This window comes from Caloenas nicobarica, chromosome 10, assembly GCF_036013445.1.
Source record: "Caloenas nicobarica isolate bCalNic1 chromosome 10, bCalNic1.hap1, whole genome shotgun sequence".
Classification (NCBI taxonomy): domain Eukaryota; kingdom Metazoa; phylum Chordata; class Aves; order Columbiformes; family Columbidae; genus Caloenas; species Caloenas nicobarica.
In genome coordinates, this window is record NC_088254.1 from 23,638,733 (window position 1) to 23,878,314 (window position 239,582).

At 58.1% G+C, this 239,582-nt stretch overlaps 19 protein-coding genes across 36 annotated transcripts; 8 read left to right on the top strand and 11 right to left on the bottom strand.

The window, feature by feature from the left end:
* Positions 1–568: 568 nt before the first annotated feature.
* On the top strand, positions 569–10,613 carry TTLL13 (tubulin tyrosine ligase like 13). Its single transcript, XM_065641356.1, is given in 15 exon segments — positions 569–635; positions 1,171–1,301; positions 2,626–2,782; positions 3,055–3,198; positions 4,313–4,398; positions 4,532–4,757; positions 5,165–5,349; positions 6,162–6,350; positions 6,791–6,974; positions 7,264–7,461; positions 8,996–9,350; positions 9,511–9,949; positions 9,951–10,219; positions 10,290–10,391; positions 10,525–10,613. Coding segments are annotated over 14 exon segments (2,661 nt in total). The 5' UTR covers positions 569–614; the 3' UTR covers positions 10,367–10,391; positions 10,525–10,613.
* A 139-nt stretch (positions 10,614–10,752) lies between these two features.
* On the top strand, positions 10,753–12,984 carry HDDC3 (HD domain containing 3). The gene is made up of 5 exons (XM_065641355.1): positions 10,753–10,953; positions 11,519–11,574; positions 11,646–11,886; positions 12,318–12,444; positions 12,904–12,984. The coding sequence occupies exons 1-5, from the start codon at positions 10,842–10,844 to the stop codon at positions 12,944–12,946; spliced, it is 579 nt and encodes a 192-aa protein (XP_065497427.1). The 5' UTR covers positions 10,753–10,841; the 3' UTR covers positions 12,947–12,984.
* Positions 12,568–22,833, top strand: VPS33B (VPS33B late endosome and lysosome associated). 2 transcript variants are annotated; one of them, XM_065641352.1, is made up of 23 exons: positions 12,568–12,725; positions 12,904–12,984; positions 13,055–13,116; positions 13,292–13,341; positions 13,680–13,747; positions 13,976–14,021; positions 14,340–14,434; positions 14,806–14,910; positions 15,346–15,442; positions 15,598–15,675; positions 15,895–15,968; positions 16,332–16,418; positions 16,500–16,590; positions 16,803–16,877; positions 17,146–17,210; positions 17,278–17,332; positions 17,401–17,447; positions 17,613–17,745; positions 21,015–21,088; positions 21,291–21,392; positions 21,513–21,588; positions 21,671–21,787; positions 22,611–22,833. In XM_065641352.1, the coding sequence occupies exons 1-23, from the start codon at positions 12,630–12,632 to the stop codon at positions 22,688–22,690; spliced, it is 1,854 nt and encodes a 617-aa protein (XP_065497424.1). In that variant the 5' UTR covers positions 12,568–12,629; the 3' UTR covers positions 22,691–22,833. The 2 variants fall into 2 exon arrangements, with proteins under 2 accessions (XP_065497424.1, XP_065497425.1); XM_065641353.1 differs by having other exon boundaries at positions 12,590–12,725; positions 13,058–13,116.
* A 442-nt stretch (positions 22,834–23,275) lies between these two features.
* PRC1 (protein regulator of cytokinesis 1) lies at positions 23,276–29,155 on the top strand. Of its 2 annotated transcripts, none has more exons than XM_065641660.1 (13): positions 23,276–23,483; positions 23,742–23,864; positions 24,645–24,878; positions 24,958–25,128; positions 25,339–25,491; positions 25,737–25,887; positions 25,997–26,133; positions 26,359–26,454; positions 26,580–26,726; positions 27,053–27,163; positions 27,414–27,524; positions 27,925–28,030; positions 29,042–29,155. In XM_065641660.1, exons 1-13 carry the CDS (start codon positions 23,394–23,396, stop codon positions 29,044–29,046), a joined length of 1,635 nt encoding a protein of 544 aa, XP_065497732.1. In that variant the 5' UTR covers positions 23,276–23,393; the 3' UTR covers positions 29,047–29,155. The 2 variants fall into 2 exon arrangements, with proteins under 2 accessions (XP_065497732.1, XP_065497735.1); XM_065641663.1 differs by having other exon boundaries at positions 27,053–27,127.
* Positions 29,156–30,170: 1,015 nt separating this feature from the next.
* On the bottom strand, positions 30,171–36,793 carry RCCD1 (RCC1 domain containing 1). The gene is made up of 7 exons (XM_065641581.1): positions 36,631–36,793; positions 35,930–36,287; positions 31,643–31,764; positions 31,329–31,433; positions 31,028–31,180; positions 30,870–30,899; positions 30,171–30,600 (listed from the first exon to the last, which is right to left on the bottom strand). The coding sequence occupies exons 1-7, from the start codon at positions 36,785–36,787 to the stop codon at positions 30,458–30,460; spliced, it is 1,068 nt and encodes a 355-aa protein (XP_065497653.1). The 5' UTR covers positions 36,788–36,793; the 3' UTR covers positions 30,171–30,457.
* Positions 36,794–36,869: 76 nt separating this feature from the next.
* UNC45A (unc-45 myosin chaperone A) lies at positions 36,870–44,157 on the bottom strand. Its single transcript, XM_065641971.1, has 20 exons — positions 43,979–44,157; positions 43,077–43,235; positions 42,551–42,587; positions 42,279–42,454; positions 42,092–42,184; positions 41,678–41,845; positions 41,246–41,414; positions 40,822–40,992; positions 40,530–40,701; positions 40,043–40,343; positions 39,812–39,906; positions 39,600–39,741; positions 39,303–39,443; positions 39,002–39,129; positions 38,729–38,795; positions 38,446–38,559; positions 38,094–38,209; positions 37,868–37,985; positions 37,625–37,780; positions 36,870–37,393 (listed from the first exon to the last, which is right to left on the bottom strand). Exons 1-20 carry the CDS (start codon positions 43,988–43,990, stop codon positions 37,133–37,135), a joined length of 2,796 nt encoding a protein of 931 aa, XP_065498043.1. The 5' UTR covers positions 43,991–44,157; the 3' UTR covers positions 36,870–37,132.
* Positions 44,158–46,906: 2,749 nt separating this feature from the next.
* MAN2A2 (mannosidase alpha class 2A member 2) lies at positions 46,907–55,772 on the bottom strand. 3 transcript variants are annotated; one of them, XM_065641637.1, is made up of 24 exons: positions 55,658–55,772; positions 55,068–55,222; positions 54,640–54,894; positions 54,349–54,493; positions 54,071–54,242; positions 53,206–53,333; positions 52,928–53,101; positions 52,510–52,696; positions 52,249–52,426; positions 51,887–52,089; positions 51,344–51,526; positions 51,066–51,180; positions 50,797–50,864; positions 50,495–50,660; positions 49,996–50,232; positions 49,788–49,910; positions 49,591–49,705; positions 49,386–49,519; positions 49,147–49,288; positions 48,734–48,867; positions 48,341–48,418; positions 47,804–47,998; positions 47,589–47,699; positions 46,907–47,155 (listed from the first exon to the last, which is right to left on the bottom strand). In XM_065641637.1, the coding sequence occupies exons 2-24, from the start codon at positions 55,197–55,199 to the stop codon at positions 47,003–47,005; spliced, it is 3,528 nt and encodes a 1,175-aa protein (XP_065497709.1). In that variant the 5' UTR covers positions 55,200–55,222; positions 55,658–55,772; the 3' UTR covers positions 46,907–47,002. The 3 variants fall into 3 exon arrangements, with proteins under 3 accessions (XP_065497709.1, XP_065497707.1, XP_065497708.1); XM_065641635.1 differs by lacking the exon at positions 48,341–48,418 and having other exon boundaries at positions 55,658–55,771; XM_065641636.1 differs by lacking the exons at positions 48,341–48,418; positions 51,344–51,526.
* Positions 55,773–56,113: 341 nt separating this feature from the next.
* Positions 56,114–62,445, bottom strand: FES (FES proto-oncogene, tyrosine kinase). Its single transcript, XM_065641572.1, has 19 exons — positions 62,366–62,445; positions 61,367–61,616; positions 61,089–61,262; positions 60,921–61,017; positions 60,374–60,557; positions 59,875–60,012; positions 59,665–59,784; positions 59,461–59,583; positions 59,207–59,393; positions 59,036–59,113; positions 58,596–58,805; positions 58,183–58,305; positions 57,961–58,014; positions 57,706–57,824; positions 57,417–57,511; positions 57,198–57,321; positions 56,908–57,065; positions 56,599–56,721; positions 56,114–56,454 (listed from the first exon to the last, which is right to left on the bottom strand). Exons 2-19 carry the CDS (start codon positions 61,589–61,591, stop codon positions 56,312–56,314), a joined length of 2,475 nt encoding a protein of 824 aa, XP_065497644.1. The 5' UTR covers positions 61,592–61,616; positions 62,366–62,445; the 3' UTR covers positions 56,114–56,311.
* Positions 62,446–65,324: 2,879 nt separating this feature from the next.
* FURIN (furin, paired basic amino acid cleaving enzyme) lies at positions 65,325–84,389 on the bottom strand. Of its 5 annotated transcripts, none has more exons than XM_065641625.1 (17): positions 84,360–84,389; positions 80,051–80,102; positions 76,499–76,849; positions 73,535–73,633; positions 72,810–72,905; positions 72,060–72,188; positions 71,773–71,849; positions 71,399–71,487; positions 71,021–71,193; positions 69,876–70,088; positions 69,533–69,633; positions 69,313–69,416; positions 69,010–69,127; positions 67,909–68,088; positions 67,682–67,806; positions 67,067–67,183; positions 65,325–66,994 (listed from the first exon to the last, which is right to left on the bottom strand). In XM_065641625.1, the coding sequence occupies exons 3-17, from the start codon at positions 76,676–76,678 to the stop codon at positions 66,426–66,428; spliced, it is 2,370 nt and encodes a 789-aa protein (XP_065497697.1). In that variant the 5' UTR covers positions 76,679–76,849; positions 80,051–80,102; positions 84,360–84,389; the 3' UTR covers positions 65,325–66,425. The 5 variants fall into 5 exon arrangements, with proteins under 5 accessions (XP_065497697.1, XP_065497698.1, XP_065497699.1 ...); XM_065641626.1 differs by lacking the exon at positions 84,360–84,389 and adding an exon at positions 81,739–81,755; XM_065641627.1 differs by lacking the exon at positions 80,051–80,102.
* On the top strand, positions 78,258–83,942 carry LOC135992295 (collagen alpha-1(I) chain-like). The gene is made up of 3 exons (XM_065641344.1): positions 78,258–79,491; positions 79,601–79,779; positions 83,586–83,942. The coding sequence occupies exons 1-3, from the start codon at positions 78,258–78,260 to the stop codon at positions 83,940–83,942; spliced, it is 1,770 nt and encodes a 589-aa protein (XP_065497416.1).
* A 40-nt stretch (positions 84,390–84,429) lies between the features above and the next one.
* Positions 84,430–88,551, top strand: MFAP1 (microfibril associated protein 1). The gene is made up of 9 exons (XM_065641623.1): positions 84,430–84,601; positions 84,678–84,897; positions 85,513–85,642; positions 85,927–86,114; positions 86,566–86,674; positions 86,743–86,903; positions 87,078–87,237; positions 87,709–87,798; positions 87,909–88,551. The coding sequence occupies exons 1-9, from the start codon at positions 84,523–84,525 to the stop codon at positions 88,089–88,091; spliced, it is 1,320 nt and encodes a 439-aa protein (XP_065497695.1). The 5' UTR covers positions 84,430–84,522; the 3' UTR covers positions 88,092–88,551.
* A 539-nt stretch (positions 88,552–89,090) lies between these two features.
* HYPK (huntingtin interacting protein K) lies at positions 89,091–89,974 on the bottom strand. Its single transcript, XM_065641946.1, has 4 exons — positions 89,750–89,974; positions 89,617–89,672; positions 89,399–89,450; positions 89,091–89,261 (listed from the first exon to the last, which is right to left on the bottom strand). Exons 1-4 carry the CDS (start codon positions 89,933–89,935, stop codon positions 89,166–89,168), a joined length of 390 nt encoding a protein of 129 aa, XP_065498018.1. The 5' UTR covers positions 89,936–89,974; the 3' UTR covers positions 89,091–89,165.
* A 1,767-nt stretch (positions 89,975–91,741) lies between these two features.
* SERINC4 (serine incorporator 4) lies at positions 91,742–95,381 on the top strand. The gene is given in 11 exon segments (XM_065641986.1): positions 91,742–91,792; positions 91,894–92,040; positions 92,452–92,630; positions 92,704–92,783; positions 92,879–92,972; positions 93,034–93,245; positions 93,498–93,593; positions 93,665–93,791; positions 94,058–94,130; positions 94,378–94,682; positions 95,165–95,381. Coding segments are annotated over 11 exon segments (1,581 nt in total).
* Positions 95,382–100,244: 4,863 nt separating this feature from the next.
* On the bottom strand, positions 100,245–100,895 carry SERF2 (small EDRK-rich factor 2). The gene is made up of 3 exons (XM_065641397.1): positions 100,845–100,895; positions 100,570–100,678; positions 100,245–100,462 (listed from the first exon to the last, which is right to left on the bottom strand). The coding sequence occupies exons 1-3, from the start codon at positions 100,849–100,851 to the stop codon at positions 100,399–100,401; spliced, it is 180 nt and encodes a 59-aa protein (XP_065497469.1). The 5' UTR covers positions 100,852–100,895; the 3' UTR covers positions 100,245–100,398.
* A 314-nt stretch (positions 100,896–101,209) lies between these two features.
* Positions 101,210–103,199, bottom strand: LOC135992327 (peptidyl-prolyl cis-trans isomerase FKBP8-like). Its single transcript, XM_065641396.1, has 7 exons — positions 102,521–103,199; positions 102,350–102,438; positions 102,043–102,260; positions 101,796–101,968; positions 101,649–101,726; positions 101,439–101,542; positions 101,210–101,324 (listed from the first exon to the last, which is right to left on the bottom strand). Exons 1-7 carry the CDS (start codon positions 103,013–103,015, stop codon positions 101,288–101,290), a joined length of 1,194 nt encoding a protein of 397 aa, XP_065497468.1. The 5' UTR covers positions 103,016–103,199; the 3' UTR covers positions 101,210–101,287.
* Positions 103,200–104,916: 1,717 nt separating this feature from the next.
* PDIA3 (protein disulfide isomerase family A member 3) lies at positions 104,917–112,745 on the bottom strand. Its single transcript, XM_065642085.1, has 13 exons — positions 112,564–112,745; positions 112,410–112,488; positions 111,445–111,562; positions 110,915–111,022; positions 109,892–110,021; positions 109,301–109,417; positions 109,060–109,185; positions 108,351–108,533; positions 107,715–107,823; positions 106,834–106,962; positions 106,066–106,145; positions 105,504–105,561; positions 104,917–105,266 (listed from the first exon to the last, which is right to left on the bottom strand). The coding sequence occupies exons 1-13, from the start codon at positions 112,716–112,718 to the stop codon at positions 105,147–105,149; spliced, it is 1,512 nt and encodes a 503-aa protein (XP_065498157.1). The 5' UTR covers positions 112,719–112,745; the 3' UTR covers positions 104,917–105,146.
* Positions 112,746–115,989: 3,244 nt separating this feature from the next.
* On the bottom strand, positions 115,990–125,722 carry CKMT1A (creatine kinase, mitochondrial 1A). Its single transcript, XM_065641750.1, has 9 exons — positions 125,574–125,722; positions 119,590–119,788; positions 119,101–119,196; positions 118,783–119,004; positions 118,201–118,286; positions 117,056–117,179; positions 116,801–116,935; positions 116,358–116,483; positions 115,990–116,163 (listed from the first exon to the last, which is right to left on the bottom strand). Exons 1-9 carry the CDS (start codon positions 125,720–125,722, stop codon positions 116,047–116,049), a joined length of 1,254 nt encoding a protein of 417 aa, XP_065497822.1. The 3' UTR covers positions 115,990–116,046.
* A 977-nt stretch (positions 125,723–126,699) lies between these two features.
* PPIP5K1 (diphosphoinositol pentakisphosphate kinase 1) lies at positions 126,700–172,582 on the top strand. Of its 8 annotated transcripts, XM_065641387.1 has the most exons (32): positions 126,700–126,735; positions 130,501–130,670; positions 130,962–131,136; positions 132,683–132,878; positions 132,966–133,056; positions 133,408–133,493; positions 133,696–133,850; positions 134,840–134,941; positions 135,197–135,358; positions 135,524–135,645; positions 136,093–136,194; positions 137,395–137,481; positions 137,905–137,980; positions 138,492–138,601; positions 139,571–139,656; positions 140,053–140,181; positions 142,019–142,140; positions 142,818–143,000; positions 143,863–144,004; positions 144,643–144,866; positions 145,798–145,925; positions 146,394–146,508; positions 147,114–147,221; positions 148,468–148,584; positions 148,814–148,978; positions 150,075–150,165; positions 156,046–156,168; positions 159,852–159,914; positions 162,336–162,515; positions 168,936–169,073; positions 169,498–169,611; positions 170,836–172,582. In XM_065641387.1, the coding sequence occupies exons 3-32, from the start codon at positions 130,990–130,992 to the stop codon at positions 171,522–171,524; spliced, it is 4,353 nt and encodes a 1,450-aa protein (XP_065497459.1). In that variant the 5' UTR covers positions 126,700–126,735; positions 130,501–130,670; positions 130,962–130,989; the 3' UTR covers positions 171,525–172,582. The 8 variants fall into 8 exon arrangements, with proteins under 8 accessions (XP_065497459.1, XP_065497452.1, XP_065497454.1 ...); XM_065641380.1 differs by lacking the exon at positions 159,852–159,914; XM_065641382.1 differs by lacking the exon at positions 159,852–159,914 and having other exon boundaries at positions 131,055–131,136.
* Positions 172,583–175,935: 3,353 nt separating this feature from the next.
* MAP1A (microtubule associated protein 1A) lies at positions 175,936–235,001 on the bottom strand. Of its 3 annotated transcripts, XM_065642227.1 has the most exons (7): positions 234,795–235,001; positions 230,113–230,214; positions 197,011–197,093; positions 196,236–196,376; positions 182,088–190,887; positions 180,119–180,351; positions 175,936–179,194 (listed from the first exon to the last, which is right to left on the bottom strand). In XM_065642227.1, exons 1-7 carry the CDS (start codon positions 234,946–234,948, stop codon positions 179,039–179,041), a joined length of 9,669 nt encoding a protein of 3,222 aa, XP_065498299.1. In that variant the 5' UTR covers positions 234,949–235,001; the 3' UTR covers positions 175,936–179,038. The 3 variants fall into 3 exon arrangements, with proteins under 3 accessions (XP_065498299.1, XP_065498301.1, XP_065498300.1); XM_065642229.1 differs by lacking the exons at positions 230,113–230,214; positions 234,795–235,001 and adding an exon at positions 212,328–212,414; XM_065642228.1 differs by lacking the exons at positions 230,113–230,214; positions 234,795–235,001 and adding an exon at positions 202,962–203,009.
* Between the last annotated feature and the right edge of the window lie 4,581 nt (positions 235,002–239,582).

Genomic DNA, 239,582 nt, shown 5'->3' on the forward strand with positions numbered 1-239,582 from the left:
TGGCGGCGCTGGGCACCACAGGAACAAGAACCGTTTCACAGCAGTTCCTGGCGTGCGCTGACCTTCCTCACCTCCCCAGCCCCGGGAGAGGCCAAATTCAGAACCGGCAGTAACAGGAACCATCCCAGCAGCGACCTTCTGCTCCAGAGCTTGTGTGTTCTGCTGCCAAACAACTTTAGATTTCAAAGATGAAACTCGTACCTTCAGAAGGCGTGTATCGGCCCTGTGTGTCCGAGCCTGCTGGAGCTTGGGGTGCTCTGGGACCCCAGGGCGTGTGGGCTGAGGGGGCTGGGAGCTCCCGGTACACCTGCAGCCCAAGGCTGGGGCGAGTTTAGCCAGGTAAAGCTCATGTTTGTGACCCCTTCGCAAGGGCCCAGCAACACCTTACATCTCTGAGAGCAGAACTGCAGCCTGGGGACCTTTGTTCCGTGCTCCATCCCTGGTTACTTTGGGGATTTAACGGTCCCCGGTGCTTAGATCCTCTGCCTGGCCCCTTGTCCCCTTACCTTGGTACAGTGCGGCGGGCAGCGCAGTCCTGCGGGCTGAAAGAAGTGGGAGATAACGAGGAGTGGACAGTGTACTGGACGGACTACTCGGTGTCTCTGGAGCGCGTCATGGAGATGAAGAGGTTCCAGGTAAAGCCCCTGTGTGAAGGCTGCCCGGGGAGAGCTCGGGAGGGAGGGACGGGGGCGGGGAGTGGAACAATGCGTTGCAGGATGGAACAGAAGTGTCCAAAGTGGCCCCCGTGGCCCCCACTGTGCATCAGTTCCAGAGGGTGCAGGTTCACAGACCTTTCCTCCTGTTGTGCCGCTGGTGCGGTGCCATCAACAACACTCCGGCAGCTGGTAGCATGAACTGGAGAGCTTCCAACCCCTTTAACGTAGTGTGTAATAAATGGTTCTCAATGACAAACGGCTCCCTTCCTGAAGCTGCGATATTCTGGGGAGGGAGAGCTTCAGGACTGTGGTGGAACTAGCACATAAATCACGCTGGTGAAGTTCAGATAAAGCAGCTGCAGCGTAATCTTGTCCCTCAGCAGACGTTCAAGGCGACCGCAGGCCCAGCTTTCCCGTTCTGCGTGCCGCTTTCCCCGCAGGCAGTTTTCCTCGGGTCTCGAGGAGGATCCCTGCTGTTCCTGTGCTGATTGTTTTTCATCTGCACCTCTTTCAGAAAATCAACCATTTTCCAGGCATGCTAGAGATCTGCCGCAAGGACTTGCTGGCTCGCAACCTCAACCGCATGCTCAGGCTCTTCCCCAAGGAGTACCGCATATTTCCCCGCACTTGGTGCCTGCCCGCCGAGTGAGTGATCCACATTAGCTCAGCTGAGAGCAGGGGTATGGAATTGGGCCGTGGGAGCCTCTGTATGACAGGGCTGGGATGGAGGGGCCTCTCGGAGGTGTCATGTCTCAGCCTGGTCCTTCCGAACCATCCCTGGGGCTGAACGGGGTGTTGCGAGACATTTCTAGTTTCACACCTCTGTAATTCCCATTGGAGCAAGTTATCCCGTGCCGCGGGCAGGGTCCTGCCACAGGGCCGAACCCATGGAGAGGGCGGGTAGATGTGAACCACCCCCGAATTCCTCGAGCTTTGGGCAGCCGGCTGGCTCCTCCGCTGAAATGCAGGCGAGCGATGGTGGAAACGCAGCTGAAAGGGACCAAAGAGCACCAGGAGGTTGGGGGTTGCAGGCAGACAAGAACCCATTCACAGACAGATTTTATTCTTACCGTTTCCTGAAAACCTCAACATGGGGCTCCCATCACCTGTTCAGTACTGAACTGTCCTCGTGGTTAGAATTATTTTCTTAATATCTGACTTAAAAGCACCTTTGCTGAAATATCAGCTCTTCGGTACTTTCCCGTCCGCCCTGGCCCTGGGGAGCAGTGGTTTGCTGCGTCGTGCTGACAGTGTGTTGTGTCCAGAAGGCAGTTGCCACGTGTCCTCAGTCATCCTGTTTCTGGAGTAGACAGACCTAGTTCTCTCATATTTCTTCCCAGGCTGCGTTTCCTGACTCATGTTGCTCCTGGCACTGTTTTGGGAATTCGTCCTGTTTGCCTCTCTGTTTCCCTAAAGTGGTGCCCACTAGAGAGACAGAGCTTCTCCATCCGGAGCAAAATACCTAATTGTCACATGGGCTTGAGTCGTTGGCGCCTCGCACTCCCCGGGAGCTGCTGAAGATCAGCCGTAAGGCGATAGCCGTGCTCGGCTGCCAGCCCCTGCGCCCTGTGCGGAATGCTCTGCCCTGGCCCCCGCCCCGGGGTGATGAGCTGGCACCAACGGGACCTCACGACTTGTCTCTTCCTCCTCCTCTGCAGCCGGGGCTTGTTTATTTTCTCCCGCTCTCTGCTGTGGCAGCAGAGCCAAAACCTCACTGATCCGGTATGCACAGAGGTGACCGGTCCCTGTGAACCTCCCAGCAGAGGTGGAGATGTCTGCAGGTGGAAGGTGGAACTGGGAGAGGACCAGTGTGTCACTGGTGTGGAGCAGGACTGGCCGCGCTGTTCCTCGGCTGCAGGGGCTTGGGCTGTGCTGGCCCGCAGCACCACGGTTTCAGTCCCTAACTCTTCTGAGACAGTTCAAGGCTGTCTTTTTTGCAGCATGTAACCATCACCCCTTCCTCGCACAGCTATGGGGATTTCCAGGCCTACAGGCGCGTGAGGAAAACCAGAACGTTCATCTGCAAACCAGACAGTGGCTGCCAGGGGAGAGGGATCTTCATTACCCGGAACGCAGAGGACATCAAGCACGGGGAGCATATGATCTGCCAGCAATATATCTCGAAGGTACTGGGGACAGCCTGGACGTGCAGCCTCCCAGCTCCTCCAGCATCCCCGACCTCCCCGCGTCCTTTGCCCTGTGCCTGCCCGGCTCTGCCCGGGACACCGGGGTGGCTGCGGCGCTGCGGGGACACAGTGGAAGCTCGCCTGTGTCCTCCCTGCCGATCTGCCCAGGCACGGCACAGGCAGTGCAGACGGAGCAGCCACCCTCAGGGAATCGCAGCGTGCTTAGCAATGTCTCTGTATCTCATGCTTGCTCCTGCCTTTTTTCTCTACAGCCTTTCCTTATTGACGGCTTTAAATTTGACATGCGCATCTATGTGCTGGTCACATCTTGTGACCCACTGAGGATTTTTGTCTACAAGGAGGGTCTGGCCCGGTTTGCCACCATGAGGTACATCGTTCCCAGCAGCAGAAACCTGGTAAAAAGGCAGAGTTTCCAAAAAGCTCACATAGTATCTGTAGGTGTTAGTCCCTAATGTGTCCCGGGGGTGTTCCAGACCTTGGAAAGACAGGGACTGGTGGATTTCATGGGGCCCAGCTTTATTCTTTCCTGTTCTCCCCTCCCTCTGTGCCTCCTCTGCCTCCTCACAGGGGGTATTTCAGGGGTGTCTGAAGTAGATCTACTCCCAGGCCGCACATCTGGGCTATTTACTGGCATTATGACAGAATCATGGAGTTGTTCTGCTTGGAAGGAACCTTGGAAGGTCTCGAGCACAACCTTCTGCTCAAAACTGCATCAACAATAAATTCAGATCTGGTTTCTTGGGGTTTCACCCAGTCAGGTGTTGAAAACCTGCAAGGACAGAGACCCCGTGGTGTTTCTGGGCAACACTCCTACTGCTTCTTGCCTCTATGAGCATTCCCAAGTCCACACCGTTCCTTGTCTGCCTGCACTTTGGGCAGAAAAGAGGGACCTGGGGGTTGTCTGGTGGTACTGGGACAGCCGAGGAGAGACAGGGCGGTGCAGAGCACGGCCGTGCATCCCCAGGCTGGTCTGTGACCCGCGGATCCCAGCGGCACAGGGACTGTGGCGTTGGCTGCTCTGCTGTCGTCACGGCTGCCCCAAGGCACCCCGGGCTCCTGGTGTCCCGGCTTGTCCCAGAGCTGCACAGCTATAGGTGTATATGTGCATACATGTGTATGTGTGTATATATGCATATGCCCTCCCTGACTCCAAGACGTGCATGTCTTGGCGGAGGCTTCTGCACTGGGTGAATGGAGGAAGAATCTCCAGGGATGCGCTGCAGGTTCTGCTCTCAGGGGTCCCTTGTTCACCGGCGTGGCTGTGGCTGGAACGGCGTTTGTGGGGTGGCTCCCGTGCTCTCCCAGACATGGGGACAGAGGGGGCAGAGCTCTGTTGGCTCAAACTCTGTCTAGAGAGGGAATCACCAGCGGAATCAACTCCTTTCCAAGTCACCGCCTAGAGGAGACAGGAGTGGGGAAGCGGGTGGCCAGATCGGCGCTGATGGGGCTGGTTTTATTTACGCTCTGTAGCTGAGAGGAAATGATGGTCTCCTGCGGTTCCTCTCGCAGGGCGATATCTGCATGCATTTGACCAACTATGCTATCAACAAACGTAACGAAAACTTCATCCAGGATGACACGGTGGGCAGTAAGAGGTATTGTCTTCTCCAGGTACCGCAGTGCCCGTGTACATCCCGCAGGAAAGCTGCACTGGGGATGCTGCTTCCAGCTTTCTTGAGGCCAATACGGTATCATGTCAGCTCTTACCATCTTCCGTCTTCCCCACAGGAAACTGTCCACCCTGAATGCCTGGATGGCGGATAACTGCTACAACACAGCCAAACTCTGGGAAGATATTGAAGATATTATTATAAAGACTCTGATTTCAGCTCACCCTGTGCTGAAGCACAATTACCAAAGCTGCTTTCCGAACCACACCGCTGGCTGCGCCTGCTTTGAGATCCTGGGGTTTGACATTCTGCTGGACAGGAGGCTGAAGCCGTGGCTGCTGGAGGTGAGGACGGAGCCGCCTCAGGCTGCGCCGCGAGCAGCGGAGACTGGGGAGGCTGCAGAACGAGGGGCGGTGGGATGAGCAGAACTCGTTTGGCTGAAAAGGGCCACCTTGTTCACACAGTTAAGCAGGCTGTGAAGACAAGCAGCCAAGCAGCCCGCTGTGGGCTGAGCAGGGTCTCAGAGCTGTTCCCTCGCTGGCAGCAGGGACTTTCCTGACCCGTGGGACTCCTGACCTTACGACAGCTGCAGTGCGGCCGGGCATCACCGCAGGGCAGCACCGCCGCTGCCCGCAGCTCCTGTGCCTGTCGCTGTCACAGGGAGGCACATCCAGGGACAGCGTGTGGCAGGCTGGCTGCTGACCACGCGTCCTGGCAGCTGCCCGGTGAGACGAGCTGCTTGCTTTGGCAGGTGAACCACTCCCCCAGCTTCACTACGGACTCTCGCCTGGACCGGGAGGTGAAGGATGCTCTGCTCTGTGATACCATCAACCTGATAAATGTGCACGCCTGTAACAAAAGGAAGGTGCTTGAGGAAGACAAGCAGCGGGTAAAGGAACGGCTCCTCCAAGCCCCTCAGACTGTCCGTGTGTCCAGGTATTGCCCTTCCCTGCAGTGCTGCAGGTCCCGGTGAGAAAATGTGGGGCACGGTGCAGCAGGATAACATGGAGGCTGCTCCCGGGGCTGTGACACTGTACAGCCTCTGAGATCCCCCAGGACATCTGTGTCCTGCGAGGAAGAGCAGGGCTGGTCTCTGGGATACCTGAAATTCCTGCTGCTCTGGGTCCTGTACAGAGTCATCCCAATCGCGCTGTGCCCGCTTGTCGCATCCCGCACTGTGACGGGCTGTGCCACCTCCCCGGGGTCACGGGGATGCTCGCAGGACGGGTCACAGCCCTGCATCTGCAACCAGGGGTACCCGGGGACACGGGGCCCTTCTCCAGAGCAGGGTTCCTCTCCCGGGGCTGGGGTTCACCCCTTCTCTGTCTGCGTGTCCCGTTGTGAGTAATTAATCCACGTGGCCTCCCGAGCCTGCTGCCCAGGCTTCTCCTGCTACGAGGGCGAGACAGGAGCTGCCTCCTGCTCCCACTTCCATAGGAGGAAGACCCCCCACAGCATGCAGAGGCCTGATGTTCCTGGAACAGGCACATCGTAACAACTTCTCTAGTGACGGGGTCGGAAGGGCTGTGAGGCAGGGAGTGAGCCTGGGCAGCAGGAGAGGGATCTGGAAGCCAGCACTCTGCAGGCAGAGGATGAAGTGTGGGCTGTGTTGGTTCCATGCAGCACACCCACGTGAAACGGGCTCCCAAACTGGGAAGGACGGGGGAAGGTGCTGCTGGGCCCGTGTCCCCCGGCCAGGACGGCTCCCGGAGCCCCTGTCACTGTTCCTGTGCCTCCTCCGTCCGCAGGCGCGAGGAGCTGCAGAGCACGCAGGCTGCCTGGCTGTCGCAGGCAGAGCAGTACGAGAACTCGCACCTGGGCGGGTACCGGCGCATCTACCCTGCCTGCGGAACAGACAAGTACGAGCCCTTTTTCAAGCAGAGCAGCTCCCTCTTCCAGGAAACCGTGTCATCCAAAGCACGAGAGGAGTGTGCCAGGTACACTGCACCCGCGGAAACCCCCTCAGGGGGTGGCACTTGCTTCTGATCCCTCTCGGGGACGGCTCTGTGCTTAGGAGATGTAACTGAGCGGGCAAGAGCTGGAAGGGAAGGCGGCTGCATGTGCCGCGTCACCCTGGCAAAGCCACTTCCACATGTACCCTTGAGAGGCGAATGCGATATCCCAGTGACCTGGGGACGCTGGGGCACCATGTCGCAGTGTCCTCACCCTTCGGGCAGGCACAGCTGAATTCAAGGGCAGTTCTTACAGCAGTGAGAGTCTCTTTTAAAAGCACTCCTGGCTCATTTCTTGGCACACTTCTATTATGGTTTATTCACTACAGAACATCTGGCTAAGTAAAATGTGCTCAGATTGAAGGCTTCATTTTGCTGTTATACCTCTTATTGAACCAGTGACCAAGACTGTTGTTCCATGGCAGGCAGCAACTGGAGGAAATTCGCCTGAAAAAGGAAAAGTTGGAAGCTGTTACCAAGAAGAAGAAAACTGAGAGGAAAGAAGACGTGCAGGGAGAGTCAGCTGGGGAGAAATCCCAGATCCATAATAAAAACACAGCTCCCACAATGCGCCTCAGCTCCAGAAGGACCAGGATGTGGGACAGAAAGGTACCTCGCTCTGGTCACTGCCCGGCTGTGGGGTCTGGGAGCAGCGCTGGGCCGTGGGTGTCTCCCAGGGACCAGAACTGAGAGGCTGCAGGGCTGACAGCTCGTGCTGGCAGGTACCTGCAGGCACCAGTGTTGTCCCCTCCCTGTTGTGGCTCCTACTGGCATCTTCATTCTGCTCCAGCCCAAAGTCTGTAACTCTCCTTAGTGCTCGGAGCAGCCTGGGGCTTTGTCCCTCTTGTGCATCACTAGTGCTTCAGCTTTGCTGTAACTCCAGTGCTTCTTTCCTAAGGCACAGCACTTGCAGTACGACTCCATGCAACCCCAGGATATTGTGGAATATGAGGAGAAGAAAAGAGTAAATGCTCTTCTGCAGCGTGAGAACCTTATCCGAGGCCTGGGCATCATAGAGCAGCTCGCCCAGCTGCTTCCAGCAAAGGACAGACCAGCCGACATGCAGAGATCCTGCACCGCTGTCCCCAAGAGCCAGGTAACTGAAGATTGCCCAGACACGTCCTGCGAGGCCAGCACAGGAGTCGGCCACTCGCGGGAGGAGCGTGAGGAATGAACCACAGGCATTGAGCATCTCTGGTGTGGCTCAGTTCAATGAGATCCGATGCAGCGCCTGGGGCCGTGGGTGACGTGACTTTGTCCCTTCCCGAAGGAACGTGCTGGGGCTGCGCCGGTCACCTGCACAGAGCCCCATCACCTTCCCCTGGGGACCCGCTCCCCGCCACAGCAGAGCAGCCCACCGCGCTGTTGCTGTGGGGACACTGCTGTCCCCAGCACACAGCTCTGTGTGAGCCGCTGCTCCAGGGCAGTCCTGTGATTCCTAGCTGAATAAAATTAATTCCTGGGTAGGCCAGGAGCCAGGAGCACTAACATGCAAGGGGTGTGGTAACAGAGCACACATAGTAAAGAGGGCCTGAAGGGAAGCGTGGGAATGTCTAAAAACAAGCAAAAAGAAGTCTTTAGGTGAATTCTGCACTGCAAACAATATCTCTCCCTGAGCATCTTGCTTTCTGCATGAGACCGTTCCCCATATGGGAAAGGCAATGAGCTGGTGCACGTGCCTAAAACCTGCAGGCTCAGCCCTCGGCCTGGGGCTCCCTCTTCAGCCAGCCTCACTCTGCGAGAGCCCGTCACACTGCGAACCTCAGTGCTGCGCCCCAGCCCGTCCCGAGCAGCAGCTGCAGGCTGGGCTTCGCTGAGGATTGCGCAGGGGAACCGGGGTTTGGACCTGCAGTTAAAGCAGACCTGCCTGGTTCTCCAAACTGAGCCTTGGCTGCCACACTGAGCCCCAAACCAGGCTACTGGTCTAAAAGCACGAGGGGGGAGCCCCGTGGGGCCTGTTCGGGGGCACTGACGGTCACCTGTGTGAGGGAAGGGCTGGTTCTGGACCTGCCGTTAATGAAAAACCTTGTGAAAGGGTCATTGCCATCCAGCGGCACTGTCTGCTTCCAGAAAGCCTCCTGCTCCTGCCGGGAAGGGTGACACATCAGGAGGGTGCTGGTGGGCTCAAGGCACCAGAGCTGCAGGAATTATTCAGGACCTAGGAGTCTTCTAGTACCTTACAAGAAATTGGAAACTGTCCATTTATTTTAACTAAAGAAGCCTAAGAAGGGATTTGATCTGTAAGAACTGATGATAGCTGCCTTTACCAGACAAAGCAGAGCGGAACCTCAAACCCAAGCTCTGCCTAAAATCTGGAGAATTTTTTCTGTAGTGAAGGATAATGTGAGGGTGGGTCAGATCCTTTGTCGCTGGAGTCTTCCCAGCCCGCTCTGGTGTTTCTTCCCACAGCCCCCGCTCCAGCCCAGCCCAACGTCACGGGCAGGGGACGGGCGGCCCAGGCAGGCAGCTGCCGTCACCCCCGACGATCCCAGCCGGGACAGTGACTGGCGTGCCTGGGGAGAGGGCGCAGGGCGACGCTTCAGCGAGCGCCTGTAGATGACTAGAGAACTTCTCGGCGCCTCATGTCAAGGCCCCTGGAGCTAAGTCGCGGCCACTTTCTTTCCTTCCAGCCGCAGTTTCTCTGGGGTGCCCTTGGAGGCCAGGACACCCACCGCTTAATGACGCTCATCCCCTTCTCGCTCCTGGGAGGTCCGGTCCGGCCTTCGGCACAGCGGCTCGTGCACAACCCCCGAGCCGAGGCGCAGCCGCCAGCCAGCTCGGGTCCTGCCACCAGCACCCTTTCCGTTCGAGGCCAGCGCATCCCGCACCACGAGCAGCACACGGCGCGGCAGCGGGCGCAGAGCACGGGCTGGCTGCGCGGCCCGGCAGCGGGGATGGCAGCGGTTCCCCAGCCCTGCAGTGGACCCGTGGAGCTGCAAGCAAGAGGCCAGTGTCTGCGGGGCACTGGAACCAAGGCTGAAGGCTGTGAGTATGAGTTGCCTTTGGCTCTGAGCGTCCATGTTGTGGAGGATCCTCAGCGAGCCAGAGCTGCGGTTGTTCCTCGGCTGGCCAGGGTGTGAGGAGCAGGAGGGCTGACAGTGCTCTTGTGTCTGCCTGGCCCCCACATCTGCCTGTGCTCTTCCAGATGAAGCTGGCAGGCTGTCCTGTGCAGGCAGCTGTCACCCGGTGTCCCCAGCCAGCATGGGCAAGGTCACAGGCAATGGCATCTTCAGCCCTGCTACAGCCCCGGAGCTCCCCATCACGTCCACCGCCCACATGCTGCACACCTATGCCTCACACCACACCAGTGCCTTGCACACCTGCAGTGCGAAAAGCTCAGGTAATGTGGCAGAGAGGATGCCAACGCTCAGCCTTCCTCCCCGAGGGTGTTTGCCAAAGAACCACAGCTGCTGGACCGGGCCGGTTGCTGAACCCCCTGACTGGAGCCTGGGCCCCAACATGGGTCCCACTGCCCACCCCGGGCAGCTGTGCCAGGCCAGAGGCTGGCGCCTGTGCCCCCACCTGCGCTCTGCCTGTGCCCCTTCCTGCACCCGAACCCCCGGCGGCTCCCCGCTCCCTGCCCCCGCGGGTGCTCCCGGCCCCTTGTCCCCGACCGCCTGCCCGGGACCGGGACCCCAGGGCAGCCGTGCCGGGCATCCCAGCGCCTCCCCGCCCGGGGCCGCCCCGCCGCCGGCCCCGCCCGGCTCCCGGCCGCTGTTCCCGGCCATGGCGGCGCTGCTGCGGCGGGGGCTGCGAGCGGCCGCGCTCCTCAGCGGGGCCCCACGGCGGACGGCGGCGGCCGCGTGGCCCGGGGACCCGGAGCCGCCGGACCCGGTGCTGGAGGAGACCGAGAGGTGCGGGGTGGCTGGGCCGGGAACCGGGCCTGGAGCGGGGCCGGGCGGGCGCTCACGTCTCTCCCCGCAGGGCGCGGCGGCGGCGGGCGGCAGCGCGGCTGCAGCGGGAGCTGGGCGGGGGACGCGGCGCCCCCGAGCGCACCCTGAGCTGGCGGGCGATGGAGCAGATGCGGTGAGAGGCGGGGCCGGGCCGTGCCCCGGGGGCCGTGCCCCGGTGACCGTGCTCCGGTGACCGTGCCCCGGGGGCCGTGCCCCGGTGACCGTGCTCCGGTGACCGTGCCCCGGGGGCCGTGCTGTTCCCGCAGGTTCCTGCGGCAGGAGCTGCCCGAGGAGTGGCCGCTGGAGCGCCTGGCCCAGGGATTCGGCGTCAGCCCGGACGTGGTGCGGCGGGTGCTGCGGGGCCGGGGCTGTCCCCCGCCGCGCCGCCGCCTGCGGCAGGACGAGCGGGCGCTGAGCGCCGCAACGGCACCGGGACCGGCTCCGGCTGCCGGTCACGAGGTGCGCGCTCCCGACGGGTCGCTGCTGTACCGGCTGCCGCGGAGCCGGGGCGGGCCGGGGCCCGACGCGCAATAAACGGCTGCAGGGGACCCGCCTCCTCCGCGCTGCTTCCGCCGCGCCGGCCATGGGCTCCGAGGCGGCGGCGCTGCTGGAGGCGGCGGATTTCGCGGCCAGGAAGCACAAGGGACAGCGGCGGAAGGACCCCGAGGGCACCCCCTTCATCAACCACCCCATCGGTGCGGAGCCCCCGGCACCCGCACCCCCGCAACGCCGCCTGCCCTGGGACGGCCCCGGCAGCCGCGTCCCGCTCCCGGGGGACCCACGGGACCCCCCCCCCCCCCACTTCCTCGGAGCACCGCCTGTCCCGGAGCCCTCCGCCTCTGGAGAAAACCAGGCCACCTCCCCTGTCGCGTGTCCCTGCCACCCGACTCGGGGCAGAGCCCCGGAACACAGCTCCCCCCTCCCCGCCAGGCCCCCTCCTCCTCCTGCCCCCGGCTCTGGGGCTGCACCCACGCTGTTTCCCTGCCCGGAACGGTGCCCACGGGAGCTGCCACCCTGCCCGGCCCAGGGTCCCCTGTCCCCACCACCTGCCTGGCCTGGGGACAATGCGCACGCCGCGGGCACCGGCCCTCGGGACCCTCCTGCTTGCACCAGCCCGAGGCTTTCACCCCACAGGACGTGTCCGCGGGGACCCCCCTGCCCCAGGCACTGCCCGTCCAGGACAGACCCCGGGGACCCCTTTCTGCCCCCGGAGCTGCCCGCTCCCCCTGCCCCTTCCTAGCGCTCTGCTCTGCCTCGCAGGTGTAGCCAGGATCCTGGCCCACGAGGCTGGTGTCACAGACATCGTCGTGCTGCAGGTAACACCCTGCCCGCCCCGCTCTCCGCCGGGCCTGTCCCCGGGGCCCCCAACGTCCCCTCCTCGTCCCAGGCCGCCCTCCTGCACGACACGGTGGAGGACACCGACACCAGCTTCTCCGAGATCGAGGAGCTGTTCGGGGCGGAGGTGCGGCGGGTGGTGGAGGAGGTGACAGACGACAAGACGCTGCCCAAGGCGGAGCGCAAGCGGCTGCAGGTGGAGCGGGCGGCGGGCAGCAGCCCCCGTGCCAAGCTGGTCAAGCTGGCGGACAAGCTCTACAACCTGCGGGACCTGAACCGCTGCACCCCCGAAGGTACAGCCCGCACCGGGGCCCGGCACCGGCACCGCGCCGGGGGCGCTGCCCGCGCTCGGGGGACGCTGGCACGGTGGGGGCTGCCCCGGCCCCGCTCCCGAGGGGACGCCGAGGGACCCGTCGGCCCCGGCCAGAGCTGCTCCGAGCCTGGCCCGGCTTGGGGGGCGGGTGTCCCCGTGTCGGGGGCGGGAGGGGAGCGGCCGCCTGTGCCGGCGCAGCGGGACCGCGGTGCCGGCGCTCGGTGGGTGCCCGGGCTCGCCGAGCCCGCGCCGGGCTCGGGCAGCAGCTTCGTGCCGGCGGAGCCGCAGCTGCGCGGGCAGCGCCCCGGCACGGCCGCTGTCCCGCCCGCGGCTCGGGATCGGTCCGGGGCGGCGCCGCCCCCGGCGCCCCCGCGGCCGGACGTGACGCACGCGCCGCGCGTGTCCCCGCAGGGTGGTCGTCGGAGCGCGTGCAGGAGTACTTCCGGTGGGCGGCGCGGGTGGCAGCCGGTCTGCGCGGGACGAGCCCCCCGCTGGAGGCGGCGCTGCGGCGGCTGCTCGGGGAGCGCGGGCTGGCCCTGTGAGCGGCACCGCGGGGCGCGGACCGACGCTTCCGGGGAGTGCGCGCGGGGCGCGGCGGCCAATAAACGCGCGCAGAGCGGAGCGTCCTGCGTCTCCTGTTGCTATGGCGCCGGGCACTTCCGCCGCGAGCTTCCGGCGGGGCCGCGGCCGCGTTCGGGCGCTCCGGGTCCCCGCCGCCCCGCCATGGCCTTCGCCGGCCGCCGCGATGCGCCCGAGCCGCCCGACTTCGGCATCCTGAAGCGGCTGGCGCGGGACCAGCTCATCTACCTGCTGGAGCAGGTCCGGGCCGGGCGGCGGGGCGAGGCCGGGCCCCGCAGGGGTCCCGCACCGGGCGCGGGGGTCGCGGAGGGGCCCGAGCGGGGTCGGCCCCGGGCGGGTGGTGGGGTGTCGGTCCGGGAGGGGGATCGGCCCCGGGACCATCCCGCGGGTCGTCGCCCCAAGCCCCGCCCGCCCGCAGCTCCCCGGGAAGAAGGACCTGTTCATCGAGCCCGACCTCATGAGCCCCCTGGACCGCATCGCCAGCGTCTCCATCCTCAAGGTACCGCGGGGCTGCGGCGGGTGGCCACTGCTGCCGCTGCTGCCGCTGATGCCCTGGCCTCTCCCCGCAGCAGCACGAGGTGGACAAGCTGTACAAGGTGGACACCCGGCCGGCCCCCAGCTCCAGCGACCAGTGAGTCGCCCTGGCACGGCCCCCGGCCGGGGCAGCACCCGCGGGGGGCAGGTGCCTCTCCCGGCTCCGGGTTTATCCCCGCGCGGTCGGCTGGTCCCCGGGCAGCACTGCTGTGGGCCTGGGCTGGGAAGGCAGGGCCAGCACAAGGGGCCTCTCACTCCCTCTGCGTCCACAGGTTCTGCTTCCTCGTCCGGCCGCGGCTCAGGACGATGCGGCACATCGCAGGTGAGCGCGGCGCCAAGGCGGGGGTGACACTCGGGTTAGTGGGTGATGCATCGGCCCCGCGCTGGGGATCGGGCTGCAGCTGCCTGGGGAGCACAGGCGTGGGGAGCATCCTGTGCCGTGGGGCTGGTGCTCTGGGTGCTGGGGTCAAGTGGGCTGGAGAAGGGCTTTTGGCGCAGCCACAGTCTTGGCAGACAGGCGCCACACCTGCGGTTTTGCTTTCTGCCTGAAGTATTGGGGGTCCTGTGAGATGTGGGACCCTGCACCCCATGGGACAAGACGGGTTGTGCTGGTTCAGGAGGAGGCAGCCTTTGCAGAGTCTGCCGGGGTTTCGTCCGCAGATATTGTCAATGCAGACAAGATGTCGGGGAGGAGCAGGAAGTACAAGATCATCTTCAGCCCCCAAAAGGTGGGTCTGGCTGCGCTCTGCTGCCACTTACCCCATCGCTCTGTTTCTGCCCGACCTTCGTGCCTTCCACCACTTCTACAGACACCAACAGTTCTTTGTATCTGAATGAGAAATGTTTAATTAAAACCAAATGTTGCGATGCCTGGGGATGAGCGGGTCACCTCCATCGCCAGATGTCTCTGTGCTTGGAGCACAGCTGGGCCCTGAGGGTCTCTCCTTCTCTTCCAGTTTTATGCATGTGAGATGGTACTGGAGGAAGAGGGAGTCTTTGGTGGTGAGTGGGGCCGTGGCTGCTGCCTCGCGGGGCTGCCTTGCAGTAGCTCTGGTGTCGCAGAATCCCAGTTGGATCCCTGTACGGGGATGCCTGTGCGGGCAGGGATGGCGGGTCTGGGTGAGCACGGCTGCAGGCAGGGCTGTGCGCACCCTGGCATCCTCCCCGGTCTGCGGGGAGCACAGAGGGTCCTGCCCGGAACCCCCATGAACAGACCCTGTTGTTCTGCTCCCCACACCCCGTTTGCGGGGCTGTTGCGTTTCTTGAGGATGTTTGTGCCGCGAGCTGGGTCACTGTCACCTTTCCCTGTCCCACACTCAGATGTCACCTGTGACGAATGGTCCTTCTACCTGCTGCCCCTGGACGAAGACATCATCAGCATGGAGCTGCCTGAGTTCTTCCGCGACTACTTCTTGGTCAGTAGGATGGTGTCGCTGTGATGCTGCCCTGCGGGTGGCAGCCTGTCCCTGTCCTGTCTGTTGGGCTCAGGACAGAAGAGCTCTGTCAAGGAGCTGTTGGGTGACATCCTGCTCGGTCCCCTCAGGCCCTTGTCTGCTGTCCTGGGGTGGCTTTTTCCAGGAGCAGCAGCTCAGAGGGGCTGTGGTGGTTCCTTCTCCTGTGCTGGCCCCTCCTCTGCTCCCCCCCTCAAGCAGCTTCAGGGTGTCCCAGCACATTCCTGTGTGTGTTCTCCCTGGAAGTGCCAGCTCCGTCCCCAGCCCATCCCCTCCATGGCAGTCCTTTCCCAGCCAGCCCAGACTCGCTCCCCAACCTCTCGCGGTCCCTGCAGGAGGGAGATCACCGCTGGATCAACACCATCGCTCGAGCCCTGCAGCTGCTGAACTCCCTGTACGGACCCTTCGGCAGAGCCTACGGCATCGGCAGGTGTGCCAAGGTACAGCCGCGCTGCCGGGCTGGGGAGCTGCTCCACTCCCTGGGGTGTGGCTGGGGGGAACCGAACCCCACCAGCTGTGTGGTGTCTGCATCGTTGTGGGGGTGGCACCGCGCTGCTGCCCCTTCCCCGGCGGCTCGCAGGACTCGGCAGTCTATGGGCACTCTGCCATCCTCCAGCCAGCGCTGCGTGTGCCGAGGTCGGGCGGGGGGAGCCGCGGCACCGTCTGCTGCTGGTTGGGGTGTTGCGGAGCACCCTGTGCCCAGGGGGAAAGCGTTGGTGCCCAGTGTTGGCCAGTGAGCCCCAGGCCTTCTGCAGCCAGTTGTCCCCGTGGGATGCCATGGCCGTGGGACGTGGTGGCCCCTGGCTGGTGGCATGGGAGGGGCCGGTGCTGGGGGAGGCTGTGGCTGCTCCCCTGGCACACCCTGCCCTGCACAGATGATCTACGAGCTGTGGCGAGACCTGGAAGAGGAGAGCGAGGGCGACGGCCAGGGCAGGACACCTGAGATCGGCAATGTCTTCCTCATGGATAGAGGTGGGCGAGGGGGCAGCGGGCTGGGGCCAGCCCAGGGGGAGCGGGTTGGGCCGGCAGTGCAGCTGGAGAGGGACCTCGGGGGTACGGGGCACAGCGGGGCTGCGGGGCAGGGGCTGCAGGGAGCACGAGGGCAGCCTGGCACTGCTCCCTTGCAGACATGGACTACGTGACGGCGCTGTGCTCCCAGGTGGTGTACGAGGGGCTGGTGGACGACACTTTCCGCATCAAGTGCGGTAGGTTGCTGGGTGTGTGCCGGCACGGTCGGAGCCAGGGCCCACGAGCTGCCGCCGGGGCCATTCCCGCGGGGACAGTCCTGCCGCGGGTGCTGAGGCTGCACACGGGGACACGCTGGCTCTGACCGGGCAGTGTTGCCATTGCTGCTGCCTTTGTGCAGGGCTGACATGGGAGGTGTCACTGTTGCTGGGGCAAAGCAGCTCCTTGTTCCTCTGCAGGGAGCGTGGATTTTGGGCCAGATGTCACCTCCTCTGACAAGAGCATTAAGGTGCTGCTCAACGCCCAGGACAAAGTGAGTCCCCGCATGGGTCCCCTGTGCCCCAGTGGCACCAGGAGGTGGCTGAACAGGACATTTCCCTCCCTGAGCCTGGGCGGGGGGGTGGGCACTGCTGGGCCTCAGGGCGCAGGTCGGGACGGGCGTTTAGAGACAGAGACACGCGGGCTGCGGGGGAGCTCAGCTCCTGCAGCCGCAGCCCCTGCATGCGGGGGGTGTCATGCCAGCCCATCGATGTTTGGGACACTGACCCCCTCAGGGGGACACCGCCTCACCTTGCTGCTGTTCAGGCTCCTGGAAAGTGTCGGCTGCGGGTGCTGCGGTGCCGGGGCTGGCGCTGCCGCGGGGGGTACTCAGCACAGGCTGCTGCGGGCTCTGCAGGTCTTCAGCCAGATCCGTAACGAGCACTTCTCCAGCGTGTTCGGCTTCCTGAGCCAGAAGTCACGGAACCTGCAGGCACAGTATGACGTGAGTGTCACCCAGCGTGTGGGACCCCGCGGTGCTGTCCCTGCACAGCTGTGTCACCTCCCGCGTGCTCTGTCTCTGCAGCGGCGCCGCGGCATGGACATCAAACAGATGAAGAACTTTGTGTCCCAGGAGCTGAAGGGGCTGAAGCAGGAGCATCGGCTGCTGAGCCTGCGTAGGGCCGGCTGGGCAGCAGGGGGAGAGGCTGCCGGGGGGGGCTGGAGGGACAGCGGGGGGTGGGAGGTCCCTGCTTGTCCCCAGGAGGGGCAGGTGACTCCAGCAGGGTTGGGGCAGCAAAGGTTCACACAAGTGTCCGTGGGGGGCTGGGGCACACGCTGCGTGTGGAGCCTGTTACTTCTCCCAAGTGACCGTCTCTTGACTCCACAGATATTGGTGCCTGTGAGTCCATCATGAAGAAGAAAACCAAGCAGGACTTCCAGGAGATGATCAAGGCTGAACACTGTGAGTGCTGGTCCCTGCCCCACGGTTGTGCCACCCCTGTCCCCATCCTCACTCCTCACACTGGGTGTCCCTGCGTGACCACACTCTGCCCAGACCGTCTCTACCGAGGGGTCTCAAGATGCTGAACAGGCTCAAGCTGCCCTTCAGAGGGCTGGTGTGTGGCTGGGGGGCTCAGCACCGTTCCCCGGGGTGCGGGGACGGCTCTGCCCAGGCTCCAGCTGGGGCAGCCAGTATGAGCCCGGGGGTGCACTGAGGCTGCCCCCCCCAGCTCTGCTCGATGGCTTCGACATCCGCGAGAGCACCAGCTTCATCGAGGAGCACATCGACCGGCAGGTGAGACCCGCACCAGGGGGATGGGCTGAGCCGGGGGACACAGGCCTCACCGTCTGTCCCCCCCCAGGTGTCCCCCATTGAGAGCCTGCGCCTGATGTGCCTCCTGTCCATCACGGAGAATGGTGAGGGCTTGCGGGGGGGCGCTGGGGCCCCCAGCCGTGGTGCAGAGCTCACCCCCTGCTGCCCACAGGTCTCGTCCCCAAAGACTATCGCTCCCTGAAAACCCAGTACCTGCAGGTGCGTGTCTGGGGCTCGCAGCAGAGCCAGCGCAGGGGCTGTCCCCTGCCTGCTGCTCCCCAGGACACTGGGGACACCCCCGCGCTCTGCCTGTCCCTGTCCCTGACTGGGGCGGCTCTGAGCTCGCAGTGGGGGCTCCGCGCTGACCCGGCTGCCCCTTTGCAGAGCTATGGGCCCGAGCACCTGCTGACCTTCCACAACCTGAAGCGCATGGGGCTGCTGACAGAGCAGGCGGCTGGGGAGACCCTGACGGCCGTGGAGAGCCGAGTCAGCAAACTGGTGACAGACCGGGCTGCGGGTGAGCGCCTGGGCAGGGCCCCCGGGAGCTGCTGCCCACAGCCGCTTGCGGCGATGGGAACGATTCGTACAGACGCAGACAGACGCACAGGCACGGAGTACTTGTTAGCAGTGCGAGCAGAGCCAGGCAGAGCTGAGCAGTGCTGAGCCAGGCTGAGCTGACTTTTATTAACAATTCTCAATGTATAGGTTTACAGATATGGGCTTGGACTAAGAGGTTAGACAGGATGTTTTTTTCAATAATTGCTATTCTAAACACACCACACTCATGTTGTGACTGTTTTCAGTCACGTTCCCATGCATATCTTGTGGGCGGTGTTCCAACCCACTCGTTCACACGCCCAGGCCCAACATTCACACATCATACGTACGGTGCGGTTTTCCAACCTGAGATATCACTCTCACTGGCCTGGGCCAGGGTAAGGGACCCCTTGCACTCATAAAAAACACTTCTATATAACCTGTCCCAAGGCCCTCTAGCTGGAACCGCACATCCTGTCGTTCCCACATCTCCCCCTTTTTTGTTTTTGAACATCTGGTTCACAGTGAGCGCAGCAAGGACCCTGGCTTCATTCTTCTTGATATTCTGTATCATTCTCCAGATGATTCAGAGGACTACAAGAAAAAATATTACACAAGCACATCCAATTCCCACAAAAACCCATATATATAGATTGAGGCCTGAAAACCATGGTTTTGGGTCTAACCACTTTATGCTATTAGAAAATGTCATCTATTATGTCTTGCAGTGTTAATTCTTGCAAATCATGCAATTGTTTTTGCAGGGCACTGACTAAATCCTGAACCAGGCCTTGCACATTAGCTGACAATGCTCTCTGGAGATGTTGTTTCATTTGAGTCCGCTCATGAACACTATCATTCCATTTTAATGGTGTTACACATAAATTCTTTTGAGTATATTCTAAATCGCAATGCACTTTTATTCTGGTACCTCCTATCCACAACAAGGCTGCTTCACAAATATTTATTGCAGAGGTGTGAAGAGTTGTTGAGTGTTACTCTTCCCCTTAGATGACTGCTCTCCAGCCTCAGCAGAAACTGTCTTTACGGAAAGAAGTTTGACTCCTTCTTTATCTGTGTCATGAAGGCACTCAAAAATCAGTTTTAGGTGGACAAGAATTAAGTCCCCCTTTTTTGTTTTAACAATATTTGTTTCAGTGTGGAATGCGCTTGTTCAATAATAGCTTGTCCAGTGGGAGAACGTGGAATACCTGTGACGTGCAAAACACCCCATTGCTGTAAAAAATATTGCGTGGATCTGGCAGTGTAGCCAGGATCGTTGTCAGTTTTAATCTGTTGTGGCACACCCAGCATAGCAAAACGGAGGGTCCAGTGGCACTGAACATCCTTGCTGTTTTCACTAGTATGAGCAGATGCACAAAGCATACCTGAAAAAGTATCTATAGAAACATGTACATATTTCAAATGACCGAAAGATGAGACATAAGTAACATCAGTCTGCTAAATGGCATTAGCTGTGAGCCTGCAAGAGTTAACTCCAAGGGAGTGTAAATTTGTAATAAGGCCTTGATGTTCCGGGCAAGAGCAAACTATGTGTTTTGCTTGTTCGAGTGTCAGATAAAACACCTTTTTTAAAGCAGCAGCATTTTGATGGAAAAAAACATGCGAAGCCCTGGCAGACTGGAAGTGGACTGTAGCTACAGTGTAAGAGTCCGCAACTGCATTTCCTTCTGTTATAGAACCTGGTAAAGTTGTATGAGAGCGTATATGAGTAACAAACGGTGGGTGTTTGCGAAGCCGTAATGCAGTTTGCAATGACAGAAACATTTCAAAGAGCTGCTTTTGTGAGATTTCTTTAAGATAGGTGGAGGGGATGCGCTGTAAGACCTTGACTACGTGCTCAGAATCACAATTCAGATTTAGAGGTTCTTCCTTAAAAAGCTCTAAGTAATGTAAAGCTGCACCAAGTTCTACTAATTGGGTTGAGCCATCAATAATTCTAATAGAATGATGCCAGTTGTTATCTTCATGCCAGACCACTAAAGTTGCATGAGATTTCCCTGAACCATCAACAAAAACTGAGTTTGTGGGATCGGACCAAATACAAGTACGGTCTGTGGCCTGCTGTCAAAGACATGCAGATTCTGCAGCAATTTACATTTAGGCATGCCAAAAGCTATGCTGTTAAGAAAATCAGCTAGTGCAATTTACAAGGACATAGATTGCGAGTAAGAAAATAAAAATCAGATTTCACAAATGGTACATGTATGACAGATGGGTCATGGCCGAAGGCCCGAATCCGCTCTCTGCATTTTTTGATCAGAGTAACAATCAATTCTAGAAGCCGAGTAATAGTTTTATGGAAAGAATTGGGGGAAAAAAAATCCATTCCGAGTATATCAGTCTGTTTTCATTCTCATCATACTGTCCCACAATAGCCACAGGTTGTTTTTGTGTTGTCACTATAAATAGACAAATCTGCAAGTGTAATCAAATGCAATCAGCCTGTAAGGTTGTCATAAACTTGTTCACCAAAGTCTCTAACCCCATTTTGACTGTCATGTTTATTGGATATTGTTTTTCCTTACTGGATTGAAGTCCTGTTTCAGTTCTATCATTGTAGTGTTGGCTTTACCGATACTTCCCAATACTAGTGGAAATACAGCATCCAAAATTTCCTTGGAGATTTCTCGCTTGCAGCAAACAGATCTGCGCCTTCCAAGCATCTTCTTATGGGACATGCAACTAAACAGAATTTTCAGGAAACGTTATTTGAGCTTACAATTTATTTAACAAATCCTGACCTAAGAGAGGTATAGGGCTTCCTGGCAAATGCTGTTCTTTAGTAAGCTGGACTGGGCAAGGCTTTGATTAGCGTCTCATCTGGGGTGCTACAACTGTTATGCCCAAAACAGGATTCTTTATCCAGTGTGCATACAAAAGAGCCAAATTTAGTATGCCGAGATGAGACACAGCCCATCACAGAGTGGCGCAAGTCTGGATGCTGGAATAAAGCTAGCATGCTAGAAAGAAAAGTAACACACAAAATGTTATTACACACAAAATCTCACCACCACATTCATGCAGCAAAGAGCTAAATTACTTATGGGCTTTTGCATTATCACAAAATGTACATTGCGAGTCCATGGATTCTCGTTATTTAACAGTTTGTGAATTTACTGTACCATATAACAGGCAGAGCCAGGAGCTCTGTGTGTCCCCCTGCCCAGCCTCTGGCCGTCACTGACCCAGAGCCTCTGAGCTGCTTCTCCTCCCTTTGTTTTCCAGGAAAGATCACAGATGCCTTTAATTCTTTGGCCAGGAAGAGCAACTTTCGAGCCATAAGCAAGAAGCTGGGGTTGGTACGTCCCTGCGGGGCTGCTGCTCTGTCCCTGTCCCTGCTCTGCTCGGTCCGTGCCTGGGTCTGCCGGCTCTGCGCCCCCAGACACGCAGTGCACGGGGCCGGCAACGCGGGGGCTTCTGCCCGGGCAGGGGCTGCTGCAGGCCGCCCAGACCCCGCGGCGGGAGCAGGCCGGTCCTGTAGGTGGGTGTCGCACATCACAGATCCCACGGGTGGACGGGGAGTATGACCTGAAGATGCCGCGGGACATGGCGTACGTGTTCAGCGGTGCCTACATCCCCCTGAGCTGCAAGATCATTGAGCAGGTGAGGCCGGGGAGCAGTGCGTGTCCCCAGCCCCGGCTCCTGCGGGGGTCCCGGGGTGGGGTGTTGGGGCGCGGGTCGGTGCCTCCCTCTGCTGAGCCCAACCCGTGCCCCGTCCCGCAGGTGCTGGAGCGCCGGGGCTGGCAGGGCCTGGAGGAGGTTGTGCGGCTGCTCAATGGCAACGAGTTCTCTGTCTCAGGTAGTGCCAACGCTGGGCGAGGGGGCCTGGGAGTGGGGAGGAACCTGGGGCTGGGGGTCCCATAGCACTGTGGCCCGTCCAGACAGCGCTGGGGAGGACAACCCCGCCGGGGATGCCCGGCGTGTGATCCTCGCCGTCTTCCTGGGTGGCTGCACGTTCTCCGAAATCGCGGCTCTGCGGTTCCTGGGGAAGGAGAGAGGTAGGAGCTGCGGGAGGGGCTGTGGGCCGAGGTCACGGCCAAAAGCGAGCAGCAGCTGTGCTGGGGGTGGCGAGACCCCTCCTGGGGAACAGCCCTGCCCTGGCTGGGGCCCGGCTGGGAGCGCAGGCTCTGCCCCATGGCGCTGTTCCACCGCTCTGCCCCACTGCTCTGTCCTGAGCGCCGCCCCAGGCTCAGCCCCACTGCTCTGTCCTCAGCTCCGCCCCATGGCTCAGCCCCATGGCTCAGCCCCACTGCTCTGTCCTCAGCTCCGCCCCATGGCTCAGCCCCATGGCTCAGCCCCACTGCTCTGTCCTCAGCTCTGCCCCATGGCTCAGCCCCATGGCTCAGCCCCACTGCTCTGTCCTCAGCTCCGCCCCATGGCTCAGCCCCACTGCTCTGTCCTCAGCTCTGCCCCATGGCTCGGCCCCATGGCTCGGCCCCACTGCTCTGTCCTCAGCTCCGCCCCATGGCTCGGCCCCACTGCTCTGTCCTCAGCTCTGCCCTATGGCTCTGCCCCATGGCTCGGCCCCACTGCTCTGTCCTCAGCTCCGCCCCATGGCTCGGCCCCACTGCTCTGTCCTCAGCTCTGCCCCATGGCTCGGCCCCATGGCTCGGCCCCACTGCTCTGTCCTCAGCTCTGCCCCATGGCTCGGCCCCACTGCTCTGTCCTCAGCTCTGCCCCATGGCTCGGCCCCATGGCTCGGCCCCACTGCTCTGTCCTCAGCTCCGCCCCATGGCTCAGCCCCATGGCTCGGCCCCACTGCTCCGCCCCAGGCTCAGCCCCGCGGCGCACGGGCACTGGCGGGGCCTCTCTCTCCCGCAGGGTTCAAGTTCATCTTCCTGACCACGGCCATCACCAACAGCGCCCGCATGCTGGAGGCCATGATCGAGGCCAAGGCCTGATGCCCGGCGCGGGGGGGCTCTGCCCGGTGCCAATAAACCTCTCGCTCCCAGCACCGCTGCGGCTCCGGCTGTGGCTCCGCGCTGCGGGCCGGGGGCGGGCGGGTCCCGCGGGGCAGCGCCCTTAGGGGCGGCCCTGCCGGGGTCGAGGGCAGCTGGGGCCGGGGCGGGGGGGTCGGCAGGGTAACCGGGGGGACGGGCGGGTCCCGAGGGGCGGGGCCACTCCGGCGCGTGCGCGGTGGCGCTCAGCCGCCGCCCGGGATGGGCGGGGCTCCCGCGCGAGGTCACGTGGTTACTGTCAAATGCCGAGCGCGCGCCAGTTGGCTCGCGGTGCCGTGCCGGTAAGCCCCGGGTGCCGGTCTCGCTTGTGATTGGTTAGGAATGCAGAAGGCTTTTCGCTGCCATTGGCTGGCGGCCGGCCTGGGGCGGGGCTGTTGGAGGAGAGCGGCGCTTGTGGGCGGGGCCCGCGTTGACGCTATTGCTCGTGGTAGCCAATGAGCGCGTCCGGGGCGCGATTTAAATCGTGGGAGCGAGCGGCGTCGCGGAGCGATGGCTGCGAGGAGGAGGTGCGGGACGGGGCGGGACACGCGGGTGCGGGACGGCGGGTGCGGCGGGGCCCAGGGCCGTGCGGCGGCGCTGACGGCCGGTTCCCGGCGCCCGCAGCGAGGTGCTGGCGGCCGAGGCCGTGTCGTGCCTGAACCGCGCGATGGCCGCGCTGCGGGACATCTGGGAGGAGATCGGCATCCCCGAGGAGCTGCGCCTGGAGCGCACCGAGGTGGTCAAGAGGCACATCAAGGTGAGGCGGGGCTGGGGCCGGCGGGAGCGGCCGGAGCTGCTGCTCGGGGCGGGGCACCCCGGGCTGTCGCTGCCCCTGCGCTCGCCCCTGCCCGGCCCCGAGGGGTCCCGCACCCCGTCCCTTCCCCTGGCGCCCCCTTCGCTTGGCCCCAGCGTTGCTTCTCCAGCCGTGGTCCCGCTCCCTCCCCCTGCTCGCCCTCCCCTCATCCCCCCCGGCTCGCCCCATCCCCAGCCAGCCTCTGACCACCCTGTGCCGCAGAGCCTGCTGGACATGATGGTGGCCGAGGAGGAGAGCCTGAAGGAGCGTCTCCTGAAGAACATCGCTCTGTGTCGGAAGGAGCTGGACACCCTCTGCAGGGAGCTCCAGCTGGGCCCCTTTGAGGTACGACCTGCAGCTTGCTCCGAGAGCAGCAGAGCGGTGCTGCCCGGTGCGCCGCTGAGGCTGGAGCTCGCAAGGCAAACGCTTGTTCCAAACCACTTCTCCTGATGCTTGCTAGAGCCAAAGGCAGGGGCCTGGCAGGTCGGGCCCTCGGGGGTGGCAGTGAGGAGGCCAAGGGTCTCACAGCATCTCATTTTGTGTTGATACCTAAAATCAGCAGTTAGCAATAAAATAGCTTAATAAGAATAAGGGTCATAGATTTTTTAGGCACTTACTAAATAAGAATAAGGTTCACGGATGTTAAGTTTTAGGCACTTATTAGGCGTTAAGCAGGAGAAAGTTAGGAGATAATGCCTTTGCTCTCAGAAGACGAGGTGGTGACACCAGTGCAAGGACCAGTTCTTACTGTTGTTACAAGCTGAGTAACAAATGAATGTAATGCATTTGCAAAGGATTTATTTGAAATGTAATGAATACGTATGATCTGTGTGGATATAACCTGTGACTGGGAATTGTTTGGGGCCCCCACTAGGCAGAACAATCACCGTGGGTGCTGATGCATCAATAAAGGTGATGCTTGCTTTTAAAACCTTGAACCCTGTTTTAGAAGTTATTTCAATCAGCTGATCATTATCAGTGGTGCTGCTGCATTGGCCTCTTCCTGGGGAGCATCTTGCTCAGAACTGGGTCTTGTGTCCCAGGCCTTTGTTTAACAGGTTTCAAATATGCAAGCCAGGTCTGTGAGAGTTGCGGAGAAGGGAGCTGATTTCTGGACTCTCCTAGGCGGAGGAAGAAGGTACCATTCTGCAGATAGAGAAGAATTTGCGCACCCGCCTGGAGATCTTGTTAAAGCACAAGGAGGACAGGAAGCAGGAGCTGGAAAGCCTGCAGGAAGAAGATCGAGACCTGTGTGCCATCCTCTGTACACCCCTGTTGCAGATGGACAGCAACACTGTGCCCAGCCTGGAGGACCTGGATCGCTACAGGCAGCACTTGGCCTCGCTGAGAGCTGAGAAGGTGAGCGAGGGGCTGAGGGTCCCACTGGGGGTGGCACACGAGGTGCTCACTGGTTCCTAATGCTGCTCGTCACCTCCAGGAGAAAAGGCACAAAGAGTTTGTCGCTGCGAAGCAGCAAATCATCCTCCTGATGGAGGAGCTGGGCCACGATCCAGAGACCACCTTTGAGCTGGATGTGGTCTACAAGTCTGAGGAACCTTTCTGCCTGTCGGCAGACAACATCACTGCCCTGCAGACCCTGCTGCAGCAGGTACGTGGGCACATGGAGCCAGCGCTGTGGGGCTGTCGCTGTTCCCGGCAGGTGTTGGTATCGTGATGGAAAGAGCAGCTGCTCAGTTCTCAGCAAGTTCCTTTGGGGAGCTTCTGAGAGGAGATCTGGGGAGCCGAGGCGGTGGCTTTGTTGGGTGCAGTGGAGCCATCGCCTCCCCGCGCTGGCGCTGACCCCGCACTCCCTCGGCAGCTGCAGGCCCAGCGCGCGCTGAACGAAGCCGTGTGCGCAGAGCTGCGCACCAGGATCACTGCGCTCTGGGACAGGCTGCAGGTTCCTGCCAAGGACAGAGATGCCTTCGCGGTGCGCATGACCACTGGGTGCACAGACAAGACCAGGAAAGCTGTAAGGACCCCCCTGTGCTGGGGAGGGGGCCGGGGTGGCAGCACTAGGTCTTGCCCTCCAGCCGGAGCAGAGAAGCTGCTCCCAGCAGCCAACTGGGAGGAGAGACAGGCAAATCCTGCTCTCACAGGTGGAGGAGCTGGGAGCTGGTACTGGCCACTGCCTTGCCTTAGAAAGCAGCTTATGAGAAGATAAATACTGTTCTGCTCCTCTCCTCACACTGCCTCTCTCTGCTCTGGGCTCACTAGCAGCTGCAGCTGGAGGCAGATCGTCTGGAGGAGCTGCAGCTGCAGAACATGAAGTCTGTGGTCCAGGTGATCCGGGCAGAGCTGACCGAGTACTGGGACAAGTGCTTCTACAGCCAGGAGCAGAGGGAAGGCTTCAGCCCCTACTATGATGGTGGGTGCTGGTTCTTCCCGCTTGTCTCTCCCTGCAGGAGCTGCTGGGAGAGGGGCTGGCGGGGTGTGGGGATCCCGCTGCCTCCTGACCGTGCTGGTGTCTCCTGCAGAGGACTACACGGAGACCCTGCTTGAGCTGCACGATGCTGAGGTGCGGAAGATGAAGAACTACTATGAAACGCACAAAGATCTGTTTGAGGCCATGCTGAAGTGGGAGGAGAACTGGGGGCTGTTCCTGGGGCTGGAGGTACCGTCTGGGCAGGAACCGCTCTGCTGGGCTTGGTGCTGGGTCACAGGGCAGCGCACACCCCGCTCCTGCGGTGCGGGCAGAAGGACCCGGGCAGGGATGGGCGCTACGTCTGGAGCGCTGGCGGGGTTTGGGATGGGGTCCTGTAGGCTCTGTGTCCCGCGGGTGTGTTGGGCTGTGGGCCGGGCTGGTGCATTTGGTTCCTCCTGACTCCTCCTGTACCAGAGGAAAGCAACTGACCCCAGTCGCTTCACCAACCGTGGGGGGAACCTGCTGAAAGAGGAGAAGCAGCGGGCAAAGCTGCAGAAGACCCTTTCCAAGGTAGGTCCAGCCCTGCAGACGCCGCACCCCGGGCAGGCTGGCACGGTGCTGACAGGGCCGTGTCCAGGCGCGGAGGTGCCCGTGGTCACGGGGTGGCCGCTCCACTGTCCCTGTGTCCTCGCCAGCTGCAGGAGGAGCTGGAGGCCAGGGTCCAGGCCTGGGAGCAGGAGCACGAGGGGACCTTCCTGGTGAAGGGGCAACAGTTCATGGAGTACGTGAGGGGGCAGCGGGAGCTCTTCCACCAGGAGAAGGAGAAGGAGAAGCAGGAGCGGGTGAGTGCAGAGCTGAGCGCGCTGCCCCCAGGCCGGTGGTGGCCCCACGTGGGTCAGGGAGCTGCTGCTGCCCCAGCTCTGTCCTGTCCCTCTGCCTGGACACGGCTCCGTGTGCTGTCACCTCTGACAGCGGGGCTGGTGCCCGTTGCTGTTGGTGGCTGTGTGTCCTGAGCCCCTTTCCTGGCCCTGGCTGTGCCAGAGCTGCAGCTCAGTTCTGGAAACCTGTGGCTCTGAGACCACCGCAGGGACAGCTCGTGGGCAGAAGCTCCATACACTGGCTTTGTGCCATCCTCTGTTCTGTCTGTAAACACCAATCTTTTGTGCAGCAACTGAAGAAAAGCCGGCAGATGGAGGCAGAGACGCTGTACGGGAGAACCCCACGGACCTCTGCCAAGCGACAGGTGCTCAGCCCCCACACACCTTGCAAAATAAGGAAGGTAAAATGTCAGTACGAGGCACTGTGGGCAAGATGAGACCTGCGGGAGCTCAGCGCTGTCACCAGGCTGAGGCCGCCCTTGGCTGGGGTCACCTGGGTCCCGTGCAGAGCTGTGGGGAGGGTTTTGGGTGCTGCAGCAGGGACAGGGCCAGACTCCAGACACCTCTGTCCTCCCTGGGGACACCAGCCCGGTGCTCTGGGGCAGAGGGCTCAGTGCAACCCCCTGGATGGTATGTGCTCTGCTCCTGCAGCTCAATGGCACGGCTCTCTCCAACACCACCCTCAACAGCACTGTGCGCTCAGCCTGTGGGAGAACCATCTACCACCTACCAATGCCGCGGCTGCCGCCCTCCGGGGGGAAGGTGAGGGGCTGCCTGGGGCCCCTGCATGCAGGGTGGGCTGGGGGAGGTCGAGGGGCCTCTGGCTGTGTTGCTGCCTCCCCTGCCAGGCTCTGGGATGCAGAAGCTACTGTTTGTGCATGTCTGGCTGTGCTGGGCAGCTGCCACCCTGCCGGGGTGTTTCTGGGACCGAGGGAGGAGGGCAGCAGCGTTCGGGAAATCTTCCTCCAGCCCTGATTTCCAGCGCACCCACCTCTGTTCCTCCATGCTGCGCCTGCAGCTGGGAGGCTGTCAGCTTGCGGGTGGGGGGCTGTGTGTGTGGGCCCAGAGGACTCCTGGGGCCCCAAGCTGCTCTGGCAGCGCGGGGCAGCAGCTCCCCTCGCTCAGCATGGTTCCTGTGTCCTGTCTGTAATTCTCCCCACAGTCTGGCCAGGCCCGGACCCCCGGCCGCTCAGCCATGAAGCCCCAGAGTCCCGGACACAGTGAGTGCAACAAGGAGAACGTGCAGCTGGACAGAACCCCCCTGAGCGGTGGGTGCATGCCCGTAGCCCCTGCCCAGCGTAACCACAGCGTTAACCCTGTTGCCAGCACCTATTCTGAGTTTGTGGAAATTCACCTCCTCTAAACCCACCTCCCCTTGCTGGGTGGTACTGGGAGGTGCCCCCCATCCCCAAGCACCCCAGGGCTCAGTTCCGCAGTCCCACACAGAATGGTAGTGGAGCTGTCGGCCCTACAGCAGGAACTTAAAATTGGGGTTTGGCAGCTGAGGACAGGCACAGCTCCCATCACACAGGGCCTGAACAGGCACAACACCCACCCTGGAACAGCTCCATTGCCATGATGCAGCCACTCACTCTCCCCAGGGGAGTTGTTTCCAGCCCTGAGGTCCTTGTCCCCACTGGGATGTGTCGTGTGGGTGATGCTCCCCAGCCTCCCCAAGGGGCTGCAGAGAATGGCCAGGGCAGCTGGCGGGGCAGCGCCCTGTCCCACCGTCACCCTGCTGACCTGTCCCTGGGAGGGCAGGAGAAACCTTCTCCTGCAAAGGGACCCAGCCTCTCCCCACCCTGTGCTGGTCTCTGCAGGCTGGGGAGCCCCCCCAGCTGCTGGGAAAGGGGCTTTGCTGTCCCTGCCCTGGCTGGAGGAGCCTCTGTGGCCTCTGCCCTTCCTTCAGGATGGGCTCAGCCCAACTCCAACACCAACACCCAGCGGCAGCCCTGTGCAGGGCCCTGGCACAGAGGTGCGGGTTTGGGAGGGGGCAGATCCCTTCTCCAGCAGCTGGGCAGGGCTGTCCCCATCCTGGGGCCGCCTGTTTGTGTTGCGCTGACCCTGATGCGCTTCCCAGCCTGCGGCTCTTTGGACAACAAGTACTTGTGTTGCCGGGAGGCTCCGGGTCCTCTCAGCTCCTCTGCAGCGAGTGGGAGCTGCACGAACAGGAGCATCAGGGCCAGGAGCTGCTCCCACTGTCCTGCAAAGTGACTGTGCCTTCCTTGCTGCCCCCCGCACCGCCCCCTCATCTCCATCTCCCGCTTTTGTTTCCACAGCATGAACTTTCAAAAGCTTCCAGGTCTGAGAGCAGCCCCTGTGTCCTCAACTCCACCATCATCCCCTCGTCGGGCGCTGCCCCCAGCTCTGGCTGCTCCCTGTCGCAGTGTCCCCCCCCTCCCGCGGCGTCCCCTGCTCCGGGGTTGTCTGTTGCCCTGTCCCTGGTGGGACCCAACCAGCCTGGCTCTCTGCAGGGTCAGGGGGTGGAAGGGACACTTTAAAAAAAAAAAAACCAAACCCAAACACCATCACCAAACCCTTGCTTTTCTTTGGGGAATTCTTTAAAAAACCTTACTGTTATGTGGGGCATTTTAAAAAAGAAATAAACTTGCTTTTATTTGGGGAATTCTTGCAAACGTTTGTGATTAAAGATTTGAGTCGGTGGTTGCGTAGGGGAGGGCACAGGCTCTGCTGCAGCCTGGCTGGGGCTGAGCCGCGGGCGCGGGACAGACGCCCCATTTCAGGGAGCTGCCCTCGCCGCCCTTCCTCTTGGGCTTTTCTCCTCCCTATTGCTGTAGCTCTTGTCTATCAGGATCTTCCTTTCCCGCTGTCCCAGCAGGATGTTTCAGCAGGACTGGCTGCAGCTGCGCGGGTGCAGGGCTGAGGGGCTCTTCTGTCCACGGCTGTGGGGTGGCGGTCCCAGGGGTGTAGCGGGGGCTGTCTGCAGGAACCCAGCCTTCCCGCTGTCCCAGAGCCCCCCGGCCATGCAGCTCGTACCTGATGGGGAAGGGGGTGGTTTTTTCCCCCGGCCCTGCTCTGCGCCTTCCAGCGCTGCGGCGAGGACAGCGAGCCGTACAACCTGCCCTGGGCACAACCTGCCCTGGGCACCTGTTTGCACCTTTGTTAAAGAAGCTCTTGCCTGTGCCTGTCCCAGATCATGACTAATTTGCACCTTGTTATCACTACAGCCCACCATTTGCTGTTATTTATTCTCCAGGTTTTTGTACCCTTGCTTTGTAACTCTGTATATACTGTTGATGGGAATAAAAGATGTATGTGTAGATAGTTACTGCCATTGATGTGGCTGTGGGGCTGGGGGGGAGGAGGATCAGGGAGGGATTTAAACCAGGCCTGGCTTGGAACATCCTTTGTACACAACGCAAAGCACCACAGCAGCTGTTACAGAGAAGTAGATTTAATACATTTCTTTAGTCCTTTCTTTTCGTGTTTTCAGCACTTGCATAGCTGCAGCCCAGGCCAGGCACCAGCCCCAGCCTCTGAGCTCCCTTCAGCGTGGGCTGAGTCCCAGCAGGCCGGGCCCCGGGCCGGCGGCCCTGCCAGGGTTCTGGCGGCAGAGGGGCAGGAGCAGAGCTGGTGCGTGTCCCCTCTGGCAGCCGGGGGGCTGGTGCGTGTCCCCTCTGGCAGCCGGGGGGCTGGTGCGTGTCCCCTCTGGCAGCCGGGGGGCTGCGAGGGGCTCATGGCTCCAGCACGCAGACGTAGGTGGCCCAGGGGCCACATGTCACCTCCTCCGCGCGCAGCCCTGCAGCCACCAGGGCCTCGACGCGGCGTGGCCGGTCAGAGCTGGCGTTGTCCTCGTGTCCCAGCTGCCCGTATTTCCCTGCAGACACCACGGTCGTGCCATGATGTGGCCCTGGGGCCATGGCGTGTGCAGGGTGATGGGTCCCCAGGTTCGGGGCGGGGGGAGGAAATGTGGGTGTACCCCCATTCAAACGGCTCCAGCCAGGAACCGTGGAAGTGTTCTGCTATAAACCCTCCCAGTGGGAAATTAAATCACTGTGCAGGTAAGAGCAGCTAAGGGTAAGGAAACAGAAAAGAAGAGCTGGTCCCGGTGCTGCCCTACTGTCCCAGAGCCACGGCAGCACTTACCCCAGCCCCAGGTGTAGAGCTGCCCGTCCCCTGCAACGGCAAACGGCACGTTAGCAGCGCCCGTGCCACAGGCAGGGACCGTCCCCGCTGCCCCCGCCCCATCGGCCCCGCTGACCCCGCACAGCACAGCGCCGGAGCTGTGGGTCCCCGGGACTCACGCGTGAGTGCAGCCGTGTGCCGGGACCCGCAGCTGACCGCGCTGACCTCCAGCTCCTGCGGCAGGTCCAGCAGTGCCGGGAACGCCTGGATGGAGATGAACGCGGCATCCTCGGCCGCCGGCTGCTCCTGGCGGGGCGTCACCGCAGCATCCCCTGGGGACAAGCTGACCCTCAGCTCCCGGCAGTGACCAGGGCCCCGGACATGACCCCCCCCGTCCTCACACCAAGCTGCCGGTGCTGCCCGCAGCCGTGCAGAGACCGGGCACCATCTGCGCCCCCAGCCCGGCAGCAGCACCCTCACCTGCACCCGCGGCCTCGTCCTGCGCCCGCTCCTCTGCCAGCGCCTTGGAGGGCAGTGCCAGCTGCCCCGACTCGTTCCAGCCCCACACGTAGAGGTCTCCGGCCTCTGTGGGGTGGGGGACACATCAGGGGTAGCCCTGGAATGGAGCTCAGCCCTGAACTCCCACTGGTGGCAGCAGCCGGGTGCACCAGCACCCACCGCGTATGGCACAGCCCTGTGCACCGGGCTCCCCGAGGACATGGGACAACCGCAGCGGCGGGTCCTGGTCCTGCCCGGGCCGTGCGCTGCCAGCGGCCGCCCCACACGGCTCTCACCGCTAACGCTGGCCGAATGCCACCCGCCGGCCGCCACTGCCCGCATGGCCACGCCGGCCAGCGCCTCCAGCAGCCGCGGCTGCGGCTCCGACTCCAGTGTCCCGTGGCCGAGCTGCCCATGCCTGCGGGCACACACAGACAGACAGACAGACACCTCCTGCGCCCCGCTGCCCTCCAACACCCACAGCTCCGCCCTGCTGTGAGCCCATGGTCCTGAGCGAGCCCCTCCTGCCTGCCCGTGCTGCCTGCACTGCCCGCACTGCCCATGCTGCCCGCACTGCCCGTGCTGCCTGCACTGCCTGCGCTGCCCGTGCTGCCTGCACTGCCCGCACTGCCCGTGCTGCCTGCACTGCCTGCGCTGCCCGTGCTGCCCATGCTGCCCGCACTGCCCATGCTGCCCGCGCTGCCTGCACTGCCCATGCTGCCCATGCTGCCCGCACTGCCTGCGCTGCCCGTGCTGCCCGTGCTGCCCATGCTGCCCGCACTGCCCGCACTGCCCATGCTGCCCGCACTGCCTGCGCTGCCCGTGCTGCCCATGCTGCCCGCACTGCCCATGCTGCCCGCGCTGCCTGCGCTGCTGCTGACCCAGGACCCCCCACCAGGGCCGTGTCCCAAAGGTGCGAGGGGACAAAAGGACGGGGGTGGGGAGGAGGGCGACCTTGCACCCTGGTGCCAGGGTGGGGGGCCAGAGGGGGCTGGACGGCCCCGGTGCCCAGCACACGTCTGTAATTCAGCAGCAGCAGCTGCCCAACACAGACTGGACCCCTGAGAGCCCAGTTAGGGACTGGCGGGGAGCAAGTGGAACACGACGCACACCTGGCTGTAACTGTCAGAGCTGTTGTAAAAGCAGAAGGAGTTGGAAGGGGCTGTCAAGGTAAAATATTAGCTTGGTGCAAAAGTAATTGCGGTTCTTGCATTGTTGGAATTTGCCATTTGATTTGGAATACATTATTAAATAAATGTGGCTATGTTATGCATCATTTGAATGTGCTTTTCTCACTTTATTTTTTTTTTTGCTACTGACTTATTATTTGCTGTTTATTTGATATTTATTTTAGACTATGGAAATGATGTTAGACAAAAAGCAAAATTGAGTTATTTTCTTATTCAAGTTCAAAATGGGTTGTAAAGCAGCACAGACAACTCACAACATCAACAGCGCATATGTCCCCCATACAGTAAATAATAGAGTGAAACTGCCACTGAGCTCTTTAATGTTGCACTTCTCTTTAAGAAATCTAAACATTTTTCTGCCACAAGCAGAACCCTAAATTACTCCCCCGTGACAACTTCAGATAAATTATTAATATGAAACTTAAATTGGGCTCATCCAGTGACCTGTGTGTAGTAAAACCACCCTCCCTCAACAGTAACTCAGCAGAGAACTCACAGCAGCTCCTCCAGGCTCGTATTTATGGAGTGAAGTGGTTGCTCACAGTCGAATCGCACACAGTGGAAAGGTCCCCGCCGGCCCCGCACCCCCCCCCGGTTCACACACAGAATCACAGAATCCGAGAATATCAGGGGTTGGAAGGGACCTCAAAAGCTCATCCAGTGCAACCCCCCACCAGGGCAGGAACACCCAGGTGAGGTTACACAGGAAGGTGTCCAGGCGGGTTGGAATGTCTGCAGAGAAGGAGACTCCACAACCCCCCTGGGCAGCCTGGTCCAGTGTTCTGTCACCCTCACTGAGAAGAAATTTCTTCTCAAATTTAAGTGGTTCAGGGGCTGTTCTGCTCCCGGGGTTCCCCACAGGGACGTTCTTGGCCTGGGTGCAGTTCAGGCTGGTCCCTCCTGCGGAGCCTGAACTGCTGCTGGTTTGGGGGGTTGAGTGCACCCGGCACAGGGGGGAACCAGCATGTTGTTTGGCAAATGCGCACCCGCGCCAGCCCCGCAGCACAGGGAGCCGCGGGAGCCCCTCGGCAGCACCGGGAGCGGCAGCACCGCGGTCCGGGGGGAATGGCCATGGCCGGCCCTGCGCCCTCCGCGTCCACAGGGAAACGTCACTGGGTGTGGGGCAGCATCATGCAAAACAACCCCGAACTAACAGAAAACACCTTTAAGAGATTAAACCGAATTATGCCTCTGTCTGTTTATTGCACCCAAGTGCAACTGCTGGCACGTGAAAGGGTGTCAGGGGTTCACTGCTTTTCCCAAGGGGAAAATAAATAGTGTCCAGGCAGCTATAAATGTAAAGAAGTAAAATTAATGGGCAATAGAATGCAGCAGGACAGACAGACCCCTGTCAGACAACTGACAGCTGCATTGCCAATGCGCTACAAGCAGGATATGTGCACAAGAGATGCTTGTTTAAGTAAAGTGCTATTTCTGACATGAGAAATTGGGGCCAATGGTTCTAAAGGAAATAGAGTCACAAGAAATTCATGATGGAATTCAGGGTTTGGAGAGTTATGATGATGTTCCAGAATGTGATGACATGACTATATTTGAATAAATGTTGATTTTTTGTTCAAGAATAAATGTAGATCATTGTTCATGAAAAAATAAGACGTTGCCTGAAAATAAACCCTAATGCATCCTTTGGAGCAAAAATTAATATAAGACCCTATATTATTTTTGGGGAAACAGGGTATATTTTGCATTATTTTCTCTACTTGTCAGTAGCATTAGTAAAGCATTTTTAACTTTCCAATTTGCAAGTCTCTCTCCCTTTTCCTCCCATTACCTTTCCTTAGTGGGGAGGGCAGGGGGTTAACAGAGAGCATCTGCCAGGGTTTATCGTCACCCTGCAGTGAACAGTGACAATGGGGACCCAGCCCGATGGGGGGACACATCCTGGCATTGTTGCAGCACCCAGGGAGAAGCTGAGAGGCTGGAAAGCCGACAGCCTAGCGAGTGCATCAGAGAATAAAAACCTTTTAACTGGGGAAGGCAAGGGAACTAGTGTTTGTGTATCACTGGTGCGGTGGCTTTACGAGACAGTCCCCAAACCTACGGCTGCACTACAGGCGATGCCACACACTGCGGTTGTGTCGATGGCTGTGAGGAGAATCTGTCCTCATCATCCTGCCCGTGCAGTCCCGGGTACCATGGGGGACACCTGCCTGGGTGTCCTGAGAACTGCAGCAGACTCAGCCTGGAGGGACCACGGGGTCACGCAGAGACCCCGGTTGTCTCCAGAGGCCGTGCTGACGTAGCCACAAGCCAGAGGAGCCGCAGGAGCTGTGACCCCAGCACCCATGGAGGAGACGGAGCTGCCCGAGGGGCACAGCGGGCTGGGGGGGACAGCGGGCTGGGGGGGACAGGCCGGGGGGCACAGCAGGCCATGGGGCACAGCGGGGCCAGCGCCCCCGAGAAGCTGGGAGCCGGGCTGCCCGTGCTGGGGGACATGCCAGCGCTCAGGGGGACCCGGCTCCAGGAAACGGCAGCTGGGCCAGCACTGGGCAGACACTGAGGAACAAGGGGGCAGCGACATCAGCAGTGACATACAAGTCTGAGGTTGCTTAATGATAGTGTGAGAAATGCCAAATTTGGGCACGAGTAGCAAAACTGGGACCCATAGGGAACAGCACTGGGGACGGTGCTGGCCCCTTCACTGCACCTGAAGATGTGGGGCGGGACCGAGCCAAGAGGGATGGACTAACCGCAAGTGACGTGGGAGGGTAGGGGGAGAAGAGCCTGCACCCCAGTACCTTTGTCCCAGCTGTGCCCTAGACCCTTCCCCGAGCCCCTGTGCTCCCCACTGCCCCCATCCCTCACACCACAGACAGGGAAGGAGGGACAGACGTGCACCCTAACGCCAGGCAGTGCAGGAGGGCAGAGGGGAAGGAGAAAGGGCTGTAACTCAACGGCAGTTGTATGTAATTAAGATTACTTAAGAGTTATTAATTGTAGCTCAGTAATTATGTGCAACATCATGAAGAACAACAGCATCATAAAGTGAGAAGTGGTGTCTTTACTAGTCGATTAGTTTACTGATCGTGTAATCTCTTTATTAGATTATTTTACTGTGTTAAATAACCAACACTACAGAAACTTGAACCAATTTGTCTTAAGGCTGCAAGCTATCAGGGGGGCTCAGACCCTGAGGTGACCCCCCCAACCCTCTTACCTGCACCCCTCGCAGTCCCCCCTGCACCCCCACATCCTCCCATTGCCCCTTTTGCACCCACCACACTCTCAGCATCCCTGCCCGCATCACCTCCCCATCTCCCCGCGCCCACCTGCTGCAGACCCCCGCATCCCCTCCATACACCCCGCATTCCTCCTCCACCCCCCCGCACCCCTTCCACACATCCGCAGCCCCTCCGCGCTCCCCGGGCTCACCTGCCGCCGCCCCAGGTGAAGATCTCCCCGGCAGCGCCCAGCACCAGGACGTGCTCGCAGCCCAGGACCAGCCGCCGGGCCCGCAGCCCCGCGGGCAGCGCGCTGAAGAACGGCGGCCGCGGGGTGACGAAGCCGCCGGGCAGCAACGGCAGCGGGTCCCGGGGCTCCGGGCTCCCCGGCGGCGGGTCCCGGCTCCAGGCGGGCGCGGCCCCGAGCTCGCCCCGCAGCGCCGCCGCCCGCGGCCACGCCCGGGCCCCCGCCGGGCCCCGCAGCACCAGGTGCGTCTCCGAGGGCAGCGCCTCGGCCCAGCCCGGCAGCGCCCGCCGCAGCCCCGCGCTCCGCAGCTCCAGCCCCGCGCCTGCCGCAGCAGACCGGGAGTGAGGGGAACCGGGAGAGAGGGGGGAACCGGGAGAGGGGGGGGAACCGGGAGAGGGGGAGGAACCGGGAGAGGGGGGGGAACCGGGAGAGGGGGGGGAACCGGCAGCAGGAGCGGGGACGCCCCGGGGGAACCGGCACGCGGAGAGCGGGGGTCTCCATCCCGGGGATCCGGGGCGAGCAGGATAGACCGAGGAGACCGGCGCCGCGGGGCAGGGGGTGGGGGCCGCCGTCCCGGGGCAGCGCGGGGAGGAACGGGGAACCGGGCACCGGCACCTCGGGAGGAGGAGGAACGCGGGGCACCGGCTGCGCGGGGCTCTGCTCACCGGTCTCCACGACCACGTAGCTCCAGGCGGGCCACACGCGGCGGATCCCCTCGGCGCCCGGCTCCAGCCGCCGCGGGCCCGGCCCCCGCTCCGGTTCCCCCGCCGCTTCCTCGGGGCTGAAGCCGAACACGAGCCAGCAGCGGCGCGGGGCCGCCATGGCGGGGCGGGGCTGCGGGCGGGGCTGCGGGCGGACCGAAGGAAGGACGGGCGGAATGACGGACGGACGCCGGGCCGTGGTCCAAGAGCAGCTTTAATGCGGTGTCACCGGGCGGACCCGCCGCCGGACCGGGCGCAGGGCGCAGGCCCCGGGCCGGCCCCCCGGTTAAGGCAGACGGTGCAGAGCAGCGGCGAGCCCCGTCCTCCCCCTCGCCCCGGGCACCGGCAGGTGCCGCCGAGCGCAGCCGCGGTCCCAGCCCCGGGGCAGCCCCCGGGGGCAGCGGAACTGTCCCCGAGCAGCGAGCGAGTGCAGCCCCAGCAGCGTGTGCGCAGCCCGGCTGGGGCCTCAGCCCTGCCCGGGGCCGGGTTTGATCAGCCCGTACGCCACGGCCTGCGCCAGGCTCTCCTGTGCTGCCTGGGCCACCTGCGGCTTGTCCTTGTCCTTGGCGAGCACCGACAGGATCTCCAGCATCTCGCTGGCCATGAGCTGCTCCGCCAACTCCCGCTCGGCCGCCACCATGTTCATCACCACCACGGCGCCGCGGTGCTGCAGCTCGGCGCTGGGGCTCAGCAGCAGCGCCTGCAGGATCTCCAGCCAGTGCACCGTCTGCGGGGAGCAGGGCTGTGCTCAGCACTGCCCCCCGCCACAGGAGCACTGCCCCCCGCCACAGGGGCACTGCCCCCCGCCACAGGGGCACTGCCCCCCCCACAGCCCTGCGGCCCCCCACAGCCCCTGCCCTGGTGCCAGCACCGGGACATGGCTCCAGGACACCAGCGGGAGAGAATATGGGACAGGGGGAGGCTCCTGGCTGCCCCCAGCCCACCGCTGGGCACTCACCACCTGGGGGATCCGCTTGCAGATGGCAGGGTGCAGGGCGGTCAGCATGGCCAAGGTCCCCGAGGCCGCCCGCCGCAGCTTCTCGTCCTCCTCCCCGCTGTACAGCACCATCAGCTTCAGCCGGTCGCTGCCCTCGGCCAGGAACAGCTCCTGCACCTGTAGAGGAGCAGGGGGGAATGCAGGGGAGCAAGGGGCAGTGGGGTGCAAGGGACCAGGACCCCAGCACAGACCCCCAGCCCGCACCTCCTTGCTCATGGCCATGTTGCACATGCACTCGGTGGCAGCCAGCCGGATCAGCTCATGCTCCTCAAACATGTACCCCTCAATCATGGGCACTGCCTTCTCCTTCAGGATCTTCTGCCTGCGGGGGGGCACGTGTGAGCGCTGCCTGCCCAGGGCAGCATGTCCCCAGGCCCAACAAGGACAGGCCTCCCTGCCCCTTCCAGCTCTGCCCTGACCCCCCACCTACCGCAGCCTCTCACTGATGCCAGCCAGGTTAGTTAACGCCATCAGCCCCTCGAAGTTCTCCAGGCCTGTGCGCTGCAGGTGCAGAAGGCTGACCAGGGGCCGGACCACCTCGTAGATCTGTGGGGACAGCAGGGCAGGGCTGGGACCCTGAGCGAGGGTTGGGACCTGCAGCCCGACGCCCCCGCAGCACAGACACGTGCCTGGCTGCAGCAGCCCGTGCACACACAGGGTGGCGAGTCCCTGCTGCGGCCTCGTCCCCACTGCTGCTCCCACGCGAGCCCCTACGCAGCCCTGACCACCCACGGGGCCCCCGCACAGCAGACCCAGCCCCCTGCCCGCAGTGCGACCCTCACCCGCTCTCCGGGGAATGCCATCTCTGGGTTGGAGGTGATGGTGATCTTTGCCAGGGCCTGAGCTGCCTTGGTCTGCCCCACCTCGGTGCCCTCCAGGGACAGTGGGATGAGAGCCTGCGGAGACACAGCAGCCAAGTCACGGCAGCCCCGGCGTCCCCGCGTCTCATGTACAAGGGAGGCATGGGGGTCCCCAGCCAAACCGCAGCCACCCCAGAGCCCCAGCCCTCCCCAGAGCCCCATGGCATGGCGCACGCCAGCAATGCAGCGGGGACTGTTCCCTCACCTTGCCTCCTCCCTGTGCAACCACACCGCCTCGGTCCTCCGCCTCCTCCACCAGCGCCAGGAACACCCTGGGGACAAAGTGGGAGCAGCTACAGTTGGGGACCTGCCACAGGGGCTCCCAACAGACCCCTGTAGCGGGCCCAGGCTGTGCCAGGTTCCCGGACACCTCCATTCTGCTCCCAGGAGCTGGCATTCAGCAGAGGCCCGCGAATTTGCCAGCAGGACACCAGCAGCCTCAGAACGCAGCTCCTCTGCCACCCCCTGCACACCGTACCTGGAGATCAGCTCCCGGCAGGAGCTTGTGAGCGCTGGGTTCTCGCTCTTCACCATGCAGGCCAGAGCTGACACCACACCAGCCGTCAGCAGCTTCCGCACCCGGCGCCTCACAAAGTCCGGCTTGTCCTGTCCCAGACGCAGGGTCACCGCCTGGCACCCACCCTGCCACCTGCTGCCATCCCGGGAGGTCCCTGACCTCACCCGAGGGCCCTAAGGACACCCTGCTCGGGACCCCGGGCTCTGCCCACCCATGTGCTCGCCCCGGGGCTGTGCCCTGCTCACCTTGGGGTGCCGCTCACCTTGGGGTGCTGCTCCGGGATGTGCTGCTTGGCATACTTGGCCAGCTCCAGCATCTGGGGATCTGGCTCCTCATGGTCGTAGCTGTTGGTGCAGTTCACCAGCGTGGAGGCGACGGCGTAGAGCACGCTCCTGTCCTCCGACTGTGGCGACAGCAGGCGCCCGTCACACCCCCGGCTCGAGCCCCCCCAGCACCATGGGGCCCTGCACACCCCCCCGCCCTTTGAGAGCCCCACAGCCCCTGGCACGCCTCCACTATGCCAGGGCGCTCCTACCCAGGGCCCTCGCCCAGCATGCACCTTGGCCAGGTGGAACATGGCCTCCATCGCCGCCTTATCCTCCACAAACTCCTCCTTGACGTCTGCATCGAAGGTGAGGTAGGCCAGGCCCTCCACTGCCCAGCGCCGCGTCCCCGCGTCGATCGTCTCGTTGCAGAGCCACCTAGGAGAGGGACTCGTCAGCCGAGGCTGGGGGACACCTGCCCAGCACCCCTCACCCCGGCAGCGCTCACTTGCGGCACTGCTTGGCCAACTTCATGGTGGAGCCCTCAGCAAACTGCTTCATGCTGAAGTCAGTGCCTCCAGCGGATCCCAGCTTGCAGAGTCCCTGCAGCCCGAGCAGAGCGTCAGGGCAGGAACAGCCACAGTCACCCTGATGTGCCTCTGAGCCCCCAGCAGGGAGGGGACAGGGCTGCAGACCCGCGGGATCACTGCAGCTGCTCCTCCCGTCCCGCCGCGCTCACCACCAGTGCCCGGATGCGGATGCTGTCCCTCTCGCTGTGCTTGTAGATCTCCTTGAGCAGGCTGACGCCGTTGGCGGTGATGAAGGACGCGCGCTTGGCCTTGTCGGCAGCGTGGATCAGTGCCTCCACCGCCACCAGCTGGTGGGCCTCACGGACGGAGGCGCAGAGGGACAGCACGCTGTCCATGATCCCCTCTAGCTCCAGCACGCGGTTCCCTGCCTCCACGGGGCCCTGCAGCAGGCACGACGCGGTCTGGATGGCCCGCAGCTTCCCAGCCAGCTCCTGCCCCTCGAACCAGCTCCTGCGGGGGAGACAGGATCTGGCCAATCCCACCCTCTGCCTGCAGCCACATGCAGCCCTGCCCGCTGCCCCTGGCACAGCAGGGCTGCCCTCTGCTGCCACCACTAAGAGCAAAAAGGCCTGGGGACGGGGAGGCTGCTGCTTGTACGAGACTGACCCTCCTCTGCCCCAGAAATGCTGGGCTCACCTCACGTAGTCCTCGCACAAGTGGTGGAAGTTCTCCCTCTCAGCATCGCATTTCAGGTCGTCATAAAGCTTGCTCAGCAGGACCGAGGCGCTCATCCGGCTGTTCTCCGTCATGGGCAGGCTGCCCGGGGTGCCACACACCGTACTGCCCACCTCCAGGATCTTCTTCAGGCCTGGCAACATGCGGAGATGCGGTGAGGAGCACAGCAGGGGCCCGGGCGGCGCCGAGGTGTGTGGCAGCCCGAGGCAGAGGGCGCGGTGCCCCGGCAGACGCTGCTGGCTGCTCCGCTCACCCTGGTCGATCACCCAGAGGCTCAGGCTGTTGTTGGTCTCCTTTGGTGACTTCCTGGGCACCACCTTGATGAGCAGGTTGATAGCGTTGTCACGGCCGTGCGCAGAGGCCCCTTCCAGCACCAGCAGCTCCAGGAGGTGCTTGATCAGCAGTTTCAGGTCCTTGGAGGAATCTTGCAGAGGAGATGGTGCCCAGCAGTCAGCAGCTGCCATGGGCCTCACCCCCGCCATGGTAGGGCTGGCAGAAGATGCTGCCATGACCAGGGGCTCCTGCCTCCCAGCTCAACCTCGTGTGAACCCTGGGCCAAGCCCCAGCTCTGCAGCAGGAGCAGCGACCAGGGGCAGGGGGAGAGGAACCGGCTGCAGCTCGGGGCCCCCTCAGGGCACCCTCTCCACCCCATGGCAGCCGGGGCAGCGGGTACTCACCCAGCACCACCGCATCCTCCTCGCCACGGAATTCCTTCTGCAGCCCCTCCTTCAGGGAGTCAAACATCACGTGCAGAAGGTTGCAGGCAGCCAGGGAAACCTGCTCGTGCTCCACCCCCAGCACTGCCGAGAGACGAGGGGCCCCCAGCTCCGCCAGGACGGCGGTGGTCTGCGGGTACAAGCACAGCTGTCTGCTGGGGACTCTGGGGAAGCCCTGGTGCTCCCCAGAACCTTATCGGGGCAGTTCCCTGTCACAATCAGGCTCTTGCAAGCTCAGGCCTGACAGGTGACAGCTCAGAGCCGCTCTGCTCAGCAGTGGTGCAGCAGCCACAGGCAGAGACCAGCGACACTCCCCTGCCCAACCTGCTTCAGTGTCCCCAACACTGATTTGCCCTGGGCCAGGTGGGAGAGCTGGGCTATGGCAGGACCTACCCGCGAGCGGTGCCCGGAGCACAGTCCCACCAGGGTGCGCAGGGCCGCCAGCATCAGGTCAGCTTTGGCCGTGTCAAGCAGCTGTGTCAGCAGCCGCACGCCATCACTCTGGAAGATCTTCTCTGCTCCAGGCTCCTCCCGTGCCAGGACGATCAGGTTCTGCACAGCCTGGGAAAGAAGAGTGACATCTGGGTCACCTGCCCACCGTGCGCAGAGAATGTCCCAACAGGAGCCGGCTGGGCAGCCAGTGCAGCCACAGGCACCCACCTCTGCCCCCAACCTCCGGGGGCACGTTCTGCTGGTGGGACACCCTGGGCAGCCCCGCTCAGTCCGCAGCACTGACCTGGGAACACGGTTCCGCCCTCCCTGCCTTCCAGCCAAACCACAACACGCTCCGCTCCCCAGAGCTCAAACCTTTTGCTTCTTGTCTTCATCCTTTTCTTCAGGATCCAGCAAGATCTGGAACATCTGCTCCACCTTTGAGTCCGTGCAGGACATGGTCTTCATCTGGAACAGAACAGAATGAGCAGCTCAGCCCTCACCACCCCCCTCAGCCCAGCGGCAGCGGGTCATAGCAGCCCCTGTGCCGCTCCCCACTCACCTTCTCATGCATGCTGCTGCCCAGGGCGTGCAGAGCCTCCTGGAAGGCCTTGTTCTTGGGCTCCAGGCTCACACAGCGCTGCAGGTCGCTGACAGCCTGGTCCAGGCGGCCCAGCTTCTCCAGCGCCTGGCTGCGGCGGAACAGCGCCTTCACGTCCCGGCCGTCGGCTTCAATGGCTGCGGGTGAGCAGGGGATCTACCGCAAAGCCCCGGCTGCTCCGGTCTGCCCAGACGGGCAGCACAGAGCCCAGTCCCCTGCCAGCCACCACTGACCTTTAGACGCATCAGCCTCTGCCTTGGCGTAGTCCTCCTGCAAAGAGAGGCAGTGAGGGGAAGCACCTCACATGCCGCCTGCACAGACCCCGCTCAGCCCACCCGCAGGGACGGACATGGGGTGTGAGGGGGGAACAGCGTCACCAACGACAGCGAGCCAGTACAGGGGACATCCCGTCCTGCCCCGAGGAGCCCTGGGCCCTCTGAGGCTTCTCGAGCGCCCCCGACCCACCCGAGCCCCTGCAGCTCCTGTGTTCCCCCCACCTCAGAGACAGCTCCAGGGTGGGGGCCCAGGGACGCTGTGACTGGCCTGGAACAGCCCCGGAGCACACACAGCCCGGACAGGTGATGGCGGGCAGGGCCGGGGAAAGGGGAGTGGAGGGAACGCCCGGCAGCTCCCGCGTGAGGACCAGCGGGGCCGCCCGGCGCAGGCGCGGAGCCGTCGGAGGCGGCCGGGCCGGGCAGGTCCCGGCAGCGCACCCAGCCGGGCCGGTTCCCGGTGCCCCCGCGGCGTCCCCGCGCTCACCAGCCGCAGGTGGCAGGCCGCCCGGTTCCGGTGCAGCACGGCCCGCTCCGGCCCGCTGTCGCACAGCCCCAGCGCCTCCGTGTAGGCAGCCAGGGCCGCGGCGTGGTCCCCCGCCTGGAACAGCGCGTTGCCCCGTGCCCGCAGCTGCTCCGCTGTCACCTGCGACGGACACCGGCTGGGACACGCGGACCGGGGGGGCGGGCGCGGCCCCAGGGACGGGCTCGGGACAAGCCCCCGGGACGGAACCCGCCTCCCCCGGCCCCCCGTGGTGCAGGGTCCGGCCCCGGCAGCCGCTCCCGTTCCGCTCCCCCCCGTTCGGTTCTCCCCCGTTCCGCTCCCCCCGTTCGGTTCTCCCCCGTTCCGCTCCCCCCGTTCCGCTCCCCCCGTTCCGCTCCCCCCGTTCGGTTCTCCCCCGTTCCGCTCCCCCCGTTCCGCTCCCCCCGTTCGGTTCTCCCCCGTTCCGCTCCCCCCGTTCCGTTCCCCCCGTTCGGTTCTCCCCCGTTCCGCTCCCCCCGTTCGGTTCTCCCCCGTTCCGTTCCCCCCGTTCCGCTCCCCCCGTTCCGCTCCCCCCGTTCGGTTCTCCCCCGTTCCGCTCCCCCCGTTCCGCTCCCCCCGTTCGGTTCTCCCCCGTTCCGTTCCCCCCGTTCCGCTTCCCCCGTTTGGTTCTCCCCCGTTCCGCTCCCCCCGTTCCGCTCCCCCCGTTCGGTTCTCCCCCGTTCCGCTCCCCCCGTTCCGTTCCCCCCGTTCGGTTCTCCCCCGTTCCGCTCCCCCCGTTCGGTTCCCCCCCGTTCCGTTCCCCCCGTTCCGCTCCCCCCGTTCCGCTCCCCCCGTTCGGTTCTCCCCCGTTCCGTTCCCCCCGTTCCGCTCCCCCCGCCGCCCCGGCCCGCCCGGCGCGCGCTCACCGCCGCCTCCATCGCGCCCCTCTGGACGCGCCCGTGACGTCACCGCAGATCGCCCGGGGAACCCCGACGCCACCGCCTGTGTCACGTGACGGGGGCGGTGCCGGAAGAGCCGGGGCGGGCGGAGCCTCCAGCGCCGCCCCGTGGCCCGGCGGTGGCGGTACCGGCCACGTGCGACCTCGTGTGTGTGTCCCCGCGTGTCCCCTTCTGTGTCCTCCCCCCGCCCGCCCCCCCGCCCCCCGCCCCCCCGGGCAGGGGCCCCGCCCCCCCGCCCCCTCAGCACTCCTGGCCGGGGGCGGCGCGGGGCAGCCGGAGCGCCCCGGGGCGGCGGGAGCTGCGGGGCGGGCGGGAGCGGGACTGGCGGCGGGCGCGGGGCAGGAGGCGGCCGGGGCCGCAGCGCCGGGTCCGGTAGAAGTGCAGGAGGTCGACGGCCATGAGGAGGAGGACGAGGAGCCCGTAGAGCCCCACGAAGGGCAGGGCCGGCGGGTTCCTGCGGCGGGGGGGCAGCCATGGGCTCCAGTGCCGCAGCGATACCCCCCAGGGAGGGCCTGGCCGGGGACAGCTTTGGGCCCCGGGGTGACACCACGCCAGCCCCGCGGCTGTGCCAGAGCCTGGAGCCTCCGCTGCCCCCTCCCCGAGCCGCGCTGCCGGGCTGACCCCTGCTCACCGGAGGAGCCCCGGGCCGGCCAGGCCGGAGGCGTTCAGCCCGGTGAGGGCCTCCAGGGCCAGCTGGGAGCAGCAGGACTTGAGGGCGCGCGGGCCGCGCCGGCAGCAGTAGCGGTGGCCGCGCGGGTCGCTCAGCCGCGGGCAGTAGAAGCCAGGGTGGTCGCGGCCGTCGGGGCCCACATAGCCCTCGCAGAGGTGCAGGTTCTGCACCAGGGCTGCGGCGAGATGCGGCGCTGGGCGAGTGCCGGGGCACGGCCCCGCTGCGGGGGCTGCCGGCCGCTGAACGTGGCCCGCGCTGGGCTTCACCCCCGCGGCCGGGTGGGTCGGCAGCCAGTGCAGCGCTGGGCGGGCAGCGCGGTGCTGGGGCAGGTGGGGCAGTGCTGGGGGGCTGCCAGCTCCAGCGAGGTGGCCTGGGCAGGGATGCTGCAGAGCAGAGCCTCCCCCAGCACCAGCAGGGATGGTCCTGGCTGGGTGCACCCCAGGCCCATGGGACCGTACCCCTGAGCACAGGAGCCCCCAGCCCAGTCCTCGGGGTGGGCTCGGGTCAGGGATAGGCCCCAGCCTGACAGCAGCACCAGCTGCTGAGCACAGCCCCCCCAGCACTGCCGGCTCCCGGCCCTGGCCCGGCTGCTGCCATGACCTCCAGTGCTCGCCATCGCCCCAGCAAGGGCAAACACAGGCGGAGGGCGAGATGGCGGCAGAGAGGAGGGGAAAGCCCCCAGGCCAGCAGGTCAGCCCCAATCTTCCCGTATTGAACCCCCTCCCCATTGCCCACCACCCCACAGGGACAGCACTTGTCATGCCACAGACATGCTGCAGCAGGACCAGCCCCAGCACCACCACGCCTGGGCACATCCCCAGTGTGGCCCCTCAACCTCCATCGGGCCATTGGGGAGCAGCCCGTGGGGACGCGGTCCCAGCAGGGATGGGAGGATGGGCACAGGGAGCGGGAGGAGCGGCAGCGGGGCTGTACCTGTCCCAGGGAGGCCGGGGCACAGAGCTGTGGCGAGGAGCAGACGGAGCAGGAGCCCACCTAGCATCTTCCCGGCCGATCCTGGGCAGAGGCAGCTCTGGCTCAGCAGAGGCAGAAACCACAGCCCCTCCTTCTCCCGCCTCCATCGGGCCCATCAAGAGCCACTCGGAGCCATTAGAGCCTCCTGCACTCCTGCCTGCTCCACAGGGACCGGGCTGGGAGGTGGGAGCATCGCTGATGAGCTGCTCAGGGCCAAGTGTGGGACCGGAGGCTCTTCCCCACCCTGCAGCAGGTACTGGCGCTGGGGCCGTGGGCCCTGGTTGGGCACCTCAGCCCATCGGGGGATCCCAGTGTCATGGGCCGCAGGCTAGGTTTTAGGGCGAGCTCCCAGGGCGGGGGCAGGCTGTGCCACAGCCCCTGGCAGCCCAGCCCTGCGGGCAGTGGCCCCCGCACCAGCAGCCTGGCCCCCCGCCAGCCGCACCATTAGCCAGGCTCCGGCAGGGCTGCGGGTGCCACACGGTGCCAGCGCAAGGCTGAGGTCCCCGTGCCCCGGCGCAGCCCCCAGCGGGGTCGCAGCCCGGCCCTGCCCAGGCTCGTCCATCCCTGGGGCTGCTCCGTGCCAGCCCCACACGCTCTGCCCATCTCTGCCCACGCTTGGGGCCACAGCTGAGCCCAGGGCTGCACAGGGACCGGGACTGAGCTCAGCCTCGCCAGCCCTCCCTGCAGCCCTCTCCCCTCTGCAGTAATTAGCCCCGGGGGTCCTGGCAAGTGTGGCAACCCCTGCGGTCCTCACAGCAACCAGGAGGATGCTCCTGGTGACAGCTTCCCGGAGCCCCTGGGACACCACAGACCTGCTGGCCGGGCGCCTCGGGCACCAGCGCATTGTTCCCTCTGCCCCACACAACCAGTGTGAAAACCACAAATCAGACACAGATTGCGGCCCCTGGAAAACAGCCTCGTGTTTCCTACAAGCTCCAGGCAAGCTCGGTCTCCAGTGCACAGCAGCTCCTCAGGCAGCTGCCCCAATCCCACCGGGCTCCTGGCTGCCCCCATGCTGCTCCATGGGCCGGGGGGAGCCCAGCCTGTGCACCCCCAGGGGCAGCCATAGGAACGTGGCAGGGCAGCCATGCCCACCCGCTGCCCGCAGCCATGCCCAGCCCCTGCCCCAGGCAGCCCTGCCACAGCAGCTTCTGAAATCTATCTGAGAACACAGGACTAATAAATTAGAAGGCAGCAGCCTTTGCAAAGTCCGGCACCTCCTGCCCAGTGCCCGCTCGCCTGCTGCGGGTGCGCTGGCCCAGCCACTCCGGGGCTGTGCTGGTGCCGCGGGGCTCAGCGCCGCTCCCACGCTGCCCAGCCCATCCGCTCCTCTCCCGCTCCCGGAGACACTACCCCAGGTGGATGCGGAAAGTGGCAATTTCCATGGGGTCCAGGTGAATGCTGGTGCTGTTAGGGGCTGCACCCAGCGGGTACATCAGCGTCAGCGAGGTGGGCTGCAGGGACCCCAGCTCCAGCCCCTGGAACAGGCTGCCCAGGGCCAGCTGGGAACAGAGGAGAGAGAAGGGTGGGTGGCCCGGGTGGGACGTGGGGCCTGGCAGCACGGCACTGCCCTGCAAGCGCTGTGCCCGCAGCCCGTTTGCAGGCCCTATGGCGCCCAGGGCACCCCACAGAGCCAGCCCAGGCCCTGCCCTCCCTCCCTGGGTGTGTGGGGCTCGTGAAAGAGTCCAGACCCGCTTTGTGAGAAACCAACATCCTCCAGCTTTGCCCGGGCAAGGGGCAGAGCGGGGCCACGTGCTGCACGGTGGGACTCTTGACCAGTCACCAGTTCTGGGATGCTGGAGCTGGGAGACCCAGGGGCCCCCTGTAGCCCCCATCCTGGCCTGGCACGAGCACAGGAGGCAGCTCTGGCACCGGCTATGCCAGGGCCCAGCCCGGCTCTGACCGGGTGGTGGGGGAGGCAGCAGCAGCTCTTACCCTGCCCTGGCTGGTGGTGCAGTTGAAGCCCAGGTTCTTGGCCTCCAGGCTGCAGTCAAAGCCTTTGCGGTGCAGGATCAGGGCTGTCTCAGCCGAGGGCAGTGAGTCATCCTGCCGGGAGCCAGGGAGTGAGCTGTGACACTGGGGACAGTGGGTGCGAGACCCGAGTCCTGCTGCCCCAGGCCATGCCCGCCCTGCTCCCGGACACAGCTCACCTCTGCCTGCAGCGTCCGCAGGTTCAGGATGTGGAAGTCGCAGGGGAGGGTGGTGGAAAGGGGCAGGAACGAGCGCAGGGCCAGTGGGGACGGCTTCTCCTGGGCCATGGGCAGGACCAGGGCCTCGGCGTTCAGGTGCATGGAGGTGAGGTGGCTCAGCAGCGAGGGGAAGCTGACTGGGCGCCCGTCCTGCACCTGCCCAAGAGCAGGAGGGTCAGCACGGGCCCAGGGAGCGGCAGGGCTGGGCAGAGCTGGGATAGGGCTGGGCAGAACCGGGACAGAGCCCATGGCACCTCCCGCTCCTCGCAGCCTCCCCAGCGGCGCCCTCAGAACAGGCAACTGCCAGCACCGGGCACCCAGAGCTGACCCCCGGCGTGACCTCCTCCCCGGTGCCCAAACAGGGCAGGCGGCTGCGGCCAGGCAGCCTGCACGGGCCTGGCTGCTGATGGTCAGACTACGGCTCTGCTACAGGGCCTGGCTAGGCTAGTGGCTAGTGCACGAGACAGGGAGAGGTGGTGGGGCCAGGCCGGCCGTTACCTCCAGGCTGCCAGTCCTGGTGCCAGGGAAGCCCAAGGCTTTAAACATGGAGGCCAGTTTGGAAAAGAAGCTGGAGCTCTGAACGGGTGACATGGCGCATGCGCAGAGAGCGGCAAGGGGACGGGACAAGAATACCACAATTACAAGGGGGATGGCCCCACACCCCAGCTGTGGGACAGACCCTGGTCCACGGTCCCACTCTCCCCAAAGCCCTGTCCCAGGCACAGCTGTCCCTGTGCCGTGCCAGCACGACGGCGGGGCCAGGGGCAGCAGGGAGGAGAGCCCGCACCCCAACACACATATGGCTTCCTGCCACGCCCCATGACCAGGCTGGGCTCTCCAGCGAGCAGCACCGTGCCTGAGCCTGGTCCTGCAGCCTCGCAGCCCACGCACCTTGTTGGCGGTGGAGCGGCGCTCCAGGAGCAGGCGGAAGCGGTTGCAGGTCCGTTTGTTGTCCTTCAGCCCCTGGCCCAGGCCCCGGTTGTCGTCCTGCATGAGGCGACGGTCCAGGACCACCTCCAGCTGGCCTGCGGAGAGCCGGTCCCACCACCTCGGCGTCAGCAGGAGCCGGTCACCCGCACAGCCCCTTGGCTGCCACACGTGGACACGCTCCCACAGGACTGGGGACCGCTGGGGAGCCCCCAGGGACAGAGCGACCAGGACGCCGTGTGCCCACGCGCAGCATCCCCCTGCGCCACCCCGTGGCACCCTCCTCCCCAGCATCCCCGGCCGAGGGCAGTCCCGGCCCTGCGCCAGCCCCACGGCTCCCCAGGCCACGGCCCCCGGCTCCCCAGCCCCCCGCTCACCGCTGGCGAGGCTGGACACCCCCAGCGCCTGGGCTGTGTGCAGCGTCAGGCGGCTCCGCAGGTCCTGGATGTAGGCCATAGTGGGCATGGGGTAGAAGTTGGCTTGCAGCGGCAGCTTCCGCTGGTACCTGCGGGGCTGGATCTGCCGAGGGACAGGGCTCAGCGCCGGAGGTGGCTTCGCGGTGCCTGAGCACTGTCCCCCGTGGGCAGCTGCTGTCCCCGCCCAGGCCCGCAGATACCTGGAAACCATTGAGGTCCGTGAAGAAGATGTCATCGCTCTCAATGTCTGTGCTGAAGCGCAGGGCCAGCTCCTTGTTGATGTGGTCTCGGATGTCCACAAGGCAGGTCACCTCCAGGGACAGGCCCTCCACCCCTGCGGGCAGGCAGTGAGGGGCTGTGCCCCCCAGGCCAGCGACCGCCCCCGCACAGCTGCGCATGTCTCACCTGGCACGTTGTAAAGCCGCACCATGATCTGTACATGCTGGTAGTAGCTCGTGACCTCTGAGAAGAGGGGTCCCTCCGTCACCCGCACCACTGGGGGGTCCTTGGGGGCGTAGGGCTGGGGGGGGAGGGCTGTGCTGAGCTGCTGCCGGCAGGGCTGTCGCGGGGCCGCGGGCACGGCTGCCAGCAGGCTCCTGTACCTTGGCCTCGCCGTCAGGCAGAAACAGATAAGCTCCGCTTTTGTCCTTGGAGGTCCTGGTGCCGTAGACGAGGAACTCACTGCTCACCCGCTGCTCCTGCTCTTCCCCAGCTCGGCGGATGCTCTGCAGGGCGCGGGCCGGCACAGCGTGAGCACACAGTGCCCTGTCCCCTCCCTCCTCACCCTCACCACCAGAGCCCCGCACTTGCCTGCAGCAGGCCCAAGCGCCCCGAGAAGCAGGCGCGCAGGTGCTGGTTCTCCAGGCAGAAGTCATTGGCGGCGGCCGGGAAGACGTGCAGGGGTACGGCCTCCTGCTGGCGCACGGGCAGGTCCCGGCCGTGCAGGTACAGGCGCACAGAGGATGCCAGCGCGGCGCGGCCATCGAAGGACTCGTGCAGCTGCAGCACACGCAGCCCCAGCGCGGGCAGCCGGGCCAGGACTGACACCTGCGGCAGTGCCAAGGCCTGAGCCAGCCCTCACCCAAGTCCTGCTGGCAAAGACCTGGCTCGGCGCTGCCGTGGCCTCTGCTGAAGAGTGTTTGGGGGTTCCCGAGCAGTGGGGGCTTGCGTTGGGATGCGGGACACTTGTTGCCAGAGGTGAGGGCTGAGGGGGTGTCCCGGCCGTGGGAGCAGCATGTGAGGGGGGGCTGGCACACACAGGCTGTACGGGCTGAAATGCGGGGAGAGCGGGCACCAGGGCACCCCGTACCTCGTAGACATCGGGCACCACATCGGTGGCAGAGCCCCAGTGCGCGCTGAGCTGGCAGGGCAGGGGCTGCCCCTCCTCGGAGAGCACACGTGTGTGCAGTGAGTCCACCAGTACTGGCACCACGCTCAGGCGCTCCTGCTCCAGCGGGTTGAACACCACCAGGAACCTGCCGGGAGTCACACGGGGATGGACAACCCAGCCCCACAGTGTCCCGCGTGTTCCACACCACCCATGGGGCCTGTGCACCCCCTCGCTGCCCCCCACGGCCCCACAGCCCCGAGAGCCAGGCTGGCAGCCCCTACCTGGGCAAGGCACCCAGTTTGACCACAGTTTTCTCTGGGAGGGAGTCCTGGCTGGCACGTGTGTCGTCCTGCAGAGAGGAGTGGTCAGAGCCAGGGGGTACCCGCCACGGGACCCAGGAGCACTGGCACAGGCTGGGACTCTTTCCCCGTGCCCCTGCCCAGCACTGCACAGGCAGGCAGGGATGTGCTCCCTGGGGACACAGGGACAGCTGCTGCGGCATGGTCCAGTGTGCCAGGGCACAGGGAGCCACGGGGCAGGTGCTGCTCACCATGCCAAGGAAGGGTGCCGCGGGGTCGTGGCGGTAGGTGTCCTTGTCCCTCAGCACGAGGTAATGCGCAGCGTTGATGATGACACGCTTGAGGTTGGTCAGGGAGTGGAGCAGCCTGGGGCACAGACGCAGTGAGCCACCCGGGACTGTCCCCATCCTGTCCCAGCATCCCCCCAACAACCTCTGGGAGAGGGGCACCACAGGACCCCATACACAACCATGGTCCCAGCCCTGTGCCCACCAACCCCCCGTAGCCGCGCCCCGGCCCCTGCACACACCGGGCTCCATAGTCAACCGCCACAGCCTCCTTGGCGGTGCCGGCGATGGCATCATGGTGCTGGAAGAGGCCCAGGTTGCGGCGGGCATTGCTCAGCAGGGCGTAATCGGAGAGCGGGTACCGGCCATCAGCGCCGGTGCGGCGGGCGTGGGCGAGTGCCAGGCTGAACAGGATCTCTGCCCCCCTGCACAGCGACAGGTCACCGCGGGCCCTGGCACCCCGAGGAGCAGCAGCCTGGCCCGTGCACCCACAGCACACAGGACACAGCCCTGGGGCGGGCAGGTCAGGGGCACCCGCAGCCCTGGGGCTGGGCAAGGGGCTGGCACTGCCTGGGCCGTGGCTGGAATCCCCAGTGCGCTGGTGGCCGGGCACAGACCGAGGCACAGACCGGGCACAGACCAGGAACAGACCGGGGCACAGACCGAGGCACAGACCGGGCACAGACCGGGCACAGACCGGGCACAGACCAGGGTGCCGGGTGCTAGCTGGCCTACTCTGCCCCCAGCACACACCCCCTGTGCGAGGCCAGCCCGCACCCCCTCACCGGAGATGGGCCTCCAGCACCCGGTCCAGGCTCTTGTAGAAGGGCCGGGAGGTGTAGTATCCCGTCCAATAGTGATCCTCCCGGTCCGCGTAGGAGAAGAAATCCCCCGTCAGCACCGGGAACCCGGGCGGTCTCATCCCCGGCACAATGCCCACCCTCTTGTACAGAGCATCGAAGTAGTCGGACAGCGTCCCAAACTGCGCCTGCAGGACACGTGCACAGCCCTGAGCACATGGGGAGCAGCCACGGCTCACATTGCTCCTCCCACACTGCCCACCCCCAACTGGGCTCCCCACAACCCCCATGTGTGGGGCCCTGCTCTCCCCAGCCCCCTGCACTGCCCTAGACCTCCCTGCATGTACCTGGACATGGAGGTTGGGCTGGGAGTTGAGGAAGTCGAAGATGCGCTGATAGTTGAGGAACTGGGCGTCCCACTCCTGTGGCTTGTCGTAGCGGAAATCATCTCCCAGGGGCACCAGCAGCACCTTGCTGCGGTAGAGTTTGGACTTCTTGCGGTACTGGTCCAGCAGCAGCTGGGCTCTGTGTGGGGGCCAGGGTGTGAGCTGGTGCCCGGGCAGGGCTGTGGGGCTCGGAGCCGCTGTCCCTGTCCCCGCAGCACTCACCGCTCCGCCACGTTGGCGTCAGTGATGGCTCGGGGAGGCACCTTCCATGGGCAGTTGATCCGGCCACCTGGCAGGCGCTTGAAGTCAAACTGGCAGCAGATCTTGGGGTCTGGCCCACAGGTGTGGGGCACATCATAGCTGTAGAAGGGCATCATGTGGCAGAAGATGTCGGTGCTGGCGTCCGGGTCTGCGGGACCAAGGACAGATGAGCATCTGCAATATCTCTACCTTACCTGTCCCCGAGCAGGGGTCCCACAGGCACCCTGGGGCCGTCCCGCAGGACAAAACTGCCACAGGGCAGAGCCACCACCTCCCAGCCAGGCTCACCGGCTGCACAGGAAAGCGGTCAGTAGCTGTTCTCCGCTTCCACCCACCCCGCAAGGCCCCCTCTGCCCTCGCCGCCCTGGCAGCCCCTCACCCCACGTCTGTCTCCACATGAACTCCAGGTTCTGGGTGGCAGCAAAGTGCTTCTTGATGGCGTAGTGCACGCGCTGGATGAGCATCCCAGTCAGGTTGGAGCGCTTCAGCAGGTAGGGCATGGTGGAGCTGTACCCAAAGGGGTCGACGGCCCAGCCAGACCGGGGCGTCACGCCTGGGGACACAGACCCGTCAGCCCTGCGGGGTGGGGGTGCCCGCGGGCACATCGAGCACACCCCTGCCAGCACCCCCCCGTTGCCCGGCACCCCCAGCTCTCACCAATGTTCTTCTCCAGCCACTGGTGCCCCTCGATCAGCTGGTCGATCATGGCAAAGTAGTGGGAATTGGCCTCATCAGGCATCACCCAGCCACCCGTCACCATCTCCAGCTGCCCATTGCCAACCAGCCTGCGAGGGGGACACACAAGACGCCACCAGCTCTGGGCACAGCCCTGTGACCAGCTGTGTGTCCATGGCAGAGCCTCCCCAGTCTTGGGGCCACCTGGTCCCATCCACAGCCTTCACAACCACCAGCTGCCGTGTCCCACCACCCACACTGTCCCCACATGGACAGACAGACAACGGACAGACGTTGCTCCGCAGCACCGTGCTGGCCGAGGCCCCAGCCAGAGCCCATCCCCACGCAGGCCATGGCCGTCCACTGTGCCCTGCAGCCCGCGATCCCTCTGTCCTCCACCCCAGCCCTCCCAGGGCAGGGGGGTGACAATGGGGACGTCTCCTACCACACAGTGCTGCTCTCCAGGTCTCCCACCCCCTGAGGGTGCCCTGGGCCTTGCAAGACGCTGGCACCACTCGGGCCCTGCAGCCGAGTTTGTGTGCTCAGGGTTACCGCAATGGGAGGGAGTTTCCCAGCCCCAGGAGCACAGGGAGCAGCATGGCTGAGACCTACCTCCCCCGGTGCTCAGACTCCGCTGCAGAGTGTGTCACACACCCTGTGTCCCTGCACGCTGCTGCGGTCTGACATCTCGCAGCACCGAGAGGTTGCTGGCAGTGCCAGGCACCCCATGGTGAGCTGCGCAGAGCCCACGGTGCTGCACTGCAGCCTGGGCAGCCTTTGCCTCCCCAGGGCCCTTCCCTTTGACTCCTGGTGCTCGCAGGGCAGCGGGGCCGGGGGGCAGCCCTACCTCCGCACCGCAGCGCGCTTCTGGGCACTGATGTTGTCCCACCACTTGGAGAAGAAGGAGATCTCAGACCAGATGAAGCGCCGGCGAGGGTCCTCCTGCATCTTCAGCACCATGCTGTTGAGGATGTGCTGCGTCTGGTCATAGTAGTACTTGTCAAAGGTCTTGATCCAGCCTGCCAGCACATGTTGGGGGTCAGCGTGCATGGCCCAGCCCTTCCCCGCAGCAGTGTGGGGCAGCAGGGGCTGGGCTTGCCTGCCCCCTCCCTGCCCGCCACTCACCGGGGTCGTTGTGTGAGTGCGGCACCACAAACACCTGCAGCGGCTCTGTGTCCCACTCGTTGGGCTCATAGGTGATATCAAAGCCCTGCTTCCACACACCGCCGTCCTGGTTGTCAAAGGGCAGCAGGGAATACACAGCCATCATCTGCCGGGTGGGAGACAGGGCTCAGGGCAGACACCAGATGGAGAGACCCCCAACAGCACAGGGCCAGTACCCCATGGACACACAGGTATGGAGCTCCTCGTGCCAGCAGAGATGGGCCCTGCTGCGCCAAGACTGCGGCGCCTCACCTGCAGGTCCGGGCTCTGGCCCTTGCCCCCCAGGGCAAACTGGCAGTCCTGTGGGGACACGGAGAAGAAGCTTGGGCGACTCTCCGGGGGCAGCACCCAGGAGCCATTGGGTGTGTGGTGGGGCAGCGTCGGCTGTCCCTCTGTGTGGGCTGTCAGCTCCAGCACCGAGTCCTTGATGTGGCTGATGATCTCGTGGTTCTCCTCCAGCAGCTGCTCCAGCTGCTCAATGCGGTTCTGCAGCACCGAGATCTGACTCTGGGGACGCAGACGCCGCGGTCAGAGCCACTGCTGCCCTTTGCCAGGCAGGTCCCGGCCCCACGTGCACTGACAGCAGCAGGAAACAAGCCCTGGCCCCGGTAACCAGGCTGTGCTGGCTGCCCCCGAGCAGCCCTGCCCCACGCGCCCGTCCCCACGGCCCCGCCGCTCACCCTGGGGAAGTTGCCCCCGCTCTGGTGGCGTGTGGGGTCGTGCTGCACCCGGTCCAGCATCAGGTAGAGGGAGAAAACAGCCACGCAGAAGATGGCAGCTCCACACACTGTCACCTGCTTCTTCAGCTTCATCCCGCAGCGCCGCAGGGACGGACCTGCGCCCGGGCAGAGCGGTGCCGGTGTCCCCGGGGGCAGAGCCGGGACGGAGCGGGGGCCGGACGGGCGCAGGGACACGGGCCGGGCCGGTGCCGCCTGCCCGGGGCTGAGCCCAGCCCGGTGCCCCCGTGCCCTGCCCGGCCCTCGCCTGCCCCCCGCCTGCCGCCCTCCTCCTCGCCCCCCCGTGTCCTACTTCGCTTAATCCGGCACCGGGTATTTATAGCCCAGGCTGCAGCTGCACCGGCCCGGGGCTGGAGGCAACAGGCCGGGAGCAGCCGGGGCCGGAGGAGGCCGCGGCGGCCCCGCCGAGCCGGGAGCCCGGGGCCTCTGCGCCGCAGCCCGGCCCAGCGCGGGGAGGGGAACGGGGAAGGCCGGGCCGGGCCGGGGCCGCCCACCGCGGGCCGGCTCCGGGGGCGCGGCCGTTCCGCTCTTACCCTGGGCGGCTCCGCGGCCCGTCCCAGCTCCTCACATCGCCCGGCCCGGGCCCGCCGGCTGCCGCGGCCGGGATGGGCCAGGCCCCGCCCGCCGCCCCGCCCGCCCGGCCCCGGCCCCGGCCCCGCCCCGGCCCCGCCGGGAGGCGGCTCCGCCGGGCAGCGCCGCGCGGCGGCCGCGGGGGCGGGACCGACCCGGCCGCGGCGCTCGGGGGCCGCCCCGCCACCCCGCGCAGCACCGGGGACAGCGCCGGGCAGCGCTCCGTGGCCCTGGGGACACACCCGGGCGCCCCCTCCGTGGCCCTGGGGACAGGTCTCGCCGTCCGCCCGCAGCCCCGGGCTGGGTCGCGGTGCCGGTGCCGTTCCCGTCCCGGTGCAGCGCAGGCGCGTGGCCCCGGGGTCTGCACCCCTCGCACCCCCAGACGCAGCTGCTGCGGAGCTCGGTGGTTTATTACACAGGATCGCGCCCGGCAGGGGCTGCGGGCGCCACGTCCCAGCGAGTGCGGGAGCCCCTGCCCTGCGCTGGGGAGGGGGCTCGGCCGCGTCCGGCCGCCCCCAGCACCCGCTTCCCCGCAGGCACTGCCCGGGGGACGGACCCGCGGCACACGGTGCGGTCCTGAGCGGGGCTGGCGGGACGTCCTGGGCCTGGCGGTCCCCTCACCGGTGCCGCTTGCGGATGGCGATGAGGTCCTGGTGGAGGGTGCTGAAGCTGGGCCGCTTGCGGGGGTCGTACTCCCAGCAGCGCTGCATCAGCCGGTACACCTCCTCGGGGCACTGCTCGGGGGGGTCCAGCCGCACGCCTGGAAAGCAGGGATGGTGACATGGCAGCCAGGGCCACCAGCCCCTCACCCCCACAGCCCCATCCTGCCCATCCCACGGGCACGGCCCCACAGCAGAGCTGCAGTGCTGGGCCCTCGAGAGCCGGACCTCCGCCGCATCCTCACCCTGCTCCACTGCCTCTCGCGTCTGCTGGTTGCTGAGGTTGGTGTAGGGGACGGCACCCAGACTGAAGGCTTCCCACAGCAGGATCCCGAAGCTCCAGACATCACTCTCTGAGCTGTATCGGCCTGGGGACACAGGGTGGGACGGATGCTGGCAGCTGGGGATACCCATGGCACCGCTGCCCTGGCTGGGGAGCCCCCTCTGCCTCCCTCCCCAGGACCAGGCGCTGGGAAGCAGCACGGTGAGCCCGGGACTCCTGGCTCCCAGCTGTGCCACAGGGCTGCCAGGCCATGCCTGGCTCCATCCCTTACCATAATTGAGTGCTTCGGGGGCAGTCCACTTGACAGGGATTTGCTTCATCCCGCCCGTGGAGGCGTAGATGCCATCCTCCTCCTCCCGTGACATCCCAAAGTCACTGATCTTCAGGGTGTTCTTCTCCGTCACCAGGCAGTTGCGAGCGGCCAGGTCCCTGGGATGGCCCAGAGCCGTCAGCTGCACACGCAGCCACCCGCGGGGCCCCCGCCTGGCACGGGATGGGGGCAGCAAGGGCTCTGGGGTTCACCTGCCCTGCTCGGCACACGCCTGCGCCGCCGGAGCCCACCTGTGGATGCAGCGCTTGCTCTCCAGGTACTCCATGCCGGCGGCAGCGTTCTCTGTCATCTTGATCAGCTCCTTCACGCGCAGGTGGGGCCCCTCGCTGCGCAGGAAGCTCAGGAAGTCCCCCCCTGCACCCGGGATTGCGGAGCTGGCGGGTGGCTGCCCTGGTACACCGCAGCAAGCTGCACACACCCACCGGCTGCCACAGGACGGGGCCACTCACCCTGCACCAGCTCCATAACAATGTAAATGGGCTGCTTCTGGGTGCAGACGCCGATGAGCCGGACAATGTTGGGGTGGTTGTACTGCTTGAGGATCCTGTGGGGACAAGGAAGGGCACCGTGGGTGCTCAGGGGCACAGGCCACCTCTGTGCCGTCCCCAGGACACTGTGCCTGGCTGGCCCAGGGACAAGGCCCTCGGCACAAGGATGCTGCAGTCCCAGGGGATTTGAACAGCCCCAAGGCCCGAGGACAGACAGACGGGCTGGGATCAGTGTGATGGCCGCACAGACCTGGCTTCCTGCAGGAACTTGGCCTTGAGTTCGGGTGGGAGGGTTTCTCGGCAGGATTTCACAGCCACGGGGGTGTTGTCAGCACGCAGGCGGCCGCTGAACACCTCCCCAAAGTTACCCTGCCAAGAGATGTGGCTGCACCAGCACAGCTTGCTGTAGTGTGGCCAGGGGCACCCCTTGTCCTCCCGCAACCCCCTGGGACAGCCCTGTCCCCTGCAGACCCCCGCAGGCAGGGACTAGAGCATCCCGACTCACCCGGCCAATGCGCTCCCCCAGCAGCACGTCCTCGTGGTTGAGCACCCATTTGTCCTGCAGACATCGAAGGTCGTGAGCCATCCCCCCACCCACTGCAGGCCCGCACCCCCTGCCCCTGCAGCTTCCCCTCAGGCAGCCCCGGAAGGGGGTCCCCAGTGCCCAGGTCCCCCAGGGCTGCCCCGTGTGCAGGGGACTTGTCTCCCTCCTCGCTGCCCATGTCACCTTGGGCACAGCCCTGGCCAGGACGATCCCGCTCTTGCGCGTGATGGGCTGCTGGCTCTGCAGGAGGTGCTCGACCAGCAGCGGGATGGTGGGGAAGCCGTCTCCCTCCAGCCTGTACATGTTCTATGGGGAGGGGAGGTGAGGGGTTTCCTGCCCCACACATGGGCTGGCATGCACAGGTGTGCACACACATGGCACAGGACATGCCTGCATACCAGGCATGGCAAGTACGCACAAGCGAGCACTCACACACACAATGCAGGGCTCACACCACGCTCCATGCTCGGCCCATACAAGGACGGGCGCACAGAACCTGTACTGTACGCATATGTCCTGTGCACCCACACCGGTCGCCCTGCGGCTGCAGAGCCAGGGGCTGTGCCCGGGCAGGGACCCTGGCTGTGGTCACTCACATCAGCAGCCTGGATGATGAAGTGCCGGGGCTGCCCGTCCCACAGCACGCTGAGCACGTACTCCTGCTTGCCCTGGCTCTCCCGCACCAGGAAGTCCCCGCTGCAGCTCAGCAGCTCCTGCACCTCTGTGCGCGGGATGGCCCCGTGGTACCAGACCTGCTGGCACAGCGGCTTCTGCACCTCCGGGATCAGGGGCACGGGGGGCGGCAGCTGGGTGGAGACAGGGGTGAGCCCAGCCGTGTCCCTGGGCCACGCCAGGGCAGCAGCGGTGGCTGGAAGCTGCACCCAGGGCAGGAGCAGCAGAGGCTGGAAGGGCAGGAGCACGGAGGGGAGGAGGCTGTAAAGTGGGAAGGAGAGGGTAGAGGGTGCTGGGGGCTCGGGAGGCTCAGCAAGGCACCCGGGTAGGAGGGCAAGGTGGCCAGAGGTGCCCAGGGATTCACCGAGTACTTGGGGCTGAAGATGCCTGAGATGTGGTTCTTGAGGGTCTCCAGTGCAGAGGCCCCGCTCCGCTCCTGCTCCTGGGGAGTAGTGTGAGCTGTGCCCTGGGGGAAGGAGACCCCAGCCCAGCACACCCCGTGCCTGCAGGTCCTGGCGCAGCAGGAAGGACTCACCGTGGAGCAGACTGAGTGCCGGTCCTCCTGCAGCGGCAGGGCGGGCAGGGGCTCCCCGCTGTCCAGTGCCGCCAGCTTCCCTGCCAGCAGCTCCCGCTGCGCCTGCAGCTTGGCCTGGGCGCACAGGCAGCCCTCGAGCTGCTGCTGTGCGTCCTGCAGCCCCTGCCACTTGCCCAGCAAGTGCACCCTGGGGACGGGACAGGACGTCAGGCCTCGCCACCCCAGCCCCTCGCCCCCTGCCCGCCACACCTTACCGCTCCCCGGGGCTCCGGCCCTGCTCCTCGCCCCGGATCTCTGCCTGCAGCTCCCGCACCCGCTGCTCCTTGCTGCCCACGGCCTCTGTGGCAGCCACCAGCTCCTCCTCGACCGACGTCAGGCTGCAAGAGATGCAGGTGCCGGATAGCACTGAGCCACGCTGCCGCCATGGCAGCCCCAGCCCACGGCCCGGCCCTGCTCACCAGTGCTGGACGCTCTCCACGGTCAGCTCGTTCAGCTGCAGCTCTCCTGGTGCCAGGCTCTCCGTCTCCTCCAGCAAGCTCTTGTCGAAGGACACGGCTGGCGGCACCTCAGAGCCGTACCTGCGCGCAGCCAGCGCGGCTCGGCCTCTTGTCTGCCCCACGGCTGGCAGGGCCGTGACTGCAGAGGGGCTGCGCTGCCTGGGGCCGTACCTGTGGCTCTGGATGAAGCCGCTGTACTCGGTGGCCGGGTCGATGGCCTGGATGGTGCTGGCGATTTCCTGGTGCACGGCCAGCACGTCCTCTTGCACCAGGCTGCTGATGCTGTAGTACTCCTGGAGGATCTCCTTCCTGCGGAGACGTGGCTGCTGGGGGCTGCTGGGCTCCCGTGCCCCCCAGCCCAGGGCCCTGCAACACGGCACCACCACCCCTGCCCCAGCCCTGCCGCCCAGGCTGGCCCGTCCCTGTGTCCCACTGGCTCGTGCGCTCAGTCCCCGCATCTCACACAGTGCTGCGGGGCATCACTGTGACAGTCCCAGCGCGAGGGGCAGGGGGTGCACGGGCAGGTGACGAGGCAGGGAGGGTGCATGTCATCGGTGGGGCTCTGGCAGGAGGAGGGAGCGGCGCCAGGTCCCAGGGGCCACAGGGTGCCCAGGGACGGGTAGCGGGACACAGGTCAGGCAGCAGGACATGGGGCAGGCAGGGCTCTTACAGGACAAGGACCATCTCCTGCTGCAGGCTGTAAAGGGACTGGTGGAGGCTGGGCAGCGCCCGCTGGTAGTGGTGCTGGTGGTGGAGCGCGGCTGCCCGCACGGCCAGCACGTACTGGTTGTGCAGGGCATAGAGCTTCCAGAGGCTGCGCACGTACTTCTCCTTCGCCTTGTCCCGCTCTTTGTCTGGGGGGAGAAGCCGTGGAAGACACCCCCCGCTGCCACACTGCCAATCCCGGTGCTTCAGCACATCCCCCCGGCACCCAGCGGCGCTGGGGCAGGGGCCGAGGGTAATGGGGCTGGGAGGGCGTCCCAGGGGAGGCAGAGGCCCTGGGCGGTCACAGACCTCCCCACACACCTCTCCCTGTGACCCCTGGGAGTTTTGCCCCATTCCCCAGGGCCAGGCTGGGCTCTCCCTGCACCACCCGCAGAGCCCTCACCCAGTCCAGGCTGCGCCGCAGGTCACACAGGGCGCAGGGTGCTCTGGCCATCCCTGACCCTCCAGCAGAGCCCGGAGGGGACACAGCGGGATGGGAACGGGTCAGGTACCTTTGCTGGCCTCCTGGTACTTGCGCTTGGCCTGGGCGCTGTCACGCGCCAGGCTGCGGTACTGCGCCTTCAGCTTCTCCATCTCCTGCTGCGTGGTCTGGAGAGGAGACGCCGTCAGGGGAGTGGGGCCAGGCCAGGCCCCCGCCGCCCCCGCTGAGACCCGCGTACCCGAGTGTACTCCTGGCTGAGCTGCTGCCACCGCTCGCTGAAGGCCTTGCGGAGCTGCTGCTTGTCGCGAATGAGCAGGCTCAGCTTGGCCAGCGGCCCCGCCACCAGCTCCTCCGCGTGCCGCCGCAGGATTTGGCTCAGCGTCTCCATCCGGCTTGCCAGCACCCACCAGGACTGCAGGGATGCAGCGTCACAGTCAGTGTGGGGACCGCCAGCGTCTGACCCTCTGATGCCACGCTGGCTCTGTGGGGCGTGCTCCCACACCAGGGTGTCCCTACCTCCCAGATCTGGCCGCCCTGGTCACCGGCGCGGAGCTGGCCGGGGACATCTTGCTTCTCCAGCTGGGAGAACATGTTGTGCAGCATCCCTGCGTACTCCCGGTCGCTCTTCGCACGCTGCGACATCCACTTCTTCATGGTCTCCAGGAGGCGCAGCTCGCTGTCCTGCAGCCGCAGCAGCGCGTTGTGCCCCTGCGGGCACCACAGCTCCGGCCCGAAGCCCATGGCCCCGCGTCCCGGCGGGAGGAGGCTGCGGAGCGGCGGGGGAGCCTCAGCCGCGGCTGCCGCCCTGCACCCTGCACCGCGCTCACCAGCGCGTCACCCCCTCCTGTCCCATGGGCCCCCTGCGATGTGGACCCTGGGCCGGGCGGCAGTGGGGTCAGAGCCCTCCCCGCCCCATGCGATTGGCCTCACAAAGCGCTTTCAAAGCAGATGGGAGGGCTGAGCGCGCCCCAAGCCCCGCGGCAGCTGGGGCCCCTGGGGCCGGTGCCGGGAAGAAGGAAACGTGGGTCAGAACCAGCAGCGTCTCCTCTGCCATGTGTGCGGGACTGCTCCCAGGGGCAGCACAGCCACGACCCGCCCCGGCCGGGGTACCCACCCCATCCTGCCCGTCAGCACCATCACCCCCGTTCCCGCGGCAGGGACACCCGGGCACGCTGGGACAGAGGAGCTCTCGGGGGCCAGGACACAGGTGGGGAGTCGGCAGGAGGAGGACAGGACGCTGAGCCCTGGGGGAAGGTGCCAAGCCTGGATGTGTCCCAGTACCCAGGACCCCAGCATGGCCGTTGGGAGCCCAACTGGCCCCAGTCGCGGTCCCGGGGTGCCCTGCCCTGTGGCAAGGGAGCAGCAGGAGCAGGAGGGTGCTGGAACACGTCTCTGTCCTGGGCAGGATGTGCCCTGACACATCCCGTGACCCTGCAGAGGGCCCGGGCTGAGTCCCCTCCGTCCCACAAAGGGGTCCCTGTCCCCTGGGGCACGGCCCCCCTGACCTGTGCGTACCGCAAGGTCGTTGCCGTTGGGCTGGTTCTGGCGTCCTCCCGGGGCCGGGGCCGGCGCAGTCTGGACCCAGTGCAGCTCCGGCTCCTGGGGAGGAACAGGAAACCCAGTGCTGACCATACAGCCATTGCGAGATTTCCTGTGCTTCCTCCCCTCCCTGCCAGTCCCCGCACCCGTGGCTGATACCAGCACACGGCTCTGCTGTAGCTGGGCAGCCCCAGCCCCGCCGCCCCTCCGGCTGCCTCGCGCCGAGGCCTGGCCCCAGCAGGACCCGTCTCTGTGGGAGCCCAGGGCTCCTTCTCTTCCCAGCCATAGTTCCCCAGCCCCGTGGAGCCTGAGCTCAGCCCCAGCCCCGCAGGGTTTCTCCCAGAAAAGCCCCTTCAGCCGAGCCTGGTCCTGCCTGTTCCCCAGCCCCTCTCTGTGCCCTGGCTGCCCTGAGAGGCTGCAAGGACTGGGGGGGACCAGGGGCATCCCCAGGTCCCTATGCAGGCCTGCTGAGGGGACCCCATTCCATCACCACCGCGAGCCTGGCCTTTGTGACCGTGAAAGGCCACAGGATGGAGCATCCACAATAGCGGCACTCCCGGAGCCATGACCCAGCCCTCGGTGCCAGCCCGTGCCCACTCGGTGGGGACCCCGTTCCCCGCGCAGCCCCAGGCGCGTCCCCTCTCAACATGCTTCACTGGTGCTGCAGTGGGACCGCTCAGCCCAGGCAGCCGCACCGCAGGGGCAGCCGCCGCCACCCCGGCCAGCACCGTCACACGTGTCTGTCGCAGCCCAGCTCGGCTCTGCTCGGTGCCTCCAGCGTGGCTTGTGACCCCGTTCCTGTGCCCGGCAGGGAGGTCCCGGCCCCAGAGGGCCGTCACAGTCATCTGCAGGACACAGCCGAGCTGGTTCCACTTTTGGAGGAAGTTGGGAGAAAAAGTGTGTCAGACAGGAGTTTTGTTGACTCACCTTCCCACGGCTGGGCAGTGCCCAAGTGGTCACGCCAAGGAGCAGCACAGTGGCACGGCACAGCACAGCACGGCACAGTGTGGCATGGCACAGCGTGGCACAGCACAGCGTGGCACGGCACAGCGCAGCGTGGCACGGCACAGCGTGGCACGGCACAGCGTGGCCAGGGGCTGCCACAGTGCCACGGGCACAGGCCCTGAGCAGCTGCCCAGCAAGGGCAGGAGGTTTCTGTACTGAGCAACACGAATCCCCACCGAGAGTCACCACAGCCCCCCTGGGCAAGAGGAGCCCAGTTAATGCCCCATTTACTGTCTGCCCACTGGAGCCATTCAAGAGCTGCCACGTGCTGCCAGGGTCCCCAGTCACCCACCAGCTGGTCCCCCCTGTTACTGGCCCTGGTCCCCAGAGTGCCCTGCCCATCCCCAGGGGGTCCTGCCTGCCGGGGAGCTCTGCTTTCGCTGTGCCCCATTCAGCGGATGAAGCACCCAGTGCCGCTGGTGCTCCCTGCAAACAGCAATTTTCACAGCACATTTGAGGACGAGAGCAGCTCTGCAAGCACCAGCACTGCAGCTGCCCCAACCTGCAGCAGACACCAACCTGCCTCCAGCCCCTCTGCCCGGCCCCAGCCCAGGAATAGTTTTATTTTCTGCCTGAGCTGCAGGTCCCACCGGCGACGTCCACGCACCCCAGAGACCTCACAGCACTGTCGCAAGCTCAGGAAGTGCTTTGCAAACCGGGCTGAGGGGCTGCTGCTCCCCACCGCTGCATCCCTCCAGCATCCCCTGGCACCTCCCAGGCAGTGCAGGAGCCCTTCCCACCTGCACCAGGCTGCACCGGGACACCGGGCACCTCTGCAGGGGACATATGAGTCTGGGGCCGGGGTCCAGCCCCCTGTGGTGCTGGTCAGGACTGAGCTGTGAGGCTCTGGAGAGTGCAGCAGCTCCTTCCCTGGAAGCCCCGACTGCCGCGGCAGCAGGAAGGTCACCCTGGGCCACACCACAGCTCACCGGGTTTCACATCCTCCACTGCTGCCTGCAGAGCCCAGCAGGGCCGCGGCTTCTGTCTGTCCCCTGGCAGGACCCGTCCCCGCAGCCCCCATGGCGGTGCCCACCTGCCCCTGCTGCGAGCTGCCAGCTCGGCCACACAGCCCTGTGCCCAGGGCTGACAGGGACCTGTCCCCAGCCCGGCGAGAAAAGGAAGAGCTGGCGGAGCAGCGCCTCCCGATCATAGGAAGCTGCTGCAGACACAGGTGCAGCGAGGCCGAGGGCTCTGCAGAGCAGCTGCCTTGCAAGCAAGCGAAGCCCCACAGACCCTCCCAGGGAGCTGGGACCCTGCAGGGGCTTAGTGGGGCTAGAGTGGGTCCCAGGTCCGGCCCCAGGTCTCCCCGAGGGGGTCCATGCACCAGCTGCAGGGATGCTGGACATGTGCATGCTAGACACGGGGGTGCAGCGTGGGAGCTCAGCTGGTCCCGGGCTGTGGTGCAGCAGCTCAGCCCTCACGCTCTAGGAAAGGGGTGTAAGTTCCCCCAGCTCCCCCACCCACTGCACTCACCGCAGCCGGTTCCAAAATTAGCTCCTGTCTCTGCAGGTTCCAGATAAGCAGCTGGTTCCCATCGCTCAGGTGAGGGGGCTGGTCCCTGTCTTGGTGCCAAGTCCCCACCATGTCCCCAGACAGCAGCCCCTGCTCAGCACCAGCTCTTGCCCACAGCCTGGGCAGGGCAGCCCCTGGCTCTGGGGGGGCTCTTTACCTCCTGGGGGGCCTCTCTGTCCTGACTGTGGGCTGGAGAGGACCCGGCCCTGCATTATCCTGCAGCCACACGCCCCAGTGAGCTGCCCCCGCCCCAGCTGCGGGCAGGGCCCCAGGCCCGCTCCTGCGGCTGTGGGGGGATGAAGGGACCCACAGGCCCAGGGCAGCAGCAGCGGGTGACAGACCCCGGCCCTGACGCTCCTGCCCCGGGGCCAGTCTGCCATCCCAGCACACAGAGCACAGGCAGCGGAGCTGGTTTGCATAGTTCTGAACATTTAATAACTCAGTCTCTCTAGCGTTATATCCACATCCATTAAATTAAAAACAGGCTCAGGAGGCAGCTCCTGGCTGATTAAATTACAAGAAAAAATTACTGTGCACCAAAAAGTTATTATAGAAAAATAGTCCTGTGGCCCCTGGCCGGCAGTTCCATCCGCAGGGGCCGGGGCTGGCGGGAGCCCGTGCCACAGCCCCGGTGTGCAGCAGCGGACGGCAAAGGGGCTCGCGGCACCGGCCCCAGCCCGCGGGGAAGGGGCAGCGAGGGCAGGTGGTGCCGGGAGGGGGCTCCGGTGGGGAGCAGAACGGATTGTCACCAAGTGGGGGCAAGGCACATCGGGGGGCAGGGGCGTGGGGGCTGCAGGGACGCCAGGCTCTGCCCAGCACAGGCAGGGTGCAGGCAGAGCCAGGGCAGCGCAGGCACCGGCACCGCCCGACTGCCCCAGCCAGCAGCGTGGGGGCAGGCCCGCAGAGCAGGGTCTGTGCGAGGGGGTTCCTGCCCACAGGGGCTGAGCCCTGGGCACAGGGAAGGGGCTGCCCTGCCCCACGCACCAGAGCAGGGGCTCCAGTGTGCGCCACAGGCAGCCGCAGCCGTGGTGGGATGTGCGGGCGACGGGCGGGCAGCAGCGCTGAGGCCTGGCCATTATTGCTGTTGAAGGGCACAGGTGGGGCGGACAGGCCCTCGGGGCAGCGGGGAGCCGGGCGCAGGCAGAGGCCCAGGGGTGCCGAGGGCGGCAGGGGGACGCTGTGCCGCGGGGGGGCTCAGGGCAGTGACAACCCAGGGAACCCCCACCCTGGGGGACTCGTGGGACCCCCAGCAGCAGCCACCTGCCTGGGGCAGGGGACACGGCTGCCAGCGCAGGGCCAAGAGAGATGGTGCAAGAGTGGGACGGTGCCGAGCGGGGGACGGTGCTGGCAGAGCTGTGCCCGGCAGCCCAGGCCGGGGCTGGGGGACGGTGCCGGCGGGTGGGGAGCCCCGGGCTGCTGCGCTGTGGGAGGGGATGGGGACAGAGTCTGGGGCCCCTCGGCCTCGCCTGCCCCGGCCCCGCGGTGCTGGGCAGAGAGGAGGGAGGGGCGGGAGGGCTCATCAAAGGGCACTTTGGTCTCTGATGAAGGCAGTCCTCTCGCTGTGCGCCTCGTTCTCCTCACCGTCCGACTCTGAGGGACCCTCCTCCTGCCAGATGTCGGAAGGAAGCCCCTTGTAGGAGATGATCCCGCTGTCCAGGGCGTAGACCTTCACGCCCCGCAGGCTGAAGCCCGAGCGTGCCTGCAGCACCAGGAAGACGGTGACAAATATGATGACGATGAGGACACAGCTGAGGCTGGCGATGAGGACGGGCAGGTTGGCTGCAGAGGGGGTCTCAGCCAGCCCCTCGCCGTCTGCCAGGGCAGGGGACGCGCGGCTGCTCTGTGTCTGGTGGGAGCAGGAGAGGTCCAAGCTGCTGAAGTGCGAGTGCGCGGGGCAGGTCAGGCACTGGTTGGGGCCGGGCCCCGCGCAGGTGGCGCAGGAGGGGTGGCAGGGCAGGCAGAGCTGGGGGGTGATGGGCTCCACGCTGTTCTCCAGGCTGTAGTGCGTGCTCTGGACGCCGGGCGCAAAGCCAGGAGGGCAGCGCTTCAGGCAGCTCTTCTGGTGCAGGTAGTAGCCCTCCTCGCAGACTGCGGAAAGACAGGGTCAGCGCGGCCGCGGGGTGCCCGTGCCCCCGTCCCCGCCTCCGTCCCCGCACTCACCCACACAGGTCTGGCTGGGGGTCAGGGTCTTGCAGCCGCTGCTCTCCAGCTGGTTGGAGAGGCTGGGGGACTCAGTGGCCGTCCCATACAGCACAAGCGTGAATTTGGTCAGCGTGCCTGCAACAATACGGGGTGAGAAACAACAACATGGGATGAGAAGCACTGACAAGGGGTGAGGAGCAACAACACGGGGTGAGGAGCAACAGCACAGGGTGAGGAGCACCAACACCTGCAAGGCCACCTGTGCTGGGGACAGGTGCAGGGAGGGGGCTTGCACTGGTCCCCACCACAGGCTGTCAGGGACAGCGGGGCTGTGCCCACTGCCTGGAAGATGCCTGACATGGGACTGTGTCCCTGTGCAGGGCTGCCCACAGGATGAGGGGGCCAGGCTGGCTGGCACGGGGTCACCTGCTGCCCCCGAGCCCCGCTGCCCCTGAGCAGCTGCATCCCCTCCCACGTGCCCAGCTCCAGCCTCCCTCCTTGGTCACTGCAAAGCACTCGAGCTGCCAGCGTTCCCCTCAGCCCAGGAGCACCAGGGGACACCAGGTGCCCGCGCTGTTCCTGCTCCTGCACTGGGCTGAGGGAGGCTGGGAGGCGAGGCCGGCCCAGCCCTACCGTAGTTGTTGGCATCACTGGTGTTCTCGATCTCCAGCACCCATTCACCGGACGGGTCCTCGTCCCACGAGTGTGTAGTCATGAAGGCCCAGTCATTGAAGCCATCGGCTGAGAAGTCATGGGGCCTGGGCAAGAGGGGACAAGAGGTGGGTGCTGGTGCCCTGCAGACCCACATGTGCCAGCCCAGGCCTGGGGCTGCCCTGAGGCCCTCCCAGCCCAGCACGTACCTGGCGGCCAGGAGGGTGGAGCGAGTGCCCATGGGACTGACCAGGTGGATGGCCAGGTCCCCACGCCGGTTGTAGGACAGCGTCAGCCTGGCCTGCGCGTGCTCCAGCCGACTGATGTAGTTGGCTTTCCCCAGGCAGGCGTCCACCTTCCGCCGCACCTCCAGGCGCTTCCCAATGTCCCTGCCCAGGACAGGCAACAGTGAGCCCAGTCCCAGCCTGGAGACACATGATAAGGCCCTGGTCCCCACTCCTCACTCTGGGGCTTTGCAGCTGCCCTGGGAACCGGGTGCTGTGCTCCAGGGTGGCTGGAGCCAGAGGCAACGCTGCAGCAGCTTTGGGGCCCCTCTCCATCCCCAGACAGGGTGTGGACAGCAGACGGGGATGTGGGCAGCAAACGCAGTGGACGGGCCTGCCCTAGTTCGCCGGCGCGGGGGTGTTGCTCTGCCCACACGCCCTGCCTGGTGCTGCCTCCCCAGTCACAGTCTGTGCCAGCCCTGAATGGGTCCTTTCTTCACCCGCTGTGGGGCTGGCTCCACCCTGCACGGCGCAGCCAGCGACAGGACAGACATGGTTGTCCCCAACCCACTGTTCATGTGCAGCTCTCCCCATCCCAGGGCCAGCCCTGGTGCCAGCGCAGGACACGGGTCACAGGGAGGGGCAGGGCTGGTCACGGTGCCCAGGGCAGGGCCCAGCCCTGGCTCCCTCCATGCCCAGAGACACCCCCCGATGAGCCCCGGGGAGCGTCTGTCCGCACACGAGCCTCGGCACACACTGCACTGCAGTGGCCATGGCCAAGCAGAGTAAAAGGAGCTTCTGTCCAGCCCTGAAAAGCCCCTCTGTCTGGGGATGAGTCGCACTGGCGGCTCCCAAACCACAGCATCCTAGCCCGGCCCCAGCAGCAGCGGGTTGGCGCTGTCTGAAGGCGCCTTTCCCGGCTCTCCGCAAGCTCTCGCTGGTGGACAGTCTGGGGTGTCAGGAGCAGCTCAGCCCCACGGATCCTCCCCACCCCTGGCCCTAGACCCAGAGGTGCCCAGGTTCCAGCGCAGGACTGTGTACAGGGCAGATGCGTGGTGATGCCCCCCTGGGCTCACCAGCCCTTACTTGGGCTCCATGAGGACATCGATGACACATTTCCTCTGAGGTCCCACTGTGGTCCAGTTCTTGGCCAGGCCGACCATGGCTCCAGCGTCCAGCAGACCATAGCCGTAGGAGTGGCTGACTGCAGACAGAGAGGACAGAGACGGGGTCAGCGCCGCTCCCGGGTCCCCCGGGGGGCACACGTGCCTGGGTGCACCGTGTGGCTCAGGGGGCCTCCTGCCTCCTCCAGCCCCCTGGGCTGGCGGGGTGTTCTACCCCAGCACCCTGGGAACGGCAGCCCCTGTTCCATCCCTGGCACCCTGGTACCTTTGCGGCCGACACCGTTGGTGACCCAGTCGTTGGCGTTGAGGTGAGCCGGCTTTGACGTCTGCACTACCAGGTGCTGCATGTCCCGCCAGGTCAGGTTCTTGCTGCAGGGAGACACGGGGCTCAGGTCCCGGCACATCCCAGCCCCGGTGGGTTCCTGGTGCCCCGTGGGGCTGGCACAGCCTCCCCCAACCCAGCCTAACATTGTGCCCGCCCTTACTTGGCTTCCAGGGCGAGGGCAATGATGCCCGCGGCCAGGGGCGCTGAGGCCGATGTGCCTGTGTGCGATTCAGTGCATTTCTGCCGGAGGTCAGTCGTCACCTGCAAGCAGGAGTGCAGGGGTAGGAGCCACGCGGGGGCCAGGGCAGGCGAGGCAGAGCCCGCGCGCCAGGGACAGCGCATGAGTTTCTCTCCCAAAGCCCCAAACTCAGGAGCCTCGGGAGCAGCCAGTGGCGGCACCGTGGCCAAGCAGGGCCAGTCCTGCTCCCAGCAACGTGGCCCACTTGGCTTTGGAGGGCCGCCCTCCGACCCCCTGACCCGCAGACCCCCCAACCCTGACTCACGATCTGCTTCTCATTCTGGTTGCCGCTGCTGTAGGTGGTGGCGAGGGTGGAGGAGCAGGCCTCGCTGTACCAGGGCACGTTGCCGTACTGCGTGGTGCTGCTGATGGACAGCGTGTAGATGCTGTTGGTGTAACCGTCACAGTTGCAGCTGTCGTGCTCGCGGCCCCCGTTCCCGGACGCCCAGACGAAGATGGAGCCCAGCCCCCCTCGGCCCTAGCAACAGAGGCAGGGTGAGGGGCAGCGCCGGTGGCACCGCACTGCCACAGGCCAGGTGCCACAGGGGACAGTGGACAAGGGGATGGTGCCGCCCCAGGGCTCTTCCAGCCTGAGCAGGAAAGTCTGAGCAGATGCAGCCAGGACAGTGGGGGACAGTGGGATGTCACCGGTCAGACGCTGGCCCGGGTGCCCAGCACCGTCAGCCCTCAGCACTGCCATGACCAGGAGATGCCATGGCAGCTCTGCAGGGGCTGCCCCAGCAGGTCCAGCACTGCCTGTCAGGAGCTGTGCCAAAGCGGGGCTTCCAAAAACCCCATGTCTTTTGCTGCTCAGAAATCGCCCAGGCTGACTCTGCCCGGATGGGATTTGCAGCTGCCTGGCCCCGCTGCCTGAGCTTGGCGCAGTAGCCCCAGCCGGCTGCTCGGCACCGAAAGCCGCAGCCCCGCTCACAGCGTGTGACAGCACTGTCGTGGCACACGGGGCAGGTTTGCCCACATGCCCTGCACAACACGCGTCTTTCCGCGTGTCTGAACCCCGCGGGCTGCACCACGGCCACGCCAAGGCACCAGCTGCACCCACAGCGCTCAGGGCCGGGGGAGGACGGGCGGAGGGTGAGTGGTTGGGCCCAAAGTGAGGCAGGGACCAGCACAGGTCTCCAGATCGAAGGGAGGGACCGTCCCATGTGGGGCTGAGCAGCCACTCCCGGAGCAGGGAGGACAGAAAGGTGAGATGCGCCCTGCCCAGGAGGAGCCCTGACTCAGCCATTGCACAGGAACAACGAGAAAAACCAACAGAGCCTGATCCTGGAGACGGGCTGGAACAGACGGCTCATCCCGAGGGCCGGGACAGCAACTGGGCAGGCAGAGCAAGGGACACTCAGGAGAAGGGCAGGAGCTCGGCCGGTACTCCCAGCACGCTGCCCTGCTCACCTGGCTGACCCCGCGGAAGAAAGCCTCCTCCGCCAGCCGTGCCGGGCCGTCCACCGTCTTGCCATCATCCTCGGGGCCCCAGCTGGCACTGTAGATGTGGATGTGGTTGGGGTTGAGGCCCAGGGAATGGGCCTCCACAGCATCTGTCACCTCCCCGTCCAGCATGCGCACGCCTGGGGCCGGAGAGCAGAGGTCAGGGCAGGGGACGGGGCAGGGCAGCAAGAGCCCTGGCCAGCACTGCCCCGTGCCACGGGCTGCCACAGGGCTGAGTGTGTGACTGGCCAGCAGCGCAGACACCCCAGCACAGCCTGCTCCTCTGCTGCAGTACCACGGAGCCAGTGCAGGCTCTGCTTTCAGCGCAGGGCAGGGCGCGCCCACCTCCGATCCTGGCGTTATATGCCACGCCGACACCGCAGATCCCGTTGTTTGCCACGGCAGCAACTTCCCCAGCGCAGCGTGTGCCATGTCTGCAGTGGAACAGCACCAAGCACACTCAGATGGGGCACAGGGAGCACAGAGCTGGACACTGGCAGCCAGAGGGACCAGCGCCCAGGCTGCCTCCCACCCTCCCAAACAGGGCAGCCAAAGGCTCCCAGAGGCAGCCCCAAAGGATGCTGCTGGCACTAGAAAGGCGGTGAGAGGCTTTCTCCATGGGGGAGAAGCGAGCTGCCACCCCGTCCCCTCCTGCAGTCCCTAGGGCCAGTGCTGTGTCCCTGCGCCGCTGGGCTCTGCTGCCCCTGCCTCTGCCTCACCTGTTGTCGTTCATCTGCGTGTAGCGCGGCTGTGGGTCAGGGTCCTGGTCGTTGACATCAAAGCTCGCCCCTGGATCCTGGAACACAGATCTGGCAGTTGAAGACCATCTACTTCGGCCACCAAGCCCCACTGCCACGCCTGTGCTCTGTGCCCCTGGGCCGGGGTGAGGCTCCAGTCCTGCCTCCATTGCTCTCCTCCATGTTCCCCACCACAGCAGGCACCAGCCTAGACGGGTTCCCCGGCACACTGCCCGCGGCATCGCCCTGCAGCATCGCCCCACACTCACGTAGTTGCCCTCCAGGTCAGGGTGGTTCTTCTCGATGCCGTCATCCAGGATGGACACCACGATGCCCTTGCCCGTGTAGCCCTGTGCCCAGGCCTGCCGCACGTTCAGGTCCCGCTGGTTTGTGTTGTACTGCCAAGAGAGGCCCTGGCAATAGGTGCTGCACCCAGCCACTGCCACTGATGTGGGGGTGCCAGACCCCCCAGCTGCGAGGGGGCCAGACCCCCCAGCTGTGAGGGGGCCAGACCCCCCAGCTGTGAGGGGGCCAGACCCCCCAGCTGTGAGGGCAGGTGACAGGCAGCCCCACCTCGCTCTGCCATGGTGGGGATGAGGAAACCCCAGGGGACGCGGGTACAGAGGGCTAGTATGGCCGGCTGAGGAGCACCACTCCAAAAGGAGACTGAGCCCCAGACTGTGCTGGGGCCCCGCAAATGCGGCTTCCTCTGCATAGCTCAGCCCCAGCCCCACGGCGCAGACAGGCACAGCACAGACTCCTGGGCCAGGCCAAGGGCTGTGCCCCCAGCCCAGCCCCAGCTCCCCCCGTCCCGGCAGGGAGCTGCAGCTCCACCAGCTCGGCCTCTTCCCCCGCTGTCCCCGACACAGCACCAGGCAGCTCCCCAGGCCTTCCACCTCCCTGCCGCCAGCCTGGCTGGCAGAGCCATCTGACAGCCGTTCCTCGGTGCCACATCCGCATCCCCAGAACTTGCACCCGCTGCCCTGCAGCTGCCCACTCCCCTCGCACCCAGCACTTACCAGGTACCACTGCTGTGGGAACTTGGGGTCCGTGGGCTCCATGAACACGTCTCGCTTGGTCCTGCGCTTTGCCACCTGCTGCTCCAGCCACTGCACCTGGGGGCAGAGAGGACATGGGGCTCCCGCACCCCCTCCTGGCCACTCACGCCATGCCAGCAGCCCCCAGGCCCCAGCCAGCTGGCTGCCCGGAGGGGCTGTCCCCAGGGACATCACAGCCTTCGACCCCGCCAAAGCCACCGCAGCATCAGACTGTCCCTCCCGGCCTCCCCTGCCAGCTGAGCTGGGCGGCAGTGCCAGGTGTCCCGTGACAGGCTCTGTTCCGGCAGAGCAGGCAGGTCGGGGCACAAAGCTCTGCCGAGAAGCCGGCTCTCCTGGTGCCGCGACACGCCACGCACCCTGCCGGTGCACCGAGCCCTGGGCTGGAGCTGGAGATCACGGCAGGGCAGCCACACCACCGCGCTGGGACCCAGCACTGCCCTGCACACCCTGCCCGTGTGCGAGCACAGAGCAGAGCAGAGGCTGCCCCACACCCTGGGGTCACTGCCCACAGGACAGTGACACTGGTTCTGCCAACCCCTGCCCTTGCCGGCCCCGTGCTGGGCTCCCACCTGCTCTGCCGTGGGCCCTGGTGCCAGGGGCTGGTTCCAGGCAGCTCAGCACCGGCTCACGGGCAGTGTGTGGTGCCCGGGGGCACAGCCAGATCCCACCGGACCCCCCACATGTACCTGCGGCTCCCTGGCCAAACGGCTGTGCCAGGGCTGGTGGGGTGAGAGGGAACGTTTCACCACGCCGCTGTGCCGAAAGTGGTAATAGTCACCGAAGATCTGCAATAGAGGAAGGAGCGGGATGGACAGGAGAGCCCCGTCTCCCCAATTCCCTGTCCACCCACCTGCAAACCCGAGCTGAGGCTGCCACGAGCAGGCTGGGTCACCCAGAGTGGCTGCTGGGGCCAGTGTCCGGGTGCACAGGGCAGGATCTCCAGCAAGGGGCTGAGGCAGCTGCGGAGACCTTGGGGACACAGTGACATGACCCCGGGCAGAGGCAGCCCCAGTCAAGGAGCTGAGCCCCAGTCAAGGAGCTGAGCCCCAGCACAGCTCCCACACATGGAGACAGCCCGGCCAGGGCAGGACGGAGCTCAGCACAGCCCAGCTGGCCCGGAGGCCACGCAGCTGCCCAGATGGTTATTTTTAAACCCCAAAGTCTCTCCAGCACTCTAATTTCCTTACCCCTTCCTGCACGTCCCCAAGGCTGGCCAGGGCCCAGGAGCTCCCAGCCCAGCAGCCAAGCGCCCGCTCTGCCCCACTGGGAGCCACAGAGCCTGAGCCGTGGCCACAACACTGCAGGGACACAGGGAGAGGACATCTCGCCCTCCGCTGCCCAAGGCTGCCGCAAAACAGTTTGACTGCAGTTAACGAGCTCCCTCAGGCTTATCAGAGCTCTGCAGATGTGCCTCCAGTCCAGCCAGCCAGGAGCCAGCGTGTGGAGCAGGGAAAGGTGCACCCGCTGCGCAGCACCCTCAGCACCACCAGCATCACTGGGACAGACATGGGCCTGTTCCCCACATACCATATCCCCCAGCAGCTCAGAGCACTCAGGAGGTGCTGAGGTGAAAGGCTCTGCCCTGGGATGGCAGAGGGGAAGGGAGCTGCAGGCTCGCTGCCCTCCCCAGCATCCCCACATCTCCTGGGCTGAGGACAGAGCCCGATTGTTCCCACAGGCGATGGTGGCTTGGCCTGGTCATCGATGGGATCAGAGCTGCAGAGTCACCGTGGTGCAGCAGTAGCCAGTTGGCCCACACACTCCCACCCTCATCCCCACGTCCCTGTCCTCGGTGAGGGCAGATCCACTCCCTGCCCCGTGTGTCCCCCATGGGGAGTGGTGCCAGCTCAGCCCTCCTGCCCTGGCTCATGGCCACCCCAGCCAGCCCTCCGACCCACACCCACCCAACACTGTGCTTTGGGTCTCCTTCAAGGCCACCGGCACCAGATGCAGGCCGTGGCACCTCTCTGCGGGAGGCACTGCTGGCCTGGGGGCTGCCCACCCCCCCCTGCCCCATGGGGAGCACAGCAGGACAGCCCGGCTCAGGACAGTGTCCAGAGCCCAGTGTGACCAGGATCCGCTCAGATAAGCGCCCTGGGGGCCCCTCACTGGGGCACTGCCAGAAGCAACCGGTCCCCACTCCAGTCTGCCTGCTGCATCCTGTCCCAGCAGCTCAGCTCCCGAAAACCAGCCCAGCAGCTCCCGGAGGAAAAGCCCAGCTCTGCGGGAGCAGGCGGCCAGCCTAGCCCCGTCCCACGGCACAAACACCAGGACGGGCTCCAGATGGGTGAAAATGCGCCCAGTCCAGCCCTGTCCCATGCTGCCCGCGCGTCTCTGCCTGCAGGTGCTGCCCTGTCGGCAGCTCAGCAGGCTGGCAGAGGCGGGGAGAGGTGCCAGCCCCTGGCACAGGACGGATGGCACAGTGAGAAGGCAGGTGCTGCCAGGCAGAGTTGGCACAGAACTGCTATGGCTCCTGGGAACAGACCCCAAACAGGGCCGGGCTCCTCGCCAAGGCACGGGCCCTGCGCGGCCCGACAGGCAGCCCTGGGCTGGGGGGACACGGCCCAGAGTCTGGTGTCCCTCAGCCCTGGGACCCGGCACCGCAGCGTGACGGGAAAGGCTGATGGCACCTCAGCGCAGGGCTGCTCTCGGGCAGCAGGACCAGGTGCTCTGCGGCTGCAGGGACAGCCACCTTCCCACCCGTCGCGGTAGCTGCTCAGCCAAGGTCCTGACACCACAGCACCAGTTGTGCAATTTCCTCTGGGATTTTGCCCTGCGCTTCCTTCCCGCAGAGTCAGCCCAGCACGGGAGCACCGCGCTCTCGGGGCAGCAGACCCCCGGCACAGCACAGCATGGGCTCTACTCTGCCAGCACCAGCCTCCCCTTGCCGGAACAGGGCCCATTCAGCTCCCAGTGCCCACAGGAGAGCCTGGGGAGCCAGGCCCTGCCAAGGCTGCCAGGAGGAGAGTGCCACAGAGCTCCTCGTGCTGGGGACAAGGCCAGGAATAGCCGGGACCACAGGGAATACAAGTGGCCCTGGTTCCTCTGCCATCACTCCATCCTCCCCGGCCCGCAGCCAGGAGACACTGGAGGTGCCGGCCCAGCACAGCCACGTGTGCTGCGTCCCTCCACGGGCTGAGGGCAGAGAGCCGAGAGCAGTGGGGACCTGGGACACACCTGCTGTGATGGCAGCTCAGGGCCGAGGACACACAGCTGCTGTCAGACCACCGGCTCTGGGGACACCCCGGGGTGCTGCGGCCGCCCAGGAGCACAGAGGCCGTGCCGCACCAGGCAGCTCGCTGCGGGAGCACCGGTGGCAACCAGGCGCCCTCCCCTGCTCTGCCAATGCAGAGCGCTCCCAATTTCCTCACGCTGGGATGGGCCTTTCCCCCTCCAGCCCACAGAGCGTGCCGTGCCGTTCCACCAGACTGACTGGCCGGCGGGGGAGGGCCTGGCACCATCCAGCTAAGGACAGATGACCGGCCTTGGGTCAAGCAGCAGATGCTGGGAGGCTGCAGCGAACAGGCACAAACGCAGTGGCCCTGCTGCCAGCAAGAGCAGCCCCAGGGCCGAGCCCTGCGCCAGCCCAGAACATGGCAGAGCCAGCAGAGGACACAACTTCCGCAGGGAGAAGGAAGCGGAGGACTTACCGGGCCCAGGTTGAGGAATCCATGCTTCCTGGCCAGCCTGTCAGCCTCCTGGGGCCCCGCGGGGACGAGCACGGCCCAGGTGTTGGTGTAGATACGCTGGGCCAGCACCTCCTGGGCCAGGAGAGTGAGGGCAACCACCAGAGTCCAGAGCAGGAGCAGCGAGCAGGGCCTCAGATCCATCAGAGTATCGGGGTTCCTCTGGCTGGGGAGCAAGAGGGTCCTGGGAGCGGCAGGTCCAGCGGCCGCCCTGCGTCAGCACCCCAGGGTGCACCGGCCTTTCCACTCAGCCCCAGAGAGCATGGGGACCAGCCCGCGGCAGCAGGGACAGGCCGTCCGGGACAGCAGCACGATCTGCAGAGAGAACCAAGAGTCAGGCCCAGGGGTGCGTCTCCTCAAACCCAGAGAGCTCAGGCTCTGCTGGGCCAAGCTGCAGCTCCAGCACTGGGCAGGGATCCCGGTACACAGCACCACTGCCCCCTGGCACTGCTGCCCACCGCAGCTCACAAACGGCCTCGCAAGACCTTGGGCCCTGAGGAGCGGCTGTGCGGGGCGGCCCGGCATGGAGCTGCTGTTTACCTTCCCTATTGCCCAATGTGTACTTATGCTCCGTGCTTACAAACAGAGAGACAGCAGGAGGGAGAAGGGCATCAAGGGAGGTGTAAGGCACGGCCAGGGAAGCTCCACAGCGGACTGGAGCCCCTTCTCCAACCGGGAGGGGACCATCGGGGCACGGGGCTGGGAGCAGTCGGGACGGGATGCCGGCCTCTCCAGTCCCAAGGGGACGCCAGAGGTGTCCTCAGATGCTGTAGGAGGGACCCCAGCTAACTGGGAGGCTGGAAGGAAGAAGGCCCGGGAGAGCAGAGCCCTGGCCCCAGCACCTCCACAGCCAGCGAGCAGGCAGTGCCTGGTGGCAGTGCCGAGCGCCGTGCTGCCTGTCACCGTCAGCAGCTCCGCTCTGCCCTTCCTCAGGAGCACAACATGGTGACACTGGTGTGACTCATCTTCACAACAGACAGAGAATCAGCACAGGGACCAGGAAAAGGGCCATGCTGTCACCTCCAGTACGCACCCAGGGACCGGCACGCAGGGATGCACCCTGCCGGAGGGCAGAAACAAGAAGCTGGGAAGGTGGGTGGGGAGCAGAGCAGGGTGAACCCACCCAGCACAAAGGAGCCCAGGACAGGACAGTGCCGGTGTGAGCTCCACGCACAGAGACACAAAGGGTCCCTGAAATATCTGGTCATGTTTCAGAGACAGCAGGGAAGGGGAGAGCTGGTAGTGCCCAGCGGAGCCCCATCCCCTTCCGCAAGCAGCAGCCACAGCGAGCAGGGAGCCTTTGGCGCTGCCAGGGAGGAGAGCAGCTCCTGGCAGCCGCCAGAGACCCCGCCACAGGCTGCAGCACGGACAGTGCCGTGATTCAGACAGCTGCGGCTCCCCTTGGCGACCAGACCTCAGCCGGCTGCGGGCTTGGCCACCCTGTCAAGGGACCCAGAGCCACACGCACATGCCAGAGGCTGGATCAGAGCGTCCCCGATTGTGCCAGGGCCCAAATCACAGTTTCCAGTGGGAAAAGCTCCTGGAGCCCCCAGGGAAGGGGAAAAGCTGTCACGTGAAGAGGGAGAGCAGCATGCACAGCACAAGGGGACTCTGCCACAGCCAGCCTCTGTGCCAGCACCTCGGCCCTGCAGCAGGTCCCAGGGCCGAGCAGCCTCCTCCGCCTCGCTGGCCCCAGAGCCAGCAGCCACCACGCTCCCCAGCGATGACCGCTCCACATGGGGACATGGCTGCGGTGCCCCCGTCGGGGACGCAGGGCCGTCCGTCCCCAGCTCCGGCACCTAACACCAGCTGCGCCAGCACAGCTGGCCTGGCTGGCTCCCTCTGGCCTGACCCCACAGCTCTGCCGCGCCCCGGTTCTGCCCCAAACCTCGGCCTGTCCCTGGGGCAGGAGGGGGAGCAGGGGCAGCGGGGCAGCGCCGGGCTGGGCAGGCCAGCCCACACGGCGCGGTGCGAGCGGGGACAGCCCCGCCGGCTCACCGGCCACGCTCCCGGCTCCCCTGAGCAAGACACTGCCCGAGGCACCGGGCACACGGCGGCAGCCGGGACCCCCCGACCCCGCTGGCACCAGCGCCTCCCCGAACCGGGCCCGGCTGTCACACGGTGGCCCCGCGGCACGGCCTCAGCCGCCGCCGGCCCCACACCCGCAGCCGAGCCCCGGGGCTGCGAGGGCGGCCGGACCGGGCTGGCCCCGCGGGGCCGCGGGACTGGGCCCGGCCCCCTCCTGCCCTCGGCTCCGGCCGGCCCCGCCGCCAGCCCAGCCCGCTCCCGCCGCCCCGGTGCCGCCGGGCACGGCCTTTGCCCCCCCGGGCCCGCCCGCCCCGAGCCCGGGGCTGCCCAACGGCCGCGGTGCCACCGGCCGCCCCCGTCCGGGGTCCGTTCCGGCTGGACCACCCCAGCTGTCAAACCGCCGGCGCCGACGGGTCGAGTCCTCCCGGCCGCGTCCCCTGGCCCTTACCGCGCGGCCTGCCCGCTCCCGTCCCGCCGGCGGCCGGGCCCGTCTGGCGGCGGCGCCGCGTCACGCCGCGGGGCGCCCGGAGCGCCCGCCCCGGAGCCGGGCCCGGCCCAGGCAGGGGCGGCCGGGGCGGCCGGCGGGGCCGCTTGTTTACGCCGAGCAGCTGTCAGCGCCGCCCCGCCCGCCACCGGCCCGCACCGACACACCGGCCCCGCGCGGCCCGTCCCGGCTCCGCTCGGCGGCGCAGCCCGGCCCGGCACGGCGCGGCAGGGCCGCCGCTCCGCCGGGCGCCGCCGGATGCCGTCACCGCCGCCCGCCCCGCCCGCCGCCGCCGCCGCACCGGCGCCGCCAGCGCCCCGCGCCCGGCTCCCCGGGCACCTCCGCACCCCGCGAGAACCGGGGCCGCTCTCCCCCGACCCGGCCTGGGAAGACCCACCCGCGGCCGGCACCGGGCATGGCCGGGGCTCGGCACAGCCTCTGTCCGGTACCCACCGGGGCTGCCCGTGCGGACCGAGCCGGGCAGCTGGATCTGCCCGGGAGAGCCCGGACCCCCGTGGGCGCCAGCACCGACCGGGGTGCGGGGGTGCCCGCAGAGAGGGGCACCCGAGAACACCTCATCTCGTGTCCCCACGCACCAGGCACGGCGGGCAGCCGGTGGATATGCGGCGGAGCTGGTGAGACGCAACCGCACCGGCCAGTCCAGCCCCGGCACCGCCAGAGCGGGGGCTTCCTCGGCCCAGCTGGCAGCAGCGCCGGCCTCCCCATGACATCCGTACCGTGGGGGCTGCCGCCCGGGCCAGCGCGCAGCAACTGGACAAACTGTCTGGAAAGCAGCAACACAAGGAAAATCCACCCAGTTTCAGGTTTCAGGACAGAGACTTCCACCAAGGAGAGAAGATGAGAAGTGAATTGTGGTTCATCACAGCTTTGGTCATTCGTAACCAACAATATGCTTTTGTCTCTCATATGCATGGGATCACGTCAAGAGCAATGCCAAAGCCAGGGCAAGAGCAAAAAGCAAAAACAGCAGAACCCAAACTGACCTGAATCCTCCGCAGCTCAGCAGGGTCTGGGCAGCCCCGGGTCCTACAGCTCCTTACAGAGAAAAGGAAGTCACTCGGATATCATGATGGAGATCATGAAGCATTAGCAATCACACAGGAAACAGTCACCTTGGTAACTGAGATGCTGAGAACAGCCCAGAAAATGTAGCACATGGCAGGTTTTTCTGTTAAACTGGGTTAGTTCTGCAGGGCAGGCACTCGGCTGCAGCATTCCCAGGCCAGGCCAACCCTGGCGTCTGGCTGCACCATGGGGACTGCCATACCCCAGGACCCCGTGTGGGCCCAAGGGGGCCCCAGCTCCCCATGGACACATGGCACCCAGCCCAACCGCTGTGCCCTGTTCAGGAGCTGTCCCTGGCAGCCCCTGGGCGCACAGCCCAGCCCGGGGAGCACCGCCGAGATACATGAAAGATACATGTGCTGGGGGCAGGTCCCGAGCCAGACCCTGGCCCGGGGAGGGTGGTGGGTGGGCTGGCTGCCCCCGCCTGCTCTTCAGGTGCCTCATGTAGGCGCTGGCAGCCGTGCCTGGGCAGGTGACAAGCTGCTGCACCTGGCGCCTGTGACATATCATGCTGGGGAGAGGAGCTGACAAAGGGCCCTTGTCATGGCAGTTTATGTGGGTGCCGCAGGGCATGCGGGCAGGAAGAACCTCTTACATAAAACGCTGGCATTGGACCCGCACACTGACCCATGCCTGCCAAAGACAACACCTGTGACGGGGGCACCTGGCTGCAGGACGAAGCTACGGAGAACAGGATCTGCTTTCAGGGAATCCCAGGGCTGGGAGGGAGCAGCAAGCAGGACCACCAGGCTGGATCCGAGCAGCTGCTGTCCCCCCACCTTACAGGGCTGCTCAGCATCGCTCTCCTTGGCCACTTATGGGGCAGCGAAGGGGTGAAGCAGGAACTGCAGCCACATCCACCAGGACCACGAACCCTCCTCTTGGGCATTTAACCATTTGGGCCATCGCTTGCAGGTATTGGAACACGGCAGGAGCTGGCCTGGAGCAGCTGCTCTGTGCAGTGCTGCCCCGCACAACGGCAGCGCGCTGAGCGCCACCCAGCAGCTCCCGGCGAGGTCTGTCCTGCTTGGCCATGGCCACCGCATCCCCACAGCCCACACCACGGCACAGGGGGCCAGGGAGACACCCACGCTCCTCTGCACCAAGCACACTGTGCTGCATGGCCTCGCACCACACAACAATCAATAGAAACCGACTTTCATGGAAAAATCAGGTCAATTTTTGGCTTTCGAGTTGCAGAGATTGCACAAGCTCCAACAGTGATGCAACTGCCCATCTGCCCGAGCATTCCGGGAGGCAGAGCCGTGGTGGGGCTGCACCCCTGCCCGCAGGCACCCCGGGAGCGTGGGGACACAGCACGACCGCAGTCCCAGCAGAGCAGGGAGCCAGTGGAGGAAGGGCAAAACACCAAAGAAAACAAAACAACAGGCAGCAGCGACAGCCAGAGAGACCAAATCAATAATAAAATGTTTCCCTGCAGCACAGCACCCGCTCTGCCCCCTACTCGGGCTGGCGCAGGGCTAAGCCTGCAGCCCCGCAGCTGTGCTGCACACACATATCCCCACTCCTACCCTCCATCCCGAAGCTCAGGCCACAGTTCCCTTCACCTGGAGTGTCCCTGGCCCCTCTCCTCCGCTCCCCTCACCGCTGGATTCTGCCAGCAGGCTCCTGGGAAGGCCCCGGTGCCCCAGGCACTGCGCAGGGTCCCACTGGCTGGAGTGGTTCCATTCACAGCGCCGCTCCCAGACACATCATCTCACTGCGGTCACACGCGGGGGACACGACGCCCAGTGCGAGCAGCCTGACCTTGCCGTGCGGTACAGCTGCAGACAGAAACAGCAGCAGCTCAGGCCGATTCTGTAACTTTATCTGCCATTGACTTTGTCCTCAGCAGCTGTAACACTGCCAACATATCAACCCACAGCGCTGCCCCTGCATCATGTTCCACCATCGCCTGTCCCCCTACCACAGCAGCTCTGCATGTGCAGGGACATCTTTGCCTAGCCCCAGCACCATAAGGTGCCTGCAGCATTTGGAGGGCTCCACACAAGCGACACCGGCAGAACACAAGTACACCTGTGCAGGGAACACCAGGTGGAGAGCCCACCCTGACCCTCAGCGAGAGCTGTTTGCTCGGGGCTCTGGTGGGCTGGGAAGGGGGATGGATACAGACCCACGGATCTGCCCTGAGGGTGCGTACAGACCCATGAATCTCTCCCCAGGGGTGCATACAGACACGGGCACAGGGATGGAGCCCCAAGCTGGCAGGCGCGGGTTCTCACCGGCACAGTGCCAGGGCACTGAGGAGCAGCCGTGCTGGCCACTGGCTGTGCCCTGGGCTGGCTCCTGGGAACAGGGGGCTCAGCCATCTGTCTTGCAGAGCCGCTGTGCTGGGGAGAGGGGGCTGCCATGTCTCCAGGGTCCTGGTACGGGCAGGAGCGGAGCCACAACACCCCCACACACCCCATGCCGCGACATGCACTGCAGGGCTGGATCTCCCGCAGCTGCCGCTGCTCAGGCAGTGCTGGTTTCTCCAGCCGGGCTGTGCCCCTTGTGGGACGTGGGCCGAAGGGCCACGTCGCAGGCTCAGGGACGCTCCTTGTGGGGCCTGTGACACCTGCAGTCACAGAACTGAGCCAGGCTGTGACAGCATTTCCCTGTTTGCCGAAGTGTTTAGCTTTGCTTCACCTGCGCAGGATGCAATGTGCTTTGTGTGCAGCTCCCAGCCGCCCTTCAGCTGGCATGTCTGATTGTTCCCGAGTCATGTCCCAGCTCACTCCTCGCCAGGGCGGCACAGGACTCGTTAGGCAGGAACACGCTGTGATAACCCTCACGATTAACATGTCACCAGATGACCCAATGCAGAGCAGGAGCAAAAAATGTCGTCTGGATGTAGCAGACAGAAACACCCAAACAAGCTCTGGCTTACCCCTGGGTGAGGCTGTGGAGGACCACGCATTGCTGCGGGATTACAAAGCTCTGATACCTTGGCCATGAAGGCAAACCACAGCCACGGGTCACCAGGGCGGCCCCACCACACCCCTGGGTGTCCCAGCCATGGTGGGAGGGGCTGAGGGGGGGGCCCTCGGAGAGCCCCCAGCCCTGCAGGGCCTCAGCGCAGGGAACGGGGTGTCCAGGACAGTGGGAGGTGTGGCAGTGAGACCCCCAGCACCGGCACCGGGCCTGTCCTGCATGGCCACGGCTCCAGCAGCGCAAGGTCGCAGACTGGGCTGGCCCTGGCCCCTCTGCTGCCCAAATCCCCCTGCGCTGGCGGACTTCCCCGCAGCTAAAACCTCTTCCTCTCTTCCGAGAAGGTGGTGCAGGATGGCAGAGGTGGCTGCAGCCGCTTGTGACAGAGTTTTGCCCAACTTCAAGTGAAATCTGATCTGCGGCTGTGCCAGCGTGGGGGCAGCTCGTAGAACCAACCGCTCCCGGCTCTGCCTTCGCTTCCCTTTGCGAAACCTTGGGGCTGACGTGTGCTGGTGCGGGCAGCCACGGCCCGATGGAAAACCCCTCTCACCTGCCACGAACCAGCCACAGCCCTGGCCCTTCCCGGCAGAGACGCCACCCCACCAGTGCCACCAGGAAGCTCAGGGTCTCCCCAAGCCCTGTGCCGGCAGAAGCTCCTGCTGCCTCAGGAGCAGCCCGGCCCCCGGCACCGGCCGCCCCACGGCTGCGGGGACCCTTGTCCTCAGTGCCCGGGCGGCCGCGCTGGGGCTCGGCGGGGCCGGTGCCGGCACAGAGCGGGTGACGGGACTCGGCTCCGCCCGGCGCAGGCGGCAGCCGCCAGCAGCCCCGGCTCTGCCCCGAGAGCGGCGGGGGCAGCTGCCGCAGGGCGAGCTCCGGTAATGCTCCCGGAGCCGGGAGGCAACAGGCGAGGCCGGGGCTCCAAGGCCGCGCCCCGGCTGCTGCGGCACCGGCGGGACGCGGCCAGAGGCCCAGGCGAGTCGCGCCCCACAGGGGGCTGTGCCGGGCAGCGGGACCGTGCCCGGTGCTGCCTTCGCCCATGGAACCCGCCTGGCACTGCCGTGCAGTGCCGGTGCCTCGGTGTGCGGGAAACACCGCAGCGGGAGGAACCTGCCCCGGCCGGGGGGAGCGCGGGGCCACCGGCCGTGCCCGAGCGTCCGGACACCGGGGACACCTGCCCGCCCCTGCCCGCCCGCGGGGCTCGGGACGCCGTCAGGGCCCGGCCCAGCCGGGAGCGCTCCCCAGCGCGCTCCCCGGTACGGCCTGTCCCCGCCCCCGCAGCGGGGCCCGGGAAGTTACCCCACATCTGGCGTCACCTCCGGTCCCTCGCCGCACGCCCGTGGCAGCTTCCGCTTCCGGCGGAAGTGGAGCCGCTGTTGCCGTTCCGGGTGAGCGGCTGCACGGAGCCGTTGTCAGCGGCCGCTGCTCCCCCGGCCCGGCCCGGCCCGTCCCCGCCGCCACCATGTCGGTCCCCAGCGCCCTCATGAAGCAGCCGCCGATCCAGTCCACGGCGGGCGCCGTGCCCGTCCGCAACGAGAAGGGTGAGTGTGCGGGCGGCGGCGGGGCCGGCCCGGCAGGGGGACGAGGGGCCGCGGCTAACGGCCCGGCCGCCCGCAGGTGAGCTCTCCATGGAGAAGGTGAAGGTGAAGCGATATGTGTCGGGGAAGCGGCCCGACTACGCGCCCATGGAGTCCTCAGAGGAGGAGGACGAGGAGTTCCAGTTCATCAAGAAGGCGAAGGAGCAGGAGGTGGAGCCCGAGGAGCAGGAGGAGGAACTCGCCAACGACCCCCGGCTGCGGCGCCTGCAGAACCGCATCGCTGAGGACGTGGAGGAGCGGTGGGTGCTGGGGCGGCGAGGAGCCACGTCCCTGCGGGTTTGCCCTGGCGGGGGCTGGGGTAGCCTGACCCCACTCTGCCGCCCGGGTGGGAGGAACCACAGGAACACCGGGCAGAGCCTGAGCACGCTGTCCAGGCAGCGCAGGGGAGTCTCTGACTGCTCACAGACGTGCTGCGCGCCTCAGGCGTTGGGTCTGCCCTGAGCTGCCCGTCCAACTTGCAGTCACTGTTTCCCAGGGCATAGCCCTGTGTCCAACTGCAGTCAGGGGGTGCAGGTGAAAACAGGTTCCAAACGCTGTGCTGCAGCTCAGGATAGCGGGAAGAGCTGGTGGCACCTGCCGTGTGCCCCGGGCAGGGAGTAACTGAGTGCCATTGACCCTCTCCCATGGAGCTGCTGCTGCTGCTTTTGGTTCCAGAAACAGGGAGGTTTGCCCTGGGAGCTCCCGCCTGCTTGGGGCACGGCCGGGGAGGAGCTGCTGCTTCCCAGGCTCTGCAGCCTCCTAGGGGGGAACGTGGGGTCTGCCCATGCACGGCCTCATTAGGAACTGTTCACAAGTCAACTTCTCGCAGCCCCTTTGTGTTTAAAGTGCCGTCGTTTCACTGGGGTGTGTTGCAGGCTGGCGAGACATCGTAAAATTGTGGAGCCTGAAGTGGTTGGAGAAAGTGACTCCGAGGTGGAGGGGGAGGCCTGGCGTCTGGAGCGGGAGGACACAAGCGAAGAGGAGGAGGAGGAGATCGATGATGAGGTGTGCTTGCAGAGCCAAGTAACGGGCCAAGGAAAGCCTCTGAATGGCACAGGCATGAACTGTGTGTCTGGTGGAGCTGGACAAGTGTCACAGCTGCTGGGACTTAACTGGTGGGTCACCGTCTTCTGTGAAGGACGGGACACCTGGAGAGGCCACCCTGCACCTGAAGGGACAGATGTATTGTCTCACAGCCAACACTCCAGACACAGCGCAGTTTGGACAGGAGGGTGGAGGGACACGGTGGTGGGGCTGCTCATCTGACTCCTCTCATTTGGCTCCATCAGGAGATCGAGCGTCGGCGCGGGATGATGCGGCAGCGAGCGCAGGAGAGGAAGACGGAGGAGATGGAAGTGATGGAGCTGGAGGACGAGGGTCGATCTGGAGAAGAGTCGGAGTCTGAGTCCGAGTACGAGGAGTACACGGACAGCGAGGATGAAATGGAGCCGCGTCTCAAACCCGTCTTCATCCGCAAGTGCGTGACACGGCCGCATGGGTCGGACACGGGAGCTGGGGGCTGAGCAGGCGCCTCTGCTGGGGTCTCCTTTGCTGCAGGGCAGCGCAGTGGCAGGTGGCAGGCTCGCAGGTCACAGGCTGGCGGGCGCAGTCGGGCAGTGTGGGGTGATCCCAGCACCCACAGCCCCTCCCCAGCTCTGGGGTCACTACAGGTCACATCATGGTTTGCCGGAGCCCTCAGGCAAGTGCCAGGCGGTGGCACAGGGAAGGTGCTGGTGAGCTGCGCCCCACAGCTGGGACTTGGTCACCTGCCGCAGCCCTGGTGTGGGGACACCGGGCAAGGAGGGCCCTGGGACTGGGCCGGTCCCCGAGGAAGCGAGGGCTGGCAGCAGCTGCAGGGCAGGAGAGCTCTGCCAGCAGCCGGGCGGTGGTGGGGCCCGAGGAGGGCTGAGGCTGCATCCTGCCCGCAGGAAGGACCGGATCACGGTGCAGGAGCGGGAAGCAGAGGCACTGAAGCAGAAGGAGCTGGAGCAGGAGGCCAAACGGATGGCGGAGGAGCGGCGCAAGTACACGCTGAAGGTGCGGATGTGAGGCTGGGGGTGTGTGGGGACAGTCACCCCAGCAGCTGAGCCTGGTCCTTGCTGCAGATTGTCGAAGAGGAGGCAAAGAAAGAGTTTGAGGAAAACAAGCGCTCGCTGGCAGCACTAGATGCGCTAGATACAGACGATGAGAATGATGAGGAAGAGTATGAAGCCTGGAAAGTACGTGAGCTGAAGCGCATCAAACGGGACCGCGAAGAACGAGAAGCGTAAGTGTCATCTGTGTAACTGTGAGGCCGAGCCCCTGGGCTCTGAGATGGGCCGAGTGCCCCAAGCCCCCCTGCCCTTGGCTGCCCTTACTCCCCGCGGTCAGCGACACAGGACAGTGGCAGCTCACAGGGTTCTGGGGGAGCCAAGGCCTCAGGGGGTTTCTCTCCCCCCAGCATGGAGAAGGAGAAGGCGGAGATTGAGCGCATGCGGAACCTGACGGAGGAGGAGCGCCGCGCCGAGCTGCGTGCCAATGGCAAGGTCATCACCAACAAGGCGGTGAAGGGCAAGTACAAGTTCCTGCAGAAGTACTACCACCGCGGCGCCTTCTTCATGGTGAGTCTGCTGCGGGCTGCGCAAGATGTGGGGATGGCTCCTCCCTGCTTGAGCCCCCCCATGGTGTCCCAAGGCCGGGGACACCCCCCCTGCAGTGCCCTGGGACGGGGGTGCACTGGGACAAGAAGTGGCCCTTGAGGCAGCGCAGGGCTGAAGCGAGGAGTGACCTGAACAGGGGCAGCTCTTGTGCAGACAGCAAGCGGTGACAGCATGGTAGCACTGCGAGGCACTGGCCATGAGCCCAAGTGGGACGGGCGCAGTTTGGCTGGAGCCAGCCCATGCTGCCGCAACAGAGCATGTGAGGTTGAGGGTTCCCAGCCGACAACGCTTGCATCCCCACCTTCAGCAGTATGTTAACGGGGCTGCAGGCACCGCAGCAACCCCAGCAGAGCAGCGACATGGGCTTGCTGGTGGCTCTGCCCCGCTGCCACCTGCTGCTGGCACTGACTGAGCAGGCGTCTCCTCTGGCAGGACGAGGACGAGGAGGTGTACAAGAGGGACTTCAGCGCCCCGACACTCGAGGACCACTTCAACAAAACCATCCTGCCCAAAGTCATGCAGGTGGGTGTGCTGGCAAGGGTGCCAGCCTGTGTGCTGCACCGAAGGGTGGGGGAACAGCAGGTCCCCGTGCCCTTCCCGAGTGGCTGCTCATGAGCTCTTCCGCTCCCCAGGTGAAGAACTTCGGGCGCTCAGGGCGGACCAAGTACACACACCTGGTGGACCAGGACACCACGTCCTTCGACTCGGCCTGGGGCCAGGAGAGCGCCCAGAACACCAAGTTCTTCAAGCAGAAAGCAGCAGGTGTGCGCGATGTCTTCGAGAGACCCTCCGCCAAGAAGCGAAAAACCACCTAAGGCAGCGGGCGGAGGGGGAGGGCACTTCCCTGCCAGCACTGGGACAGAGGGACGCAGCGCTGTGCCAGACTGTGGTTACAGGCCCTTTCTGTCCCCACACCACACCTGCCCTGTTGACACCGTGTCCTGCTCCCTGCGCTGCGCAGAGCCAGCGCTCGCTGCCTGGGTGCCGCAGAGAACAATGGCCTGACTGTGCTGGCCAGGCTGCGGCCACTCCACTGTCCCACCACTGGCAGTGCCAGGGGGGCCATGCGGGAGCAGCAACGCCCCCGGCTCCAGCACACCCAACCCAGGAGGAACTAACAGACTTTTGTGCCTGTCTACTCCACAGCATCTCCTGCCCACTTGTACTTTCCCCAGTTTGGGCCCTTTTTTGGTGCAGAACAGCGGTGACTCCATCTCCTCACCCTGGTTCTGTAGGGCTGGGCTTTTCTACCTGCAGGGGGGTTGGTTTGATTAAAAGTGGTTGTTTTCTTACACATTCTGGCCCTGGTGTCTGTGGAATGTGCTGTCCTGTTCTGCACCATCCTGTGAGCCAGCACAGGCTGCCACAGCCCAGGAGGTGCCAGCCCAGGGCAGCTGTCACTGCACTTGGCTTGTCACCACTCCCTCGCCCTCGTACCAGGGGCTGCAGCTCCCTGCGCCGGAGCTGTGCTCCCCCAGGACAGAAAACACGAGGTTCCTGCTGCTGCTTCTGGGAGGCAGCGCCGTCCCACAGGCCCCATTAACAAAACTCTGCACATTTCCAGGGCCCAACATCTCACCAGAGCGGGTAGTTGGGGTGCAGGCAGTAGCAGCTCCAGGCTGGTCCTTGCCTGTCACCCTGCCTGCCCTGGGGCCACCTCACCTGGGTCACCCCTCAGGCCCTGGTCACAGTGGGACTGGCTGAGGTCCCTGCCAGACCTCGGGCGCACCCACCGGCACGCGAGCAGGGACAAGGCGGTGACAGGAGCTGCTGCGCCCAGCAGGACCCCCAGTGCCGCACAGACCAGGCTGATGGCCACTCTGCCAGTGCCTTTATTGGTGCCCCCTCAGCTGCCCCCACACCTGGCGAGGGCCCAGTCCCGGTGCCCTTCAGTTGGTGAGGGTGATCAGCGCCTCCACCACGTTCCCCATGTGCTCGCGCAGGCTGCGCTCGGCGGCTGCCCGTGAGATCTCCATCTCCGTCATCTGTGGGGAGAGCCAGGGAACCGTGGGGGGGCAGCAGGGCCTCCCCGCCATGCACCCCCAGCCCCAGGCAGGCACCGGCCCCCCCGGGGACAGCTCAGCCATCAGCCCGGCTGCACCCACCAGTCCCCCCCACTCACGATCAGCTCCAGGTCCTCCTTCTTGATCGTCACTTTGGCCAGTTCCTTCTCCCTGTGGAAACAGACAAACTGCCGGTGACCGACAGGGCCCCCCGGCCGCACGTTGAGGCGGGAGCGGCCCCTCGCAGCTGCCCGGGCTCCGCTGGGAGGAGGCCGAGCGTCCGTCCCGGCTCCCGGGGAAGGGCCAGGATGTCGGGGCCGGTGCCTGGTGTGGTTACCTCTCCTGCTTCGCCTTCTGCTCCCGGGACCTCCGGTCTCCGATCACCGACATGGCCTGCGGGACGGGCACGATCACCGCGGTGCTCGGGGCCCGGCGGAGTCCCTCCGCCCCGGCCGCCGTCGCCCCCGCACCGTCTCCAGGTTGGAGCTCTGGATCTCCTTCTCCTCCGCATAGTCGGTGACGCGCTCCAGGTCCGCCGCACCGCTGTCGTGCTTCCGCGGCTTCTCCGCCGCGCGCCCGCCCGCCCCATCGCTGCCGCCGCCGGAGCCGTTGGGCTCCGTCTCCAGCTCCAGCTCCACATCACCCTCCGCCGCCATCCCGCCGCCGGGCCGCGCTTCCGGTCACGTGCTACCGCCGGAACCTGCACCCGGCCGCGCCGACGAGGAAGATGCCGGGCCCGGCCCCGCCCCTCGCGCCGGCCCCGCCCCTCGTGCCGGCCCCGCCCCTCGCGCCGGCCCCGGGCCCCGGCTCCGCTTCCCTTCGCGGCTCCGCCGCCGCCGCCGCTGTCCCCGCACCAGGCCGGTCTCGCCGCCGGCGGGCGCTGCGGAGCCCGTCAGGCCGAGCGGCTGCCGTGGGTCTCCCGCGGGCTCAGGCCCCGGCTCCGGGGGCTCGGGGGGTTCTCGGTACCGGCGGCTCTCGGGCGCTGCCGGGGTGGGGGACGCGGTGTTCCCGCCGCCCCCGGCGGCCGAGCGGGCGCTAAGCCCGGTAAGAGGGTTATGGAGCCCTGTTTGGCTCCGCTGCAGTCACGCCGTACAAGGCCGGGACGGGATCCGGGGGCGGTGCCGCGGGGCAGCGCTCCGGCCCGGCCCGCGGGGCGTCCGGTGGGACCGCGGGCACGCGCTGCCGGCGGCCAGTTCCGGTTCCAGCTCTCCGGGTTGGCCCTGGGGCCCCCGCCGGCCCCTTGGGGCGCTGGGGCCGTGCCCGGCCTGGTGACCCTGCCAGGGACTCAAACAAAACCGCCCGAGAGCGGCTCCTGTCTGCACTTGGACCCGCGTCTGTGGGTCCTGTGCCAGCTCCTCCATGTCCTGTGCCCGCACGCTGCCCCCACCTCTGTGACACCCTCCAGGGCCCCTCGCTCCTGGCCTCGTGCGGGGACGTGCGTGGGGACGAGCCAGCCCGAGACGTCCTGCGGACCCTGGCGGCTGCGCTGGGCTGACCCTGAACACCAGCCCAGCAGCCACACGGCAGAGTGGGGAGAGAATAGCAAAAGCAAGAGCAAAAAAACCTTGTGAGTTAAAATAAAGACACTTCAACCTGTGAAGGAAAGAGCAAAAATAAACCAAACCCCAGTGCCGCTCATCGCGTGCCCCAGCAGCCAAGGGCCCTGCCAGGCTCCAAGTAACAGCCAACTGGGAGCCAAACCCTTCCTCTGCCTCTGGTCACTGCCGAGGACACGCTGTGCCGTGGGCTGTCCCTTGGCCACCGGGGTCAGCTGTCCTGGCTCCAATCCCCTGCCCACCCCGACTTCCCCGCTGGGGCGTTGGGAAGGAGGGGAGCGCGTGGGAGCTCTGTGCAGCCACAGCCCCGGCCCCAGCGCCTCGTCACGGCTGTTCCAGCGGCAGAGCCGCAGCAGCTGCGCGGGAGCTGCAGCAGGGTGGCGCCAGCCCAGCCAGGCCCAGCAGAGGGTGCGCGGGCAGCAGACACCCCCACGCCCCTCCGGCTTGTCCCCAGCTCCCGACCGCTCTGGGGACGTCCCGCTGCCTGGCTCGATGTGCCTCAGGCCATCCTGCCTGCACAGTCCCTGACTCCAGGGCCACCCGTGGGTGTCTCTGCGCCCGTGGGTGCCTTTACCACCCCACAGCCCTTTGGAACTCCCACGTCCCCCCAGCCACCACACAGCACCATGGCACCGCTCTGGGACCAGCCATCACCAGGCGGGTGGTGGCAACCACGGACCCCATGTGTCCCCCAGTGCAGCCCATGCCCAAGCAGCTGTCACGGCCTCATCCTGCCCAGTGAGGGACCAGCGGTCCAGGCAGGGCTCCCCGTGGCCAGGGGTCACTGGTGGACCCTGCACACCCCATGGCGGCTGCCGGGCAGTGGTGGCGAGCAGATGGCGGGGCGGGCCAAGCCGACAATCCCCTAATCCCATCAGGGCAGCGGGGGCCAAGCTGAGCCGGGCCATGGCGGGCACACGGGCGCACGGCCGCCTCCTGCACTCACTGCTCTGCCAGGTGGGACTGAGGGGCCTGGTGGGGCTGGGCTGGGCTGGGGTGCCAGGCCGGGCTGGGGGGCAGCTCTGGCCCGGTGGTCCCTGCTGACCATGCTCTCCCAGCTGTGCTGCGGTTGTGGCTGTAGCTCCCGCCATGGGCTCCGCGTGTCCACGGGCACCCGGATCCTCTACACGCTCCTGCACGTCCTGGCCTCTGCCGTGTGCTGCCTCATGCTGTCCCGCACCGTGGCCCAGGTCGTCAGGGAGAAGGTGATGAAGGGAGCTGGGACAGCCTGGGTGCTGGCAGTGCTGGGGTGTCAGGGGCACCAGGAGTGCTGGGGGATGCCGGGGTGCCAGGAATCCCAGGGGCAATTAGGGGTTCCAGGAGCACTGGGGGTGCTGGGGTTGCCAGGGGAGTCAGGAGTACTGGGATTCTGGGGATATGGGGAGTAACAGGGCTGCTGGGAGTGCCAAGGGTGCTGGAGGTGCCAAGGGGAAAGGGGTACCAGAGGAAATGAAGCTGCAGAACTTGCCCAGCATGCTGAAGGTCCCAGGGGTGCTGGGGACGGAAAAGGTATTTGGGATGCTGGGGTGTCAGGAGGCCAGGGTGATGGATGCTGTGGGTGCTGAGGGGTGGTGGGCACATCATCAGCCCTGTCCTGGCACTCACTGTGCCTGCAGGTGCCCTTCTCGGCGGTGCTGTGCGAACATCTGCCCGGGGGCACGGACTGCGAGCGGCTGGTGGGCTCCTCGGCCGTATACCGCGTCTGTTTCAGCACTGCCTGCTTCCACCTGGCACAGGCTGCCCTGCTGCTCAATGTGCGCTCCAGCACCGACTGCCGTGCACAGCTGCACAATGGGTATGGGCTGGGGGCTGCCGGGGGGCTGGGGGCTGTCAGGGCCACTTTCACCCAAGCGCTTGCTGCTCCACAGGTTCTGGCTCCTGAAGCTGCTGGTGCTGGTGGGGCTCTGTGCCGCCAGCTTCTTCATCCCCGAGGATGGCTTCATCCAAGGTGCGTCCCCCCTCCTGCCTGAGTGGGCCCCTCCAGAGCCGGCTCATGGCCCCCACGTGCCCCTGAACCAGCCTTACGCCACCCTCTCCCCCCAGCCTGGCACTACATGGGCATCTGCGGGGGCTTCGCCTTCATCCTCATCCAGCTGGTGCTGATCACGGCCTTCGCGCACACCTGGAACAAGAACTGGTGAGTGCCGGGGTGCTGGGTGGGCGCCTGGTGCTGCCACCTCTCACCCACGCTCCCGCAGGCTGACGGGCGCTGCGCGGGACAAGCGCTGGTACGTGGCGGTGCTGCTGGCCACTGCCGCATTCTACACCCTTGCCTCCGCCGCCTTTGCCTTCCTCTACAAGTTCTACACCCACCCGGCTGCCTGCCACCTCAACAAGGTGCTGCTCACCCTCCACGGCAGCCTCTGCGGCATCATGTCCTTCATCTCCATCACGCCCTGTGTGCGGCTCAGTGAGTACCGCACAGCACGGGCTGCCGCTTTGCAGGGCCGGCTGGGCACTGTGGCTATGAGTGGCAGCTGTGGGCTCCCTGCTCAGGGCAGCACTTGGGCCCCCAGGAAGGACCTGGCCCCCCAGGCCTCCCACGGGTCCCTGCTGTGCCCCAGCACGGGGCGTTGGGTGGGGGTGCAGTGGGAGGGGGCTGCCTGGGGCCGCTCGTGGTGCTCCTGGGGCTCTGGCGATGCCTCTGACCCCATGCTCGCAGGGCAGCCGCGATCGGGACTGCTGCAGTCCTCAATCATCAGCTGCTATGTGATGTACCTCACCTTCTCCGCACTGTCCAGCCGTCCCCCGGAGAGAGGTGGGTGCTCTCCTGCCGCTGGCAGCCCTCCGGACAGGGCATGCACCCGTCTCACCTCCACCTTCCTGCAGTGCTCTACAAGGGGCAGAACCTCACCGTCTGCTTCCCCGGCGTGCGGCAGGATGAGATGCAGACAGAGGACACCACTGTTGCCGTTGTGGGGGCCACCATCATGTACGCCTGCGTGCTCTTTGCATGGTGCGTGTGCCACGGGGTGGGCAGGGCGCTCGCGGCACCATCCCGTTGGGGGTCCCTGTCCCCAGCCTGTGGCTCAGCCAGCAGCGCCGGGGATGTCCCGAAGGGTGGCAGGGCCAGCGCAGGCTGGGCACCCACGGACACGCAGGGCGGCGCAGTGACCCCCAGCATGGCAGGTCTCTGCAGCCGTGTCGGGTCCATGGGGGCCGGGGGCCTGGCACGGGGCTGGGGTGCCTGGGTGACACTTTCTGCCTCTCTCCTGGGTGCAGCAATGAAGCCTCCTACCTCGCCGAGGTTTTTGGGCCCCTCTGGATGGTCAAAGTCTACAGCTTTGAGTTTAAAGTGAGTGAGTTCAGCTGCTGCCCCCTCCTCGAGCTGTGCCCCATGTCCTCCTGCCACGGGCACCCCAGACCTGCCACCCCGAGCCCTCCTGAGCCTTGTCCCAGCCCCGGGCAATGGCAGGGTTGTCCAGCTGGGCAGGGGGGCTTCCCTGGGCACATCCCCCCGCGCCGGGCAGGCTGGCAGGGTGAGCCCTGCGGCGGTGTCGTGGGGCTTGCTTCCCTGCCCCAGCCATCGGCTCTCCTGGCAGGAACCCTCCTGCTGCTTTTGCTGCCCCGACAAGATGGACGAGGAGCTGAGAGGTGGGTGCAAGGACATGCACCCTTAGGTGCCGGTGTCCCAGCCCAGGGGTGCTGGCGAGAAGGTTGCAGGAGCTGCCGTTCCCTGTGCTCTCGCAGGCACTGAACAGACGTGTGAGCCAGTGGATGAGACCCCGGAGGGACAGTGCCTTGTCCAGGACGAGCGAGACCGCGTGGTCTACAGCTACTCAGCCTTCCACTTCGTCTTCTTCCTCGCCTCACTCTACGTTATGATGACCCTCACCAACTGGTTCAGGTGGGGCCCTGCGCTGCTGCCCAGCCCTCCGCGCTCTTGCTCCCCTTCCTCCTGCTCGTGCAGCTGCCTGGCTGAGACTGCAGCCCTGCCAGTGTTGTCACCACCCAGTGCCATCACCCCCGCCCCAGCTTCATCGCCCCACCGGCTCCGCTCGCTCCCCACGCGGGCTTGGGCTGCAGCATTGCGCTGCTCACCGACCCCTGCTCCAGGCCCTGCTGGCGTCGCCCAGCTGGTGTCTGCTGGGGACACACCGGCTCTGCACCCGCAGACCTGCATGGCGGCCACCACGGCCCCCGCAGCAGCAGCCACGCGGTGCAGTGAGACAGGCTGGGGTCTGCAGGGCTGGGGAGCTCCCTGGCCAGTGGGATGTGCCCAGGGACATGCGGCCGCTGGGACACGGGATGACCTGGTGGCTCCAGCTGGCACTGGGACACCCCATGCCAGCATCCCTTGGGTGCCCAACACCTGCCCTCTCCCGCCAGCTACGAGAACGCGGTGCTGGAGACCACCTTCACACATGGCAGCTGGTCGACCTTCTGGGTGAAGGTGTCCTCGTGCTGGGCCTGCGTCCTGCTCTACCTGTGGCTGCTGCTGAGCCCTCTCTGCCTGCACGGCTCCCCCCAGCCCCGGCGCAGCGGCCCGGCCCTGCGTGTCCTGCGGCGGCGGCGCATCCCGCAGCGCGTCAGCGCCTGCACGTAGTGCCTGCAGGACGGACTGTGCCTGGCCCCGCACGGGGCAGCGGCCAGGGCTGGTCCCTGCTGTGCCCTGTGCCTGTGCCCGGCCCCAGTGTGTCCCGCTGGGCTCCCATGACCCCTGTCCTGGGAGACGGCAGCATCTGAGAGCCTGAGGGGGACCCGGGAGGCGAGCACTCCCAGGGACACGGGTCTTGCGCTGAGCTGTGGCCACCAAAAGCCTGGCCAGAGTGAGCGTGGGTGGCGGGTGCTCAGCCCCGGCTGCTGCCGCCCCCCTGGCTCCGGCCACACGCCAGTTGCCAGCCCCGGTGACGGGTCCTGGCTGCCTGCGTCCCAGCTCACCTGCCGGCGGTGGGCTCCTTGTAAATACCTCCTTGAATACATTTTTACATAAAACTCTGACTGAGCTTGTGCTATCTGCCCCCACGCAGCCAGCAGCCATGGGCCTGGAGGTGCCTTCGGGGTGGCTCTGCTGGAGAGGGGGGACGAGCAGGGGGGTGGCAGAGCAGGGAATGTGGGTCTGGGGCTCCAGGAGGGGTTTGGCCTGTGGCTGGTGTCCCCAGCGCACTCCCAGCTGCGGCCCGGGGCAGCCAGCATCCCCAGGACATGGGGCTCCAGCACAACACGGTGTTGGGTGTGCTGGCCTGAAAGGTGCCCACGAGCCATCAGGGGACCTGCCCCAGGGCACTGGGGACAACGTCAGGCTGTGGGGTCCTGTGGCACCATGCCAGCCCCGGCTCCAGCTGCTCATGTCCCATCGTGTCCCACCACAGCAGGTGCCTTTCTCCCTGGAGACCATGGTCACAGCACACCTGTTCCTCCCTTCACTCTCTGCAGCTGAGAAAAGCCCTAGGGAGGATGGACAGACAGGTGGACAGAGCCCCCAGCGCCCAGTGCCTCGGTGGGTTTGGTCGGAGGGGAGGCGGGGGGAGCCGGAGGCATGGGGTGCAGGTGCTGGTGTGGTACTGGGCTGAGCCGGGTACCGGGGGCCCAGCCTGGCTGCCCAGGAGGGTGCGGTTCCGGCGCTGCCACAGGACCACATGCCAGCCCGGCCCCCGCCCCACCCGCAGAGCAAACACGATGGGGCCAGCAGCACCGCGGGGCCGCGGCACCGGCTGCGCCCCACAGGCCCCACACGGCAGCAGTGGCAGCTGGTGCCGGACAGGACTGACCCCTGTGGCCGGGATCAGCCCCCACGGCCAGGACCAGTGCCCACCAGCCCGCCCAGTGCCCAGTGTGGGGCTGCCCCTCGCGCCCCTCCTCCCAGGAGATGGAGGGACCCACGCAGGGCTCGGGGACAGACGTGGGGCAGCTGCAGCGCCAGCTTGGGGACGTCGCCCAGGTAGGGCTGGGAGGGGCTGGGGGGGGTCCCTGCAGCCCCAGGCACCCAAGGGTTCCAGTGCCCCAGGCAGCGTCGCAGCGGGGCCCGTCCGCCCTGCCCAGGAGAACAACCAGCTGCGTCGCACCCTGCGCCAGGCCGAGCGCCGCGTCTCCCAGCTGCAGGTGGAGGTGCAGCGGCTGCAGGGGGACTTCTCCAAGCGGGCCCAGCAGCACAGGAGGTGGCATTTTGGGGGAGAGGGTGGCAGGGCTGTCCCCAGCTCTGCAGGACACCCTGCTCGCACATGGCCCAGCGCCAACTGCATGTGTGGCTCCAGCAGCCGAGCGGGCGGCACTGCCGGGGTGCCCAGCGAGCTGCGGGCAGGGGCTGTGCTGGGTGGGGGGCTGTGCTGGGTGGGGGGCTGTGCTGGGCCTGTGCGCTCCTGCCTGCCCTGAGCCGTGGGACGGCCTGGTGCCATCAGGGAAATGCTGCCCTGCTCAGCCCAGCCATGAGCACAGGCAGCTGGGGAGCTGCCCAGAGCTGCTGGCATGCCCCTCCAGGCTTGTTGTTGGCAAACGCTGTGACGCTGGGCGTCCTTGGGGCTCACAGGCTGTCCTGGCTCCTCCACGGGTGCCTCTGCCTCCCTGGGCATGGGTGCTGGTGGGTCGGGGCTGGGGGGCCCTGTGCAGCCCCTGTGCCAGCGGGGCCCTGCTGTGGGGTACCGTGTCCCCGCAGGGAGCAGCTGGCCCTGCAGGAAATGGTGGAGGAGAATCTGGCGTTCACAAGCTACGTCAGATGCTGCAGTACGTCCAAACCTGGCTGGGCAGCAGCAGGGGAGCAGCCACAGTAGCAGCTGGGGACATGCTCCTGCCTGGGGGTGCCACTGCTGTGTGCACAGCCCCCCTGGGGTCACCCCTGCTGTCCCCCTCAGGATGCTCCCTCCCGCCAGGACGGTGAACAGGAGCCTCTGCGAGAGCAACAGCAGCCTGCGCTCAGCCCTGCTGCTCGGCTCGCACACGGCCCCCCGCGCGGTGAGCCCCGCAGCCGCTGCCTTGTGGGGCTGGCACCTGCCCCGGCAGCGGGGAGCGCAGGGTGCTGGGTGCTGCCCACCCCCATGGGGCACAGGGCACCTGGCCTGGCCCTCGCCCTGCCAGCACCCTGGGACCCACATGAGCCCCAGGAGCTGGGGCTGCAGACACCCCCTTGGGTACTCCCCATCCCCTAGGGTGCTAAACACCTTATCCCATGCAGCCGTTGCCCCCCACTCGGTCGCACAGCCCCCCTGCTGCTCACAGGGCACCCACAGCAGGTGAGCGATGCGGGGGCAGGGGCGACGCTGGCTGCAGAACCCCCTCCCTGAGCACAGAGCCAGGAAATGGCTCCACACAGCACCTGCTCCCGCTGCAGCCTCCTGGGCAGACACAGCCCTGACGCCCGGCAGCCCCGGGCAGCGGCAGACCTCGATCTCCAGCATGGACACGGCCTCCTCACTCAGCAACACGGGCAGCCGCAGCTCCAAGGACGGGCATTCCCCCAGCCCCTGCCCAGGACCCGAGGTGATGGATCTGCCCCGGCCCGGTGCCCTGGGTGAGGAGGGAGACACAGGTCTGCTCAGCCGCTCACCGTGGCACCTGTCACCCTGCAGGACCCCAGCCCCACGGCCGGCCAGGGGCCGCACTGCCCTGCCAGGCGCTGCAGCAGGAGGAAGCTTTCTGCCTTCACACCGGAGGTAACTGGCAACTCCCCATCCGGGGATGGGGCCAGGCTGGGGGAGCCGGGGCACACCCACACCCCTGCCACCCTCCTTGTGTCACCAGGGCTGCCAGAGGAGAGAGGAACCTGCATCCCCTTGCCCTGTGTACCAGCTGGTGCTGGCGGGGGACAGGGGCACAGGCAAGTCAAGCTTCCTGCTGCGCCTCTGCGACAACAAGTTCAGAGGAGACATCTCCAGCACCCTCGGTACCCCCCAGCACCCCCGGTACCCAGGCTGGAGGCACAGGAGCAGCCCCTGACTGTCCCTCCTGGCAGGGGTTGATTTCCAGATAAAGCAGCTGCTGGTGGACGGCGAGCAAACCACGCTGCAGATCTGGGACACAGCCGGACAGGAGCGGTGAGTGCAGGGGATGGGGCTCATGGGGCTCCTGCCGCCCCGCTGGGCCTGTGGGCTGGCTGTCACGGCACCGCAGTGACACACGGCCCCAGGTACCGCAGCATCGCCCAGTCCTACTTCCGCAAGGCCCAGGGTGTGCTGCTCCTGTACGACATCAGCTCCCCCAGCAGCTTCCTCAGCGCCCGCCAGTGGATTGAGGACATCAAGGTAGGGAAGAGGCCGACAGCCCCAGGGAGAGGGGTGGGAGTCTCGGGGTCCCTCAGGGTGGGAGGGCTGTGCCCCAAGCAGGTGAGATGGGAGCAAGCGAGGCTGCTTGCTAAGCAAGGTACAGGCCAGCCCCAGGACCAGTGGGATTGCTTCCCCGGCCTTTTCCCTTTTGCTGATGATAGTGTTGGGTCCGGAGCCACACTCTGTCCCCGGGCATGGCACAGGCAGGACAGGAGGCAGCCGGTGCATGTGGCAGAGTCTGTGTCTCCCAGAGGCCACAGTAGCAGCTGCCCTGGAGGCTGCCAGCCCCACGGAGTCTGGAGCCGCCCTTCCCTCCCTCTCACAGGCCATGGAGCAGATGCTGCCGCTCATGCTGGTGGGGAACAAGCTGGACCTGCGGGCCGGGCTGCCAGAGGCCGCAGGGGTGAGCACAGCCCAGGGGCAGCATCTGGCCATGGTGAGCGGGTGAGGACAGGGCCTCCTGGGGCGGCAGGGACCCCCCTAACACCTGCTGCTCCCCCAGGCCCACAGCTCCCTGTTCTGCGAGACCAGCGCCAAGGACGGCACCAACGTGGTGGAGGCTGTGCTGCACCTGGCGCGGTGAGGAGCCCCGCCGGCCGCCATGCCCGCTCCGGGCTGCGCAGTGCCTGCAGTGGCGGGACCGGTGACACCGCTGCTCCTGGTCCGCAGGGAAGTGAAGAGGACGGTGGGCCAGAGCAGAGGCCTCGGCGCAGGACTGGACCTCAGCATCTCCCCGCGGGCAGCTCCGCGCTGCTGCTGGGCCTAGTGCAGCCCCTCCCCACGGACAGACCCCGCTCCGCTGTGCCTGCAGAGCAGCTGTGCAGCAGGCAGCTCACCCCCCAGCAGGCCCAGCCGCCATGTCCCCGTCTCCAGACCTGCGTTCCCCCCCTGCTGCAGCCCATCCCTCTCAGCACAGCCCTCCCCCGGTGCCATCACCCTGGGCTCCTAGCGATCCCAGCCCCCTCACCTCCGAGGCTCCCACCGGCTGCCCTGACCCCGGGTGATGCTCACAGAGACCTCACAGGCCAGGCCCATCTTTGCTCCTCACCGTGAAGATGCAGCTGCTCCACGCCTCAACCACCGAGCTTGCTCCATCCCTCCTCTTCACCGGCCACGCTCACTCCCTCCCGGGCGGGGACACGGTGCCGGTGTCCCCCCCACTTCCCGGCATCCCCGGCCCCCCCGCCCGGCGCACGGAGGGAGGAGACCGGGCCTGCAGCGCACCACAAGCTACTTTAATAGGAGACAGACCCGAGGCCGGCGCGGGGCGCTGCCGGGTCCCCGGCGGGGCGGTCCGGCCCCGGGGCTGCGCTGGGCATCCTGCCGGCGGGCGGCCCGGCCCCGGGGCGGCGGCGGCCCAGCCGCGGGCTACTTGGCGCCCTCCTTCTTCTCGTTAGCTTTCTTCTGCTTCTGCTGCATGATCTCCGAGTCCCTGCGGGAGAGCGCGTCCGGGCTGGCAGCGGTACCGGCACCGGTACCGGCACCGCCACCAGGCCGGGGATCGGGGCGGGGAGTCGGCGGAGCCGGCCCGGCGCTCACCTCTGCTTGCGGGCGGCGGCCGAGAGCCCGTCGTCCCGCCGCTTGCCCTTGCCCGAGTCGCTCTGCTTCTTCAGGTTCTTCTGCCGCGCCAGTTCGCGCTGGTTCCCGCCTGCGACAGTGCGGCCGCCTCAGAAGGGCCCGGCCCGGGGGCCCAGCCCCGGGCCCACCCCGCACCCCGGCCCCGCGCCCACGGGTCGCGGCGCCGCCCCCCCGCCCCCCAGACCAGCCCCCAGCCGCGGGGCGGGTCGCGGCGCCGCGGCCCGGCCCGCACTCACGGGTCATGGCGCCGCTCCCTCCCGCCCTCCGCTCCGCCGCCACGTCCCGCACTGCCCCCCCGCACGCCCCGCCCCGCGACGGGCTTTAAGGGCGCGGCACGGCCAATCGCCGCGCCGAGCCCGCCTCTGCTGCCCCCCTATTGGCTGGTTGCTCCTGCGAGACCCCGCCTGATTGGCCGCGGGCTACTGCTGCCATTCCGCCGGCGGGGGCGAAAAAGCCGGAAGCTGTGGCGCAGGCGCTAGAGCTGCGGAGCCACGCCCACTCGGGGGCAGGGCAGCATGGAGCCACGCCCCTTCGCGCGTGCCGAGGGGCGTGGCCGGGGAGCTGCGGGCCGGGCGGGGCCACGCGAGCGCCTGCCCGCCCCTCGGCCCGGGCCAGCGGCGGCCCCGCAGCCGCTCCTCCGTCTCCGGCGGGGCAGCTCCATCGGGGGTTCCAGGGCCGCTCAGGCCGTTCCTTCCGTCGCGGGCGGCGCCGGGGCTCTGCGGTGAGGGGCTGCCGTGAGCGCCGCCCGGGCCAAGGAGGCGTCCCCGGGCCGGGCACCTTCTCCCGACGGCTCGTCCCCGGTGGTCCGGTCCGCCCGCGCGCCTACGCACCCGGGGCTCGGCGGCGGCATCGGGCCGTGGCGGGGCTCCTGGGGGGTGGCGCTGGCCGAGGGGCTCCGGCGCTTCACCAGCCGCGAGAGCTCGGCGTGGATCACCTGCGGGCGGCGGGGCGGCTGCGGCGGGACCCCCGACGGTCCCGCTGCCTCCCGAGTGGCGCTCCTGCGGGGCCGCCACCCGCTCCCGCGCCCCCATGGGCCGGACCTTGCTGGCCGGGTCCAGCTCCAGGGCTCTCCTCAGGTCCAGCGCGGCCTCCGCGTCCCGGCCCTGCTGCGCCAGCAGCTGCGGGGAGAGGAGTGGGCGGTGGCGGGCGGCCGGGCCGGGGGCGGCGCAGGGCGGTGCGGGACCCACCTGCCCCCGCCGGAGCAGCGCTCGGCCGTTGTCCGGGCAGATGCGCAGCGCCGCCTCGTAGGCCGCCAGCGCTTCGTCCGCCCGCTGCAGCTTCAGCTCGGCGGCCGCGCAGTTGTTGAGGCACTTGACGCGCTGCTCCCGCAGCTCCTCTTCCTCCTGCGGCCCGGGCGGGGCTACGGGACGAGCGCGGCCTCAGCGCCCCGGCCCGGCGCCCCGCGGCCCCTCCCGTCTCTCCGCCCGGTCTCACCGGCGACGGGGCCGTCGAGGGCGCGCAGGGCCAGGCGGTAGGAGCGCAGCGCCGCCGCGAAGTCGCTCCGCGCGAAGTGGAAGTTTCCCCGTTCCCTCCGCTGTGCGCCCAGGCGCAGGCGGGCGGCGGGCGGCAGCTGCTGCGGGTCGGGGTCGTCCCGCACCTCCAGCAGCGTCACCTCGAACAGCAGCGGCGCCTCGGGCGGCACGTCCGGCTCCCTGCGGGCACAGCGCCGGCTGCCCCTGCCCGCCCGCCCCGGCCCCCCGGCCCCCGCCCGCTCCGGCCCCTGCCTGCTCGCCCGCCCTACCTGCCCGGGCGGCCGTAGCCGTAGAGAAAGGCAGCGAGGAAGAAGGCGACCTCCCCGGGCTGCATGGTGGGGACACCCAGTTCCAGCGCCTGTGGACACGGGCACGGCGGGGCTGGCCGGGCGCACAACCGGGCGGCGCTCGGCCCGCACCGCGCCCCGACCGGCGCTGACCTGCACGACGTCGCCGTGGCCCGGCACAAAGGTGAGCCGCGGGTCCCGCTCCACCAGCCCGCCGTCCTCCAGGACTCCCAGCACCTTCACCGACACCTCCTGGCCCGGCCGCGGCCGCGGCCCGTCCTGCCCATCTCGCACCACGCGCTTCCGCAGCAGCCGGTCCTCTGCGGGCGGCGGCGGCCCTGAGAGCCGCCCCGTGACCCCCGGGGCCCGGCCCCCCGGCGCGGCTCTCCCCGGGGCCGCTTGCGAGCGCTCACCCGTCAGGTTGCTCCAGCCGTCGGCCGCGAAGAGCGGCGCGAAACCGCCGGGTCCCGGGGCCACCAGCGCCTCCAGCCGCCGGTAGAAGAGCTGCTCCTCCTCGCGCACCGACGGCAGCTCGATGGCGGTGTGGGGCAGGAGGAACCGCACCCGCCTGTCCCGGCCGGGCCCTCGCGGCCGCCCTCCGGCCCCCGCCTCCCTCTCTGGGGACCCGCCGGGCGAGGTTCCCGGCATGGCCGCCTCCGACCCGCCTCGCCGCCTGCCACTACCAGCCGGCCTGGGGCCGGGTCCCCTCGGGGCTCGGCGGCGGGTACCCGCGGCCCCCAGCCCTCACCGGGCGCGTCGCCGCCGGCCCCGCCGCACGGCGACTACCCAGGGCCGCCGGCGAGCGCATCCCGCCGCGCCGTTACTTAACGTCGGGAAGCGGCTCAGGGGATTAGCCCAGGCCCGCGGCAAAAATAGCCGGCTCAGGCCGAGCCCCGCCGCCGAGCTCCTGCCGCTCCGCCCCACCACTGTCCCCCAGGACCGGACCGGCACTGTCCGCCCCCGCCCTCCACGGTCCCGCACTCCGGACCCTGCCGCGGCCGGAGCCGCGCGGGAGGCTCCGGTACCGGGGCTGCGGGCCGGGACCCGGCTCAGCCTCTCGCACGTCCGGCTCTCGGCGGCAGGTGGGACGGGACCGGGCCGGGAAACCGGGCGCGGGTGGGACTCATCGGTGCCCCTGATCGTCTTCCAGGGGATGAGTGGGGGGAGCGGTGGGGACAGCGGAAACCAGGGCGGCCACAGCGGGGGGGACTGGAGGGGAGGGCCGGGCGTGAGCAGATCTGGGGACCGGGGAGATGGGAGGGACGGGACGGGTCCCCGCGGGCAGTGTCGCGGGTGGATCTGCCATGCCCGGGGCGGCTCAGGGCGGCCGTGGCCCCAATGGCCCATCCTGCCAGCAGTGCTTGAGGGTGCCAGGATGCCCCAGGACACCCCCGCGGCTCTTCACCTTCTCCCGCTCCTGCTGCACCAGGACAAACCACGGGGCAGCATTGAGAGTGTACGGCTGGTCGGCTGGTCGTGCCCCAGGTGAAGGCCCTGGGATCACCCTGGGGGCTCAGGGGCTCTGTGCCCACCAGTCTGACTTTAGGGAAGGGCCCTTCCAGCAAGCCCAGGGGCAAGACAGGTCCTGGCCAAGTGGGAGGAGAGGTGCAAAGAGCTTTAACCCTCGTGATTTTCTCCTTGCCAGAAGCCAGGTCCCAGCTTCTCCTTCACAGACATCCCAGATTACTTGTGGTGAGAAAGCTGGAACTCACTGCCATGGGCTCCCTGTTGCTTCGTGCAATTTGTCCCAGCCCCCTGCCTCGGCCCCCACAGCAGCAGAAGGGCTGCAGGCCCAGCCCCAGGACCATCTTGCTCCTGCCCTTCCCCATCAGCAGATGCAGGAACACCCAAGAGCCAGTCGCAGCCTGCACCTTCACCTGCAGCACAGGATCCTATTTCTCTCCCTCCTGAAGCAAAAGCCACAGCTACCAGCCTGCTTTCTACCAAGTAATTACCTTGCAAGTAACCGCTCTTTACTGTCCCAACTGCAACCAGCCACAGACCAGCCCCACTGGCTATGAGAAACACCTGCCGGTGCTGGGGTGGAGGGCGCAGTTCATAGAGCTCCTTCCCCACACGTGACTACTTTTGCACCAGCTTAAAATCTAATTTATTGCTGCTGCTTGTACGCTGCTGAGCCAGTCCAACATGAGACTGCTCTGCACACCCACACTGGTCTAGATCAGTCACATTAAGTACTAAAAACCTCTAAACTCACTGAAGCAGCACCCAGACTGCAAAAGCATTCGCAACAGCATTGAGACCCAAATCTGCATAAATGTAGCACCTGGAACACTGCACATTGGGACGGTTGCTGCTACTATGGAAGGACTCTCATTAGCTGAGGATGAAGAATAAGCTAAAGGCTGAGCTTAAAATCTAGAACAGACTTCTAAAGGCTTGCTGAAGGAAACTCGACTCATAGTTGGAAGTTGCTGCCTACAAAGAGCAGGATCCCGGTGCTAGGTTTGACAGTCTCCACCAGACAGGGACACTTGGTCTTAAGGGGGTAAATTTTATTGTTTCACCTCTCCAAATGTACAAAAAAAATTAGAAAATAACCCTGCCCCCCGCCCCCTCCCAAACCACAAAACAAACCAGTCTGGGGAGCCCCACAACAGTGCACCTAAGAGACGGCAGGAAATTAAACAGAACTAGATACAGCAGCTGGGTCCCCTCAGCCCACATGGTCACTGGCACAACCCAAACTGGCCCCAGTCTGCCCAGTGCTTCCCCCATTCACACAGAGCTCATCCTGACACAATGGCAAGCAGGTGATTTACAAATCCTCCTTCACCTTCTTCTTGGACTTCTTGGTTTTATCTTCCTCCTGCAGCACAGGAGTGTTGGTTGCCTCCCGCTTCAAGTAGCTGATGAAGTCGCTGACTTCCCTGCCACCCTGCGGAGAGCACAAGACCATCAGGCTGCGCCAGTGCCCCCTGTGCTGCCCCTTGCCAGAGGGCTCAAGCAGGAGCCCAAACGCCCATGGGCAGAGCTCTGGGCGTGGGTCGGCAGCACAACACTCCCAGCAGGTACCAGGGACCAAGGGCCGCCCGCCACTCCAGAGCCTCAGTGCTGCTCCCACACCTGGACGCTACTGCATTCCACAAAGCAGCACGAGCAGCAGAAGACTCACCTCATACTTCTTTGGACTCTGCTTCTTGCCAGCTGGAGCAAAGTAGATGGTGGGAAAGCTGGGGAAGAGAAGAGACGTCTGAGCTCCTGAAGCACTCGGTTTTCTCGGAGCAGCAGGCGAGCCCTCACCGCAGGGACCCGCGCTCCCCTGGTTAACACCCTCACAGCTCCAGCAGCTCCCAGGCCAGCAGTGTGGCCTCCAGACACCTGGCTTGTCCAGAGCTGGCCAAGCTCAACTATGTTCCAGCCTGCTTGCTGAACTGTGTTCACAAGAGTGAGCCCAGCATTGTTTCTCCACCACCAAAACCAGAATCACAACTGATTTGAAAGCAGTAAGATGGGCTCCAGGCACAGCCAGGACACCAGAACCCCAGAGAAGCAAGGCAGATTAATGTTTTCACTCTGGATTTCTCCACCCTAAGCAAAGGCCCAGCAATCCCATGCCGATCACACCCACCCATCCTCCCCAGGAGAGTCTTTCAGCTCCTCTGTTGTGGTTGCTGTCAGAGACAGAAGCCTGAACTCATCCACTAACACGGAGGTTTAACAACAGCCAGACCTACCCTCGGACTTCATATGGAGAAGGCACATCGTTGGCGGTAGCGTCCATTTTGGCAATGATGATATTGGGGTCTTTACTGAGCTGTTGGTAGAAAGAGCTTATTAATAACACCCCATAGTAGAGAACACCAGGAACCCTCTGATCAACAGCACCTACAATAGTGAGTCAGAGGACAGCACACACACTAAGCTAAAAGGCGAACAAATTCCTTCTGAGTGGTTTTGTTCTGCCCCAGCAGGGGCACAGGGAACAGCCCCAGTGGGCTGTACACAGCACACGAGTCCCAGTGGCACCCGAACTGCTCGGGTGCAACCCCTGGAAAGCGCTGCCCTGAGCGCCTGCTCCCCTCTGCCCAGGAGGGGACGGCGGGGACACGCGGTGCCGCAGGAGGGGTGCCCGGTGCCAGAGAGCACATGCTGCCCAGATCTGGGGAACAGATTTATTTACTCCACTTGTGGAAGCATGCAGGGCAGTGTTATCCTCCACCAGATGGGAGGCTGGAATCGTGCAGAGGGAAAAGACCCAAAGGGGAACTCTGTCAGTCACTAACTCAGGGAATATTTCTGTGCTACAGCAAAGGGAGCAGCCTAAACCACCGGTGTGGTTGCTGCCACGCTCCAGATCCTGCTTCTGCACTCACAGGAGAGGCAAAAACTCATTGTCCTCAGGAAGGCACAGTTATGCCCTCCTATCAGTAAGGCTGGACAGACAGAACCTGAAGGATTGTTTAGTGCTGCAGAATTGCAGTCTCCAAGAGTCCCAGACCTACCTTCTCCCCCAGTTCTTTGTATTTGGGCTCCAGATTCTTGCAATGGCCACACCAGGGTGCATAAAACTCTATCAGGACATCTTTGTCTTCTGCATTAACAATTTCATCAAAGTTTTCAGCAACCACCACCTGATAATGTTTGATTGGACAAATTAATTGTTTCTCAGTCATGCCCCACACACTCTTGACAATGCCCGGCCCTCCTGACAGAGTCACCTGCACAGCGAGCAGCAAAAACACACAACTCTTCACCAAGCTACAACACCCTCAGCTTGCAGGTAAAAACGTGCCGTAGGCACCAGCACTACCTGCAAGTGAGGTTTGCATCTGGTATCCTCACAGGAGGACAAAATAATTAGCTTTTAATCTCAACAAGTTCCAGGCTGAGGAATCAGTTTAGCAAGGCTGAGGCTGAACCCACCCACACAGAAACAAGCAGTGACTTCCACTCCTTTACAAGGCCCCCGGCGTGAAGCCAGGCCACGGAGCGCTTTCATTCCGGGCAGAATTTCCTGGGAGGAATGAGAGGTGGGAGTTACACCACCCCCGGAGAGGAGATGAACACGTAACCCCTCAGCAGCAGAGCAGTCAGGACTGACTGAAAGCTGAGACAGCAGCAGGGCTCTGCACAGCTGTACACCCAATGATCTGTGCTGGGGGAGCTCACCACCAATGGGCTCGAGCAGCAGTTACTGTGCTGAGAACAAAATGGAATCAAACCTGTAAGCTGCATTTCTCCCTTGGCTCAGACAACTGCAATACAAGGGAGGGAATTCTCCTTCCACGCAGCACAGCAGAGGCTTCTCGAGATGCCACCCGGCAGCGCTTGCAGCACAGGGCCCTGGGCTCGGAGCCGCTGCCACGCTGGACACAGCACTCACCTTCACAGGGCCATCGTTGCTTTCAGGGACAGGCTCCGATTTCAGATACTTTTTCAAGTTTCCATCAAAGTAATCTTGCAGGAATCTCTCCAGAGCCTTTCCATCACGGCTGAAAGTGAAGTGACGTGTTACAGCCACCATCACACAGGCAGGATGAGAGGAAAGCTTTCAAGGCTGATTCAAGCTCCTGCCACCCACAGAACAGATGCCACCTGCACCTCCAGGAGCACCAGTCTGGGGATGGCTCAGAAGATCCCAGAGCAAGTACAAAGAGTTTTGACAAGTGGCTGGACGCACACCCTGTTCTGTTTTAGGCCTTCCAATACCCTTAACTTTCTTTTCTCAAGAATTTAGGTACAACTATTTTCTCTGCCCTTTAATGCATCTTAGTTCCTAACCAGACACTTAAATATCTTGAATTAAACTCTCTACTGTTATATAACAGCAGGGGCTGCAAGCTCTCCAGAGGGCAGGAAAATACACGAGTAGGAGCCATTTTCACCCAGAAATCATTTCTTCTAGCTAGAATATCCAGCTTTCCTGCTTCCCCAAAGCTAAAGAAACATGATCTGGTCACAGACCACCAGGCCCAAGTCCATCAAGCGAAAGGCAACACTGCTAAGTTCAAAAACTTACGAGAATTCTTCCTGCATGACGTATTTATCTCCTTTAGCAGTTCTGATGGCAACAACTGGAGCCTCACCCACGCTGTTGTCTAGACCGAACTCTGAGAGCTCATGGCCAAAGGTTTTCCGACTTGCAACAGCAAAAGACAGTTTGTGGCCAGCATCCAAGAACTTCTTTGCAACCATCATAACTCTGAGGGGAAAAAAACAAAACAAACCACCATATGCAAAGCATGATTCCTTAGAACATCACTTTTCACATGACACAACACCCTTCCAGTTGAGGTGCACACCGAACAAGAAACTCAGTGAGGAGATGTGCTCTGCACAGGCAGGTCCTGCAGAACTGGTCCTGAGCAGCAGAGTGAGCTTGTTTGTGTCCGTTGTGATTGAGGCCCGTGCACACGTGCTTTCAACCTCCGCCTGTCAGTGCCAGCACCAGGTCTCAGGCACCAGGGAACACAGAATCCCACACGACCCCAGCCAAGAAGTTTGTATTTAAGGGATGTGAAAGCAAGGGGGGCGTTTCACAGGATACAGATACTGCATGATTTGAGCTCTGCAGGCAGCAGCTGCCCCAACAGCTCCCATCAGAAACTCAGCTGGAAGCTTTCTGGGAGGGAAGAATTCACAAGGAACAATGGGAGCAGCTTTGTAAACTGAGCTATGGAACAGCAGTGACAAGTGAGAGCAGCAGATCCGCCCCCACCACTCTGTACCTGTTGCGCCAGTAGTTAGAGCCCTTTGCATTCTTCTCGTAGTCCACATCGTAGTACGCCACCAGCAAGTCCTTCCCCTGGATCAGGTCTTTGTTGTCCTCGGTCATGTGCGGGCAGATGCCAAAGCTGCCAAGGAGACAGATATCAGCAGCTTCAGAGTCGCTGCCCAGAATCCATCATGCTCTGGTTTCCCACCCAAGAGTGTTAAATGCCAGAAATCAGTAAGACCCAAGGAACTCACATGTTCTCCTGGATAAATTTCTTGATCTTTCCACTGGTGATTTTGTCTTCTGTGTACTTGATGGAGCTCTCCTCAAACTTGTTCGTCAGGCGTGGAGGACGGAATAAGACTACACCCCTGAGGGGAAGCAGGTATCATGAGTCAGTGTGAAGTACCCGGGGTTCCCAAGGACGGCAGCCAAACGAGGTCCAGACCCTGTCGGCAGGGGCTGTCCCATCACTGTTCAGAACCCCAACAACACTGTTGAGTTTCTGGGCGGCACTACGGCATTAGATCTACCTGTCAGACCCTTCTCCGCTATTCAGACACGTCACCGTGAGAAACAAAAAAGCCCACCATGACAAGCCATGGGGAAGCAAAACAGCCCTGTTGAGACACATCCCACCCAGACGCAGACACTAACCCCCGAGCCTGCAGCCATCTGTACCTTCCCATCTCAATGCAATAGACAAAAAAAGAGACACCGCTACCAGCTGGGGAAGGAACACGACCCTAAGCTGTGTTCAGAAAGTAAACCCAGCTAACAACTGTAATCCATTAGTTTCTTCCAGTCGTCTCAATAACAAGAAATCCTTGTGTTAAACAACTTACTCTCCATCTTCCTCATACTTCTGCACCAACTGCTCCTCGCTGGTGTGTGCGAAGCGGTAGTTGTCTCTCAGGTTGTTGGCAGCTTTCATGAATTCTGAGTAGGCATCACCAGATGCATCTCCAAAGAAGCCTGCAACAGAAAGGCAGACAGTGACCCCGAACCACGCCAGAGCAGCCGCTGTGCAGTCCTCGCCACTCACCTCTACAGCACACTGGGAGGTCTCTTCCGAATTAAGTCCTCCAATGCATGTTCAGGCCTTTGTCTGACAGCTTCTCTCCCATTTTTCTCAGAACCTTTCTATGCTCCCTCCCACCAGGAGAAAGTGATTCCAGAGTCGACACAGCCCCATCATTCAGCCAAAGGACAGTTGTCCTCTGAGCACTGAGACGTCCCTTTGTAACCACACGACACTACTCATAATAACAACTGCCAAGTTTGGGAATGCTGATCAGTGCTCATCCAGTGACATCCAGTAGCACCTGATATGCACAAAGCAGAGCTGCTGTTGCCCCTCGTCAACCATGATGATCAAAGATGATACGATGTTGTCAGCCTATCAGTGTCACAAGACAGCACCCAACTTCAGAAACCCAAAGCTACCTATTGTCAGCCAGCCAAAAGAACAATGAGCTTTAAAAAAGATACACTATGGTGCCAGGAAATCTGACAGACAAAGAATCACGGGGGGGGGAGGGAAAAAAAAAAAAAAAAAGGCAGAAAAGCTGGAAGGCATCCCCAGAGGTGACCCAGTCCAACCTCCAGCTCAAAGTGGGACCGGCCTCAAAGTCGGATCAGGTTGCTCAAAGCTTTGTCTGAGTTTTGAAACCTTTTCAAAACCCCTCTGGGCACATGTTCTGGTGCTTTATCATTCTTGTGATGAAAAACTCTTTTGCTCAGATCCAGCTGGGATTTCTCTTACTACAGCTTGTGACACCGCATCTTATCCTTTCAGAGGACGTTCCCTGAGAGATCTCCCAGAGCTGAGCGTCTGCTCATTTCAGTGCTGCACCAAATCTACTCACCCACTACAGACGCATCTTTATCACCGATGAATTTCTCAAAATCAGCCACAGAATTGAGAGCCACTGAAGCAGGTCCCGCCTGTTTCTTGAGATGACTGACAATCCCATCTTAAAAGAAAAGTTAAATGATTAAAGGAATCAACAGGAAGTTGTACAAGGCATTGTTCAAGCTCCCCAAAGCAAAAGTTGTTTCTGCAGAACCTCTGCATCTCTCCCATACAATAAATATGACACGAATTGAAGGAGCACTATCACCAACTTATAAAGGAACTTTCTATCGTTTTCCATACACTGTCCATCAAGGACACCAGGAGTTAAAGATTATGTGGAAACCTTCACCTTTAAAAAAGAGCTTTAGGGGACACTAAACATCCAGGACTCTGCCAGCACAAGGAGATCTGGAAAGGGCAAGAGAGGGGCGTGCGTAGGTGGGAACCTTCTTTGTACCCCTCGCCACGTGGAACCCTGACACAACCTGCTACTGTGGACCTGCCTTCCAGCACCGCTGGGCAAGCCAGATGAGCCCTCACCTGCTGTCCTGGGCCCATCGTAGGTTCCCGCCTCTTCTCCATCACGAAAAATCTTTAAGGTGGGATATCCACTGACTCCGTACTTGTTACAGGTGTTTGAGTTCGCTGTGCAGTCAACCTAAAGGAAGAGAAACATCGCTGCTCTGTGAGCTCGCCGCTCGTATGCACCAAACACAGCAGCTTTGCTGCTGCCCACGTTGTCACACATAAACATAAAGTCTAGAGGGTCTGAAAGCTCTTGTGTCTTTAACCCAGGCTGAATTCCTGTCACATCAAGTGTGAGGATCCACAGAGCCTCTACACGAGCAAACACTGTGGAAGGAGGTAGCATGGGTGTGATGACAGGCCCAGAAAAATATTTGAGGAAATACTGGGAAGACTAAGAAGTTGTGAGTTTGGCCAAACTACACAAAAAAAATACTAGAAAGGAAATTCTTATAATCAAGGACAAACTTAACAGGAGTCAAGTGTTCTCAGCATCACAACAGTCCTGAAGTTCCTACAGTGCCTGAAGGGAACAGGCTGCCCTCAGCTGACAGGGAGGCCGTGGTGTTGAGAATCCACACTGCTTCTGCAGAGCAACAGGATGACTCTGATTTGAGACAACCACATAAGTTTTCTGGCAGAAAAGAAAGCTCTTGGACACCAACCCTTTACTTATGAGTCAAGGGACAACACGTGAAGCACGGTACTATGCTGGTTCTCTGAGCGGGTTACACAGCTCAAAGGCCGCTTCTACCTCCCGGTGTGGGCAAGCCCGTTCACGCATACACGCCCGCGCTCACCGGGACACACTCTGCTCAGTGAGCGGCAGTTGCCCCGGCGCGGTTCGGCCTCCAGACTGTTCCCTGGGGCCTCAACGCCGGCAGCGAAGCCCCCGGAGCTCTGAAGAGCCCGGGAAGGCCGAGGCGCCGGCGGGCCCTGCCACCCCCTGCAGCAGCCAAGGCCGCGGGTTCGCCCCTCACCTTCACCAGCGGCACGATCCCCTTCAGCCTGGTCGCCGCCGACTCGTACTCCGGCGCCAGCCGCTTGCAGTGCCCGCACCTGGGAGGAGAGGGGTTAGTCCGGCCGGGAGCGGCCCCGCCCGCCCCGCCGCCCCCCGCCCCAGCGGCCCCTCACCAGGGCGCGAAAAACTCCACGAGCACCAGCCCCGGGCGCTCGGCCAGGCCACTCTCGAAGTCGGCATCGCTGAGCTCCACCACGTCGGAGGCGCGGGCGGCGAGGGCGAGCAGCGGCAGCAGCAGCGCGGCGGGCCGGGCCCGGGGCGCGGACATGGCGGCGCGGGGCTCCCTCCTCGGCGGCGGCGGCGGCGGAGAACAAGCGCCGGGGGCCGCAGGCCGGAAGTCCCGCCCCCCCAGCCGGATCTGCCGTGTGGCAGCTCTCCGTTGGGCGTCGTGTCTCGCGTCACGCCAGCCCCGGCCAATGGGCTGCCGGCAGGGGGGGGCGGGCCCGGCTGCGGCGGCCCCGCCTCTCGCGCCCTGGCCGCCGGGTCCGGGGGGCGCTGGGGCCGCACGGGCGGGAGCGGGTTGGGCCGGGCCGGGCCGGGCCCGGGCCCTGCGCCGGGCTCCGACCGCTCCCGGGGCAGCCCGGCTCGGTCTCGTCGGCAGTCCACGGCACAGCCCCGGGCTCCCTCCCGCCGCCCGGGCCCGGTGCCCCTGGGAGCTGCGCTGTTGGAGTGTCGCCTCCAAGGGATTTCATTCATTCATTTAATCGCCGTGTTGGTCACAGCCCCGTCAGTCCGTAACGGACACAGGCCCGCGGGGCGGGGGCATCCCGCCGGGGGCACCGCACGGGCTGGGGGGCGGCACAGCAGCGCCCGGCGCAGCGGTGAGACCTGCGGGACGTGCGGCAGCTCCGCTCACACGCCCTGCGGTGTGCACCCTGCGGTGTGCACCCACCCCTGAACTCGCACCCGTGTGCACCCACCCCTGAACTCCCACCCGTGTGCACCTACCCCTGAACCCTCACCCGTGTGCACCCACTCCTGAACTCCCACCCGTGTGCACCCACCCCTGAACTCCCACCCGTGTGCACCTACCCCTGAACCCTCACCCGTGTGCACCCACTCCTGAACTCCCACCCGTGTGCACCCACCCCTGAACTCCCACCCGTGTGCACCCACCCCTGAACCCTCACCCGTGTGCACCCACTCCTGAACTCCCACCCGTGTGCACCCACCCCTGAACTCCCACCCGTGTGCACCCACCCCTGAACCCTCACCCGTGTGCACCCACCCCTGAACTTCCACCCGTGTGCACCCACCCCTGAACCCTCACCCGTGTGCACCCACCCCTGAACTCGCACCCGTGTGCACCCACCCCTGAACCCTCACCCGTGTGCACCCACCCCTGAACTCCCACCCGTGTGCACCCTCCGGTGTGTCCGCCGTTGGCCCGTTCACGGGAAGCGGCCGCATGGGTGGATGCTGCCGCAGGTCAGGCCCCCGGGCGCAGCTGAGCCCCTGCCCAGCCCCGCTGCTCCCAGAGCCGAGGCCCGGCCCGGGAGTGCCAGAGGATCGGGAAGCGCCAGCATTGCCGGCACTGTGCCCACGGCAGCGCCGCCCGCCCAGTCCCTCCGTGCCGGCGCGGGTGGGGTGGGAGGAGCGGGGCTCCCCCAGCTCCCTCTGCTCCCAAGCATGAGGTCACTCCGGTCTGGCCGCTGGGCCAGGAACCTCTGTGTGCAGAGATCCCCAACCGTGGATCCTCCGCGAGGCTCCACCGGCACAGGCCCACGGCACCCGGCTGCCGTTCGTCCCCGGTGCAGACCAGGGGATGCCGGCACAGACACACAGAGCTCGCCGGGGAAGCCGCTTCCCCTTGCTCAGGCCATTCGCTCCAGGGGAGTTTGGACCTTCTGCCAGAGGGATCACCCCCGGGGCCGAGACAGGCGATGCCCCGACACAGCGTTCGGGATTTCCTTGGTGAGCAGCTGCCTGTCTGAAGTCGTGTGAAAGCCTGGCCGAGCAGAAAGGCAAGTGGTCAGCAGACCGCTCCCGGGAATGCAGAGATGAAACCCTCACCCCAGGCACGATTTCCTCCCGAAAACCAGGGCTTTGGGCGATAATCCAGCCATTCGGGGCCCTCCAGGTACACTGAGCTCCTGCACCCAGCCAGCAGCAGCTCTAACATCTCTGTGCTGGGAGCGGACGGGACAGAACGGAATCCGAACCCTCCCGCAGCGTCCCTCGGCCGCGGCCGGCAGGGGGCGCTGCTGCCCTCGGTGGGGCCGGGACCCGGCGGGAGCGGGACGGGAGCGGGGCGGGGACCCGGCGGGAGCGGGGCGGGAGCGGGGCGGGAGCGGGGCGGGACCCGGCGGGAGCGGGACGGGAGCGGGGCGGGAGCGGGCCGGGACCCGGCGGGAGCGGGACGGGAGCGGGGCGGGAGCGGGGCGGGAGCGGGGCGGGGACCCGGCGGGAGCGGGACGGGAGCGGGGCGGGACCCGGCGGGAGCGGGGCGGGGACCCGGCGGGAGCGGGACGGGAGCGGGGCGGGGACCCGGCGGGAGCGGGGCGGGAGCGGGGCGGGAGCGGGGCGGGAGCGGGACGGGAGCGGGGCCGGGCGGCAGCAGCCGAGCATCCCGGTGCCCCGTCCCCGTGGCTGTGCCATCCCCCTCGCTGTCCCAGCCGCGTGGCTGGGCGGACCCCACCAGTACCGCATCCTTGTGGCTGTGACATCCCCACTGTGCCCCACCCCTGCGGCTGTGCTGTCCTGGCCAGTGTCCCGTCCCCGTGGCTGTGCGACCCCTGCTGCTCCCCTGGGCCTGTCCGCTGTGGGCTCTGTCCTGGCCCCTCCATGTCCACGCCCCGGTGCTGCCCCGGCACTTGCTGCACAGAGACACGGTGGAGCAGCTGCTGCAGAGCCAGCGAGACCGGGAGCAGAGTGAGCTGGAATGCCTCTGCCACCTCCCCGGCACCCTGGGTGAGGATGCCAGCCCGCAGGAGGTGCTGCTGGCCCTGCTGGTGACAGCTGCCAGGCCAGGGGACTGAGGTGCTGTCTCTGTGTCCCTGGTGCCTGATGTCCCCATGCCATCTCCTCTTCAGCTGGGGTGTCCCCCCTCTGGCACCCCGCAGCGGGTGCTGGGGCGGACCCGGGGCTGGGCCCCGCTCCGGCCAGCCCTGCAGCCCTCCAGCAATAAACCTGTGGTGGGCACAAGCAATGAGCTCTGCTCCCTGCCTGCGGTGACATGTGGCCCCAGAGCACCTTTCCCTGCCTGGCCTTGACCGTACCAGCAGCTCCTGCCCCACAGCCCCTGCTCACTATCCACATCCCTTGTGGCCCCCCCAGACCAGGGCAGCCCCAGTGGTCCCCCAGGCCCCTTTCCTGGGGTAGCAGTGGCTCCGGGAAACCCTGTGGAGGGCAGCTCAGGGCAGGCACAGCAAACCCAGTACCAGGCGGGTGCCTCTCAGCAAGGGGAACAGGATGCGGGGGAGATTGGCGGGTGCTGGGGTAAGGAGGAGACCGAGCCGTGGCTACAACAGCAAATGTTTATGGGGCCTGGCCTGGCGCGTTGCGGGTAACAGGGCGCAGCGACATGCTGGGCACAGAGATTAATAAAGCTATGGGGGGAGCTGGGTCCCGCGGGGCTGGTGCTGTCTCGGTCCAGCTCAGTGCCGGAACTGCGGCAGCGGGGCGGGGATGCGGATGTCCTGACCCCTCTCCAGCCGCCGTTCACAGTCAATCAGGTAGTTCACGCCGTCTATCACCAGCTGCACCAGCTCCACCTGCACCAGGAGCACACACAACCTGACTTGGGGGCACCTGGCTGTCACCACTGCGCAAAGGGCTGGCACTGCCACCCCCAGTCTCCACGTGCTGCCCTGGCACACGGCCCCAGAGCTGTCCTGGTGCCACAGACCCACCAGACACACGTGCTCCAGAACCTCCCTCCCCAAAAGCAGCTCTGCCTGGCACCCACCTCTGACTTCCCCAGCCGGTCCAGGTTGGAGATGTCGAAGACGCTGCCAGTAGCCGCAGTGTCCACACCGCCTGTCCCACGCTTCTGTAGCCGGAGGTTCTCCAGGATTTTAGGGAAGCGGCTGTCCTGGTGCCCAGAGAAGGTGTCAGCGCTCAGAGGGGCCACCAGCAAGGCAGCCAGGGCTCCGTGGCTGTCCCTGGGCAGCCTCCCGCTGCTCACCAGACCCTGTCAGGGGGCTCAAAATTCTGCAGGGAGCCCTGTCCTCAGCAGACCCAGGGTGATACCTGGGTCCCCAGCCCCTTCAGACATAGGCTGGACCATAGGCATCCCGGGGGAACCCAAGGGAGGCCCATGGCAGGTCCCATGCAGTCCCGCACCCCTGCAGGGCTGGGCGCCCAGCAGCCAGGGCTCCCCAGCTCCCACAGAACCAGCCACGGTGATACCTTGCTGAGCAGCGGCAGCTTGATGTGGACACCCGCTCGCAGGCCAGTGCCCAGGTTGGAGGGGCAGGTCAGGATGTAGCCCAGCCGCTCATTCCACATGAACTCCCAGCCTCTCTCCTGGATCAGCCGTTCCACCTGGCTCGAAGGCACAAGAGCCACTCAGCCCCGGTGTGCCCAGCCCCGGGACGGCAGCCTGTCCCTGTGAAGGCCCCGGTGCCTTGTGTGCCCCCTCTGCCCGGCCCTGGGGCTGCTCACCTCCTTCAGGCCCCGACAGAACCGCTCGAAGACGCGCTTCATGTTGCCTCCTTTCTCCATGGAGATGATGCGCGTGTGGTCCTCCTCGTTGATCCAGATCAGGAAAGTCTTCTCGTTGTTGTGCCTAGAGACAGGGCTGTGTTCAGCTGCGCTGGTGGCTGGCAGAGCCCCTGTGCCCACCCAGCCACCTGTGCCAGCCCTGGCCATGTGCGTTCCGCCCCTGCGCCCGTGGTGCCAGCGCTGCCCCACGGCCCCGCTGCTCTCCCTGCGCCTGTGGCCGGGGCTGCATTGCCAGAGCACAGCCCAGCAGCGAGGCAGAGAGATGCTCCTGGAGACAGGCCAGCGCTCACCCACACGCGCTGCTGCGGGTGACGAGTGCTGGCTCTGGTGCTGTGGGTGCAGGGAACTGCTGCTGGGGAGGAGCAGCAGGTGCCAGTGCCCGTGTGGTGGCAGCCCTGCCTGGCCTGGGGACAGAAGCCCAGCTCCTGCACTGCGCAGGCAGCGGGAGGGGGCTGGGGCGTAGGGTGCACGTTGGGACGCTAGGTTAGGGGTGGCTGGAGCTGGAGACTGGGTGTGCTGGGAGGTGTTTTCCATGAGGCTGCTCTAATGGCTCTGTGGCAGCAAGGGCAGCGTGGGCGACTGTGTGTGCCGGCTGTCACTCTGAGGGCGTGTGGGATGCTGCGTGGGATGCTGCATGGCGGTGCAGAGATGCTGGGAGGGAGCAGTAAGGCGCAATTGTAGCAGGATTAGTTGGGGGCAGGTAGGGTGTGCAGAAAGCAGGAGGAGCACTGGGGATGGCCTGGGGAGCAGAAGGCAGTTACAGGGCTTTGGCAGCCTGGCGTTCGAGGTGCTGCAGGATGGTGACAGCGGGAAGGGTTGGCAGCAGGGGCTGGCTCTGAAGTCCCACTTCTTAGGAGGCTGCTGTGGCTTGTGTATGGAGCATCTGGCAGCTGAGTGCAGTGCATAAGGGTCTCCCAGGCCAGGCAGGAGCAGGAAGAGCCCAGCTCTGCGTGACCACAGAGCCGGCACTGGTGCTGCTCGCGCTGGGGTCTGTGCTGTGGCCAGCACAGGGACTGCGGTGGTGGCGCTGGGGCAGCCGGACCTTCCCGCCCTGCTGACTGCCCGATGCCGGGGCAGATCCTCACCAGATCCCTCGGGCGTCAGGCCAGTCCCGGGCCATTCCTGCTGCCGTCAGGAGCGGGGACACCGGCTTGTCGAAGAGGAAGTGGTCCTGGAGGGAGGCAGAGCGCATGGGCTCACTGGGGCTGCGCAGCTGGTGCCAGGGCACCTGTCTCGCTGGTGCCAGGCTACCGGGCAGGGGATGCACCATGGCTGTCCCAGGCAGGGCAAGCTCGCTGGCTGTCCCCACCCACAGGTAGGAGTCCCTGCCCCGCCAGGAGAAGGCAGAGGGCAGCTGGTGCACTGCCCACCCCACAGCAGGGGCTGGTGGGGCACCGGTTGTGTGCCACAGCCCGTCTCCCCTGGGCAGGGACATGGAGCAAGAGCCAGAGGTGGCCGATAGCTGCTGGGGCTGCGTTCAGCGAGCTCCATCCTCTCCTGGCTCAGGAGGGCTGGGCAGCACCACGAGCACCCTCTGCACAGCGGGGTGGCCTCACTGGGGAGGGGTCCTGCTCCCACAGGACAGCGGGGCTGGGACAGGAGGACCCCGCCACCCAGAGAGGGACTGCTGGGGAAGGGGTCCGGCTCCATGGGCTGCAACGACTCACGTCAATGAGCTGCTGCTGCTCGCTCTCCGTCATCTCGCTGAGGCGGTAGTACCGGCCCGCCAGGTCCCCGGTGAGGCCGTTCAGCGCCTCCACAGTCACCTTCTCCACCTCCCGCCGCTCGGCGCGGGTGCAGGCTGGCGGCAGGCTCAGCCCCCGGATGCTGCGCCCAGTCCGGACGCGGGACGAGAGCACATAGCGCTCATCGAAGTGGCCAAACTTTATCTGCAATAGACACGAGCCGTGGGGCACTTGCAGGGTGCCTGTCCCCGAGGCCTGGGGAAGGACCCCATGTGTGGCACCGCTGCCCAGACCGCACACCTTGGTGGCATCCAGGTCTGTGGTGTGCTTCATGGTGCGGGGGTTGTACCCGTTGTGCCGGTCCTGAATCACGGGGTCAAACAGGTCAGCAAACACCTGGAAGTGAGCAGCACAGTGTGCAGCACCACCGAGCCAGCACCGCGCAGCCCGGCTGGGAGCTCAGCGCAGTCCTGCTGCCGGCACGGGGCGCGTGGCAGCAGGGGCGTCCAGCGGGTGAGCGGGGCTGTGGCGTGTCCTGCAGTGCAAAGGCAATCCCTGCGGCCAGCGCTGCCCAGGTGAGCGGGGCTCCGGGGCCGGGAGGAGCAGGTTGCAGGGCTCTGGGAACAGCTGGTCCCAGGGAGCCCTGTGTGCTGGGGCTGGCCAAAGGCTGGGTGGAGGAGGTGGCGGTGACCTCCCAGGCTGCGGGACATGCCGCGGGGACCGGGGCAGCTCTGGCTGCTGCAGGCACCTGGAGAGACCAGAGCAGGACAGGGCTGAGACTGCACTCACCTCATAGCTTTCTTCATCACCAGCCACCATGCCCACAGTCTTGATGAAGGGATGGCCGGGATTGTCAACACCCGTCTGGATGCACTGGTCCAAGGTCCAGCCGTTCGGGGTTGCTTTCTCGCAGAGCCGGGCGTAGATGGCTGGCGTCAGGCTGCTGGCCATGCAGTTGTTGTGCTTCCGCAGGTCGGGATACTCAGCACTGTGGCAGGAGAGACTGATGGGTCCCTTGGGGCCCGGGGACCCCAGCACTCATGCCCTTGCCACACAGAGACCCTCAGGCAGGTGTGGGCAGGGGAGCTCTGGGGACGGACATCAAGCTGCTCTGCTTGTCCACTCCAGCAAAAGGTGGTGGGAGCGGGATGCAGTCACTGGCATGGCACAGCAAGGACAGGGAGCAGCCCGGGCCAAGGGCTGACATTGCCACAAGGACAGGATTCCACGAGCAAATCTGAACTGGTCGTTAGGGTGCGGCTCCTTATCAGCCACGTACCAGGGCCCTGGGTTGGAAGCAACTTGCCAGGCGAGCGGCGGTGGCCACGTCAGCCCCGCACGGGGGCACAGGCAGCCTGTGCTCTGCACCGTCAGGGCGGCCAGGCTGAGGGAACTCGCTGCCATTCTCCCGGGGGCTGCTCCGTGCCAGCCCAAACTGGAGTGGCTGCTCCCGCTGCCCCTTCAGCCTGTGCAGCAAGCGGGGACGCACGACACGCAGTGTCTGCCCCCAGGCCCCCACCGGGTGCCCCATTCCCCAGATGCCGGGGGGCAGGAGATTGGTTGACCCCGATCTGCAGCCGGTGGGAACCGCACTGCTCTGGTGCAGTTTATTGTATTAGGGGGATGCTTTCCTCTAATCAGCTTAGCGGGAGGCCGTCTGCTGACCTCATTCCCACTTTAGATGGGCTTTGTGCTTGTTCTGCGCTCACAGGGGGATTGGCAGGGCAGGACCTGACAGCGCTCTCCTTGGCCAAACCCTCTGCTGGGAGCTGGTGCCTCAGCTTGCCTCAGGGGGACAGGACTGGCCCTTGTTAGCCCAGGAGACCTGGCTGGTGGCCAGAGGGGTCCCACAGCCCTGGGGACACCTGTGTCCTCTCCCCTGTGTGTGGGGTCCATGTGGGAGAAGAGGAGCTGGAGCTTGTGCAGTCCGGGTCGGTGGCAGCCACAGCCGGACACCGTCCCCAGCAGCGCGTCCTGGCACTGTCCCAGTGCCCAGGTCCCACTCCTGGCTCAGCATCTGCACAGGGCCAGGTCTGGCTGCCAGCGCCGGCCCCGTGCTGCAATGCAGAGCTGCTGTCGCTGCCACCGCCTCCCCTGCGTCTGCAGGCCAAGGAATGTGCGTTGGCCCTTCGCCTACAGCTTGGCTACTGCTTCTGACTTCCTGCACTTTTCAGAAAGGGAGGCAGGGCTCACATTGTCTGCCCGGCACAGGGCAGCACCAGCAGCTCCAGCCTGGACCAGTGCAAGGAGGTGTTTGCTCCCGGCGGGGACTCGTCCCAGGCCGTGCAGGAGGAGGGCTGCTCCCCCAGCCCACACACATCTGCACCGTGTTGAGATGCTCCAGTTCAGAGCCTGAGTCCCTGTACATGGGACACAGCCTGTCCCGGCCTTCCCCACTGCTCCTGTCCCTGCCATCAGCTGGTTACGGACCTGTCTTCCCAGGGAGAAGCATTTGCCGATGAGAATGGGGCATTTGGACAAGTTCCTCCCTGGTCTCCAGCACACCTTGTGCTGCCTGGCACACCAGGACCACAGCCTGCTCTGCTTCCCACCAGTGCAAGGGGACACCTCCAGAGAGCCAGCAAAGGCTGCTGAGGGAAGCCAGCTTACTTCAGGAAGCAGAAGATGCCGTAGGTTTAATCATGCTGCCTGCTCCCATGTCTGTACCTGCACTGGGGTGTTCAGAGAGCCCAAAACCCTGAGAAACCCTGGCCCCTGCCTGCGGGGTCTGTGCCTGATGCAGGGCTGATGTAGCCCCTGGTCTGAACTTGCCCTCCCCAGAACAGCCCAAATCACACTCAGCAGCCCCTCAGCCTGTCCAGATCACCCGAGTCAGGCTGGATGGTGCCAGGACCCGAGGGCAGCGCAGGGTGAAGGTGCTGAGCGCTCGGTGCTGTGCTCGCAGAGCCAGAGCTGCGGGGACACAGCCCGTCCCTGGTGTGTCACAGGGCTGGCACAGAGGGGCTGGGGCAGTGGGGACTGCGCTCCCCCACACCTCCCAGGTGTCCAGGTGTCCTCTGTCACAGGCATTGAGGCGACACTGCACTTGGCCTTCCTGGGGCTGCCTTGGCCCCTTGTTTTTTTGTCCCTAAAGCTGGTTTTTGAATTCTGACTCTTCCAGCACCATCCTTTGTTCCCTGTGCCATGTGGCCAAGCAACAGGGTGGGCTCCCCTCAGCTCCCGGTCACAAAGGCTGCAAGCGTCTCCAGCAGAAGGTGGACATCTGCCAGGAGCAGGACTGGGCGCTGCCTTCCTGCCCGCACCGTCCTGCCCACACCGTCCTGCCCACACCATCCTACCCGCACCGTCCTGCCCACACCATCCTACCCGCACCATCCTACCCGCACCATCCTACCCGCACCGTCCTGCCCGCACCGTCCTGCCCGCACCATCCTGCCCACACCATCCTACCCGCACCGTCCTGCCCGCACCGTCCTGCCCACACCGTCCTGCCCACACCATCCTACCCGCACCGTCCTGCCCACACCATCCTACCCGCACCGTCCTGCCCGCACCGTCCTGCCCGCACCGTCCTGCCCGCACCGTCCTGCCCGCGCCCTTGGGGTACAGCTGCCTGCAGAAACCACGCCCTGCCCTTGCACAAGGAGCTGCTTCACCTCAAGACCTGCCAGGTGCCAGCAGCTGTTATCAGTCCATCTGCTTCCTGGGCAGCCTCTCCTGGAGCAGCAGCTCCCTGCATCTCCCTGCGGCTCTTCACTGCTAATCCAGCAGCCTCCTGTGCCCTTCCTGGTGTCGCTGGCTGTGCGGGTGCCCACGCTGATGGCAGCCCCCACCGCACGTGGCCCCTCGAGAGGTGTGGGGACACATGGGGACGCGTGGGGCGAGCAGCTGGGCCCAGCGTGGTGGTGGCGGCAGGAGTGGGTGCTGGCAGTTGCTGCAGGCAGCAGAGCGAGCGGCTTGTTTACGCAGGGAGGAGGGGGCTCGGGCTTTCTGCGGAGACGCTTTGGCGGGAGCCCCAGTGTGACTGTCCCAATGTGCTGCTTTTCCCAGTGCGGGACCCCACCGGCAGTGGGCATGTCCCTCCCACAGCTCTTCGGGGGGTGCCCCTGCCCCCAGCGAGGCCGTTTACACTGCGGCACTGTGTGCAGCGCTGCTCAGATCCCTCAAGGCTGTTGCCAACGTCTCTTGTTATTTAACTTAAAGACTGAAGGAGCAAAATCCCCAGGTGGGCTGACTCGCCCCCCGCAGACCGGGATGCTGTGGCTCAGCCCCAGGGCTCCGTCCAGGCTCTTTTCAAGTGTCAGCACCGTCACAAAACTGTTCCCAGCCAAACAGACCATCCCAAAAAGCTCATTTTAGAGCTTCTCAGCCACATCCCTTACACTGATTTCATCCCCTCCTCCAGACTCACCTCGGCCCCCTCCTTCCCATGGATGATGCCTGTCTGTGCCCCCAGCCCCGTCCTTGTTTTCAGCATCAACGTTCTGACCTGCAGCTTCTCCCCAGCCACAGCAGCACAGCCAGCTTGGCCCCTGCCCACAGCCACAACAAGGGTACAGCCTTTGTTTTGTGTGCACAAGGGGACACTTGTGTGTCTCAGTTTAGTGGGGACAGGCCAGCTCTCCCCAGGCCCCGGTGCCCATGCAGCAGCAGGACACAGCGTGCCAGCCTTTCCCACACCGGCCAGCAGCTCTCACAGGTCCCGCTGTTTCTCCCTCACCATCCTCACTCAGTGAAGACCTGATGTCTGTGGCCCTGCAGTTGTTCAGAAAGCTTGAAAATACAGCCCTCTTGAGAGGTGAATAAACAATAACATCCAGCCTTCATCGTTCTTTGAACTCGCTCCATTTGTATCCCCTCATCTCTGTGTCCTGATGCAGCAGGTCTGAGCCCCAGCACCGGCAGACAGCTTTCTGCAGGCACTCAGCCTGCAATGCAGCGCCGCGCCGCTCTCTGCACGTCGTTTGGTGCAGTGATCACAGCAGCAGCGTGTTTGGAGCAGCAACGTGCTGCCCCCTTCCCCATTCTGCTCCTTTGCTGTGCGCAGTCTCTGCTGGCACCAGGATGGAGAGAAAAACCTGCTGCTCGTTTTCCAGACCCGCCTCTGAGCTGTGCCAAGCCCAGCAGCCGGTGCCAGCACCAGGTGCAAGGACAGGCCGGCGGCCACCATGTTCCTGTCCCCTCCCAGCCCTGTCCCTTCCCTGGCTGGTCCCTGTGAGGCACAGGCGGCTCCTGCCTCCAGCCCCCATTCTGTGCCTTGGCCCTGCATGCTCCTCAGGGCCAGGCAGCGCGGGCAACGGGCAGGACCTGCTGCCACCTCTCGCAGCCTCGAGGCCTCCGCATCCTCATTGCTGCAGTGAGCAGCGGTGAGAAGCGACGGTGAGAAGTGGCGGTGACGCCTCCGCCCGCGGCAGTGAAGCGCCCAGTGCTCCTGAGGCCAAGCCGAGCTCCCCGGTGCAGCCCTTGGCAAAGAACCCTTTGAAGGGGGCGTGACACGAGACCTTCTGTGCTGGAGCTTGAACCTTAGCACTGCTCTGCAGCTCTGGCACTTATCTGGCTTAAGGGATCAGGCATGGGTTGTGTAAACGGGGCCAGCGGCTCTGGCAGAGCCAGTGTTACCCCAAAAGCACCCCTAAGCCAGGCCACAGCCGTGCATGCACCTGCCTGGCGCGGCTCGGCCCCGTGCCCACCTCCCAGGAGTCCTGACTGCACATCTCAGCACTCATCTTCCAAAATTTGCCTGCAGGCTGGGGGCTGCCTGCTCAGCACCTGCGGGCCCCTCCAGTTCTGTAAAAAACTGCCCGAGATGGAAGAGTGAGGACCTGCCAGGAAACCTTTTATTTCAAATAGAGAAGTCCCTGTCCCGACAGCTAGCGTGTGGAAGGCTGGTACAGCCAGATGGGGCAGGGCCAGGAGCTGCTGCCAGCCCCTGGGGGCTGCCGAGGAAACTCTGACACTAGCCCTTGAGGACGGAGCTCCTGGGTGTTTTGCCAGCACAAAACGGCCCCTTGTGCTCCGTCCTATTCCCACCAAGCCTTCCCTGGCTCCTCTGACAACAGGGCCGAGCCCGGGGTACGTCCGTACCCGCGCTGGCTGCCCCTGCAGTGCTGTCCCACCGCACTGGCCCGTGTCCCCGGCTGCTGCCCGCCCCGTCCTCCCCGCCAGCCCCAGGGAGTCCCCGCAGCCCCCGGTTCTGCTGACAAGCACTTTTCCCCCTCCCGCTCCCGCCTGCCCCGCGGCTGCGGGTGCAGCGGCTCGTCTGGGTGCCCCGCGACCGCCTAGAGCCGCCGGCAGCCGCGGGGCTCCCAGCCCGGAGCGTCGCTGGAGCCCGGCCCCGGCCACGGCGATGCGTCCAGGGGGTCCCGCAACCCGCGCGGCCCCGGGGCAGCTCGGCCGGGCGGGAGGACCCAGCCAAGCCCTGGCGAGCCGGGCCCCGCGGGTCCGCGTCCAGTGGCCAAGGCGGGCGGGGAGGCCGGGCGGGGCGCGGAGGCCCCGCCGCGGCGGCGCCGGTGCCCTTGGGCGTGGGGACTGCGGGGCCCGGCGTCTCCGTCCCTCACGGCCAAGCCCCCGTCGCCGCGCCGCCGGTCCTCACCGCCGCCCGGGGCCCCGGGGCCGGCACGGGCTCAGATATCGGGCGTCCTGGTCGCCCCCGCCCGCGGACGAGCGCCGTCCGCCCCGCCGCCCCCGTGAGCAGCCCCGGGACCCCCGCCCTGGCCGGAGCTGGGGCAGCCCCGCGCCCTCCCCGGTGTCGCGGGGACCGGCCCCCGCCCGCCGCCCCCCGCACGTGCGCCCCCGCCGCCCGCACCCGGTACCTGGGCGGGTAGAGCCGCCGTTGCCGGTCGCCCGCGCTGACCGCGTCCCGGGCGAGCAGGAAGCCGGCGGCGAGGGAACCGGCGCCCACCATGGCCAGGAGGCCGGCGGAGCGGCGGCCGGGGAGGGCGCGGGCGAAGGTGCTGGCCATCGCGGAGCGGCGGCGGGAGCGCGGCGGCGCCGGAAGGCGGACGTGATGGGAATGGGAACGGGACGGGAATGGGAACGGCGGCAGGGTGCGCGGGGGGCGGGGAGCCGGCGGGACACGAGGGGCCGCAGCGGCACCGCCACCTGCTCGGCCGCCCCGCCCCGCCCCGCCCCACGCACCGGGGCCGCCGCCTTCAGCACCGCGCGCCGGACAGCGCCGAGGGGCGGTGGCGCCCGCGCCGGGCCCCGGGCCCCCGGCCCCGCCCCGGGACCCCGCCCCACGGCCGGTGCGGACGGGCACGGCACCGCACGGCGCAGCCCGCGGCCGAGGGTGCGGTCGGGGCAAAGTCCGGCACCTGCAGCCGGGAGCGGCAGGGTGCCGGCCCCGGGAGCGGCGGACGCGCCTCCCGGACGGCCGGGAGCCGAGCGTGCGATGCGGCCCGGGATAGGTCGCGGGGATGGCGGCCGGTTCTCCGCGGCCCAGCCTGGCGCGGTCGGTGGTCGCCGGCCGTCCCGTCGCTGCGCGGCACCGGGCGCTCCCTCCGCGGCGCCCTCATGCCGGGACAGGGCGGTCGGCCCGCGCACCCCGTGTCCGCGGCCCCGGCGGGGCCGCAACAGAGCGGGCAGGGAGCACGCCGCGTTCCGCCGCCGCAGACCCCGCGGGACGGGAGCAGCGGCGGGCACTGCCCGAGGCGCGCTGCCCAGCTCCTCCGGCGCACCGGGAGCGGCCGCCCGGCACAGCTGCGCCTCCTGCCCGGGGCCCGGCGGGGCGGCCCGCGCGGCGCGGTTGCTGTGGTAACGCGGGACCCGCCGGCGCTGCCCGCGCCCGGTGCCGAGCCCGCGCCCACGTGCACGCCCGGTGCGCAGCGCCCCCCGCCGCCGCCAGGGGCCGCCCCGCGCCCCGCGGTGTCCCGGCCGCCCCGCCCTCTCCCCGTGGATTGGCTGGCTGCGGCCGTCAGCAGGTCGTGATTGGCCGGCGGCAGCGCCGCCAACGCAGGGTGCGCTCGGAGGCCGCAGGTGAGCGGAGGGAAATGGCGGCGCCCGGCGCGGCGCCCCCTGCTGCTGCCGGGGGGTGCCGGGCGGCCCCGGGCCGGGGGAGGGAACCGAACCGGGCCGAACCGGGGGGTGAGCGGCCCGGCTCGCCGGCGACTGTCGGGGAGCGCCGGGTAGGCGGCAGCGGCGGCCCCTGGAGCGGCTCGGCCCGGTCCGGCCGCCACCCGGCCGCGTCTCTCCGGCCCGGGGCGCCCGGGCTCCCGGCGCGGCCGGCCCCTCGGCACCGAGCGCGGCGGCTGCCGCTCGGGGGGGCTCTGCCCGGGGGGCTCGGGCGGGGCCTTGTCCCGGCCCCGCCGCGGAGGAGCGGGCCCGGAGCCCCGGCCGCGGCGGGAGCCGGCGCGGAGCGGGCTGGCCGGGCCGTGTCGCTGCGGGCCGGCTCGCCGGGGCTCGGCTGCCTGCGCCGCGCTGCCCGGCCTGCCCCGGGAGCTGCCCCCGGGAGCGGCCGCCGTCCCCGTGTCCCGCCGTCCCCGGCCTGTGCCTGCGGGGCTGCCCCGGCCCGGCCGTGCGGCCGTGGTGGAGCGGCAGCCGGGCGTTCGTTAATAAACCTTTACTAATAGTTACAGTCTCGGAAAATTCTGATGCTGTGAAGTTTCACGCTTAACGATCTTGTAAATCTCATTAAAAAAATCTCATTAAAAAAATCTTCTAATATAGGAATGGATTTTACTGCTACGGTTGCTATGTGAGCAATATAACACTTGCTCAGATGTGATAAGCCGGGAGGTTTTTACTAAATTTGCGAGTGACATTGCCAGACATGAGCTCCTGGTCAGGAAACGTGAAATGTTCCCGCCGTTGCCGTACTCTGGGTTTAAAGATGTTGGTAGATTTGGAGTTACCCAAAGTGCTGCTCAGGCAGGCAGAACTGTATGTTTAGGAGCTTGACTTCAGCTTCCTGGTTGTGTACACAAACCTCTAAACAGAGCGCGGAGAGCTTTCCTTGACACACCGAGTCCAGTGGCTTTTAATTATTAACTCTGCAGTAGGTGTTCTTTTTCTTCTGAAGCAATTAAGTGTTTATGATAAGAGTACAGCTTTCACCTTTTGTATGTAAGTACGTAATTAACCTTAACACAAAGAGCCCTTGTGACAGTGGGAGTGACTCTTTGGGCAAAGGTACCTCACTGATCAAGGCCTGATCGTACCTTAAGTTTTTGGTACCTCAGAAGTGGGGCACAAAGAATAAATCTCTTTACTTGGTGAACATTCTTGTCTGAGCAGCGCCAGCATGATCTGCTGGGGAACCGGAAAACAACTCGCTATCTCGTTTGTTATCGCTAATACAGGGCAGCCTGGGGAGCTGAATTAGTCGCAGGACACTTGGAGGCAAGGTCTGCATCCCAGTTCCAGGTTGTGTGTCAGCAGGTTCTGGTTGCCCTTAGGTGAACCTGGTAACCTTTGGTATGATGGTGTGGCAGCTCACAGCTGGAAGAGGGAGCAGGAATGCCTTTGGCTGTAGCGGCTGGCGTGTGCGTCCTCCTGAACCTGTGATGGGACCAGCAAACCTGAGCAGTCGTACTCGAAGCCAGAACCATCTTTACCTGTTCTCTGTGTGTGCCAGAGCCATGTTAATGCTTTTGTCTCTCTTGGACAATATGGCCAGCAGCATTAACTCAACACTTCATGTTCTTGCTGTGGTTAGTGAAAGGTGAGACCCGTAGCACTCAGCAGGTGAGGACTGTTCTGCAGGCGTGAGCAGCTGGCTCGGGAAGCAGTGAGGATGATGCAGAACATCATGTATTGTCGGCGCCTCTCATAGCTCCAAGTTTGAAGAGCAAAAGTGCCAGAGGGTGCTGTGTGGGCTGGGCGCTGTACAGGAACCTTGCTGGTACCGTTTCTGGCACATAAACTGTTGGATAGCCCAGCACTAGAGCCGATTCAGGCGTGGTGGGAAGACCTCGTGTTATTAGCCTCTGACAGCAGAACAGAGCTCTGCTTGCCTGGTGCCCTTTAGGAGCGATGGTCTGTCTGAGTTTTAGATGCCTTAGTTATCCCTGTAGCTAAAAGTTCTGTTTAATCAAGAGTCTGTAGTCTTTCTTCATATAAATTTAGTCAGATAAAGGATCTACTTTAAAGGCAAACTTAGTTATGCCCCCTTCCTTTCTCCACACCAGAAACGACACGAGATCATGAGGCTTTCCCTGCTAACAGCAAGGAGATGCCCGACGCAAAAGTGGCTGTCAGCTTCAGTGGGCTCTGGGTTTTCACCTGGTTGCAGTATGGCATGTTGTGGCCTCTAGAAACAGCTACAGAGCCAGGCAGAGGCTTTTTTTCTGGGGTAGGAGCAGGAACGCAGAGAACGCTGTGCTTTCTGAGTTCTTAGGGCAAAGGTTTTCCTGCTGCTTGGTCTGTTTTTTTCCAGGAGGGAGGGGAGAGACAGGGATTGGAGAAAACAACCCTCCTCCTCTTCTTGCATGGTTTACTTCATTAAATCATCAGCTATCGAGCTGCTGGTGTTCTTGCTGAGGTCTCATCCTGCGCTGCTGTGCTGAGGCAACAGAGCACAGGAACGAAAATGGTTCCTGAGCATGTCAGGAATCCTGCTCCCGTCCTCGGGTGGAAATAGGGCTGTGTGGAGCACACGGTCAATGCCCGTGTAGCCTGGTCTGCCGGCGGGGTCAGGCACCGGCGGTGAGTTTGGCGTTGGCTCTGGCTGGGGCACCGTCGCTGCGGTCAGTGCGGAGCCGGGCTTGCTGTGTCAGCTCGCTGGTTTCTGTCAGGTTGGTGTCGGCTCCTCCGGTAGATCCAGCGTGATAACCGAAGGGTTTGCTGTGGAACCAGTGCCTGGGAGTGCGGCTGAGGGACCGTGTCCCGTGCGCGTCTGCTGCAGCTGCTCTGAGCACTGACCTGTCAGATCTCCTGTCCTCTCCGGGAGCACTCACAGCCTCTGCGTGGAGATCCAAGGGGATCTCACAGGCAGCTGGATTGCTCTGTGTGTTTGTTTCTTTTGCCCGTTCCCACCCTGCTCAAATGGATTCAGGCAGCCTCCCTGCGTTGTTCCTGCTGGGGGTTCTCACCATGAAACTGTGCTGGCGGCAGACCAATGGCATTTGGGTGTGTGTCCTCTGCTCTGCGGAGAAGAGGTGCCAGAGGACTGGGAACCGTCTGTGGCAGCACAGGCTTGCACGGTGTGCTGGCTCTGAGGGAGAGCACGCTCCAGCGAGAGGAATCCCAGTAACAGTCTGGGCAATGCTGGCAATCACGTGAGAGCATGGGGAGCAGCACCAGAGAGTGTCTCATCCATTTTTAAGAAGTGCTTAATAACATGAGATGTAACCTCTTCTCAAGGTTGCACACACTTACATGGGAGGAATGCTTTTTACCGATTTATAGTTGAGGAAAACACGGTAAAGGGCAACTGCGTGACATGAACGTCTGCGCAGCTTTGGTCAGAGGTGAACAGCTGTGTCCTTGGGGTGTGCAGGTCACCGTGCTGCAAATTCAAACTCCGTCACCGTGCAGCAGACAGTGCTGCTATTGCAGGTAGTGGTGCAGGACACGCTCCTTTTCTGGTGTTATAAGGCACAGCTTGTATCCCGATAATCGGCTTCCGTGGTCACAGAGTGAATCAGAGCCAGCTTGCAAACCCAGAAGTCCTGACTTGCGATACAAACTGTTGCTGATGCTTCCTCTGTGTCCCTTTTCTGTGCCAGAGAGTTGTCACTTCTTCCTTTTCCTTCCTCCCCGCAAACTCATGCACCTCTCAAACTGCTCTCTCTGTTACTTTAGGTCTTCTTGAGCTGAAAGGATGAAAATTGGCACTTGGAAAGTTACCATCACTGCCTTAAGTCTCAGCCTACCTTCCGGAGTCCCAGTTGATGCCTTTGGGTGTACGAGCCTGCGAGAGCATCCACGGTTCCCTCCCATGATTTAGACAGCGGCGTGGAGCATGCATCGCTGTAAGGTTTACACGCTACCAGCGCTGGTGGCGACACTGTCCCTTTCCCAGTCAGTGCAGAGGGGTTAATGGCCCAATGAAGCTGCTATCTAAAATGGTCCTGAACGCAGATCCCCTCCCACCCCCAGGGTCTGTTCCTGCTCCCTCCCTTGGTGCCGGGCAGCCGGTCCCTGGGCTTGCTCGTACCCGATCAGTCCCTGCCCTCCCCACCGTCACCGCTTCCCGCAGCACAGCTGGCCCGGGCTCGCTTTGCGCCTGACCTTCTCTGTCTCTTTTGCACGCTGTATTCCAGAGCGGGATGGTTGGCCACTGTAGCTGCAATGTCGTCCCTGACGACCCCCAGTGAGGGAGAGAACTCCACTCCCAGGTTTGTTGTCGGTTCCAGGGATGATGAGACAGACTTTCTGGGATCAAACATGAAGACAGACGAAACCGATTTCTTTGAAGATGACGAAGAGGAGGAGTCGGTAAGGAGGTCCCGGTGTGCTGACTTGGAGCATCTGTGCAGAATTCCTGGGTCTCAGCCAGGGTGTGTGTGGTCGCTGCTGCGGGCTGTGGGACATCAGGGGACGTGGCAGCAGGCTGTGTGGCGCCGCGGCAGCGCCACTTCTGACAGGACGTATTGCATTGCCATGGTGCCGTACTCGCTGCCTCATGCTGTAGTAAATCCTGGCTTTTTCACTCGCAGGTCTTTTTCAGATACAATAGTGGATTTCTTAATCCTACCAACTTAACCCTGACACTCCTGTAAACCATTTTTCTGTGAGGAAAACTCTGGGAATCGTGAAAAGGGCAAAGGTGTGTCTGCAGAAAGGAAGCACTTACTGTTTTCTGTGACCTCCAGGAACAAGATGCAGAAAGGAGAATGATCTCCACCTCCTGACTGCTTCTGGCCCCTGTTCAGTGTTATATGGAAGGTTACAGCTACTGTTCTGCACATGAGACTCTGCTGCAGGGACGTTGCTGGCTGTGCTGGTTGCTGGGACTGTACGCACCTGGTGCCAGCGCGGTGGTTGTTTCCGCTGCCTCTGTACCCTGGCTCTCCAGCACAAGGGGGTTGTTGACCTTGGAGCCCGCACAGGCTCCCGTCAAACCCACGCGGTGTGGTGACCTTGCTGCTCAGCGAGGAGCAATTTATCAGGTGTGGGGAAGGATTTGGAAACCTTTTCACTTCCCAGATGTTTGCGTTGTGGAACCTTGGCTTTGCAAGCCAGTGCAGTAAGTTCCAAAGTCTCAGCTTACAGTTGAAGGCACAGTTTTTTGTCCTGGTAACCCACAGTCCTGCGTGTGGTACTTCAGATGGTCTCACTGTGTTCAGTCTTGCTTGGGCCAGAATTAGTCTGTTGGGAAGACATCCCATCTGGGGTTTCTAGATGGTGACAGAAGGTCCACCACAGGCCTTAGCCTGTTACTTCTGCGATGGTTACCAAGGCTTTTTGAATGCAAACCTTCTGTCTTGACTTACTCAACTCCATCCCACTGGATCTCGTGGTCCCTCTGTCAGATATGTGGGAGAGCACTTGGTACTGTTTCTCTTCTACTCATAGCTACTTGTGGTTGTAATCTCCCCTTCATTTTCTCTCAGATAAGACAAACAGACTGAGCTCCTGGACGTTTTTGCTATAAAATGTTTGAGGCCCTTTTCTGAGCTTGCCTAAGTTCACCGTCTGGGTGAGTTATGGGCCAGAGAACATGATGTGGGATCCCAGTCCTGCTGCTTGTTCAGGTGCGAGATATTTATTTCTGACCTTTGCGTTAGTGCCCAGTAATAGGAGGAGGTACATGCTACCTGGCAAAGAAGCAGTTCTTTTGGGCTGCTCCTTAGTGGTGACCTTCAGTGGACTCTGGTGGGAGCTGGAACCATGTGTGGGTTTGAGTTAGCAAGAGCTGTGAGTGCGTGAGGTTGGAAGAAAATACCGTGTTTGTTCTGCGTTGCTGCAGTTCTACACTGTTATACTTCAAATTCAGTAAAGTAGTTGACCCTGTACTAAACTGATCTCTGTCTTTCCTCAGCCACCTGAACGGCAGATTGTGGTTGGAATCTGTGCCATGACCAAAAAGTCCAAGTCAAAGCCCATGACACAGATTCTGGAGCGTCTGTGCAAGTTTGAGTACATCACAGTGGTGATTATGGGGGAAGATGTTATTCTGAATGAACCGGTGGAGAACTGGCCCGCTTGTGACTGCCTCATATCGTTCCACTCCAAAGGTAAAACGTCTGTGCAGGCCTTAGCCCACCTGAGATCTGGGCAAGGAGCTTCCACTCATTCTTCCCCTGCTTCCCCCTGTATTTCAGGATTTCCCCTGGATAAAGCGGTTGCTTATGCCAAGCTGTGCAAGCCCTTTCTGATTAATGACCTTGATATGCAGTATTATATCCAGGACAGGTAGGTGTCTGTGACCCACTGAAGCACCTTCCCTCTTCCTTTGTCAGATTCCTCAGCATGCTGTGCAAACTTCATCTTCCTGGCCACAAACAAATGAATGAGATGGGGAGGAAGGGGACCTGAGCAGTGGCTTTTAGGGGTTGTTTCTCCAAAACGTGGAGGGGAATAGGTTTGGGGGTAAATCTGTTGAGACTTGGCATGTTTTGTTTTCTGGTGCAAATGGCTCTGTTTTGAGGCTCTTCTGTGTTCATTTGACATTGTTCTTCATCAGTGGGAGCGAAGCCTTTCCCTTGGCATGTACTGAGGACCTTCTAGACTGCTGTTGATTCCCAGCGTTTCTGTCTTCTGCAGGCGTGAAGTGTATCGAATCCTTCAAGAAGAGGGGATAGACTTGCCCCGCTACGCTGTGCTAAATCGAGACCCTGACAGACCAGAAGGTCAGTGTGCAGGCTCTGCTGAAAGCCACTTTCACCTGCTGTACTATGTGAGATATTCTGCAGAGAACAGGTACTGATAATCAGCTTGAAGAGGCCTGATTCACAAGTCTGTTGTTTTTTTGCGGACAAAGCTGAGGGGCTCCGGCTCTGCCCTGGGGCTGTCCCACCGTCTCCTAATGCTGCTGTTGTGCTTTGTCTTCAGAGTGCAACTTGGTGGAAGGAGAGGACCACGTGGAGGTAAACGGAGCTATTTTCCCAAAGCCGTTTGTAGAGAAGCCAGTCAGTGCTGAAGACCATAATGTGTACATTTACTACCCGACGTCAGCAGGCGGGGGCAGCCAGCGGCTCTTTCGGAAGGTGAGGAGGTGGACTCCACGTTGGTGCTGGAACCAACACGTGTGGCTCTGAGACCCATATGGCTTCAGGAGGGAGTGTTGGGGCAGGTGAAAGGGAAAGGAAGGTTTTGTGTTGGGGAAATCTAGACCTTCTTAGAACTTTTCGTTCAACTCCATCTCCAAGGGAATTGCAGAAGGTCATATTTTAGTGGTAGTGCTGACTTTGCCTTCCCCGTGACCTGTGTCCTGTCCAGCAGTCGTGGAGAACCGTGTCCCTTATTGAAGTGCTTGCTGTTTTTTCCAGATCACTTCCTCAGTTTATCAGGATGATTTTTTTTTTAAACTTATGTTCTTGTTCTCTGACATCATGGTGGCCTTTCTCTGCTGAATGTCGCTTGCAAATGTGATGAATACAGTATTTATTCCTACATTCCACAGGGAATCTGCCCTTACTCCCCCCACTTTGCCAGCAAACAGTTAATAGCTGTGATATATCTTTTTTCCCACTCAGTTATGCATCTGCCATTAATAATCTTAAAATGATTGTTTCCTTAGCTAGCATACAGCCATGCCACTTGGCTTGTATCCAGAGCCTTACTAAAAATGAAAACAACATCATCCTCTGTCCCTAAGATCAGTCAGCTGTCCCAGATAAGTTAAGTTGGTCTGATTATGATGATTATCGTTTATTTTCATTTGCTTATTAGCTAGGCTTCTTACTTTCTAGGTCTTTATCCACTGCTTTTTATTCTGTATCCTTGTCATGTTTGGAGTCAACCTAATGGTCTCTAGTGACTTTTCTCCTCTTTAAAGGCTGGAAAAGGACAAACCTACTCTCTGTGTTTTGAAGTCTCTTTTGTCCTCCATGAATAAGAGTGCTGTAATAGCGGGGGGTTCCGAGATGTATTCCATTAATTCTCTACATATGGGATGAACCTTATGCTTTTTGTTTGTCCATGTCGGAAAAGGAGCCCCGTGCTCCTCCCCGAGGTGTTCGTTCTGTGCTTGCAGATCGGCAGCCGGAGTAGCGTGTACTCCCCAGAGAGCAGCGTGAGGAAGACGGGCTCGTACATTTATGAGGAGTTCATGCCTACGGATGGCACTGATGTGAAGGTATGGAGAAGGCTGAAGAGCTGCACGTTGGGCAGTCCTGCTTAGTCCTGCTGAGATTCTGGAGCGTTGGTTTGAGCTGTGAGGTGCTGACTCTGCAGCTGGATCCCAGAGTGGGAGCGGCTGTTCTGCAGGTCATCACAGGAGGAATGTGCGAGACCGTTGGTGGTGTTCTCTCTCTGTCTGCAGTAGAAATGCCTTCTGGAAGCTGCAGTTAGTCTGGGTGGTTGTGTCAGGTGTACCTGTTTCTCCTCCTAGGTGTACACTGTTGGGCCAGACTATGCCCACGCAGAGGCTCGCAAGTCCCCCGCTTTGGATGGGAAGGTTGAACGGGACAGTGAAGGGAAAGAAATCCGTTACCCAGTCATGCTGACCGCCATGGAGAAACTAGTTGCCCGGAAAGTCTGTGTAGCCTTTAAGGTCTGTGTTTTCTCTTTATGCAAGCAGGACATTCCGTGAATGTCTGGTTGGGATGTGGGCTGGTGTTAAAGCTGGAGCTGTGTCTCCCCCGGTGCGACGCTGGCGTGGCGGTGTGCTGCTGCGTGCAGCAGCTCTGAGTCCTGTGTCCTCTGCTTCCTCATGCAGCAAACAGTGTGTGGGTTCGACCTCCTGCGAGCAAATGGCCACTCTTTTGTTTGTGATGTGAACGGCTTCAGTTTTGTGAAGAACTCTATGAAGTATTACGATGACTGTGCCAAAATCCTCGGGTGTGTAAAATTCAAGTTTTGTCAGACAGTAAGGTAGCTTGTAACATGAATGTGGAGTCCTGCTCGGTGTGTCGGAGAAGGCTGCAGGTGGTTCACATGGGGACGTTTGTTCAGCAGGTGAAAGCTCGGCTCTGGGAGGAATGGGTTAATGATATTTAGCCCCTGGGGCTCCTGCCTGCCCTGGCATTAGCTGTCTTTGTCTACAGCTGTGTGTATCTTACAGGACTTTTTGTTGCGTGCTAAGCCCAGCTGCAGTATTGGTGATGGGAGGGACACTGGTATCCCCTTGGGGTGCCCTAACTAGCTCAGGGTGAGAGAGAGGCCTCTGTGGGGAAGATGAGGAGAAATTCTGTGGCTCCTCTTCAGCTCTTTCAGCTGGACCACTGAGGAGGTGGAGAACCAAGGCAATGGAATTTCTTGTGAGTTTTGTATTCTAATTTCTTCCAGAAATATAATAATGCGGGAATTGGCTCCTCAGTTTCATATTCCCTGGTCCATCCCAACAGAGGCAGAAGACATTCCCATTGTCCCCACAACTTCAGGCACCATGTGAGTACCTGCCATCTTCTCAAACGAATGCCGGCGATGGCTTCGTAAGGGACAAAGTGCAAACCCTGTCCAAGGGACAGACGTCACCTAGCAGCATGGTGTTCTCCAGCTGCTGTGCTGGTTGCAACCCTGAAATGCCTGTGGAAAGGCTTAGCCATGCACATGAAAGGGTGATAGATGGTAAATTAGTTGTAGGTTTGACGAATGCAGACGAGCAGTCATTGAAGGAATTACAGAAACCGCTCACCTGGTCCAGGTTCTCGATCAGCACAGGAAACAGATGAGGGCATCGCTGTAGCTGTCTCACTGTTGAGAAGGCTGCTACTCGGAGAAAGTGCATGTTGAGCTGCCAGTGAAATGGTGTAAAACAATTAGCTGAAGTATTCACATTACCTGTACACTTGGCAGACCCTCATCTGATGCTGTTGGCCACCATGTAAGGCTAAAAGACCAAAGGCCGCCACACTTGTACGCTGTGCTACAGAAAAGGTAGATTGGGAGTATGCGTTCATCCTTCTTTTCCTGTGTGAGCATTGAAAAAGCTGGCAATCACAAACACTGCACAGCTCACGGGTCTGCTGGCTTCAGTGACACGTTGTGACAACGAGATGGATGGAATCAATCCGGGTTCCCCTGGGATCCTGTAAGAAACAGCTGGATGTTGTAGGATCTGAAAAAGCCCCTCCGCAACGAGCCAGCCTGAGTGCTGGTTCCTGCCGGTGCCTGATCGCTGGGGGATCCTCCTGTGCACAGCTGCTCTGGGCTGCCTGGACAGAACCCCAGCTGTATAACCATTCTTCTGAACAAAGTCGTTTTCTCCTGGGTCTTTCTAAGTGGTCCTGTGAGTGTTACACCAGTTGGGCATGAAATCAAGCCTGGCACAACTCAAAATGCTGTTTCTGTAGATTCTGCAACATCCATCCTGGTATTCTCTGCTGCAGATGTGGTTCTGCCTGTCATGTTATGGTATTGTGGTGCTCTTCCCTGATAGGAAACCAGATGACCTGACAGTGTCTGCAGTACTGTGGCTGCTTTGACAGCCTGGGCACTTGTGCCTGCTTTAGTCTGAGAGAAGTTCTGCCACTGATGAGGGAAGCAGCTTTCAGAGGGTGGAACTGAAAGAACAACGGGAAACTGCTTTCTGGTGGTAATTCTGGAGTGTAGGGGCACATTTGTGAGGTGTACCTTGTATTTCTGCAGGATGGAGCTTCGTTGTGTTATTGCAGTCATCCGGCACGGAGATCGCACTCCAAAGCAGAAGATGAAGATGGAAGTGAAGCATCCCCGGTAAGAGGCGAGAAGCTGCTGGGGGTGAGGAGGGCCCGTTCTCTGAATCAGGAGGAGGAGCAGAAGGGCTGCGTGCATGGGAGGCCGTGCTCTGTTCAGGGAAATGCTTTGTGCCCAGTCGAGGGAACCCCTTTTCCCTGTAAGGATCCTGGTGCCTTCTGTGAGAAGGCTGGAAGAAAGAGGGAAGGTCTGCTAGGGGCTGCAAAGGGAGGTGCCCACTGAATGGGAACCTGGTGGCTCTTCCTTCTCACACCTGTGGCTGGAAATACTTGGGGTTTTTCAAAATTTCTGAAGGGCAGGAAGGAGCCAGTGGGCTGGCTGGTTCTCCCTGAAGAACAGGGTGTGAACGTGTATGTGGGGATGAGAGTCTGCTCAGCACTGAAACTGCCGAAAATGGATCAGGGTTCTTTGTTGTCTGTTCAGGTTCTTTGAACTGTTTGAGAAATACGAGGGCTACAAGACAGGGAAGTTGAAGCTGAAAAAACCAGAGCAGCTACAGGTGAGGAGTGTCCGCTGGGGTTGCTGTGTGGGACACGCAGGTAATACGGATCCCGCATGGCACAATGCTTTGGGAGGGTGAAAACCCTCAAAGGGAAACAGTCCATTGCGCAAACCCTCCCTTCTCATTGCCCACCCTGTATGTGCTCGGCTGGGCAACGGTACGAGAGCGGAACGGAAACAGTTGCTGGGTGATGCTGGGCTGTGGGCTGGGGTGCCCTGCTGCGCTGCCTGTCGGCCGGCGTTGGCTCTGGGGACAGACGGGTCCGGGCTGGGGACGGCGCAGTCAGAGGCACCTGCTCGGTTCTGGACGGGGCTGCAGCGCCGGGTGGGGAGGGAGCAAACTGCGGAGGGGCAGTTCGTCTTGCCTGAGCTGCGTCTCATGAAGTGACGTGTCTCTGGCGAGTGTCCAAGCAGAGCTGGTGCTGGGTGAAGCCATCTGGAGGCCTCACAGCAGCGCAGTGCTGGGCCTGAGGGGTCTGCGGGTGTGTGAGGCCCCTGCTCCCCCACAGGAGGTGCTGGACATCGCGCGGCAGCTTGTGGTGGAGCTGGGAACCCACAGCGACTGCGAGATTGAGGAGAGGAAATCCAAACTGGAGCAGCTGAAGAGCGTCTTGGAGATGTAAGGGTTCATGTTTTGGGGCAGTGTGGGGTTGTCTCAGCGTGCACTGTAGAACAAAGCTGTGCTGCTGGTGCCCTGACCAGCTGGTGCCCAGACGTTGGCCTCCTCCATCCCCTGTCAGCAGCTCTACACCAGAGCTGCCGTGCTCTTCACGTTGTCTCCTTGGCACCCAAACCACTGCCGATTCTTGTTCCAAGCGTGTCTGGGTTTTGCCTAAACAACTCAAGACAAAACTGAGCTTCCTTTGCTGCGGATCAGGAACCAGAGTCCTGTAGAGACCACACTGATATGAAGCATTTTGATAAATTTGGAACAAATCTTCTTTTAAATAAGGTTGTCCTGGTGCCAAAAGTTTAACAAAAAGGAGCTTGGAAAACATGAAAAGATGTTTATGTCCTCTTAGGTTTTGTGCAGCCGAAATAAAAACATGGTGATGTTGACATCTTAGAAACAAAATCAGGGTTTCTCTCAGAACTGCAGCTCTCTGTGACAGTGACACATACGTAGACAGTGTCTGTGCTCGAGCCATGTCTGTGGAGCACAGAGGATGAATTTTTGCTGTGATCGCTTTCCCTGCTCATTAGAGATATCCTTATCCTCAGAGTGGCTGCTGTGTGGTTTGGTGGTTTTTTCCTATGATCTCATTAATTCACTTGTTAAAGATGTAGATAGGAATTAACTAAGGCTGATTAAAGCCCCGGCGGGGTATGAGAGCAGACAGTGCTGTCAGCTGAAGAACAGGGAAGTAAATGGATCTTTGAATTTCATTTGGGTAAGTTTGCCTTTTTTTGAGGGTGTGTGCCAGTTCACAGGTAGGTGGCAAAAATGTTCATGTTCCTTTGCAATTGGTGTTGCTGCAGGAAGTCTCTTCCCTGTGCTGTATTTTTGCTATGTGCTGCCTGGGGACCTCGGGGCAAAGGGTGGTGGAGCCGATTTGTTTAAATGTTTTTCCCCCTCTCCTTGTGACAGGTATGGACATTTTTCTGGCATTAACCGTAAGGTTCAGCTGACCTATCTGCCTCATGGACATCCAAAAACTGCAAGTGAAGATGAAGGTAAAGAAACCTGATGTTGCTGCCATGGTCTCCAAGCCTGGTGTTCAAGAGCCATCCTGCCTGTCCAGGCTCTGGAGGTGCAAGCAGAATTAGTGACCCTTGTCTTGTCTTTGCTCACATCATGTGAAGGGTTGGAGTGATGCATGATGTTGTGCACCAGTACACCCCAGGTGGTGCCACAGGGCTTATACTTCCAGTTCAATGAACTCAGCCTGTACCTTCAAAAAGTAGGGACTTAGTTTCGTACCTGCTGGTTTGTTTCCTGGGGACTGTGGGTCAGGCTTGTGTTGAGAGTGCTCTGCAAGTTGCTGGGAACCACATCTTTCTCTTCCCCTGCTCTGCCCCTGCCAGCTCAGCTCCGAGGTCTGGCGTACTGAGTACCTGTTTGTCTCCTAGACGCTCGCCGGGAGCCTTCCCCGTCCCTTCTGCTGGTGCTCAAGTGGGGTGGAGAGCTGACGCCCGCAGGAAGGGTCCAGGCAGAGGAGCTGGGCCGAGCCTTTCGCTGCATGTACCCCGGCGGCCAAGGTGAGCTGTGTCCCTCTGTCCCCGTGTCCCTGGCACCCAAGGCGAGCTGTGTCCCCCTGTCCCGGGTAGCCAAGGTGAACTGTGTCTGTGTCCCCGTGTCCCCAGTCCTGTCCCACAGCTGTGCCGGGCCGCCCAGCCCTGGTGCCGAATCGCCGGCACTCGCAGTGCTCAGACATGGGGCTCTGTGCCGCCTGCATGACTCGGGTCATCGCTGCTTTTGTTCTTTTGAGCTGACCTGGTAATGACAAATAATTCAAGTGAGTTTTGCAGCCAAACATCCCCAAGCTGGCCAGAGATGTCTGCTGCGGTAGTTAAACTTTAGTACAGCCTGGAGCACAATAGCATTCTTTCAACTAATGTGTCAGTATTCAAAAAAGAGAAGCCATTCTAATAAGATACATTCTGATGCAGCAAATACGATTCTAAACTGATGTGCGATTAACAAGGAATTTAGGTCAGCTGTAGGGAACAGAGGAAATCTGTCTTGGAACACAGACAGGAGAATAGGAAGGTAACTTCTCCCTATTTTCTCCACCTTAATTCTCTGACTGTGAAAAGCATTTAGTGCACACACAGAACAACAAGAGCCCAAAGGGGAAAAAAAAAGGGGAAAAAAAAAAAAGTCTGAGATTGCCTTTTTCACCCAAATAAAGAGTCAGAAGTAATACACTGCTACTGTATTGATCTGATGAGACCAGTATTAGATACTGCGTATCTTTGACTTGTGTGTTTAATTAGTTCAATTTAATTAAATTTCAAATTAATTGAGCTAGTTTAAATTGAATTGGAGAAGATGTCCTTCTGGAATACGGAACAGTTCCCCTTGGTGCAGGAGGATGGGATCAGGGTGTAGATTGCAGCGTAATGAGCAGAGATGTGTCCACAGAGTGGGCTCAGGATGCGGTGCCAGCGCGGGGCTGTGTCCTGGGGCACTGGCTGCCCCGCGCGCTGAGCCCGGGAGCTGGAGCGGAGCTCGGCCCGAGCACGTACACAGTGACTGCAGCCCTGGTTGTGCCTTTGAGACTCCTGCTTCACATGGGAGAGGGGACATCTGATCTCATGGTGAGATGCTGAGTTCCTGGGTGGCAGCTTCGTCCAGATCTACAGCTGACTTCTGGCCAGCGTCTGTCCTTGTCTAGCAGGGTGTTTCCCTGAGTTGTGAGCTCAGAACTGGGAGCAGTTTTCCCATCTCCACATGCAATGTGACTGGGTACTGTGCAGAATCATCATGGGATTCCGGGCAGCAGCAGATTAGTCACCCCCGCGCTGTCTGTGGAGGGTCACACTCAAGAGCTGTACGAGTTGGTTTCTCCCGTTACTGATGACTGCTGTGGTTGACTCAGCCATCATAAATAAACCAGCATTTTGTGCCACAGACAATTGTAGGATGTGCTTAGGAGCCAGTGTCTCCCTGCCGAACAGCTCTGCCTGCAGCTATGGAGGCAGCAGCACCTGCTCTTGTGCACAGAAAAAGTAGAAGGAGGCAATTTTTTTTGGTATGTCTGTGTTCTGCACAGGGATGTTCAGGCAGTCAGGATGATTGTGGACTGCTCAGAGAGGGTTGCTGCAGAATTTGAGCAGCATCAGACTTGACTGGTGAATCCTCACTTTTTCTTCAAAATGAACTTTCCCAAATTAAGCAAAACCTGAATCGGATTTCAAGTCTTCATGTATGACTAGAATGTCTGTTTTGGAGCAGCCCAAATGCTGGCTGTGAAAGTGATTAATTCTCTACATGACTTTGTTACTACAATAAAGTTTGTTGTCTAAAGCAGTATATGCAGCTAGTACCTTTGCAGGTGTCAGATATTAATTCCTTGCTTGTTCTGTGTTCCAGGTGATTACGCTGGTTTCCCTGGATGTGGCTTGCTCAGGCTGCACAGCACTTACCGCCATGATCTCAAGATCTACGCCTCAGATGAGGGACGAGTTCAGATGACTGCAGCAGCTTTTGCAAAGGTCTTTTGGGCATCTCTTAGTTCTGCTACATTAGTCTTAAAATATGCCAGTTCTAAAGGAAAACCTCTGGTGATGAGGAAGGAGCTGTCCTGGCAGCTTCCCCCTCTCTGCTGGGGGACAGTGCACGATGCTCATGGCAAGTGCATGAGGCGGTACTGGAAACCCAGCGTAGCTGCACGTGGGTGTTATTTATGGAGTATTGCTGGTGTTTGATGTTAGAACACATAAAACTTGTTGCTGAGTATTAACTGCCTACAAAACTAGTATTTTTTGGGTGACTGCCTAGCCAGAGGGGTTATTCCTCAGCTGCTGGACTTAAAAGGTGGACGAAGGGCCTTTGGTGTCGGGTGGGGTGGGAGCTGGGGAGAAGACACGTTCATCTGCAGCTAAAGCTTGAGCCAAAGTGAGTCCTGTTGTGACCTTGGCTGTTCTTCAGAGCCTCTGCTGTATCAATGTTTTGCAGCAAACTGAGCTGGCTGCAGCAGGCAGGGCTGGACTTCTGCTCCTTAGCTCTCAAACTGTGCCAGAGTCACTGGTGACTGCAGATGCTCTTACTGTAAAACTGCTCCTCAAGAACAGCTGAGATTTCACTCAACCATGGCACAGGCCATGACACTACCAGAAATGTTTGTTGCTTGGGTTGCACATAGCTGAAATCTTGTCCTGTGTTGCTTTAGGGTCTGCTGGCCCTGGAAGGAGAGCTGACCCCCATCCTGGTGCAGATGGTGAAAAGTGCCAATATGAATGGTCTCCTGGACAGTGACAGTGATTCCCTGAGCAGCTGTCAGCACCGAGTGAAGGCACGGCTGCATGAAATCATGCAGAAGGATGCTGAGTTCTGCGAGGAGGATTATGAAAAGGTAAAGCACCTGTGTGGCTTTACTGCATCGTGCCAGCAGTTTGACCTGAAGCCTGCTGGTATGTGAACAGTAGTTTGGTTAGTCTGAGATCAGATCTTGTCAAAATTACAGGATATCAACAGCACTTAGGAAGGGAAAGGGCAGGTTAACAGCCCCTGCCCTTCTCCAAGTGGAAATCCTCAGTGTCCCCTTCAAGAATCATCACGGTACCTTCCTCTCCCTTTAGAAGTCCCAGTGCATTTTACTCTCATGTATGTGCTGATGGAAGAGTTCTCATGGTTTACTGATGCTGCCCACAACAATCCCAGTTGCTGTGGACAGGGAGTAAGTCATGCCAGATTGTAAATCTGCTCTGTGCAGGTGTCAACGGATTTTTTTGGATACAAACCCTCTCAGTGTCTGATAACTGCAGAGCAGAGAGCATGTGCTATATCCAGCACAGCAACCAATAAAAGCGCTATAACTGCTTCTCCAGCAAGTGTCAAACCCACTATTTTCTCAGACTCTGAGATCTGATTACCGGACTGAAATCCATTACCATTAAGGAATGTATTTTTCACCTCAAAGAACTACTTAACACTTCTCTGAAGCCCTTCTGCTCAAGCACAGGAGCAAAGTGAGACAAGTAGACACTGTAGGTGAGGGAGGTCAGATCTGATAGCAGCAGCTGTTCGCTCCCTCTGAGGCTGGTCCTGAGGAGGCTTTTAAAACATCCTGAACTACCCCAGGAACGGGTCAGCTTGTTATGCCCAGCAGGGAGCACAACTCTTGTACCTGATCAAAAGCAGTACAGCTGCAAAAGGCAGACATGGTGTTCCCAGTTGTCGAGATCCTGACTGATCTGTGCTGGTTCTTCTCTCAGCTAGCACCCACAGGCAGCGCATCTCTGCTCAACTCCATGATGTTCATCCAGAACCCTGTAGAGGTCTGTAACCAGGTGTTTGCCCTGATTGAGAATCTCACTTCCCAGATCAAAAAACGTCTGGAAGACCCAAAATCTGCAGGTGAGCATCAGAACTGGAAAGGGTCTGGGGCAGATTAATCTATTGTTACATCTTCAGAGCTCACAAACACCACTACAGTTTATGTTTGTAACAAAGAAATTCTAAAGTGAAAATCTGTATGTGCTATTCATGTAGAAGGCTCCTATTCCACTTTCAGCTACTGTTAAAGAGATCTGTAATGCAAAGGAAATGATCTGTGTACCTTTGGTTTAGAGTGAACATAAACAACAGCAGTATGGCCTGGGAGGTACGCCTGATTTTTTTTCAAGCATTTTCTGGAGGGAAGCTCAAGGCTATAAACAGCAAGTTTTTCAGTCACAATTTGCTCATCTCTAAGAACTTTGCTAATATTAGTGCAGAGGTTTTAAAAAGGCATCTGTGGGACATTTCACACGATTTATGGCAGACATAAGCCAACAGGCAAGCAGTTTCACTCTTCTCAAGTATTTCAGAAGTAGCTTCTTGCTGCAGCTTAAAACTCCACCAACAGGTCCAGTGGCTTTTCCAGTCGAGAATTCTGGTGGGTGACATAATAATCAGGGCCCGTCTGTGCTGGGAGAAATCAGTCATAGCTGTCGCTAATATCGAGGCAGAGGTGGTCAGGACGTGACTGTGGTTTGGTGTTCTCTGCTGTTCAGACCTGCAGCTGTACCACAGCGAGACTTTAGAACTGATGCTGCAACGCTGGAGCAAGCTGGAGCGAGATTTCCGCATGAAGAACGGGCGTTACGACATCAGCAAGATCCCGGATATCTATGACTGCATCAAGTATGATGTGCAGCACAACTGTGCACTGAAGCTGGAAGGCACAGCCGAACTCTTCAAACTCTCCAAAGCCCTGGCAGATGTGATCATACCCCAGGTACGGGCTGCCCTGCTTGCGTGGCCATGCCTGTGCTGTCGGGTTCTGACCCTTGGTCTGTTTTGTCTCGATTCTCTTGCACATTAACTCTAAAGGCAGTTTTCCACAGCTATATCTGATCTATCTCTTAGCATTTATATAAGACCCAAACCATTTATGACTTAAGATGTGGCAGGGCCATCTTCCCGGTTGAGGATTCTGACAGCGTCAGGCTGATGAGCAGCTGCCTCAGCAGCTTTTCGTGTTTGTTGTGGTGCCGTATAGCACAGCTCTGAGCTGCGTGTGTGCTGTAGCAGCATACAGATTGTACAGGGCAAGAGAGATTTCTGTGTTAAAGTGAAGGTTTGTTATTCTTGTCAAACTAGAACTTCTTCAGTTTGCAAAGTTGGCTTGCTTCTCACAAAGTTTATACCCATGAACATGAGAGGGGAAGGGAAAGGAGGGCCACATGCAACAGATCTCTGTGTTCACCATCGTTTTGTCCCACTTCTGGCAGAAGAGCTTCGTTTAGATGGGACAAGCTGCTGCTACCCTACCAACGTCCAACTGCAGTTGTGCCCATGTAGAGCAGCAGTGGGCTTCTAAACTTCTTCACAGTGTTCCTGAGGAGATGCAGTTTGGCAGTTTCCAGCATAGCACTTCAAGCTTTATCTTTACAAATCGTAGTTGATGCACTAATGCTCATGCCAGGTCAGGCTTTGAGTTTCTGTGCCATGCGAGAAGGTTCTATGGTGGTACTTGTGCCTATCAGCTCTTGGAAGAATACTGACACTATTTTGTGGGGGAAAACAAGGTGCTGAGTGACATTTCCCGTTCTGTCTTTGCTTAACTGTAGTGGTGCTTGCAGGCAGGACTGATGTCCAGCCTCCTTTCATGTGAGGATGTGGCAAAGAACCAGGGCTCAGGGGTATCTGTTGTTTTGTTCCTGCAGGAATATGGAATTAATAAGGAGGAGAAACTGGAGATTGCTATTGGCTTTTGTCTTCCTCTCATTAAAAAGATCCAGTTGGACCTACAGAGAACCCACGAAGATGAGTCTGTCAACAAACTACATCCCTTGTAAGGCTTTTGCTGCTACTGGTGGGGAGGGCAGCTCTGCAGCAGTGTGTGGGGACCACGCCAGCGTGCGCTTTGGGGAAGGGGCACTGATCAGCACTGAAGGGCACAGCACGAGGGAGGCGTTTGGTGCTCCTGGATCCAGAAGGAAAATGGAAAAGCATATTGAGGCTGTGGGGCGGGAGCACAGTGCCACAGAAGCTTAAACCCCTTGTAGTTGGATGATGGTGCCTTCATCCTCGTCTCTGCGAGGGGCAAGTGCTGGTGTGATGAGCAACCCCTGCCTTACCATGGCTCCCTTAGGACACCACAAATCCTACTGCTGTGCCCAGTGCGCTCACTGTTCTGTTCCTGCTGCTCTTTGACAGCTCCCGATGGGGGATTATCATGTTCTGCTAAACCTGCAGAAGTGCTGCGGTGTGACGGCAGTTGTTGGCAGGTATGAGTAACAGCAGGCTGGTTTTGTTTCAGGTACTCCAGAGGAGTTCTGTCGCCAGGTCGCCACGTTCGGACACGGCTCTACTTCACCAGCGAGAGCCACGTGCACTCTCTGCTCAGCATCTTCCGCTACGGGGGGCTCCTGGACGTAAGTGTCACGCGGTGCTCACGCTGTGAGCTTCCTGCTCTCTTCAGTGCCCTTGCCCAGGGGGACAGTGTGTGTTTGCAGGTTCCCCCTCCCAGTAACGATGTGCACCAGTGGCCTGTGGCCGACTGCACCGCTGCGTGTTTGCATGCTGCAGCTGCCTGCCGCTCTGCCATGCAGGCTTGTTCTTCCCCAGCCCGACCCTGCCCGCCTTGCTCGTGCAGAGATGTGTTTTCTCCAGAGCTGTCCTGCTGCTCTCAGATGAGCAGACCGCTCACCTGTGTGGGAGGACAGCAGTGTGAGGCGATGGCATTTGGCAACCAGCTGTGGGTTGCGTGTTTCTGGGGTCAGCATGGCCCAGAGCTCGCAGTGGGGTGTGCGGGTCCACATGCGGGGTGTGCGGGAGCTGCCGCGGCCCCTGCAGCTGCTCCTCGCTGTGCACCCACCCTCACTGCAGTGTCATCTCTCTCCATGCAAGTGAAGCAAAGTGGTTTTGTCTTGATGATGTTGTTATCTTGTGGAGGCAAACTCCCTCAGCCCATCTCACTGAAGGCTGCCAGGTGTCTGCTGTTGCTTATTCCATGCGACTGTTTGTGTGTGTGTATCAGGAGAACAAAGACCAGCAGTGGAAGCGAGCCATGGACTATTTGAGTGCTATCTCAGAGCTGAACTACATGACCCAGATTGTTATCATGCTCTACGAGGACAACAACAAGGTGAGGGATGTAGGTATAGGATAAACCCTTCCTGCTGTGACGCAAGGCACAGTCCCTGGAAGATGAGTTCAGCTTGGAAGTTCGTAACCTGAGCTCTCTCCGCTTGTGAATAAAGATGGATGGATCGCTAACACAATTGCTAGGTTTTATTTTTAGGTGGGAGTCTGTGACCCGGTCAGTGCTCACTACATGTAAGCAGAACGCCACCCTGAGCAGTAATACCAAACTGAAATAATCAATACTATCTATTTTAAAGTGTTTCCTAAAGCAAAATAATTTGCTGTTTCTTAATATTAATTACAAATTAACAGTAGGAAAAAATAAATAAAACCAAATTATATTTGGCAGTTTTTTCCAAGTATTTCTAGAAAACATCCAGGAATTCCACATTCGTAAAGATTTTTATTTTAAAAATACACTGGTATAGTTAGGGAAGTATATCCTGATATCTTCAGGAGGTAAAGAGAATAATTTATAAAACAGCCAGAACATGGAAGCTGATGGTGAGCAGGTTTGGCACCGACCCGCAGGTGCTGAGCCCCAGGTGCGGTGGTGCGGAGGAAGCAGCCCCTCTCCGCCACACGCGATCCTTGGAGTCCTGGATTCACAGAGCTGATGGGGGGGTTTAATGGGACAAGGGAAACATTTCTTAGTGCCATTTGTCAAAAAAAACCCCAAACTCTGAATAGAGATTTTAGGAGCGGTCTAAATCTGTTAGTAAGTAGAGATGGGGAAACTTTTGGTTTTGCATCATTAGTGTCAGATACTGCAAAAGCTCTGGCTTCCCTTAAAAAAATATATAAATTAGTATTAGAGACAATTAAATCTTGGAACTCAACTAAGGGTCCAGGAGGGAAGCAGTCTCTCCCTGCCCCAGTGTGTGGTGGTTTTGCAACACAAATGGATCGGAACGGGCTATGTTTTAGGTTTGTGTGTGTGTGTGTGTATATATATATATAAAAATATATATATATTTTACTATAATACATATATACACGTATAGCCCTATTCTGTTTTGGTCTTCTGGTGGGTATTGTCACAAAATAACAATTTGAATGCCTCGGCTTTGTGCTACCAAGGGCTGGCCCTTTGGGTGAGACAAACCGAGCGCCATCGCGTTGGTGGTTTCTTGTTGCTTCTGCTTCCCTTCCCAGCAGACACGCTCGGGCGGCCGGTCCAACCCTGGCTCTGCTGACGAGGACCGAGTTTCATTTGTTTCCTTGTTCCCTGTGCCTCACGTTCACAGGACCCATCTTCGGAAGAGCGTTTCCACGTGGAGCTGCACTTCAGCCCCGGCGTGAAGGGCTGCGAGGAGGACGGGAACGTGCCCACGGGGTTCGGGTTCCGTCCTGCCTCGGCGGAGGTGAGCGCGCTGTCCCCTGGGCTCCAGCAAACCCTCCTCTGACCCTCCTCGTACCGTGGGCTGCGGGCAGGTTGCGTCTCTGCCGAGCGCCCGGGGTTTGCTGCGTCTCTGGGGATGCAGGCACCTCCTGTGCCCTGCGGAGCTGGAGACCAGACCACGGCTGCAGCTGGTGCTGGGCAGCGCTTGCAATGGCCACGTGCCTGGAGGTGTTCCTGTCTCCTTCCTGCAGAACGAGGGCAAGAAAGCCAACCAGGGCAGCCTGGAGAACCTCTCCAAAGAGAAGGGCACCGATGAGCCGGATCGTGCACAACAAAGGTCTCCGCAGCCTTCCGAGCCCGTCAGCATTCAGCGAAGGTCACCGCTGGTCAGGAACCGCAAGACAGGGTCCATGGAGGTAACAATGCGATGGGCACCCTTGGTTGTTCTGGTGAAGGTCTTTTGTGTGGTTTTGATTTCCTGGTGTTGCTTTTAACATGCCAGAGCTCGAGTTGATTCTGGGAAAGGCTCTGAAGAAGTTAAAGAGGGATTTTTTGGAAGGCGGACTTTGATGAGGAAGGACAGGGGAGCACAGGTCAGAGGAATTGATGAGGAAAAGCAAGTGAGGAAATGCCTGCGAAATACAAGAATTATTTGGATTACATGCCCTGTAGAGGCATCAGCGTTACCAGCTACGAGATTGCGTGCAGCCTCTTCTCCTAGCCGTGGTGACATCTTTGCCACCCCCTAGACTCCAGCCGTCGCCTCTCGCAGTTCAGCTCCGTGTTTCCTGTTCACGTCTCCTGTCTCAGATCTCCTGCAGGCCAGAGGTCCCTGATAACTGGCGGGTTTGTTCCAGAGTGTTTGAGCTGCCACGGGGTTTAGAACTGTCCCAATCATTGCTCTGCTAAAGTAACAAAGATCGATGTTAACGTTCTTTCTTCTCTCCTTCAGGGCAGTTATGTGTCACACGGTTGGTGTCACAGTCAGCAGGTAGCTGACACCTTCCAAGTGCTCTAGAAGTTGTCCCTCCTTTTGAGACTTTTCACAGGCATTTTTGCTATTTGCTTTCTGAACCAGTGACAGCAGAGTTAGGGCTTGAGGTGTTTGTTAGCTGGCTTCCATCTCGGTGTCCCTCATGATGTAATCGTTGCATGCAGCGCTCGGAGGCACTTTGTAACAGGCACGTATTGAGTTAAAGGGGATGGACTTTCCTGCTGCTAGAGAAGGAAGTTCACGTCCCAGTGATTCCAGCAAGAGTCTTGGAGCTCAGTACACAAGTCCCTTCGTACTTTTGAAATCTCCACTGTTCCACAGCCCAGCACAAACTGGAGATTAAAATAGAGTGTGCACTGTCCCAGTCTCAGCATATGAGCACCTTTATGCCTCTAGAAAACTGTGATTTTAAGGAAGAGACATACTTTTCTTTACCTGCAGTTGATGTATTCTATAAAGGCTTCTGAGACGACGGGTATCTTAGACCATGGCACTGATCATACTATCTGTCTTTGCAGGTGCTCTCTGAATCTTCTTCCAAATCAGGAGGTTATCGCCTCTTCAGCACTTATTCCAGGCAGTCTTCTGAGATGAAGCAGAGTGGCTTAGGTACTGTACCGACCTGGCACCAGCCTGCTCGCCTGTCCCGCTGTGTTTCTGTGGGTTCTGTCTGTCCACGTGTACATCTGGCTCAAGTTCCTTGCATGTGTCTGTGTGTATTATGTCTTCTTTTAGTGTTACTGTGTAGACCACTGTAGAGGCTATCTTACTGTATTTCCTTTTGGGTGTGATCTTCTCCTTCAGCTTCTAGCAGCCGAAGATGCACTTTTCATCCTTTATAGCATGGGAGCAACAGAGCAAGCTGCGTACTTGCAGGTTGGGCTTCTGGTTCCATGTCGCTGTAATTTGTTATACCATTTCTGAACTTAGTAGGAAGAGATGATTTTTACTTAGAACTAGCACACTTCGGGTTCCACAAAACAGAAGTTTACATGCAAAGCTGCTCTTCCTGTAAGACTATTATATTTCTGCCTTTGCTTCTTAAAGGTCTCTTGTACGGAACAGACCTGTCATCTGCACCGGTGTCTGACAGCTCTCTAATTGAACTGGAATCCCTGCTGGGCCATTCTTTGCGTGGTAGCCAGTGGAAGAGAATATTTTGGGGCACTTGGTGTTCGCTACCTGTCCTTGAGAGCACCAGTCCCTGTCATCCTAATCTAAACAACTTGACAGCTGAAATTCTTCCTGAAATATTTTTGCTAAAGCAAGATCTATTAGAAACTGAAAAGGTGTCTTTGCTGTCATGAGGTTCAAAGATGGCTGTGAAACCTAGATCTTACAGATCTTACAGATCTAAGCACCAAGGTGGAAATGTCCAAGTTACGCCCACTGTCTTTTTGTTTAGAACAATTTTTGCATTATGGCTTGGCCACAGACTTGCAGCAGTTCGCACTCATCAGTTCTTTGCCCTGTTATGTGGACATCCCGCAGCCAAGAGACTTATGAAAGGCCTGATCATTTCTCTGTCACTTTTGAATGAGCTGCTTCTTTGGAAGCTAATCCTTACCAAGGAAAGCAAATTTTCTTCAGAGTGGTTAGGAAGTATCCCTGTAGTCTGCCAGCTATGCTCCCAGCCAGCTGGAAAGATCTATTAATAAGAAGAAATGGCTGATGCATATTATTTTTGTAAAGGCACAATAGCCTTGGCCATCGTGGATTTTGCCTGTGCTGTTTCACGTGGTGCATGTACTTATTTCTGCTGTTCACAGGCCACCTGCAGGACTAAGCTGCAAGAGACTGCCTGGCTTAGGCCTGCAGAAACCTGCGGTTATTGTGTGAACCCATGTGGATCGGTTTGAGAATTCCTGAGATGACACAGTCAGGGAAGTGCAGCTGCTCAGAGAATTACTGAGCACATCGAGTGCTACATGCAAACTATCTTTACTGTTTGGATGCCTGAGTACCAGAAGGCACGTGCTTTGGAAAGCAGATATTACAGCCTATTTACTCTGGCCTTTTCTGGGTTTCCGAGGAATGTCTGTTCTGGCAATAGAGAAGGCTAATACTCTGCTGGACTCTTGTGCTTTTACTTGACAACAGCATTTGAAATGTGATCCCAGCAGGTTTAATTTGAGGTTCTTTCCTGACTTGCCTTGCTGGGAAGCATTTGCTGCTCACTTTTGCAGCGGGGAAGCTCTGCAGAAACAAAGCTTTGGGCGGGGATTGGCAGAGCCAGTCTGTGCAGCAAACCTGCAGCTGGAAAGCAGCCCGGCCGTCGTTCTGTCTGCAGTCTTGCAGCTGCAGCACAGCAGGGCTGAGCGGAGCAGCCTGTGCTGCAGCACGAGCCTGTCAGGGTGTCTGTGTTTCTGTGAGTTTCTCGTAACCTGAGGACCGTTAAGAAGAATGATGCCTTTTTACCTGTGAAAGTCAAGCTCTCCAAGGAATCTTCCTGATTCCTTTCCTGCTCGTTTTGTAGAAATCTAATTTCTTCCCACTTTAGGATCTGAAATGTACTTTCTGGGAGGAATAATACAGAACTCACAGAAGCTTGAACTTTGGCTTTAATACTTGTCTCAGCAGCTGTGCTATGAGGGGTTCATTCAGACACTACTGGCTTTTCTGAGCTTTCCCAAGATCGAGCCTGTCCGTGCTGTTCTGGTCCCTGGGTGGCTGTCCCTGTCCGTGCTGCCCTGGTCCCTGGGTGGCTGTCCCTGTGCGTGCTGCCCTGGTCCCTGGGTGGCTGTCCCTGTCCGTGCTGCCCTGGTCCCTGGGTGGCTGTCCCTGTCCGTGCTGCCCTGGTCCCTGGGTGGCTGTCCCTGTGTGTGCTGCCCTGGTCCCTGGGTGGCTGTCCCTGTCCGTGCTGCCCTGGTCCCTGGGTGGCTGTCCCTGTCCGTGCTGCCCTGGTCTCTGGGTGGCTGTCCCTGTCCCTGTGCGTGCCCTGGCCCCTGGGTGGCTGTCCCTGTGTGTGCTGCGCTCGTCCCTGGGTGGCTGTCCCTGTGTGTGCTGCGCTGGCCCCTGGGTGGCTGTCCCTGTGTGTGCTGTGCTGGTCCCTGGGTGGCTGTCCCTGTGTGTGCTGCCCTGGTCTCTGGGTGGCTGTCCCTGTGTGTGCTGCCCTGGTCTCTGGGTGGCTGTCCCTGTGCTGCCCTGGTCCCTGGGTGGCTGTCCCTGTGTGTGCTGCCCTGGTCCCTGGGTGGCTGTCCCTGTGTGTGCTGTGCTGGCCCCTGGGTGGCTGTCCCTGTGTGTGCTGCGCTCGTCCCTGGGTGGCTGTCCCTGTGTGTGCTGTGCTGGTCCCTGGGTGGCTGTCCCTGTGTGTGCTGCCCTGGTCTCTGGGTGGCTGTCCCTGTGTGTGCTGCGCTGGCCCCTGGGTGGCTGTCCCTGTCCGTGCTGCCCTGGTCTCTGGGTGGCTGTCCCTGTGTGTGCTGCCCTGGTCCCTGGGTGGCTGTCCCTGTGTGTGCTGCCCTGGTCCCTGGGTGGCTGTCCCTGTCCGTGCCCTGGTCCCTGGGTGGCTGTCCCTGTCCGTGCCCTGGTCCCTGGGTGGCTGTCCACATCTTGGGGACAGTGTCTGTGCAGGCCTGACCTGTGTGCAGGAGCGGGGAGCAGGACAGAGCTCCTGTGACAACTCTGCTACCAGACCTGCCGGAATTGTGTTTTTACTGTGATTTTAAAAGTGCCTTTGGATGTGTGTTTGGAGAAGGGGCAGCTTGCTCTGTCTGTGCAAAGTGGTGCTTTGCAGTATGCCACGTTTTTCTGGGCGGGAGCATGTGCATTATTGTGAACTGTCTGCAATAGTGTGCATGCTTCTAGCTTGAGAAACCTAGGGAAGTTTCAATGCCTTTCTTTGCTTGCAAGAACACTTCAAAATGGGGTAAAATCACTCCTTGCTGTTTGAGCAACAGAGGTGCTGTATTGCAGATGGGCATGAAGCTTTGTGCAGACACCCATGTTCCTGCAGGGAAATAAAGGATGTCTATTTTTTGAACATCTGAAACACTGAATGTACATCTGAAAATTAAATACACAAGAAAGATCTAGCACATACAGTAATTTCTAGCCAATGTTGCTACGTCTTAAATCCAAATGTGTACCATTATGTTCTTTAGGATGCGTATGTGTGTTAACTTTGGCTCCAATGGTCTCCTAGAGTTCATTGTAGACAATTGCTGTTGTCCATAGAGTTGTCTTTATAAATTCTCTTCTGGTTAAGGGTGCTAACAAAATGCCTCTGTCTGCTGTAGGTGGCAGAAACGCGGGGGCATCTTTCGCTTCATAGTCAGTGGCACGAGGTTGCTCAAGACAGAAAGTCATAAAAATCTTCTGTTCCATTTTTATCTGCCAGTAAATGAGTCTGTTGGGGGGGGTTGTTGCTGTCTGTTTGTTTGTTTGTTTTTAAGCCGTGGAAGGGTGATTAGGAGCCTCACCCTGGCTGCTGCTTGACAAAATTTTGTTTGCATTCTGACAGATTGCAGTTCATGCTGAGTCAGCGCTGAGCTTCAATTTAGGCATTAGGAGGAAATTTTCTAAGGCTTGCGTATCAGTCGCCTTTTAGGCACCAGCTCTCTGTCTGTCTGTCTGTCCAAGGGCACGTGCGTGCTGGCCTGTCCTGCGGGAAGTGACCAGCAGTGTCACAGTGATGTGAGAACTCTTTGGGTCGTCCCCTACTCTTCCCAGGAGCAGATATTTCAGTGTAGACTGAGCTTATATGTGATGAACTCAACAGTCAGGATCTGTGTGTTTTCTCCAAAGCAGCTCTGGCTAAAAAGGTGCTTTGCAGAGAAAGAGCTGGGTCCTGAGGAGCAGGCAGCGGACGTGAGGCAGCCATGCCCGAGCGCCACAGAAGGCCTGTGCTGGGCTGGATTAGCAGCACAGACACCAGGCCAAGGGATTCGGTTCTTCTCCTCTGTTCGCCCCTTTGAGACGCATCTGAAGAGCTGCTGGCTTGCTGGGCTGCCCGGTGCAGACACAGCGGGTGTGAGGCCGTCAAGGCCGCGGAGGAGGCTGGGGCTGGAGTCACAGCCTGCCGGGAGATGCTGGGAGAGCCCGTTCGGATCAGCAGCCGTGGGGCGTGGAGCCCCGAATGCTGTCTGGCCACCCAGATGGGAGGTTACAGAGAAGACAGACAGACTGCCCTCCAAGGCGATAGGCTGAGAACCAACAGACGCAAGTTGCAGCAAGGGAAATTCCAGTATGCTTGGAGGAACATGTTTTTCAGCGTGAATATGCCAGATATTGCAATGGAGACCCAGAGAGCTGGTGGAATCTCCTCTCAAAATTGGGTTGGACAAACTCTAGCAAACTGATCCCACTTGGCCCTGCTGGGGCACCGGGAAAGAAGCCTCCAGAGGCTTTCCAACCTAAATCCTGCTGCGATGCTGTATTTTAGAATCAAGAGGTTCCCTGCAATCTAGGCAGCACCTTTTTGACAATAGTAACAGTTGCACTGTTCCAGTTCAATACTAACAGGCAGCATGTCAGGTTTTTTGCCTTGGCAGACAAGGCGCAACAAGATCAACCTGGTTGTTTCTAGGAGCCTTTTATATGTGGAAGTAATGCTGGTTTTAGCAGTTGGTATTCTCAGTATGGAATGCAGCACCAAGACATTTTAGCAGAGAATTTATAGCCAATCGGTGGCTTTGTCTCGCCCATAATAGGTTTTATCTCTGTCACAATTGCTTTCCCCCGTCAAAAGAATCCTGTTTCAAATGCCAATATTCCCTAAATATCATGTGAAGTCCAGTCGTTCCACAGAACTCTGTGCCTCAGAGAAGCAAACACGAGCGGCTGCCAAGGCCAGCGGTGCTGGGCTGCCCTCACGTGCACGAGACTGCCTTGCACGCCATGTTCTTCAACACAGGGTGTCCAAGTTCCATGCTGTGTGTGCGTCTGGTGCTTTGCACAGGTAGTTCATGGAGCAATTGGACCTACTCTGGAGTAGCAGGACATGACTGAGTGGATGGGAAATGTCACCTGGGCAGCAGCTCATGACAGAAGGCTCTCTGGTCTCATTGCTTTTGTTACTGCTTGGCAGTGATTAATCCACATTTTCTGACCAACAGATCAGGCAGTCTTGTCTTCCTCTCAGTGCCCTCAGAAAAAGGAGATTTCCAAAGAGAAAGGGCAGAAGAGCAGAGAAATGAAGCCCTGTGACATGAACATCAGTGATTTGGCATCCTGGCTTTTCTGACATGAGTATGTAGATTTGCTAGCTGAAGGGTGTCAAGGTGTTTCTCCTGGGTCGGGGCAAGAAAGGCAAATGGAAATAAACCCCTGGATGGAGTTAGGAACTTTCCTGGTGCTGAGTTTTGGACTGCCTGTTGTGCATTTGGCACTACTGAATTTAGAATTTACCACCTCCCTATGCTCCCCAACATCATTTTTTTTCCTGAGTTTGCCTGCGAAGTGGCCATTCGTTCCTCATTCTTTGACTAACCCTACTTTTCTATAGTTGCATGCGGTGGAGATATAATACTAACACCTTCCATGCCTTTCCAGGGTCACAGTGCACCGGGCTGTTTAGCACCACTGTGCTGGGAGGCTCCTCCAGTGCCCCCAACCTCCAGGACTACGCACGCAGCCATGGCAAAAAGTTTGCCAGCAGCCTGACATACAAAGACGGTATGTGTGTTCCTGTGCAGCAGGTGGTTAATTTGTGGACTTTGGTGTCTCAGGATGCTACTGAGGCAAAGGCTTAGACTGCTGAGAAGAATGACCGTTGAATGTATATATTCGCTGCCTCTACAGTAATGCATTTTATCATATCCCAAGAAATTGTGATCCTTGCTAGGCCAAGACAGGAGCTGACACTGTGCAAGGAGTTTTATGCTGATGTCTGGGGTGTGATCTGGTGTGACATTTTAATACCACTTCCTGTTGTGGAGAAGGATTTATTGGTCTAGATATTAAGTAGGTTTGTCCTGGTATGGAAATCCAGCACATCGCATCATCTCGCTTACCTTGGTGATCTTGCTGGTGCTAAACGGAGCTTTTGTGAAGGCAGTAATCCCATCCCAAAGGCAGAATGACATGCTCAGGGGTGGATAGGATGGGTACTAGAGTAAGGCTGGGCACACAGAGTTCTGAGTGCAGGGTAGCTGTCAGAAAGCAAGTGTGATATGCCTGAAATCCTTGAGGTAAGTGGGATGCTTGGGTGAAATACTGCAAAAGGACCGGAAAGTCTAGTTATTGTGCAGTTCTGCATAAACTGCCCTAAAGTTCAGCAAGATGATCCGGTAGAACATATTTGGGCCATTAGCGCAAATGTTGCCCATGCATGTGGGGAGCGGCGTTGCCGGCCGGGGTTGATCTGCAGTGACTGCAGGCGTGTTGTTCATCGAGCAGCAGAGTGTGCTGCTGCTGCCGAGGGAGCAGGAGCACCACAGACCTGGGGAGCGTGGGGCAGCCGGACGGGCAGTGCATGAGTGCAGGTGTCTGCTGTGACCTGCTAAGAAAGGTGCTCAGACTCCGTAAGTACTGATTAACGTACCGTTGCTGGAACGTGGAGCTGAACAGCGTTGAACAAACCTCTCCATGGATGGGATCCGCGCAGCGCGCTGTGCCGTGGGAAACCCACCTGGAAACCCACAGCTCGGCTTCCCAGCACCTGAATGGATGCGAGTTGTCTGTCCGCTCTTCTTCCTTTTCATGTTAATGCTAACAAATGCTGTCTTAGTCAATACTTTACAGAGTCTGAGAGCCTTTCTTATCAGGATCATAACGAACAATAGCACTGGTGGGTTACAAGGTGGGGAGATGATTAAGGCAATAATTTGGGGCCTTTGTGGAAGACAGGAGGTTTGGATGTTTGTCCAGTTTTGAGGCAAAGAAAACAGCCTAGCAAATCAGGGTGGAAAGATGGTATCCAGTTCTCAGACCTGTTGGAACCTCATGAATGCCATTGTGTTGAGACCATTGTGTACACTGGCTTTCCGTGCTGCTTTTCACTGGGCAAGAGAAAACTGTTGCTTGTCCCCTCTTTGGGGAGCTCCCTGGCACGCCGCAGGCTGTGAGCGACAGGGACAGCGAGACCCAGCGGGGAGGATTTCAAACCTTGTACCAGTCCGCGCTGCTCAGGGCGACAGCTGCTGGTTACTCATAGGTCCCAGAATAAGCTCCTGTTGTTCGGCACAAGACGGTGTGAATACCAGGGGAGCTGCTGAAGGGGCCAGCAAGGGCTCTGGCTGCTTCGTCCGCAGCTCTGCAAGCAGCACGAACCCCAGGCAGCAGTAGCTCTCAGAGAAAAGCACCACGGGCCGCTCGCTGTTGGCCAGCCGGGAGCAGAGCAGACACTGCCGGTCCCGGTCCCGGTGCTGTGCTGCTTTCCCCGGCCCTGCAGCAGGAGCTGAGGACGGGCCGCTCGTGCCCGAGGTGCAGGGCAGAGTCCTGCTGCGTCAGCACAAACCAGTGATGAGGGCTCTGCATGCTGAGGCGCTGTCGTACCCTCCGGTACTTAAAAGGCAGATTTATTTCGCTAGCGTGTGGCTAACACAGCCCAGAATTATTCCTCTTGATATTACACTACTTTTTTTGTGTTTCTTTGTGTGCTGTGGCACCCTGTGCTCCCAGCGCCTTGCCGCAATAAGAGCAGTTGTGAGGAAGAGGTGGGGGCTTGGGAGAACAAGTAGGAGGCAGAAGGGCATTTAGCTTATGGGGAAGGTAGTTTGGAATCTGAAATAAGCCCCTGATCTGCATGTTCCTGCTTAAATGAGCACAAATGAAGTACTGAACAGTGGCATTTAAACCAAACTTCGTGGCAAACTCTGGGAGGACATTCGTGTCAAGGCCTTTTCCGCAGTCATCAGGCTAATGATGTTTAGAAACCTTCAGACCCTGGAGCACATCTTTGCATGAACTCTTTGATATTTTTTCGTGGCTGTGATGCTTCAAGGTGTGGTGCATGGCTTATAGCACTTCATCAAAGACTTGCTCAAGTGAAGTTAAAATGGCCCTTATTTCTGAATTTTTTTGCGTAGGGCTGGGAGAGGACTGAGGAACACTCAGTGGAGAGTTGTGTCCCAGCGGCGGGCGGAGGGAAGGGCCTCTGGGGGCTGTGGTTTGCAGGTGGCTGGTGTGAAGCCAGGGGTGCAGCGAGCTGTGGTCAGCACCGTTAAACTGATGTGCTGTAAATGGGGAACGCGGGCTGCAGCGGAGACGTCCCCAGCTGGCTGCAGCTCCAGGACTCCGACACTTGCAAGGGGTTACATGCGTAGGGGAGATTGTCGTGCTCTGTTAAGCTGGCAAAGAAAATGGCAGCAAGTTTGGAAGCTGGTTTAAATACGTTATTTGGCCAAGTCAGTGGATGCAGCTAAAGAAGCACAATGGTGTGTGGAGCGTAGATGGACACGTGTCTCCTGACCTCAGTGCAGAAGGATGGGTGTACAGACCCTGTTGACCAGGCAGAGCAGACGCATGGAATAGGAAAGAGACATAAAAGCGTTTCTAATATTTCCTGAAAGTTCCTAAATAGCAGCAAAATGTATGATTGGCTGGGGTCTCACACCAAATCCTGCAGATGTTCTGATCTAGGCCATTCTTTCACGTGATAGCTGAGGACTTTCCAGAGTGGGAATAAACTGAAGTTGTCAGCCTTTTTTTTTTTTTTTTTGGTGTACATGGAGACTAATCCATGTCTTTGAAAGCTCATCTGTGTGCACCCCATTAGATGCACAGAATTTGTCCTTGCATTGTCTGTCTGATGTGTGATTTCTAAGGGAGGGCTTGGCCTGGGGCTTGGCCAGGAGAGGCCCAAGGGCCATTCTGCAGGTGTATCCCCAAACCTCTTCTGCACTGAAACTCTTTGAGCAACTGAGCTGTAGAGGCGTATCTGCATGGGTCTTCTGGTTGTTCCCTAGTTGCTAGCTGATTTAGCTTTAAACGCATAAATAGCTCAGTTTAGCTTGCATTAGGAGGATGTTCTGAGCTGTGCTTCCCTGTCCGGGGCTGTGCTTGTCCCGGGCAGCGGTGGGTCTGGGCGCTGTGTGCGCTGCTGCTGGGCCCGTGCGGCTGCGAGCGTGGCCGGGCTGCATCCTGCGTGGGCCGCGCTGGGGCTGTGCTCCGGGTGGACGGGGTTGGTGGGAGGTGTGAGGCGCTCTCTGTGACCGTGAGCGTGGGCCAGGTCCCCGCAGTGCCAGGGCAGCAGGAGCCGAGAGGTCTGGTCAGACTGGGGTGCGATGGCCGTGCCGCGGGAGCCGCTGTCGTGGGGTGAAGAAGGTGAACACGGAAGAGCAGCCGCAAGCGTATGAAGGTCGGAGGATCCTCAGAAGCAGGCTGTTAACTGAGATGATCTGTTTTTATTTCCTCAGAGCTCTTGTCTATGCCAGCCGTAAAACGATTTTCTGTGTCGTTTGCAAAGCATCCGACTAATGGTACGTTTGCTTCCTTGATTTGACGTTTCCTCACACTTCTAACCCCATGCTCACGTTCAGTTCTCTCTGCACGTATTCTCCTCTCAGCCTTCTCGTGGTTTTTTTGTGTCTGTGTATCTGGTGTCCAAACGTGCTTCACCTTCCCCCATTGTCTCGTTGTGACTAACTTGTTCATTCACCCTCTGTTCCTGCTCAGTGGCTCCTCTGCTGTCCCCCAAGGCGTTTGTGTCCCAGGTGGAAAAGCAAGAGCAGTGGCTCTGTGAATGGACTCCCAAAGCAGCCTTTAATTCCCTCCTGATGCTGAGGCCTTCTTCATGCTCCTCTGAGGGGGCGGGGTTGGGGGAGAATACCGTTGGATTTGGGGGGCGCAGATATCCACTCCATGTTCTGTAAGAGCATCAGCAGCTTAGTCCTCAGTTTCTACGATGTAGGTTCGCAGGACCAAGAGAGGGGTCACCTGGCAGAGCACAGTCTGCGGTGGCAGGGGCGGCGCTCGCCGCGTTCCTCTGTGCGTGGTGTTCCTCAGCACAGGTGTCTTAGCAGCGGGGGTAACCTCATGGCTTCTGATCTGCAGACCTGTCTGAGGGTGGTCCCCCGGTTCTCCCAGCGTGGTGGTTGCAGGAGCAGGCTCACCATTCCTGCAGATGGGATGGTGTCTGCAGAACTTTCGCTCACCTGCTGTTGGTGACCATGCTGGCTGGACCTGCCGCCTCCCGGAGGCAGAGGGGACGGGCGCCAGCCACCCAGGGCGGTGTCACCTGCTTCACTCCTCTCGTGGCACAGCTATGAAGAGGCTCGGTGAGGAAGGGCATCTGACAGTGCTTCTGTTGACTTGCTGTCTCTGCTTCATGGCTTCATGTTGCTGCTAACCTAACACCCAAACTGTGAGTCTTCTGAGCTTAAAGAGCATTTGCTCTGTGGTAGCAGATGCCTTGAACTAGTGTTTATTATCTAAGTCTTGCACAGAAACTTTTGAAAAGGTTTGTGTTCCAGCACCACTCCTTCCTGCTGTTGAGACAAGTTAGAACCAAAGCAGATCACTGAAAAAAACGTCAGGTTAAGTATTTCTGTCTTATGTGATCAAGGCTGCTTCTGCAATCTTGTTGCTTGGTAAATATGAAGAAATTGTGACCTGCATGATCTGCAAGATGAGAGTTGTTCAGAAGACTGTTATGAAGACCAAAGTTTTGGGAAAGATGAAAGGGGAAAGGACAGCTAAATGTGGCTTTATTGTTTCAAATATCTGAAGGGAACCTGTGTTTGCTCAGTTTTATTTTTCCCAGAGTGGCCAACTGCTTGATTTGTTTGTGTGTCTGGATACCATCTGAGCTCACGTGGTGTATGTCAGCAGGATGTGTCCTTCTATCTTGCCAGCAAAACTTGTACCAAGCACCAGTCTTTCCTAAGCCACACTGTAAAGCAGCTGCCCCTACCCCAAATACAATGAAGTGAAACTGGGCATTGGGTTTTTCCCAAGAACCCAATGAATATTTCTAACGGCAAAGCACTCCTTAATCAAGAAAACAAAGGCAGAGGTCCAGTAGGTGTGAGCTTGAAGTCAGACATATTTGGTCTAGGCTTGGCACTGGTTTTAGCAGGAAGGATGTTTAGCCACATGGACCGCTCACCTGAGGATGCAAATGCTATTCAGAGCTCTGAATCTGGATTTTGTTCCTGAAGAGCTGCCTCTGTGGTGAAATGGGATGGGTGAACCAGAGCAGTGGCCAAGCACAGCGTCAGGCCAGATGCTTTATGCCCGGTCTCGTGAGTGTGGGGAGCCTGACGTGAGTCCCGAGGCTGTGTACGTGGAGAAGACGTGGCTGCGTGCTCGTGTCTTGTCTGCCATGCGAGGATATCGCAGAAGATTGCACAGAGTGGGGAGGTCAGCACCTCCGTGCCCCTCTGCTCTGCCACACTCTCAGGCAAACCCCAATGTCCCAGTGTCCCTTTCACAGCCTCCTGTCACTTGATGCTGGCTCGTTTCTCTCTTCCGTGTGCCAAGGTGCTGGCCACGCTGGGATGCAGGGCTCGAGTGCTGTTGGCAGTCTGGATTTCTTGTCTTGGCTGCGGGAGGGTGAATGCGGGCCTGACCTTCTTATCTAGGCAAACCTGAACTGTATTGGACTTGGAACACAGCCTAAAATGTCTTCTCTTGTCAGAGTTTCCCCCAGGTGAAAGCTTGGGGCTGCCCCTGCGCCCAGCTGTGTTTGAGAGGCTGCGCCGGGGCGGCTGTTCGGCTGCGCTGGGCTCTGCAGAGCAGGGGAATTCCCGACCTCGCTGCGGGAGCGATTGGGCTTCCCGCTGTGGTCGGGTCTTCCCCACCCTGCAGCCCTGGCGCTGGCAGCTCCATCCCCACATCTCCTCCGTTTCTCTCCCCAGCTGCATCTGCCCCTCTCACTCTCTGTGGCCCCTTTTCTCCAGATGCATTTGAGCACCACCACGTTGCCCAGTTGCTGCGGCGCTTTTCCTCTGACTGTGCCACCAGCCGGAACGTCGCTCTGGATGCCGCTCTAGCCCATCACCTCCAGCAGTGCTCCTACCACCTGCGTCTCTTCAGGAGCTGGCTGATCTCAGGGCAGGATGACTTGGAGTGTCTTTACGGTACTGCACGCTGCAGCTGCCTCGGTCCCCTGCTCCTGTAGCTGAGCAGGGGCCACTGTCTGCTTGAGAATGCAAAGTATGCTTTGCTTCTAAAAAGGAAAGCGTTTCCCTCACCGCATCCCTTGAAGCTGCGGGCTGCTGCAGCAAGCTGTGTGGGCTGTTGCATCCGGCAGCTTTGCAGCCTTAGGCAGTGCCTTTCCACGTGGAGCTGGTGCTCTCCGTGTGGCTGTAACCGCGCTCTTCCATCTTGGGCAGTTTTTTGTTGCCTCCTTCCTCTAGCCAGGGTGAGCTCTTGAGCTTCCCTCAGGGTGGGTGCCGAGCTCCGGTGCGATGCCCCGCTGAACGACACCCCTGCACAGGTCTCAGCGGGTGCTGCAAGATATCCCCTTATCAACAGAGATCCAAAGTGACCAGTGAGAGTGTGGGAAGCAAGGAAATTCAGGAGGTGCCACGGCTGATCACACACAGGGTGAACATGCTGTAGAAATTTTGGGGAAGTGAGTGCTTGTGGGACTGTGTTGTTTCTAGAGAAAGCGGGTAGGACAGGGCAGAGCCAAGCTGCTGTGTGGCTGCATTGCATGGTATCTGTTCTGCCTCCGGGACCTCCGCGGCGTGTCCTGCCTGCTGGGGAGGGGTAGGTGATTTCAGCATTGAATCTAGATGTAATCAGTCAAAGCTTGCTACAGTTTCTCTGGTATTTGTCAGCCTCTGGCACAGATGATCTGATGCACTGAGGTCTCGGTGCTGGCTAGCCCGGCTGGCTGTTCACGGGTACCTGGCACCACAGGCCCTGCTTGGTGCATGCGGCTTGCTGAGCTGTGTGCTGTGATGCATGGACCTCCTTCCTCATCCAGACCCATGGCTGGAAGGGGCAGAGACAGTTTAGCTTTTCATGTAGTGAAGCAACAGGATCAAGCATTTTTAGAGCCCAGAAAAGAGAATTTTTATTACACAGTCTGTTTTTTCTTGATATGGCCCTTTCTGTCAAGTAGGCAAGTTGGAGGTGGCAGTTACTTCTCATATATAATTAGGACAATCCTTGGTCTCCTAGCAACAAATACGAAAGCGGAGCAAAATTGCTTGGAGGGAAGAGGTGCTGGAACGCAGCAGACTGCTCCAGAGCCAAGGCTGAGCTTCCCCTGCTGCAGATCTCGCACCTCCTGTGAGCTCTGGCAGGGAGAGGAGATGAACTTTGGTGCTTTGGGCAGCAATACACCAAATATTGCAGCGTGGTGCTGGGCTGTGCAGCCTGCCCTGATGCAGCCGGGCGTTCGGGTTACGTACCTCAGCACCGCAGCCTTCCTGGGTGGAAATCCGATCTCTGCAAGCAGTGAGTTCTTTCTTGCTGTTTTCTCAGCCTATCGTCAAGCCCACAATTAATTAGCATATTTGGAATTCCTGCTGGGTTTCTTCTTGCAGCAGATGTTTCTCCAGTCTCTGTAGCTGCCAGCCCTGCTTCCCCCCTTGTGAAAACTACATACTCCTACCCTCTCCTTCTTGGCTTTCACCCACACTTCTGTCCACACAAAACACAAATTGAAAGATAGAATCAGGGAGTAAAAAGTAAGCAGTAAGCATCTGTAGTTGGAAAGATCAGTGGTGGAGCCCTGAAGCAATCTGTCTGGGAACCTGCGCTTATCTGTGTGTTCACAGCTGCAGGAAAGGAGAGTGTGAAGTTCTTGTGGGTAAACGAATTGCAGTGGTGCTGAAGCCAAAGGTCAGCTGTGAAGAAACAGCAAATGACCCGATGACGATGAGTGGGCAGTAAAACAGCAGGTGATGCTCAGTGTAAATAAATTTAAATGACAAGGGAAACAGCCCCACATTCATAAAACAGTGGACACTGATCTGACCCTCACCACTTGGGACAATGAGCAAAGGTAGAAATTTGCAGTCTGGGAGGATGTTTGTGATGGTGGTGGGAGAGGGGTGGTGGGGACCCACAGTTCTGTGTCTGTTCCAGCACAGGAACCGGGAGGTTTGAGCACAGGCAGCTTCAGACAAGACGTGGTTTTTCTGTGCAGAGTGAAACTCCTCACCACGGTACGTGGGGCTGTCAGGAGCAAAACTGAGCTTGAGAGGAGACTCTGGAATATGGGGAGACCTGTCAGGCTCGGGGCAGTTCTGAGCCGCAGATCACGGGTTGGGCAGTCACCACGTGCTGTCTCGTGTCCCTTCATCCGCGGGTGGGGGGGCTGAGCGGGACAGAGCTGCGGGCTGACGGCACGGGCTTAAACTTGAGAAGGGTGGTGAGCAAAAATCTGAGTTCACGTATGTGTTGTGTGCATATGTAAACACATCCAAACATAGAGGTCACAGCTAGAGAGCTGAGTTGTAACTCTGCAACTTCTGCTCACCAAATTGTGTGGAATCATGTTTAGAACACTCAAGCAAAAATATAATACACAAAAAGGCTTGCTTTGGGCCAGAGAGACTTCTTACCTGAGTCTTCTTGGCCTCTGTCTTTGGCTGGCAGCAGCTTGGCTGCTTTCCACTTGCCAGCCTGCTGCAGCAGCAGGTCCGTTCTCTCTTTTAACAAGCCGGCTCTGCTAATAGAGACACTCGCTGTAGTTGGGGCCTCAGCTCAGTCTCGGTAAAGCTGAGGAATGTGCCATTTGGACCACTTGAAGGCTACTCCTTGTCATGCCACCAGCCAGGAACTCTGCTGGCTCCCGGCGGGTCTGACTGACCAGCTCTGAGCAACAATCACACCAGCACCTGTGTCATTCCAGGGGCTGTATGTGTTCCGTATAAATTCACTTTTCCCAACTAGGATTACACAGTCAGCTTTCTTGTCTCTCTGGGACATACATAGAGTTTAGGAAACTTTGTGTTACCTTGATGCAAATTAGATGTTTCCTCTTAATGAAATGGTATTGATTGTCTCTTGAGGGTTTACACTGGGACGTCTCCTGCAGTAATCAAGATGATGTAGATGAATTCAAGGTCTTGTTTTCTCCCTTGTTTTTCCCTTTTCCCAGTAGAAAAATCTGCTCAGTTTAGTTCTACTGCTAACACCTTTGGCTGAATTTTCTTTCAGACCTCAGAGTAGCTGAAGGAGAAATAGCTAAAAGGGTGCAGGTACCCGTTACACCTGCAGTGAAGGAGCGCTGGGGTAGCACTGTGCGCAGGGCTCACTCAGATCTGTCATGTATTTGCTTGGCATTCAAGCCATGTAATCATAAAGTGAGTGTGGGCTGTTTCAGAATTCTTCGTTGTGTAGTCTGGGTAAAAGGTGGCACTTCTGTCTTTCTTTGAGGTCATCTGCCAAGAGGCAGCTGTTCCCGAGAGCTGTGTCTGTGTGTTCCTCCTCCCAGCAGCCCGGGATTCTCTGGCTCCGATGGAGGTGTGAGACAGGTGCAGGTTTGCATTTGCTTTATGTGGCATAGTGTGCTAGATGATCTCTGCAAAAGAGTCCTTATACCCAAATCACCTTCTCAGTGCTCTCATGAAGTGTTGTGTGCCGGTACCAGGCACGTCTGAAACAGTCTTGTTCCATGGGGGAGTCGCTCCCTCCGTGGATGTCTGGAAGTCTTCTCCATAAGCTGGGGTTCCACCGAGCAGACTGTGCAGCAAAGTGTGGACGTGCCAGGAATGTGGAGCTCAGGGAAAAGAGCTCAGACTGGGCCCTGGTTAACTCCGATGTACAGGTGGCCCTTCAGCTTTGGCACCGGCGCGCCCAGCCGGGTCAGACAGGACTTTAATCCTCAGCCGGACGGTACCACCGGTGCCGTCCCCTGCAGAACGGCTCTTCAGGCAGCTCTGTTCTCTCTGCTCTGCGCCAGGATGCTGCTGCATTATTGATTCAGAGTGGAGATGCCCCTGTAGCTGCTCCCTCACATCACTGCAGTCTCCTTGCACATCCAAAATAATGCACATTCCTCTGCCTTGTTTATCTTAAGGTTTTTTTCCCCATAACCAAATCTTGTGTTCTTTATTCTAACAGATGGTTTCTTCCTGTTTTACTGAACAAAAGTTTTTGAGAAATAACCACACTGTACTCCTTGCCTGGAGAAGGTGGCAGTTGACGCTGGGGTTCATTTTTAGCTCCTGTGCCCTGCAGCCCCACCACGTGCCTGTCCCTGTGGAGGAGGCAGGTTGTCCTCTGCACCCCCAGTGCAGCCACTGTCGTCAAACCTGAATGAAACCACAAATGAAACTTGTTCCTCCCTGGGCTGCTGTTTGATACAAAAATGAATGGAATTCTGTCTAACTTCTTGTGCCATGTTCCGCATCACAGACTCCTGCGCTGCAGCCCCAGGAGGAGTTTGGGGAAGCATCAGTAGCTGAGCGGTCGGCACTGGGTGCCTGTCAGGCTGGAAACGTTCCTGTGGTTTGCACTCGTGCTTGATTTTTGTGGCCCTTTCCCTAAGATGTCAGGTCTCTGCTCAGTGTGTGTGGTGCAGCAGCGGTACAGAAGCAGCTGCTGCCGTACACTTGGGGACGACGGGCCGTGGCAGCGGTTTCTGCTTTGGCTCTGCCGCGCTGGCACAGCCGGTGTGGGCGCGAGGCTGCTGGTGTCGGCCGCCCCGCAGCAGCCACGCCGGTCGGGGAGCCGTGCAGGGCAGTGGGCTGCCGTGCACAAAGGAGAGGGATTCCCTGGAAACAGTAGTGCTTCACCTTGAGAAGGGAAACTTTTGCCTTTTTCTCTACTTGCTTGAGACCAGTTAAGTGACACGGTGCTGGGCAGAGCTGTGCAGGCAGGCTTTTGGCACTTGGGGATATAGGGGTGACATTTCACGTCAGCAGCATTGTCAGTGTTCCATGCTTCCTTTAATGCTGGGCCTTTCATTTCTTCTTTTTATTAGAGGAGTGCCCAAGTGCTCAGATCCCCATCAATGCCTCCAGGGTATCTTGTAACCACGTTGCTTTGCCTATGTTATATTCAAACTTCTTCTGTTTTTCTTTGGAGACCCCAATAGCTGAGCCAACCTTGGCCAGTCTTTAAACCAGATTCTGTTATGAAATTACATGAGCCTCACACTGTGCTGCTCCACAACCATCTCCATGTGACTGTTCATTAAGTCTTGCCCTCACCCTTTTCCTCTAGCGCTGAGTCCCAGGATGCCTATGAGAAAGTAACGAACAGATACTTTTCCTTATTCAGCACTTCCACTCTGAGGCCTTCTCAGCAAGGGACAGCAGAGTATTGTTCCAGTGTCTTGCATTCTTTTGTCCTAGCCTAGGATTTGTTATCCTTCACGTCTTGAATCTGTGTCTGTCGGCTGCTGTGGTGCAGGTAACCTCTCCAGAGGGTCTTCTCTCGGTAGCTGTTCTGGCAGCATGTCTCTGCAGCGCTGCGCACTGGTGGTGCTCTGGTCTGCAGCCTCCTCACACTGCATGTTCACTCCAAATACCCTCTGCTGGTTCATGCTCCTTGCAGAGCTGGGTTAGGTGAGCGGGTCAGAGCAGAGACTGTCTCGGAGGCGACTGGAACCATGACCACGCTTAGCAGCTAATCCAGGTGCTGTCAGGCTGCAGGGATGGCTGCCAGCCTGCAGCGTGCTGGGCTGCAGTCCTCATACAGCAGCGCATCAAGGGCTGTTGTACCTTTTGCATTTCAAAATAATTTTCCTTCTCTGTACAAACAAACCCAATTCCTTCCCAGGGTCTTTCTGAGCCCCTTGGAAGGAGCTGGGGAGTCACAGAATGGGGAGCCTGAGCTTAAGCAGTTGAGAGGCCTTTGAACTCAAGAGGTGCAGTGCAGGAGCCCTCGTTCCCACGTGCCCAGAGACTCACTTGTTTCTTCCTTGCTCCTCTGACAGTTTCAGGCTGACTTGGTGCCACGAAGTGTTGCCAAGCTTGGATGAAGAGGAAGATACTCTGCCATAATATTCTGCTGTCTTGAGTAGCAAAGAATTTATTGTGAATGGTTGTGACTCAGCTTAGCTCTGAGCAAGTGTCTGCTAAATGTTGAGATACCTATTTCACTAATTCTGGGTTTGCTGGCAGTGAAGTCTTGTTAAGGGGACAAATAATTCAGACTGTTCCCCAGCCCATCAGGCTGACGGGCGGCGTGGGCTGTGTCCAGGCTGGGCTGGTGCTCCTGGGGCGGTTCTTTGTGGAAATTCTGTTGACTTCACGCAAATTCTGTTTAGTTTCTGTGAAGTGCGGGGCCGAGGTCTCCATCATAACCATATATTTTAGCAAATGGTTCCAGGCTTTGCAGCAAACATGGCTGCTGCTCAGTACGTTTCCTCCTCCTCCCCTCCTCTGCGTGTGCCTGGGTGCTTGCTTTCAGGTCTGTTATTGCATGTGGTTGCCTAGTGGTAAATTTCTTGGTCTAGAAGAGGTGACCCTAGGCCTGAGTGTGGCTGTCGTTTGATTCCCAGACTGCCCAGCTCCTTCAGCCATGAGTGGTCTTGCATGGATTTAGGCTGCTGTTAGCTCTATTCATTTTCTGATTGGGTTTCTTTCCAGGTTTTGAAGGCTGTTCCATGGTTCCTACCATTTATCCCCTGGAGACTCTGCACAACTCCCTCTCTCTGCGCCAGGTCAACGAGTTCCTGACAGCCATGTGCAGGAGCTGCAGTGAGTCGCACGTCCAGTCCACCGCAGGTACTGGTGAGGTGGGCTCGTCTCTGGTCAGCCAGGGCAGCGGGGAGACTGGGAGACCTTTTGGGATGGTCTCGGGGATAGATCAACCTGACACGACTGGCAGTAGATGCAGTCTCTGAAACCTGTTCCAGGGTGTTCTAGCCCAGGAATGAGCTGTGGGATCCAGCTCAGAGCCATTCTGGGCCACTTACTTGAGAGACAAGTAATTGGTCAGATTTGCCTGTAGCTGATGGGTTCAGTGACGTGGATACAAACTCCAGCCTGGGAAGTCATAACCTCAGATTCCCAGGCGCCGAGGGACAGGCCCGGCTCTGAATTTGTGCTGTTCTCGTGCTCTTCCCGGAGCGCCTGCTGGGTTATGAGCAATTCCTTTGTGTCTGTCTGAGCATTACTGATCTGTGCTTGTTTTTTATTTTTCTTGAAGCTTTGTTTGATTCAATGATTGGAAGCCAGATACCAGGAGACCCCTTTATGTCCCAGCGAATCCTGTCGTCATCATCTTTGCCTTTGCGCCAGCGTTCAGATAAACCCCCTTGGTGTGAGTGTGCTCCCTTCTTGATGGGGTGGGTGTGATGGTGAGGGGGGGAATGGGGCCAAATGATGGAAGCCAAGTTTTGGTGCTCAGGGTTTCTATGCTCTGCCCTTGAAGGAACAGAAACAGAAAGGGGAAATAGGTAAAAGGGAAAGTAGCCATATGCCCTGTGAAAAAGCTTCCAAGGAAAGATGCAAAATGGAACTCTGAAGTACTGTATATCCTGGGGACATATACTGTTGGGTGGATGCTGTCTCTCCAGACATCCTCTGCTTTGTGCACAAGGACACAAAAGGCCCGAGTGCACTCCATTTTCATCTCAGGTTTTGTGATTCTCCATGACACATGGCCCACTCAGTGCTGGCATGTGGAAGTGCCTTCCTTTCCTAACCAGCCATGCACATGTCTCACCCAGCACTCCAGGTGATGATGTAGTTCTTCGCTTACATACTTCTGTGCAGCCCCTGGGCCTCACTTGTCATAGTCATTGCAGAGCTGGTAACTGTGAGTCCCCTTTGCAGAGCTGCCTGGCGCTCCAAGGGGAGAAGATTAGCTAAGAGCTGCACAGCACATACCTTAACACCAGCCAAGGTGCTGCGGAAAGAGAAGTGCTGCTGTTCTGGCTGCGCACCCTGTGCCAGGAGCAGCGTGTGTCAGTGCGGGCAGCGCGGTCAGGGAGCTGGGCTGACTGACAACCATTGTTTCATCGTCCCCCTTTATTGGATTAGATATAATCTAGATCTGTTCTCTGGTTTTGCTCATTGTACACTGTAAGACAAGAATAAACATTAGTGGAGATGCAATATTTCTTCTTGCAGTGGTGACTCTAGCTCAGCATTCAGGGATTGTGTGTCAGGAACCACAATGAGCAAAGTTGAAGCTGAGAATGTTCCATAACAATGAAGGAATGAAAGAAGCTGCTTTTCAGCTCAAAGTTCAACTTCACATTTTACATTTTGCTCTACAATGGCAATAGAATCCCCTCTCGGCTATATGCCAGCTTAGCACTGTATGAGAAGATATAAGTGTGGTGTTTGTCTTGGGTGTTCCTCAGCTGAGCTGCAGAAACACACCCAAGAGCAGCTTCAAGCCCCTGCCGGGTTGCATGGCTTGTAGACGACCCTCACTTGTTGATTGTAGAACTGCGGGACTGCAACAGCTTGGATCTGCCCAGGCTTTGGGCTGGGGTAACACTAGCTAAACGTTTAAGACTTTTCTTCCTCTTTGCAGACAGCAGTGGACCCTCCAGCACCGTCTCCAGTGCAGGGCCATCCTCTCCAACCTCTGTGGACAACTGCGCTCGTTTCAGCTTCGCTGAGAAACTTTCTGTCAGTCCGCCCAAAAGCGAGGAGCAGCTGAGCAGCCAGTGCCCCGAGCACGGGGACCGGCAGCCTGCAGGCAGAGGGCTCGACGTGGAGCTGCGGCTGTCAGGGTTGTCAGTGGCAGAGTCGAGTGCCCCAGAGACCCTGGCCTGGAGCAGCGGCCCAGAGCCAGGCAGCGTCCCGGAGCTGTGCGAGAAGGAGCTGGTGGAGCAGGACTCCGACCCGGAGAAGAGTGTGGTGGAGCTGGATGAAGAAGAATCAGATGGGGAAATGTTAGAGCCACGTGACACCGGGAACCCAAAGTGTGGTGCAGGGTCTGATCCAGGGCTAGCTGGGGAGAGAGCGAAGCCAGGTGAGGGGCACAGAGAGGGAGTAACTGGCCTGGATCCGTCAGGGCTGCCCGAGGAGATCTTTGCGCCCTGCAAAGAGGAGCTGCTGGAAGAGAGGTTGGACCCGGAGCACACGGGCAGGGAGCTGCTGGGGGACAGTGCTGCGTCAGGCCAGCTTCTGTCTGCTCACCCAGGCCAGGGGCAGCCGCTGCCTCCGGAGGAGCGTGTGGAGCAGCAGCAGCCGTGTGGGGAGGATCAGCAGAACTAGCAGCTCACTGCAGCACACTGCGAGCGCTTCTGGCCCGGCGGCAGCCGGCTCCCCGCACACACCTCATGCAGCTGGCTGTCCGCACGCGAGCTGCGACCAAGGCCAAAGGACTCTGGGGTGTGAAGGGGTCTGCTCTGCTCTTTGCCATTCGGCAAGAGGCAGTGCCCCATCTGCCTTGTTAAACGAAGAACACCTGGAGTCCTGATACTGGCACGGCGGCTCCGTGGGGCAGGGCCATGGGGCTGCGCTGGTCTCCCCAGGTCTGTGTGCTCGCTGGGACAGCAGAGGATGAGGACAGGTACAGCCTGGGCTTTGTGGGGTAAGTCAAAGGAGACAGATGCTCCCTTGAGATTTTTTGGCCCATAGTCTTCAGAGAAAGGCATTCTGGGCCCAGAGTAATCAAATCCACCACAACCACCAACCTCTTCTCTGCTCCTTCCTTCTTCCTCTCTCAATTCCCAGCACTGGCCACCAAAATCAGGTCCAGAGAGTCCATGGCAGGAAGACCAGGAGAAGCAGAAAGCATTTGAATGAGTGTGGGAAGGAAAGTAATGAAGGGATCAGGTGTGAGACTGCTACTTGCAAGAAAACATCTCTTTGGCATGGATTTGAATGTTCTCCTGCTGGGCTGGGGCAGGCAGGGGCCCGGAGATCCAGCCTGGGAGAGGTGGGCAGGGAGGACACACACGGGTTTTTTTCTAGTCCCCAAGGGTCAGACAGGGTACAGCTCTGAAGTCTTGGTGACAGAAATTAAAAGAAACTGCTATTTGAACAAATCAGGATTATTAGAAACCAATAAGGAGAAATCTTTATTATATATAAAAGGAAAAGTATTTAATACATATTTATGTAAATGACTTGTGAGCACAAGCCTGAGGGCAAGATTGGCAGGGCTGTCGGTGCTGCATGCCGCGTGCAGGCCGGGCTCTGCCTCCCGCGCCTCGGTACCTAGGGACAAGTCTGCGTGTTTGTCCGTAGCTAGGATCTGTGTTTTTGTGAAGCTGTGCCCAAAGATCTCCGCACTGTGTTGTGATGATGTGTGTTCACAGTAAATCTATGCTGTGGGTCCAGCGTCTCTGTGTCTGATGCTGATTTGCGCAGCAGCGTGCAGGTGCCCAGGACAGCAGGTCCTGCCTGTTCGCCGTCCTGGAACAGGAGCTGTGGCTGAACTCCCAACCGAAGCGAGTGCACAGGCTGGGGCTTTGCTCAAGGTCAGACACCTCTTTTTTCCTCCACAGAAGAGGTGGTCATACTGGCGAAGACATCCTGGCTTCCCAGACCCCTGAGTGGTTTGTGGTAGAACAAAGATGCTGGGGCAGCGTGTTCAGCTCCTTTCACTTGCTCCACACCTTCTTGTCACTTCCAAGCACATCCTGGTGCCGTGTCCTCTTCCTTGTGCCTGGTAATCCCCAGCTGCCAGCTTGGGTGTTTGAGAAAGGTTGCGTTGACCCGCACTGAGAATGTGGCGGTGGCACAGCCGCCTCCAGCGTGGGACCGTGCCGGGGAGCCTGGCCCCGTGCCGCGGCGCCTGGCCCTGTGCCGCGGCTGTGCCAGCGCCCGGCGCCGTGGCTGTGCTGGCCCCCACGGCTGTATGCTGGGCTCTGGCACGGGGCCTGCCTGCGGCTGTTTGTCCACAGCCCTGCCCTGGAGACCTGGACAAACAGACAGCCCGGCTGGTGCCCCTGCACTGCCCTGAGAGCTGGCTGCGGGAGCACAGCGGCCAGAGCAGCACCGGACCCAGTCGTGCCCCTCGGGCAATGCCCACAGCCCCGATTCCCTGTCCTGCCCGTGTCCCCGATCCCCCGTCCTGCCCGCACCCTCCGGGGCCCGAGGCTCCTGCCACCTCCAGCACCGCCACAGGGTCACGAGGGGCTGGGCACACGAGCTGAGTCTCCTGCCTGTTGGGGCAGCATCCGGCTCTGCCCTGCGCAGCGGAGGCCGGGGCCCAGGCTGGGACAGGCGGGTGCTGCGCTGGCCCCAGTGTCAGCCTCCACAGGCCGTCACTGCCGGCCGGGACACGGCTCCTCCCGCGGTGCAGCAGGACACGGAGCAGAGTCCTGCGGGGTGAGGGCCTGGCTGTGGCTGCCGGGGGAGCCCCCGGGGCACTTGGCAGTCGGGAGCCCTTTCCCTTTCCCACAAAGTAGCTTCTGGCCGCAGTGTCCTGTGCTCCCCGGGCTGGGGACAAGTGCCACCGCGGCACTGCCCGGGGGCGGCTGCTGCAGGACGCGCCACATCAGGTGGGCACAAAGGTGGCCTTTCTGGCGGGGACGGCTGAGTGCTGCAGTAGTTGAATTCCTGGGTAGCCGCTGCCTCTCACAAGAACCACTGTTGTTTCTAATGTTCCCCCATCTTCAGCCCATTTCTTCACCTGAAATGAACAGGGAATGGTGCTCAGGGAGCAGCTTGCAGCTCTGTCGCTGCAGCTCAGTGAGAGATCAGGCCCAGGAGAGAGGCCAGAGGGTTTTGTCGTGATGAAAAATAGAAACCTCCATATCCCTAAACTGAGAATATTTCTACAAATTCTAATTAGCATCTGAGTTTGACTTCTGAATGTATCTTTTGGTTGCTGGAGTCGTCTAGCCAGAAATTGTCTGACTGCATTGGTACTTTTCATACCAATAATTCTGTGAGGTTTTTTTCTCCAGATAGTTTGTAGGATCAGAGGGGTTCCTGCATCACAGGGACAGCAGAATCAAACACCCCCAAGCTCACGGGCAGGTGTCGTCCCACAGGAGCCCGGCACGGTTGGGCTGTTTGCAGTTGTGCAAGAGCCGGTTCTCGTCTGTGCTTTCATCCACGGGCAGGCCACCAAGGGACCGTGCTCTTTATTTTAAAAGAGCTGCTTAATAGCTGCCTCTGGTGAGAAGTTTGTGGTCTTTCATCATGCTGTGGCACTTCTAAATGCACACCTGTAGAGGGTGTAAAATCTGAGCACTGACCATCTGCTCTTATGCAGTGTCTTTACTGTGTTTTTCTTGGCTTAGCAGCAGCAATTAATGACAAAGCCCTTTCCAAACACAAGGGTGGTGTAAGGAGGCACTGTGAGTCACAAAGGAGGGAAAAAAAGGACAGTTGCACAATTTTTTGATACAATGGCAGGAGCCAATATTTTTGGCTTGATCCTGCCAGAGCCAGTTTTGGCTCCTCAAATCGGTGCTGATGCATAAGCTGCACTTTCAAATGCTTTTGGGCTGCTTCAGTGGTGATATGCACACGCGGCTGCTGCATGGTCCTGCGTCTCTGGCTGGTGCAGCCAAAAGCTTTACTTATAGTAGCTGGGATAGTTTGGCTCAAGCTTGTCAAATCCCTGGCAGATGCAGCAAAGCAAAACTCTTTTCCTGATTTGTTGTCACTGTGTGCAATGGGAAAGTGGTACAGAGAACTGTGTCCAGGCTGTGTGGCAGAACAGGCAGAAAGTACCAGCTGTCAATACCAAGCAGCCGGAGTGTGGCCATGTCGTGTGTGGGCTGTGAAAGTATCAGCAAGTACCAAAGTCCTGGGAGCCGGAGCAGCTGTCAGGCCGTCCGGTGTCTGTGGGCTTTGGGCCGCTGGCGTGGTGGGTCGCGGCAGCCCTGGTGACTGAAACAAGAGCAGCCTCAGTGTAGCTGCTCCTGTCCTGGACGCTCCTCTGGCTCAGCAGTTTGCAGATACTGAAGGAGCTGACTGTGGGATGTTGTTGCCTTACTGGGTCCTGTCGTTTACTTATCTGTTCTGGTTTCTCAGAGCCGTGCCACTTCCCCATGATTTACTAACCTTTATCTCCCCAAGTCCTATGCATATATACAAAATAAAGTGACTCCCTCTTCAGAGGTCGGTACGGAGCTCTGCAGAGTATGAGAGCCCGATGCCACGGCAGGGACGGGCAGCGCGTGGTGGCCGCGGTGGGCCGGTCCCTCGGGGTCACTGCCGGGCGGCTCCTGGCCGAGCACGGCAGCGTCTCCCTCCCGTGGGACCAGAGACGTGTCGGGTTGGAGGGGCGGCAGCAGCTCTGGCCAGGGCTGCCGTCCCGAGGAGGCCACGGTGGCAAGAGCGAGTCTGGACTGTGAGGAACGGCGGCGTGGGCAGGACGGGCCGTGCCGGCTCCCCACCAGGACATCGGGGCCGCGTCCCCACCAGGACCCTTGGCCAGTGGTGCCAGGGACCAAAAGTTCCTCCAGAAGGGAGGCAGCTGGAACCGTGAATCAGCTGGCCGGGACCAAGGGGGTGTCCAGGTGGGCTCTGTGCCCCCAGTGTGCCCATCCCGTCCCCAGGGTCGCAGGTTTCAGCAGCTGTGGTGACGTGCGGGTGGGCGGCAGAGCCATCGCAGGCCGCACGTGTCAGTGCCGGAGGGCGGTTCGGTGGGTAGCGGTGCTGCCTGCAGCACAGACCCGCTCCAAGAACAACTGGAAACAGCTGGAAGTGTTATTGTTCGCAATTAATGTGGCTTTATTAATGTGTTGGGCTCCTCTCTTGACAGCAGTTAGTTACAGAGTGTTTCACATGGAAATGGGCAAAAGGACAGAACTCAAGGAACTAAGTTCAAATAGAAACATGATGCTGAAGAAAAGAATCAGGGCTCTGTTCTTGAAACATTTAGCAGAGAAGAAGCTAGGAGCTCAAGTTGCCATTTCAATACAGGTAAGACGTTCACTTCTTTAATTATAGGTTTAAAATAGTATTTTGTACCTATTACATAAAGGAAGATTATGCGTTGTTGCCTACATGCAGAAACAAGCAAAAGCAGAGTATAACTGTTACTCTCTATAGTGCTGTATTACCTCTGGCTCTGGATGGGTCTGCTGGCTCCTGCAGGCTAAGCAGGGTCAGACTCTTTACAAATTGGCATTTTTACAAGTAGTTTTTTAAGATGGAGGGTCAGTGGGGAGGGGAAGGAGGATGAGGGGAGGAAGACAAAGAGGGAGGGAAAGAAGCTGAAGGCAGAACAGACTGCCACAAAAGACTGAAAATAAAGTGTGGAGCCCAGAGGACAGGGAAGCAGAGTGGTGTAGACGAACTGTCCAAGCAGCGGGCGGAGGGCAGGTGTGGGGGGAACGCGCCAGCAACCGCGCTCCCGCCCGGGGGACGCAGGCACCTTGCAAAGCCTCACTATGACTGCTGCTTAGTCAGAATTGCTTCAAGTTTAAAACTGAGAAAACATTCATGTGTGGGTCTATCTAAAGTTAGTGCATTAGCTTTTACACCCAGCCACGCGCAGGGGTCGGCCCAGGCAGCGCGGTCACGTCTGCTCTGCTGGGTCTGGCGTCCGGCACCCGCTGCAGCGCCGGGGCCGCAGGAGCAGCTGTTCCTGCTGCCATCGCTGGCAAGGCCAACATCCAGGGATGCTGACCCCACCGGGCTGCAGAGGACATTTACTCTTCTGGCAGACACACCGCGATTCTGTGGTTAGAATGAATGCAGCACAGGGCAGGGATTTGCTAAATCCCTGAGCAAGCCCACATGCTCTGAACAAGGGCTGGCTGCTCCTGGGGGAGGGCTGAGAGCCTCAGGCTTTTGTCCTGCAGCTGCTGGGTTTAGACACAGCCCCACAGGCTGCAAGCACAGACCCCTTTTTGCTGCCAGCAAGTTCTCTATGGTCTTTTTATGTTATTGTTTAAATTGCAGCATGTAAGTACTTGTACTGAGAAACCTCTGAATGGACACTAAGAGCACATGGTATCATGTTAACATGTATAAATTAAATATTAAATCCAAACAAAAAGCAGCTTAACATCAAAAAATAAATATATAAATTAAATGCAAAATAAACCGTTTCCCTAGAAACTTGATTTTAGTCCTAGGAGCAGGTTTCTTAGCAGCATTTTTTTAACGTCAGCTGCCAGAAAATGAGCACTGAGACAGAAGCGCCCGAGGCAAGCACAACAGAGGGTCCTGGATGCTTATTACGGAGTCAGACCTTGGCTAGGTGCCAAGCGCAGCGGGTGACACAGCAGATGGAAATACCTTTGAGTTGTATGTCAAGCCTTGCAGCATTGCTTTCTGTCTCATCTCTCCTTCCCCAGAGCACGTCCTGCTGCCGCTGTCTTAGAGGAAGATAAAAGCCATGGTTGTAATCAGACCCTCTCAGCTGTGGCACCTGGGCTGCTCCACAGCTCCAGCCCGCGGCTGGATGGGGTTTGTGGCCGAGGGGGCTCGGGTGGCTGCCGGCAGCAATGCTACGCTCACGTTGTGCAACCACGCTCCGGCCGGGACCGAGGAGACGCGCCCACAAGGTGCCAGCGCTGGGCTGCAAGAGTCTGCGTGTCCTGGCCATGGGTGCGGAGGAACTAAGAGCAACTACGCTTACTAAACTACTTTTCCTCAGTGTTTTCGGAAGGAGGTTCTCTTTCCTTAGACCACAAGTTCTGTTCCCCGCATCCTGGACACTTCGGGGGACAACAAAAAGACCGACTATAGCTACGGGGCCTGGCCCGCTGGCACACGGCAGCGAGGAGGCTGCTGCTGCTTGCAGAGCCGGCTCCCAGCAGCTGCGCCGGCCAGACGCTCCCATCGGGCACACGGGTTCCTCAGCTGCCGTACCACAACCCTCCAGAAAGCCTTTGGTGTACAAGGACAGGGAGGTTCCTCGTACGTCTCAGGCCAAGAGTGGCCAGGGTTGTTTCAGCCCTTCTGCTTTGGAGGGGGCTGCGGTTGTGCGTTTGGACACTCCTTGTGTGTGACTTTTCAGGCAACAGCCCCTCTGTGCCTCCTCCTGTCACACTGCTGATGTGCCACAGTCAGTTGGCCACTGTGTGCAAAGCTCAGGTTAGCAGATTAGGAATGTGCTCTTTGTAGCAAAGAACAACAGGCTGAACCCTCCCCTCTCACCGCTGCTCCCAAACAAACACGTTCTTCATCGCAGCTCCTGGAGCACACTGAGCAAGTGTTGCAGGATGCCAGAACCAAATACTCAGGACAGAAACCTGCAGAGCTGGCAAATGGTGCTCCTGCCTTGTTGAAGTACAGGTCCCCTTGCTCAGAACATGGCCTGTATGTTCAGGATGGGCGATGGAAGAAGGACCTTCACTGTCATGTTGCAGTGGAAGGGTTTTGCCTTCCCTCCTCTCCTAGGTGCATTTTCTTTGCAAATTAGTTTTTTTCTCTGTCCTCCCTGCCCCCCATGCGCTGTCTACATGCAGCAGCAGCACTTCAGCCCTCACCAGAAAGATGAGGTTCATGGTGCTGCAATTTAAATGGCAAGGCAGCCAGGAAGAGAAGGGAACAAGCTCTCACAGCAGCGAGGCAGCCAAGATAGTCTACAGAAACTGTACAGGCAGCAGAAAAAAGCAGGGAAAGTGGAAGTGCCCCTGGCCTGCAACTGCTCTTGCACAAACTCGTAGCTCAGTCCAGAATATTACAGAGCCCTGCACTTCTTTCTCATGGCATCCAGTGCTGAGCTAGATGGATACCCGATTGCCTGACAAATGGGAACCATGTAGAGGACTAAACCAGAGAAGAACTGGACTGTGATTAGATGGTGTCTCTGATGTTGCATCGGTGATTGGAGAGTCAATGGATGAACGCAAAGTGTGGGAGATCTAGAATTCAATCTTACAGGCTGGAAAAGATTCATCCTGCATCACAACAGTGCTGCTGCTTGCCAGTACCATGATGTTTAGCTCCTGCTGTTTCTCATGGGTCTGCTGGTACCATTCTCGTGTCACCTCCGTATCATGTGTTGGGATCAATGTCACCTGGGAAAAGAAAGCAGCAAGGATGATTGTCTGAGAACGACTGCAGTGACAAACGCCCATAGGAGCTGAGGCTAAAATTTCCCATTAATTCTGGAACACTGTACCCTTGGTACTGCTTGTTCTATTTAATGTCTTTCAGATGTCAGGTTCTCTAGGGCAGAGCTGGTGCTTTATTTTCTGCAGCAGCCGCACAATGGCTCTCTGAGGCGGCTGCAGGCTGGCAGCACTGACAGCACCGTGATGAAAATGCTGCAGTGCAGGGGGGAGCATCTCTGTGGAGCTCCAGAAACAGCGCAGAAAGATCTCTCAGTGCGAAAAAGAACAATGCTGAGAGTGTTGCTGTTAATGGCCTGATATTAGACTTTATGTGCCTATTGACCTACTGTGCAGCTCAGGGACCTTGAAATCTGAAATGCTTAATCTGAAAGAACATAAACACTTTCTTGTGCCTGTCTTCAGAAACATGCCCACCCAGGATGTCCTGCAAACCCACCTAAGCAAGAACTACAGGTAAGAACACTGGTTTAAAAGCACTAATAAAAAGCTGCTATCAGAAAGATCTTCAGTGACCAAGGATAGCGACAAATGCTACTGGGTGTGGGACACTGTGATGAAAATTCAGCCTGCGATGGTGCTTGTTTTCGCTTGAGGATAGGCTCGTCCTGCAGCAGGGGAGGAGCACATGATCTCTAGATGCTCCCTCCCCTCAGGAGAATGTGGAAAGGAGGACATATCTGCCTCCGCTCACACCATGATGCATGTGTCCTCCTCCTCATGGGTACAAAGCGTGCAGAGCAGGACATGCCCAGTACCATATTCTTCTTCTCGGTGTTCTCCCTCTGGGTCTGTTTGTGACACACACTGTCCCCTCAGCACCCGTGACACAGGGAGCATCACACGCCCCTTGGCATTCCGGTCACCTACCTGCAGGTTCTCCCCCCACTGAGACTTCCCTTCCAGGAGCGCGTCCAGCACTGCACGGCTCGGCTCTCCGTTGGCTGCATCATTCCCACTCACAACATAATATGATGCTCGAACCCGCTTGAAGAACTCCGGATCTGTGTTCTTTCCACTGCAGTGGTTGGGGATGTAAGCCAAGTCCACATAGACGGGTGGACCCACGGGCACAGGCAAACTGCTCTTGGGACTATTGGAAGCTTTGGAAAAAAGAAACCAGAGGCTATCAAACCCTTCTGGAAAAGACAAACACTGAAGCAAACACTGAAGGACTTGAATTACAGCAAAGTTTCTCCCTGCAGCAGCAAAGTGAAGCTTTATCCAGGCTCTGCTGCTCAGAGCTGACGTGGGTGCAGTTCTGGCAGTGCTGTCACAGCGCTTGGGAGGGAAAGGGAGCTCTGCCATCCTTTGGGGACAGACTGGAAGGATTTAGGCTTGGAAGCCTTTCCTGGAGAAGGGAATCAAAAATCTCCATTATTAGCTTTTGCAGAGTTGTCATCCCAATCAATATTGAGTCCTGATTTTAGTTGTTTAATAACCTACATTTGCTAAAAAAACCTGTTCTGATGGTCTTTATGTGCTGCCTTAGGGTACTACAGTAGTCTTTCTGGAAGCTCCATCCTGGCTTTCTGCCATCCCCGTGGATCGCCGCTTTTCCAAGGACTGTGGTGGTCTTTCCTGTCAACCTTTCGTACCTCTTCATTTGCTGCTGCTTACATTTACGAGATGAGAAATGGTCAAACAACAGTTATACTCAGCAATATATATGCATATATATGTATATATGCACACAACCCATAGAAGGGCTGTCCCTTCTCTCCCTCCTGCTCTCTGTGGAATCACAGAGGCCTCTGTCCTCTTTTTCCCCCATACGCTGTCTCTGGGTAGTCTCTTTTGTGAGCAAAACCCCACTGACTACAAGCACAGACAGCTCATTGTGCTGCCCAGCTGCTACACAAGCAAAAACTCCCTGTCTCAGCCAGTCTTGTGGATGTCTAGTCCTCATCCCAAGTTTGATCTGGGCAGCTCACACGCTGCTGCATGCACAGCCTCCACATCCCACAGCTCTGTCACAGCCCTCCCTTCAGACTCGCAGATCCAGGCTGCACCTTGCCGTGCTTGCCTGCAGCACCTGAGACACAGCGCTGGTGCAGCCCTTGGTGCGGGCTCGTCAGCTGCTGATGACCCTCAGCTGGCTCAGCCCCTGCTCCGGCCACACTCTCTGCAGAATCCCCGGGACTGGCACTGTCCCCTCCATGCGCTGCTCTCCTCTTGCTCCCCCAGCACTGAGCACCCCCCGTCAGCCACCTGGCCCACCCATCGCCCTGGCTGTTGGTGACACCATCATCTCACCTCACCTGAGCTGTATTTGCAGCACACGCACCTTGAGGCTCTTCTCGCATCTTCCCCTCCAGCTGCTCTCACCCCAGAGGAGCTCCCTGTAGCATCTCTGCAAACCTTCCTCCACTTGTCCTGCTACACCCCCTTTGCCACAGTGTCTGCAATGGGCATCTGCTGAGCCCACCGCACATCAGCTGTGTTCCAGTTTTCTCAGGCATTACCCATCTGCTGGCTCTCACACACAGCATCTTCTTAAACCACACACATATTTTGTCCTGGCATTTGATAGCACCCACCTCTAAGTACCTCCTGCCCCTCCACAGGTGTAGCCCCTGGGTGGAGCAGAATCTTGGCCTATGAAGTTCTAAATTGGGTCTCACAGGTCTGTCTCTCTGCAAAGGTGGTTGCATTTGGCTCTACAGAGGCTGAGAGTTTTCCTTTGATCTTAAATGATAACCTCTCTACCTTATCACTGCTTATAACTTTTTATGCCTGACTGAGAAGCCCTGTTCTCTGTTCTGCTACATTTAACCCAGTGCTTTTTCTCTGTGTTGGACCTAGAGAGAAAGTGAATGCTTAAGGAATAACTTCTTACCGGGGTTTGTTTTGATACCGTTAACAAGGCTCTTGCCAGGGTTGCTGTGGCTACTCCGGGATAACTCATCCTCTGTGTGATGAGGCTGCACCAGCGCACTACGTGGTTTGGGCTTCTCTCCTCCATCTTTTTCTTTTTTGGCAGTGACAGATTTTGGAGATTTGTCCGATGGCTGTTTCACAGGAGTGGGTGATCTTTTCCCTTTCACATCTAATTTCCGGGCAGGTGAGGAAGATTTGGCTTTGCTCAAAGGCTTCCTCACACCTTTGTTCTTTTCTTTTATGTCTTTCTTGGAAATTTTATCAGTTCTGCTCATGCTTTGCTCATTTACCAACACATCAGGGTCTACCATGCAGACGTCAGGGTGAGGAGGATGAGGATGGGGATCTACCATTGGAACAGGCTGAGGATCATGGCTGGACCTAGAACTGGCATGATGAGCATTCCCAACAGCTTTGTCCACTGGGAGGAAATCGGCATCTTCATCCGAGTCCATGTTGGCATCTGCTGTGATGGACGGACATTCTTCTGTCTCAGGTGGGACATCCGAGTCTGACTGGGAGGTTCCAGAATCACTCACTGATGTTGGAGGGGTCTCCTCCACTGTGGCGCTTTGCATGGGGCTCCTACTAGTGTGGGGTTGTCTTCCTTGCACGGAAGGATGACCGTCCTCCTGGGAGAGGTCACTGTCTTCAGAGAGCTCGTGAGGGCTCGGGTTGATGAATGAGGGAGAGAGCTCTCCCTTCCTGTGCTTGTATTCACATGAGGAAAATTTCTGTTCACAATCAAAACTGCCTCCTAAATGTGGCTCCATCTCATGGGAAGCATCTCCACGGTCCTCTGTTTTTCTACCCCTGTGCACATCTGGGAAAAAGGGCTGGAAACTCTGTTCAGGGGACATCAGAGAGGACGGGCGGCTCTGTCTCTCTGTGTCCTCTTTGCCTGCGCATGGAGAAAAATTGCTGTCAGAATCAGGACATGTTTTTTCATCTTTTGCCTCTGCTGCATGGTATGTACTTTGGAAAGCTTGCAGACTGGTGCTCACCTCTGTTGGACCATTGGCTGTGGTTTCGTCTTCATGCTGATGATGAGGAAATGATGTCAACACATCAGGGAGAGATGTCAATGTCATCTGCTGTTCTGCAAATGGTGCTTTCTGCTCTGGACTGCTTACACAGGGCTGCTGTTGTTTCTCCGCAGAGAATGGTGTGGGCTGTGAACTCTGGCCCTCCTTTCTGCACAGCGAAACGCCATCACCCATGCCACTTGTGAACGGAGAACCGTGCTCCTCAGCAAACACAAAGTCTTTGGTTTCAGCCGTGTGTGTTTTCACAGCATTACCTGGAATCTGTGGAGACACATCCCAAAGACTCCTGGTACCTGGTTCCACTCCTGCACCCGTGCACATGGAAAGCACAGGGGAGTAGAAACTTTCTGCTGCAGCCGGTATCACAGGAGTGGTAGCTTCAGATGAAGGTTCCTCTGACAGGCTGGAAGAGTCATCTTTCCGCTGCTGTTGGGGCACAGACTCTTTGTCCACAGCTTTGGAGAACAACTTATCTTCTTCATATGGACTCAGCGGTGAGAATTTAGTAAAAGATGAGTCAAGGCTGCTAGTTTTCTCAGAAACCTCCAGGTACTCATCTTTCTTCCTCTGGTCTGAGAGCAAAGCACAAGGAACCTTTAAAGGAAGAGAGACACCCCCTAAATGGCTTGCTGAGGTCTGATCATGTCGGAACATGCTGGATGTTTCGCTCTTTCCTAGCAGGGAGCATTCAAATCCAGAAGAGCTGTCTGTCCCTCTGCCCTCTGCCACGGGGCCCTTTTTGTGTGTCTCTTGCCCAGAAGATTTCGAGTATGTGGCTTGCTCTTGGCTCTCAGAGACCTCGGCTGCACTTGGATAATCTGTTACACAGAAATGTGATTCCTTTGTGGATTTCTCAGCAACCTCTCTCTTTTGTGAGGAATCTTGTCTTAAATGGCACATTTCTGAAGCCAGCTCCTCTCTGCCTCTGTCTGGCAGGTCACTGTAACTAGCAACACATGTCCCTGCAACAGTGGCCGATGCAGTTTCCCTGCTCCTGTATTCCTCCTTCCAGCCGGGATCGGAGGGTGAAGAGGCGGTAGAACTGGGTGAAATGGACTCCTGACACTTGCTTTGCAGAAGGGGTTCTGGTACGTGAAACTTGTCCATCGCTGAGATGTGTGCATAGACTGTGCCTGCAGCTTCGGCAGGGCTGTGCACTTTAGACTCCTTTTCAGATTTCTCCTTAGCACCTTTTTCTAACTCGGAGTCGCTCATGCTTTCTTCCCCTTGACCTGCTTTCTCATAGTATGTATCTTTGGAATGTGGGCTTGCGGATTTCAGGAACAGAGATATCTGCTCCTGGCTAGACAAAATGATGTTCTCATCTGGACAAGCAGCATCAATATAGGCAGCTGATTTTTCTTGATAAAATGTGTCAGACGTGTCTGCGGGAGAGGCAAATGCTGTGCTTGCGGATGATGGGTGCAGTTCAGAGTCCGGTTCTTCTGGCAGAACAGCAAACGCCTTCAGTTTTTCCTGCCCTTCAGATATCCTGGGCTTATCTTTTTCAGACAAGGGCAAGTACCTTTCATGGATGTCTGTATATTCAAAGGCTGACTCTGCCTTTTCTTTAGGGGATGCTGGAGATGACATCTCCTTCTCAGCAGAGGTATAAAGGCAGGACTCTTCCTCCTTTGTAGACACATGGAAACTTTGACCTTTTTGAGAGATCGGTGCCGCCGCCGGCTCCCGGTCAGCGTGACCTGCGCTGTCTGCACCCTTGGGTGCGAAGGGGGAGGGTCCAGCTGCAGACACAATTATCTTCTCGTAGATGTCAGCGTACTTGAAACTTCTTTCATCAGGGTAGGGAGTGGGTTCTCTTTCTTCTTGCTCTTGTCTGACAGAACTGTCCTCACAGGAAAAAGGCTCAGGGGAGCTCCTGGATGGGGTCACCGGGCTGGCAGAGCCCGCAGCCTCAGCACGGCCCGCGGCAGCGCTGCGTTCCGGACAAGGGCCCTGTCCTGGGGGGGACTGCGGATGCTGCCCTGACACCGCAGCACTTTCTTCTGGGGATGCTGCTGTATAGTCGTATTCTGCTGGTCTTGCAGATTGCAACAGAGTAAACGCTGCCGCCATCTGCTCTTTTCTTCCTGTAGGGCCATAAAGACCCTCAGTGGATTTGCAGTCATCCTCTAGCTTTCTATCCGACTTGTATTTACAATCTACTTCCTGATAGAAACCACCAATGTTTGATTTCTTCCCTGTGTCCTTTGGCGGGACTTCTTCCCGCAAAGGTGGTTTGCCCTGATCTGACTTGTAAGGCCTTTCCTTTTCTGGTATTGTGTCAATGTCCTTGTCCAGAGCAGCAGGCGTTACAGACAGGGGAGATGCCATCAGTGCTTGGCCCAGTGACTTTGCGTAGATATCTAGGACAGCTTTCTCATCATCTAAATAGGAGTAATCTTCTTTAGACGTCAACAACAAGTCTTGCCTTTCCTTGTTTCCAGTTAATGCTTTGACCTGATATTCCTCACCAGAGACATATTGAGAAGACAGAGGAGAACTTTCCATTTGTATTCTTTCTGGGAGAGTGATGGCAGCAGGAACTGTTTCCACTTCCTTTGTTTCTGGTGTAGGTTTGGTGCTCATCTGTGTGTCTTGTTCGTAATCACACGATTCCATCTTTAAACAGCCTGCCTGTGCTTGCAGTAGCACAGGTTTGTCTTCAGCGTGATGGAGATCCTCATCCTCCTCGCTGGATACCTGCCCTCCTTTTCCAGTCTCTGCTTCTTCCTGAAGATACGCAAATGCAGATCCCCACACGTCACCTTCTGCTCTTGTCCAGGGGTGACCGCCGGGCACCGCAGGGGACGGGATCTCCCCCTCTCCCATTTCAGGAAAGGATTTTGTTTCATATTCTGGTACCTCATCCAAGAATGTGCTCTCTCTCTCTTTGTCGTATCTCTGCTGCCTTCCCTGAACAGGCATCTCCTCCACCTCTTCTGGAAACCACACTTTCTTCTCATAATTTAGATCTTTCATATAAAAATCTTCCATTTCCGGAGATTTTTCTTCTTGAGCTTCCTTGATCCTGCAAGATTTTACACCTTCGGCGGAAACGTGTGAAGACATTTTATCCTCGGTGGGGCTGGATTCTGCAAAGTATAAGCCCTTTGCATCTGGAGATACTTCCTGAGAGTCCAAGCTTGCAGGTCTTCCCCTAAATGGGCCCTTTTCTGCTGCAGAAAATAAACTGCTGTCGTCTGGAGACATTTCTTCACTTGAAGTATCTCTGGGTGACATGTCTTTGACTGAGCAACTTTCTGGGCAAGGAACAGATTTTGACACGTCTTTTGTGAGTTCTTTGGCAGAAATTGTCAGTGATTTTTCATATGTAGGCAGTCTCTGCTCTCTGAAATCCATGGATTTCGCAGCTTCTGAAGGGAATTGGTCAGTTAAGTCAGACATTGTTTTTTCTTTTGCAGGTATCTCTTCTGTGAAACTGAGAGATTTGATGTCTTCTGGAGAAATTCCTTTAACAAAAAGGTCTGAAGAGATTTCCTTGCTGGGACTCTCAGTGAGAGAAATGGATTTGGTCTCTTCTGGAGAAATGTCTTTAATGGAAACATGAGAAGATTTTTCTTCTTCTGAGGTGTCTCCTGTGACATACAACAGTTTTCCTTCTTCAGTAGTCGCTCCCTTAACATAAATATCTGAGGATATTTCTTTACCCATACTTTTTTCTGTAAAAGAAACTGATTTGGTGTCATCTGGTGAAGATTTGTCACTTCCAGATTTGCTCTGGCTGGTGAGCTGTGGAGAATCCATACTTCCAAGAGATGTTTCTCTGGCAGAGAATGGCTCAAAGGACAAGTGTTTTGCAAATCCCATTATACTTTCTGTCACGGTTTTAGTTCCTTGTGCTTCCTCTGGCTCCAGAAGCACAGCCGTGCTGGGACGGGGCAGCACAGGGTGCTCGTCCTCCTCCTCTATCACCACCGTGTCCTGCTTGTGGTAGGACAGCCAGGGCAGCTCCTCCTGCCCCACCGGTGCCTCCTGCGCCTCCTGTCCCGGAGACACGGGAACGGCCCTGCCCGAGTCCAGCTCGTGCTGTACAGCCCCAGGCAACTCTGCTTCGTGTCTGTATTTGGCTGCAGACACCTCGTCTTCTCTGAGAGGTTCACCCTTGACTCCCTTCACCACAACAGAAGTTGGGCCTTCCAATTTCTTGGCAGCAGTACCTGTTTGTTTTTCAAATAGATCTGAATCTACTGTTTCTAGTTTTTCCTCCACTGGAGACTGGTGGAAAGGTGTGTGTCCTGCGCTGGTGGGGCCAGATGGGGTGGGAGAGGCCATTTTGACCGTACTGTCGTCAGGACTCAGGCATCGTTCTTCAGCCTCTGCAGAGTCCACCTGGGAAAAGGGTGTTTCTTCCGCAGGTAACGGCAGACCAGAAGTTTGCATCACTTCCGTGGGAACACTGATTAACACATTATCAGGACATCCTTGATGACCAAATATGGGGGCATCGTAATGCCCTCGGAGTTTCTCGGGCATTTCAATATTTGGAGTCCCATCTTCTTCTTCCTCTTCATCTTCTGCCTCTTCATGAGGATCCTTTTTTTGAGCTTCCAGTTTTCTCTCTCCTTCTGCTAGCGCATGGAAATCTTCAGGGGGTGGAGATTTAAAACATTTGTCTTCCTCCAAGGATGATGTGGGAGAGATTGTGCCAGCGGAGGGAACATAGTCGAGACCTTGAGTTGCTTCAGTCCGAGAGGAGGGCATGCTGTTCACTGGGTCTAGAAGTAAAGAGCTTTTCCCAGTCTCTTCTGTTTGTGGTGCTGTCAGAGATGCAACAGATTGATCTTCTGCTACTGAAGTTGCAAAAGATGAAAGCTTATCACATTCTGTGATGGAGGTAGCAGAGGATATATGTTCCTCCTCAGCTAGAGGTGCTGCCACAATGTTTGTAGGATACGCCAGGATTTCAGACTCCTGGCCAGCATAGCCCTTGGCTGAAAGGTCAGCAGCAGGCATGGCCTGTATTCCATGTATTGCTTCAAAAGAGCCTGGGTGGTCAGGAACAGAAATGTCATAGGCATTGACATCATACTTCAAGTGTGGGATCCTCTCTTCCTGCTCATCATGTATTTCTTCATCAGAAATGGTCTGCTCTGTTTCTGAGTAGCCTGGGATAGTTTCATCTTGGATATATGAAACATGTTCTGCTGTAGCTCCTGGTGGGGCTGGTGGACTGCTCAGATATGACTCTTCCTTCGTTACGTCCTTTCCAAGAAACTTGTCTTTCTCACTCACATCACTAAATTCTTTTTCCTTTTTTGTAGTGGTAAATATTTTGTCCTCCCTCTCATCCTGATTCAGCTCATAGAAGTCTCTATGCTTTTCCACCTCCTCCTCTGCCTTCATGTGCTTTTCTTCTTTTTCTTCCAGTTCTGCCTTTTCTACCACATCTTCTCTCTTTTCCTTCTCACCCTCTTCCTGCACCTCTCTCCCCTTCTCACAAGTCTTTGTTTCTGCTTCCCTCTGTTTTCTGTCCAAAGATATTTTCTCCTCTTCCTCCTTTTCTTCCTCTCTGAACGCTGATGACCAAGCAGCCTTTGCTGAGAGGTCTGTCTGTGACGGTGACTGTTCTTTGCCTGGAAACAGCTGAACTTCCTTGTCCTGCTCAGCTTTTCCCTCACAGTATCTCATGTCACGATTTTCATCTGTTCTTATTTCATCCTCTATTTTTTCAGCAGGACCTGCTCTCAGTTCTAGCTGATGGACTGCCTTTGCCTCTGCTGGTGATTCTTTTTCCATATCAGTAGTAGTTATTTCCTGACCAGTAATGGTTGTTTTCAAAACCAGATCCACTTCAAGGCAGCTTTGAGCAATAATGTCAGCAGAGTCTTTTATCTCTGTTTCAGGTACTCTCATAATCTTATCACTAACCTCAGTATCAGACATCTCTTGAGTCACTTGCAAGGCCCCTTTCTCCTCATGCTTCAGTTCCTCAAAGTCCTTTGTAAGATCTTCTGGTGAAGACAGGACCAACCTTTGTTCAGCTGCAGGAGTCTCTCCTGGCTCCACCTGTACAGGTGCCTTCTCCACTGGTGACATCTTCAGGTCAGCAGCTGTTTCCTTTTCAGGTTTGACTTTGATCTTCTCAGTTTTGAGTCTGCCTGGAACTTTTGCCTTGTATAATGTTTTTCTTACTTCTGGGGTAAATGGTTTTAAGTCTGGTTTAGAAACTTTTTTGGGCTCTGGCTTGGTTTCTTTCTTTTTATCCTCTTTCTTTGAATCTTTTTTTTCCTCTTTCTTTCCATCATCTTTTTTTAAGTCCTTTTTCTCCTTCTTAATCTCTTTCTTTTCTTTGTCTTTCTTCTCCTCCAGTTTGGATACTTTCTCTTTGAGATGCTTTTTTCCAACCTTGTCTTTTGCCAATTTTCTTTTCTCAGCTTTGAGAGCATCACTTGTTTCTGTCTTTATCTTTTCATGTTTAACAGGTTTCTCAGGAATTTTCTCCGAGTGTTCTTTAACCTTTTTCTCAATTTTAGCATCCTTTATGACTTCTGCTTTTACCTCCTTAATCCCCTCCTCAACTGCCTCTTCTTTCTTGGCTTGCTTTGTCACAGATGGCTTGGGGGAAGATTTAAGACTCTCTTTACTGTCAGTTCTTTGTTTGATTTTGGTCTGCTTCAGCACAGGCGGAGGTATTCCAGAGGTGATGTCTTTCTGAGTAGCCACTGGGTACCTCAAAAAATCCAGGTGCTTGAGTTTTTCAAGACCTTCCAGTATCTTATTTTGAGGAGCATTTCCAGGAAACAAAACCCTTACGATTTTCTCTGTCGGGCTGGCGGGAAGCCACACCACTAGGGCTGTAATGGATGTGAGATACGGAACAGAGATTTCACCTTCCTTCCCACTTGCGAGAATTATGCCAGTCTTTGCTTTACTATTACCAGCCCATTTCTGCATTAGAAACTGCATTTCTTTACTGTCTTTGACAGGATTCAGTATATACATGTCCAGCTTACCCACTCCCATTTTGTGGAAAAGTGTGATGGGCTCAATGGTGCTGCTCACCACCCTGTAGAGAGGCTCGGATTTAATGCCCAGTCTGTTGAGATACTGCAGTGTCAGACAAGCTTCTTCGATGCTCCTCTTTACTTTCATGGATGATTCAGGCATCTTCAGTTTCTCAGGGACATTAAAAAAAACCACCCCTAGCTCAGGAGAAATTAGGTTTTTCATCCAGTCACTGTAGTTGGTAGAGCCCTGGGACTGTTCCTCCTCTTGCTCGGCAACTTTCCTCTGCAGCAGCCCATTGATGCCGGGTAGGTTGTCTGCACCGATGTGGGTGAGCAGGATGGAGTCAATCCTATCCAGATGCCTCACCAGCTTCCAGAAGCAAGATTTCCTGTCAGAGCCACCATCCACAAGGATGTTAAACCCATTGACAGCAAAGAGAGCAGAATCACCTCGTCCCCCAGGGAAAATGTAGCAGCAGGGTTTAGAAAGCTTCAGAAAGCCCCCTGAGGTGGGGGGCTCCAGGAGATCAAATGGAGATGGCACGTCAACTGTCTCGGAGACGTATTCTGCAAACTCAGATACTCCATCCATTTCTGGCAGAACTGGATCAGGATTCAGTTTCAGATTAATAATTTCCTGAAATTGAGGATGCCCAAGGTTGCTCCAGTCTCCTTCTCCCAAGCACGACACAGTAAGAGAGGCCTTGATATCTGAATCAGCGTTGCTAAGAATCTGAGTGACCTAATGAGGCAAGCACAGACAAACAGAAGATCAAACAGAGCTCCAAGACCAGTTCGGCACTTAAAAAAGATAGCTAGTTAGTGCAGAAGTATTGAAGATGCCATGAGCACTTCACTGACAGGAAACACTGGGGATAGATGAAATAGTCCCAAAGCCCATTGCAAATAGACACGTGGGGCTGCGTTCTGCTCTCTTTTGACAGTCCCACTGCTGATGGGCTGTTACGCATCCTGGCTGCTGGGAGGGCACGGGAGCAAGAGCTCAGGAGAGAGAATGAAAGCAGGAACCACCTGTCCTGGTTTTGTTAAAAACAACTTTCTCTTTTAGTGAATTTCCCTGTCAGCTAAAGTCTTCTTACTAACTGCAGTTTTCCTGAAAGTTAGGTACATGTTTTGGTGGACACAGCAATGGAATGCGAGGTCATTGATAATGATGCATCCTGCGAGATGTGCCAGCAGGAGGCGAACTGAAAAATGACCAATTAAGTATTCCATCCCATTCACGTGACACTTCACATAAAAGTGGGGGATCCCGAGGATCTCGCCCCTTTTCCCCGTGGCCGACATCGGAGGGGACCTTGCGAGTCGTCCCTGCGGACTGGGGCCCAGTGACAGACTGGATCCAGCTCCGGTTGGCCGCGGAGTCCAGCCCGGGACGGCGGGCGCCGGCCCCACACCTGCCGGAGCAGCTGCCGGGACTTTCGACGTTGGTTTTGCATATTTTGTGTTATTTTCTCTATTTTTATTAGTAGCATCAGTAAAACATTTTTAATTTTTCCAACTCTCTTCTCTCTGTCCTTCCAGGGGCTGAAGGGGAAAGGGCGGGGGAGAGGAGGTTAACAAAACATCTGCCACGGTTTTATTGTCACCCCGCAATCAAACCACGACAACACCTCATCCCCTTTCCTCACTTCTTCCTGTTTAACCTGGGATATCAGTCGCTGGCTTGGGCTCAAAAGTAGCAGTTTCTTTTTGATTCGTGAATTCTAGCCCTGAGATATCCTTTTCAACACTGAGCGTCATTGTCTGTACTCATAGTGAACAATCGTATGGCACCGTCTGCAGTTTGAGTGCCACAAGACTTTCTTTTTTATCCAGATTCCTTTTCTTTCCTGGGACCTATTTTGAAAGTTGTGACTCCATCTCTGATATACATATGGGACTGGGGACATGCTACATGATTAGTAAGTAGAACTAAGGTCGGTATCATTTCCAAGGCTCCTTAGAGCTATATTGAACATGTGCTGAGCAAATAAGCATTAAACCTCAGACTTCCGAAGTATATGTAATAAGATTAGTACACTTCTTTACACTGTGTTCTCTTGCTTAGATGGCCCTTAATTGACTAGTTAGTGTCCAAATAAATGGGTACCAGAAATAAATTAGAACAATCAGCCTAAAATAAATGAAGGTGGGCAGATTTGCTGATGTAGTTACAGGAACAATTATATCAATTGTTAAAATATCACCCAGCCATTCCTGCAGCAACTGTACATTCAATCAGATAGAGACATTCTAAATATCTGGCACACAATGATTAGTGGAATTAGGGCTTATCAAAAACTGAAGCAGCATATCTGTATTGGCAATGAGCATCAACAGAAAGAGAGTTTAAAGCCTCTGAGGAAAGCTATAGTACCCCCAACTAAGATAACTAGCATTGGAGCAGAGGTTCAGAGATGTCCTATAAGGTTTTCAAGACCCCACTGACCAAAGCCCTGAGCAATCCTGTCTAAATTGAGTGCTGACCCTGCTCTGGGCAGGAGATTGGGTACAGACCTCTCAAGTGCCCTTCCAACCTGAATGACTACGATTCTATTATTAAATAAGGACATTTGTAGTTATTTAATCATCATGCAGTTACTTAATCAGCATTTAGACCTTCCCTTATCATTGTTACACACCCTAATGAACACCCAGCCTTGTGAAGTTTATGCTTGCTGGACCAGCTGTGAAATGAGGAGAAATACCCACATTTACTAGGGTAATGATGGCCTCTCTTGGCTGTTTTTTGGCAGCTGCCCACAGATATTTTAAGAGCTGCTTTAAGAAACTGTGAGTGACTGCCCACTGCAGAGCCAGCCTGGAAGGTTATTCCAAGCTGGAATCACCCGTGCCTGCCACCTTGGGACACTTAAGCCAGGGAGTTAAAGCAAGATGCCTGAGACTGCTGGGATGCTGGGACATGAATTAGCAGGGCTCATTTGCAGGGCTTTAAACTAGATTTGAAGGGGGATGGGGTTGTAGCTGGGCTTGCATCAGTGGGGCAGCACACTGGAATCAATAAAGACCGGGAGGCCCCCCAGGCCCCTAGGGTGAAATCGGTGTACTCGGCTCGCTCCCTGAAGTGCCTGTACACCAATGCGCGCAGCATGGGGAATGAGCAGGAGGAGTTAGAAACCTGCGTTCGGTCAGGAGATTATGATCTGGTGGCATTAACAGAGACATGGTGGGACAGCTCACATGGCTGGAGTGTGCTCATGGATGGCTATGCCCTTTTCAGGAAAGACAGGCCAGCCAAGCGAGGTGGTGGAGTTGCTCTTTACGTGAGAGAGCAACTACAATGTATAGAGTACTGTCCAGGTGCGGTTGAGGAGCGAGTTGAGAGTCTGTGGGTGAGAATTAAGGGGCAGGCTGGCAGGGGTGACACTGTTGTGGGAGTCTATTACAGGCCACCAGATCAGGGTGAGGAAGCTGATGAGGCCTCTACAGGCAGCTGAGCGTGGCCTCACAGTCACAGGCCCTGGTTGTTATGGGGGATTTTAACTACCCTGATGTTTGCTGGAAGGACTACTCAGCCAGCCAGCCTCAGTCCAGGAGGTTCCTCCAGTGCATTGACGATAACTTTCTGACGCAAATGGTGGAGGAGCCGACTAGAAGAGGTGCGCTGCTGGATCTCGTCCTCGCTAACAAGGAGGGTCTGGTCGAAGCAGTAAAGGTGGGGGGCTGCCTTGGTTGCAGTGACCATGAGATGGTGGAGTTCAGAATCTCCTGTGGTGGGAGCAGAATACCGAGCAGAATTGCAACCCTGGACTTCAGCAGGGCCGACTTTGGCCTTTTCAAACAGTTGCTGGAGGAAATCCCGTGGGCAAGGCTGCTGGAAGGTAAAGGGGCCCAAGATAGTTGGTTAACTTTCAGGGACTGCTTCTACCAAGCTCAAGATCAGAGCATCCCGACGCGCAGGAAGTCAAGGAAGGGAGCCAGGAGACCTGCGTGGTTAAACAGGGAACTGCTGGGCAAACTCGAGTGGAAGAGGAGGGTTTACAGATCATGGAAGGAGGGGCTGGCCACTTGGGAAGAATATAAGGCTGTTGTCAGAGGATGTAGGGAGGCAACTAGGAAAGCTAAGGCCTCCTTAGAGTTAAACCTGGCGAGAGGGGTCAAGGACAACAGGAAGAGGTTCTTCAAATACATGGCAGATAAAACTAACACCAGAGGCAATGTAGGCCCACTGATGAACGGGGTGGGTGCCCTGGTGACAGAAGATACAGAGAAGGCAGAATTACTGAATGCCTTCTTTGTCTCTGTCTACTCTGCCGGAGGCTGTCCTGAGGAGCCCCGTACCCCTGAGGCCCCAGAGGAAGGCAGGGCAATGGAGGAGTCTGCCTCAGTTGATGAGGACTGGGTTAGGGAGCAATTAAGCAATCTGGACATCCATAAATCCATGGGTCCAGATGGGATGCACCCGCGGGTGCTGAGGGAGCTGGCTGAAGTCATTGCTGGACCGCTCTCCATCATCTTTGCCAAGTCTTGGGAAACGGGAGAGGTGCCTGAGGACTGGAGGAAAGCAAATGTCACTCCGGTCTTCAAAAAGGGCAAGAAGGAGGACCCGGGCAACTATAGACCGGTCAGCCTCACCTCCATCCCTGGGAAAGTGATGGAGCACCTTATCCTTGGTGCCATCTTAAGACATATCAAGGATAAGAGGGTCATCAGGGACAGTCAACATGGCTTCACCAAGGGGAAGTCGTGTTTGACCAACCTCATAGCCTTTTATGAAGACGTAACAAGGTGGATTGACGATGGCAGAGCAGTGGATGTGGTCTACCTTGACTTCAGCAAAGCATTTGACACCGTCTCCCACAGCATCCTCACGGCAAAACTGAGGAAGAGTGGACTGGATGATCGGGTAGTGAGGTGGACTGCAAACTGGCTGAAGGAGAGAAGCCAGAGAGTTGTGATCAATGGGGCGGAGTCTGGTTGGAGGCCTGTATCTAGTGGAGTGCCTCAAGGGTCAGTTCTGGGACCAATACTGTTCAATATATTCATCAATGACTTGGATGAGGGAATTGAGTGTACTATCAGCAAGTTTGCTGATGACACCAAGCTGGGAGGAGTGGCTGACACGCCAGAGGGCTGTGCTGCCATCCAGCGAGATCTGGACAGGCTAGAGAGTTGGGCGGGGAAAAATTTAATGAAATATAACAAGGGGAAATGTAGAGTCTTGCATCTGGGCAGGAACAACCCCAGGTTCCAGTACAGGTTGGGGAATGACCTATTAGAGAGCAGTGTAGGGGAAAGGGACCTGGGGGTCCTGGTGGACAGCAGGATGACCATGAGCCAGCACTGTGCCCTTGTGGCCAAGAAGGCCAATGGCATCCTGGGGTGTATTAGAAGGGGGGTGGTTAGTAGGTCGAGAGAGGTTCTCCTTCCCCTCTACTCTACCCTGGTGAGACCTCATCTGGAATATTGTGTCCAGTTCTGGGCCCCTCGGTTCAAGAAGGACAGGGAACTGCTGGAGAGAGTCCAGCGCAGGGCCACAAAGATGATGAAGGGAGTGGAGCATCTCCCTTATGAGGAAAGGCTGAGGGAGCTGGGTCTCTTTAGCTTGGAGAAGAGGAGACTGAGGGGTGACCTCATTAATGTTTATAAATATATAAAGGGTGGGTGTCACGAGGATGGAGCCAGGCTCTTCTCGGTGACAACCAACAGTAAGACAAGGGGTAATGGGTCCAAGCTGGAACACAAGAGGTTCCACTTAAATGTGAGAAGAAACTTCTTCTCAGTGAGGGTGACAGAACACTAGAACAGGCTGCCCAGGGGGGTTGTGGATTCTCCTTCTCTGGAGACATTCAAAACCCGCCTGGACGCCTTCCTTTGTAACCTCACCTAAGTTTTCCTGCTCTGGCAGGGGGATTGGACTAGATGATCTTTTGAGGTCCCTTCCAATCCCTAACATTCTGTGATTCTGTGATTCTGTGACTATACACGACTTATTTGTGATGTGCAATTTTGTGCTGGATTTCAAGCCCGTCCCTCTGCGGATCCACCCGAGGGAGCGGCACGGGCTGCATCGCTCTGCCACGCTCCCTGTGGCAGGAGGGACATGCTGGGTCACTGCCCACTCACCTCCGGGTCTGAAAGTATCTCAGCAAACTTCTGGTAGGTGAAGGTCCCCGTCTGCAGGATCAAGTCTCCTTCCTGGTCAGAGCTCTGACCACAGAAGATCAGTAGTTTGTGGGCTGATGAATCACACACCAGTGAGCGGACCTGTTACCGTAAGACAGAGCGTTGCAGTCAGAAAGTTTTCTGTATTCCTCCCCAGCACCAAGAAACCCAATCACATGGACAAGAGACACCTATACGTTATCCACAAATAGCCAAAACATAGATTTTCTACATACGAGAGAGCAGGTTATTGAAGAGGGAAGACACTGGCTGGTGCCTGGCAGACACAGCTCCACGTCATGTACTCATTCACACTGACGGAGTAGACCAACGCCAAGACAAAACGTTTGGTGTTATGCTGCCACGTGCACAGCACATTTAGACTCTCATCAAACTTGAATGCTCAAGATTCAGAACCCCTCCACTCTGTTTGGTGGGAAACTCTTCGAGCTCCTGAGAAATCCTTAAAATTCACGCAATTCTAAGGCACTAACTCTTCCAGGAAGCAGCTCATTCCTGAAGGGCTAGCACACACAGACCAGTCTCCTGTGTTTCTTTGTCTAGCACTAAATTAAGCCACAGAATACTGGTTACTGTGTACATCTTGTTGTCAAGACCAGAACACCTGGCCACTCCACCACACCTCGCAGAGGACTGGCAGCACATTCAGACTCTCCAGAAGGTGCAAAGGGCAGGAGAGCTGATGGGGGAAAACCCGCTAGCAACTGGTCCTCACCTCGGACACGATGCTGTCCACGTTGGGATTCACCAGGATCACCGTCTCCAGGGTGTCGCTCCGGTGATGGAGGGTTCTTTGGCCTGGGGAGAGGCAAGAGTTCAGACTGCATGGAAGAAGCTGATGAGACAGTATCTGCCTGCGGATGCTTTAGCCTCAGAAATTCCATTTCAGCATGGGTGTGATTGCAAGGCTTCAGCTTGCATTCTAGACCAAATGTAATACCTGGGTCTCACAGAACAAAGCAAACTCTTTTCAGTAACAAGGAAAAAGGTCTAGTTCTGGATCAGCACTATTTGCAACTCAGCTCCAGGGTGTTCTGAAGCCCACAGTGCCAGGCACATCAAGCTGCCGCTCGTGGCAGAGAAGCTGCGCCCGTAAGCGCTGGCACAGACCAGCTGTCCCCTCCAGCCAGAAGTATCTCACCTATTGCAGCCACCATGGAGAGGAACCTCTGGCTGTTGTCCAAGCCTGAGTCACCGCAGGGCTTTGCGAGCCAGCTGGTGCAGGCCAATTCACCCTTCATTAGAGCAGTGCAGCAGTAATAACCAATTTCTCATCACTCTTAATAAGTTTTTTTCTCTTACAAAGTGCTTTTCTTTAATCCAAACATGCACTCCTAGCAGTAAACTGCTGCTAGGGGAACCACCGATGTGATATGAATGCTTGTTCTCCTGTCTCCCTCCTGTGAGTCACGAATGCACCCAAACAGGACTCTGCTCTCCGTATAGATTTAGGCAAAAAGGAAAAGCCAAAGAAGAGCAAGCAAGAGCCTGGCAGAACAAAAAAAGCAGTTTGTGTGCTTTTCTTGGCACAGGCATTACATGGATATTGGGCAAAATATTGACATAATGTCTGGGCCCCAATAATTTATTAGAAAGAGCAGTGGTGAGTGCCTGTGGTCCCGAAAGGCAGAGCGGGAGCCGCCGTGTGCCCGCGTCCACGGCTCGGGAAGTGGACGATGTGCAGACCTGCCTGCAGCAGCTCCCTGGACACTGCAGGCAGCACATTCATTTTTGGATTCTGGTCTTTGCAAATACCTACCTCTGGACATTACATCCACTCTGCAAGCCAGGCACTTAGAGCTTAACTGTTGGAATGTATAATTTATAGGCTTTAACCTCTCATATAGACTGGAGGGTCATAGATCTTCACTGCAAATAGACAATCTATTTCTATTTTTCATCTTCCAGACAACTGCTGCTCTCTGACAATGTTGTTCTTTCCATCATCTCTATTCCACAACCTCCCATCAGCTCTTTCTAGGCAGATCTCGATCCTTCTAAAACACCTTGATCAAACTGGCGTTTCAAAGAAAGATAACAAAAGGACACAAAAAGAACTCAGAGAAAGGCAAATACTCAGTACAGCTTTAATCAAACTCACTTTACTGGGATGTTTTACTCTGGCTGCCAGCAGTTAAGTATAAACCAGACAGACAAGCCCAGGAGGCAACTTTCAGCCCCAAATTAGTGCCACTTCAGGCTTCAGCAGAACTATTTATACTCTGCATCTCTAGCTGGTTTCTGAACTTGTATTCTTTCGGTTTGTCTAAAAATGGTCTCTCCAGACTAAAACAAACCCATCGCTGTGCGAAGGAAACGCTGGCACTGCATTCTGTGGCATTTCTGCCGCGTGCTGTGGTCTGTGGAGCGTGGCGGGAGCCGCTGCGTGGGGTGACGTGGGGTGGAGGTGCTGCAGGCAAGGGCCCAGGGCTGTTCTGGGCACGCGCTGCAGCCAAAAGAAGCGAAAACCCCACTCATCCTTAGGTAACGATAGTTGAAGGGCATTGCTGGCACTTGACAGTGAACAGAAGCAGCACCTTGTTCCTTGCTGCATCGCACAGTTTTTGCACAGCTCACCCCACGGTGGGACCCCCGCTGCTCAGAGCATCCTCAGCAGAAACCATTTGCTTCCAGTTCTCATCAGCGGGTCTGGGACAAAGTGGAACCCCAGCCACTGCCCAGACTCCAGCTCCCGCTGCCTCGCTGCCCGCGCAGCCCGGACAGACCGCTGGCCGCTGGGAACGCGGCCGGACCCACAGCCTCCTCCCGTGCTGGGTGACAGGAGGGCCCTCGGGGACCGGCTGGCAAACAAAGCCTGGCTGGTCAGCCTTCTGCTGGTTTTTATTCTGCTGGTTCGTGTTCTGCTGGTTAGCATTCTGCTGGGTTTTTATTCTGCTGGTTAGCATTCTGCTCGCCTCTCGCCCCGCGGGGGCTGTCCCCTTCACACATGAAAGAAAGAGAAGGGCTCAGGCTGTGGGGCAGCAGCAGCTGGCACCTGGAAGGGACAAACGGTGAAGTACTGAGCCTTGTGAAGGGCCGTGACGATCATTAAGTGTCTGAAGCATTGTCATACAAGGCGAGGCTGAGCATGCTGAGACTGTTTAGGCTGGAAAAGAGGAGGCTTGGGATGGGGGAGGGATCTTATAAATATGTATAAATACCTCATGGGAGGGAATGAAGAAGAAGTCAGAGTCTCTTCTCAGTAGTGCCCAGTGACAGGACAAGAGGCACTAACTAAGACACATGCAATTCCATCTAAACACAACAAACCACTTTTTTTACTGTGAGGGTGGAAAAACACTAGAATAGGTTGTACAAAGAGGTTGTGGAGTATCCACACTTGGGAAACCTGCTCTAGCTGGCCCTTCTTGCGCAGGTGGGACTGGACTAGACAATCTCAACAGGTCCCTTCCAACCCGCAGTGTATGATCCTGTGACTCTGGGGCAGTGCAGCCCCCCAGAGCTTTCCTCCTGGTCCCTGCTGGGCAGATTCCCCTTCTCCAGCTGCAGCAGTGGGTTCTCAGGAGGATCCAACAGCACAGCCAGACAGGCCATTTCCAGAAACACTGAGTCACTGCACACACACATGCATGCCAAAAGCCAAAACTGTTCTTGATTCACTAAAGTAGAACGCACAGACCCCTGGCTGAACTGCAGTCTGTGAGTCAGAGCACAGTGACCGACCCGGCTGGGAGACCAAGCCCTGCCCAGAGCTCAGCCCCTGCTCCCAGCACAGCCCTTGCATCCAGCACAGCCCCTGCTCCCAGCACAGCCCCTGCATCCAGCACAGCCCCTGCTCCCAGCACAGCCCCTGCATCCAGCACAGCCCCTGCATCCAGCACAGCCCCTGCTCCCAGCTCAGCCCCTGCACCCAGCTCAGCCCCTGCACCCAGCTCAGCCCCTGCTCCCAGCACAGCCCCTGCTCCCAGCTCAGCCCCTGCCCACAGCTCAGCCCCTGCCCACAGCTCAGCCCCTGCCCACAGCACAGCCCCTGCACCCAGCACAGCCCCTGCACCCAGCACAGCCCCTGCATCCAGCTCAGCCCCTGCTCCCAGCACAGCCCCTGCACCCAGCTCAGCCCCTGCCCACAGCACAGCCCCTGCACCCAGCACAGCCCCTGCATCCAGCTCAGCCCCTGCATCCAGCTCAGCCCCTGCTCCCAGCACAGCCCCTGCTCCCAGCACAGCCCCTGCTCCCAGCTCAGCCCCTGCATCCAGCTCAGCCCCTGCTCCCAGCACAGCCCCTGCTCCCAGCTCAGCCCCTGCTTCCAGCTCAGCCCCTGCCCACAGCACAGCCCCTGCTCCCAGCTCAGCCCCTGCTTCCAGCTCAGCCCCTGCCCACAGCACAGCCCCTGCTCCCAGCTCAGCCCCTGCACCCAGCACAGCCCCTGCTCCCAGCACAGCCCCTGCTCCCAGCTCAGCCCCTGCTCCCAGCTCAGCCCCTGCTCCCAGCTCAGCCCCTGCCCACAGCCCGGCCGCGGCGGCTGCCCCGCAGTTTACAGCAGCAGCCGGTGTGACAGTGCAGACACTCACTGTGCCCAGCCCAGGGAACACCCGTGAGTCCAAGTGCTCATCGGTCTGAGGAGCCCTTTGCTGGCTGCTTCCACCAAACGGCCCCGCAGAAGCAGCTGCACAGGCAAAGGATTTAAACACGTGGACGGACGCATCCTTCTCACTGACAGATGTTACATGCGACAGACATGAGTAGCGGTGCAGCTGACATTGCAGACACAGGGACTGAAAGCACACTGTTCCGGTCACTGGCAGATAATTGTCCTTACTAGAGCCCTATTGCAGTGAAATGGATGCCTGGTAATGCCACTGCAAATAGCAAAATTCCTCAGTCACATTCACCAGTAGGAGGAATATCCTCCTCAGACTCCTGAGGACAGCTTGCCCGAACACACACCTGAACATGGCTCTGACCACAACCTCTCTGAACACAGATCCTGACCCTGCTCTGCCCTCTCAAACTCTGCTCACAAGCTGCTATATCAAATTAAGTCTCCTCTCCCCAGGCAACTGGGGGAGTAAATTCCATTAGCGTTGAATTTCTCATTTTATACGAATCTTCACTTTGTGTGTTCAGGCACATTCCGATTACTGCAGTCACCACAATGCCTGTGCGCTCCCAGAGAGCGTTTCTATCCATCGTGCCCCGTCAAGGCAGAAACCTCCACTCTTCACCACCTGTTCCCTGAGAGGAGAGTTTCTCTCGTCCCCATACCCACTGTCACCTGGCCCTTAAACTCTTCTAGTTCTGCTACAGCCATAAGAATGAGCAAGAGCAGAAGTATAGATGAGAAAAAACGCTGAAGATTCACAGGGTGACATAATTGTATTTTCTGTATTATTCCCTATCCTATTTTTTCATGCATCATAACATAACCTGACACTAGCTTTGCACCAAATAAAGATCTTTACTTATGGGTACACAGTGACATCCAAATTTTGCCCTGCCGTGACACTATTAACTGAGGACAGTCTGGAAGGTTTAATTTTTCTAGTGTGCTTGATTTTGCAATTTTTGATAATGACTTTAATGGGACATCATGATGACTGTTCAGTTGCAGAAATTCCTCACAGTCTTTTCTAGATATAAGTAACTGAGTCATCTAAAAATTCAGCCATCCTCTTTATCTCCCGTGCCCTTCCCACACCCTTTGCCTTCTTTGTCCCTCAGATTATTTGGGTTTACCAGGCCAGGTTCTACCTGTAAAGCAAACACCAATAGTAAATTGATAAAAAATACCAGAGTTTCAGTCTGGACATGTTATCAAGGCACACAAGCCACAGTGATTAAAACCTAACTCTTCCTAACTTTCTGATCTCCTGCCTGATGTTAGGATCATATCTCTTCAGGGGGCCACTTCTGAAAAGACCCTTCTCCCGAGAAGATCCCAGATACCGCTATGGGTCAGCACCTTTGCTACACTTTAGCAAAGAGCTGAGGCCTGTATTACATGATCTTCCTGATGCCCTATTGAACAAAATTCCAGCTCTGCAGACGGTCGAACCACACATGAGGGTTCTCAAAGTGCATATATTTGCATAACGAACATGAGCCAGCGCAGCTGAAAAGCCGTTTGCCATTTCCCTCATTCTGAAATGATGTCACAATGCCGGGATAGTCACTGACTCTTCATTCTGAGGCTGCAAAGTCTTTGACTGCAGCTTCTTCAGAGGCAGTGGGAAAAAAAAGGATCCAGCCCCAAGTGGTGTCCATTCAGAGAAAATGAAACAACACGTGCACTCACAAACACGCCAGGACTGCCCCGAATACAGCAAGATACAGCCCGTGGGACAGAGACCAGAGAGACAGTCCTGCATGGAATTCAGCTCAGGGTCCTGCTTCTCATCCTGCCCGTGCAATGCACCCGCCTGTGTCCTGCCCCACGACCACCCCTCGCCAGAGCAGGGACCCCGCGGCGTTCAGGGGGCGGGAGGGGACAGATCTGCTCTGCTGGAGCCACGACCTCCCAGCGCCGAAGAGCAGCCGGCACTGACGCCCCAGCGCAGACCCAACGGCGTGCGGCTGGTGGGACCGTCTCTGGCTGCTGCAGATCTGGAAGCTGTGCCAGCTGGTCAGGTGGGCTCAGGAGTTAAAAAATAGACAGACTGCTCTGACAGCCAGAAACTGTGAATTCACCATTCAGGTCCTCCTTACCTACAGACTTGTGCATCTCAGAAACTCTGAGCTCCTCCGTCCCTGGGCACCCTTGCTGGACTGCGGGAGTGGCAGCCCCAACCTATTACAGTGGGTCAGAAGACACATTCAGGCTATTTCACAGCTGTGGGCAACCTCCGGGCAACCCCAGCACGGGCAGCACGAGCGGGCCGTGCCGCAGAGCGGCGTGGGGCCGCCCGCACGCACCTCCCGCTGCCCGTGCGCTCAGACCGCCCAGAGGAGGGGCCGCAGAAACCTTAGAAATAACCCCCCGCGGAGGGGTGGGCTGAAGAGATTTGAACAGCGCGTGGGAATTTGTGGTGGGCTCTAGAAAGGAAAGATTCTGGGCAAATGCAATTTTAAAGAAAACTGCGAATCCCTCTCTTGGCAGAGGGATGCAGCTGCCGGGAGCAGAGCCTGGCCCAGCGCAGAGCACCCGCGGCACGGGAAGCAAACGCTCCGTCTCGCTCCGGACTGACCTTCCGAGGACAAACGGGACCCTAGAATGTGCCAGCATCAGCCTCTGCCCTGGCCAAGGGACACGAGTGCCTGGGGACACAGCCACGCAGGACAGAACCACCATCACACCCCGGGACAGCCCCTTCCAAACCAGCTGAGGGACAGGAGAGCAGCGGGGCAGCTGCTCAGGGTCCGCACGCGGCACCACCCACCGTCCCGGCTGCTTTCCATGGCCTGGAAATTACATTCCAAAGTTGATGTAGTGCTTATGTGGGTTGCGACAGTAAATTGTTTTACTAACAATGTTTTACTAACTGTCTTTAAGAAAAAAGTAGTTTTATTTCAAATAAAAATATTAAGGCTTTTAGATTAAAACAATATATTTGTTAGAGTGAAATAACAGCTAAAATTATTGATAAAAGCAATTAAAGATTTGTCTTAAACTTGCAGTAATCCATCAGTTATTTTCATTTCTCTTTCTTTTCCCTAAAAACTTTAAGAAAATTCTTTTCAGAATACTCTATTTCTTTACGTACACAGAATCCCAGGCTCCCAGGGTTGGTTTTCTTTTTTTCAGACAACAATGGCTATATTGAGTTCAGCATCTGTTTTGATTGAGAAGATATGATAAGGTTACTGCACTTCCTCCATTTAAACCTCTTTTTTCTTTCTTGGCATGACCACTTTGCTCTCTGGGCTCTCGTGATTATGTTTTCATTTGTCTTGGCTATTGAAACACCCTCCCATTTGTTACCATCCATGCCTACACTCAACGTGCTGTTTCCACCCCAGCCCTGGTCGGATGAGATGAGACTTTCAGGCAAGACAAGTGGAGAAACACCAGGGCAGGACTCCAGCTGGAGCTGGTGCAGACTGCCCAGAACAGACTAACAGATATTCCGAGTGCTGGGGGGAGGCTGCGGTGTGAACGGGTGCTGGGCTGTTGGATCCCAGCAATTCCGGGCACATGCGGCCCTTTGTTCCAGTTCCAGAGATGAGCAGAGCCAGGGGCACAGCCAGCGCCCTGGTGGCCACAGCTGGAGGGGCTGCCCCTCCGCCTCCCCCGCTTCTATTCACAACACATCACAGCTACGGGAACTACTTATTCTCATTAAAACGTTACTAGGAAAATGATGAACTTTTAGCTTTCTAGTGTGATTCAACCACTGAGAATGACGAATTGGCTTCAGGCAGGGCCTCGTGATCCGCCAGCAAGTGTCCTGCCTCTCATGGTCTGAAAAAGTCTTCAGTAAAGATTTATTTCATATATGTTTTATTTTTAGGTCTTCAAACACTCCGCAGAGATAGATAAATATGTATCTATTGATTTATAAATGGCTAAATCTAAAGTTCTTTCTCCTTAGAGATTTTGCTTAGTGTTTTTCTCTTAGCTAAAGAAAATCATTGTGTACTAGCAAAGGGAAAATATACTTTTAGTGGGAGTATGAAAATCAGCTGAAAATTGAGAGGCAAGAAGCTGCAGCAAAGCGCTGAGTCCCTGCAGGGAAGGCGAGGGCAGAGCTCTGTGCTGTCCTGTGGAGTGACGGATGGGACCTGCGAGCACCACATGGGTCACAGCTGAAACACAGGACAGAAAATGAGGGATTTTAAACTATACTTAGAAAACAGGTGGAAGCCAACGTTGTTTGAGGAGGAAAGTATTATCATATGTATGAAAGTTGGTTTGTTTTCTTTTTTACTTTTTTTTTTTTTTACGGAAGTTTCAAAACACTGTGTGATGATTTTTCAAACTGGGATGCTGAGTCCTGTAGTTAAAATCATGACACCACTGAAATAAAGCCCTGTGAATATGCAATAGGAGACACACTTCATCTGGAGAAACTGAATAACCAGTTACAAGGGGCAGGAGAACACGAAGCGGTGCGCAGAGACAGTGGAGGTAACGCAAATATTTCTGTGAAGGAAAGCATCCCCTAGGGGCTGTAGACGCGAAAGCACGCCCACATCGACTGCAGCCTCTTCACAGGGGGAAACGTCCAGGTTTTAGCTTTAGTTAATGTCCCCGCCACAGACTGATGGGTATTTCGGATACACATGGTACATTTACCGCTATTACCCATATTCCAGTTAGACTGAAGCTGGGAGGAGGGTGGAAGAGCAGCCACTCAGGAATATAACAGCACAGGCTGCAAACCCCGTGGAGATCAGGGGTGTCCCGATGTGTCTGTGCGTGGGGAAGCGCGTGCGGGGGCTGACCCAGCGCTCGGGTCAGCACACGGGGGGGCGCAGCACGTACGAGAGCACCGCGTGAGCCAGAGTGGAGCTGGGACACCTTCTGTTTCCAGCTAGAGAGCCTATCCAGTTGTCTTCAGGAGGACAAACTGGTCACAGATATGCTTCCGGGAAACAACAGCAGAACCGAACTCTCTCTCTAAAAGGAGCCATGAAGCGCTAAGATCGAGAAATGAGAGAGCGGCGGATTTGGGACAGGGTAAGTGCAAACTTTCGAACAGCTCAGAGGCAGAGAAAAAGCATTAAAATCTGCAGAATTCTGCAAGTAGAGACCTTGGCGTAAAAAGGTACAGGAGGAAGACAGCATCAGCCAGACAGCTCCAAGGAGAGAGACTTCTCAACAGGAGCAGCCACCAAGAACCACACAGGACAAAGGAAAACACAGCAGTGACCAGTCGGGAGGGTCCAAAGAGGACCAGACAGCAACAGATTTTACAGAATATGGGAAAGCATAACCAATTAAATTAATTACTGTCAAAACCAGCAGCATGTGGTGTGGAGACCTACACAAAGCAGGAGGGGCACAGAATGGTCCGGGTTGAAGAAGAACAAGATCTGGATTCCAGAACTGCTGCTGAGTCTGTCAGGATGGAGAGGGTTGAAGCGTCTGAAAGCATGTTCAGGTTTCCTTTTTTGTGGATCTAACTGGAGATATTTAATAACTTACCTTACGATACTGTTACTGCATGTCAGGAGAACTGGCCGTGCTTAAGGGTAAGAACAGGCTCTGCAAAATGACTGACCACCTCCTGGGAATTACTACAAGGGTGAACCAGCAGCAGGGCAATAGGAAGAGGTGAAATAGTCTTTATGGAATGGGAGGCTGTGGGCACTCCCCACATCCCAGCAGATACTCCTCCGAACCATTTGCCTGTACTTTCCTATCTCCCCTTCTCCTTGTGATATTTTCATGCCATCTACGGCTTCTCTCCCAGGCAACTTCTATTTCTATACTGTGCCAACCATAGCAACCATCTCATTGCTTCCTAATTGCACATACTGTCTCACTTTTATGCTAAAGAGCAATTCGATAGCTCATCCATTTTAGAACCACTAATTGAAGACACACACGTTCCCTTTGGAAACAGCTCTATCTATTTCCAGAAGTTACCATTCCCGGCTGTGCATTAGATGCCCCTGAACTGGAAGTTACACCACCGAGCTGCAGTAATGGACAAGACGAGCACTTCTATCTAGTTTGCCAGGTGCAGAATCAGTGCCGAGAGATTCCGCTCCCCTCAGCAGCTTTGCTGACTCGAGAGGACCTCGCATGCTTTGCTGTGAAATGGGTATTCACATGAACTCAGAGCACAGCTCTGCACGGGGCATCATCCCCAGCTGTGAGGAGCTGAGCTGCAACTTCTGAAATGTCTCCAGCTAAGCCCACAAAAGGAAACCTAAACACACTGTAAGATACCCTCTTATCTGATGCCCTCACTCCACCAGCCCCTGGCAGACTTATGAATGGTCCCTTTGGAAGCCAAGTTAATGTTTCATGTTTTCCTTGTCGGCGGAGCTTCAGCTGTGATTTGCTGCCAGCCCCTGAACAGAGGCTCCCACCAACCTGTCCCTGTGGCACTGGGGCAGCCGCCCTGTTCCACTTTTCAGGGCTGAAGACTCCTGTAAGTCACAGAGCTGGACAGCTGCTCATTTCTTAATTTTAATAAGAACATCCATCACAGGATACGTGTTCCTACAGCCAGAACATAGCACAGATTCAAAAAAACTGCACATTTCTCCTAGTATCTGGGTAATGCTGACTCTGACTGACTTGGAGGTACAGATCATGATCTGTTCTATTTCTCCCTCTGATTTTTTTTTTTTTTTTGACGACTGCTCGATATGAAATGTGCAAGCATGCTGCCTGAGGCAGAGAGAACTTAGCTGTATCAAGGAGGGAATGGCTGTCACAAGTAAGGAAATAATGCTGAGATTTCCTCCTGTTTGCCTATTGAGATGCCAAATTCCTGGCAATAGGCTCCTGCCCCTGATTTCTACCGTCTGTTTAGACCCCTCAAACCTCCTTCCTATTCCCTGCTGTTAACAGTCTTATTCTAAGTACCTTTTCTTCCCTCTCACCTGCTTGTTTTGAAGACGACCTGCTGAATGTCATCTCCATTTAAGATACAGCTATTAAACCCGCTGTGGCCCCTCTGTGGCCAGGGTGGTAAAGCACAGCACTGTTTTCTGCCATCCCTTAGGGAACAGCAGTTGCCCTCTGCCCGCATCTGTCTTTGCTGCATTTTGACTTTGCAGTCCTGGATCTAGTTGCCACTTGGTAGATTCTCTGCATGGTTTGGATTCCTGGGGTTTGATTTACAGCACAGAGTACAGTGACAATGATGGGGGTATAGAAAGTTATTTCAAAGTGCAAAGCTTCAAGGCCTGTCCCTTCTGCTAGGGCCCTGAGGTAGGTCCTAGTGAATCGCCAGGGACTTTGGTGCTTCACAAGAAGGCTCATGAAAGACAATAATATGTGCAGAGACACACAAGTTATTCGGTAGGACATACTGATAACAGACATGCTTATCAATTCCTACCCCCTCTGTGATTTACATGCCTCCTTCCATTTGAGATTCTCAACCTTCATCCTCTTAGAGGAAATATCCAAGTGTTTATTCTCAAAAGCTCACTCATTTCTTTAAAAACACAGAAACTAGGATGGTGGTGCTCTTCAGAAAGGCAAAAATTGCATTCTTCATTAAAAAAAAAAAAAAATCCAACCCAGTACTATTCTGTACATTTCAGAGATTGGTCCAGCAAGACTTAAAGGCCCATCTCAGGAGAACTAAAACCTGCTGGCCGAGGGCATTGGTGTTCAGGTTCCTTTGGGAGTAAAGCCTCGGAAAGACAGAGATTTCCTGAAGAGCTGGACACATAACTAATTGTTCCATCGGTACTAACTTCTGAGATCCTGGAGGGGAAGGCACAAGAGAAGGATAACTGATCTACAGTCACCAGTCGGCACACGTAGAAATTTATCTCCATTTCTTCAGAGTGAAGCAAAGGTAAAAACAAGCCACAGCAAGGCACGGAATTAACAAAGCCTGCTTTTTGTGTGTCCCTGCAGTAATCCCAGCTCCCCATGTTCCCTGCAGTCCACTGGAATATCCTCAGTTCCTCCACGGTCACAACCACCCGCCCGGGCGGCAGCTCGGGGACACCGGTGTGCAAGGGGGGTGCCCAGGTGTGCAAGGGGGGTGCCCAGGCCAGACAGAACAGGCACTGATTCGGGTCACCCTCCTGCCCCACCAGTTCTCACAAAACTGATAGAAACTTGTTACTTTTAATGCTTTAGCAGAAGGGAAAGTGTTTACTCCAGGCAAATACAAAGCTTGTCTATTTGTAAGAGGGATTCATACTACTCAACCAAGCACCTCTAACTAAAAGAAATTGAGAAGTTAGAACCAAAGTAGCTCAAGACTTTCTCCAGTCTTTCCTGTCAGCAGCTACAAGGCTTATGCTGGAGTCCAGAAGACATTGTCCTGTAGCTAATTCAGGATTTTTGAGGGGAAAGAAAAATGAATCCTCCTTTCCCATCTCAGTAAATTCTCCCCCAAATAATTTCTAAGCATTCATTTACACATAACTTACTTGGTGTGAGTTTTGGGCTTGTCATATGCAGGGACAGGAGCTGGACTCAACGATCCTTGTTGGTCCCTTCCAGGTCAGGACATTCTATGATTCTGTGATACTTTCTTTTGTCCCATCCACAGTCACTGGGCTGATGTATAGTCTGTGTCACCTGCCTTTCTCCCCCAGGTATTTTGCCTAATGCATACGTCATGGGTTAGCAGATACACCCTTCGTTTTGAGCCAGCTGCTACTGTCAGGTCCCCGTGTGCTAACTCATCTTCCCTGGCCTCCCACAGCACCTCTTTTCAAGGGCCTGGAGGTCTTTCTTTTCTCCCCATCAATTAGTGCTGGAAAGGCTGTGGTAATGCTCATGACATACCTGGCTGGGCAAGCCAAGTGGCCAGAAGCAGCACCCACTCGGATCTCTATCCTCAGACACCCAGCACAAAGATATATTGCTGGATCCTTATCTGGCTCTCAGTTTATTCTGCTTTTGTGAGATGCAGCCACTGCAGGAGTTACCTAGGATTGTCTGCATATGAACACGTACAAAGAGCACAAGACCATGTCCCATAGCAACTCATGCTGAGCAACCCTCGTGCTGTGGAACACCCTTACCATGGTGTGCAGCTCACTCCTTCAAGTGAGACACATGGCACCTCTTGTGCTTGCACACACAGCTTCTTGCTTTCACCACAGAGAGCCTGTTCTGGCTACTGATCACCATCCTCTGTGCCAAGTCCTTCATTCATTTACCACTGTGTCTGCTGAGGATGTGACTCAGGTGTGCCAAGGACACTGACATGAGGAAGAGTGGCAAAAAGATACGACAGGACATGGATTGTTTTGTCAGGAGAGAAACTACTGCAAAGCTACACATCTCTCTGTCTGTAGAATGTGAGCAGGGCGGAGGATCTGACAGCCTGGCCTCGTCAGATCGCAGGAAAGGAAAGGAGGGAAGGAAAAAAAGGGCTTGTGGACTGTGTACAATAGCTACTTACTGGAGAAGGCGTAAGGATAGACATGTAGTCTGGATGCAGCCAACCAGTATGGAACCATCAGGGAGACAGGGAGGGTACCGATCTTGCCCAGGAAAAGGGCCCCTGCCCATCAGAAGCCAGAGGAATCCCCGTTGCTCTGGAGCAGCGCCAGCCTGCAGCGCTTTCACAGCGGAACCACAGCAACTCGGAATAGAAACAGCCTCGTCTCTGAGATCAGAGACTTTAAACTGGAGCTTGTTTTTCTGCAGTCATAAGCCAGCAGGCACCAGCTGCAGAATTTGCCGCAGTGTGTGTGTGTGTGCGCGTGTTTCTGCGTGTGCGAGTGTGCAGCAGCCACGCTCCTCCCTCCCAGCTCACTGTGATCAATGTGTCCAGCTCTCCCCTCCCTGCACGCTGACAGTCCTGCTCTGGTTGCTCTCAGACTCCTCTCTTCTCTATTAAGAAAGCTTTTGTTGCCATCACTACTGACTTCTTTTCATTGCTCCCGCCCTGGTCAATGAGGTTTGCCTCTCCTCCTTCTCTCTCTTACCCAAAACAGCAGCGTCTGACAGATATTCATGGTCAACATGCCAAACCCTGCTCCAGCTCCTCTAGCTCTGGACCCTAGAGATAAAAGGCCCTATTTTGAAACACTTCAACATATTTTAGCATTGGCGTACAGATGATTTAACACTTTTAACAAGGTGTTTGCTTGTGGCAACACTAAAGGATGCCAAACATACACTATGAAAACATCACGCCCTGTGTCTGTGGACTGCAAAGGTGTCATCGTCACACTGAACCACCAGTGATGCAGGAGAGCGTCATCAAGGGAGAAGCTGGGGGAAATATAGCAGGGTAAGGGATGACAAAGGACCACTGCCAGGAAAAAGGAAGCACCTTGCTGTTCTCATTGCTAAAGCAGAAAATCCCTCCCTATCTCCTACTAGGATGAAGATCAGCTCCAAGCCTGGCCGCATCTCCTCTGCTGCCCTAGAAAAACTGCATCACGCACATTTTACAAGAACCTTCCCTTTTTCCTCCCCCACTAACTGGATGCATTTGGATGCTTTTTGGCTTCCTGTAGTGGAAGAATGTAGCATTGAGCAGCTCGAAGCCAGACTTCAGCTGCTTCAAGACTACTGGTGTGTGGGTGTGCAGCACCAAAGGAAAGAGTAACTGCCAAAGGGGCCCTGTATCTCTCTCCCATCTAACCAGCAGCCTGACAGTCCACCTTAACAACCCTCCCCCCTCCTGCCTGGCATTAGCCTCATTCCAGCCTCAGCACCGAGCTGCACAGTGATACAGACATTAATACTGGTTTTCAGCAAGCCTTGCCCAAAGGGAGCGTCTGTGAGATGCCCTGTGCCACCCCCGTCCCTTCTGCAGTAGCACACCATCTTCAAGACAGACCACACTGGGATAAATCATAATGCTGCAGGACTCCTTAAATCCCTGACAGGCAGAATATCTTCTCCAGATTATTCTCTAGATCCATCTCCATACATCCTTCTCTGTGTTCGAGCTAATGACACAAGTGCAGTAAACAGCTGAGCAGCCAGGGAATTCGGTTTCAGTTCAGGACACAAGCAGCTGAGAAGGGGCGAGGTCCTCGGATCACCAAAAAAAAAAAAGCAAGCTCCATCTGCAGTCACCTTTCCCTCTTGTCACTAGTCCTGTCCTCCTCCACCACCAGTCACTCTCCCTACGCCCATAGGATCAAATTCCAAGGAAAGAAAACCGCATCTGCTCCAGAGTGCTCCGCAAAGATTCCTCCCGCTCCTCTGCGAGGGCAGCGCAGACCCAGCAGCTCCGCCCGAGCCGAGGCAGAGCAAAGCCCAACAGGGCTAAATCCGCTCGCCGGGTACCCGAATTTACAGTCACCTCGCCCAGAATAACTCGTCCTCGCCTGGTCCATCGGCTTTCTTCAAAGCAGCAAACAGCATCAGCGCCAGAACAAAGCCAGCGCTGGCTGACTCACTGCTGCACCCACCCACCCTCCGCAGCGGTGCCGGGGGCTTCTCATCCCCGACCGCCCCCCACCGCCCGGGACCCCCGCAGCCCGGCCCGGCTGGACGGGACACGGGAACGCACGTACCATCGCGTCCGGGGAGCGGCCGCGGAGCAGCAGCCGCGCAGGGAGCGGAGCCCGCGGTGCGCAGGCAGCGCCGGTGCGGAGCAGTGCGGAGTCACCGCGGCCGAGGGAGGAGCCGCCCCCCGCCCCCCCGTGCGCACGGGGTTAACCCTGTGCGGGCCGGGGAGCGGCACCCGCACCCCACGGGCGACCGAGAGCACCAGGACTCTGGCCGGTGCTTCCAAATGCGTGAAACTCGACAAACTCGTGCGAACTGGGACAGGCTCCCCAGGGAGGTGCCACGGCCCCAAGCCTGACGGTGTTCAAAAAGAGACTGGACAACGTCCTCAGACACACGGGGTGACCTGTGGGGTGTCCTGTGCAGGGACAGGAGCTGGATTCCAGGATCCTTGTGGGTACCAGTTGCCAATAGTGACCTTTTTTCATAGCAAGCACTGAAAGAACTGCTGGTGCCCCGCCTGCCTTGCAGAAGATCCCAGCTCACTTTTAGATCCTGGAATTAATTGGAAAGCTGGAGATGTCCTGCCTGCCCTACAGCAAGTCTCCCTCCCAGTGATCTTCCAGGGGCTATCAGAGACCTTGGAATGCTCAGGAATAAAAATATTGCAGAATTTTGATGGGGTAAAAAAAAAAAAAAAAAAAAGTAGAACCTTCTCTTCTGTAGCTTTCAGATTGTGCCAATCAGTGGCAAATATCTGTGAACTTCAGGAAAAACTAATGCACTGGAATCAAACATCTTCGGTTTCTGTATGTTTTGAACAGGTGACACATCCCCATCTTAATACCCTATGTAAAAACACCAAAGATTAAAAAATTCTCAAGGGACAAACTATTGAAAAAAAAATAGTTCCATGCTATGGGAGCTGCTGAGCTGCTCCATGACATCTGTCACATCCCAGTCTTCTGCCTGACAGTTCCAACACCCAGGCAGTAACACCAGCCACTCTATTATGCCAGTTCTCTGCCGCGGTGCTGGGAACCACCCGCAGTGGGCTGGAGCCACTGTGGTGAGCACTGGGACAGACCAGAGCCTGCTGGGCTCTGCTCCCACCCCCAGCACAGCCCTGTGGATCCGCACCCACCCGCTCACCTGGCAGTCACACCAGACAACGAACAGATGGCAAGGACACAGCTCTCCTCCAGTCACCAGACCAGCACAACCTCCCAGCCACAGCACTACAGCAACAACTGCAGTTCAGTGATCCAGTGCTTCTTTTCAATATATGCCTTTGGATTGTCAAATCTTGGGACAAAGTGTTGGAACATTCTCTGAAAGATCCGCAGCAAGCCATACGGCCCTGCCAGTGACCTGGAGGTCACCAACACAAACACAGGCAATAGTCAATACTTTGAAAGTACAATTCTCAACTGAGATGCTTAAAAGGGTTTCAACTTTGGAAAGAAAGTGAGGGTTCAGTCTGAAGACACCTTTTTCGGGTAAAAAAGCCTGGGTTCTGAAAAGGAGCACAAGTTCCTGCTGTCTTCTTTGAAAGAGAGCAGAGAGCTGACCTTAACTGAGTAGAACTGACCCTTTTTCTGTTTTGGTGGACAGTGAAACATTTTTTTGACTACATAATATGGAATAAGAATATATGGATTTACATTTGTTTAATTCAGGAACTAATGGATTGAGTCTACTGGAAACTACAAAGACTACCTAAAGGTAAAACTTCCTTTGGATTTGTGTCAGCATCGGGATTATTACAGTGAAGAACAGTTCTATACATGCTGAAGAAGGGGCCATGGGCAAATGGCCGTAGCCGTAGCCACTAAGATGGAGTTCGGTATCTACACTACCTATGACTTCAGCAAAGCCTTGTCATCATGGAATTCATGGATTCTGAGAGTAGCCAGGACTGTGAAACAACAGATCAGAGAGATGTGGAAAAGCAGATCAGTGCACAGATCAGCCTGGGAGTGTCCCATTGCTGGCTGCAGAACGGCTCAGCTTCCCACGCCGCAGTCACTCATGTAGAGTGGAAGAATTCCAAGCTTCACTCCTCTGAAATGTTTGCCTCAAAGAGCAGCAGCAAGCCTGCTCGCTGGTCCTGGGCTCCTTCATACTGCTGCTTCTTGGTGCTGTTGTAACTAGCTCTGTTAGCTGTAAGGTAACGATCAATCATTTCACTCAATTTGGTTTGATAGTTTTAATTAAAGCTGTTGGGAGAGCCGTCAGAACACAGCACACCACACTTCCATATATTCTTTATTCCTGCCTGTGAAGAGTGGAGAAGACACAGAAAAGCCCATTCAGTGGCACACCTGTGCATCCCTGCTCCTGCATCTGACAAGGCTTGGCCTCAAAAACCTTCTCATGACCCTTAATCTTAAGAACTGTAGAATGGGAACACTGAGTCAGGCCATCGAGCCCATAGCCACGAGTGGACAGCCAGGGAAAAAGCAAAAAAGACATGACAGTGATGTACCTCCAGTTACACCTCTCAGCTCCTCACTCACCAACAAAGGTTGTTTATGCATCTTTATGTAGAAATTTAACAAGCCGCTCTGTTGCTTTCTGAAGCTATGTGTACTTTCGAACTCTGTGGCAATTGCTTAGCGATGAATCATGTGTAAAGATTACATCCCCTTGTCTGTTTGGTTTATAACTTCTGCTTAGTGATTTTATTTGATATTCCTTAATTTTTAGGTTACGAGGGTAAAAAATGAATCATTTCCTATTAACCTTCACTAGAGCAGTTGTATTCTCATATTTGTCGCATTGCTCTTCCACTGCATTTTCTACAAGGTGAGACCTGCCAGGGTGCTGTTTCGTTTGGTTTTGTTTGGTCAGTTGTTTTTTAAGTGCCCTCTTGTAGTGAAGCCTTTTTGATCATCCCAGTCACTTTTCTGAAGTTACAATATTCCTTGTGAGACAGGGAAAGAGGGAGAGGGACCAGAACTGCACAACACACTCAAGAACTGAGAGCACTGTACACTAACATAAGGGCATAATGATGTTTTCTGTGGTGTTTTTTACTGTTCTAGTTCCTAACATTCCATTTGCTTTTTGACTGTAGCCAAGTGTTGAGATCACTGCTACACTTTAGAGCCAGCCCTTGATGTAGTGACCATCAATAACCTCAAATCAGCAGCCAGCTCTGTTATTTCAGCATTGACACTATGCTCCAAATCATTTATGGGCCCTACACAGATCCGGGGCATGTTGCTTGTGACAGTGATGCTGGTAAGAACCTCCCTCACCATGATAAAGAACAACATCAGGATAACACCTGCCAGTATCGCTCTGTTCCCTGAGAACACAAGGGTAACATTCCATTTAGTTCTTTATAATTTTCTTCACCAAGTACGGGTTTACTTTTGTGCTAATAGCATCCCCAATGCAGGTCCAGAGAGACTGTCAGCACCTCTTACCAGCCTCTTTTCCAATTCCTACTTTAAACAAATTCATGAACCCTGTGAGTTTTCTGTGGCAACACTCTGGTCTCTCTTGTCCCAGAAAATAAGGTTTTAAAAATGGTGATCCTAATTTAACTCAGCAACTCAAAAGCTTTAGGGAAAACGACAGAAGACGACCTGTCTAGAACTCTCGGTGGAAAGGATAAAGAGGTTTATAAATCAAGGCTGTGAAACTGGAGCAAGCATGAGCAGTACTGACGGACCAGACAGCAGCCGAGAGGAGGGACTGAGGAAATACTGGGGCACAGCGAGAACAGCAGCACGACCCCCCAGCACCCGGAGGCGAGCAAGGACCAGGATCAAACCCCAGGGATTGCTGAGCGACACTGGGATCGAACTCTAGCGTCTTCCTAATAACACTGAGCTCGAGGAAAGACCTCTCCAAAGGTGTTTCCAATAAGCAGCACGTCTCTACCTGAAGAAATGTCCGTCCTTTCCTCACAGTGTGTGGGGTGGCCGTACCTGCTCAGCAGTTTTGCCGGCTCCAGTCCCCGATCAGCACCCGCAGGGCGGCTCCCGACAGAGGCACAACAAACCCACGTCTCACAGACACACGGCAAGAGAAGGTACAAGGAAAGGGGAAAGGAAAGGGGAAAAGGGAAAAGGGGAAAAGGGAAAAGGGAAAAGGGGAAAAGGGAAAAGGGGAAAAGGGAAAAGGGGAAAAAGGAAAGGGGAAAAGGGAAAGGGGAAAGGGGAAAAGGGAAAGGGGAAAAGGGGAAAAGGGGAAAAGGGAAAAGGGGAAAGGGGAAAGGGGAAAAGGGGAAAGGGGAAGGGAAGGGGAAAGGAAGAAATGCAACCAAGGCATTGTGAGAGAAGCTACAAGAGCCAAAATACGGTGCAAGATTCCTCCTCCTGCAGAAGGTACCTTTTTCTTCCAGACATGTTTAACTGCCTCAGAACACATTTTTTTCTCAGAACCAGCCAGTAATGTCTTGTAAGAGGCACCAGCTGCCCTGAGAAGGGTCAGGTTCCTGGGAGCTTGCTGGTGTAACTGTCTCCAAGGCCTGGACAGAGGCAGACAGGCTGCTGACATCCCTGCGGAGGAGAGCGTCGTCCAGGAGCGCCGTTCCACTGGGTGTCCTGTCAGTTGTCCCAGTGACAGACACCATCCTGCTCTAGAGGGGACACCCCAGGACAGTCCTGACACAGTCACAGCAGGATCAGGGACACAGGCAACAGGAACCAGAGGCAGATGTGAGGGGGATCCTGAGGGTCTCTTCCAACCAAAATGATTCTATGAGTCCATATGCCGAGGGAAGGTGGGAGCTCAGCCTGGCAAACCAAAGCAAGGCTGGGAGAGCACAGAGCAGGATCTACAAGTGGCAGCAGTACAGGTGGAATTTCCAAGACCAAATACCGTGGAGAAAGTTGACAATATATTCAGAGAACTGTCATGTTTATGTGACTCTGTATCAAAGAATATGGAGGACTTGCTTAAAAAGAGGCACAGTTTCTAGTAAACCATACCAGTCTCGCTTCATGTTTCTCCTCAGCACGATGTTTAGAACGGGAAACAGAGATGTTGAAATGCGGGCGTTTTTCTGTAAGCAGTGCAAGACAGCTCTGCCGCATTCCTGGCACTGCAGAGCCCAGAGCTGGTCAGGGTCGCGCAGGTTTAACTGGCACTGTAGGGAGGCTGCGCTCACAATGAATCCAAGCCTGAACACGGGCAAAAGATTCTCAGGAAAACTAAAGCCACAGGATCTATTTGCTACCTCATGCAAAGATGCCACAAGAAATAACCACATGCTATGATTACAGAACAGGAACTGTTCTTCCAGACATATTTTGAATTTAAAGAGAGAAAATGTTAGTCCCTCCAAACTAGGGCTAGCAAATTCTTTGTATGCCTGGGATATTACAGTTACCAGCTATTTGCTGCTTATAAGGCCTACTGGTCAAGGAACAGAAAAAAGACACGAAATAAGCAAATGTTCTTCAGCCATGGATCAAACAGGACGTCCATTTCAGGCGCTGCTCCCTCCCGCAGGGTGAGATCAGCACACGCGCTCTTGCAAGGATGCAGCTCAGATGAAACCAGAGATGAAAAACAAATAGAGGAGAGGAAAAAAATAAAATAAAATAAAATAAAATCAATAACCACTTTGAATTATTCATCTCCGTGAAACAGGAATAAAAGTGCAAGCAAATTCCATCTTTAGATCAGTGATCCCAGGAGAACTTTCTTTAAAGGAGTCAAACTGTCTGCTGCAGATTTTCCTGCAGAATCATTAGTGCTCAATAAGATTTCAGAGGCAAAGAGTTAGGATTAGGTCAAAGCCCATCTATTCCCCTACCTGAAGGCAAAGGAACATTGTGAGCAGCCATAACCAGTTTCCACAACAGCTACTGTCAAAGCGAAGGCAGGCAAAATCCAGAACAGGCCTCAGTTTATAAAAATATGAGTAAAACTACTGAGAACAGGTCATCTGAAAGAAAAACATGGCCTTGTCCTATTGTGTTGTTTAGGGATACTTTTCTTGTCTTTTTTTTTTTTTTTTTTAATCTGAGAAATCTAATTAAATCTGAGAAATCTCATCCAGCTTGTCTGTCCTAGAAAGTTCTACAGATAAAGACCAATATCACATATGGGAAAAAAAATAAATCACTGTTTTAAATGGATTCAAAATGCATTCCACCAAATCCATTTAATGAAGGACTGAGAAATCGAAGTCATTGTGCTATTCACAACCTGCTACTTCAAGGACAGAGCAGTGTCGACTTAGCATTTCTTTAAAAAGAAAACAAACAAGAAAACAGGCAGGTCTACCAGGATAGAAAGTACTAAAGAAAACAAAACAACAAAATATGCTTCTTTTAGTGTGTCCTGAGAAAAGGCCCAACCATTCCCCAAGAATCTCATAATTATTTTCCTTTTCTATCAAATTAAAGGGTTAATCTTCTCTCAAGGTCCATTCAAACAGACCCTGACGCCTCAGATCTTTATACAAGGAAGATACTTCAGCAGAACTGGTTCAGACAATGCACCAGCGCCACTTTCCTTGGAGGACTCAAAAGGCTGTCGCAGGACAAACCCACTTATTATTTACTCTTTGCCTCCATATACGCTTCAAGAACTTGAATTCCACGAATTGCCAACAACATTTAACCACAATGTCTGCTTTTAGAAGCAAGAGTAATAATTCAGTAGAGCAAGTTCTAGCTTTAGAATAGCTACCAGTGAATTCCTGACTGCAGTGATTTCAACTCCAGGAGCTTCGATCTCGGAAACTCAAGAAATTGGAAAGTCAGTTATCTGTTAAGATAAAATACAGAAAATATAGGGAAAACCTCACCAAGCATTATTTTTGGCTGTGTTTTGTATGAGGACTAATTTTGAGTAGAAAATAACTGTATCAGTTTATTTGTAGTTAAATAATTATGTCAACACAATCTGGTTTGTGAAGGCTTATTCTCAAATAAGTATGCTTGCATCAGGAGTTGTACCGCTAGCATTGTGCCCACGGCTTTGCCGTTCGGCATCCCAGACCAACAGTCCTGAGTGAGGACTGAAGGAGGGAGAGGGCTGGAGCGCAATCCCAGGTTTTCTGTCACAGCAGCTCTGCTGCCTCCGCAGCAATGAGCCCCACACATGCACCTATGGCCACAGCTCACGCTCTACCACTTGCCCTCAGAACAGCAGGAATCTTTGGCTGCGCTGAACATTTTCCTTCAGCAAACACACATGCCCGTAGTACTGCATTTAGAGGCAGCAGGTCAAAGAATCACGCTTAGATGAAAACAAGAAATGAGCTTGTGATAACCACTGGACCGTGTGGGAACTCTTATATTACCCAGAGAAACCTCATCTGCATGTGTCATTTTCATGCGTGCAGCACAGTCCTGCTCTCCATCACATTTTTTATTATAAGCTATGCCCTGCAATTTTAGGAGCCATTCTATCCCTGAACTCAAGTCATTGACCATCCCAAAGCAAGAATCAGGATCTGGATGACTCATGGTTCTATGGGAAGCCAAGGACAGGCCCAGTGCATTTGTATTGTCAGGCAGAAAGAAAGAACACAGTTCCACATTCTAGGAGAGTGTTAGCTTATATTGGGAAGGTTAAAACAAATGATGGACAGCTGAGAAGCAGATATTTGTTCAAGATATTTCTAGGGGAATCTCATATAACTGTTGTTATCAAGGAATCAATTACCCGCAAGAAAATGCACTCATTGTTACTGGAAACTCATTGATTGGTACCAAAACCGTTGATCTGATTTGTCTACTGGATTAGACAAGTTACAGACAAGAGCAAGAAATTTACACCACACTGGTGCACTGTTGGTTATATTTCAGAAAATGGTATATTCACAGCTGAGAACAGCATTCCTGAGCTCAGCTCAGTGCAGAGAGCTGGCTGTGGATGTACTGCAGGCTGTTCATCTACAGGAACAGGGTGATCAATTATGTGGTCATTACATTTTTCCTTGGTTTTGTGGTGTTTTGGGGTTTTTTTTTGGTTGGTTGGTTGTTCTGGTTTTTTGGTTGTGTTTTTTTGGTCTAGGGTTTTAATTTTTGAAAGGCAGATTCTAAGATTCTGAAAAGATACCAACACAGTGACAAGCATTGTTTGAGGTCAAACCACCCCAAATTAGTCTGATTTATACAGCAGAATGCATTACGAGGTAAGAAGAGAAGACAGCTGCAGGTAGTAAGATTTCTTCCAGAAGAGAACTCAGACCTGGAGATACAGGCAGAATGCAATAAAGTGGCTGGAAACCACAATAAACAAATTCAACCTAGAAGTGAGGCACAGCTTTAACCACAGGTAATCACTGAGACTAATTACCCATGGTTTACAGCAGGCTGCTTGCATTCAAATAAAAACCAGCACACCTTGAAAAGCCTGTGCAACACAAAAATCGTAACACCCCCAAAACCAAACACGAACAATAGCTAAAACTTTTGTTTGCTTTAAAATAAAAGTAGGAGACTGTCTTCAGGCATTGAATTTATTTTCTTTGTGGTGCTTAGTTTTCCAAAGCTTGAACTCGGGAATTGACTCACTTGTTCTGTCGCTGCTTTACGCATGCTAGCACGATGAAGCAAAAAGTAAAAAAATCACAGATGGAATAGGGATCCAGTGTGGATCCTTTGCAGCAGCACATCCGCCCCAGTAAGAAATCAGGAAATACTGATTGCTTCTGCACACAGTCCATCCCCTGAAGTTTCCACATCGAGCAGCAAGGCATTCCACTACACGGCACAGAGTGAAAACAAGTAGGTGCTTCAAAAGAAAGACTCTAGACACAAGCCCTTAATGATACCTGTTAACTCCACTTCAGATTAATGATTTTCTAGCACAATGGCTATTATAATTTCTCAGTATCAAATAGAAGGCATGTCATCTCAGATTCCCCAGGAAAGAAGCAACACCAGACTGGGAGAAGAAAACAGTGCCTCCCTTCTGCAGTGTCATGTCCTTACAGAGGGAGGGAAAAGGCGCATGTTCTAGCAACGCCATGGTTAACAGGGCAAGACAAAGTCCTGGAACACAGCCAGTCAGACTGAGGGACATCTGTTTTCTAAGGAGGTAGGAATTATGGCATTAAAATTACAATAGCACATGACAACAATTAATCTCATGGCAAAATAGGATTAACAGGCTCCTTCCACACTGTTTTTCACCCTTCTGAACCTGCACCTAGCAGAAGAATTTATTTCCTGAAATAGCAGCTGAGATCCCAGGCGAGATCCCTGCGGGGAATCCTACCCAGTCCCCGCCCAGGCGAGATGCAGCAGAGCCCCAGCAGCCCCGTCACCTCGGCCGAGGCTGCGCCGTGCCAGCGAGCGTGTGCGTGCCCCAGACGGGACAGCGGGGACGCAGCCTGTGTCCTGAGGCCTGCCGTCGTGGCAGTGCGGTGTGCGTGCCCCAGACGGGACAGCGGGGACGCGGCCCGTGTCCTGAGGCCTGCCGTCGTGGCAGTGCTGTGCGCGTGCCCCAGACGGGACAGCGGGGACGCGGCCCGTGTCCTGAGGCCTGCCGTCATGGCAGTGCGGTGTGCGTGCCCCAGACGGGACAGCGGGGACGCAGCCCGTGTCCTGAGGCCTGCCGTCGTGGCAGTGCAGTGTGCGTGCCCCAGACGGGACAGCGGGGACGCAGCCCGTGTCCTGAGGCCTGCCGTCGTGGCAGTGCGGTGTGTGTGCCCCAGACGGGACAGCGGGGACGCAGCTCGTGTCCTGAGGCCTGTCGTCGTGGCAGTGCGGTGTGCGTGCCCCAGACGGGACAGCGGGGACGCAGCCCGTGTCCTGAGGCCTGTCGTCGTGGCAGTGCGGTGTGCGTGCCCCAGACGGGACAGCGGGGACGCAGCCCGTGTCCTGAGGCCTGCCGTCGTGGCAGTGCAGTGTGCGTGCCCCAGACGGGACAGCGGGGACGCGGCCCGTGTCCTGAGGCCTGCCATCGTGGCAGTGCGGTGTGTGTGCCCCAGACGGGACAGCGGGGACGCAGCCCGTGTCCCCAGCCCAAGGGTACTGCCATGTCAGCTGTGTGTGCCCTGGGACAGGACGGTGGTGACGCAGCCCGTGTCCCCAGGCTGAGGGTGCCACCGTGGCAGCGGTGTGTGTGCCCCAGGAAGGGACACGGGTCACACAGCCCATTTCTCTTGCATCCCACACATGGACGCCACCCGTTGCTCTGCACTGGGGCGGTGGCAGTGCACATTTGCTGGCTGCAAGCAAAGAGGCTTTTCACTTGGCACAGGGAAGTAGTGCAGACACTGGTGGCCAAACCTTTCCAGATGCCCCCATGAGCTCCAGTGAGGGCTCAGAGCCCTCAGTGCAGAGCAGGGCTGGACTGGACACCCAAAGCGACCCACCCCCAGCTGGACCTGCGCCCAGGTAACCAGGAACAGCTGCTCAGCCTCTCCTCCAGCCCACGCCAACACTAGGGATTCTTTAAAAACAAAGGAAGAGAGTTGAGCAGCCGCATTTGTAGCACAGTAGAGGGAAACAGACTAAGGAATCCGTCAGAAAATTACACACAGCTGTTGAAACTGTCGCATGTTAAAGATTATTTTCCTACTTAATCTTCCTTCCCCTTTGCTCATCTTGTTTGTCTCAGCAAGGTCCAGTTGCCAGGGACTGGAAAAGCCCGCTCTGAGCCACACTAGAGAAGTGTACAGAGCCACAGGGAAATAATGATACACTAATAGTGCATTAACGAGGCTTTCATTAGCAATCTCAAAGCTTGTATTAGGCTGTAATAAGTATTTCAAGTTTCAACTTCTCTGCTAATCATGGAACCACGTGAAGACTCTAAAAGAACCGTGTATTAGAAACAGCTGATTCAGAGGTCACTGCCAGTGCGGCTGCCACGCTCACGATGTACGCGGGCACCAAGAGAAAGCACCTTTGGCGAGTTAAAGAAATGTCACTGCAATGCTAAAAAACAAACACACACACACCCCAAAACAAGACCACAAACAAACACCAACCCTCCCCTATCCCAGGTTATTCCGTCTGCAACTACTGTGATAGACAATATGAAAAAGTTATCAGAGCACAGTTTAAAAAACTGTTCTGCATCATGCAGATCTTCCAGAAACTGTTATCCAGGGACTGAAAGCTGCTGGTTTTATAAGATGGAGAAAATGGTGTCTCCAACAGCCTTTGTTGGTTTTCTGCTGGTATTTCTTTCTTTTGTTCTTAACCAGCTCACCTGGAACTCTTGAACTTTTTTTTTTTTAATAAATAAGTAAATAAACAGCTTACCAAAAAAGTAGAGATAAGAAAATAAGTCCAGACAGTCAATGAAAGAAAATGTTATTTGAGGCAAAAATTGAAATAATTAAAATGGGTTACACACTAAAAGATGGCAGGTGTCTGCTGAGAAAAAAAAAAACCCATGTGCTAAAAACAACGCCTGTAACCCTTGAAACGCCTGGGTTGTCAGAACAATGGAACTGTGTTCACCAGGGTCACACAAGATGCCGCTCTGCGCATGCAGGTGCTGAGCCCCGACAGCCACGGCAGCTTTGGCAAGAAGCCCCGCAGAGCCCGCCTGGCGTGCGGGGGATGCCAAGCTCTGGAACACAGGTAGGAGGGTTTGTTTTGTGGTGATGCCACTCATGAGCAACAGCTGAGGATGGGAACTGGAAATCTTGTATTTATTTTCAAGTATCACAAGAAGTCATTTGAGCACCGTGCCCTAAATAGGGCCCACAATTAGAGACAGGCACTAACATTGAGTATTCATTAAAACAGGGTATCCAGTTTTTTGCTAAAATTCTTAGGTGATAGACCTTGTTCAAAGGTGATGTGTTTTTTTCCATTCTTTAGAAATGCAGCTTCATAAACTCTGTATTATCTCTATGAGGGTAAAGGTGATCTAGGACAGCACTGCAAGCTGTTGTGCTTATGAAGATCACCACATGTTTTGTGTCTATTGAGTAAGGTTTAGCTTAGATAATCAAAATGATTAAGAGGCTTGAACAGTGGCATTACCATAAGAGACTTAAAATCCAGAACTCTTTAATTTGGAAAGGGGAAGGGCTGAGGGTGTGAAATGCAATAAAAATGTACTTTAAAAAAAGCGCTAGTTGATCAGGTCATCACTCGCCAAATCCTGAACTGTTAGAAGCTAGGGAGCACTCAGTAAAGCTCAGTCAACTTAAAACAGAAGAGGAGTTTCTTCTTTAGATAGCAGGCAGTGAATTCTAGGAACTTGCTGCTACACGTGGCCGTGGAGGCAGGTGGCATTTGCAGATTCAAGAGGGATTAAACAACTTTTACTAAAAGGAGTTGCTCGTGGTGTGCCCTTTAACATCTCTAATCCAAGCACTCTGCATAGCGAGGGGGAAAAGGGAGAAGCGATCAGGCACTTGTGCCTCCCTGAATTGCCTCTTGTTGCTACTTCTAGAGCAGAATATCGGGCTGGATAGACTGCTGATCTGATTCAGTACAGCATTTCCTTTGAGCTTGTGTCCTTTTAAAAAAACTCAACAGAATTTTCACCTCACTATTCAGTAGAGGAGCTTAACAGAACCAGAGCTTCTATACGAAGTTGTTTCTTTCACAGGAACGATGCTTCACCTGAGTAGATCCTGCACGTTTTTACTGAACCCTTGGCAGTTTCAAAAGTATAACAAATATGCAAACGTCAGTTGTAGAGGGTTGGTTTAATGCTGACGTGAATTCTGGAGTGAGAGAAGCACCATTTGCCCTTTCAGTCAGTAATGCACACTTGGACAGGACAGCACAAAAGCAAGAAACTGATGTTCAATTAACCTCTGCTTAGCTGGAGTGCAAGAGAGCTCATCGGAGCTCTGGGTTCTTACCTACCCAAGCAGCCTTTTGGGTATCACAGTGAGAACCACGATGAACCTTGTGAACAGAGGAACGTTTTGGAATACACAAAAGGAAAGCCAAGACTAACCCTGATAAGTTCCCAGCCTGGCCTACAAGAAAGGCCCAGTGCGCTGGCTTCAAATGGATAAAATGCAGCCCAATAAAATTGTCAAAGAGAACCCTGAAGGTGTGTTGTTTCCAGAGGAGATCTGTTAAAGATGGCAAAAGCAGCATTTTGAAATAAAGTTGTACACATTATCTTACTAGTTTTTGCTTTTGTGCTATCTCTTGTTTTAAAACTTACCTCTGCAGGTCAGATGGAGCCAGAAATATTCAGTAAATATTTCTGTTCTGTATTTGGAACAAATTATAAATATATTTTAGAGACAATGAAACTATTTCTATTTTAACAGTAATGGTGGTGGGAGACTGAAGCAATCAGACTAAGTCTATACAAACAGATAATTTACGTACAAGATCTCAGAGGCTGACTAAGAAGCTTCCACCCTGAGCTCCACTGCTCTGGCATTTCAGTCCTGGCAGGCTGGAAAACCCACCAGCAGTAAAGATTCAAACAGAATACAAAATGAACGCTAATCAGTGTAGCATTATGGAAAATATGACCTTATTTCTTAATAAAAACCAAATAAGCTTGTCAACATCTCAAAGGTTGTAATGATATAGTATAATTATTATTCTGTAACACATGTCACATAAGCCTACACCAGGACTCATGCTGTTCATATTCATAAACAACCCAAAAAGGAGGAAAGCAGACTAGTGGCAAATCCTATGGATAACACCAAGTTATTAGCATGGCTGAAGATCAATTACTAGGGGAGACTTCACGGTGCTGAGTTTCATTTACCATTTTATTTATCCGTATAAATCGCACATGAAACGACACTAACTATTGCTAACTGGAGCTGACTGTTACCACTGGGGAGAGATCCTGAGGGGAGGAAAGTCGTAGCTCTATTCAGGAGCCAGCTCACGGCTCAGCAGCACTCAGAAAGCGAACAGATATGTTAGAAACAGGAAAACAAGAAAAAAAATCTCATGATACTGTGCAAATACATAGCTCTGCCCCACTTTGAATACTACACAGTTCTGATCTCAGCATCTCAAAAAACTAGAGCTGGAAGACAACCATAAAACATGAAAGATGAGGGGTTTGGAATAGCTTCCCCATAGCTTCCACCGTCAGGTAATCCAGGCCTCTTCAGTCTGGAGAAATAATGAGAAGGCAAATATGCCAAATCTATAACACAACGAGATTGGACAGGAAGTATCCAATGTAGGAACAAACATCAAAATGAGACCAGACAGGAGTGAGAATCCAAGAAAATAAGCAGTTGGTGCTTCTCCCTGCAATGTCACTGAACTGTTCTATTCCTTGTCAGATTTTTTACTTCTAGTAGGGGAAGACGGAAAAACTTTGTGGAAGTTGAGAAGTGCTGAGGGTCACTGAACACACCAAAAACATACTTCTCCATGAGCTGGGATGAGATGAGCCAGCACAGTACAAGGAGGAGCCATTTTATGCACTCACCTTACGCAGATCCATTCTTTGTCACTGTGCTGGCTGTACCTTTTGCTTGAACCAGTACAACTACTCATGCTAACATGCAGCACTCCTACAGAATACATATTTTTACAGAATGCACAAGTAACTGATTAAAGTATGTCTACCCGGCAGAACCTGGTTCTGCTTGCAAGTCCCAGCAGATATTCTTTACCAGTTATCTGGGAGAAAAATCTGAAGGTTTTTGTGGCAGAAGTCAGCTGCAAAGAGCAATGCTTGAGATTGTTGCAGCCGCACGGAGCAACACAGGCTGCACTTACAGCATGGGAAACTGTATTTTGGGAGGCTGCAATTCACGGCACCTTTGAGGTCACGCTCGGTGTGGTTACTGTGAGAGCGAACAGCCCTCCAGCACATCAGCAAGAAGCACAGAAGCTGACAGGCACTTACTTTTATATCTGTCTGGTCAGAAGTGCATTGGCAGACAAATGATGCAGCAAAGTTAATTGCTCAAGGACTAGAAATCACATCTGAAAGTCCAAAGAATCATTATTGCATCTGTGAAAAAAAATGTTAACCATTGAATTTTTTACTATCCAGACATGCAAATTTAGGACATACTAATTCTTTTACTAACAGTTAAGAGCTGAACAAAATCCATCACTGGATGATCTACGTTACAGAAGTCTCTCTAGCAAGAGGCCACAGCTGTGGGTAACATACATTATCGCTGCAATATAATTTTCACAAGCAATTGGTCTTTTGCCCCTTGTCTGGAACAGTTTTTGCTTGAACACACAAACTTGTCATCTGTACTATATGGGAGCTATAATTTGAATAAACAAGGCAGCTTTTTTTACTGCCATGCACTTGATTGATCACTGAAAACTAAGCAGTGTGGTGGAAAACGAATACCGGCACAAGGAGACACTCAAAGTCATTCCAAGTTCCATGAAGATAAGTCACTTGTACAAGTAAAACTATTAACCTATGAGATATTTGTTACTGTAAAGGGAGAATCAAATGCAGACTTTTAGACTAAGATGCGAATAGTGGACTTATGCATTTGCCTTTGCTTATCATGTTTGTAACTTAATACAACCTGATTTATGCCACTAGTAAAACTTCCGTTCTTTAACTGTTACAAAGTTGAATTCACAGAAACACAGAACAGCCCAGGTTGGAAGGGACCTCAAAAGATCATCTGGTCCAACTTTTCATGGGAAAAGGAGCATAGATTATATTATCATAGACTATATACCCTGTCCAATCACATCGTGAAATCCCCCGTGCTGGGGACTCCACCATGTCCCTGGGAAGGTTGTTCCTGTGACTGATTGTTCTCACCGTAAAAAATACTTCCTTACCTTGAGTGGAAACCTCTCCCTGTGCAACTGGCACTCATTGCTCCTTGTGAAAAGAAAGCCCCATCCTCTTTGTCCTGAGAGGCAGTGAGACAGACTCTTCTCCTAGGAGTACTCAGACAGGCAGCTGCCCTCGGGAACTACAGTGCAACCTGGCTACACCCTCAGAGGGCTGCGCAGGTACAGCCGTACCCTCAGCTGGCATTAAATGTGCAACAAGGGCTCAGCAGGATGTGAAGCACATGTGTTAGTCCAACAGGAAAGGCCTCAGGGGCTGTGGCCATCTGCTGGCAAGGCCGCTGGTTATTAGTGTGACACGAACCCTGCTGGCTTTCAGCATAAAACATCAAGTTTGCCAAGAAACATGCAAACCAATACTTGAAAGTGTTTAGTGTCTCTGATAATCCTTTTACAGAAGCAAGAAAATTATCTCAATGATTCATTATTCCAAGCCTTTGTTCCATCAAATTCAACCTGAATGTTGTTCTTAATTGCTTGATTTTCAATTATGTCATTAGTTATTTATAAACAGTTTTCTGAAGACTAACAAAGTACAATTTGAGAGGAAAGATCACTGGGATGGCTGTTGAGTTATTTTAAATCCCCCTGTCGGACAGAAAGCAGCTGCTAATATTCATGCAGAGAGAACTGTTTTCAGAAAAATAAGCTGTTTTCTCTGAACATCAAAACTAACAGAGATCAGAAAGAGTTTGCCCTACAAAGAGGCACCCCAAATGGTTTAATATGATTATGAGCCTTAGTGATACTGCAATATCATAAAAGCAGCACGGACAGAGATTTTATTAGTATTAGCCAGTGCTAGCAGGGAGGCCTGGCTGGCACACTAAATCACTTATCTGTATGTCTGCTGATCTCCTCAAAAAACATCAAAACGTTTGAGAAGCAGGACTGCCCTTCACAGAACCAATGGTCACTCTTCCCAGGTAGACACTAATTCTGCTCTTTATTATAGTTACTACTGATTTGCCCAGTAAACCTGGCAGTTGGTCAACCGACCTGCAATCCCTCAGATCTCTCATGGAACATGCTTCATAGACTGGCATCATATTTCTCACTCTTTGCTCCTCAGGTGCTAAGCAAGGGAAGTGAGGGGGATACGTGTTGCTAATATTAATCCAGATATTTCAACCCTGAATTATAAGAATCCTTGGGCAAACATTAAAACTCATGGTGACTTGCTGGTGCTTAGTCTATTTGTACCATAGACAGTCAGAGTTTGCTTCAAATTTAGACAGATCTTCTGCTGAGTGTTTCAACTGATGTTTCATACACAGTCTTTTAATCCCATAAGTGTATGTACACACACACACTGCTTTGCAAGGAGGAAGACTTTCTGTCCCCATGTTAGAAAATCACAGGAAAGTTAAGAGACTTCTCAGTCAGTGGCATCTTTGAGAAGAGTCCAAGCACCTTCTCTCACAGCTGTGCATTAGAACAGCTTCCCCAACTGGAAAATACATTCAGAAGTTTTGACAAGAGTGGAAAACATACAGTGAGCTGTAAGACAGTTTTATATAACAAAGATTTTGCAACAGTGTCATCTGTGCTTACTATAGCAACTAAACATAAGCTACAGAAAAGTATTATGAACAACCTAAGTTCACACTTTTCGCAAGTTAAGCAAGCACACTTTTTAACTGTTAATGTTGGTTTTATAACACTTATTCATTGTTCTTCTCAGGAAAGGGACATGGGCCTTCAAAAAACAGATTCAGAAAGTCATTTTACTAGTCTTACACACTACTTGCAACACATTTTGTGCATACAAAAGTACATTCTAATGCCCAAAAGAAAGAGACAGACAATAAATAGCTTACAAAGTAAAACTATATTGTGTCACCTGAATAAGGTACAGAAGACAGATTGACAAATTCTAACTTACTAGCTTAATAGGCTTTTAAGCAGCACATGTTTCTATTCACTCTGTTTGCGGTAGTGAGATACATAATTTTAAGCTAAATTTCTTGTATCCAACAGATCCTTAAAATGGTTTTTCCTTCTTTAGTATTCATGTCTGCAAAATCCTGGGCAAACAAGTCACTAATTTAATTTGACATTCTAAAATCACAATCAGCTTTATTCTGTTTTTTTGGGTTTGTTTTGTTGTTTGTTTGTTTTCCAAGCCCAAAAGAAAAGTTAAAAGTTAATGTGGATAAACCAAAAAGCTGACCTTTGACTTCTGAAGAAAACTGAGCCAGGTGTCGGGTGACAAAGAGTCGCAGTTGCTGATTCAGGTCACAGGACAGAGTGTTAATGTTCCAGGAACGAATTCCTGCCCAACAACAGAACAAAAGAAACAAAAGTGAGCTGTTATTACAGTGCTTCAGAAACAGAAGTGCAGATAGAGAAGTTAACAGGACACACAAGGACGAGCGATGCTTTTCCAGGAGAGCACACTACGGATGGAGAAAGTCTTCAGAAGCTCAGGGCCATAGGGCACTTACCTGCCACAAAACATCTGTCCCTGAAGGACACACAGCGAGCAAGTCTTCGTTAACTGGGGCTTCACGCAAGTGAAACTAAAACTACAAAAGATTGAGGCTAAATAAGTGACACCACTGCCTAACCAAGCAAATACCTCATGTTAGTTTTACATCTTCTGTATTATCCAGTATTGGTCTCTAGTAGAGATGGTCAAGCCACTGAACAGCTCAGACACCAGCTTCTCCACTCCTGTAACCTGTGCATCCTCTGAGCCCCCACAACTCGTTGCCTAATCACTCCTTCAGAGCCCCTGATCCCACTGAGACCCTTGGAGTTTGCTCTTTAATCTATATAATCTTTGTAAGCTAATCGCCTTCGTACCACAGCAGGAAGCAGCATCTGCTCCCATTGTAAGTGGCAGCACGCCATGCTGGGGAAGTCACCTTCAGAGCTGGGCGTGCACAGTCCTGCGCTCTGGGTCACACCAGACACCATGATCGTGGCCTCTCCTCATGGTGCGATGCTGCACTTTGGCACCATGAACGAAACCAGGGTATCATCACGAATCATGCTCCAGCCTCTCGCGCTGCTGCCTGCTGAGTAGATATGCTGAAGGACAATGCCACAGACTTCTACAAGTGAACTGAAACAAGAATTTCAGCCCCAGTGTTTACTGATGGTGTCCTCACTGAGAGTTCTTCCACCACCTTCTGGAGACACATCCTGTCTTGCATAAAACATGAAGTTTTGTTGTATCGGCAATCTGCCTTCTTTCAAGTGAAGCATGTTGGTTTTTCATGGCGATATTCTCAGTTACTGCAGTTCCAGTTCTCCAGCACAGTAACTCCACGTTGTGCTGGCCACTGGTGGGAAACCAGATCTCGAGCACACAAGCTCCAGATTTCTACACGTAACCAAGACAAAGTTAGTGACCATTGCCTCACACAGTTCAGAAGTCTCAAGGCCTGCAGAATCTACAGGAGCTCAAAAGTTTGCTCTTAGTTTCTTCTTCTGCTGACAGCTGACACAGAGTAATATAGTTTATTTATTACCCGACAGTCTGCACTGCAGAGTGCATAAAAACCCCTCACTAAACCCTATGAACATCACAAAATAACAAACCGAACACCACCACACCACAACCCCACCACCACCTTCCATGTCACAGAACATCTATTCCTTTCAGTTTGAGCAGGGGATAGGAACAAATGAAATGTAATAAAGGACAGGGAGCAAGAAGGTGAGCATAATGTTTTCCTGTGATACACTCTGGAAAGTGTGATTGTATAAACAAACGTCCAATCCAAGTGCATCTCGGTGCAGCACAGATGAGCACTCTGACCCGGGTAGAACAGGGTGCCACTGCAGGGCGAGTCCTGCTGCCTCGGGTGCTGTGTCACTGTGGCGTCTGTCCCGCTGCAGCACGGACGCTGTGTGAGCTTCCGCTGCACCCACTGGATGCAGGAGGAGGAGATCCTTTTTCAGAGCAAGGCAAGAGTGAAACTATCGTCTCACCCATCATCCTACTTGCAACAATTTATTCAATCTTTTTTCCCCTCCAGGTAAACCGAAGTTACTCCCAATCTCTCCCCACTTGGACAATTTCAGTTTCTCACACCATGGCACAGGAGCCAGGGCTGTCTGTGCTGACTGGGATCCTGTACCTCTCCGCACAGGACTGCAGACTACACCACAATAAGGTTCCTAAATATTCATGCTATTTGCACATGCATGGCTCGGTGGGGGACCATGTGAACCATCAGTTTTCCATCTCTTTCCTTGTGCCCTTGCGAACTTTATTTCCTGCTGAGGTAATTTGCTTGTGAGATTTGGCATTTCCCCCTCATACCAGGCCAAGTCTTCCAGATATTGTTTCAAAACTCGACAAAAGTCACACAGAAACAGAAAAATAAGATCAGTACTTATTAGACAGCATTTCTGAATAAGTGTTGTTCAAGCGTCCCACAGATACGTAATGCCACTGCCTCAGCAGCACCAGATATTGGAACAAGCTGGTTCCCATATGTCCTATATTCAGTATTCTATTCTTCTGAACCAAGGTATAGGAAGAAGTCGGGGAAAGCAGACTTTTGGATCAGCCAGAGGAAGGGATTTATTTACAGAAAAATCCTCTTAGTGGTGGTTTCTTCTTTTTTGCTTTGGTCTTTGTTTTGGTTTTTGTTGTTGTTTGGGTTTTTTTGCTGGTTAGGGGAGGCAGTTGCGCAGACAGGGTGCCACAGCCAACACAACAAAACCCAGCTATTTCATCCTTTAGAAAACCCAATCTAGACATTATACAGATATATAGAACATTATAATATGCTGTCTGTTGACAGATGTCAAGACCCTGCTGTTATTTTAACTATTCTTGGGGTTTGTATCCACTTTCCAATTTGTAGATCTTGGTCTATTTCAATAGAGGTCATTCTGCCATTTCACAGTGGGGAAACTCCTCTGTGAACCTGGAGGAGATCCTGCTCCAAGTCAGAGAGAGGCGAGTCTGAACTCCGGGTTCCAGCTCCCTCAGCTGTTCACTTCCACTGCTACCAACTCACCAGTCCTGCTGAAATCGCTCTCATGCAAAGAAGTGTCTGCGCTTGGCAGAATTTCAGTAGGTTTCTGGTCAGACAAAACTAACTGTAGAACTTACTACTGCTGTGGCAATTACAATTTATGTTGCAAAGTTGGCATTTCATTTTTCTCTCCAATGGGGATTCCAGGTCATTGGCATATGACCATAAAATCAAAGAGCAAAATCCATTAGTTTACAGTCTGATCTGTCACTATTTCAAAGATTCAGAGAATGGGTAAAGATCCAGGTTGGCATACAGTTCAGTGAAGGGCCAAGCAAAGACGATGTTCCTGCTGTGCAGAAAGCAGAAGAAGCCCCTTTGAAGAGGGGCTTTTAGAGGCTAGACGGTCACAGTCTGACCTGCTCCTACTGGATAAAGCCAACCCTTGAAAAGGGAATGAAACATTGCTCTCACAGTAGCTGGTAAGTGGTCTGCCAGCAGAGATGGATGGAAAATATCCTGAAGTGGAGAAATTGGACAAGATTTGACATTTTTACATGCACCCCCCCCTCTTAAACTGCACTGTCCATCTGTCCCTCAGTGCTGTTGATGCTTGAGAGGAAAACAGTCCCAGAAGTATCTCCGAATAACTGTTTGGCCAATAGTCACAGCTGTTATCACTGGCATCTTTTAAACCAATGTGTCTTGGAAATGAGGGGCAGGAGGGGAAGAAGTACATGCAAAGCCAAAAGGCTGTTAATTTATTTCTCAGAGATGTACTAAGCTGCTCATTAGAGCCTTCCTTTAAGGTCCCGATGTAGCTGACATCCTCTCCTTTCTCCTTTTCTCAGGATCCATCAGAAACCATCACAAAGCCAGAACTACTATCTCACCACCTCCTTCCCCCTCACCTTTAGACAACACTGCATCACATACTAGACTAAGTCATTGCCAAGGTCTCTGGGTGCTACCACAGCATGGATAACAAAGGGGTGAAGTGTTGCGGCAGTCCTGTCTTGCTCTGCCCCATTCCTGAAGCAGTTCCCTGCCGTGACTTATCCTCCCTCAGCTCCTCTGGTCCACACCGCTGCTCCTTAGACAGCGAGAGGCCACAGCACAACAGGCCCTGTGTGCAGCTGTCCCCTTGCACCGCAGTGAACACTTGAGCAAGACAAATCCTCCAAATGGTAAGATAGAAGTCTGGGGTGAGATGGAAAGAAAATGTAATCCACTGACACACTAATAAAATAGAAATTTGGAGAACTTGGAACCACAAAATGTCATCAAGCTTTAAGAAATTAAAAACCAGCGTTAACTGGATTTCAGTAATGCAAATAGGAATGCTCAGGGGGAGAAAAGGGATACAGCAATGGATGGCCTGAACGCCTGCGCACACCGGCCGGCGGGACCAGAGCCAGAGCCGTTACTGATGCATCTGTCACCGGCCGCTCCGCGCTGGAGCCGACACTCGGGTCACCGCCAGCCCTGCGGCTGCGACGCCGGCGCGGCCGCCACGCCCAGCGCGGCAGGGCTGCCCTGCCCGGCCCGGCCGCCTCCTCGGCTCCCTCCGCCCGGCGGCCCCGGCAGAGCACCGGCCCCCGCCCCGGGGCCTCCCCGCCCGCACCGCCGGGAGAAGGAGGTGAACCCTGCGGCGGGGCGGCGGTGCCGCAAGGCAGGGCAGGCACCGGCAGCTCCGCCCCGGGCCGGCGACACCGCGGCGGCCGCGGGCGGCCCCGCATCCCCACGGCGCTCGTCGGCAGCGACGGCCCGCGCCCGCTCCTCACCGCGCTCCGGGCGCCCCGCTCCTCACCGCGCTCCGGGGCGCCCCGCCCCGCCCCGCGCTCCGGGCCCCCCGCTCCTCACCGCGCTCCGGGCGCCCCGCACCGCCCCGCGCTCCGGGCCCCCCGCTCCTCACCGCGCTCCAGGGCGCCCCGCACCGCCCCGCGCTCCGGCTCCGTCCCGACCTCGCCGATCACCACCAGCAGCGCGTGCCGCCGCGGCTCCCGCCGCCCGCCCGGCAGCCAGGGCGCTGCTGTCTCCATAGCGACCGGCCCGGCCGCGGTCTCCATGGCAACCCCGGCAGCCGCTGCTGCAGCGCGCGGTGACTGGCGCGCGGCTCTTAAAGAGCCCGGAGCGCCTCCCCGATTGGTGGAGCTGGCACGTGGGCCTGCGCTACTGCGGAGGAGCGGGGGCGTGGCCTTGGGTGGGCGTGGCCCTCTGCCTGCGCGCGCCCGCTCGCGGGCTGCGGCCGGGCCCGGGGAGCCCGCGCGGGGCGGCGGCCCCGGGAGGCCCCGGGAGGCCTCGGTTCTCTCCCGGTTCTCTCCCGGCTCAGGCCCGTCCGCAGGCCCGAGCGCGGCCCCGTCCCTGCCGCTGAGCTGCGGCTGGCGCTGGGCAGCGGGCTCCCTGCGCGGCGGGGCGCGGCTGCGCGCCCGTCCGCCGGGCTCACGGCGGAGCTCAGTTCACCTTTGTGGCTCGGGTGAGTGAGGTACTTAAACACGGAAATCCGCGGAGAGTTTTAACCGCTTGGTGTTGAGTTGTTGCTATATCCACCACAAAACCGTGGCAGCCAGCAGCGCTGAGCAGCACCGAGGTCCACAGTCCTGCTTCCTGCTCCATGGCTGGGCAGTGAGCAGGTCAGGTCTTCATCTCTGCCCGGTGCTGCTTCCTGTTCAATTAAAGACAAGGGTAACCGTCTCCAGCGGTAAGAGATGAGATTTCCTAGAGTCCAGAAACATGAGATACACGAAAATCCCTCTGAACTTTGCTGGCCACCAGTGTAAAAACGGCTGTGAGCTGTCAGCTGCTGTGCATACACAGGAGCTCTGAGTGTACAGCGTGACCAGAGGGCCTTAGTCCAGGGCACAAATCGCTGCCAGTCAGTTCTAGTTCAAAGCACATCGGTGCAGCGTGTGGAAAAGCCGAGCAAACTCAAAGAAAGAGACTTCTTCATGTTGAACAAGGGAGAGCCACCAGAAAGTAGTTTCAGATAGAAAAATCCATGTCTTTTCTGACAAAGAAAGGGAAGATTATCCTGCGCTGATGCAGCTGGGTGGATAAGCAACCTGGTTATTGTAAAACAAGTCAAGTCAGCAAAAACCTGCAGCGTTTCCTAAACGTGTCCAGTTCTGTGCCCTGTGCTGTGCAAGATCCCACAGGGATGAGCTGCAGCTCAGGAGCCTCGATGAGCAGAACAACCACCTGCCCTGTTCTGCCCCTGAGCACCCACTGAGCCTGCAGTGAGGACACGGCTCAAACCGCAGACTTCTGGCAAACGTGTGAATCTATAGCGTCATAAGACTCTGACAGAAGATAATCGGGGGAAAAAGCCAACCACAGAAAGGGGGAAAAATCCAGAACAAGTATTTCTGCAGGCTACAAGTGATGTTACTAGCTTACAGAGTTTTCTAAAATTGAGATTTTTAATCAAAAGGTGCTGTAGGTCACAACAGATAACTTAGGAGATGATGCAATAGGTCTTTTTCACATTAAATTTTGGTGACACCACTGGCTATCATCTTTACGAAATAAATCTCATAAGCAGAGAGGATTAGTGCATTAAAAAGGTTTAATTTATTTCTCTGTGTTGTAATTTGCATAGCAGTATTAATTTAGTTTGCCTCAAGGAACTGCACTGAAGCAGGTAAATATGTGAATAAAGCCATAAACCTGCAAATAAACACCAGTCTACAATAAATTCTATCATGAAAGCAGGATTGTAGATCATGTAGGGAAAACATGATGGCAAAACATGAAGATTAGAGATTTTCAGAGATTTTCATACCAGCTGGTAGAAGTGCCCTCTGTTTTCAGGTGATTCAGTTGTATTTTTGACATGGGAGCTTTCCAGGGCTGCAGCTTTTCACTGCAGTGCAGACACTCCCAGCTGGATCGCTGCCAAGAGAAAAGACAAGGGAGATGTGCAGACTGGAGTGGAAGCTTAAAAACAATACCCAGGCCTGGTTCTGTACCACAGGGACTGGAACTTATAGGGAAGACTGTTTACAATTAGATGGGTTTTCACTATGTGATCTATTTCTGTTCTTCTACTATACCATTAAATGATAGAATAATGATATTTCCCTTGCTTTCTGATGTGAATCAGAGCTGCCTGTGGTCATGGTAAAATTAGGATGGCTTGAGTCCTAGTGTGTGTGCACTGTGTAGGGCAGTGAAATGAGGGATTTCCAGCCAACTAAATTCCTCTTTTCTCTGTAAATCCACACTCTGGATCCATATAATCAAAACGTACAGCAGTTAGGGGGTAAGTTTCTGCTTTCATGCATTGCAGCAGTAGCTGGCACCTCCATGAAACGTCAGAAGCTGACTGGGCTGATTACAGATATTAGAGGTCCTGGCAAATATCAGAGAATGAGAGGTGGCAAAGGCAGACAGAACCTCTGAACAGGGATGGATGGTGAATCACAGGTAAATGACTGTTAGAAAAATGGATTTACTAAGTAGGCTCACAATAGCACAAAAAGGATCTTCATAATATCACGGGCAGAACAATCCACACAGTTTCAGTTTCCGAGTCCTTTACCCTGGAATGACGACTCCCTGCCCTCCTCACCTGAAAGCGGCCCCATGAATAAAAACAGTTCTGGGAACCAGAGATCTACAGCTGTATCTGAATGCAGATAGCGCCTTAATTGAGGTAAAATGTAATGTCATTTTGGCTGTGACATTTCTGAGAAGCAAGGAGAAGGAGGTGGCTGCCTAAAGAGACTCTGCGGTTTGTTCAGGCCTTGGTCCCTCTGCAGGGAACACAGCGACCCCCACGTGGAGCAGAACCCGGCCCTGACAGAGCTGCCATGTGGAGTCACAGCCGCTGTCACTGCCAGGATGTGTCCTGAAGCACAGAAAGAGAAACAGAGGACCAAGCCCTTTTTTGTTCTATGTAACCCCAGAGGTGATTTATCAGAGCAGTACTCCTGTTCCTCCCGCTTCTGTCCTACAGACACTGAATGTCTCCCATGCAATTTGGAACCACTGCAGCTCTGATCAACACGAGGATCTAAGTGCCTATGAAAGGATCATGTGTATTCATTGTGTCATTGCCAGTGATCCAGAGCTTTGGAATTAAAATCGACGTTTATCACACCAAGAAAGGTACTAATTCGTACTGATGCAGCAGACCCTCTTGGAAGCCAAGGTGATTTTTAATCATTTAAATGTTAAATACAATGTGGCCAGAATACTTGCCTCTTTGTTTCATCTTTCCTCATAACTAAAGACAGTTGAAATAATGTAGCTGAAAGCACAAGTATATAAAATGAGCACAAATGGAATGTTACTGGGACTTTTTGCAGACTGAACTGTCTGGGTTGCCAGCAGCCTCACTGAACAGTGCAAACAATCTATAATGCTCCACTTCCCACCTAACGGTGTGTACGTTCCACAACTTCCCTTGCCCAGTAAAGCCAGGCAGTGACTTTAAGATTTCTCCAGAAGAAGGTGCAGAAACTATGTGATCCTGCATGCAGTGAAATAGCTATATTGAGATCTTACATGGTGCATTTCATGTTACTAGATATGTCAGGAGCATTCAAAGGAACTGATATGTGTGTCGTAAGTAAAATGCATACTGAAGAAGGAAGTCGATTTGCTGTGGCAATCTTCGCCATGTAAGGCTGGCATGATTCAATATCTGTCCTTTTTTTTTGTTGTTGTTGCATTCATATGGCGAACAGTTCTTTGTGGTCAATCTTTTGCAAATTAAGAATATAGATGCAATGCATCAATGGAACGAGCGTTTTCCTGAGGGCTCCAGGACAGCCCTCCATTGCACGGTCGTTGGTGGCTGATCCCAGTCTCACTGTGCACCTGCTCCTGGAGCACACGGGCTCTGAACACTGGTTAACTGGCAAAATAAACCACAGATCTTGTGTGTTTGCACTGAAATTCAACAGCAATGAAAGACGAAGTAAACCAACTTTTAAATGACTACAGAAACATCTGACTACAATAAAGTTTGACAAGAGGTGTCCATAGATAATAGAAGCAGGGTTTAAAAACACAGTAAGTACAAAAACGCTGTTTTACCCTCTGGACTGACTTGGCCATCTGTCCTGCAGGACCGGCACTCTGTGACCTGAGGACACAGTTCTCAGCACTGCTGCTGGAGCAGTTTGTGATTTCACAAGTACAAGAGAAACAGAGACCTCCACTTTCATGTCTCAAAAGGTAACACAAGCAAATTAATTGTTTAAATGTATTTATCCTGCAGCACAGCTCACAGTGATGTCTCTAAATCCTGCAGTCATGTGTCTACCTGTACACTATCTTAGCTTTCCTTTAACATTTGATTAAACACAGTGTCAGTTGCCTGTACATTGCTCTTGGGTCAGTTTAGTGGAACTTTAGGAAGTGTTTTCTCAGCATCCAGAATTTATCCTTCCCCAACAAATGCACTCAGGTGTCAGCAGGGCACCCTCTGGGCCACTGGGTAATTGTTTGTACATTGCTGTGTTCTGAAAATGATTTAATTTACCGGCTCTGTGAATGAGCGATGGGCAGCGCTCGCATGTTCCAGACACATACTGGGTAAAACTCTCAGCCTTCCAAAGTCCAGTAAAAACTGACCATGTACATGGCATCTGTATCTTTGTCAAACAGAGATCCAGTGGCTATAGAACCTGTATGAATTTCCATGGTACTATGCCAACAAAAAGGAGGTAAAGTACCTGATAAATAAATGTAATGT

Excerpts from the sequence above, each read along its gene's own strand:
- SERF2 (XM_065641397.1), bottom strand. Across the intron at positions 100,463-100,569 it reads GCCGCCGCCCGCAAGCAGAG|GGACTCGGAGATCATGCAGC; the intron begins GTGAGCGCCGGG and ends GCTCTCCCGCAG.
- RCCD1 (XM_065641581.1), bottom strand. The coding sequence starts at position 36,787 with ATGGCGGCCCCGCGCCGCTGCTGGCTCGTGTTCGGCTTCAGCCCCGAG. Across the intron at positions 36,288-36,630 it reads CTACGTGGTCGTGGAGACCG|GCGCGGGGCTGGAGCTGCGG; the intron begins GTGAGCAGAGCC and ends CTGCTGCGGCAG. Across the intron at positions 31,765-35,929 it reads TTCACCTGGGGCGGCGGCAG|GCATGGGCAGCTCGGCCACG; the intron begins GTGAGCCCGGGG and ends GTGTGCCCGCAG.
- FES (XM_065641572.1), bottom strand. The coding sequence starts at position 61,591 with ATGGGCTTCGGGCCGGAGCTGTGGTGCCCGCAGGGGCACAACGCGCTG. Across the intron at positions 57,322-57,416 it reads TGTTATGGAGCTGGTGCAGG|GGGGGGACTTCCTGAGCTTC; the intron begins GTGAGTGGCCCC and ends TCCCGGGTGCAG. Across the intron at positions 56,455-56,598 it reads GCGAGAGGCAGTGGAGCAGG|GCGTGCGGCTGGACCCCCCC; the intron begins GTGAGGATGCGG and ends CCTGCTTTCCAG.
- PRC1 (XM_065641660.1), top strand. The coding sequence starts at position 23,394 with ATGGCCGCGCTGCGGGACATCTGGGAGGAGATCGGCATCCCCGAGGAG. Across the intron at positions 25,492-25,736 it reads CAGACAAGACCAGGAAAGCT|CAGCTGCAGCTGGAGGCAGA; the intron begins GTAAGGACCCCC and ends TGGGCTCACTAG. Across the intron at positions 26,134-26,358 it reads GGCTGTTCCTGGGGCTGGAG|AGGAAAGCAACTGACCCCAG; the intron begins GTACCGTCTGGG and ends CTCCTGTACCAG.
- MAP1A (XM_065642227.1), bottom strand. The coding sequence starts at position 234,948 with ATGGAGACCGCGGCCGGGCCGGTCGCTATGGAGACAGCAGCGCCCTGG. Across the intron at positions 190,888-196,235 it reads AGATACTTTCAGACCCGGAG|GTCACTCAGATTCTTAGCAA; the intron begins GTGAGTGGGCAG and ends TTGCCTCATTAG. Across the intron at positions 179,195-180,118 it reads AGTGGGGGGAGAACCTGCAG|GTGACATTGATCCCAACACA; the intron begins GTAGGTGACCGG and ends TTCTTTTCCCAG.
- LOC135992295 (XM_065641344.1), top strand. The coding sequence starts at position 78,258 with ATGACCGCTCCACATGGGGACATGGCTGCGGTGCCCCCGTCGGGGACG. Across the intron at positions 79,492-79,600 it reads CTCGGCACAGCCTCTGTCCG|AGAGGGGCACCCGAGAACAC; the intron begins GTACCCACCGGG and ends GGGTGCCCGCAG. Across the intron at positions 79,780-83,585 it reads CCGGCCTCCCCATGACATCC|CCACGGCCCGATGGAAAACC; the intron begins GTACCGTGGGGG and ends TGGTGCGGGCAG.
- VPS33B (XM_065641352.1), top strand. The coding sequence starts at position 12,630 with ATGGCCTTCGCCGGCCGCCGCGATGCGCCCGAGCCGCCCGACTTCGGC. Across the intron at positions 12,726-12,903 it reads TCATCTACCTGCTGGAGCAG|CTCCCCGGGAAGAAGGACCT; the intron begins GTCCGGGCCGGG and ends GCCCGCCCGCAG. Across the intron at positions 14,435-14,805 it reads TCTTCCGCGACTACTTCTTG|GAGGGAGATCACCGCTGGAT; the intron begins GTCAGTAGGATG and ends CGGTCCCTGCAG.
- MFAP1 (XM_065641623.1), top strand. The coding sequence starts at position 84,523 with ATGTCGGTCCCCAGCGCCCTCATGAAGCAGCCGCCGATCCAGTCCACG. Across the intron at positions 85,643-85,926 it reads AGGAGGAGATCGATGATGAG|GAGATCGAGCGTCGGCGCGG; the intron begins GTGTGCTTGCAG and ends TGGCTCCATCAG. Across the intron at positions 87,238-87,708 it reads ACCGCGGCGCCTTCTTCATG|GACGAGGACGAGGAGGTGTA; the intron begins GTGAGTCTGCTG and ends CTCCTCTGGCAG.
- MAN2A2 (XM_065641637.1), bottom strand. The coding sequence starts at position 55,199 with ATGAAGCTGAAGAAGCAGGTGACAGTGTGTGGAGCTGCCATCTTCTGC. Across the intron at positions 51,527-51,886 it reads GTGCTGGAGGCCCATCTCCG|GGGGGCAGAGATCCTGTTCA; the intron begins GTGAGGGGGTGC and ends GTCGCTGTGCAG. Across the intron at positions 51,181-51,343 it reads GCGGTTGACTATGGAGCCCG|GCTGCTCCACTCCCTGACCA; the intron begins GTGTGTGCAGGG and ends TCTGTGCCCCAG.
- FURIN (XM_065641627.1), bottom strand. The coding sequence starts at position 76,678 with ATGGATCTGAGGCCCTGCTCGCTGCTCCTGCTCTGGACTCTGGTGGTT. Across the intron at positions 68,089-69,009 it reads GATGTCCTCATGGAGCCCAA|GGACATTGGGAAGCGCCTGG; the intron begins GTAAGGGCTGGT and ends TGTCCTGGGCAG. Across the intron at positions 66,995-67,066 it reads CCCCAGCCAGACCTGTGTGG|TCTGCGAGGAGGGCTACTAC; the intron begins GTGAGTGCGGGG and ends GTCTTTCCGCAG.
- HYPK (XM_065641946.1), bottom strand. The coding sequence starts at position 89,935 with ATGGCGGCGGAGGGTGATGTGGAGCTGGAGCTGGAGACGGAGCCCAAC. Across the intron at positions 89,673-89,749 it reads AGAGCTCCAACCTGGAGACG|GCCATGTCGGTGATCGGAGA; the intron begins GTGCGGGGGCGA and ends CCCGTCCCGCAG. Across the intron at positions 89,262-89,398 it reads AGGAGGACCTGGAGCTGATC|ATGACGGAGATGGAGATCTC; the intron begins GTGAGTGGGGGG and ends CTCTCCCCACAG.
- CKMT1A (XM_065641750.1), bottom strand. The coding sequence starts at position 125,722 with ATGGCCAGCACCTTCGCCCGCGCCCTCCCCGGCCGCCGCTCCGCCGGC. Across the intron at positions 119,197-119,589 it reads GTGATGAAGAAAGCTATGAG|GTGTTTGCTGACCTGTTTGA; the intron begins GTGAGTGCAGTC and ends GCTCACTTCCAG. Across the intron at positions 116,164-116,357 it reads ACCGGCTGGGGAAGTCAGAG|GTGGAGCTGGTGCAGCTGGT; the intron begins GTGGGTGCCAGG and ends CTCCTGGTGCAG.
- LOC135992327 (XM_065641396.1), bottom strand. The coding sequence starts at position 103,015 with ATGCCGGGAACCTCGCCCGGCGGGTCCCCAGAGAGGGAGGCGGGGGCC. Across the intron at positions 102,439-102,520 it reads GCCACGGCGACGTCGTGCAG|GCGCTGGAACTGGGTGTCCC; the intron begins GTCAGCGCCGGT and ends CCGTGTCCACAG. Across the intron at positions 101,325-101,438 it reads ATGCCGCCGCCGAGCCCCGG|AGCCCCGGCGCCGCCCGCGA; the intron begins GTGCGTAGGCGC and ends CCCTCACCGCAG.
- HDDC3 (XM_065641355.1), top strand. The coding sequence starts at position 10,842 with ATGGGCTCCGAGGCGGCGGCGCTGCTGGAGGCGGCGGATTTCGCGGCC. Across the intron at positions 10,954-11,518 it reads CTTCATCAACCACCCCATCG|GTGTAGCCAGGATCCTGGCC; the intron begins GTGCGGAGCCCC and ends TCTGCCTCGCAG. Across the intron at positions 11,575-11,645 it reads CAGACATCGTCGTGCTGCAG|GCCGCCCTCCTGCACGACAC; the intron begins GTAACACCCTGC and ends TCCTCGTCCCAG.
- PDIA3 (XM_065642085.1), bottom strand. The coding sequence starts at position 112,718 with ATGTCCGCGCCCCGGGCCCGGCCCGCCGCGCTGCTGCTGCCGCTGCTC. Across the intron at positions 110,022-110,914 it reads TAAAGATGCGTCTGTAGTGG|GCTTCTTTGGAGATGCATCT; the intron begins GTGAGTAGATTT and ends TTTCTGTTGCAG. Across the intron at positions 109,186-109,300 it reads AAATTTATCCAGGAGAACAT|CTTTGGCATCTGCCCGCACA; the intron begins GTGAGTTCCTTG and ends TCTCCTTGGCAG.
- PPIP5K1 (XM_065641387.1), top strand. The coding sequence starts at position 130,990 with ATGTCGTCCCTGACGACCCCCAGTGAGGGAGAGAACTCCACTCCCAGG. Across the intron at positions 132,879-132,965 it reads CATATCGTTCCACTCCAAAG|GATTTCCCCTGGATAAAGCG; the intron begins GTAAAACGTCTG and ends CCTGTATTTCAG. Across the intron at positions 162,516-168,935 it reads TGACTTGGAGTGTCTTTACG|GTTTTGAAGGCTGTTCCATG; the intron begins GTACTGCACGCT and ends GTTTCTTTCCAG.
- UNC45A (XM_065641971.1), bottom strand. Across the intron at positions 42,588-43,076 it reads CGGCCTGCCACCTGCGGCTG|GAGGACTACGCCAAGGCAGA; the intron begins GTGAGCGCGGGG and ends CTCTCTTTGCAG. Across the intron at positions 42,455-42,550 it reads AGAGGCTGATGCGTCTAAAG|CCATTGAAGCCGACGGCCGG; the intron begins GTCAGTGGTGGC and ends GCTCACCCGCAG.